We start from the raw sequence: 288358 nt of genomic DNA, 5'->3' as shown, positions 1-288358 counted from the left end.
CCGGCGGTCAAGCATGCTTTGCATGAATCTGGAGACTAGAGGATGATTGGAAATGGGAAGGCCATTATGAGGGTGATGAAAAGCCGCAATAGCACTGATATGCACTCGAACTGATGTGGTAGCCAGACAAGCTTGGTAAAGAGTGTGGAGGTACTCAAGGAGATGTTTAGCAGTAGAGGAGAACGGATCTAGCTTCCGTGGTTTGCACCATTCAGCGAAGCAATGCCATTTCCCTACATAGTTGCGTCTGGCTGAAGGTTTTCTTGATGATATAAGTATATCTTCTACCTGGGAAGGTAGACAGAGGCGTTTCAGTATTTGCCTTTCAATCTCCATACCGTCAAATGGAGGGATTGAAGCATCGGATGGAAGAGTGAGCCTCCTTCCTGAGTAAGTAGTTGCTGGTGGGTTCCCAGTGGAATTGGTGGGCGTATGGAAAGCCGAAAAAAATACGCATACCATGGTTGTCTCAGCCAAGCTGGAGCTTTGAGAATGTCTGCTATGTCTTGAATACATTTCTGAATTGTCCTTGATATTAGAGGAATGGGAGGGTAGGCATATAGTAAGTCCTCCGTCCATGGAATGAGGAAGGCATCCGAGTATACCGAATGGTACTGGGGTAAATTGAGCAAGAGACCTTCGCTTGCTGGTTTTCTTCTGTGACAAATAGGTCGATTGTTGGGGAAACCCCACTGTTGGAATATGGTTAGGGCTACCTCTCGATTCAAAGTCCATACGTGTGGGTGAAAAACCCTGCTCAGGCGATCCGCCATGACACTATCCAGACCGGGTAAGTAGGTGGCTTGAAGGAACACATCGGATGCGATCGCCCAATGAAGTATCTTAAGAGCTTCTCGACAGAGCATCCATGAACCGGACCCTCCTTCTTTGCTTATGTAAAACATGGCGACTTGGTTGTCCGTGTACACCATGAGGCATTTTCCCTGGCCCTGAGAGAAGGTCTGAAGCGCTCTCCAGATTGCACGTAACTCTAGGAGGTCGATCTGGTATTTGGATTCCTGGGGAGACCACAATCCCTGAGTTTTGAGATCAGCGAGATGGGCTCCCCAACCTTTCCTGGAGGCATCTGTCGTATTGGTGATGAGGAGGCACTTGGAAGGGAGCTCCTGTGGATAGGTTGGTGGGAGAGAGCCACCATTGAAAGTCTGATCATTGGTCTGGTTAGGTGTATTCTGGTTGTTAGTGGTTGCAGGAACTAAGACCATTGGTGTTTTAGGCCCCATTGTAGGCAGCACATGGGTAGTCTCGCCATATGACCCAACAGACAAAGTATTTGACATGCAGAGGTTTGAGATTGGCTGCACAAAATCTGTGCCAGGCAAAAAGAGATTTAGGAGTCTGACTTGTGGAAGATAGGCTTTCTCGTCTATCATATTGATGAGGGCCCCAATGAATTGCAGTGACTGGGTACGTTGCAGATGCGATTTTTCGTAGTTTATTAGGAAACCCAGGGTTTGAAGGCAATTGATCGTGCGTACTGTGTGCACTCAGAGTAGTCGGGTCTGATGCTACTAAAAGCCAGTCGTCCAGATAGGGGAAGATCTGGATTGATAGTTGTCTGAGATGAGCCACCAACACCGCTAAACATTTTGTAAATACCCTCAGGGCTGAGGATAGGCCAAAAGGTAGGACCTTGTACTGATAGTGTCTGTTCTGAATTCAAAAACAGAGGTAGCGCCAGGAGGAGGGGTGCATGGGTATATGCGAGTACACCTCCTTCAGGTCGATGGAACACATCCAGTCGTTGGGTTGCAGGAGAGGCAGGATGTTTTTGAGAGAGGTAATTTTGAACGTCTCTTTCTGAATATGTTTGTTGAGGTTCCGTAAGTGTAGAATGGGACGAAGACAGCCTGACTTTTTTGGAATGAGAAAGTATTGGGAATAGAACCTTTGATCCCGTTGTTGATGGGGAATCTTATTGTGGGAGATTATTATAATGGGGATTATTAACAGCACATGTGTAGTCTCGCCATATGACCCAACAGACAAAGTATTTGACATGCAGAGGTTTGAGATTGGCTGCACAAAATCTGTGCCAGGCAAAAAGAGAGATTATTAACATACCATGTTAATAATCACCTAGGATAAATCTCTGTTTATGTATCACTAATCATATTGTTTATTGTTGATTATATTTATCACTCTCCAGTTGTTATAGTTTAAAATCTGTCCTGTCTTCCATCTCCCATGTTTTTACGCTCCCTGTTTAATGTAACTTTACCTTCTACCTAGATGTTAATTGGTTTCCCCCTGTTCTATTGTAAACCGGTACGATAAGACCTGGTCTTGAGTATCGGTATAGTAAAAGAAGTTAAATAAATAAATAAATAAATCTTTTGAACAGACCTCTAGTAAAAGGCTTGAGATTTCTGCCCGGAGTGATGTTAACTGGGTTTATGTTCTTCGAAGAGGGGCTACATGAGGAAGGGACGGAAGAGCTATAAAATTTAGGCAATAACCTTCTCGGATGATCGAGAACCCAGCGATCTGAGGAGTTAGACTCCCAATTGCTATAAAAATATTGGAGGTGACCTCCTATAAAAGGTGGTGGGGGTGGCTCGATGGAGACTCAAAAAGCTGGCGGCTGTTTTTGTGGAGCTGCTGGGCTTTGCCTAGGCTGTCTCTGTTGACGTGAATATCCCCATGACTGATGGGGTTGACTTGCAGGTCTTGGATGACTAATGTGGCGACAGATATGCAGGAAAGGGTCAGAACTGTCCTCTCATGTAGGACCTTCGTTTGAAGGAAGGGTAAAACCTCTAAGACACTGTGTGATGTTCCAAGGGGGAAGTAAGAGAGAGCACTGCAGTACTTTGCTCTTTAAGGTGGGAAACAGTTTCCCCAAACTTGTCTCCGAACAAGTCTCTCATGCAAGCTATGTCTGCTAGCTTGTCATGGACATCTTCGTGGATCGAGCTTGCCCTTAACCAGGCAAGGCGTCTGGCAGCGATGGCAGCTGAAGAAGACCTCACAGAGGATTCAAACGCCTCGTAAACTGACCGAAGCAGATGGCGTAGGGCTTCTTCCATATCCAGGAAGGGTTGCGACAAGGTGTCCTGGCCAAGAGACAAATGGGACGCAACTTCTGGAGACACTCGTATAAGTACCGCATCATGTAGAATTGATGGTGGTAGATTTTTGTAGACAACATGGAAGCATGGCACACTGTACGTCCAAAGTCATCCAAGGATTTATGATCCTTACCGGGAGATGCATTTGCGTGATGCTTCAACTGTTTCGCCTCTGTCAACACAAATTCTACCACAATAGAATTGTGTGGTAGTTGGGTGGAGTCATAGATGGGAGAGTTCCTCATTCGAAATTTTAGATTGTCTTCAGTGATGAGGCCATGGTTGAAAAAGGGGTTTCCCACATCTTGTGGAGGACTCCATCCAAAACTGGATGAGGTGGTAAAGCCGTTGGCCATGGTAGCATCTCAAAGATTTTTAATATGCCTAGTACCTTGGCCCGTGGGTCCAGAATCTTCCCGGTCTCCACGTTAAGTAGATTTCCCACTTTTTCAATGAACTTCGCATAGGAGAGATCCTCCGATGGTGAATATGGTTCTGATAATCCCTCTGGTGGATTCTGAGGGCATGCCTGTAGAGGAACTCTGAGATGATGCGGATGAGATTTGCAAATCAGGGCTGCGTGGAGGAACTGGAGCCGGAGACGGAAAGTCGGCCAGGTCAGTTGGTCTAGAAGGGGTTGTCGGTGGTGAAGCCACTGGAGTGGACACTGGTGGTTTTGACCCCACTTGCATAAGATTCTAAATTCTCAAGGAAGGAACTTAGGGCCTGTGAAATCTGCAAGATTTCACAGGCCCTAAGTTCTGGCCCTAGATGCCAGATTGCCTGGTTGTGGAAGCATCTGACCACCAGTTGAAGGTGATCTTGTAGGTAGTACTGCTAGAAGTATAGCCTGCGCATCAGTGTGCTTCAATTGAGGACCCGGTGGAATGATAGACAGTCTCCTATGGGGGTCATTTATCAAAGTGCTATATGGTGTTTTCGCATGCAAAAAATGCCATTAACACATGCAAAAGCACCATAATACATGATATGATGCAAATAACAAAGAGGGGAGGATTTGTGGGCTCACAGTTTTGCAAATTCCTATCGCACAGCTTTACGCAAATGAAAAAGGTGTAGTTAATTAAAATTTGCGTTAAAGCTGTGCGATAGGGCTTTGCAAAACTGTGAGCCCAGCCCACTTGGCCAAAAATCCCGCCCCAATATCCTCCCCTTTTTCTTATTTGTATCACACCATGCGTTATGGTGCTTTTGCATGCATTAATGGCATTTTTTGCATGCAAAAACGCCATTATAGCACTTTGATAAATGACCCCCTATGTCTCTGTCAGAGCGGTACCTACAACAGAGGAGACAACCTCTTTCTTCGGGATACCGATGGCAAGTCTGAGAAGGAGTCTCCACTTCCCGAGGGACATCTCGATGATGTGGAATCCGGGTCCGACAGCAGTTCTATGTCCATGTCAGGTCTTTCTCGTGATTGCTTAGGTTGCATGGAGTGCCCTGAATGTTCAGAATGCGTGGATCGGAGTCCCCGAGTGGCATGCTTGGCAAGTTCCGACTGCTTAGGATGCAATGAGTGGTCTTTATGGCTGGACTGCACTATCCGCGTTGTGGCATGCGTCATATGCATCGGATGTTTCTTGTGCACCCCGAATCAGTCGAGTGCGCCGCAGGCTTCGGACGCTCCAGTTGCATCCATCACTTTAACAGCTTCGGCACCAAAGGATGCAGACGGTCAGGAACAGGTCCCCAAGTCCTGCATCTGGGGCCCTTTATTCCCTGAGGAGGCAACTCAGCCGGTGCCTGGGATTTTTTTAACGGGCACTGGAGGTTGATCTAACCTGGGCCCGGCACCTGGAGCGGCGCAGAAGGAGTCCCATGGGCCAAGTGAGGAGGTGGCCCTCTTTGCCATCTTCTGCTTCCTTCTGCCATCTTTGCCATCTGGCCCTCTTTGCCATCTTCTGCTTCCTTCTGCCATCCTCGCCGGTCCCGGCGAGGAGTGCATCGACTGTGTCGGGGCATAGGAGCCTGATCGAAGCCATGCCCAGGGGGGACATCAGACCACAGTCTCGGCAAGAGGCTTGGTTGTGGTCCAGCCTGAGGCAAATGTAGCACTGCCACATTGGCAGTATTTGAAACCCGATGGCCTCGGAGCCATCACAGTGGCAAAAGTTGAAAAAAAAAGTTGAGGGAAAAACCCCACGTGCGAATGGCTCACGGGAAAAAAAAAAAAAGACTGAGGAGAAATTGGACGTACTCACGGGAAGACAACCGCGCAGCCTCAGAGTCAAAGCTCTGACTCACTGAGGAAAACTTCGCCTACTCCGGTCGCATGTACGCTCCCAAACATGGCAAATTCAGCCCTGCTATTGACGGGGAAAAAAGGATTTGGGACCTTGACCTCACACCAGATAGCAAACCACCTTCATTACAATCTTTGACCTACTAATAGCAGAAACTGCAATTGCTACTCCTGGTGGAATTATGCACAAAAAAATTAAAATTATGCAAAATTCTGCAGACTTTATATTGGTCAAAAACAATAATATACATAGCAATCTAATTTAAAATGTAATACAGAAAAAAATTACTTAAAGAATTTTAAATATTTTGAGCAGAATTTCCCTAGACGTTCACAGTAAATCTCTTCCACTCTCTCTCCCTACTCCCCTAGCCAGTCTCCTTTCACTCTGCCCTCTCAGGTCCCAACTCCACCCGCATCCCAATCAGCACGGGATTCGTAAAGGCCACAATACCAAAACCCTACTCTTGTCCTCATTTGATAGAGGTTTCGATGCTAATACTGTTAGACATATCAGCTGCATTTGACACACTAGATCATTCCATTCTGCTCTCAAGACTTCAATATATTGGTTTAACATACAGTCAATTTTGTTTCGATCTTTTCTAACTGACCGCTCCTATCAAATAAACATTGGCCCTATTTTTCTGACTGGTACACTATTTTCACAGGTGTACCACAGGGATTTTCTCTCTCTGATTCACTCACATCTGATACTCCTATGTCACCTATTAAATAACCTAGGCATTTAATTCACGACTTACACTGACAATATTCAGGCTTTCAATCCCTCACCAATTCTTGGCCTAATACTCTGTTGACTGAATGCCTATACATTAAAACAATAGCTGGCTCTCGCATAACCAACTCAAAGCTAATACCTCCAAGACTGAAATTCTATATCTATCCACCATACCTCAATCAGCTTGTAGCCCTCCAACTTAGCTTGACCTAGACGGTACCTCAATTCCCACAGTCTCCAAAGCGTGAAATCTTAACGTTATAGTAGATTCTAAGCTAATCATGTCTTATCACATTTCTACAATAGTCAAAAAAACTGGGGAGCAAGACTGATACTTCACTTTCAATGCAAAGCCAGCATGGCTCTCTGCTTCAACGGCAGGGGGGAATGAAGAAACATGGATCTATATTCAGGCAACAACCAACAAGGACTGAATTACATAGTCTGGATAAACAGATAAGCATGGGTGTAGCTTGCTTATTGCGGTGGTTAATACCCGTAACTAATTAAGCTATTTCACTTAGATGCAGTTCCAACACTGCTCTCTACATTAATGGCGGGGGTGGAAGGGAAATAGAATAAAAAAAGGTTACTAAGAGCCAAGAGTAACAGATAAGTATGAGAGAAAAAAAAGTGTGAAAGCTTGCTGGGCAGACTGGTGGGCCGTTTGGTCTTCTTCTGCCGTTATTTCTATGTTTCCTCATACTGAAACGTCTGTTCCCTTACTCTCATGCATACACCTTCACCCAGACTTCCTATGTCTCTCTCACACACCACTGCACACTAGCTCCCTCACTCAATCACCCCCCCTCCCTCCCCCCTACATACAGGCTCCCTCTCATACACAAAATCCCATCTCCCAATCTTTCACACATATACACTACTTCAAATCTCCTCACATAGGCTCCCCCTCTTTGGCACTCACACCCTCACTTACACACCCCAGGCTCGCATTCATACACACACTCTCACCGGGGCATGCTCCATGTTTGTCACAAGTGGGAAAGCCTCCGCTCGCAGCACACCAGGGCCCGCCAAATTCTGTGCTCCACAGTAGCGCAGAATTACCCCAGGACTAAATAATTGCAGATGATTGAGCATGTGTGTTTAAAGTTTGCAAAAGAAAGAGGATTAAAGCTATACTGTGTGTAACATATTAAAGAAAATAGGAAGATGTGAGTTGTTTCCTGAAGAAGTAATCAGTGTTAGATTTTCCCTCTCTCTCATCCTAGTCATATAGACTTTACCCAAATTATAAAAAAAAAAAAGTCCCTCCTCACATTCTAAGAGACAATTAAGAATTTGCATCAAGTATTTAACTCAGACCTTAGCAAGTGATTTGTAGTCCTATTGCAGATCATTGGTAAACAGATTAAAATAAAGTCCCTTAGACTTATTAGAATATTTTAATTTGCATTAAGCATTCTCACTCCTTATACAATTTTAAATAATCTTAAAATACAGAGGGATCAGGGACCCCATTTAGATTAGCTCCCCAGTCCAGATTGGATGCATCTGTTGGTGGGGACAATTAAGTACGGTTAAATTTGGAAGGGCATGGGATGACACCTACATCCTTTTCCTGATCTAGGTTTCATTGATATATTGAAATCTTCTGCTCGGTGTGCAGCAGCAGCAGCCAAGAAAGCAAATAGAATATTAAGAATTATTAGAAAAGGAATGGAGAATAAAACAGAGAATATCATAATGGGGGGGGGGGGGGGGAGCACACTGTTCAGCTGGATCAATTGGATACCAGAAACCCTTCCTCTCCCCAGCAGACAGCAGGGCACAATCACTGACCTATAAGATCCTCTTGACAACAGTTGCTGGTAGCCACCTAGTTGGACACTAGGGCCAACATGGCAACCAGGTGCAGGAAAAACCAGCAAAAGTGACCTAGCTGGTCCCTGCTGCTGCACTGATTCATGAGAATCAAGGGCTGTATCACCCCCCCCCCCCCCAATTGGAGCCATGTACTGGAGACTGAATGTGTCCTGGAGGTTCCCGTTAAAGGGGATCCAGAGTGTAAGCCAATAAGGGAGAAGGCCCCTAAGGGCCCTGTCCCTTCTGAAAGGGGAATGTAGCCTGGTATCTACCCCAAAAATGGACCGAATAGGATTGTATTCTCAGCTAAGACATCCCAGCGCAACAGCGACTGTGGTGCACAGACATGGGTTGTATGCTAGCACCAGAACACACACACACAACATGCCTGTAGGCACCTAGTAATTGTGGTGCTCCTTCAAGGAATATGCATCCTGCAAGAAGTTATCACTAAAGATCCAAGATAAAAGATTTTACAAGCCATTTAATATCCACCAACTGAATTTAATGAGGAGTAAAGATGTACATATAAAATTCACACACATATATACAAGGAAAATGCTGGGAGCCTGAATCTAAAATTCACATTGCATCCACTCCAGCACAGCGGAAGAATGAATGAAGTGAAGGGGAGAGAAAAGAAAAGCAAAATCAAAATAATCAGCAGAAAGTGTGATATTCTAGATATCCTAGGTTCAATCCCCCGTGCATTTCTTACGAGAAAAACTGTCAACTTTTCTTGTTCTCGCAAAATCACACAAACTTTAAAAAGTAGAAAAATCTAATGTCCCAAGAGTGCATTGTGTCACAAATTTTGGTTCTCCCACCTCTAGCTGTTTTCAAGTTATAAGAGTATGTATGAGTGGAGGGGAGGCACCACATATATCCAAGTATGATCTTATAAACCTGGCTGAGACAGTATATAAAAAATAATTTATTTCAGTGCTCCCAGATATGAACAGACTTTCATGCCCCACCCCCCTCAAAAGTTCAGAAGTAGAGGCGCCAGATGGTGTTGAGGCAGCAGGAACACAGTTAATGTTAAATAGAGAATAGAGCAGCGCTACTTGCCAATCATTTTGCATATAAATATTAACAGCTTTAAACATGCATTTAATACATAATTCAAACCTTTCAAAAAGGGACTTATAACTCAAGATGTGCACTAAGTTTTCTATTTTTGTTGGCTAGGTTTTTTTTCCCCAGTTATGCTTTGTCTCGCCTGTGCTTTCATCTTTTCTGTCTTCTCCTGTTTCCTTTCCTTTTCTATAGAAAAGAGTCTGAAAGACTTTTAGGCATGTTTCACAACAAGCAAGAGTGCCTATTGTTGAGCATTTTTCTGACTGTCCATCTGCATGTGTGGGCCCTGGCCCTCAGTCAAGCAGCTGCATGTGCAGACTAGAGCAGGAGATGCAAGAGTCCCTGCCACCTCTGATAGTTTGATGGGGGTGGGGGAGAGAAAGAGTTAACATCTGTACCCCCCTAATCACCATCGCTCTCCTCCTGAAATTTAGGTGGTGGGAAGGGGGCCAGAAGTGCTTGGAAGGAAACAGCCCCTACTGGCAGCTCTTCAAGATGGCATTTTTCAGTTCAACAGAAAAAGGTCCTGTGCCTTTCCTCCTAGTCTCTGGAATATCCACTTTCCATGTTACGTCTCTATCATTTCCTCCCACCCTCTAGTGTCCTTCATGCACTATATTCTTCTATTTTTCTTTACTACATTTTCCCCCAACTCTCTTCCAACCTATCCCATCCTCTCTTTTACCCATCTCTTTGATTCATTTATTTCTGAAGCATGATTACATGTTTTCCTGAATAGACTGCTCTATCTAGTGACAGCTACTACGTTATACAAAGAGATGTTGCAGTAAATTTCAGACAGCACTCACCCTGAGAAGAAAGCTCGTCTAACATTTTCATAAGATGTTTGAAATTTCGCAAATATACAGCTATTATACTACTGTAGGGAGATACCAGAAGTTTTACTGCTGTATGCAGCCAAATATGAATTCTGACTCCACATGAGGGACATGGACATGCATTTCAGCAAAAATACAAACAATATGTGACTAAGTTATCTCATCTGCCTGTTTAACGAGATATAGCTTCTCCTATGCAGCCCAGGTGTATGTGACTGGGATAGGTCCCAAATCTGCCTGGAGATCCAAAAAGGCAAATTTGTCAGACAGGTCAGCACCCAGCAAGCTCTGGTCCAAATGTCACAGGACCAAGATCATGCATCCAGGTCAGGAGTTGCCATGGGACAAGTGCAGTGACCCCCCCCCCCCCCCCCAATGGAAAAGGAGGGCCAGAAGTCTGAAATGAACAAGAGATCCCTTTTTTATGCTATTTGACTATGCATGAGCTCTTGCATATGTATGTCCTGCCTATTAAAAGCAGCAGGAGAGAGGGCTCAGCGAGGCAGCCGGCGAAACAAGTCCATTCAAACCAATAGAAAATATCCAAGACATCACCCCTGCCCCTCTCTGCAAAGCAAAAGAGCTCCTGTATCCTGGAAGGCTACAAGTAAGAAAGTCCTGTCTTATCTGGCTGTTTGTGTCAAACCTGTCTTTTCTTCCCCAGGGCTCAGCAAAGCCTCCTGAGACCAGCAAGCAGCAGGGGCCAAGAACACATGCTCCCTTCAGCAGAGACTGCCTCAGAGACCACTCCAGGGTGAAATAGAAGATAATCTCCTGAAGTTATGGGGGTAGTTAGCTAGCTACTTTTATTAACATATCCTAAGCTGGTCAAAGGATGATATGTTTGCTCCGAGTTCACTACTGATGCAAAGTTTTACTCAGTATAAGCCTATACTGTGTTAAGGACTGCAGAGGCATATGTTGTCTATTTTATTCTAACTGGTAAGTGTGAAATGTCCAATCAATAGAACTCAGACAAACAGTTGTCCTTTCCTGGGCTTTTCAGATCACATATAAGGTAATAAATGGTAAGTTTCTATAGCACAGCCAGAATCCCCCAGAGAGGGAAGAGGAGGAGGAGCAGGCAGCCTTCTCCTGGCTATGTATACCCTTATATTGCTTACACTACTTAATATATGCAGCACTATACAGATATATACGAGAGAATCCCTGTTCAATAGACCTTACAATCTAATCAAGACAAAAATACAGGTCAATAGACTTGGGAAGTTTCATATAGTAAGACAATGGTTAAAATTAGTTAGTGAGGCTGAAGGCAGACAATCATGTTTAAGATTTAAAAGCAATCACAAAAATGTGGGTCTTTAGATGGTATTTAAACAAGATGAGAGAAGAAACATGACGCACCAGTTCAGGAAGTCTATTCCAAGCACATGGTGCAGCCAGGTGGAAAGCACAGAGTTGGGAATTTGTGATAGAGAACAGCATAGATAGGAGTGACTTGACTGATGAGAGGTATACCAGGAAGGGTGTAGTGAGAAACTGCAATGTGGAGGCACTTGTAGGTGAATAAGAGGAGCTTGAAGTGTATGTGGGAAAGGATAGGGTTTTGAAAAAAGATAATTCCCATTTAACTAGCACAAGACTATGGAAATTATTGGTCCCTGCTACCATACAACTATGCTTCAAACCTGAATCAAATTAGAATTAAAAAAATAAACAAGCTTACTATAATATGATGGTCCTGAAAATGAATAAAAATAATCTGAGGATTAAGCTTGAAATGTGATCTGTTGTGGAGTAAAACAAAGCTATTCTGCTTACACTATTAGTTCCCTCACTGAACTGTTTCTTCATGAGTCATTTACCAGCACCAACACCTTGAACAGCCTCCCGAGCTGTGATGCCTGGCAGTGCACCAAAGCACATTTTAATCGGAAAATGTCTATAAATGTAATTGTTGCAATTTGCCTTATGTTATTTTACCATTTGAGCTATTGCTTTTTGAAGGAAAGTACTGGCTGGATATTAAGACTTATCGGTATTAAAAAAAAAAAAAAAAAAAAAAAAACGAACAAAAAAACCCCAAACATTTTTGTCAGGTTCAGCCTCCAAGAAACAAAATACTATTGGAGAAGAGGAAAGTAGTTATACTTCACTGTCCACGCAACCAATAAAAGAAAAGGAGATTTTAGCAAGACTTAACGATTAAATATTCAATTTTATTGTACTTATTAGTATTATATATTAGGTTTGATTTTATATTGATCATTGTTTTCTAGGTTGTGTGTGTTTATTATTTTTTTAATCATATTGTATAATGATTTGATGTATTTTAAGTTGTTTTAATTTGCAATATTTTATTGATGTAAACCGACTGAATCAGAACATTGGTATATAAAACCAAATAAATAAATATATAACTATGCCCACTGATATATTCAGACAGCTTCTCATTATGTAGATTTCTATAAAAAATGTTAAAGTAGCAAACAAGCAAAATGCTCAGGACTTTGACACAATTCCTAAGAGTGCAAATAAAATGAACGAAACAGAAAGCCATAGCCAATACGGAATATCAAAGCACTCCATTTATCATCTCAGTGATATCCTAGATTCCAAATTAATGACATAATATTAAATATTAACGGGATATAGCTTCTCTCTGCAGCCCTCCATTTGAAACATTTTCTCGGTAGCCTGGAATGAAGAGGAGGGCTGGGATTTATGAAACGGTGTCAGTCTTTGAAATAGACAATATGAACTAGTTTGAATCTATGGGTAATGAATGACTGTACCAGTTTTATGTGAATTGATGTTACTCTCCCCCCTGATGAAGCTGTTTGACGATGAAACATCGAGGCCTCTATGTTGGGGTTTGAAGATAAACCTCAAGTGTAACAGAAGAAGGTCTGGAATGCTCAGGGTTTGAAGATTGATATCTTTAGGATATTTTTCTGTAAGGATGAGATGGACATTCAGGTTCTTGGTTCTGCTTAAAAAAATTTGAAAAGCGGTTTTAATGAATTGCTAACTCAATACTGTTTGCACTTTTGTATTAAAATGATGGAATAAAAAATAGTATAAAAGATTTTCTGATTTAAAAAAATGTTTTGTTCCTCGTAAATAGGAATGTACTTTTGTAATAGGTGAGGACTACTAAATTAAAAATAGTTTTTTTCTGTCTGATTAAATATATATACATGCTGAGCTTCATTGGATGATTCCACTCATGAGGACTGCTATGCTGCTTGTCTTCAGAAAAATGCAAGTCTCAATATTGAGAATAAGCAAAGAACTTAATTGGTACTTTTGCAAAATCTATACATGTAGTAGTGAATACTATCATTCTTTTGGTCTTCCATAAGAAAGTGTTTCTGCACTCCGCTTTGAGACCAAAGCTGGAAAAAGCAGTATATCAAAGAAACTACGTATTTAAGTTAAAGCTGTGCTTTTTTCTAACACATCTTGGCTCCCAAAAACTGTTCTATAGTTTTTTTGCAACTTGTTTTTCCATCACAAAATTACTCTTACTACATAGGGGAGAGTGAAAGGGATTGTTTTTGGGATGGTCTTCACACATCATATATTCTGTTCCTAGTCCTACATAATCAAGGACTTAATTTCATGATGAAAATGTTGTGCAGATCAGTGAAACAAACTGCTAATTTAATGCATTTTGATTTTTTTTTAAACTAATCTGAGAAAATTCTCTCACTCAACACACAATTAAGCTCTGGAATTTGTTGCCAGAGCATGTGGTTAGCGCAGTTAGGGTAGCTGTGTTTAAAAAAAGATTTGGGTAAGTTTTTGGAGAAGTCCATTAACTGCTATTAATCAAGTTGACGTAGGAAATAGTCACTGCTATTAATTGCATCAGTAGCATGGGTTCTTCTTAGTATTTGGGTAATTGCCAGGTTCTTGTGGCCTAGTTTGGCCTCTGTTGGAAACAGGATGCTGGGCTTGATGGACCCTTGGTCTGACCCAGCATGGCATGTTCTTATGTTCTTAATGTTGCTAGATTGAGCGAAGAGACAGGAAGTGCTGAAGTTTCAATGTCCAGCTAAGAAAAAAAAATTCATACTAATTCTAGAGTGTTTCTATGTTATATTATATTGTTCTCTGGGAAGTGTTATTATAATCTCTCTTTTTCTAGATATTAACATTGCTGTATTAACTGGTTGTGGGTTTATGTAAGCCTCAAAAAAAAACCCCTCTAGATTTAAATAGATACTGCTGTCACTAAAATCTCTTTATTTGGAAATAGCTGCCACTAAAATATCTCTCTCTCTTTGTCTAGATATTGATATTGGTGCATAAATTTGCTGTGGGGTTCATTTAAGGCATAAGAAAAAAAGTTTCCAGAGAGTGACTTGCTGTAATTAGCTTAGGGTGGGAGATTCTGAGCCTAGCATGGGTCTATCAGGTCCTTAGTCTGCTGTGATAAGCCAGGAGACAGAAGAACTAAAGCTTCTTGTGACCAGCTAAGTAAAAAGTTTAACTTAGCAAACCAATCTGGGGGAGGGTCTTTTGAAACTTAATTGCAGATACAGGGCCTGAGAACAACCTTCACCATGTGTTAACTGTTAAAGCTGAATTGGCGGCCATAAAGAAAGTTTCACCCACTTCACAGTATTCAGTAATTAATTCCCCATTACCACAGAAAAAACAAAACTCAATCAGGCCGATACAGTAAAGCACGGCCGCGGTTACCCTGTTTCTAACCCGCTTTCTACCCACAATGTGGCCGCGTAAGTCTAACCCGCGATTCACTATCCGGTTTTTACCAATCCTTACCGCTTCTTTAAATCGACGCGTATCCCTTTCCGCCCGCGGCATGTATATATATATGATATGTAAACTATCGGATTAGCTATTCCCTCCCATACAGTAACGTGCGGCCCCATTATCACCTTTTTAACCAACTGTTTTTCCACATCTTTAACCTGCTAATTTACCACCTACCCTGACCCTGACATTAGAGGGATGTGACAGCAATAGGCAGGCTCCGGTCAAATAAGTGGAGCAAGCGAGTAACATGGGAGCCCACCGCGGCTCCCCTGCCTCCCGGGGGCAGCCGGCGGCGAAAGCGGCTTCCAGCAGCCCCGCCGGCGAAGGCGCATGAGCGCACGTCCAATTTGGGGCTCAAGCAGCGAAGGCGCATGCGTGAATGCCGTGACTCTCAGGTCACGGCGTGCGCTCATGAACCTTCGTCGGCGGGGCTGCTGGAAGCCGCTTTCGCCGCCGGCTGCCCCCGGGAGGCAGGGGAGCCGCGGTGGGCGCCTCTGGAGGAGGGGAGAGAGGACTGGGGCTGCTGGAAGCCGCTTTCGCCGCCGGCTGCCCCCGGGAGGCAGGGGAGCCGCGGTGGGCGCCTCGGGAGGAGGGGAGAGAGGACTGGGGCTGCTGGAAGCATGCAGTAAGTTTACTTTTGCTACAATTTCTATTTGCTTTAATAACATGTCGAGTCAATTTTCGCCCTGCGCCTTGCTTCAGGGGGGGGGGGGGGGAGAGAGGACTGGCAAACCCCGATGCCCCAGTGTAGGAGAACCATCCACTTCCTGGTACCTGTCATTTCAAATGTTATTTGAAATGACAGGTACCAGCGCACCCAGGATACTGTATAGGCGCTCTATAGCGCTCTATACAGTAAAATGGATTGCGCTTCATGGACGCGGCTTGCATTTGCATGCCATTTAAATACTGTATCGAGTGGTATGTGATCCAAACTGTGCGCGCGGCAAACGAGCGGGTGCCCGGCACTGCCACACTTTCTTACGCGCCCTTACTGTATCGGCCTGAATGGAAAAGAAGTTTACGGTGGGCTCAGGTAGGATAAGTCCTGTGACCCACAGACACCCATTCTACACAATAGTGCAGCCCACGTCTACCACCCCCCCACACACTTACACAGAGCATTAAGGAACACAAAAATCAATGGGATTACTGTGGGCTCTGGTAGAGTAAGATCGGTGATGCGGAAAACACACAGTCTCTCAAGTGACAAGTTCAAAATGCCTTCTCTACTACATAATGATGAAGCTCTTGTGGAAGAGATTGAAGTAGTATCTGAAAAGAAAGAAGAAACCCAATGCATGCAGAAATTCTAAAATACAATCAATAACCAAAAGGAAAAAGCTCATTGTGCCAGGTGACTCAGAGGCACTAATCTGGGAATTCTTTTAGAGGGAAACACTACAGTTATAAGCCTCCCAGGATCATCGGCCAGCAGAAATGCTATTCAAATAGTCAACGAGATCAAAGAAGAAAGCAAAGACTAAAGTTGATATTATCATCCATCTGGGAACCAATGACCTTGCTAGAAACAGCATCCAAGAGAGAGAGAGATTTCCAGTCCCTAGCGAAGCAGATTAGCCTCATGGCAACAACCATTGCCTTTTCAGAAGTGTTACCTGTTCATGGAAGGGGGAAGGAGAGGCTAAGCCATACAGATAACTTCAATGCATGGCTCAGAACCTGGTGTAAGGAAGAAAGTTTTGGATTTATAGGGGGCTGGGGCCCTGTATGGAACAGTAAAAAGCTCTTTGTCAAAGATGGCTTTCATCTGTCTGAGGCAAGAAAAAGGATCCTAAGAGATAAATTCAAATCCTATGTCATAAGGCATTTAAACTAGATGCCGGGGGTGGCAGAAGGAAATGAGAATGTCACCCCTCAAATACAAATGCAATGGAAAAAGGTGAAGTTGATAACAAAACAACTAAAGTCACAAAAGGAGTCCAAGAAAAGCAGTAACCTGGATGCCTGGATGGGTGAGTGGCAGCTTTGTGTGTGTGTGTGGTAGAATGGTAGCAAGAGCATTGTGTGTGCGAGGGGGAAGAGAGACTGGTCAGGGAAGTTACGGGGGTGTGCGTGTGTGTGTGTGTGTGGGGGGTGAAGGAAGAGAGACCGGTCAGGGAAGTTACGGGTGGGTGTGTGAGAGACTGGTTATGGGCCCTAAGGAAGAGGACTGTGAGGACAGATCTTCAGCAGGCAGTGCTGCTTCTGGTGAGTGCTATTGGCCTGCATGGGAAAGGAGTAGGAGAGTTGCTGGAGAGAGTTAAGTAAAGGTGGCTTTTTAAGTTTATTTTTCTTGACTGACTGCCATTTTAAATTATTGAACAAGAGTTATAATACCCGTGTAATAAGCAGAAACTTTGAAACAATCACACAATAGAATATTCTGCTACTAATTACTCATATAATGAGTTGAGTAGGTGTTATGGATGACCATCATATTTGTCTTGTCAATGGCTGTATTGATTAAGCCTATGTTGACAAAAAGACCTGGTGTATATAGTGCGATAGGCAAATTATAGTAAAGCCTTTGAGCACTGAATCCAGATTAATCATCGGTCATTCCTCACCTCTCATTTGTATGTGGGCATTGAAATTGCTTTCTGCTGTAGTGGACATGAGAGAGTGCACCAATAAACATTAACTGTGCACTTATCTGGATCCTGAACTTAGTCCTCCAACTCTGCAGGGTTTCAGAATGAATTGTACTCCTCCTTCAGGGAGCTTCAGGATAGCTGTAATCAGTTGCTTCAGCTATAAATAGCCCATACTAACGCTTTAGGAGGTGGTCAGTGAGATGCGTTGGAGTCATCGATGCTTGATCGTTATTGCTTGAAGCGATCTACGTACTGCAATGGTTACCTTATACCGCGTCACAGACGCGGTATAAGGTAACCTTCTGTATAAGACCGTCTGACGCGGTATAAGGTAACCACTGCAGTACGTAAATCGCTTCAAGCAATAACGATCAAGCATCGATGACTCCAACGCATCTCACTGACCACCTCCTAAAGCGTTAGTATGGGCTATTTATAGCTGAAGCAACTGATTACAGCTATCCTGAAGAAGGAGTACAATTCACTCCGAAACCCTGCAGAGTTGGAGGACTAACTTCAGGATCCAGATAAGTGCACAGTTAATGTTTATTGGTGCACTCTCTCATGTCCACTACAGCAGAAAGCAATTTCAATGCCCACATACAAATGAGAGGTGAGGAATGACCGATGATTAATCTGGATTCAGTGCTCAAAGGCTTTACTATAATTTGCCTATCGCACTATATATACCAGGTCTTTTTGTCAACATAAGCTTAATCAATACAGCCATTGACAAGACAAATATGATGGTCATCCATAACACCTACTCAACTCTATATTTATTTATTTATTTTGTATACCGACGTTCGATCGAGATATCACATCGGTTTCCAGATAACAGGTTGAATTGGGCGAGAACTGCCCTATTTTACATTGTAACAAGATAACAATTAAGTTAATTAAACAATTAATAAATTAATAAACAGTTAATAAATGAAACATTGTAACAGTTGAAATATAAATAAATGAGGGTATAGAGTTATGGCAAATAGCCTATATACAATATGTACATTATTTACATTATATGAGTTAATAGTAGCAGAATATTCTATTGTGTGATTTTAAAATTATTGGGCATTATATGATGTGTCTGCTGTTTTGAAATATTTTATTGATATATGGACATGTTTTAATAATTATGAGTTTTTAATTTTTGGATGTTATTCTGTTCATCAGCTGTTTTGTAACATTTATTAATATAGTTTTACAATTATTTCTTTGTGTGGGGGGGGGGGGGGGGATCTCTAGTAGAGATGTGCATTTGTTTTTCCCGAATTAGGTAATTTCAATGAAATTTCCTAATTCAGTATGGTTCAAGGGAACTGAGAAATGAATAGAATTTTTTCAAAATTTCAGAAAAATTTGTTTTTTCAGTTAGCTCGCGCTAACCTTGACCCGTTATTGCGTGCTAACTTTGACTATGCACAGCTCTAATCTAAAGTAGCTTGCCTTGTTCTGTTTCTCTAATAGGAGGTGAATTAGCGTTTAGCGCCTGGTTAAATACTTGCAGTGTTGCCTTTTCATAGATAGGATTGTTACTGTTTGAGTGTGTTCCATAATACAGGTGTAACATTGTACGGGTTAGTTTGTGTGCATTATTGCAGATCCTGGGACTATGTTAGGTGCTATATTTCTCTTTCCATTTCTCCAGGTTCGCACTGCATGCAGAGTGGCTTTTTTGGTTTTCCATTTCAGTTTGCTCCATATTTATAATTTGTGGTCTTTCTGTACTTGGTCAAGGTCAGTTCTGTGTATGTGACTGAGGTCAGGTATTTTACTAGCATGTAGGCACTTTTATCAATCTTATTTGTTGTGCTTTCTCAATAGGACATGCATTAGTGGGAAATTACTGTCTTTTCATAAGGAGGGGTATTGTGCCTGCCAGTAAAGGGAGTTTGTTTTGCTTTTACTGAGATGCCATCAGAACCAGAATATCTTTTTTGTATGGTGAGTTGTATGGATAATGCCCTAGTTCTGCTCTGCACCCATTGTTGGGGGTCGAGGGGATTCCTAAGGATGCAGAATATATATTTACATTTAACCCTGTGACTGTCACATGTTCAGTGTGTCATGCATGTGAGAACCCTCTGTCAGGTGTGTCCCAGCTGAAAAAAAGTTGAGAACCACTGCTCTAACCAATAAAACAAAACAAAAAAAAAGTTACTATGCTAAACAGATTCACAGGGTAATATTTAAATTCTAAACTGCTCTTTCATGTTGTAAAACACTTAAATTAAGGACCCATCCTCTTCCATCTCGAGAAACTATAACTTCTCAAAGGCCACCTGCAATCAATATGCCACATCATTTTTAAACAAAACCAATAAGTTGAAAACTCAGTTCGCAATCTGTTCTCCTACAAAAGTACCAGAAGATCCACACAACCAGGTAAATTGGTCCATGTTCGACAGTGTAACTAATCTAGAAATAGATTAAATCATTGCTAAAATGAAACCTGTTATTCATCCACGTGACCCAATTCCTGCCAGTTCCTTGAAACAGGTACACAGAGTTATCACTCTGACAATTACATCCTTAATCATGCCACAGAGATTAAAACAAAACAGTAATAAAGCCAATTCTAAAAAATAAGACTGGTAGAATCAACGACTGGGACAACTATCGCGCAATAATCCAACTTGTCCTTTCTCTCAAAAGTACTTGAAAAGCAGTGTTATCCCAACTAGTAAATCATCTGGAAGACCAAGATATTCTCTTCCCTAATCAATCTGGGTTTAGAAAAAAAAAATCATTCAACTGAAACATTACTCCTTACATTAATGGACTGTTTACGAGGGTTTGATGCTGATGATTCTTATTTTCTCATAGTACTCAACCTAACAGCTGCCTTTGACACTGTGGCCCATACCCTGCAGTGCCAACAGCTGGCTGTGTTCTCCTCCTTTCTATCTAAAAGAACATTCCAAGTCACATTGGTCAATCACATTTCTGATACTTCTCATATTGATACAGGTGTCCCTCAAGGCTCAGCCCTTGTGTAAACACTTTTCAATATCTATATGATCCCACCGTGTAAATTACTGGTGAAATTAGGAATTACCTTCTTATAATGCTGACATACAATTTCACATGCCTTTCTCCAAATCATTTGAAAATACAGCAGACACTCAACCTATATGAAAGCACTACAGCAGGAACTAAAGCAACTTAAATATTAAAAACCAAAAAGACTGAAATCATTTGGTTAAGCAAAAAGTCTTCGATAGTAAAACCATCGGCTGTGGACCTGGGTATTTTCCAAATTACTCCCTCAAATGAAGTGCGGGATCGAGGTATCCAACAATGAAAACACATCAATAAATTAGTTACTACAGGTTATGCCAAGTTGCACATATTACATTGATTGAAATCTTTATTAACATTTGAAGACTTTCGTACTGTCTTGCAAATCCTAATTTTCTCAAACCTAGACTACTGTAACTCATTATTACACTGTCTTCCAGCATGTCTATTAAAACCATTACAATTATTACAAAATGCCTCAGCAAGACTATCGTTAGGAACCAGAAAATCTGATCATATTACACTCTCATTGATCTTTCTGCATTGCAAAGCCTGAATACAATTTAAGGTAGTAAAACTAATATTCAAAATCATGAATTCCAGTAACACTGGCATGATAGGTTTGACAATACAACCACACACACACATAAAGGACTACTGACTGTTCCTACAATACGGAGCACATATCTGATGCAAGTAAGAGATTGTGTGTTTTCCACAGCGGGTCCAAAGCTATAGAACTCCCTACCTGAGATGGTACGGTTAATACCAGACAAAGATTTAAATGTGAGCTAAAAGCATGGCTATTCAAAAATGCATATAACCTAACTTAAAACATCTGAATGAGAAATAAACAAGAAGGTCAAAAGATACTAACCAAAGTACTAACAGGATGAAATAATCAATACAACATAATAACTAAAATGTGAAGTCCGTTATATTATTCTATTTTAACTTTCTTTAACCCTCGACCATATCAAACCTTGATTCAAATGTACGGGAAGAATTTGATTTATAGACGTCAATGCCTATTTATGAAAACTACCTTCTTCACTGTCATTGTTGACTTATAGCTATGAATGTTACTTTTGTAAACCATTGTGATCTTTTTTTCAATATATCTTTATTGAGGAATACTGCATCAATACAAAGAACGTGAAACACAAATAATAGAGCAGCATGCGCCCCCCCCCCCCCCCCAACTGTTGTGATCTTTTACATGGAACGATGGTTATATAAAATGTCTAAATAAATAAACTAGTTACATTAACCACATCCTCTGGCAACAAATTCCACAGCTTGATTGTGCACCGAGTGAGAGAATTTTCTCTGGTTTTACATAGAAACATAGAAATGACAGCAGAAGACGACCAAACGGTCCATCCAGTCTGCCCAGCAAGCTTTCACTTTTTTTTTCCCGCATACTTATCTTTCACTCTTGTCCCTTTGTAAGTGACTTTTTTGTTCTATTTCCCGTCCACCCCCGCCATCGATGTAGTTAGTAGTGCTGGAGTTGCATCTGAGTGAAGTATCTAGCTAATTGTTTAGGGGTAGTAACCACCATCATAACAAGCTACTCCCATGCATGTTTATCCAGCTTGTGCAACTCAGTTCTTGTTGGTTGTTGTCCGAATATAAATCTTTTCATCATATGTGCTACTTCCTAACGTCATGGAGTGCCCCCTAGTCCTTGTATTATCTGAAAGAGTAAATAACCATTTTTCATTTACCTGTTCAAGTCTTTTCATAATTTTGTAGACTTTACCCCCGGCCGTCTCTTCTCCAAGCTGAACAGCCCTAACCTCTTTAGTCTTTCCTCATAGGGGAACTGTTCCCATCCCCTTTATCATTTTGGTCACCCTTCTCTGTACCTTCTCCAGTGCAATTATACCTTTTTTGAGATGCGGCGACCAGAATTGTACACAGTATTCAAGGTGCAGTATAACCATACGATACAGAGGCATTATGACATCCTCCATTTTATTTGCCATTCCCTCCCTAATAATCCCTAACAATGTTTGCATTTTTAGCCGCCACAGCACACTGAGTCAATGATTTCAATGTAATATCAACTATGATGCCCAGATCTGTTTCCTGGGTGGTGACTCCTAAGACAGAACCTAACATTGTGTAACTACAGCAAGGGTTATTTTTCCCCATATGGATCATCTTGAACTTGTCCACATTAAATTTCATCTGCCATTTGGATGCCCAATTTTCCAGTCTCACAAGGTCTTCCTACAATTTATCACAATCCACTTGTGATTTAACTACTCTGAATAATTTTGTATCATCTGCAAATTTGATGACCTCGTCGTACCCCTTTCCAGATCATTTATAAATATATTGAAAAGCACCAGTCCAAGTACAGATCCCTGAGGCACTCCACTGTTTACCCTTTTCCACTGAGAAAATTGACCATTTAATCCTACTTTCTGTTTCCTGTCTTTTAACCAGTTTGTAATCCACGAAAGGACATTGCCTCCTATCCCATGACTTTAGTTTTCTTAGAAGCCTCTCATGAGGGATTTTGTCAAACGCCTTCTGAAAATCCAAATGCATCTACTAGTTCACCTTTATCCACATGCTTATTCACCCCTTCAAAAAAAAAGTGTAGATTTGTGGAGAGACTTCCCTTGGGCAAATCCATGCCGGCTGTGTCCCATTAAATCTTGTCTATCTGTAAGTTCTATGATTTTACTCTTTATAACAGTTGCCACTATTTTTCCCAGCACTAAAAAGACATAAGCAAATAAGCATATTTTCAAACAAACCTCTATGCAATGTCATTAATAAAGATATTCAAAAGAAGCAAGCCTTGAGATACACTACTGGTCAGTTTAGCATCATCAGAATGGACTACACTGATCACCAGCCAGTGTGCTGCTGCTCATAGTTCTCATACTCCTATACTCCCCAGGACAGTGTCAGAAGCTTTACAGAGGTCCATATATCAATATTCACTGATCCTCCCTGCTCTACCATTTTTATCACCTACATAAAGAACTTAGTTGAGCTTGTCAGATATTTTGGATTGCATTGCGCTGGTACTGAATTTCCGATGTTTAGAAAGTAGTATCTGTCACTTTCTATATTGGATCTTGCATGCACTAAAAATACAATAAAATGAAACTAACAGAATCATTCCTTTATGAATCCCTATCGTCTGGGGTCCTGTAACTTGGCTATTTGATTTTTATAAAATAAAGCTTAGGCTTTTCTTTTAGCATTTAAATTGATTTATATCGAAACTAATATGTTTGTTAATTTTTTGCTTTTAAATTTATTTTGATCAGTTTAGCAGTTATGTTATTTATTGTAGTTTATTTTGTCTCACTGTGAATACTTATGTTTTTGGGTTCTCCTGCATTATATTATATTAAGTGTTGTGCGTTTTGTACCCAACAAAGAGCTTTCACTAGAAAGATGGTATAAAAAAAAGTAAGGTTAGGAAAAATAGTATCCGCTTTAAATGTTTCTAATTTACCATATAGGTTTTGGGTTTTTTTGGGGGGGGGGGGGGGGGTTTATTTTGTCCTGAGCTTAAGCTACTTTTATGGTTGAAATAGTATACCAAATAGATAACTATTTTTACATAACTTTTCTTGAAAGCTTGCACTACACAGATTCACAAAGAAAATTTCTAATCATGAGAAATATTAAGTTTGGGAGCTACTCTTAGGGGCAGATTTTCAAAGGGGTGCGCACGTAAGATACGCGCGTACCCCCCAAAACCCTGCCCCAAGCTCCCCCTGTGCGCGCCGAGCCTATGTTGAATAGGCTCGGCGGCGCGCGCAAGCCCCGGACGCGCGTAAGTCCCGGGGCTTTCCTGGGGGGCGTGTCAGGGGCGTGGTTCCGGCCCGGGGCGTTGCCGAGGCCTCCGAAACTGCTCTCGGGCCAGGGAATCGCGCGCCAGCAGCCGTCCCAGCAGGCGTAACTTTGCCAACAAAGGTAGGAGGGGTTTAGATAGGGCTGGGGGGTGGGTTAGATAGGGGAAGGGAGAGGAAGGTGCGGGGGGGTGGTGGTGGAAGGAAAGTTCCCTCCGAGGCAGGCTACGCCGCTTGGCGTACACAGGCTGCCGATTTTGCACAGCCTTGCGCGCGTCAATCCTGGATTTTAAAGGATACGCGCGTATCTCTTAAAATCCGGCGTACTCTTGTTCGCACCTGGTGCACGAACAAAAGTACACGTGTGCGTACTTTATTAAAATCTACCCCTTACTTCTTTATCTTGCTAACTACCAAGGAAATACCTACAGTACCTGAATGTAATCCACTTTAAAGTACTGAAAAGCAGGATATTAAAAAAAAACCAAAAACAGATAATTAAATAAATTTGCATATAAAAATGTTATCTTTAAGATCCTGAGCAACCTGAGAACTTTATAAAACTCCATAAGAAAGATATTTGCATGGATGAAGAAAATGTGTTTCTTCCACCTCTCTGGGAGAGGCAGTTTGTAATTAAATCAATGAATCTTTCCAATGGATAGATGGGATAACAGCATCTGTTCTTCTCTGGTATATATGTGGCTGAAGGAGAAGCGATTTTTTTCTTGCTTTTTTTTTTTAAGCCATTAACTCTAATCCGAACTATCTCTAGTCCGGAATTTGTTATTTCTCCTTTTAACTTAACTATCTTTTTTCTTCCAGCTACCTAAGCTTCCAAGTTCACGGTCCTCGTTTAATGTAACTTTGTTTCTTCCTTTACCTAGTTATTTTTTACCCCTGTTCGATGTAAACCGTCCTGATATGGTATTTAACCATGAAGGTCAGTATAGAAAAATGTTAAATAAATAAATAAATTAATTAATTAATTGTTCTGATTCAGGCCTTGGTTCTGAACATGTGTATTGCTCATCTCTGAACATGTATATTGCTTATCTCTATTAACTATGTGAATTCTATAAATGGAAAAAAAAATCTGATCACTAACCTTAGTTCCAATCTTTGTCCAGTTCAATATGACACTATTTGAATAAAAACTAAAAATCCAATTGAAATGTGTTTTAGAAAAAACACTTCACCAGGGCCAGCCCCGTGGCCCAGATGGCAAGTAATCTACACTGCATACAGAAAGTTCCCAGTTTGGCTGGAGATTCTGAAGTCCTGGTCATTGCTTAAGGGCGATACCTGGAGACTGGATTCAGGGTCAGTGATTGCAAGATTCTGGAAGTATCCCTGGTGCGTAGCCCCTGGTCCAGATTTGTAACTACAATTACTATAATAGGAATATTGGGAATTGGAGGGGTTACATAAAATAGGGAGAAAACCCTCAGATAGTTGTAAATAAAGATTCCTGGTGCCAGATTCCAGCCCTGGTTCTGATGGAGCAGGAGGCAACTGCTGGATCACAAAAACCCACAACAATAAAAAAAAAATAAAAATCATTTCAAACTTTTAAATATTTTTAACTCAATATTGGTCCTACAACAGCAAACATTTATTTATTTATTTAAGGGCTTTTATATACCGATGTTCATGTACTGGTACATATCACGTCGGTTTACATAGAACCAAAGTTTGAAATTACATGGCACATTCTATCGAACAAGAGGGTACAAATAACATGTCTAACATCATGGGAGCTTATTGATAACGCTGAGAACTTATAGATAGAGCCGAGGACAAGTTAGAAATTAAACATTAAAAATTGTAAAATTATTACAAATAACAAATAAGATTATAAGATACAAGAAACGAATAAATAAATAAATAAATAACAATCAACAATAAACAGGCTTAATAAGCATGATTGGAGTAAAATGGAGCTAAACAGGAGAATTAAGGGCTACGGCGACATGATGGACATACACATGGACCAAAAAAAAAAAAAGTTTTAAATGGCAAACTTCTAAGAAGTTGAAAGAACAGGGTCTAGTCTGGCTTCTTAACTGAAAAGGAAAAAAAACTCTGGCCATGTTCCTAGTGCCTGTTTTTTCCATGCAAGGCCAGCAGAGGCACAGCAGCGTTCCTCTCTATGCTTGTTTTTGTTAAATGGGGGTATTTAAATGTCCTGGCAGCTTTACTGTCAATCAAAAGCACTTCCTACAATCACAGCACAACTTTGCTCCAAAATAAGATTACAAAGAAAGTTCAGAAACCAGAGTACAGGAAACTGCTTCCTGTAACTAGAAGGAACTTAAAAAAAAAAGGCACAAAATGCTAGAAAGTCAGACTTTACATGCTACTTCCTAACTTGTTTCTTTGTTTAAATGCCTGTAATCCTCTCCCGCCCCCTGCCCTTTATCCACACTCAGATTACAAAAACACACAGTCAAGCAGACTTCTCATCAGCAGCTATCACCCCAGCAAACCCTCACTCAGGACCTTCAAAACAGATGTACATCACCACTACACAGGAAAGAGTGCATTAGAAATTCTCCAACTGCACAGATTTAGACAGTTCTGCAAAAGTATTAAGGGCAGAAACAGGAACAAAGTTTAGTTATTTTCCTCACGAAAGCTTCATGCTGACAAAGATAAACATCTTGAATCTTGGTACATCAATCATTTCCTAACTTGCTCCCCTTTGAAACCGAATGAACTGTTTGGTGGTGTATCGGATTTGCAGTATCTCTCCTAGCATGGGCTGAGATACAACTCTAGCTCCGATTTTCTTTTTAATACACACCCCAGTGTAGTACTGAAACAATCCATTGGAATAGAAGAAAGAGAGGACTAAATGTAAGGCCTACAAGACGCATGTTGGCGTTGGACCGGGTCCTCCTTCCCCGTGGCATTGCAGCCTCTCCTGCTGGAATCCCTCGCTGTCCACCTCCAGCCCTGCGTTTCCTTTGTACTGGGACCCACAGCACAACATCGCCGTCCGTCCCAGCTGCAGGTGATCTCCCCCCCGCCCCCCCGCTTGCACCAGGCTGGAGGCAGGAGGCTCCTGCCCGGCTCTAGAGTGAGCCTCCTCCGCCCACGCACACTCCTGGGATTCCCTCAGCTTCTCGCCACCCTCCTCGAGACTTTCCCCCTCTCTCTACACCTTGGAAGTCTACTTAATGTCTCCCCTCCCTCCCTCTCTCTTTACTCTCCACCAGCCACCTCCCCAACCCTTCCCTCACCGTCCCCGTCCCCCCCTCTGAAAAGTTCTCTCTTTCCCACTCCCCCGAGCTCAGGGTCTCTCTCGCTCTTTCAAACCCCTTCCTTCCTCTCACCTCTGGACTTCTCTTGTTTGGCTCCCACCCTCTTCACCCGTGCAGGCTCTCGCAGCCCCTCCCCCCCCCGGCACCCGTGTTTTCCTCTCGAGCCTCCCCGCCAGCCCTGGGTGCCTCCCTCCCCCCTCCCGCCCCCCGGGAGCTCTCGACCGCCGGAAGGTGCTGAAAGCCCCTCCGAGCGGGCCGGGCCCGCGCCGGCGGCGCTGCGGGCGCCTCACCTGCCGTGGAACCAGTCCTTGCAGATGTCGCACTCGATCATGAAGCGGCTCACGTCGTACGGCTGCCGGCAGACACAGTAGAGGGGCGCCGCCGCTCCGGCCATCTTTAAAAAACACTCGCGCGCGCGCGCGCGCACACACACACACACTGGAGAAGGGCGGGGGCGCGCACGCACGCACCGCCCCGGAGCCTCCAACGGCCGCCGGGGCGCGCGCTCGCCCCTCCCCCCGCGCCGATAGGCTCGTGCGCCTCACGCGGCCGTTTGTTTTGGACGCGGAAAGAGAAAGAGGGGGGGGGGGCACTCCTGGGCGCGTTCACGCGACTCTCCCTCAGGAGGGTAACGGAGATTAGGAGCCGCGGGAAACAAAGACGAATGCGAAAAGCAGGAGAGGAAACGCTCGAGGAGGGAGCGCGATAATCAGTACCCAAAGGAGGGAAGAGCGGGAAAAGGAGCGGCACGCGGCCTGGCAGAGCGCCCGGTCCCTCGCGCGCGCACCTGCCTGCCCTTTGCTGGAGCTTTTTACATTCTGCATCTCGGGATCTGTGCAAGATAATTTCTCATAATTAGTGGGAAGAGACCGATTAAAAAAAAAAAACCCCGACCGCAGCAGCATTTAAGTATAAGAAGAGACTATGATAGAATGAGATTAAAAGGAGCACTTTCCGGGAGTAAGGACTTCCCTTACTAAGCTTTTTTCCTGTAGACACAAGAAGGAGAAAAAAGATGCTTGGTAAACCTGGCTCTAAAGAAGTGAACTTGTTTAGTAGCCCCAGATGGCTTCATTCCTGGTGCAGGTGCAGGTGGGGGCACATAACTTGCTGTAAGTACCTCTATGAAGCGAACCTGCCCCTCCCCCCTGTCCATGAAGCGAACCTGCCCCTCCCCCTGTCTATGAAGCGAACCTGCCCCTCCCCCCTGTCCATGAAGCGAACCTGCCCCTCCCCCCTGTCTATGAAGCGATCCTACCCCTCCTCCCCCGTCTGTACCCCGTTAAATGCCCCACACACCAAACCTTGAACACTAACCACATAAGCATATCAACCATTCCCACGCTAACCCTTTATGCGCCCATCCTTCCCCGCAAATCCACTCCATATTGTAAACACACATCACCCTATTTTCCTCTTCACATCACCCTAACGTCACCCTGTTTCCCTCCTCCAAACACCTGGATCCCAACGCCCCCCCAATCGCCCAGGCAACTTCCACAGACACTCCCGTTATAATCACTGTAAATAGTGAAACCTCTTCGCCATCATCATTTTATTTTCACCTTACCACATGCAAAATCCTAACATCTCAAAGCTATTATATAAGTCATTTAATTCACCCCATAAGTAACAATATGAAAACAGGAAGCCAATGTCTTATTTATGCTCAGTAACACAAACGTTTACCTAACTTAGGGGGTCATTTATCAAAGTGCTATATGGTGTTTTCGCATGCAAAAAATGCCATTAACACATGCAAAAAGCACCATAACACATGATGCGATGCAAATAACAAAGAGGGGAGGATTTGTGGGCTCACAGTTTTGCAAATTCCTATCGCACAGCTTTACGCAAATGAAAAAGGTGTAGTTAATTAAAATTCGCGTTAAAGCTGTGCGATAGGGCTTTGCAAAACTGTGAGCCCAGCCCACTTGGCCAAAAATCCCACCCCAATATGCTCCCCTTTTTCTTATTTGTATCACACCATGCGTTATGGTGCTTTTGCATGCATTAATGGCGTTTTTGCATGTGAAAACGCCATTATAGCACTTTGATAAATGACCCCCTTAACTTTACTCATGTTCAGGTATATTACTCCATAAGTCACTTATGTTCTATAAGTCACTGATTTCCAGGTATATGTAAGTTATTATAAATTACTCCATAAGTCACTTATGTTCTATAAGTCACTGATTTCCAGGTATATGTAAGTTATTATAAATTACTCCATAAGTCACTTATATTTTATAAGTCACTGATTTCCAGGTATATGTAAGTTATTATAAATTACTCCATAAGTCACTTATGTTTTATAAGTCACTGATTTCCAGGTATATGTAAGTTATTATAAATTACTCCATAAGTCACTTATGTTCTATAAGTCACTGATTTCCAGGTATATGTAAGTTATTATAAATTACTCCATAAGTCACTTATGTTCTATAAGTCACTGATTTCCAGGTATATGTAAGTTATTATAAATTACTCCATAAGTCACTTATGTTCTATAAGTCACTGATTTCCAGGTATATGTAAGTTATTATAAATTACTCCATAAGTCACTTATGTTCTATAAGTCACTGATTTCCAGGTATATGTAAGTTATTATAAATTACTCCATAAGTCACTTATGTTCTATAAGTCACTGATTTCCAGGTATATGTAAGTTATTATAAATTACTCCATAAGTCACTTATGTTCTATAAGTCACTGATTTCCAGGTATATGTAAGTTATTATAAATTACTCCATAAGTCACTTATGTTCTATAAGTCACTGATTTCCAGGTATATGTAAGTTATTATAAATTACTCCATAAGTCACTTATGTTCTATAAGTCACTGATTTCCAGGTTTATGTAAGTTATTATAAATTACTCCATAAGTCACTTATGTTCTATAAGTCACTGATTTCCAGGTATATGTAAGTTATTATAAATTACTCCATAAGTCACTTATGTTCTATAAGTCACTGATTTCCAGGTATATGTAAGTTATTATAAATTACTCCATAAGTCACTTATGTTCTATAAGTCACTGATTTCCAGGTATATGTAAGTTATTATAAATTACTCCATAAGTCACTTATGTTCTATAAGTCACTGATTTCCAGGTATATGTAAGTTATTATAAATTGTTCTATAAGTCACTGATTTCCAGGTATATGTAAGTTATTATAAATTACTCCATAAGTCACTTATGTTCTATAAGTCACTGATTTCCAGGTATATGTAAGTTATTATAAATTGTTCTATAAGTCACTGATTTCCAGGTATATGTAAGTTATTATAAATTACTCCATAAGTCACTTATGTTCTATAAGTCACTGATTTCCAGGTATATGTAAGTTATTATAAATTACTCCATAAGTCACTTATGTTCTATAAGTCACTGATTTCCAGGTATATGTAAGTTATTATAAATTGTTCTATAAGTCACTGATTTCCAGGTATATGTAAGTTATTATAAATTACTCCATAAGTCACTTATGTTCTATAATATAAATTACTCCATAAGTCACTTATGTTCTATAAGTCACTGATTTCCAGGTATATGTAAGTTATTATAAATTACTCCATAAGTCACTTATGTTCTATAAGTCACTGATTTCCAGGTATATGTAAGTTATTATAAATTGTTCTATAAGTCACTGATTTCCAGGTATATGTAAGTTATTATAAATTACTCCATAAGTCACTTATGTTCTATAAGTCACTGATTTCCAGGTATAAGTAAGTTATTATAAATTACTCCATAAGTCACTTATGTTCTATAAGTCACTGATTTCCAGGTATATGTAAGTTATTATAAATTACTCCATAAGTCACTTATGTTCTATAAGTCACTGATTTCCAGGTATATGTAAGTTATTATAAATTACTCCATAAGTCACTTATATTTTATAAGTCACTGATTTCCAGGTATATGTAAGTTATTATAAATTACTCCATAAGTCACTTATGTTTTATAAGTCACTGATTTCCAGGTATATGTAAGTTATTATAAATTACTCCATAAGTCACTTATGTTCTATAAGTCATTATGTTCAGGTATATGTAAGTTATTATAAATTACTCTATAAGTTATGGATGTTTTATAAGTCACTGATTTCCAGGTATATGTAAGTTATTATAAATTACTTTATAGGTTATGGATGTTCTATAAGTCACTGATTTCCAGGTATATGTAAGTTATTCTATATCACTCCATAAGTCACTTATGTTCTATAAGTCACTGATTTCCAGGTATATGTAAGTTATTATAAATTACTCCATAAGTCACTTATGTTCTATAAGTCACTGATTTCCAGGTATATGTAAGTTATTCTAAATTACTCTATAAGTTATGGATGTTCTATAATCACTGATGTCCAGGTATATGTAAGTTATTATAAATTACTCCATAAGTCACTTATGTTCTATAAGTCACTGATTTCCAGGTATATGTAAGTTATTATAAATTGTTCTATAAGTCACTGATTTCCAGGTATATGTAAGTTATTATAAATTGTTCTATAAGTCACTGATTTCCAGGTATATGTAAGTTATTATAAATTACTCCATAAGTCACTTATGTTCTATAAGTCACTGATTTCCAGGTATATGTAAGTTATTATAAATTACTCCATAAGTCACTTATGTTCTATAAGTCACTGATTTCCAGGTATATGTAAGTTATTATAAATTACTCCATAAGTCACTTATGTTCTATAAGTCACTGATTTCCAGGTATATGTAAGTTATTATAAATTACTCTCTAAGTTATGGATGTTCTATAATCACTGATTTCCAGGTATATGCAAGTTATTATAAATTACTCCATAAGTCACTTATGTTCTATAAGTCACTGATTTCCAGGTATATGTAAGTTATTATAAATTACTCTATAAGTTATGGATGTTCTATAATCACTGATGTCCAGGTATATGCAAGTTATTATAAATTACTCTATAAGTTATGGATGTTCTATAATCACTGATGTCCAGGTATATGTAAGTTATTATAAATTACTCCATAAGTCACTTATGTTCTATAAGTCACTGATTTCCAGGTATATGTAAGTTATTATAAATTACTCTATAAGTTATGGATGTTCTGTAAGTCACTGATTTCCAGGTATATGTAAGTTATTATAAATTACTCTATAAGTTATGGATGTTCTATAATCACTGATTTCCAGGTATATGTAAGTTATTATAAATTACTCTCTAAGTTATGGATGTTCTATAATCACTGATTTCCAGGTATATGCAAGTTATTATAAATTACTCCATAAGTCACTTATGTTCTATAAGTCACTGATTTCCAGGTATATGTAAGTTATTATAAATTACTCTATAAGTTATGGATGTTCTATAATCACTGATGTCCAGGTATATGCAAGTTATTATAAATTACTCTATAAGTTATGGATGTTCTATAATCACTGATGTCCAGGTATATGTAAGTTATTATAAATTACTCCATAAGTCACTTATGTTCTATAAGTCACTGATTTCCAGGTATATGTAAGTTATTATAAATTACTCTATAAGTTATGGATGTTCTATAATCACTGATGTCCAGGTATATGTAAGTTATTATAAATTACTCTATAAGTTATGGATGTTCTATAATCACTGATGTCCAGGTATATGCAAGTTATTCTATATCACTCCATAAGTCACTTATGTTCTATAAGTCATTATGCTCAGGTATATGTAAGTTATTATAAATTATAATGTGTAAATAAACAGTCGATGTCTTAATTATGTTCAGGGAGGAAAAAGCCTAGTGATTAGAGCAGGGGGCTATGAACCAGGAGGCCAGGGTTCGAGTCCCACTCTCACACCTTGTGACCTTGGGCAAGTTACTTTACCCTACATTGCCTCAGGTACAAAACTTAGATTGTAAGCCTTCTGGGGATTGGGAAATACCCACAGTACCTGAATGTAAACCGATATGATATCCCAGATCAAATGTCAGTATATAAAAATAAATAAATACATAAAATACTTTCAGAATATGAAAGTTACATCCATAAATGCTTTCCCTGTTCCAGTTCCACCCCAGAAGACCACCAGGGCTTTCAGTAAGTCTTGGGGGGGGGGGGAGATCGGGATGGGGGGGGTTGTAATTAAGTAAATTTGAAGGGTTGGGTGTGTTTGGGTTTTTTTTAAAATAAATGTGCCCTTCCTCCCCCCCGCTCTAACCCGAAAAACGAATTTTTCCCGAATTTCCTGAAAATCTGTTTCGGGATTCGGGTCTCACAAACCAGGACGAATAAGGCAATTTCATTGAAACTGCCTAATTCGTTCTAAACGAATGCACATCCCTATTAAGTTTTAACACTCAGCTAATTCCATTAGTCCCATAAACTGGAGTTTGTGCATAAACTCTTTAAAATTACTCCTTCAAAGTCGACATGAGAAATGGAGATTATTTAAAAACGACAAAAACAAATTGCATAAAAAACCAATGAACCCAACTTTCAACATAGGTAAAATACTCAGGTCAGATTACATGTATAGATTTAGAAAAGAGGGCTTTCATAATATTAACAATGGCATCACATTAGAATATGCACTATCCTTGAACTTCACTTGCTGCTGAAATATATAATCATTGGACCATATAGTCCATTTTTTTATTTTTTTTGTGCAAAACATCCAACGTACAAAAAGTGAAGAAAGGAAAAATGTATCTTTGTATCCCCTACAGTCCAATGTTAAATACTTTATTCCATCACCTGGCAGCTGCGTTTTGTCATTGTCTTTGCCTGTTTCGGGTGTTTTTTCAAACTGTTACTGCCATCAAACTATTTTCCTCTAAGACCCATATGTTGTAACAAGGACACCGATAAACATTTGCTTGTCGATTGCATGAGCAGGCAGCTCCATTCAAACTAAGGAGTCATTCATAAGAATTCAAATGGTGAAGGAACCACTAAAAATCATAGAAGACACATGGTGTTTAAAAACCCAATCAGGCACCACAGTTTCACTAATCACATGATGTGGTATAATCAATGAAAAGAAAAAGGTTTCCATTCATGAAAATCATTCAAAAATCTTTATACTAACTGGGAATTCAAAGCATAAATTAATACTTCTTATCCAGATTTAACCCACAAGGATAAACAGTTTGTAATTCATAAATCCAACAGCATTCTCTTTCAGAGAGTTGGTATATAATATCACTTCTTCTCCATGTAGGTTTAATCTGATTAATCATAAACCAAGATAAATCTTCAAAAATGTGTCTCTTCTCTGTACAGTGTGGTAGCAAAGGTGCCATCCTCTTCTAATTCAAAATGCTGCTCCAGTGTTCTATTAATTACGTTTTCACTATCTGCTTAGTTTTATCAACATATAATAAAGAGCATGGGCACATGCACTACCTACGGACAAGTGCAATCTATCAAAGATGTTCAAATTCCTTAATCTCCTGTATACAATGGCACAATGGAGAGTACATTGAAATCGTCAGCCCAGTGTGCAGTGGCAATCAAAAAAGCAAACAGAATGTTAGGAATTACTAAGGGAATGGAAAATAAAACGGAAAATGTCATAATGCCTCTGTATCGCTCCATGGTGAGACCGCACTTGAATACTGTGTGCAACTCTGGTCGCCACATCTCAAAAAGGATATAATTGTGATGGAGAAGGTACAGAGAAGGGCGACCAAAATGATAAGGGGAATGGAACAGCTCCCCTATGAGGTAAGGCTAAGGAAGTTAGGGTTGTTCAGTTTGAAGAAGAGACAGATGAGGGGGGATATGATAGACGTCAATAAAATCATGAGAGGACTTTAACAGGTAAATGTGAATCGGTTATTTACTCTCTCAGATAATAGAAAGACCAGGGGGCCCTCCATGAAGTTAGCAAGTAGCTCATTTAAAACAAATCGAATAAAATTATTTTTCACTCAGCGCATAGTTAAGCTCTGGAATTCATTGCCAGAGGATGTGGTTACAGCAGTTAGTGTTACTGGGTTTAAAAAAGGTTTGGATAAGTTCCTAGAGATCCATAAACTGCTATGATGGTAATTAATAATATCCCCTCCTCGCTACCCCCTTCCCCTTCTGCCTGCCCCTACATTTAATATTATTATTGTAAATAATTTCATATGTTAAGTTCTTAAGGGTACATGCATCCTTTACATCCTGATGCATACCTACTCTTAACATGCATAATCATCATCCAGTTCGTTTTACAAAGTTGTATCCTTGCTCGTTGACTCTCTCTATCCTTGTTCCTAGTTCATTGTAATATCGTTGACTCTCTCTATCCTCGTTCATTGTAATTTCCTTTCTCAGTTAAATGTGAACCGACATGATGTGTCCTACGAATGCCGGTATATAAAAATTGTTAAATAAATAAAAATTGTTAAATAAATAATAAGCAATAGTAGCTTGAGATTTATTTAATGTTTGGGTACTTGTCAGGCTCTTTTGGCCTGGATTGGCCACTGTTGGAAACAGGATGCTGGGCTTGATGGTCCCTTGGTCTGACCCAGCATGGCATGTTCTTATGTTCTTATGTTAGGTTTAATTTTTAGACAAAAAAAGGAAGTGGAACTATGAGATGGGCAGGGCCAGATATGACCTGTGCAAAGGGATAGGAGCAGGGCTGAGTGTAATTCTTTCTCACATATACATAATCCAAACACATTCTTTTCACTCTGAACATGCTTGATGAGGACTGGTAGGCAAAGGATGGCTGGAGACTGGGGATTGAGTACGCAGGATCAGTAGTGTAAGAAGGAGGATGGGGCTCTCTCTATCCCACTCCTCTATGGCCTTGTGATTTTGATCCTCCATCCCCAGTCCTCCTATAAATTCCTCAGTGGTCCTTGTCCCCCTTTCCCCCAAGTGGTCCTAAAGCCCTTAAATCTAACCCCCTAACTTCATCTAACCCCTCCCCATCCCCTGTTATTTGTAACTTCCTTCTTATAGTTCGATGTAAACCGATATGATATTTCGACTAATATCGGTATAGAAGACTCTTCAAATAAATAAATAAATAACTCCGGTGATTCTTGAGCCCATCCTCTCCTTGGGAAATCACCCTCTCCAGCAACTCTCCTCCTCCTCCCCCTCCTGGGCCAGTAAAGGTCAGGCCTCCCTGGCTGAGCTCTGCTTTAGGGGGCGGGAGCAGACAGGTGAGCACTGTCCACTGTCCTCAGTCTCCTGGGAAAGGGCCTGTGAGGCCTGCAATTGAAAGGATGACCTGCTTGTTGCCTCCTTTGGAGTGAAAGGAAGGGAGCAACACCACATGCTCTTCTCACTCATGCTCTCCTCACCTCACCACACCCAAGCCTTTCTCCACCCCCTCCAATCACTTCACCTGCAGACTGCCCCTCACTCTGATCATCTCACATCTCGTAGTCCCTCCAATCCCCTCACTCTTCTTCCTGTCCCTCTGATCTCTTCACTCCCTCCCGCCAGCTGCATTCCTTCATTCACTTTTGGCCCTTTTCTCTCTCACCAGCTGCAGAGGTGGAAGGGCCTGGGATGATACGCAGGGGGCCAGCACACGCAGGAATGGCAGAAGCAGTGGGGTTGACAGGCATTCACCCTGCTTCTATTTTTACCTTTGCTGTTGTCACTCACAGCCTCCAAAATTGTGTTGAGAAATTCACAAAAATCAATGTCACATGGCTGCTCTTGTCTTAGGGTAAGCAGGTCTACCTTTCTCTGTTCTTTTCTGCTTCCTCCAAGGGCTGAGGCATAAATAATCCATGCAGCCACTGATTCTGTTCCGTTTCCTCAGGGAAGCCAGAACTGATATATACTGCTGGTTCTACTCCGCTTTCTCGAGCCCCAGAAGAAGAAAAGAGGGCAGAAAACTGTTCTGGGGTGTTGTGCCAGAAATTAAGCCTTTGATAATGGACAGAAAAAGGGGTTGAATTATTAATAAGTTTGAAAGTTGTGAGCAGCAGTGCCTTTCATCAAGGCCAGGGCTGAAGCCTTGACAATTGCACTCCTGCTCAGAAGTTTCAAACTTGTACTAATTCAAATCCTTTTTGTGTATTCTTTGCTCTGCAAAGTCTGCTTCAGTACCACCCCCTTCCCCTTCTCGTCCATGCACTAGAGGAGAGGTGGGAAGAGGGGGAACAAGAGGGGAAGGACTGGCTTACAGGCCACTGGTCGCGCGTTTTCCCTTACCCCTTATTCAGTAAGGGGCCGAAAACGCGCGTCCAATCGGCCGAACCTAATAGCGCCTGCAACATGCAAATGCATGCTGATGGCCCTATTAGATATTCCCACGCGATACTGAAAGTAAAATGTGCAGCCAAGCCGCACATTTTACTTTCAGAAATTAGCGCCTACCCAAAGGTTGGCGCTAATTTCTTCGGGCACCGGGAAAGTGCACAGAAAAGTAGTAAAAACTGCTTTTCTGTGCACCGTCCAACTTAATATCATGGCGATATTAAGTCGGAGGTCCTGAAACTTTCCAAAAGAAAAAAAAATTAAGTCGGCCGGCAGCTGTCAGGTCGAAAACCGGACGCTCAATTTTGCCAGCTTCCAGTTTCCAAGCCCGTGGCTGTCAGCGGGCTCGAGAACCAACTCTGGCAAAATTGAGCGTCGGCTGTCAAACCCGCTGACAACTGCCGCTCAGGTCCAATAGGAGGCGCTAGGGACGTGCTAGTGTCCCTAGCGCCTCCTTTTGCCCGTTTTTACCGCCGGGCCTGATTTAAATACTATATCGCGCGCACTATTCTGAATCGGCCCGTTAGAGAGCAGTGGATGTTCTGTGTGTGCTCCAGGCTCAACGCCCTCTCCTCTTCCCTGCAGGCTGTCTGGAGCGGAGGGGCTGCAGAACACCCCTGCTGCTTTATCTGTTAACCCCGAAAAGAAGTATAGGAAGGCCTTTCTCCCACAAATTAAGCCCTGGGAGGCAGTATGTGTATTATTGTGAATGTTTTCATGTGTAAACCACCTAGAATTGTAGATAGTGCAGTCAAGAAATTCTTTTAAATAAATACCATGGAGAAGGTCATGTGAAGTAGCAAACCTTAGCAAGACGTGAAGCTGCTGGGCTCCGGGTGCCAAGCCTCAAAACTGCAAGTTATTGGCATCTCTCTTAATCACAACAACCCTGTTTCTGCACAGTCTGATCGCTGGAATAAACAGACAGACTTCTGTGAGAACTAGCAGCAGGAATGTCATCAAAAATAGCAAAAAAAGACAAAGTGAAATCGCCAGAGAAGAAAATGTCCAACGCGCCTAAATTAATGGCACTGCATGTAATGGAAGAAGGGGAAGTGAATGAAGTAACAACAGCAGTAGTAGAGATACTAGAAAATAAATTTGACTGTGTGTTCAAATTGCAGAGGTTCATAATTTTATCGTTGAAATCAGGACAATGCTTAGATGTGGCAGAAGCACGTATAAGCAGCTCAGAGGAAGATATAAATACTGGGGTAGATTTTTTAAAAAACCGCGATCGCGTACTTTTGTTTGCGCAGCAGGATTTGATAAGATACGAGCATAGCCGCGCGTATCCTCTAAAATCCTGGATCGGCGCGCGCAAGGCTGCCAATTTTGGGCAGCCTGCGCGCGCTGAGCCGCGCAGCCTGCCTCCGTTCCCTCCGAGGCCGCTCCGAAATCGGAGCGGCCTCGGAGGGAACTTCCTTTCGCCCTCCCCTCACCTTCCCCTCCCTTCCCCTACCTAACCCACCCCCCCCGGCCCTATCTAAACCCCCCCTTACCTTTGTCCCTAGATTTATGCCTGCGAGAAGCAGACGTAAATCTATGCGCGCCAGCGGACTGCTGGCGCGCCGTCTTCCGACCCGGGGGCTGGTCCGGAGGCCTGGACCACGCCCCCGGGCCAGCGCCACGCCCCCGGTCCCGCCCCCGAAACGCCGCGTCATTTGGTCCCGCCCTCGACACGCCCCCTTCGAAAAACCCCGGGACCTACGCGCCTCCCGGGGCTCTGCGCGCACCGGCGGCCTATGGAAAATAGGCGCTGGCGCACAAGGCCCTGCTCGCGTAAATCCGGGCGGATTTACGCGAGCAGGGCTTTTAAAATCCGCCTGACTCTCAGGTCGATACTGTAACGTGCGGTTGAAGATTTCCCATCTGTAACGTGCTGGGAGCGCACAATTCAGACGCGTAAGGCGATCCAGCGATACAGTCTCCAGTTTCACGCATCCTTAGCGCTTCTTAAAACAGACGCATAACCCTTTCCGCACGCAGCATGTATATGATATGTAAATGAAGGAATTAGCTGTATAATGAAGGAATTAGCTATTCCCCTCCGATACTGTGACGCGCGCTCATATTATCTCCTTTGTAACCCGCTATTTTGCCGCGTCCTTAACCTGTTAGTTTACCGCCTACCCTCTACTTGGTGTTAGTGTGGTGTTCGAAAATTAAAACGGGAATAAAGTGTAAAAAATGGGGGCGATTTCGGCGCTCAAGGCCCCGTCCGGTCTCCGGTGCAGCCCCAGTCCTGTCCCCTCCTCCCGAAGCAAAAAAAAAAAAAAACCGAAAAAGTAGCAAGGCTCGGGCCTGCTACAGTAGTCCCTTCTCCCTTCTCCTCTCCTCCCAATTTCGGCGCTCAAGGCGGCCGGGTGGGCGTGCATTCATCCAGGCAGAGGGAGCCGGCTCCTCCGGCTCCCTCTGCCTGGATGAATGCACGGCCCCTGCCGGCAGTGAATGAATGCCCGTGCGATTTCGGCGCTCAAGGCAGTCACATGACGTGACGTCACGCCTTGAGCGCCGAAATCGGGAGGAGAGGAGAAGGGAGAAGGGACTACCGTAGCAGGCCCGAGCCTTGCTACTTTTTCGGTTTTTTTTTGCTTCGGGAGGAGGAGACAGGACTGGGGCTGCACCGGAGACCGGACGGGGCCAGGGCAGGTGAGCGGGGGCTGGGGGAAAGTTTGCCGAGCATCGGGGAACATAACTGTCCACTTCCTGGTACCTGTCATTTCAAATGTCATTTGAAATGACAGATACCAGCGCGGCCGTGAAGCGTTAGGCCCGCGAACCCAGGATACTGTATAGGTGCTCTATACAGTAAAATGGGTTGCGCGGGCCTAACGCTTGCCTAAGGCTTCGCAGCCGCGGCATGCATTTGCATGCAATTAGAAGAGAGTATCGAGCGGTAGGTGAAGAGAACTGTGCGTGCGGGGAACGAGGGTGCGCCTGACACTGCCGCACTGTTTCTACCGCGGCCTTAGAGTATCGATCTGTCTGTAGGATAAAATTAAGGCACTAGAAAAAGTGGCATAGGAAAGGGAGAATAAAATAGATGATCTAGAAAATAGATCAAGGAGAAGCAACCTGAAATTTGTAGGTATACCTGAATTGATTCCAGAACATGATCTGGCTCAGATGATTGAAAACTGGATAATTCAGGAATTGGGCCTATCTGAGCTACAGGGAAAACTTGCAATTGAACAAGCGCACCGTTAAGGCGCAAAAATCTTAAAACTATGTTCATAAGATGATGAAACTACGAGCTACAATCATAGAATATGAAAGGTGAATTTTAAAAGCCCTGCGTGTGCCAAAATTGGGAGATTTGCGCACAAGTTGGGCCAGCATGCACCAAGCTGCCCGAGGATGTGCGTATGTCCCACTGCACGTACAAGTAAAAAGTTTCTAAAAGGGGAGCGGCATGGGCCAAGAGATGTGTGCGTAAATACGTGTCCTTGCACGCACCAGAGTCCCCTGCTGCATAAATTTACTTCTGCTATGGATGGCGTGTAAATAAGAAAAAATCAAGGGAAACGGGAGAAGGATGCCTATTACACGGGGGTTTGCAAGTCCTATCCCTAAACTGGCAAACTGGGAACAAACTTGGAAAATGGCGTCGGTGTGTGACCTTTGTAAAATTCCCCCACTTAAGCGATAGAAGTAACATTTGCACTAACATATGCACGTCCATTTAAAATTGCATGCACATGTACATGTGTCCAGGCTATTTTATAACATACATGCACATATGCTATAAAATGGACATGTTTCTGGACGCAGGTCAATGGAACGCACACACATGCACCTGTTTAAAAGTTATAGTCTTAATTTTCCAAAATTACTCGCAGCAGCACAGCAACTCAGCATTCACGCCTATGTGTGCAAAGCTGGTGAAATTATTCGATTTGCCCTTCAATGTCCAGCAAGACTGAAAGTATGGCATGAGAATTCAGCTCGCTTATTTATCATTCATCAGGCAACCATATGATTTCTAACAGGCCGATACAGTAAAGCGCAGCCGCGGTTACCCTGCTTCTAACCCGCTTTCTACTCACAATTTGGCCGCGTTAGTCCAACCCGCGATTCACTATACCTTTTAACCCATCCTTACCACTTCTTTAAATCAACGGGTAACCCTTTCCTCCCATGGCATGTATATCAGATGTAAACAATCGGATTAGCTATTCCCTCTCATACAGTAACGTGCGCCCCGATTATCACCTTTTTAACCTGCTAATGTACCGCCTACCCTTACCCCTGCATTAGTGTGGAGCGTCAGGTCAGAGAGACGAAATTTCACGGGCAAACGACCCCCTCACCCCCCAGGACAAGGCCTTTAGAGGAGCCAGTATCGGGCAAACTTTCCCCCAGCCCTCGCTCACCTGCCCTGGCCGCGTCCGAGGTCACGGCGTGCGCTCATGCGCTCATTCACTGTCGCAGGCGAGGGCTGCTGGGAGCTGCGCCTCGCATGGGGAGCACCTGATCCGCCCCGGGCTGCTGAAGCCACTCTCGCCGCTGGCTGCCCCGGGAGGAGGAGAGAGAGGACTGGGGCTGCTCCGGAGACCGGCACCCATTGACGCGGCCAGGGCAGGTGAGCGGGGGCTGGGGGAAAGTTTGCCCGATCCTGAAGTGTGGCTTTCCCGGTGCATTGGATTTTAGGTTGGGCAGGCAAGAGTTTAGGCCGGCTGATACTTCTCTGATCCTTTTCTTTTGCTTTAAGTTGGGATCCACTTCCTGGTACCTGTCATTTAAAATGACAGGTACCAGTGCACCCAGGCTACTGTATAGGCGCTATATAGCGCTCTATACAGTAAAATGGATTGTGCTTCTTGGACGCGCTTTGGACGCGGCTTGCATTTGCATGCCATTTAAATACTGTATCGAGCGGTATGTGATCTGAACTGTGTGCGCGGCAAACGAGCGGGCGCCTGGCACTGCCGCACTTTTTCTACCGCGTCCTTACTGTATCGGCCTGTAAGTCAGCTACACAAAAATGGTGACCGACTGTCTGAGATGTTTTTTGTATGGCAAATATGCTATGGATAGATGAAAAATCAATTCCTGCTGATATACAGACCATGCTGTTGGATTGTGTTTAATAGAAGATTGTTGTTCAAGATATAAAGTTGACATTGAGCATTAAGAGGTTAAGTTAGAATCAAATTTTATCTGCAGTACGTTTATGATGAGAGAGAATTGAAAGTAGAATTTTTCAAGTTTTGAGCAAGAGATAAATCGAATAAGTCATTAGACTGGGGTTGAGGTGGAATAGTTTGTAGAAACAAGCAGATATTTTGCTAAAACGTTATTGCAGACTAATCTGGCAGTAAAAAAGAAAGGCCACAATATGACGTATCTAAGGCTTAGTTGACTGCCTTGTCTTAACTTGGAACAAAGACACTAGTATCATGTAATTAGGAAATAGCACCTAAATGTGTCACAGTTTTACCTCTGCTTCTTTGGTTTGGAGTGTTATTGCTTCTAATGGGGCGTTTCATAAACTTAGTTTGGGTTAAGGGATTATGGAGAAACGGTTTACAAGGATAGTGTTAGGGGGTGGAGGATAAGGTATGAAGAAGTCTCTGATTAGTTTTAAATGTGCTACCTGCTCCCTAGTCCTTTATTATCTGAAAGAGTAAATAATCGATTCACATTTACCCGTTCTAGACCTCTCATGATTTTAAACACCTCTATCATATCCCCCTCAGTCGTCTCTTCTCCAAGCTGAAAAGTCCTAACCTCTTTAGTCTTTCCTTTCGTGGATTACAAACTGATTAAAAGACAGGAAATAGAGAGTAGGATTAAATGGACAATTTTCTCAGTGGAAAAGGGCAAACAGTGGAGTGCCTCAGGGATCTGTACTTGGACCGGTGCTTTTTAATATATTTATAAATGATCTGGAAAGAAATACGACGAGTGAGATAATCAAATTTGCAGATGACACAAAATTGTTCAGAGTAGTTAAATCACAAGCAGATTGTGATAAATTGCAGGAAGACCTTGTGAGTCTGGAAAATTGGGCATACAAATGGCAGATGAAATTTAATGTGGATAAGTGCAAGGTGATGCATATAGGGAAAAATAACCCATGCTATAATTACACAATGTTGGGTTCCATATTAGGTGCTACAACCCAAGAAAGAGATCTAGGTGTCATAGTGGATAACACATTGAAATCGTTGGTGCAGTGTGCTGCGGCAGTCAAAAAAGCAAACAGAATGTTGGGAATTATTAGAAAAGGAATGATGAATAAAACGGAAAATGTCATAATGCCTCTGTATCGCTCCATGGTGAGACCGCACCTTGAATACTGTGTACAATTCTGGTCGCCGCATCTCAAAAAAGATATAATTGCGATGGAGAAGGTACAGAGAAGGGCTACCAAAATGATAAAGGGACTGGAACAGCTCCCCTATGAGGAAAGACTAAAGAGGTTAGGACTTTTCAGCTTGGAGAAGAGACGGCTGAGGGGGGATATGATAGAGGTGTTTAAAATCATGGGAGGTCTAGAACGGGTAGATGTGAATCGGTTATTTACTCTTTCGGATAGTAGAAAGACTAGGGGGCACTCCATGAAGTTAGCATGGGGCACATTTAAAACTAATCGGAGAAAGTTCTTTTTTACTCAACGCACAATTAAACTCTGGAATTTGTTGCCAGAAAATGTGGTTCATGCAGTTAGTATAGCTGTGTTTAAAAAAGGATTGGATAAGTTCTTGGAGGAGAAGTCCATTACCTGCTATTAAGTTCACTTAGAGAATAGCCACTGCCATTAGCAATGGTTACATGGAATAGACTTAGTTTTTGGGTACTTGCCAGGTTCTTATGGCCTGGATTGGCCACTGTTGGAAACAGGATGCTGGGCTTGATGGACCCTTGGTCTGACCCAGTATGGCATTTTCTTATGTTCTTATGTCATCGGAACCGGCACCGACGAGGTCTCATCATCATCAACAACCCTTCGGTGACCGTCCGCCTTCGGTGACTTCCCGGCCATCGACTCCGATTCCTTCCCCTGATGCTCGAGGGGATCGAAAGGAGAAACATCGCCATCGACGTCATAAGTCTCGGCCTGTCGAGGAATCGACGTCATTGACCTCCGTACAGACCGAGCCACCGCCAAAAAAGCCTCGATCAGAGGTGGCACGTCCACTCCTGTTTCGCAGGCACCAAGGCAACCCTCACCCCCTCGGGGTTTGGGAGCCGCGACTCCACCGGTGACGGTGGTCCCTCCGGCTCAGCCTCAGCCTCCCTCTCCCGTCGAGCCGGGTCTTGTTACCCCTGGTCTCCGGGCAGAACTGGACCGGCTGGTCCAGGAGGCCATCGACAAGGCGATGCAACGATTCCAACCTCCTCCGGCACCGACACCGGCACCGAGGGTGGAACCGACCACCGAGCCCATTGCAGCAGCACTAGCTCCGTTGCTAACCTGGATGGAAGCGCTCATGACAGCCCTTCCACCGGTGATACCTGCGTCATCGACACCGGCAAGACCGCTGTCACCGACAGGTTTTTCATCAAGTGGAGAAACACCGTATTGGATTCCCCCTTCGGGGATAGTTCCATCGGTGCCATGTCGTCCCTCGCCACCGACATTGTCTTCGGGGGCGATACACACCTCTGCTCCACCGAGGTTTCCAATGCCGGCACCGATTCCATCGAGACCGGCACCGATTCCTTCGGTGCCCATACTGGCACCGATATCGTCACCGATTCCATCGAGGATTTTCTCGATGCCCCCGGTGACTCCAACTAATATTTCGGAGCCTCAACCTGGACCCTCAGGGGTTCAACCCCCTCGAGGTCCTGCAAGTCATCACCAAGATCCCTATGACACTTGGGGTGATGATACATCTACTGACACCGATGATTTGCCTTCACCACCCTCTCCTGCAGAGAGTAGAAAGCGTTCTCCCCCTGAGGACCTCTCTTTCATAAATTTTGTGAAGGAAATGTCAGAGTTGGTTCCTTTCCAACTCCAATCTGAACAAGATGACAGGCACCAGATGATGGAATTGCTCCAATTCCTGGATGCCCCTAAAATCATCACTTCTATTCCCATTCATCAGGTTTTTCTAGACCTCCTTAAAAGAATTGGGAATCTCCTGGCACTGTTTCCCCGGTCAACAAAAAAGCTGACTCTACATATCTTGTACAATCAGCTCCTGGTTTTCAAAAACCTCAATTAGACCATCATTCCGTAGTCGTAGAATCAGCTCAAAAGAAAGCTAAACGACTGAAGCCACACTCTTCCATGCCTCCTACTAAGGAAAACAAATTCCTAGATAATATAGGTAGGAAGGTGTATCAAGGAGCTATGCTGATTTCCAGAATAGCTTCTTATCAGCTTTACATGACCCAATATAATAGGGTCCTCCTGAAACAGATGCAGGAATACACGGATGCCTTACCTGAACAATTCCAGCCACAGCTTCAATCCCTCCTAAATAAAGGATTTGAAGCTGGGAAGCACGAAGTAAGAACAGCCTATGACATCTTCGATGCTTCCACAAGAATTTCAGCCACAGCCATCTCAGCCAGACGCTGGGCTTGGCTTAAGTCATCTGACCTGCGACTAGAAGTTCAGGACAGGCTATATGATTTACCCTGCCTAGGGGATAATTTGTTTGGTGAGCAAATTCAACAAATTGTTGCTGAATTAAAGGACCATCATGAGACACTTAAACAGCTCTCATCTATTCCTCCTGACTTGCCTTCTAAACAAATGTTTAGGAAGGACTCCAAAAAGTCTTTCTTCCGTCCACGGAAGTATTATCCCCCTTCAACCAAGTCTAGGCCTGCAAGGTCTTATCATAAGACTCAACCTCGCCAGACACACAAACAAAAGCCAACAGCAGCTCCACCACCTGGCCCTGTGGCAGGTTTTTGACTTTCACCTGGAGAGCATTTACCAAACCCCTCTTCCAAATATACCAGTAGGAGGACGGCTGTGCCACTTCCTAGAAAGGTGGCAACACATTACCACAGATCAATGGGTAATAGCAATTATTGCACAGGGTTACCACCTCAACTTCCAGTCTCTCCCTCCCGACTCCCCACCTCTGCAGGCGTGGAGACATACCGATCACTCTGCTCTTTTAGAGCAAGAAGTTTCTCTTCTCCTACTATCAAACGCTATAGAACCCGTTCCTCACTTACAACAAGGGCTAGGGTTCTACTCCAGGTACTTCCTGATCCCAAAAAAGTCAGGAGGACTTCGTCCAATCCTAGACCTACGGGCCCTCAACAAGTACCTTTACAAGGAGAAGTTCAAGATGGTAACCCTGGGCTCGCTGCTCCCTCTCCTACAAAGAGGGGATTGGTTATGCTCTCTAGACCTAAAAGACGCATATACTCACATTGCGATCACACAATCTCATCGCAAATACCTGCGCTTTCTGGTAGGCCGAAACCCCTACCAATACAAAGTACTTCCTTTCGGCCTGGCATCTGCACCACGAGTCTTTACCAAATGTCTCGTAGTGGTAGCAGCATTCCTCAGACAGGAAGGTGTCCACGTCTACCCCTATCTGGACGATTGGTTAGTCAGGGCCCCAACCCAGCAGCTGGCTCGGTCCTCCCTGACTCTAACAATTCAAACCTTACTTTCTCTAGGATTTCTAGTCAATTACGAGAAATCCTACTTAGTCCCATCTCAAACCTTATCCTTCATTGGGGCAGACTTGGACACCTTACAAGCAAAGGCCTACCTTCCTCATCAAAGAGCAATAGCTCTTGTGTCCCTAGCTCGCCAGCTGCAGTATCAACACACAGCCACTGCTCGCCAATTCCTCGTTCTCCTGGGACACATGGCCTCCTCAGTCCATGTGACTCCCATGGCTCGTCTCACCATGAAAGTTACACAATGGACTCTAAGACAACAATGGACTCAGGCTCTTCAGCCTCTGACCTCCCTTGTTACAATCACACATGCACTCCGGCTATCTCTTGTCTGGTGGACAAATCAATTCAACCTCCTACAGGGCTTGCCTTTTCTTCCACCAGATCCCCAGATAGTCCTCACCACCGACGCTTCCAACATCGGTTGGGGAGCTCATGTAAACACTCTACAAACTCAAGGATTCTGGTCACCAGAGGAAGCCAAACACCAGATAAATTTCCTGGAGCTGCGAGCAATTCGCTATGCTCTCAGGACTTTTCAAGATTGCCTGTCAAACCACGCAATCTTAATTCAGACAGACAACCAGGTGGCCATGTGGTACATAAACAAGCAGGGAGGCACAGGCTCCTTCCTTCTGTGTCAGGAAGCTGCGCAGATTTGGGCGGAAGCCCTCTCCCGCTCCATGTACCTCAAGGCCATCTACTTGCCGGGAGTAGACAATGTCTTGGCAGACCAGCTCAGCAGAGTCTTCCAACCACACGAGTGGTCACTCAATCCTCTGGTAGCGACCTCTCTGTTTCACAAGTGGGGTTATCCCCACATAGACCTCTTTGCGTCCCCTCAGAACCACAAAGTGGACAATTACTGCTCTCTCATTCAGAACCAACACTCTCGGCCCAGGGATGCATTCTCCCTCACCTGGACAACAGGTCTGCTCTATGCATTCCCTCCACTTCCTCTTCTGTCTAGGACTCTCGTGAAGCTACGCCAGGACGGAGGAACCATGATCCTGATAGCACCGCATTGGCCACGCCAAGTGTGGTTTCCCATACTCCAGGATCTCTCCATCCGCAGGCACATTCCTCTGGGAAAGGACCCGCATCTGCTCACTCAAAACGACGGATGCCTCCTCCATCCCAACCTCCAAGCCTTGTCCCTGACGGCATGGATGTTGAAAGGTTAGTCCTTCAGCCATTTAACCTTTCGGAATCGGTTTCTCGTGTCCTGATAGCTTCACGAAAGCCTTCAACAAGAAGATCTTACTCATACAAATGGAAAAGGTACACATCATGGTGCACTTCTCAGTCCCTTGATCCCCTTTCCTGTCCAATCTCTAAGTTCTTGGACTATTTGTGGCATCTATCAGAATCCGGTCTCAAGACCTCTTCCATTAGAATGCATGTCAGTGCGGTAGCCGCCTTCCATAAAGGTATCGGGGGTGTCCCTATTTCAGTACAACCCCTGGTAACACGCTTTCTTAAAGGCTTGCTCCATTTGAAGCCACCTTTACGTCCTCCGGCCCCATCTTGGGACCTTAATCTGGTTCTTGGTCGTCTAATGAAACCACCTTTCGAACCTCTGCACTCCTGTGATCTTAAATATCTCACATGGAAAGTGCTATTCCTTTTAGCTATTACTTCAGCGCGCAGGGTTAGTGAATTACAGGCCTTAGTTACCTATCCGCCTTACACTAAACTCCTGCAGGACCAGGCGGTACTCTGCACTCACCCTAAATTTTTACCTAAGGTAGTTTCGAGTTTCACATCAATCAATCCATCATACTACCTATCTTTTTTCTCAGGCCCCACTCCAACTCCGGGGAACAGACTCTGCATACCCTAGACTGTAAACGGGCTCTAGCCTTTTACCTAGACCGTACAGTTTCTCACAGAAAGAGCACTCAATTATTCGTCTCTTTCCATCCTAACAAGTTAGGACAACCTGTGGGTAAGCAGGCTCTTTCCTCCTGGCTGGCGGACTGCATTTCCTTTTGCTATCAGCAAGCTGGCATTCCTTTCCAAGACCGTGTCAAAGCACACTCTGTGAGGGCCATGGCGACTTCAGTAGCACACCTTCGATCGGTGCCGCTTCCTGACATCTGCAAAGCTGCAACCTGGAGTTCCCTCCATACCTTTGCAACCCACTATTGTTTGGATAAAGCTGGAAGACAAGATTCCATCTTCGGCCAATCTGTCTTGCGAAACCTTTTTCCAACTTGATGTACCAACACCCTTCCACCTTCCCGGTAGGGTGCGGATGTCCTTTACCAAATTCCACCCCAGTTGTTGTGCCTGTTGCACGCCGTTGGGTACATTTGGTGCATGTCAGGACATCCTCAGCTCGGTACTCACCCATTTGTGAGGACAACCATCCTGCTTGTCCTGTGAGAAAGCAAATGTTGCTTACCTGATGTAACAGGTGTTCTCACAGGACAGCAGGATGTTAGTCCTCACGAAACCCGCCCGCCACCCCGCGGTGTTGGGTTCGTTTATTTTATTTTTCGGCACTGCCTGTAGCTATCAAAACAAGACTGAAGGGAGACCCCTGCTGGCTGCAGGGTTAGTGCCGTGCTGGGCATGCCCAGTAGGGGCCAGTCAAAGTTCCTGAAACTTTGACAGAAGTTTTCCGTGGTTGGGCTCCATCCTCGATGTCACCCATTTGTGAGGACTAACATCCTGCTGTCCTGTGAGAACACCTGTTACATCAGGTAAGCAACATTTGCTATCTTCCCTAAGTGCCCCTTTAACCCCTCGATCATCTAATGATCCAACTGACTCCCTCGCAGGTTTTCTGCTTCGGATATATTTTAAAAATTTATTATGAGTTTTTGCCTCTACAGCCAACTTCTTTTGAAATTCTCTCTTAACCTGTCTTATCAATGTCTTACATTTAACTTGACAACGCTTATGCTTTATCCTATTTCCCTCGATGGATCCTTCTTCCAATTTTTGAATGAAGATCTTTTGGCTAAAATAGCCTCTTTCACCTCCCCTTTTAACCATGCCAGTAATTGTTTTGCCTTCTTTCCACCTTTTTTAATGTGTGGAATACATGTGACTGCGCTTCTAAAATGGTATTTTTAAATAATGTCTATGCCTGTTACACACTCTTTACCTTTGCAGCTGCATCTTTCAATTTTTTATTTATTTATTTATTTTTTACTATTTGCCTCATTTTGACAACATTTCCCTTTTGAAAGTTTAGTGCTCGAGCCATGGATTTACTAATTGTCCCTCTTCCAGTTATTAGTTTAAATTTGATTATGTTATGATCACTATTGCCAAGCGGCCCCACCACCGTTACCTCTCTCACCAGATCCTGATCTCCTCTGAGAATTAGATCTAAAATTGCTCCCTCTCTTGTCATTTCCTGAACCAATTGCTCCATAAAACTGACATTTATTCCATCCAGGAACTTTAGCTATCTAGCATGACCTGATGTTTCACTTACCTAGTCAATATTGGAGTAATTGAAATCTCAATAACTGTGGAGTCAAAAAGTTACCCAAGTAGGGAGAGAACCAATCAAAAGGGATGGGAACTGTAATCAAATTACAATTATAGCCTAAATGAAGGTGTCAGCAAGCCTGATGTTTGTTTCAACTGAAACCAACTGGTCTTCTCGATCATTCACCTTCACACAATTTTAATGCACTTATTAAATTTTTTTAGAATTTTTCAAAAATCATTTTTTACTTAAAAGATTGATGCTTAAACCATAGTCCAGAATGTATATTCCAAAAGTATTAGAAAGCGCCCAACACAGCCAGTGTCTCGCCAATGGCTTCTTTAGGGGCATATAAAACATTTTTTGACATTATCTCAAACGAATAGGAATATGTGCCATTTCAGTCTGGACCAGGCGTCTTGACCGTCTCCGTTTTGTGATAAGAGACGGTGGATCGATTATGGATCGAGAAGACTGGTTGGTTTCGGTTGAAACAAAGGTCAGGTTTGCTGACACCTTCATTTAGGCTATAATTGTAATTTGATTATAGTTCCCATCCCTTTTGATTGGTAATTGAAATCTCCCATTATTACTGCACTACCAATTTGGTTAGCTTCTCTAATTTCTCTTAGCATTTCACTGTCTGTCTCATCATTTTGACCAGGTGGATGGTAGTATACCCCTATCACTATAGTCTTCCCCAATACACAAGGGGTTTCTACCCATAAAGATTTGATTGTGTATTTTGTTATGAACACTGCCCGCGGGTGTTCCCCGCGAGCAGGCTCACTGACTCACCCATGCTGTTCTTCACCGACGCGGCAGGATGCCGCCGTCGGCCTGCCCACGCAGCCAGGAGGCCGTCTGCGTCTCTCCTGCTGTCCGCGGTCAGGGCCACGGCCTTCTTCGGGGCTGGGAGTGCGCCCGACGTCATCTGCCTCTTCACGGCGCTAGGCCGCAAGCCCCAGTGCCATCCGGTGGCTGGAGCCGTCTCCGGGGCCTCCTGCAGCGGCTGGAGCTGCTGCCGACATTGGAGCCTGCGTCCAGGCTCAGTCCTGCCTCTGTTTACGCTCTGCTGAGACTACGTCGGTGCAGGCCGCTGTCCGCGGTCCTGCACAGCTTCATGCTCTTCTTAGGCGCGCGGCTGCGTCTTCCTTCAAGATTTAAAGGGCCAGACACAGGAAGTGTCTGGGCCCCACCCTTGGGACTATTTCCTGTATCAGCCCTATAAAGGGCTGCTCCGTCAGTTCTCCAGTGCCTTGCATAGTCATGAGTCTTTGCTCTGGAGGCTCCTGCCTGCCAGAGCCCGTGTAAGGTCTTCCAGTTTTTAAGGAGCTCCTTGTTTCGTCCAGCTGTTCCATGTCAAGTCTTCGTGCCTGAGGTCCTCGTCCAGGTGTCTTCATCCTCTACGTCCTGGTGTTCCTGCCTTCCGTGATGTTCCTTCCTATGCCATGCCTCGTCTTCGCTCTCGAGCCTTCTGGTACCCATAGGCCGGGGGTCCCTCAGATGCAGTACTCCTGAGTGGACTGCCTGCCAGTGGACGGTTGTCCTGTGCTCCTGAGCCGTCATGTCCTGGATGTTTGTTCCTGTGCTGTCCTGCTCATGTCGTGGTCCGTGACCAGTCTGCAAAGGCTGTGTAGGGCACGCAATGGACAGGGTGGTCCACGACTCAGTCCCGCAGGTGGCCTGAGTAGGGCGCCCTGAGAGACAGTGCCAATGTCCATGCCTCGTGTTGCTTTTGTGGACGTCAAGAGTCTCGTCCTTGGATGCCGTTGCATCAGCCATGTGTCTTCGTCCCTGGATGCCGTTGCATCAGCCATGTGTCTTCGTCTGGATGCCGTCGCATCAGTCATAGTCATGTCTTCATGTCAAGGCCCATCTGCCCTCAACCTCAGGCCAGGCCTGCTGCTCCATGCTGCTTGCAGCAGGTCCGAAAGGGCCCGGAATAGTCGGAGGACCATTCACCTTCCATCATCCTTGGATGTTGGCCATGGGAGCTTGCCGGCCTGGCCGAGGGCACGATTGTTCAGCCACGCGGAGCCACCGTCAACCCTTGGCTCGGCTCTGAAGGTCTGGGTCGGGCCTGAGGCCCATGGGCACACGAACACCCCCGTTCTCAACATATTTAGTCTCTTGCAGGATGTTTATCCTGTTGGACTCTGTGACATTCCGGGCATAAAGTACTACACCGCCTCCCGGGTGTCCCTCTCTGTCATTGTGATATAATTTGTACCCTGGTATAGCACTGTCCCATTGGTTATCCTCTTTCCACTAAGTCCTTGAGATGCCAATTAGGTTTATGCCATCACTCACTGCTTTATACTCTGATTCTCCCATCTTACTTCATAGACTTCTGGCATTAACATACTAACATTTCAAAGTGAGTTTTTTGTTTGTATTAACATTATCCCTGACTACTGAAAAGCAGAATTTGGAATCTTTTAGCTCAGATGAGTATTTAATTATAGGCACTTGGGCTACTTTTCTTATTTTTGGAACCTCTCTGTTGGGATGCCCTAACTCTAATGCTTCATTAGTATCCTTCGAAGATTCCTCCCTCCAAACCTTGTGCTGCTGAGCGACTGTCGGCTTTCCATTTTGTTCTATTTTAAAAGCTGCTCTGGGTTAAGGTTAAGGTGGAGCCCATCCCTTTGGAAAAGACTGCCCCTTCCCCAAAGATCCTTCATCCAATGATTTGAAACCACAAATGTCCTGACATACCGCTGTCCCCAGCAACTAATTCGAAAAGAGGCAGTTCCTTTTGAACCTCCAACTGATACGCCATGGATGGTGGCATTTTTGCTAATCGGTTTGTAAGTGAGTACTGGAAGATTAAAGACGGCATTTAACAGGAGGTTGTCCATTACACTGGTGAACAAGGTGCACAAGAAACATTGCAGTAACGCATACGTAGGAAGTGCAGTGTGAGATAGTATTAGTTGGAGGATCAAAAGGAACAGCCTCTTTTCCTAGCCGGTGAAAAAAGGGACCTGATTCATAAGGAAGTTACAGTAATGAACCATTTATAAATTGTGAAGCTGTTTGTATATTTGGGTGATATAATCCCCTGAAGAAGCCCAAGCAGGTGAAATAAAGCACCTTGTCCGGAAAGCTGGGAAAGCTTTGGGAAAACGCTTGGGGAAAAATCTGAAAAATTGTTTTGGTGAAGAAAGGTTTTGGGTGATTGGTATATTGTGGTGATTTTTTATGAGGCCTATTTTATGATGTATGTAAATGTGTGGGTATGATTGATGGGATGAATGATATTTCTGGGAGCAAGTGTAACTGATATATATTTAGAAAAAGATACAGCTGATAGTGTGCACCTTATGAATACATATATGTGTGAATTATTTTATTTTTATTTTATTTATTTAGGCAATTTTATATACCGACATTCATATTGAGTTCGTCGGTTTACAATATAATAAAATTCAACATACATTTAACATATAAGTCATCACGCTACAATTTAAAACATAATAAAATATACACAATCAACTAAGTATAAAACAAAATGAATACCTTAGAATCTAATAAAACTAATAACCAATAAAAGCTAAAAATTAAATAAGCACTAATTAACTTAACTAAAACTGCCTCCTACTAATTTTTGAAGTAAAATATTAATAAAAGTTAGTAGGGGCTCGTTTAGGGAGGAATCTGGACCTTGGGATTAATTGCTTGGATAAAAGCCTGTTCAGATAACCACGTCTTTATCAGTCTCTTAAATCTATTTATGTTTGACTGTTCGAATATCGAGGGGCAGCGAATTCCGGCACGGAGGTCAGGTAGGGGGCCGCGCCCGCGGACGGCCACAGGCATGGAACACAACAGCTAGAGCTCTTTATGTACAGCCCTCAATTTGGAACACATCTAATGCTGTTCCAATAAGGAGCCTGCAGGGGTGTGTCTGACTTTCCAGGAAAACAGAATAAAATTCCTGGAGAGCCAGTCTCTGCAGCATGTCCATGATTTCAAATCTCCAGGGCTGTGGATTCAAACTATGTTGACCCTGCCAGAATGCCCCTCTCCAATGGGTGGCCTCTGAACACTCCCCAAAAGACCTCTAAATGTCACAGTTTTGCCTGTTATACAGTCTCTCCATGCCAAGGTTCAGCTTGCTGTGTAGGATTCTCTCCACCAGGGGTCGTCAGCAAGCCCCACCAAGAGCCTTGCCAAGTACCTACTCACTGGTCACACTTCACCCAAGCTCCAGCTATTTAAACCTGCCTTGTTAGTACCTCAGTGCCTCTTCATGCAGTTACCCTTGGCTCTCTGGCCACTTTTACCTTGCTCCATGCCTGCTTATCTCTAGGCTTGCTCTTACCTTGTACCTTGTCTTGCAGCCTACCCAGGCCATCCCTTGCCTTGTGGCCTCTGAGTCTGCTCTTAACTTGTGCATTGCTTGCGGCCTACTCAGACTTTTCCTTATCTTGTGGCCTCTGGGTTTCCTGCCTCACCTAGTGGCCTCCGGACCTTAAGCGTAGTTGCTTCACTACCTTCAGGCCTCAGTGTTCTTTGTTCTGTGTTGTCCATGCCAAGTCCTTGTCCGGTCCTTTCTTTGTCTGCCTTGACCTGTCCTGCCCTTGTCTGGTCTTTAGAGCAAAGGTACACAATAAGCAACCAGATGTCCGATATTATGAAAATTTATTGTGTCGAAACGAATAAATGCAAATGAGCCCACAATAAATTTTCATAATATCGGACATCTGGTTGCTTATTGTGTACCTTTGCTCTCACAGCTTTATTAAGCAACCTTCCTTGCTGCTTTATCAGTCCTTGTCTGGTCTTTGTCGTGCCCTGCCCATTCCAGATCCTTGTATTCATTCCCTGCCTTTCCATTACCTTGCCATGTCCCAGCCTCTGCCTGTGTTCAGCCCCAGCCCTTGGGCAATAAGAACATAAGAAGTTGCCATATTGGGTCAGACCAAGGGTCCATCAAGCCCAGCATCCTGTTTCTAACAGAGGTCAATCCAGGCCATAAGAACCTGGCAATTACCCAAACATTAAAGTTACTGAGCAAGGGCTGCCCACCTCAGTCCTTACTCAGTATCCTGCTGCCAGCCTAATCCAGTATCTAGTCCTCAATTCCAGCTGTGCCTGCCCTGCTTTATCTAGCCATGATTTTCAGTCATAGAAGCCTAGCCCTACCGCTCTCAGAACCCAAAGGTTCAACCTGTGTTGGAGGGGCTGGCCAAACAGAAGACAAACCCTGGCCCAGTCCTGCGGTCCTGCACTGCTCCTGGAGTCCAGCCTGTACCCACATAACAGTAGAGTCCCGGACCCAACCTGAGGAGGCACAGCCTCGATTAGACCTGGGTCCAAGAGCAGGAACTTGAATTGAGGGAACTGATGTAGAGTTCACCCCTGCCAGAGCATGTACTAGATCTGTGGAGACAGCTGGTGCTGACTTCACTGGTGCACAGACAGGAACTTGGTTTGGCAAGGAAACTGACACAGAGTTCATCAATGTACAAGCAGGCACTAAAGCTGTGGCTTTGACTTCATCAGTTCACAGTCCAGGACTGGAACTGAAGAAACAGCTACATGGAGGTTCACCGATGTCATAGCAGGCATTAGAGCCGTGGCAACAGCTGGCGCTGATTTCATTGGGGTATGGACAGGAACTCCTCCATTTTCAGGACTTTAGAACAGTCCTCCAAACAATTCAATTTTCAAAAATTGATTACTGCAACTCTCTGCTAATTGGCCTTCCAGCTATCACCACCAAACCACTACAAATGTTGCAGAACTCGGCTGCCAGGATTCTAACCAATTCTAGTAGAGGAGAACACATCACACCTATACTAAAAAACCTACACTGGCTCCCTATCAAATCTAGAATCATATTCAAAGTTCTAACCATAACCCACAAGACCATTCATTCCCAAACTTCACTAGATCTAAGCTGCCCAATTTGTCCTCACGCATCATCCAGACCAATCAGAACCAGCTACTTAGGCACCCTATATGCACCTCCAGCCAAGTCATTGCTCAAGAAACGTGCATTCTCGACTGCCAGCCCTTTTCACTGGAATGCCCTCCCCACGGACCTTCGTCTAGAAACTTGTAGTCGAACATTCAAAAAGAAGCTCAAAACTCTGTGCAGGTTACCCCCATGTTTCTGTTAAGGGTAGTAACTGTCGCTCTGTGCAGGATACCCCCATATTTCTGTTAAGGGTAGTAACTGCTGCTCCGAGCAGGTTACCCCCATGTTTCTGTTAAGGGTAGTAACTGCCGCTCCGTTCAGGTTATCTCCATGTTATCTCTGTATCAACGACAACCCTGTGTCACCAATCACCAAAACCACAATTCACTATAGGAACTCCTGCTCCATGGAAGACCTTACCTCCCACCTTTCATCGGAACTCTCTAACCTGACCTTTCCGACGCAGAAGCAGCCATCTCTACATGGCATAGCATCACAAACAAGGCAGCAGAAAAACTATGCCCCCAAAAAACTAAAGAGCTAGACCCATCCTGTAAAAACAAAAAACCATGGTTCACACAAGAACTAAAAAACATCAAACTAGAACTGAGAAAAAAAGAACACGCATGGCGAAAGAGACCATCTAACATTACACTAACTGAGTACAAAACCCTCATGCACAGTTACAGAAACAACATCCTTCGCACAAAGAGAGATTTTTATGCCCACAAAATTCACAATTTTTCATTCGATGCCAAAGCGCTGTTCTCATATGTCTCAGAGCTCACAAAACCCACCTCACCAGTTATCCCTGATGATCAAGCACACTCCAGATGCACAGAACTTGTACAATTTTTCGAAAACAAAACCCTCAATCTAATAGCTCCTCTGGCAACGTATAATATAGAACCTCCTTCTCTCTACTCTCCCCCCTTCAGCCAGAAAGCAAACCTAGAATCCTTCGAACCCACTTCCTCACTTGAAATTGAATCAATTCTCAAAAAGATGAAACCCTCCACTCATCCGATGGATTCCATTCCATCTAAATTACTACTCACCATCCCAAATATCATTGCGAAGCCATTAGCAGAGATCATCAATCACTCGCTAACTCAAGGATTAGTACCAGACACGCTGAAACTAGCCACCCTTAAACCTCTCCTCAAGAAACCCAACCTGAACCCTGCAGACCCGGCTAATTTTCGCCCCATCGCTAACCTACAGTTTGTCGCCAAACTTATGGAGAGAATAGTTAACAAACAGCTGTCAGAATACCTAGAAGACCACAAGATTCTCACAACAGCCCAATTTGGATTCCGCAAATCCCTCAGTACGGAATCCCTCTTAATCTCACTGACAGATAGCGTCCTCACTGGTCTGGAGAAAAAGACCCCTCCCTCCTGGCACTTCTCGAGGCTTGAGGTTACGTGCAAGGAGCAGCAGTTACTACTCTTAACAGAAGGCTTGGGGTAACCTGTATGGAGAGGCAGTTACTACTCTTAACAGAAGGCTTGGGGTAACCCGTATGGAGAGGCAGTTACTACTCTTAACAGAAGGCTTGGGGTAACCCGTATGGAGAGGCAGTTACTACTCTTAACAGAAGGCTTGGGGTAACCCGTATGGAGTGGCAGTTACTATCCTTAATGGAAGGCTTGGGGTAACCTGCATGGAGCAGCAGTTACTACCCTTAACAGAAGTCTTGAGGGTAATGTGCACGGAGCGGCAGTCACTACCCTTAACAGAAGTCTTGAGGGTAATGTGCACGGAGCAGCAGTTACTACCCTTAACAGAAGGCTTGGGGGTGACCGGCATACAGCGGCAGGTGCTACCACAAGAAACGTGCTGAGCAGACTGTATAAAGCATTTGGTCTTTTTCTGCCATCAATACTATGTTACTATGTAATCTGGCAGGTTGCAGAACCTGAGATAGCATGGGTTTTACCAGCAGGCGATGATGTCAGACAAATCTGATCAATCTCTTCAGCTGGATGAGCAGAGAATTAGCTAAGAGCGAGCACTTGATGTGGTGTACTTATTTTTCAGCAAAGCCTTTGATACTATCCCACATAATACCGGGCTATAAATTATTAAGGAAGGACAGAGAGGATAGGAAAGGGGGAGGAGTGGCTCTTTATATCAGAAACAATATCCAAGCATCTGAGCTGCAAGGAAGATGGGGCAAAGAAGAAGCATTGTGGGCTGACCTAAAAAAAGATGATGGGGCATCCATTTTTATTGGAGTGGTTTACAGGCCTCCAAATCAAATGGAAGAACTTGACAGAGATCTGGTTGAAGACATCCAAAAAATGGGAAAGAAGGGAGAAGTGGTGTTTGTTGGAGATTTTAATCTGCCGGATGTAGACTGGAGAATTCCTTCTGCAGAATCTAACAATAGTAGAGAGATAGTGGATGCCCTGCAAGGGGCTCTGTTCAAACAAATGGTAATGGAACCCACGAGGGAGGGAGCTATACTCGATTTAGTACTCACTAATGGAGATAATGTCTCTGATGTCCAGGTGGGAGCCCACCTCAGCACCAGTGATCATCAAATGGTATGGTTTGATATCACAAATAGGATATGGAGAAGTAACATGAAGACCCTAGTTTTGCACAATTCCCTAGTCAAAAACACGGATTTTATTGAAATGGGAAAGTACCTGGAGGAAGAACTAGAAGGCTGGGAAAACGAGAGAGATGTGGAACAACAGTGGACCAGACTTAAAGGAGCAATTACCAAGACAACTAATCTATTTGTTAGAAAAGTAAAGAAAAGCAAGAGAAAAATGAAACCTATCTGGTTTTCAAAGGAGGTGGCTGATAAAATAAAAGCTAAAAGAACAGTGTTTAAGAAACATAAAGGATCCAAAGGGAGGAGCACAAGGAAGAATATCTGATGGAACTGAAGGAGACAAAGAAAGTAATTAAGACGGCAAAAAGTCAAGCGGAAGAAAGGATTGCCAAAGAGGTAAAGCGAGGTGGCAAACATTTTTCAGATACATCAGAGAAAGGTGAAAAGTCCAAAGTGGTACAGTGAAACTGAAAGGTGAAAAGGATCAATGTGTGGAGAGAGACGAAGAAATGGCAGAAATATTAAACAAATATTTCAGTTCTGTGTTCACTAAAGAGGACCCTGGAGAAGGACCATCGCTAGTTAACAAGAAATTGGAGGGAAGTAGAGTAGATGTAACTCCGTTTACAGAAGAGAATGTTTGGGAAGAGTTAGGAAACCTGAAAGTGGACAAAGCCATGGGGCCTGATGAGGTTCATCCCAGGATAATGAGGGAGCTCAGAGATGTGCTGGCGGCTCCGCTGAGTGACCTGTTCAATAGATACCTAGAAACAGGAGTGGTGCCAAGTGATTGGAGAAGAGCGGTGGTGGTCCCGCTTCACAAGAGTGGGAGCAGAGAGGAGGCTGGAAACTACAGCCCGGTTAGCCTCACCTCTGTGGTAGGAAAAGTAATGGAGTTGCTGCTGAAAGAAAGAATAGTGAACTATCTACAGTCAGAAGAATTGATGGACCAGAGGCAGCATGGATTCACCAGGGGAAGGTCCTGTCAGACAAATCTGATTGACTTTTTTGATTGGGTGACTAGGGAATTGGATCAAGGAAGAGCACTCGATGTCATCTACTTTGATTTCAACAAAGCTTTTGATACGGTCCCGCACAGGAGGCTGGTGAATAAAATTAGAAGCTTAGGAGTGAGTGCCGAGGTGGTGGCCTGGATTACAAACTGGTTGATGGACAGAAGACAATGTGTGATAGTAAATGGAACTTACTCTGAAGAGAGAGCGGTGTTAAGCGGAGTGCCGCAAGGTTCAGTGTTGGGACTGGTCCTGTTCAATATCTTTATGAGTGACAATGAGGATGGGATAGAAGGTAACATTTGCCTTTTTGCGGATTATACTAAGATCTGCAACAGAGTGGACATTCCAGAAGGAGTGGAAAGAATGAGATGGGATTTAAGGAAGCTGGAAGAGTGGTCGAAGATATGGCAGCTGGAAATCCGAAAGAACTGTATTTGATGGGGGACGAAGAGCTGATGTGCACGGAGCAAGAAAGAGACCTTGGGGTGATAGTGTCTAACGATCTGAAGTCGGCAAAACAATGTGGCAAGGCAATAGCTAAAACCAGAAGAATGCTGGGCTGCATAGAGAGAGGAATATCTAGTAAGAGAAAGGAAGTGATGATCCCCTTGTAGAGGGCCTTGGTGAGGACTCACCTGGAGTACTGTGTTCAGTTCTGGAGACCGTATCTCCAAAGGGACAGGGACAGGATGGAGGCGGTCCAGAGAAGGGCAACCAAAAAGGTGGATGGTCTTCATAAAATGACTTATTAGGAGAGATTGAAGAACCTAAGTATGTATACCCTGGAGGAGAGGAGGAACAGGGGTGATATGATACAGACTTTCAGATACCTGAAAGGTTTTAATATCTATGGTCAAAAACAAACTTTTTCCATTGAAAAAAAATCAGTAGAACTAGGGGTCACGATTTGAAACTCCAGGGAGGAAGACTCAGAACCAATGTCAGGAAGTATTTCTTCATGGAGAGGGTGGTGGATGGCTGGAATGCCCTTCCGGAGGAAATGGTGAAGACTAAAACTGTAAAGAATTTCAAAGGGACATGGGATAAACACTGTGGATCCATAAAGAATAGAGGATGGGAATGAAGAGAAGAGCCATGGGGGTGACTTGCTGGAATGGAGGCTACTATCTGGTAATTACTACCCTTACTCAATAAGCCTTCACACGGTTAATGCAACTCCAACATTGCTCTCTGCTTCAACGGCAAGGGGAAATGTGGAAAAAAGGATTTGCATTCAGAGAACAACAAGGACTGAACTACACAGTCTGGGTAAATAAATAAGCTTGGGGGTAGCTTGCTTATTACGGCAGTTACTACCCTAAACCAATTAAGCCTGATACATCACTTTGAATGCATATACAGCATTGCTCTCTGCTTCGACGGCAGGGGGAAATGTGGAAAAGAGGATTTGCATTCAGACAACATCCAACAAGGCATTGATCTGTGCAGTCTGGGTAAACAAATAAGCATGGGGGTTACTTGCTTATTGTGGCGGTTACTATGCTAAACCAATTAAGCCTGATACATCACTTTGAATGCATATACAGCGTTGCTCTCTGCTTCAATGGCAGGGGGAAATGTGGAAAAGAGGATTTACATTCAGACAACATCCAACAAGGCAATGATCTGTGCAGTCTGGGTAAACAAGCATCGGGGTAACTTGCTTGATGCGGCGGTTACTACCCTTAACCATTAAGCCTTAGGCTCACCTTTGATGCACCTCCAACATTAATCTCTGCATCAATGGCAGGGGGTGGCAGGAAATTTGATGCAACTCCAAAATTACTCTCTGCATCAGTGCATCAGGGGATGGCAGGAAATTTGAATCAAACAGTTACCAACAAGGGCCCTGAACTTGGTGGTCGGTGAAACAGATAAGTTTGGGAAAATAAGTGTGGGAGCTTGCTGGGCAGAGTGGATGGGCCGATTGGTCTTTTTCTGCCGTCATTTCTATGTTTCTATGTTTCTATAAATAAACTAATTAGTCAAGTGGGAGGACTAAACGAGGTAGACTGGATTAGAAACTGGCTGAGTAATAGGGGGCCGATGCAATAAATATGCGCAGAAAGCGGGCGCTGAAAGTCAGCGTCCGCTTTCTTAACGAGCCCCCAGTCGCCCCCCTGAGGGTGCAATGCAATATTTAAATTAGGGGGTCATGTTAGCAAGTGACCCTAGCACAAGCGACCCTAGCGCCTCCTTGCTAATGAAAACCCGATCGGCATCGACCATCCGCCGGTTAGGAAAACCGACACGGAGTTTATCAGTATCGGTTTTCCTAAATGCCGCACAGCCAGGGGGTTCAGGAAACGGATGCTTGTCAGTTGAGCATCTTCTTCCTGCACCCGACTGCCGGTGTTTGGGGTTTTTTTTAACCTTTATTTAATTTTGTTTTTCACCCTACTTAATATCGCAACAATATTAAGCAGGAGGCAGTACAGAGAAGCACATTTTTCTGCTTTTCAGTACTGGTTTAAGGAGCGTTCAGCTACTAATGCCTGCTCCAGGCAGGTGTTAATTTCTGATTGATAAATGTGCATCCTAGACGCACTTTTTTTTTTTTTTTTTGCATCGGGAATGAATGTCTAATAGCCTCATTCCACGTTGGATGCGCATTGTAGGGACACTAATACCCTTATTACATAAAAGGATTAATTAGAGCCTCTACAACCCACGTCCAACTGCGGGTTATACATTGCGCTCGGCTGAGCGCACTGTATTGCATCGGCCCCTAGATGACAGAGCATGATGGTAAGCAGAGTTCACTCTGAAAAAAGAAAGGTGATATGGAGAGCCTCGGGGATCAGCCACATTGTGAGGAGGAGGTGTTCCTGCTGGTGTGTTTAGGTATGAGCAGGAAAGGTGTTGCATATAGATGCATTTTCTAATCTTTGGGCCAGATCTTAAATGCCGCGCGCATGCTATAAAATTCAGGGTCGGCGCGTGCGCCGAGGCCTAAGGGAGCCCCGATGGCTTTCCCAGTTCCCTCCGAAGCCACTCCCAACCTTCCCCTCCCTTCCTCTACCTAACCCGCCCCCCCAGCCCTACCTAAACCCCCATCCTGACCTTTGTTGCAGAAGTTACGCCTGCCTCTGGGCCTCTGAGCCTCGGTCCCGCCCCCGGACCCCTGCCACACCCTGAGACCCACTCTTCCTGCCCCTTTTTCTAAGCCCCGGGACATACGCGTGTCCCGTGGCTTGCGTGCGTCGCCGAGCCTATGCAAGATAGGCTCGGCACGCGCAGGGGCAGCTTTTCGGGAGTTACGCTCGTATGTTACGTGCGTAACCCTTTGAAAATCTGCCCCTTTGTGTTTATTTTTACAGGAAAAAACTAACCACAGAAAAAGCAGATGCATGTAAGCATGTGCAAGGTTCATGAGTAAAAAGCACGCATGGTCTTTGTACCAATGGGGAGAGCTTGAAACGTGCTCTCAAAGTGTAAACTTTCCAAAAGAGACCACACCAGGATGCAGGAGGCCAGGGCAGCATATTTTAGCACATATGTGCACATTTGTCCGACACAGGAGCTGTCCAGACCTTGGTGCTGAACAGAGGTGAAATCTATTTTAACAATCCCCGAGGTTCAGTAATCCTTTTTTTTTTTCCCAACTCACTAATGAATCCTTATGTTATAAAATTGGGCCTAGTGATGGAAATTAACTGTGCTTCTTCCTCAAACAGTGCCTCACAGGAAGAGGCAGCTTTCTGGATACCTGAGCTCGTAAAGCTCAGGCAAGGAGCCCAAGTGTCACAAGTGTGGTGCAGTCAATGAGGGATTCTGACTCGCCCTCAGTAGGAAGGGAGAAAGTGGAGGAAGAGGTAAAGATAGATGTAGCAAGAGAATTTAAATTCAACTTCTCTCTTTGAAAAGCAACTTTGCAGCTAGAAAGCATCCCCCAATTGCCTCTAGAACTGGCTCAGTGTGTGCCTGATCACAATCAGAACCAGTGACCCCTGTGCACAAGCATTCTCACCATGCTGAAGGCTACAGCAATTCACTCTTCTCTTCTTTAGAGAGCATTGCCACAGTCTACAAGCTCTGATGAAGAAAGGTTTAGTTGGGTAAGGGCCAGGTTTTAATCTGTCCATTTGGAAATGTGTAAGGTAATATTTCTTGTAATATTCTGTGTTTCCAGATCACGTTTGCAATTGTAGCTCAGGGCAGTTTATAACATTTTTTCAGGTAGGATAAGTCCCTGTCCCCAAAAACTTATAATCTAAGTAGCTGAGGCAATGGGAGATAGAGGAGGCAATAGTCAAAGACAAAAACATCCCTTTGAATATTATCCCCTCCCCCACCGTTTTGTGGGGGAAAGTTTGTACATGTCCCTAGCACACAGACTTTTCCCCTGGGGCTGAGAAGAATTGACAGATGTGCACATGGGCATTTAATTTTGAAATCCTTGCTCCTGCTTCCTCCTATTTTCTGTATACTTTTCCTCTTGTAAAATATGCAGGGAAAAGCCTCCCTGCAGATTAGGGGATTAAAATAATTGTTTTACAAACTCAGTTACAAAGGAGGGCTAATGAAAGCAGGAGGGCACAGTGCCTGGCAAGGCTGGGGGAAGCAGGGACGCAGTGCCTGGCAAGGCTGGGGGAAGCAGGGGCACAGTGCCTGGCAAGGCTGGGGGAAGCAGGGACGCAGTGCCTGGCAAGGCTGGGGGAAGCAGGGACGCAGTGCCTGGCAAGGCTGGGGGAAGCAAGGGTGCAGTGCCTGGCAAGGCTGGGGGAAGCAGGGACGCAGTGCCTGGCAAGGCTGGGGGAAGCAAGGGCGCAATGACTGGCAAGGCTGGGGGAAGCAGGGACGCAGTGCCTGGCAAGGCTGGGGGAAGCAGGGGCGCAGTGCCTGGCAAGGCTGGGGGAAGCAGGGACGCAGTGCCTGGCAAGGCTGGGGGAAGCAGGGACGCGGTGCCTGGCTTGGCTGGGGGAAGCAGGGGCGCGGTGCCTGGCAAGGCTGGGGGAAGCAGGGGCACGGTGCCTGGCAAGGCTGGGGGAAGCAGGGACACGGTGCCTGGCAAGGCTGGGGGAAGCAGGGGCACGGTGCCTGGCAAGGCTGGGGGAAGCAGGGACGTGGTGCCTGGCAAGGCTGGGGGAAGCAGGGGCACGGTGCCTGGCAAGGCTGGGGGAAGCAGGGGCACAGTGCCTGGCAAGGCTGGGGGAAGCAGGGGCACAGTGCCTGGCAAGGCTGGGGGAAGCAGGGACACACTGGATTTTCAGAAGGTGTTTGACAAAGTCCCTCATGAGAGACTTCTAAGAAAACTAAAAAGTGATGGGATAGGAGGCGATGTCCTTTCGTGGATTACAAACTGGCTAAAAGACAGGAAACAGAGTAGGATTAAATGGTCAATTTTCTCAGTGGAAAAGGGTAAACAGTGGAGTACCTCAGGGATCTGTACTTGGACCGGTGCTTTTCAATATATTTATAAATGGTCTGAAAAGGAATACGACGAGTGAGGTTATCAAATTTGCGGATGATACAAAATTATTCAGAGTAGTTAAATCACAAGCTGTTATGGTCGTGGATCCTTGGGTCGGCTGAGACTGCAGTTGTTGCACTGTGGGGACCCACAGTGAGTGGCGCAGCTGGGAGGCGGCGCTGATGAGAGACTCCGGAGAAGACATCACCACTGGAAATCCAAGGTCCCCCCAAGAGGAGCCCGTAGGGACCCTGACCTCTTGGACTTAGGTGGGACCCTCTGCAGCCAAGGATCCAGGAAGCGGTTGAAGAAATGGTCGATGAGGACGGTAGGGCCCAGGAGACTGGAAGAATGTTCACCCTCGGAAGCCGCGGCTCCCCCGGGAGGAGCCTGTGAGAGCCCGAGCTGCTGGGACTTAGGAGAATCCCCTGGGCCAGTAAGAACCGGATACCTGAAGAGGCAGAGGGAACAGAAGTCTGAGTCCAGGAACAAAGCAGGGTCAGAAGCCAGAAGTTAGAGGTCCGAAGTCAAAGCCAGGGACGGAAGCTGGAAACAGAGTTGTGGACGGAGCCGGGTCAGAAGCCAGAAGTCAGAATTCCAAACCAAAACCAGGAGCAGGAGCGAAGACGAAGTCAATGGACAAAGCCGGGTCGGAAGCCAGAAGTAGAAGAGATGATCCAAGATCCAATGCAGCAACTAGCAACTCAGGGGACTGAGGGAACCTCATTGCAAGGCGAGGCATGTCAGTGACTGCCGGGTTTAAATAACCCGGCAGCGTCTGACATCAGTGGGAGGCTGTCCCTGAGTTTCCCGCGCTGGCCCCTTTAAGACTGAAGCCCCGGCTTGAACGTGCCTAGGGGGCGGGGCCAGCCGTGAATCGTCGTCGGCGTCTCCCTCGCAGGGAGAGTGCCGCGGTAGGCCACATTTCAGGCCTTTGGGGCCGAAGTGGAGGGACTCCCATGGCAGGCCGTGGCCGGGAGGTGAGTGGAGGTCCTGGGGCACGGCCCGGGACCGTAACACAAGTGGATTGTGATACATTGCAGGAGGACCTTGCGAGACTGGAAGATTGGGCATCCAAATGGCAGATGAAATTTAATGTGGATAAGTGCAAGGTGTGGCATATAGGGAAAAATAACCCTTGCTGTAGTTACACAATGTTAGGTTCCATATTAGGAGTTACCACCCAGGAAAAAGATCTAGGCATCATAGTGGATAATACTTTGAAATCGTAGGCTCAGTGTGCTGCAACAGTCAAAAAATCAAACAGAAGGTTAGGAATTATTAGGAAGGGAATGGTTAACAAAATGGAAAATGTCATAATGCCTCTGTATCGCTCCACGGTGAGACTGCACCTTGAATTTTGTGTACAATTCTGGTCGCCGCATCTCAAAAAAGATATAGTTGCAATAGTGAAGGTATAGAGAAGAGCGATGAAAATGATAAAGGGGATGGAACAGCTTCCTTATGAGGAAAGGCTGAAGAGGTTAGGGCTGTTCAGCTTGTGGAAGAGAAAACTGAGGGGGGGATATGATAGAGGTCTTTAAAATCATGAGAGGTCTTGAACGAGTAGATGTGAATCGGTTATTTACACTTTCAGATAATAGAAGGACTAGGGTACACTCCATGAAGTTAGCAAGTAGCACATTTAAGACTAATCGGAGAAAATTCTTTTTCACTCAACACACAATTAAGCTCTGGAATTTGTTGCCAGAGGATGTGGTTAATGCAGTTTGGGTTTAAAAAATGTTTGGTTAAGTTCTTAGAGGAGAAGTCCATTAACTGCTATTAATCAATTTGACTTAGGGAATGGCCTCTGCTATTACTGGCATCAGTAGCATGGGATCTTCTTAGTGTTTGGTTACTTACAAGGTTCTTGTGGCCAGGTTTGGCCACTGTTGGAAACAGGATGCTGGGTTTGATGGACCCTTGGTCTGACCCAGCATGGCAATTTCTTACGTTCTTATGTTTGTTTTACCTTAGCAACAGGACACAGCTAGTCCAAATCGACTCTTCTACATCCCCATTGATGCCTCTGAGCTCTGGAGTGCCCCAAAGATCTGCTCTCTCTGCTGCCCTCTTTAACCTTTACCTAACTCCACTATGCCGCACCCTTGATGACCTTGGAGTGCACTATAAAATCTATGTGGACGATATTCAATTCTTTTTCCCACTCAAGAAAACATGTGCCATGACTGAATCTTTTCTCAACAACTGCTTCACAATGATCCAAAAATGGCTACAATGTAATAAATTAGTGCTCAACACATCCAAAACAGAAATCATGCTTCTATCACGCTATCCAGTCCTCAATACTCCCAAGCATATCACTTTTGATACCCATCCCATCCCCATCGCCCAAAGTGTACGGCTAATAGGAGTCACTATTGACCCCTTCCTTCCATGCGCAACCATATAAGAAATATTACCAACTCCTCCTTCTACAAACTGCGCTTACTACACCATCTTAAACCTCTCCTCAAATACTCGGATTTCAGGTCCGTCTTCCAATCCCTACTATTCTCAGGGATTGATTACTGCAACTCTCTCCTGACAGACCTGCCCCTATAACCCCCCCCCGCCCATCCACTACAGATCATTCAAAACGTGGTAGCAAGATTCCTTACTGGCACTCACATATGAGAGCATATCTCTCCTATTTTATAATCTCTATACTGGCTCCCTATCTCCTTCCGAATACAATATAGACAGACGAAACCAAGAAAAACTATTACGTTTCGAAGATCCACCAATACCAATTTAACCCACGCGCTCTCTTCCAATATGTCTCTAGCATCATCACCCCCCCAGGAAACTTCAATTCAGATAATGATGACGAAAATAGATGTGAAACACTAGCAACCTACTTTCATGACAAAATTAATGCAATCATGAATCGCATCTCTACTTCCCCCCCTTCTAACCTCTCTCCAAACACTAACACACCCTCTATTTCCCCTACCCATAGACCACCCACACACAATCCAAATCTACACATTCTCTGCTCAGCTTCCCTTACAAAATTCGAAACCACAGCAACTCTAGAAATTGAAGGTATCCTCAAAAAAACTAAACCAGCAATGCACCCTTTTGACATCATGCCCACAAAGACACTCCTCGCCTATCCTTCAAGAACTGCTATACCCATAACCAAGATTCTTAACAAATCGATCACCTCTGGAATTGTACCTGCACAACTCAAGCACGCCATAATAAAACCAACACTGAACAAACAAGATTTGGACCCAGCGGAATCAGCAAACTTTCGCCCAGTCTCGAACCTACCTTTCCTATCCAAAATTATAGAGAAAGTCATCAACAAGCAACTCACTGAATACCTAGATGAAAATCAATTACTCTTCCCATCCCAATATGGATTCCGTAAGTACCATAGTACCGAAACTCTTCTCTTAACACTCTCCGATTCAATTCTAAAAGCATTAGATACTGGTCACTCTTATATACTTGCCCTGCTGGACATTTCCTCGGCATTTGACACGGTCAACCACAATACCCTTTTAACTCGCCTCACACAAATCGGCATTACTGGCACTGCACTATGTTGGCTCAAATCTTTTCTGAATGACAGGAAATACAGTGTAAGAATTGGCCAACATGAATCCAAACCCAAAAATCTGCTACAAGGAGTACCCCAAGGATCCTCTCTCTCTTCAACACTTTTCAATATATACCTCACTCCACTCTGTCGACTGTTGATGAAACTGGGTCTTCCGCACTTCATATATGCAGATGATGTGCAGATCCTAATCCCTATCAATGACACCCTACACAACGCTCTCAAAACCTGGAATACCGCACTAGCGGAAATTAAGAATCTACTCACTGAAAACTCATTGGCAATAAATACCAACAAAACAGAGCGTCTCATCATTTCACCGCAAAACAACATCCATTCTAGCCCTAATCTACAATCTCTATCTGACCCTCACAATATACAAGTCCGCAGCCTTGGCGTTATAATTGACAAACATTTCACATTAAAAAAATTTATTACTTCCACCATTAAAAATGGTTTCTATAAACTTCATACATTGAAAAGGATCAAACCCCTCCTACACCCACATGACTTCCAGACTGTACTCCAAGCTACTATATTGTCTAAATTGGACTACTGCAATTCCATCTTACTAGGTCTCCCAAATAACTCACTACAACCACTACAGATGCTACAAAATGCAGCTGCACGCTTGCTTACTAACATGCACCGCCACGAACACATTACTCCAGCTCTACAATTCCTCCACTGGCTTCCGATTGCATCTAGGATATTATTGAAAGTTCTTACCCTTATACACAAGTCATTATATAACCAAGATATGCATTGGTTCTCTGATCATTTTGCATTCCATACATCAGACAGACCAATAAGAAAAATGCACCAGGCTAAACTCTATTCCTATGCTCAAACATATAAAATATGTTTCAACGAGAGAACGATCATTCATGATATCTGGAATCAACATATGGAACAAAATGCCCACAGATCTGCGCCAGGAGCCCTGCCACAAGAAATTTAAACAGAACCTGAAAACCTGGCTGTTTAAACAAGCCTACAATTTATGAACATTTCCCCTCAGATAATACTATTTATATGCCACATATACAATATTATTTATCCATACCAAGCCGTTACTTTTCAGTAACGCTAAACACTTTTTTGACCTATATTTGCAATACTCTTACTATTGTAAAGACTATTTTGATCCTCTAATCTGTCAATTAATTCCTGACTCACAAGTAATCTACATTTCCTGTTATATATTCCCAAATTATATATATTTGTATCGTTATATATTCTCCACCTGCTAAGTGCGCCCCCTATGGATTATTTGACGTTAATTATTTTATGGTTTTAATGTTATCCGTTATGTACCATTCTAAATTTGTTGGATTGTAAAGCTTGTTGCTGATTTAATGTTCATTGTAAACCGAGGTGATGTTTTCTAACGTGCTGCGGTATATAAAAACCCTTAAATAAATAAATATAAACTGGCAATGATCATCCACTCCTCAATCCACAACTTAAACTCCCTATGGCTCTCCTCAACAATAAAAATCCACACCCCCCACCAGAAAGCTAAGATCATCTAACCAGATGCTACTAGATGCCCCACCCGCAAAACACACACCTAGTGTAAACCAGAAAATGCGCTTTCTTCTCTGCTGGACCCCTCCTATGGAAGAGCCTATTAAAGACAATAAGATGTCTCCGAGAAAGAACACTCTTCAACAGAGCCCTAAAAACTTTCCTTTACAAGAAAGCATTCCCGAACCAAGATGACAACGGACTACCCTCAACCAGTTCCCGGGCAGGGGATGCCACCTTGCTTTCTACTCCCCTCTCTGATGACCCCTTGTAACATGTGAACTCAATCCCTTATGCCTGTCCTTCCCCCCCCCCCCCTAAGATTTTTCATTACCTTCCTTCCTCTCTATTGTCTGTAATTGTTCCACATTGCACTCCGCTCTGAACATAGGAAGGGTGGGTAACAAGAGACTTTAAATAAATAAATAGATAGATAGAAGTCATGTTTGAGATTTTTATTTTATGAATTTCCTGCTACTACCTCTACTCTTTTCTCTAAGTTTTGTGGTCTGTTGTACCTTGTTTCTTTTATATTTTTACTTTGTGGATGATTTGCTTCCATTGTACTTTACTTCACAAGATTTATTCTTGGAATTTATGTAAAACTTAATAAAAATAAAATAAAAAAACGAATACATTAAATGACATTATGCTATCTGCTCACTGTTCTCCCCGCATTGTGTGCTGCTGTGCAGTAAGATAAAAACCTCTAGCACAGTAAAGAATCAACCTTTGTACTGTTACTGTTCCACGTGCAGAGATGCACTGACCATGGCCCCACATCCATTAAATGCAGGAAGCACTGGCTCAAAGCTGCTCCACGCTCTAGGGTCGCATTTGCAGAACAGGAATGGAGAAATCCAAATTCCCCTAGAGGAAAGGCTGCAGCGAAACAGTTTTCAGTGTCTGAACTGAACACCTGCTCTTCCTTTCACCATTTCCCAGAGATGGACTGGGAAGGACGTGCCAGGGAGGGGGAGGGGAGGATGTCTGGTTTGCTTTCTTTCTTTTTCTCTGCCTACATCTCAGGGTCTCTTTTTCTTTCTGTCATTGCCTCTGCTCCTCTCTCTTTTCCTTTCTGATGCTGGTGAGAACATAAGACATGCATGCTATATAGCTCCATCGAGCCCAGCATCCTTGGATGATCTCAAACAGCAGATCTAATTTCTTGTTGCTGACTCTAGGGATAAGCGGAGTATTTCCCTAAGTCTACTTGTTTAATAATTATTTCTAGACCCTTCCTCTAAGAACTTGTCCAAATTCTTTTAAAACCCAGCTATGCTAGATGCCCTCACCATGTCCTTCAGCAACAAATTTCACAGCTTCTGCACCAAGTGAAAAAAAACCCCACTTTCTCTGATTTGTTTTAACTCTGCTACTTGCTAATTTCATGGTGTGTTCCCTAGTCCTAGTACTATTTGAAAAGGAAAATGATCGTTCCCTATTTACCTGTTCCACACTGCTCATGATTTTATAAGTCCAGTGCTGGCTCTGCATGGTGTCCTAGAGTGCCACACCCACGTGAGATCCTGGCTGCAACTGAAAAGGAGAAGGAAAATCCCTGTGGGGAAGTGTGTGTGTTTGTGTGACAGAATGAACATGTGTTATTGGGTATGCATATAGGAGAGACAGAAGAGAAAGTTTTTATGCTACATACAGAGAAACAGAGAAATGACGGCAGAAGAAGACCAAATGGCCCATCCAGTCTGCCCAGCAAGCTTTCACACCTTTTTATTTCTCATACTTATGTTACTCTTGGCCCTTAGTAACCTTTTGGTTCTATTTCTCTTCCACCCCCGCCATTACCCCACTCTGCTCCCCAATTATCCGCAACAATTTCAGGGTGACTAGAAATCAAAAGTTCCCAGGTATGGAGAGATGTTTCTGCTGTTTTGAAATATTTATTGGTGTTTCAGAAATGTCTAAACATTTCTATATGCCTTTTTAATTATTGGAGGTTCTATTTCTCAGATGTTTTGAAATGGCTCTTCTTTTTATTAGTATGCTTTTACTATTATTAATGATTTATATTTCAATGGTGATGCTTCTGGTTTTCTGTTGTTGCACTGTGTACAGAGTCTGGCTTGTGGTTTCCAGTTCAGTTTTTATCAACACATTTCTATTTATACTTTACAGTCTCTTTAGTTTGTATTCGATGAAGGTCTGTCTATTCTGCACAAGAAACCGAGGTGAGGTATTCTGCTAGTGGATAGTGTCTGTGCAAGGATCTCTAGCAGCCTGGCTTATCCTGTTTTCCTAATAGGAGCTGTGTATTGGTATTTTAGGGCCCAGTGTGATATTTGTAGCATTGCTTTTCATAGGTAGGATTGTTACTGTTTGAGTGTTGGCTATTAGTACTGTGTTGGTATGGGAGATTTACTATACTGTAAGTGTAATTTAGGTTACTCTTGGCTTTCTGAGGGCCTAGCCCACATCCAATACACATTACAAAAGGCCTAATACCATATGGGTTCCAAGGGTCCTTTTTGCAGGGTTCTCTGGTTGGCTCTACTGCAGTACATTAAATATAATTTTCATGTTGTGATATTTTTACCTCTGAAGACTGTACTTTTTCATGTAAAATCTATTATAAATGCATAATTCTTAATTGTGTGGAGAAGGCTAAGGAAGGGGAAAGAGCCCTAACCTGCATAGCCTTTCTTCATAAGTGAGTGATATTGTGGAAGACTTGGAGGGAAAGGTTGGTCTCTTTCTGGATGACACTATAATCTGACATCCTGAAGGAGTAGAAAGAATGAAAAGTGATCTAAGAAAACCTAAGGAGTGCTCGAAGGTTGGCAGCTGGGATTCAATGCCAAGAAGTGCAGAAATTGAAAGGCGCTTTACAGGATGGGGGGCAACAGGAAGAGAGACCTTGGGGTGATGGTGTCTCATGGTTTGACTGTAGTGATGCAATGTGAGAAGGAGTTGGCTAAGGCCAGAAGGATGTTGGGCTGCATAAAGAGAGATAAAGGACGTGATAATGCTCCTGTTTAGTTCATTAGAGAGGCCTCATCTGGAGTTTCTCAAAAAGGACTGAGACAGGATGGAAAAAGGCAACCAGAAGAGTTATGAAACTGAAGGACTGGAGGACAGGGTGATATGAGACAGACTTTTAAAGGTATTAATAATGCACAGGAATCAAACCTTTTTCAATGGACAATGTCAGGAAGTATTTCTTCTTGGAAATGGTGCTGGGTGCATGCAATGCCCTCACAGAAGGGGTGGTGAGGACAAAGACAGTAATGGAAAAGTCAAAGGGGCATGGGATAAGCACAGAGTATTTCCAGTGACTGAATGATGGAGGAGACAGAAAGGAAAACCTGCACACAATGACAATTACTATAAGAATAAGTCAAAAAGAAAAGAAATGATTGCAGGCACCCTGACTGGACTACTTAGGTCTTTTTCTGACATTCCATTCCTTTCATCATCTTGGTTGCCCTTCTCTGTACATTTTTCTTTTCTGAGATGGGGAGACCAGAATTGCTCACAGTACTCAAAGTGGGAAGTTTCACATTTATGTAGCATGCAGGTGCTTAACTAGTATTTTGTAAATGCTTCGAATGATGCCTAAATGTAAATGAAATAAAGGGATGATTAGGGGCGTGATTCAGGAGCTCAAATACCAGTTAGGATTGTGTACGCGGTATACGCACATACCTTACCAAACTGAGCTGCATGCTTTTAAACCTGCTGAGTCTTGGAAATGAAATCCCACTTGTCTATTGGGTGGGAAAAGTGGTGCTGTTCTGGCTCTGGCTAAATTGATGGAGGTGTCAATGGACTGGTTATTAAAAGCACATGCACTGTCTGTTGCGTTGGAGTTGGACTCTTGGGCTGAGGTGGGGTTGATGCAACCCGTAGGCGAGGACCTTCGGGTCCCCACCGTCAGCAGGTGGAGTGGGCTGAAGCTAGAGGCCGCTGGAGCTTCACCTATACCAGCCCTCATTCCCCTCGGGTTGAGCCTTTGGGTGCCGGGGCCGGCAGGACTTAGGTGAGCCTCGAGGTTAGTGAGAGGTGAGAAGCTGTACAGCCCAGAGACAGCAGTCGGTAGATGGCATAGTTCTATCGTGGACTGGATTCAGTACAAGAGCTCAGGTGTGAAAGGGAGGAGGAATAGCCTAGTGGTTAGAGCAGTGGACTATGAACCAGGAGACCAAGGTTCAAGTCCCGCTGTCACTCCTTGTGACCTTGGGCAAGTCACTTTACCCTCCATTGCCTCAGGTACAAAAACTTAGATTGTAAGCCCTCTGGGGATAGGGAAATACCTACAGTACCTGAATGTAAACCAATGTGATATCTCAATTGAGATGAATATTATTTTTATATAATAAATATTTATTTATTATATAAAAATAATAAATAAATAAATAAAGGCAGTGGTCAGGGTGAGGAGAAGGCAGGTGTGGTCAGGCAATGGAGAGGTCCGGGGCTGGAGAGAAGCTGAAGAATGGTCAGGCATAGCAAAGGTCAAGTCCAAGGAGTCAATCCAACACATAGATGAACAGGAACTAGGAACCACAGGAAGACAGGAACACATGATGAGACAATCCAAGGAATAGCAACGAGTACGAGGAGACCTGTTGCAAAGGCAACACTATGGAGCGAGGCCTGAGCTTTTATAAGCTGAAGGGTCTGACGTCCATCCGAGTCTGTGGCCAGGTTCCAACTGCGGGCCCTTTAAAAGAATCACTGATGCGTGTGCGCCTAGGAAGGACATCTGGAAGCTAGAGTGGCAGACCTGGAGCAGGTGAGGCAGAGAGATTCACTGAGGAGACCTACAGGGCCATAGTAGAAAAGTCCCAACTCCAGTCTGGCAGCCTCTGTGCTGCCTTGGAGGAGCAAGGTCACCTAGAAGAGAAACACCTTGGTGTAGCAGGAAGTAATCCTATTGCTAGGTCCTGCTCTCTAGGTAATGCAGTATCCTTGCACAGAGAATAGGTCTCCAAGTGTTTGTGCCAAATAGGAAAGGGTTAGGATGGTAAAATTAGGTTTCTTGCCTGCTAATTTTCTTTCCATAAGTCCTACCAGACCAGACCATACACCTAGGTTTTTCTCTCCTATTACCAGTTGATGAAACATTATAAAATCTTTGCTGGAAGCAGTGTTGCGGTCTCCACCGCTTCCCCCTTGCTAGCCGTGTTCAGGGCTCACCTCCGAGGCCAGGAACGCCGCCTCCGCGGCTCTGCCGAGCATTCAGGCCGTCCGACATTGCTGGGCCGTCTCGCTGCCACCCCTCGGGGACGCGCGTTATGGACGTACGCTCACCGGAAGCCTGACCCCGCCTGAGCTGACCATGCCACGCCCCAAGCCCGATATAACCGGCGTCCTTCAGTCCTCTCATTGCCTTGCAACGAGGGTCGCTACAGTGTGTAGTTCTTAGTTGCACTTCCGTTGTTCTGCTTCAGCTACCGACCTCTGCTCGTTCCTGACTCTGCTTCTGCCCACCGCCAGCCACCGACCTCTGCTCATTCCTGACTCTGCTTCTGCCTGCCGCCAGCCACCGACCTCTGCTAGTTCCTGACTCTGCTTCTGCCTGCCGCCAGCCACCGACCTCTGCTAGTTCCTGACTCTGCTTCTGCCTGCCGCCAGCCACCGACCTCTGCTTGTTCCTGACTCTGCTTCTGCCTGCCGCCAGCCACCGACCTCTGCTCGTTCCTGACTCTGCTTCTGCCCACCGCCAGCCACCGACCTCTGCTCGTTCCTGACTCTGCTTCTGCCCACCGCCAGCCACCGACCTCTGCTCGTTCCTGACTCTGCTTCTGCCTGCCGCCAGCCACCGACCTCTGCTCGTTCCTGACTCGACCGCTGCCGGCCGCCTGCCTCAGCCCACGGCTTCACTGCCGCAGCTGCTACACTCCTGTCCTCCGGACAGTGCCTCCTGCAGGCCTGGGCTGGAGCTGCTACCAGACTGCCTTGGGTCCCGAGACCTTCTACTTCCTGCCTGGCTCTGGCCTACTTGCTGCTGGATCCCATCTTGCTTCCTGCAAGTTCCAGTCAAGACATTACTGACTCTGATCCTGCTTCCGCTTGCTCTGTGCTCCCTGACCTATTGGCTCTTGCTACTGGACTCTGTGCTCACCCTTGCCCGGGCCTTCCTAGAGAGACTATCACTGTGCAGAAGTCCCAAGGGACTGGGACCCTACGGGCTCCTCCTGGGGGGTCCTGGTTCCCGGGTGAAGAGCTTAGCTGCACTCCCAAGTCCCAAGGTTCTGGGACCCTACGGGCTCCTCCTGGGGGACTCCCAGTTCCTGGGTGAAGACCCCTGTGTGTCTCCTAAGTCCCAAGGCTCCAGGACCCTACGGGCTCCTCCTGGGGGGTTCCTGGTTCCCGGGCGAAGACCTGTGCTTGTGGCTCCGCCTCCCGAGCTACTCTACCCAGGGTGGTTCGGCTCAAGGGTCCACTCTCGAACCGCGGCTCCCAGGCCACAACAAGCAGCCACCTGCAGCACCTCAGTATTCACTTCCTGAAGCAACTTCGCTCCATGAGGAAGGTTAAACTCAATTCAATTATAAAAATCTTTAAATCATCAATGAACCTTTCAACTTCTGAGAACAAAGGCATTCTAAAAAAAAACCCCCCAGAAGGCACTTCCCTTAGCATACTAACAGACCACAACAGAGACAGACAAAGGAGCAGGACACCAGGTGGGACCGCAGACTGGTTTGCAGAACTCTAGGAAAGAAAATTAGCAAGTAAAAAACCTAATTTTACTTTCCTTATCCTCCTTACCAGATCAGTCCACATGCTGAGATATACTCAAGCCACCATTTATTTGTGAGGGACCCTGTAATTCTCACAGGACAAGCAGGATGGTAGTCCTCACATATGGGTAACATCATCAGGATGGAGCCCTATCAAGAAACACTTTTGTCAAAGTTTCTAGAACTTTGATTTGGTACACTGGGCATGCCCAGCATGCCCCTAACATTGCATCCAGCAGGGGTCCCCCTTCAGTCTCTTTTTTTCTGCGCAGCTGTAGCCACACAGTTTGAGGAGCTCTTCTTATATTCCTGACAGGAATTTCCTCACGAAATGTTTTAAAAAATTTTGACAAATTTCACCCCATCTGGGGTCCCCCTATCGAACGTCGATACCCGCTGATGTTAGGTAAGGCTTTACCTTGTTTCGTGGTCGGTTACTGTTGGTTCTTCTTTACGAGGCCTACTGGCCATTGACCGCACTGTGGCTAAAATTTTTTCTTAGAGCCATGGCGTCGGGTTTTCGTCGGTGCCACGATTGTCTGAGGACGATGTCCATCACGGACCCGCATAAGGTATGTGTCTTATGCTTGGGAGCTGACTATGATGTTTTGACATGTACCAATTGTGCCCAAATTACTCCGAAGGGCCGTAGGGCACGGTTAGAAAAAATGGAGTTTCTTTTCCAGGCTAAGCAGCCTACTCCATTGAAGGCCTCGACGTCATTGGCACCATCGCCGTCCACCTCTCAACACCAGCCGGACACCGGGAGTTCTCGTCTGCTGGGATCCGCTTCGAAGTCATCTACCTCTTCGTCCTCAGCGCGGGAGAAAGACCGGGCCGAGCACCAGGAGAAGCACCGGCATCACCATCGAAAGGCTCAGTCCGCTGACACAGGGAAGCCCTCTACATCAGTGTCAACAGAACCACCGAGGAAGAAAGCCTGCGCAGAGGAGCCTCCAACCTCCTCCATTCCCGGGACATCGGTGCTGGGAGCCAAGACTCCACTTTCACCTTGGTCCGATGATTCATCCCAGGATTCTGATGATCTTCCTTCACAGCCCTCTCCTTCTGATGAAAGGAAGCGTTTTCCTCTAGAGGACTTGTCCTTTTTCAACTTTGTAAAGGAAATGTCTGAAACGGTTCCATTCCAGCTTCCGACTGAAGAGGACTCTAGGCATCAGATGCTGGAGCTTCTCCAGTTTCTCGATGCTCCAAAAGAAATCCTGTCTATCCCTATTCATAAAATCCTTTTGGACCTTTTAAAGAGAAATTGGGAGAACCCTGGCTATGTGGCACCTGTCAACCGTAAGGCAGATGCCACCTACTTAGTTCAGTCAGCCCCGGGCTTCCAGAGAACTCAATTAGATCATCGCTCGGTGGTTGTGGAGTCAGCCCAGAACAGGGCACGATGCTTCAAACCTCACTCTTCCATTCCTCCAGGAAAGGAACAAAAATTCCTATATGCAATTGGAAGACGTGTATTCCATGGCTCAATGCTGATCTCTCGCATTGCTTCCTATCAATTGTACATGTCCCAATACAATAGGGCCCTGTTCACGAAGATTCAGGAATTTGTTGAAGCCTTACCTCTGCAATTCCAGGACCAGCTTCATGCCTTAACACAAAAATGCCTAGATGCTGGCAGACATGAAGTACAGTCTGCATATGACATCTTCGACACCGCCTCCAGAGTTTCGGCGGCAGGAATTAGTGAGAGGAGATGGGCCTGGCTAAAGTCTTCAGACCTCAGACCAGAAGTAAAGACAGGTTAGCTGGCATGCCCTGTGCTGGGGATAATCTTTTTGGAGAAAAGATTCAAGAAGCAGTGGCTCAGCTCAAGGACCTCCAAGAGACTCTGTGCCAGCTCTCCGTACTGCCTTCTGATCTCTCTTGTTCTTCCAAAAGATCCTTTAGGAGAGACTCCAAGAGACAAGTCGACCAGCAAAGGAGATACTATCCCCCGGCGTCCAGGGGTCGGCCTTCTAAGCCTTACCAAAAAAGCCAACCCAGGCAACCTCGAGTACAGAAGTCACAGCCAGCCCCCCAGCCAGGTCCAGCATCTGGCTTTTGACTCCTTCCTAGAGAGCAGTACCCAGCTTCCACTTCCGTCTATTCCCGTCGGAGGCCGGTTGTGCCACTTCTCCAAACCTTGGCACACAGTCACCACAGATCAGTGGGTACTCGCTGTAGTAACTCAAGGTTACCACCTCAAATTTCTCTCTGTTCCACCGAATTCCCCACCTCGGCTGATATGGGGAACATCCGACCACTCACCAATCCTGGAGCAGGAGGGTCTCCCTCCTCCTCCAGTCCTGAGCAATAGAACCAGTGCCCCTCTCCCAACAAGGGCAGGGGTTCTATTCCTGGTATTTCCTGATACCAAAAAGTCAGGTGGTGTTCGCCCAATACTGGATCTTCGCACCTTAAACAAATACCTGCAAAGAGAAAAGTTCAAGATGGTGACCTTGGGTTCTCTTCTTCCCCTTCTCCAAAGGGAAGACTGACTTTGCTCTCTAGACCTCCAGGATGCCTACCAGCACATTTCAATTACTCCATCATATCGCAGATTCCTGCAGTTCCTAGTAGGCCCAAAATACTTCCAATATCAAGTGTTACCATTCGGTCTAGCATCTGCTCCACGAGTCTTCACCAAGTGCCTCGTAGTGGTAGCTGCCTTTCTCAGGAGTCAAAGTGTCCACATCTACCCCTATCTCGATGATTGGTTGGATCAGGGCTCCCACTCAGCAAACTGCACTGACGTCCCTACGTCTCACTTTGCATACCCTGTTCTCACAGGACAAGCAGGATGGTAGTCCTCACATATGGGCGACACCATCAGGATGGAGCCCAATCACGGACAACTTCTATCAAAGTTTCCAGAACCTTGACTGGCCCCTACTGGGCATGCCCAGCATAGCACTAACCCTGCAGCCAGCATGGGTCCCCCTTCAGTCTTCTTTTTTCCGCGCTGCAGTAGCCTCGCGGTTTAGGAGCTCTGTGGAGATTCCTGACAGGAATTTTCTTCATGGAATTAACTGATATTAAATTGCCCCCCAGGGGTCCCTCCTCTAACTTCTCTCTAGCCGCGGTACTCTGGTAAGTTTTTTGACAGTTTTCCGTTGATAACCGTCGAGTTTGGCCCTTGCGGCCTGCTGGCCGACGTCCATCCCGCAGCTCGATTTTTTCTATGGCCATGGGGTCGGGGTTCCGCCGGTGCCCAGACTGTACTCGCACCATGTCTATCACAGACCCTCATGGCGTTTGTGTAATGTGTTTAGGCCGGGAGCTTGATGTCCTGACTTGCACCAAATGTGCCCTCATGACACCCAAAGGTCGCAAGGCAAGGATGGAGAAGATGGGACTCCTTTTCCGTGCTCACACCCTGATGCCGTCCATCGCATCGACATCATCGGAACCGGCACTGTCAACGTCGCACCAGCATCGACCACCGTCCTGTGACCGTCCGCCATCGATGTCTTCACGGCCATCGGCGCCCGTTACTCCCCCTCAAGCCACCGGCATAGAAAGTCTCGGACCATCGAGGGAGCGAAATCATCGACCTCGCCATCGTCCGAGCCGCCGTCAAAGAAACCCCATCCAGAAAAGGCACCAACCTTTTCGGCGACCGGGTCACCGAGGTAACCCTCCCCCGATGGGGCATCAGGAGCCGTGACTCCGCCTTTAATGGTGGTCCCTCCGGCTATGCCTCTGCCTCCTTCTTCTGTTCCGGAGCTGGGGCTGCTTGCTCTAGGTCTCCGAGAAGAACTGGACCAGATGGTTCAGGAGGCCATCGACAAGGCGATGCAATGACTTCAGGTTCCTCTGGCACCAACACCGGTACCAATTGCGGAACTGATCACCGACCCGATTCCGGCAGCGTTGGCACCGCTGCTCTCCAGGATGGAAGCGCTAATTGCCGCTTTTCCACCGATGTACCCTGGGTCACCGATGGCGCCGGTGCCCTCCCCGCTCACACTGTCATAGGGAGGAGAAACACTTTTGCATCCCTCCTTCAGGAGTTCTGCCTCAGCCATCGATGCCGATACGTCCATCGCCACCGATCCAATCATCGGTGCCGATATGCCCGTCGGCGCCACTGAGCCATCCATCGATGCCTGCACTGGTGCCTTCAATGCCTTCATCGGTGCCTCCGATTATTCCTTCAGAGCCTAGACCAGGACCTTCAGGTATCCCACCATCCCCCTCTACATCCTAGAGGGGCAGGTGCTGATCCTTATAATACCTGGTCTGATGATTCCTCACCAGACACCGATGATTTGCCTTCACCACCTTCACCCACTGAAAGCAGAAAGCGTTCTCCTCCAGAGGACCTTTCCTTTATAAATTTTGTGAAGGAAATGTATGAATTGGTTCCCTTCCAATTACAGACTGAACAGGATGATAGACAACAGATGATGGAGTTGCTTCAATTCTTGGATGCTCCCAAGGTAATAACCTCCATCCCTATCCACCAGGTTCTTCTGGATCTCCTGAAGAAGAACTGGGAACATCCGGGCTCCATTGCTCCAGTCCACAGGAAAGCTGACACTACCTATTTGGTGCAGTCAGCTCCGGGCTTTCAGAAACCACAATTGGATCACCAATCTGTAGTGGTGGAATCTGCACAGAAGAGAGCAAAGAGATCAAAGCCTCATACTTCTTTTCCCCCTGGCAAGGAACAGAAGTTTCTAGATGCCATTGGTCGCCGAGTCTTCCAAGGATCAATGCTCAACTCCCGAATTTCCACTTATCAGCTCTATATGACCCAATATAACAGGATCATTTTTAAGCAGATACAAGACTTTACGGACTCCCTGCCTCAGCAAGTTCAAGAACAACTCCAAACCTTAGTAAACAAAGGTTTTAAGACAGGCAAGCATGAGATCAGATCATCTTATGATATCTTTGATACTGCTACTAAGGTATCTACAGCTGCTATTTCGGAGAGAAGGTGGGCCTGGCTCAAGTCTTCTGACCTTTGCCCTGAGGAACAAGACAGGTTATCTGACCTGCCTTGTGTAGGTGATAATCTGTTTGGAGAACAGATTCAACGGACGGTGGTGGAACTTAAGAACCATCATGAGACCCTAAGACAGCTCTCTCTGATGCCTTCTGACTATTCTTCTAAACAGCCCTTCAGAAAGGACTCTAAAAAGTCGTTCTTCCGCCCGAAGAAGTCCTACCCACCGCCAACCAGATCCTGTGCCACAAGACCTTTTCAAAAAGCACAGTCTCATCAAACATGTAAACAAAAGCCACAAGCAGTTCCTCAACCAGGGCCTGCTTCAGGTTTTTGACTTCCACTTAGAGAGCAGCAGTCAGATTCCACTGCCTCACATACCAGTGGGAGGTCGATTGTGTCACTTCCACAATATATGGCACTCAATCACCTCAGACCAATGGGTACTGGCGATAATTGCTCAGGGTTACCATCTGAACTTTCTCTCCGTGCCACCGGACTTCCCCACCTCTACCGATGTGGAGAACATCTGATCACTCCATCCTTCTGGATCAAGAGGTCTCCCTCCTTCTCCAGTCCAAGGCAATAGAACCCGTACCATACTCTCAGCATGGCCTAGGGTTCTATTCCCGGCACTTTCTAATCCCCAAAAAATCATGAGGCGTTCGTCCTATTCTGGACCTACGGGCCCTCAACAAGTACCTCCAGCGAGAGAAGTTCAAGATGGTAACCTTAGGCTCGCTTCTTCCTCTTCTACAAAGAGGAGACTGGCTCTGTTCTCTGGACCTCCAGGACGCATACACTCATATTGCGGTAACTCCATCTCATTGCAAATACCTGAGGTTTCTAGTAGGCTCCAAGCACTATCAATACCGAGTGCATCCATTCGGCCTAGCGTCTGCGCCACGAGTCTTCACAAAATGCCTCATAGTAGTTGCAGCCTTCCTCAGGACCCAAGGTGTTCACGTCTACCCCTATCTAGACGACTGGTTAATCAGGGCTCCCACTCAGCAAGCTGCTCTGTCGTCCCTCAATCTAACTTTACACACTCTAATTTCATTAGGATTTCTCATCAACTACAAAAAATCCTACTTAGTCCCATCTCAAACCTTGTCGTTCATTGGGGCAGACTTGGACACCTTGCAGGCAAAGGCTTTCCTGCCTCGACAGCAAGCTCTCACTCTCGTGTCTCTTGCACACCAGCTGCAGTCTCGGCAATCCGTGACTGCTCGTCACTTTCTCATCCCCCTGGGACACATGGCGTCCTCAGTTTAGGTCACACCAATGGCCCGTTTGGCCATGAGAGTCATGCAGTGGACTCTACAGTCTCAATGGACTCAAATCATTCAGCCCCTGTCGACCATTGTCCACGTAACTGACTCACTCCGTCAGTCTCTAGCCTGGTGGAAAAATCAGATCAATCTCCTCCACGGCTTGCCCTTTCAGGCTCCAAACCCTTAGTTAATTCTCACCACCAATGCTTCCAACCTCAGATAGGGAGCCCCTGTGGCCGATCTGCAGACACAAGGACCTTGGTCTCCAGAGGAAGCCAAACACCAAATAAATTTCCTGGAGCTTCGAGCAATCAGATATGCTCTCAGGGCATTTCAGGATTACCTCTCAAATCAAGTTATCCTGATCCAGACGGACAACCAGGTGGCCATGTGGTACATCAGCAAACAGGGAGGCACGGGCTCCTTCCTTCTGTGTCAGGAAGCTGCACAGATTTGGGCGGAAGCTCTCTCCCATTCGATGTACCTCAGGGCCACCTACTTGCCGGGAATGGACAATGTGTTGGCAGACAAGCTGAGTTGCAACTTTCAACCGCACGATGGTCTCTCAACCCCTCGGTAGCGAACTCCATCTTCCAACAATGGGGATATCCTCAGATAGACCTCTTTGCGTCTCCTCAAAACCGCAAAGTAGAGAACTTCTGCTCTCTCATTCGCAGCAAACACTTTCAGCCCAGAGACGCATTCTCCCTCTCATGGGCATCCGGTCTACTCTACGCATTCCCTCCACTTCCTCTACTCTCTAAGACTCTAGTGAAGTTACGTCAGGACAAGGGAACCATGATCCTGATAGCACCTCACTGGCCATGCCAAGTGTGGTTTCCAATACTGCAGGATCTCTCCATTCGCAGGCACATTCCCTTGGGAAAGGACCCGCTTCTGATCACTCAAAACGACAGGTGCCTCCGCCATCCCAATCTCCACGCCTTGTCCCTGACGGCATGGATGTTGAAGAGTTAATCCTTCAACCACTTAACTTTTCTGAACCAGTTTCCCGTGTCTTGATTGCTTCACAGAAGCCTTCCACGAGAAAAGCTTACTCTTACAAATGGAACAGGTTCACGTCATGGTGCTCTTCTCAGTCCCTTGACCCCTTTTCCTGTCCAATCACGAAGTTTTTAGACTATCTCTGGCATTAATCAGAGTCAGGTCTAAAGACTTCTTCCATCAGAATGCATGTCAGTGCGGTAGCCGCCTTCCATAAAGGTATCGGGGACATTCCTATTTCAGTACAGCCCCTTGTAACGCGTTTTCTGAAAGGCTTGCTTCACCTCAAGCATCCACTGCGTCCTCCGGCCCCTTCTTGGGACCTCAACCTGGTTTTGGGTCGGCTCATGAAATCACCATTCGAGCCTCTTCACTCCTGTGATCTTCGCTATCTCACATGGAAAGTGATTTTCCTTCTGGCAATCACTTCAGCTCGCAGAGTTAGTGAACTACAGGCCCTAGTTACCTATCTGCCTTACACTAAACTTCTGCAGGACCGGGCGGTACTCTGCACTCACCCTAAGTTCTTGCCTAAGGTAGTATCGGAGTTTCACATTAATCAATCCATTATACTGCCTACCTTTTTTCCCAGGCCCCACTCCAATCCAGGGGAACAGGCTCTGCATACCCTTGACTGTAAACAGGCTCTAGCGTTCTACCTAGACCGTACAGCTGCCCACAGGGAAAGCACTCAACTGTCTCTTTCCACCCTAACAAGTTAGGGAAGCCTGTGGGTAAGCAGACTCTCTCCTCCTGGTTGGCGGACTGCATATCCTTTTGCTAATAGCAAGCGGGCATTCCTTTCCAAGACTGTGTTAAAGCACACTCTGTGAGGGCCATGGCGACTTCAGTAGCACACCTACGATCGGTGCCGCTCCCTGACATTTGCAGGGCTGCCACCTGGAGTTCTCTCCACACCTTTGCAGCCCACTATTGCTTGGACAAAGCCGGAAGACAAGATTCCATCTTTGGCCAGTCTGCCTTCGTAACCTATTTAAAACGTGATGTACCAACATCCTTCCGCCTGCCCGGTGGGGTTCAGGATGCCCTCTACCAAATTCCACCCCAGTTGTTGTGCCTGTTGCACGCCTTTGGGTACATTTGGTGCATGTTCGGACATCCTCAGCTCAGTACTCACCCATATGGAGGATTACCATCCTGCTTATTTATTTATTTTTATTTAACATTTTTATATACCGAGGTTCTGGTAACAATGTTACTAATCACTTCGGTTTACATATAACATTGAAATGACTTAACACGTATGTCTTACAGAGAACAAGGAAATGAGGAACTTGGTAATAATTAAATTAAATAACACATTATGAAATACATCATTTTAAGTAACAGAGATCTTATAAACTCGAGTTAGGATCAAACATGTAACAAGTGGTCTATCATTGGCAGGGAGAACTTGTAAAATTAATTCTAGGAATATTGTGCAGTGGGAGACATAATGAAATTGTCCCGGTAGGGAGAAAGTTAATAAAATCCAACTCATGTGTAGGCTTGGGTGAAAAGCCAGGTTTTGAGTCTTTTTTTGAATGTGATAGGGCATTGTTCAAGCCTAAGGTCTGAAGGGAGAGAGTTCCAATGTTTAGGGCCCGCTGTGGAGAAGGCTCTTTTGTTAGAAGATATTTTGATTGGAGGGGTTTTTAGAGAGCCTTTTTGCAAGCCTTTTTGCAAGGTGTTGCATTAGGGAAAAATAACGTGCCGAAGGCACGCTGCCACTACCACCATTACCTTGGTGAAGACTCGTGGAGCCGTCGCCAGCCCGAATGGTAGAGCGTGAAACTGATAATGTTCCCCCAAGATCATGAACCACAGAAACCTCTGATGGTGTTCTGTGAAGGAAAGCTTCCGTTAGATCCAAAGAAGCCAAAAATTCACCTTTGTGGAAGGCCGCAATGACGGACCTCAATGTCTCCATCCGAAACAGAGGTACTCGCAACGCTTTGTTGACCTTCTTTAAATCCAAAATTGGTCGGAATGAGCGCTCCCTTCTTGGGGACTACGAAGTAAATGGAATACCGACTGGTCCGACGCTCGGCCGGTGGCACTGAGAGAATCGCCTCCAGGGTCTTTAATTGAGACAGAGTTTGAAGAACCACCTGCCGTTTCGTCTGAGAAACGCAGGGTGACACTAGAAAGAGATCCCAAAGAGGGCGAGCAAATTCCAAAGCGTAATCGCGATTTATATCGAGAACCCACTGGTCCAACATGACCTTGACCCACTCTTCGCGAAACAGGGAGAGTCGTCCCCTGATCTCCGGAACAGAGGAATGGGCCGGCGCACCTTCATTGGGGAGCTTTGCTGGAGGCGAAACCGTGAGAGGTTCTGTCACGCTGGGGCTGCTTACCTCGAAAGGAATGTGCCCAGGCCTGAGACCTCGCCGACGTCTGTCGAGGAGCAAAGGAGGAGCCCCTACCTGTACATAAACATCGCTGACCCCGAAAACGACCTCGGAACGTGTTAAAAGTATGAGAAGGTCTGGGCTTGTCTTCAGGCAGCTTGTAAACCTTGTTGTCTCCCAAGTTTTTAACCAGTTGTTCCAGCTAGTCCCCAAACAACAGCTTCCCTTTGAAAAGGAAGGACCCCAGCTGAGACTTAGAAGAAACTTCAGCCAGTTACGGAGCCACAAAAGTCTTCTTGCTGAAACTGCCGAAGACATAGTACGAGCCGAGATATGAAGAAGATTGTACAAAGCATCAGCCACACCGATTCCATGTGGTTCACTTGTTCAGCCTCCCCTGGAGGAAGCTCCTGAGTTGGGAGCAATTGCTGAACCCAGCAGAGGGTAGCTCTCTGCATAAGGCTGCTACAGAAGGCTGCCCTCACTCCAAGCGCTGAAATCTCAAATATTCGCTTGAGTAAAACTTCTAGTTTCCTATCCTGAAGATCCTTGAGAGCTGCCCCTCCCGTTACCGGAATCGTGTGCTTAGCTATGGCTGTGACGGCCGAGTCTACCTTAGGAATCTTGAGAATTTCCAAGGACTCACCTGGCAGCGGGTAAAGTTTTTCCATAGCTCTGCTAACTCGCAAAGAGGCTTCTGGAGCATCCCATTCCCGGGACATAATCTGAAAAAGTTTCGGATGAAAAGGAAAGGTTTGAGGAGGAGATCGCAAGCCTGATAAAACGGGATCCACAGAGGAAGAATCCGTCACTGGCTCAGGAGCCGGAATATCTAGTTCTTGCAGCACATGCGGAATTAATGGATCCAGTTCCTCCTTGCGGGACAAGCAGAGCACCTGCGGATCATCGCCCTCCACCGGAGCGGCTCTATCCACATCATCGCTCATATCCACTGAAGAGGGGTCCAGGATCCGGAGACGTGGTGGGAGCTGGGAAGCCCCCGTTAGGAACTGGATGAGGAAGTCGCATTCCAACACTTCCCTGAGCCGGAGGAGGAGACTGCATTTCCCAGTCAGCCTCAGCTTCCAAATATGCCGTGGAGCAGCAATACAAACTGGGAAGAAAATGGGTGCTGCCGCTTTAAGGGACCCCATCCCACGGTAGGAGCTGAGTCCTGAGGCAATGCTGAGGGAGGAGCTAAGTCAGGCTGTGCAAAACGAGATCTTTGAGGGCTCAGAGAAGGTGGGGAAAGCGGAGGGAGATGTCCTCCCTCTGAGCCCTGAAGATCGGGACCTGAGCCAGGCAAGATGGCCACCGTTCCTGCCCCAAGAGGGGGCGGAGCAGGCCTCTGCCTCCGAGATGACTGACTGCTCCTCGAGCCGTTGGAGCGCGGCAGAGCCTATTTTTTGGCATAGAAATCGGCTGCTGCAAGGGCCCCTCACCCCTGGGAATACATCGGGAGCAGAGAGAGCGGGAGAGAGCAGAGAGAGCGGGAGAGAGCAGAGAGAGCGGGAGAGCCGCGGCGCCGACTCCCCACAAGCTTCACAACGGGACCCGCGCGAAAAAATGCACGTTCAGGAGGGTGAAGAAATCCACCCCTTCCGGAGCCCGGGAGAAAAATTGGCAGGCTAGGGCTGAGTAAAAAGGTAAAATCTGCCCGTTTCAGTTTGAAACTTTTTTTTTTGTGTCACCAAACATGGGGGATTAGCTTCCCTGCATTCACTGCACAGGCATACGCACCCACCAGAGGAATTATGTCTTCTCTGGGCCTGTATAGGAGGGGGGAGAGGGACCGTCCCACCGGTAAATCTCCCCCCAGCTCACCGAGTAAGGAACAAGTCTCCAGGTATAGAGGCCGTAGGACACTGCCTAGCCTTGCCTGCCCTTAGAGAGTGCTCAGTATGCTGTGTCTTTTTTTTTTAAATTTACAGTACATTGATCTAGCCAGTGATATAAGGAAAAGACAATTAGGAAAACCTTCCTAAAACTAATTAATTAAGCAAGGATCAGGACCGCAGGTTATGCCATCCTCTCATCTTCTGGAGTCAGAGAATACTGAAGGATGACAGGTGGCACACCAGGTTATCTAGGGGGTGCTTTTCAGCTTTTCTCTGACTCCATCTGCTGGAAGGGAGACATAACCCAGCAGTCTGGACTGATCCTGGTACGTACAGGGAAGAGTATTTTTTATTGCTAAATAATGATTAGCATTCCTTTTTGCCTTGAGCAGTATGTGTATATGAACATGCCAATTTTTTCACTTTTTTTTTTAAATATAATTTAAATTCTTTAAAATTTGATGAGATTACAGTAATTGTCAAGACATAATATACCACTTTTGTATATCTTCTTGCTTACCCAAATGGAACATCCTATGTTCTTCTGTATTCTCTACCTTTCTATCTCTTTGTACAGCCATGTGCACACACGAAACTTTAACCTCCAGCCTCTCCATCACGAACACACACCTCTTCATCACCATGGATCACTACCTGCACAGACCAAGCTCGAACACACACCTCTTCATCACCATGGATCACTACCTGCACAGACCAAGCTCGAACACACACCTCTTCATCACCATGGATCACTACCTGCACAGACCAAGCTTTCAAACCTACTCAGAATTACTGCATAGCTCAGGAACATGCAAATCAGCTCATTCACAATTCAGTCTATGTAAATTTGATTTATTATCCAAAGATCAAGTAAACCGTATTTCCTGATTACCACCCACAAAATTCACAAAGATAAAAGAATAATGCAACATTTGCTCCAGCTTCTCTGTGTAGATGTAAAGTGCAGTCCCAAGGGGTTGTGTACATACCCCAGATGTATACTTTTAAGCAGTAAGAAGCTGTAACATTTCAAGCAGATTCTGTAGTGTCCATTCTCTCCTTGCTTGTATATGAATTATATTTACAATCAGGTGAGGACGAATTGAGACAAATGGCCAATGTACACTTCATATATGGATACATGAAATTTGATAAGACAATGAATGTAGTTGTAAAAGATTTGTCTTTTATATATTGTTTTGGAGAAATTCATTTTTAAGTGTTATTGATAGTGTTTCAAATGCAAACCCTTTGGAGAAGCAGCACTAATGTTTTGTCTCCGTAATTGCACATACATGGTTATTTTGATTTTTCACATCTTTTTTTGTTTTACTATTATAATTTAAAGCGTTAATATTTTATAGGGGGTCCTTCCCAGTGCCTAGACATGCAATCCCAAATCAGATGAAACAAGAATTCTTCACCCTGGATGCTGGACATCTCATACCAGGAATAAAAACATTTTAGCATCAGAATTTCTCAATCCCAGAACATCAGCAACTAATAATGAAATGTGATCTGTGGTCCAACCTCATACTCTCATTACAGTACATCTTACACTTTCTTAACGTTCACCAGATCAGTCCAGGCAGATGGGTTTTCTCCCCTACAAGCGATAGACAGAGAATAAAAGATTTACTATAACTGCCTGCACCAGTGATGGCGAACTCCAGTCCTCGACTGCCACAAACAGGCCAGGTTTTCAGGATATCTACAATGAATATGCATGAGAAAGAGTTGCATGCACTGCCTCCATTGTATGCAAAGCTATCTCATGCATATTCATTGTGGATATCCTGAAAACCTGGCCTGTGCATGGCACTCGAGGGCTGGAGTTCATCATCACAGGCCTACACTGTGCCACTACAGTCAGTATCTCTCTGTCTCCAGCAGATGGCACAGGTGCAAGGTGGTGCTGGTGGACCAAATTGCTCCCAGACGTTGTTAGGTCCTTTGGGCCATTCCACTGCTATAGTAGGGAAGACCAAGGTGAAGAGGGGAGGGGGGCTGTCTGGGATCCTCGGCTTGGCTTGCTCCCTCCTGGATATTAGGGGGAATTCTGAAAGTCAGTGCTGACTCCTTACTCCCCAGTCCTCCTCTCCTCGCTGTTGAGTCAGAAGCTTAAGACGACTTTAGCAGGCAAGTCTTTACCCTGTGTTTTTTTTCTGTGAGCTAAAAGTTTAGAATTAAAAACAAAAAAGCAATTCTGAGGAACCAGCGATTAAGTGTTCAGTGGGGGAAGTGAGAGAGAGTGCTTATTCATCAGTGGTGGTGTCTCTTGCATTGAGAGAGGATTAGTTTCAGGAAATGGCGCTTCTACTTTGCAGGTCAGACCATGTGGAACATAAACAATGGCATCTCCCACAGTGCACGGGAAAAAATGTCCAGTCTGCAGGGGGAGGCACGGGAAGATCACTGCGTTGGGGGAGGAGGTAGGATCCCCTGCCCAGTGAGACTTCCAGGCACGCAGGAGGAAAGAAGGCTGCCTCATTCTCTCAGGGCTGTGGTGTACAGCAGCTCCATGGCTAGGGCATGTTTGCGCTGGGCACAACCAATCTCTATGCGTGTGCAGGAAAAGGATGGAGAGGGTGGGGGCAGGGCTCACTTTTATAGCCAATGCCTTATATGATATTAATCGGACATCAGCTAGACGTCTGTGACTGCTAGGCCTGTGCTGTGGCTGTGTGGTCTAAGTTGCAGCTTGAAAATCTGCCTTTTTGAGGTAGGCTGTTCTTCAGGAAGGACTGAGAAGTTGGTGAAGCATTGGGGAGATTCAAAGTTGCAAAAGCTGTCTGAAGATAAGCCTAAAGGGCATGCGAAGGATTGCCCTACAGACAAAAGTTTAGGGAGCCGAGGGGCAGTGTCAGCCTGGGACGAGCTCTTCTTCGACATCACACAGACAGTCCTTTTGGGAAGGCCAAGAGGCTACACAGATGGCACTGGAGGTGACTCAGGAGGTACTAAAAGCTCCCAATGAATTTCTAGGGGTTTCACTCTCCTCTTTTCCGATTAGTGGATGACTGCCCCAGTTTTATAGAGAGTGGACCCAGCTCACAACAAACCAGCGGGGGTCTTGGACAGAAGGGACGGTTCCGCCTTAGACTTTGCTCACCCAGTGGTTTTTTTAACCCCTGCTCTTTAAGGAATTTTATGGCTACTGTGTTTTGTTCATATAGTTTTACTATGTCAGTACTGACTGACTGCAAGTGGCATAGCACCTTAAATAGGCAGTGACAGTAAATGTTTTATTCTCTGTCGCCATTTGCTAGTAGGGGAGAAAAACCCAACCCAGCTGGAATGGTCTGGTAGGACTCACGGACAGAAAATTAGCAGTTAAGAAGCCAATTTTCCCTTTTATAGCAGCCCAAAGCTGTCAAAAGATATGTCTCCAGATCTGGGGCTGGGAATGACTTGGAGATCTGCTCACTCGCTCACCTTATGAAGGATGAGGAAGAGCTTGGAACAGCCTCCTACCAGCACCCTGAATGCTGGTCACAGTGCTATGGAAAGTACTTCATTTGTTTAGCATAAAAGGTTTGTTTCAGGTAATCGTACCACACATTATGTTACATGGATGGGCATTAATTATTTCATACTGACAGATCGAACAGGATAAGCAGTGTTGCAATATTTTGGGAAATATAACCCTCTAACACATTCTGCTCATCTTCCTTTGTGAGGCAGTATCTTCCACTAATGTTCTTCCTTGCTATTCACACACACTCGTACCATAAAACCCTGTTATAATGAATTTCCTGAATTCCCGATGCCATACAATGCACTGCAATAGGACAGAGTGCAGTTCTTGTTCCTGTGAGCATTTTCTGGTTTCATGCTTTCACTTTGCGCGTTGACAGTGCTTGGAATGCCCCAGGTGCATCCTGCCTGCTGGGTTCATCTCTTGGGGAATTCGCAGTACTGTCCAAGGGCACTTTCGCCACTAGCCAGGCACAGAGTTCAGCCTTGCCCAGACCTGCTATTACTGCCAGTCAAAGATCTGTTTTCCTACAGGTGATGGGCTTTCCTTGAAACAGGTCAGCACTGCAGTGTTTGCAGTTATATAGAAGATTGAGCACTACAGCCAGGCCCAGCTGCAGACATTCACTGGGTGCTGCCGTGTGGGGCTGGAGTTAAGAAGCAGAGTTGGTTACTTAAGCATACACAGTTAAAAGATGTCTCCCCAGATCTGGGGGATCTGTACCAGATGGATTTAAAGTATGCTCCAACAAGAAAAGCAAAGAAATCAGAAACCTATAAAAAGTACAGGAAAGTGGTGGCAGGGATTTGGGGAGATGCGCTCATTGTTTCTCAGTGTGGGAGCATGAAACCCATTGATTGTAAAGGCAGACATACACTTTTACTCCTGATGACTTTGCTTTGCACCTCTTTCTTCCTATTGAACCCTGTTACACAAGCCTAAAACCATAAGCAGGAAAAGTCCCAATCTGCCCATGCTGTGAGACGTTCACCGTGGCACTGCTGCTGGAAGAAAGTCATCCTGCCAGGATGCGGGAGCGTCTCTCTCGTAGTAACATACTGATCTCTCGCACCAGCAATGGAGCAATGAACACCACGGTCAGACTTGTCTGTCAGGAAAGGAAATGAAGGAACAGGGAATTAATGCACCATACATAAGGTATTCACAAATTCTAATTTCAGCTCAATTACTGACTCTTATCTCCCCTGTGGCTCGGGACTAATCCCAGCCCTGTCTGCAATCGCCTGCCTTTTCTCTGCTCTCCTGCAAGAAGGAGAATGTTCCTGTTCCCCCATGTCTGGGATTCCATGAGAATCTTCCACCTCACAGATATTTACCTGCACTTGTAAGACCCATATGCTGCACTGGTTGAAGCCTGCTACAGATGCAGTTCTGCTGAATCCATGGCTCCTGCAAGACTGTCATTCTGCTACCTGTAGTTCCCTTCTCAAATGGTAATGCTACACTGATTACTCAAAATAGAGAAATTTCATACCTGATCATTTCCTTTCCTTGAATCCTGCTACACCAGTACAAATGCATAGGTTATCTTTCCCAACTAGCAGATAGAGGCAGATAGAGGCAGAGAGCTTTCCCTGTGACATCATCATGGATACATACAGTGGTGAAGCATAGCAAAAATCAGTATTGCCATCACAAAGCAAAAGACAAAAGCAACAAACTTTTTTTTTTTTTTTTAAATTGTTGAACAAATATGAAGTAGGATTCTCTCACACCAAAAGTCTTCCCAAACCTCCCCAGCAAGGGGGAAACAACAAAAGAGACAAGCATACAGAAAACAAAAAGTGAACCCAGCTTTCCCAAAGAATAAAGATTTTTGAAAAAATTTCTGGAAACACCTTATATATCACACCATGCAGGCCCAAAACATCTCAAGCGGTTCCTGGACTAGTGTAGCAGGATTCAAGAAAAGACAATTATTGGATAAGAATATATTTCTCCTTCCTTATTATTCAGTTACACCAGTCCAGACATTTGGGAAATACTCAAGCTAATTAACCTGGAAGGAAAGAAGTTAGGGCTGCTTTAAGGACTCCAGCTCTAAAGCTGCATCCTCCTTAGCATGAACATACAATCTAATGTTTTGTAAAGGAATGGAGAAATTACTTACCTGATAATTTCATTTTCCTTACTGTAGACAGATGGACTCAGGACCAAAGCTCAGGATTTCAAAGCTGTCGTCACCCTAGAAACACCCTTGCAGTGACCTCAGCCCTTCAGTATTCTCTTCAAAAGCCACTGTAGACATACTATTGAAAAAACTTGATTTAAAATATGATTAAAAACGGATAACCATAACTGTACTCAACCAATCGTAAACACTGAACCTAAGTAAGAATATAGATGCCCTGATCTAGGGACTGGATGTCGGCTTACCCGTAATCTCTTGGAATTGATATCCGCTCCACGGGTGAATCCTTGGCACCGATCTTGGGCAGCCATGGACAGGATGTTGAGTCCATCTGTCTACACTAAGGAAAACAAAATTATCAGGAGGTCATTTCTCTATTTCCTAGCGGGTTGCTAGATTGACTCGGGATCAATGGGGTGTACAAAAGCTACTCCTGATCGGGGCGGAGGCTGCCCGCGGTTCAGTTAACACCACCCTTGCAAAGGCTGAATCCTCTCGGCCTGTACGTCCAGGTGATAGAACCTGGAGAAGGTGTGCCAGGAGGACCACGTCACCACACGGCAGATGTTGACGGGAGACAGCAGTCTAGCTTCCGCCCATGAGACCACCTGAGCCTATGCGGAGGCAGGAAAGCCTATGCGGAGGCGCATAGGCTCTTGTGACCACTTCTTTAATCCAGCGAGCTATAGTAGCCCGCGAAGCTGGTTCGCCCTGCTTTCTTCCATCATGAAGGACAAACAGGCAGTCCGTCTTTTGGACCAGTTCTGAAAGTTCCAGATACCGCACCAAATGTTTACTGACATTCAAATGATGGAGGAGGCGATATTCTTCCACGCCCTTGTGCTTATCCAAGGATGGAAACGAAATGGACTGATTCAAATGAAACTCCGAGACTACCTTGGGCAAGAAGGATGGATCGGTACGAAGCTGTAACGCTCCTGGAGTCATCTAGTGAAACGGTTCCCGACACAATGCCTGTAGTTCAGACATGAATGTGCCGAGCACATGGCTACCAGGAATACCATTTTCAAGGTTAATAAATGCAAGGAAAGACTGCGCAGCAGCCGAAAGGAGGGCCCTGCCAAAAACTCCAATACTAGATTAAGATTCCATAAGGGAACCGGCCACTGTAGGAGTGGCCGCAGGTGCTTTACCCCTTTCAGAAAGCAGGCCATGTCTGGATGAGCTGACAGGCGGATCCTGTTTACCTCGCCCCTGAAACAGGAGAGCACCACTACCTGGACCTTCAAGGAGTTAAGGGTCAAACTTTTATTCAAGCCATCCTGCAAAAATTCTAGAATTAGTGGGATTTTGACCGCCCAAGGGGGGAGGGGGGGGGGGACACTGTTCCTTGCACCAGGCCTCAAATACTCTCCAGACCTTCACATAGTTTAGGGATGTAGAGAACAATCGCGTGTGGAAAAAGGTGGCAATTACTGTCACAGAATATCCTCACTTCATAAGGCAAGCCCTCCCAAGGACCAGAAAAGTAAGACAGAATCGAGTCGGATCCTCATGAATGACCAGTCCCTGCTGTAGCAGGATCCTGTGTGGTGGGAGGCACAGGGGGCTTCCACCAGGAGTCTCTGCATGTCTGCATACCATGGATGCCTGGGCCAATCTGGTGCTACTAGTAGGACATTCTCTGTGGTGCTCGATTCTGCAAATGATCCTGCACAGGAGGGGCCATGGAGGGAAGGCATATAACAACTCTTCTTCAGGCCAAGTCTGAACGAGAGCGTCGATCCCCAGGGACCACAGATCTCTTCTGCGGCGGAAGAATCGGGGAACCTTCACATTGTGAGATGTGGCCAGCAGGTCGAAGGACGGGAGACCTCAGCAATCTACTATCAGCTGAAAGGCTTTGGCTGACAATGTCCACTTTCCTGGATCCAGACTCTCCCTGCTTAGAAAGTCTACTCTGACGTTGTCTTTTTCCTGCGATGTGGGAGGCAGAGATCATCTGTAGATGTATTTCTGCCCATTCCATAAGATCAATCAATCTTCTGTGACACTTGTTGGTTTCTTGGTTCCACCCTGGCGCTTGATGTAAGCTACCGTCGTTGCATTGTCTGACATTACACGGACCGCTTGACCCTAGAGTCTGTGGCTGAATTGTAGACACACCAATCTGACTGCCCCAGGCTTTCAGTCAGTTGATGTTCCAGAGGGTCTCTTCCTCAGTCCAAAGTCCCTGGGCCGTCAGTTCCTTACAGTGAGCTCCCCTGCTCTGGAGGCTCGTGTCTGTTGTGAGGACCAGCCAGTTCGGAGCAGACAGGGGTACACCCCTGCTAAGATGAGCTTTCTGCAGCCACCACTGGAGCTGAGAACATACTCCCATAGGTAAGTGGAGGCAAATCGAATAGTCTTGAGACTGCGGGTTCCAACATAACAGCAGTGAGCGTTGAAGTGGTTGCTTGTGTGCCCTCACCCATGGCACTACTTCCAGGGTTGCCACCAAGAAACCAAGAACTTGGAGATAGCTTCACACCGTTGGGCGTCTTATGCACATCAACTGACACATTTGGGACATCAACTTCCGTATCCACTTGGTCGAAAAGAAGACCTTGTCCTGCTTGGTGTCAAATCTAACTCCGAGATATTCCAAGGGCTGGGAAGACTTGAAACTGCTCTTGTCCAGATTTACTACCCAACTGAGTTCCTGAAGCAAAGAGGTCATCCTGTTGGTCACCCAGAGACTCTCTTCCACAGACTTGGCCTGGATCAACCAGTCATCCAAGTACGGGTGCACCAGGATTCCTTCTTTTCTCAATGCTGCCGCTACAACCACCATAATCTTGGAAAATGTTCTGGGGGCAGTGGCTAGGCCTGGAACGGATAATGGTGACCCAGTCCCACAAAGTATAGTATCGTTGGTGTTCTTGAATGATTGGAATATGTAGGAAGGCCTTGGATGGATCCAGAGAGGTTAAGAACTCTCTCGATTGTATGGCCATTATCACAGAGCATAAGGTTTCCATGTGGAAATGATTCACTCGTAGATGTTGGTTGATGCTCTTGAGGGCCAGGATGGGGTGAAAGTAAACTTCCTTCTTGGGTACGATGAAATAGATGGAATAACGCCCCATATTTTCCTGGGGTGCAGGTACTGGGATTATAGCCTTCATCCTGAGGAGTCTTAAAAGAGTAATCTCCACTACCTGCATCTTATGCTGGGAGTGGCAAGGAGATGTCATGAATATGTCCCGAGGAGTGCCGTGTAATTCTAGCACATATCCTTCTCATATGACCTCCAATAAGCATTTGTCCAAAGTAATCTCAACCCACCACTGGTAGAAGAGGAACAGTCGATCCCCTATCTCCTCGTTCTGAGGGCAAGTCAGCAAAATTTCATTGATGGGTTCAGGACAAACCTGGATGCAAACCTTCCCCTCTCTTGGGTTGTTGACTACGAAAGGACTGAGACCTCCCAAAGGGTTGAGACCTCTGAAATGTCGAGTTTCAGTAGGGGCAAAAATATTGGGAGCCCCTGGATCGGCCCCTCATAGGCGAGGGGCGCCGTAACTGCTTCCTCTTATTTTCCGGTAGCCAGGGGCCTGGGGATTCACCCCATTTACTGGCCAGCTTTTCCAATTCGCTTCCGAAAAGAAGTGATCCTTTAAAGAGCATCTTTGTAAGATTGGCTTGGGAGGTTGCATTGGCTGACCAATTCCGCAGCCATAGCTGTCTACTAGCCGCCACCACGGAGGCCACTCCTCTGGCCAAAGTACGGACTAGATCCTATCCTGCATCTGCTAAAAAGGCGGCGGCGGGTTCTATAACTGCTCTGGAATTCACACCTGAGTTATCCACCTCCTAAGAGAGGAGTAGGCACGAACAAGCTACCAGAGCACAACAAGAAGCAATCTGCAAGGTAATTGCTTCTGCGTCAAAGGCTTGTTAAGGATGGACTCCATCCATCTATCATGTGCATCCTTTAAGGCTGCTCCTACCTCCACTGGGATAGCTGTTCACTTACAGACAGCACAGACCAGCACAAATGTTCTCTTACTGCCGGATCCAATGGGTATAGAGCTTCTAATGCTTGTCCCCCTTTAAAACTTGCTGCCGGGGAATACCATTCCAGATCAATCAACTCCTGGATGGCTTCCAGTACTAGAAAGTAGCAAGAGGCTATCCGTAGGGGGATCAAAATGGGATTCTTCTTTGGTTCCGTCATAGAATTGGTCCCAGGGACTCCCAGCGTCTGGAAAAATAAGGCCGGCATTTCGTGTCTATGAAGGAACTGCAACATGGTTTGATATGGTTCCAACCGCAGGGGAATTTCCCCTACTTCCAAGGTTTCCAGATCATCCTCTGTGTCTGGGCTAATTGGATCCCTACCAGGGATGCCCTTTATAAGATCTGCTGATAGGACTGGGAGAGGGAGGGCTTACTGGCTGAGGTTCTGTCCGGACAGGGGCAAGCGAGGTAGTAGACTGCGCCTGTACGAAGGCTTGTAGACCCTGGAAAAATTCCACCCAAGAGATGGCAGCCGGGTCCATGCCTAGCCCAGGAGGTACTGGGGTAGATGCCGCTGAATTTCCCTTTCCCATGGATGACCCAGTTAAGAGAGTATTCAGATCTAGGGTACTTCAAGTTAAGGCTGTGGCTAACCCATCCTCTGAATGGGAGGAGCTGGGCTTAGCAAAGTCTGGGAAGACCAACTCTCCTTGGGCTTCCTCACAGTGCTGACATAAGTTGGAATGCAAGTCAGACTGTGAAGTCCTAAAATGACAAACAGTGCAGAGAGAAAGGCGATATGATTCTTGGTTCCGGCACCAATGGCGGCAGCAACTGTGTGTTCTATCAGCTTGCACTTAAAATTTTATGCGCATAGATTTTGAGTGCCTAGGCAGAGCACGGTGAGGCGCATGCACAGCCTGTGCGCCCATTTTTTTCTTATCTCCTGCGCTTAACAGGTTGTGTGCACAGGTACACGCCTGACATTATGTGCACCGACGTCCTATGGAGGGCAATACGGCACACACAAACAAAGCACGCACAAGATGGTGCTGCCATGGCCTACCAATCCCAAAGCTGGGCCTAGTCCCCCCGGGGGGGGGGGGCACTCAACCTGCTCAGAAGCCCACTTCCCATTGCCCCAACAAGATCAGGAACGACACTGGTAAGGCGTGCCGAGCACAGAGACCAGAGGAAATCTTACCAAAACCCTTCTTATCGTCTCTGACCAAGAGGCAGATCATTTTTTTTTTAAACTTACCTGGGCTCAGCGCTTACCAGCTAAGTATAGAGATGGTCTCCCGCTGTGGGGGGAGAGGACTTTGGACATCACCGCCTCGCTCTGCTTCTTGCACCCACTGCCTTTCAACTGCACAAGCAGCAAGTCCATGCCGGGAATTGTCTACTGGACCAAGGCACGCCTCTGAGGGATCTCAGAAATCGCCTCAGGAATTCTCAACTGGGGGAGGGACCTTTAGGTATCACCTCAGGAGAGTGGGGCTCAATTTTTTTCTCCAATTTAAATGTAGAATTTCTCCTTCCAAAAAGTACAGCAATCCCCATAGGGAGAGGCACGTCCACCATCTGCTGGAGATGGAGAATACTGGAGGGCCGAGGTCACTGCAGGGGTGTATGCAGGGTGACGTCAGCTTTAAAATCTGATTCCATCTCCATATGCTGGCAGGGGAGCATAACCCATTGGTCCTGAGTCCATCTGGCTACACGCTAGGAAAAGTCAACCTTATCTTCTGGAAGTTTTGAGGCTTCGTCACTTTGAGATCTTTCACCAATGTTTCAAATCTTCCCCAAATAACTTTCCCTTGAAGAGAAGTTTGCACAGATAAATCTTTAAATATGCATCTGCTGTCCAATGATGCAGCTGTAAAAGCCTGTGGGCCACCACTGACAAGGCACACTAATAGGTGGTGAAATCCAAACCACAATGTAGATGCAGTATATGAGGTCAGGAAACAAAATTCAAGTCCACCAGTTTATGCTATTCTCAGCGAGTTCTGTGATAGTTGCATAATAAGACAAAGTTCAATAGCAAAGAAATGAAATGTTGCATAATAAGACAAAGTTCATTAGCAAAGAAATGAAATTAATTTGTGCTAGTTCATTTCTTTGCTATTGAACTTTGTCTTATTATGCAACTATAATAAAGCTCCCTGAGAACAGCATGAATTTTGTTTCCTGACCTCGTATACTGCAACCACCACTGGAGAGGCCACCAACCTAAACATACATAGCATCAACAAGGAACACAGCTCCAGACTCAAACCGAGACACCTCCTGTCCCTCTGAAAGCTGCTGTATCCAGCGCAAAAAAGTCCAAGCTACATAACCCCCACGTAACTTGTGCTGTCAAAGCTATGGAAGTGAACGCATGCTCTAAAAGGACCTTGATCTTTCTAGCCTAGGGATCCTTCAGGGCTACGACCTCCTCCACTAGGACAGTAGCTGTGCAGGTAACCGCCAAAACCAGAACATCTACCTATGGCATCTGAGAAAGGCACTGAATGGCATCTGGAGGTATAGGATACAATTTACTTAAAGCTTTGACACATTTAAGTCCAGGAGATTCTTATTCTGAAACAGAGTATCCCCTTCCACTTCAGGATGTAGCAGGAACCCATGAATAACAGGATCCCATATCGGGGTCTCCCGCACCTTAATATTATTTGTGGGACGTCTTGAGGCATGTAACCACAGACTGATGACAGTGTCATTCTCCTCATCACAGGAAAGTACTACCTCTTCCAGGGACCCAACTCTGAACCCTCCTCTAGGTCACAGACTGGAGAGATCCTCAAGGTATCCTTCAGGCTGACCAGTCCAGCTGTTAAATTGGTCTACTTAGAAGGACCCCAGGCATGGATTTAGTGCTTGGCACTGGCCTATGGAAACAGTGGCTTCTCTTCCTCCTTCACTAGGCCGCTGGAAGGCCAGTAAATCTGATGCAAAAAATCTGGAGAGAAATACCCTCTAAAAGAGGGACTAGGGCCTGACTGCAAATCATAAACAAAATCCCCCCTAGGAAATAATATCAGAGATCCTCAAAAGCCCCCCAGCCCAATAGGAGCAGAAGGTGCAGATTGGGAGGAGACAAAAATGGCAGGGGTGCCAATTAAAATTAGTGCTTAAGAGTTTGTGCCTGGCTCACCTTCCCTGCACCGCTGGTATCTGAGATTCCCTATCTGAAGTCTTTTTCCTACTGCGTCCAGGACAGTAGGAGGCAATGGAGCTGTGCAGCAGAGATTCTCACCCCCCATCCAGGAGCAGCAGAAGCCTAAGGAGCCCAAACCCTCAGGCTGACATCCGAGAGAAGACTCGTAGGCCCGAGGCATCCCCTTCCTGCCAGCTTTCCAGCCTCTCTGCACCAGCAGACACGGACTGTAAATTTTCTCTTTTTTAAAAAACTTTATGGAGAAGAAAATCTAAAGGCACAAGGTTGGAGTAGGGAGAGAGAACCTTCTCAGCTTCAGCAGCTCTCCCTCAACTCTACCAAGTCCCCTCTGAAAGGTAAAAACTAGTAGCCTGGCCCACAGTCCAGAAACACACCACCAGACAGGCAAACCTGTTGCAGCTGCTGGAGGCAGAGAATACTGCACCAGTCTATGTATCTGTGCTGATGTCCTCTGCTTCCATCTGCTGTTGATGAAGATAACCCATATGTCTGGACTGGTGCAGGATAAAGATAGGAATATTTTTTAATGCTACAGCACACTATGTGCATAGCACATTACAAGTAACAATGTCCCTACCCAAAGAGCTTACACAGAACAAGTTTACATAATCTGATGAAAGGGTCCAGGAGGGCCCTCAGGACCATATCTTTGACCGACTTCCTGCTCAGTGGCCTTTTCACTGTCTAACTCACTCGCTCTTTTTGCTCAAAAATATCTGGTCCTTTTTTTTTTTGGCATAAAAGGTGGCTTTTAAAATCTTTGACCCTTATTTCTTCTCTTACATCAAACAAACATCACATTGATAAAGGAAATCTTACTTTCATTCCTTTGAAAATAAACAATTTAACAATGTGGCTGGCATTCTTGTTCTATTAAGAATTGCAGTAGAATGGCAAATTATAGAGAAATTCAAAAGCCAAAAAACAGGGAATTTCAAAACCTCAAAAATGAGGGAGGAAGCTCAGGCTCCTGAAAAAGCCAGAAGAGAGGAGGGGGAAGCCAGGACCTTCATAGCGCTAAATAGCACCCTGGGGGGCTGGTGACGAGTCCCCCTCATCTGCTGGCCTGTTGCCCGCCACAGATGTGGGTGGCTGCAGCAAGCAGAAAATCCTTCTGTTTTGGTGCTACGCTAGCACTAGTTTTGCACCCCATTACCAATGGCCCTGAAGGAAGCTCCAGGATAGGAAAATTGGTTCTTACCTGCTAATTTTCGTTCCTGTAGTACTACAGAGATCAGGCCAGACCAGTGGGTTATTCATCCTCCCTCAGCAGATGGAGGCAGAGAACAAAACTTTGAGGCACTGCTACTTAACCGAGAGTACCATCTGCAGTCCCTCAGTATTGAGCTGTACCCAAGCCAAGAGTAATCTAAATACCCCTTGAACGGACAGAGAGATTAAAGAGTTGGAAACCCCTCAAACTGTAAACCTTGTTCATCCACAACCAAACAACATGAAAACTGGAAATACCGCGGGATCTGCCCAACTATGATAAACCTTATAATAAAGATTCTTTGCTTACAGAATAATAGCCTTGGCAGAAAGGTCAGTCTTTCGGAATTAACTGGGAGGGCCCTTGGACTGGATCTGTGGTATTACAGGAATGAAAATTAGCAGGTAAGAACCAATTTTCCTTTCCTGAACATATCCAGATCAGTCCAGAAAAGTGGGATGTACCCAAGCACCCCTAAACTGGGCGGGAACCCAAAAGACCCACGCGCAGGACACTCTCAAAGGAAGGCTCAACCTGCACCCTGACATCTAGATGATAATGTGTGGTAAAGGTATGAATCGAGGACCACACCGCAGCCCTACAAATCTCCTGAGGTGACAGCAGCTGATACTCAGCTCAGGACACCTGCGTCCTATTGGAGTGAGCTCTCAAACCCACAGGAATCTGCCACCCTTTACAAATGTAAGCAGAAAAAATGGCCTCCCTAAGCCAACATGAAATGGTAGCCTTAGAGGCCATGTCTCCTTTCTTCGCTCCATCATACAGAACAAAAGATGATCAGAGCGATTAAAACGCATTAGTGACTTCTAAATAGCGCAGACAGTCTGTCTCACATCAAGCAACTGTAACTCTATCCTGAGGAGATTCTCTCGACCACTCCGGAAACACCACAGTCTGATCGACATGAACAAAGGAAGGCACTGTTCTCAACAAAACCCTGTCACTGTAAATCCGCAAAAACAGGTCCCTACAAGACAGGGCCTGCAGCTCCGAAATCCTTCTAGCCGAACAAACTGCCACCAGAAACACTACTTTCAGTGTCAAATCCTTCAGGGTTGCTCTTCTAAGAGCCTCAAAGGGAGCTCCGAGGAGAACGCGAAGAACCAGGTTGAGACTCCAATCCGGACAAATCTTTCACACCAGAGGACGCAAATGCTTTACCCCCTTGAGGAACCTAACGACATCAGGATGAGCAGACAAAGTCCTACACTGAAATCTGCCTCTGAGCGCTCACAAAGCAGCCACCTGCACACGAAGTGAGTTGTATGCCAAACCCTTGGACAACTCCTGATGCAGGAAGTCTAACACATGCGACACATCCACCGTCAGGGGATCCAGCTGATGTTGAAGACACCACACTTCAAAAAGTTTCCAGACCCTAACATATGCCATCATGGATGTTGCCGGCCTCCTGGCCTGAAGAAGCGTGGAGATGACTTGCTCAGAGTAACCCTTCAAGCACAGTCTCCACCTCTCAAAAGCCAACCCACTAGACAGAAGTGATCCTCTCAATCTGGGAATATGGGTCCCTGACACAGCAACTCTGGGAGATGAGCCAGCCTGAGGGGACCATCTACCGCGACCCTCACCAGATCTGCGAACCATGGTCTCCGTTGCCACTCTGGTGCCACCAGAACCACGCTCTCGGGATACGACTCTATGCGCCTGAGGACCTGACTTATGAGAGGCCATGGAGGAAAAACGTACAGGAGGATTCCTGTCGGCCAAGGACACACCAAAGCATTGAGACCCACCAAAATGACCTATTTTTCTTCGACTGAAAATCTGTCTTTGAATTGAGTCAAGTAAACCCATGAATAATAGTTGAGTCACGTCACCATCAGATCCAACTTGGGAACACCCATCTCCCCTGGATCTAGCTGTTGCCTGCTGAGGAAGTCCGCCTGCACATTGTCAACTCCCACTACATGGGATGCCCAAGCAAATAACCTCTGAGCTTCCCAGCGCCGGAAGCTCCATGGCATGACTCTTCATGCCTCCTATCGATTGATGCACACCACCGCTGTCGTGTTGTCTGAGAACACTTGAACCATTTGCCTCCTGACCAGGGGCAAAAAGCTTCCAGGGCTCAACGGACCGCCCTCGTCTTGAGATGATTGATGGACTAGGACTTTTCTTCCGATAGCCACAGACCTTGCACTGACCGGCCAAGCACACTGCCCCCCAACCCGAGAGGCTTTCATCTGTGGGAACCACCACCCAGCCCAGAGGTTCCAGGTCCATCCCCTTCTCTAAATTGGGACGAGACAGCCACCACGCGAGACTGGACCTGGATTCTCGAAGCAGAGGCAAGGGAAGATGGAACTCCTCCGACCAAAGATGCCTCCTGGACAACAGTGCGCATTGCAGTGGCCTCTTGTGCACAAACCCTAAAAAAACTAAGTCCAACATTGAAGCCATGGACCCCAGAACTTGCAAATAGTCCCACACAGTTGGGATCACCAACCGAAGGAGACACTTCGTCTGGAATTGCAACTTCACCACCCGGTCCACTGCCAGGAAGACTGCCCTGCTGAGTGTCAAACAGACTCCCAGGTAAACCAGGATTGGGTCGGCTCCAAATGACTCTTCGGCACATTTATGACCCACCGAGCAACTGCAAGGTGAACATTACCCTCTGGAGACCTCTCCACACTTCCTCCTTTTGACTTCGCTCGAATCAGCCAATCGTCCAGGTACGGATGTACCAAATTCCTTCCTTGCGAAGGGCTGCTGCCCCACTACCATCACTTTGGTGAATGTATGTGGCGCCGTTGCCAGACCAAAAGGAAGGGCCTCCTGAACTGAAAAGTGTTGAGCCAACACCATGAAACGAAGAAACTTCTGATGTTCCATTTGAATAGGAATGTGCAGGTACAACCTCTGTGAAGTCCAGGGAACCTAAAACTCTCTCTTGAGAACTGCCGCTATTAGGGTGTGCAGTGTCTCCATGCGAAAGCGCAGGACTCGAAGGGACCGGTTTACCTTCCTGCAAATCGAGAATGGGACGAAAGGAGCCCTCCTTTTGGGAACCACAAAAGTAAACTGAATACTTCCCGGTCCTTGCTCCACCAAAGGAACAGGAACAATGGCCCTGAGTTAAGCAATCGCTGCAGAGTCTCCCACACCACCTCCCGCTTGCTGTGAGAGACCAGGCCTCCCCTTATTGGGCATGAAAATTCTAGGCAAGTAGCCTCTCGTATCACCTCCAGGACCCACTGGTCCGAGATAATCCTTTCCCATTCCTTGAAAAAGCTGGACAATCTGCCTCCCTCAGCTTCTATGGAGGAGTGGGGAACCCTGGCTTCATTGGGCTGACCCGTCTCGCGAGCTCCACAAAGGACTGCTGGCGCCCATACCGCCCTGCTTCAAGGTGGAGCCAGATGAGGGCTTGCCAGAACGAAACCTGCGAGGGTCCTGAAAACAGGCCCAAGCTCGGAACACCTTCTTACTGGACTTCCTGACCAAGTGTTAACTGTTTAACACCCTCCCACCCTGCCCCTCTACCCACCCACCCCTGGGTTTTGTTTTTCTGATATAGGCTGCCTGAATACATAATTGGGCAACAAGATAAATTGGAAATTTGATAATTCCTTAGGTGTTATCCATCAAATAAATTTACCAAAATGAGGGCAATCCAACGTAACTATTGTGGAGCCTTTATTCTGAGGGAATTCATCTGGAAACTTAGGGCTTGCCCCATTTGTTCAGAACTCTCTTCCTTGAAAAAGGAGCTGGCTGAAGTTAAAAGCTGAATTAGCAATAAAGAAGATTTCACCCACTTTACAGCATTCAGGAATTAATTCCCCATTACCACAGAAATACCAAAAGTCAAGGAAAAAGGGGTTTACAGTGGGCTCAGGTAGGATAAGACCTGTGACCCACAGACACCCATTCTTCACAACTGTGCAGCCCACATGTCTACTCCCCCACTCACAGGAACCCAAAAAACAACAGGATTTCAGTGGGTTCTGGTAGAATTAGACCTGTGATGCGGAGACACACGCTGTTTCAAGTGACACAAATACAAAACACCTTCTCTGTATTAGGTAATGAAGAAGCTCTTGTGAAAGAGATTGAAGTGTTATCTGAAAAGAAAGAAGAAACCCAATGCATAGAGAAATTCCATAATACAATCAGTAACCAAAGGAAAAAGCTCATTGTGCTGGGTGACTCTGTCATCAGAGGCACTAATCTGGGAACTCTGAGGGAAACACTACAGTTAAATGCCTCCCAAGATCATCGGCCAGCAGAAATGCTACTCAGATAGTCAAAGCGATCAAAGAAGAAAGCAAAGACTCTAAAGGTGATATTATCATCCATCTGGGAACTAACGACCTTGCTAGTAACAGCATCCAAGCAGAACAGAGAGATTTCCAGTCTCTAGCGAAGCAGATTAGTCACATGGCAAAGACTATTGCCTTTTTAGAAGTGTTACCTGTTCATGGAAAGGGGAAAGAGAGGCTAAGCCATATTAATAAATTCAATGTATGATTCAAATCCTGGTGTAAGGAACAAAGCTTTGGATATATTGGGGGCTGGGGCCATGTATGGAACAGTAAAAAGCTCTTTGTCAAAGATGGCTTTCATCTGTCTGTGGCAGGAAAAAGGATCATAAGAGATAAATTAAAATCCTATGTCATAAGGCATTTAAACTAGATGCCGGGGGTGGCAGAAGGAAATTAGAATGTCACCCCCCAAATACAAATGCAATGGAAAAGGGTGAAGTGGATAACAAAACTCAGTTAAATAAGTCACAAAAGGAGTCCAAGAAAAGCAGTAACCTGAAAGAGAAAAGCTGGAAAGCTTTGAGCACAAATGCTCACAGTTAAGAACATAAGAACATTTATTTTATTTATTTATTTATTTTTAATTTTTATATACCGAGGTTTTTATAGAGACTACAAATCACTCCGGTTTACATATAACGATAAACTGCCCAACAGAGATAAGGGGCTTTACATAGAACAGTGGTACATATGGAACAATATAACTGGATGACAATTTAACATAATGATAATAAATAATATGGTATAGTTTAACATTGTAATTAATAAAATTATGTAATATAATCTGTATAATTTAACTATTTAACTTGGATATAGTGACATATTAACCATGCCAAATATAAATAATAATATAAAATTATTATTTTATATTAAATATTATTATTTATATTTATATTAAAAGAACATAAGAAATTGCCATGCTGGGTCAGACCAGTATCCATCAGCCCAGCATCCTGTTTCCAACAGAGGCCAAACCAGGCACAAGAACCTGGCAATTACCCAAACACTAAGAAGATCCCATGCCACTGATGCAGTTAATAGCAGTGGCTATTCCCTAAGTAAATTTGATTAATTACTGCAAACCCTAATGTGGAGGCGGACTTGGACATTGTTGCTGTCACGGAGACATGGTTCACGGAATCTCATGATTGGGATACGGCCATACCGGGCTATAACTTGTTAAGGAAGGACAGAGAGGACAGAAAAGGGGGAGTGGTGGCTCTTTATGTCAAAAACAATATCCAAGCATCTGAGCTGCAAGGAAGATGGGGCAAAGAAGAAGCACTATGGGCCGACCTAAAAAATGATGATGGGGCATCCATTTTTATTGGAGTGGGTTACAGGCCTCCAAACCAAAAGGAAGAGCTGGACAGAGATCTGGTTGAAGACATCCAAAAGATGGGAAAGAAGGGAGAAGTGGTGATCGTTGGAGACTTTAGTCTGCCGGATGTAGACTGGAGAATCCCGACTGGAGAATCCCTTCTGCAGAATCTAACTGTAGCAGAGAGATAGTGGATGCCTGGCAAGGGGCTCTGTTCAAACAAATGGTAATGGAACCCATGAGGGAGGGAGCTATTCTTGATTTAGTGCTCACCAACAAAGATAATGTCTCTAATGTCCAGGTGGATGCCCACCTCAGCACCAGTGATCATCAAATGCTATGGTTTCATATCACAAATAGGATAAGGAGAAGTCGCACGAAGACCCGGAGTTTTGCAGTTCAAAAACAAGGACTTTGTTGAAATGGGGAAGTACCTGGAGGAAGAACTAGAAGGCTGGGAGAACAAGAGAGATGTGGAATAACGGTGGGCCAAACTAAAAGGAGCAATTACCAAGGCAACTAATCTATATGTTAGAAAAGTAAAGAAAAGCAAGAGAAAAAAGAAACCTATCTGGTTCTCAAAGGAGGAGGCTGATAAAATAAAAGCTAAAAGAACAGCATTTAAGAAATATAAAGGATCCCAAAGGGAGGATCACAAGGAAGTATATCTGATGGAACTGAAGGAGACGAAGAAAGTAATCAAGACAGCAAAAAGTCAAGCAGAAGAGATAAAGCGAGGTGACAAAACATTTTTCAGGTACATCAGAGAAAGGAGAAAAGTCCAAAGTGGTATAGTGAAATTGAAATATGAAAAGATCAATGTGTTGAGAGAGACGAAGAAATGGCAGAAATATTAAATGAATACTACAGTTCGGTGTTCACTAAAGAGGACCCTGGAGAAGGACCGTCGCTAGTTAACAAGAAACTGGAGGAGAGTGGAGTAGATGAAACTCCGTTTACAGAAGAGAATGTATGAGGAAGAGCTAGGAAAACTGAAAGTGGACAAAGCCATGGGGCCTGATGCGGTTCATCCGAGGATACTGAGGGAGCTCAGAGAAGTGCTGGCGGGTCCACTGCATGACCTATTCAATAGATCCCTAGAAACGGGAGTGGTGCCGAGTGACTGGAGAAGAGCGGTGGTGGTCCCGCTTCACAAGAGTGGGAGCAGAGAGAAGGCTGGAAACTACAGACCGGTTACCCTCACCTCGGTGGTGGGAAAAGTAATGGAGTTGCTGCTGAAAGAAAGAATAGTTCACTATCTACAGTCAGAAGAATTGCTGGACCAGATGCAGCATGGATTCACCAGGGGAAGGTCCTCTCAGACAAATCTGATTGACTTTTTTGATTGGGTGACTAGGGAATTGGATCAAGGAAGAGCGCGCGATGTCATCTACTTGGATTTCATCAAAGCTTTTGATACGGTCCCGCACAGAAGGCTTGTGAGTAAAATGAGAAGCTAGGAGTGAGTGGCTGAGGTGGTAGCCTGGATTGCAAACTGGTTGACGGACAGAAGACAATGTGTGATAGTAAATGGAACTTACTCTGAAGAGAGAGCAGAGTTAAGCGGAGTGCGCAAGGTTCAGTGTTGGGACTGGTCCTGTTCAATATCTTTGTGAGAGACATTGCGGATGGGATAGAAGGTAAGGTTTGTCTTTTTGCGGATGATATTAAGATCTGCAACAGCATGGAATATCTAGTAAGAGAAAGGAAGTGATGATCCCCTTGTACAGAGTGGCCTCACCCTGGAGTGCTGTGTTCAGTTCTGGAGACCATATCTCCAAAGGGACAGAGACAGGATGGAGGCGGTCCAGAGAAGGGCGACCAAAAAGGTGGATGGTCTTCATAAAATGACTTACAAGGAGAGACTGAAGAACCTAAATATGTATACCCTGGATGAGAGGAGGAGCAGGGGCGATATGATACAGACTTTCAGATACTTGAAAAGTTTTAATGATCCATGGTCAAAACAAACATTTTCCGTTGGGAAAAAATCAGTAGAACTAGGGGTCACGATTTGAAACTCCAGAGAGGAAGACTCAGAACCAATGTCAGGAAGTATTTCTTCACGGAGAGGGTGATGGATGCCTGGCATGCCCTTCCGGAGGAAATGGTGAAGACTAAAACTGTGAAGCATTTCAAAGGGGCATGGGATAAACACTGGTGGATCCATAAAGAATAGAGAATGGGAATGAAGAGAAGAGCCATGGGGGTGACTTGCTGGAATGGAGGCTATCATCTGGTAATTACTACCCCTTACTCAATAAGCCTCACACAGTTAATGCTACTCCAACATTGCTCTCTGCTTCAACGGCAAGGGAAATGTGGAAAGAGGATTTGATTTCAGACAACATCCAACAAGGACTGAACTACACAGTCTGGGTAAACAAATAAGCCTGGGGGTAGCTTGCTTATTGGGCGGTTACTACCCTAAACCAATTAGCCTGATACTTCACTTTGAATGCATATAGTGTTGCTCTCTTGCTTCAACAGCAGGGAGAAATATGGGAAAAGAGGATTTACATTCAGCCAACATCCAACAAGGCATGGATCTGTGCAGTCTGGGTAAACAAGCATTGGGGTAACTTGCCTGATGCAGCGGTTACTACCCTTAACCATTAAGCCTTATGCTCACCTATGATGCAACTCCAACATTAATCTCTGCATCAATGGCAGGGGGTGGCAGGAAATTTGAATCAAAGTTACCAACAAGTGCCCTGAACTTGGTGGTCGGTGAAACAGATTAGTATGGGAAAATAAGTGTGGGAGCTTGCTGGGCAGACTGGATGGGCCGATTGGTCTTTTTTTGCTGTCATTTCTATGTTTCCTGTCTTCCAGCAATCTGCTCCCCTTGGACTTCTCTAACACCTTCATCAATTAATCCAAGTCCTCTCCGAACAACAGCTTCCCCTTAAAGGGGAGGTTACAGAGCTGGACCTTAGACAAATAGGCCGACTAGTTATGAAACCACAGAAACCTATGAGCCACCACCGAGGAAACCATGCTGCGAGCGGATGTATGCACCAAGTTCATAAAGCGCATCTGCCACATTATTTATTTTTATTTATTTATTTGTAAGTTTTTTATATACCGAAGTATTGGTGTTGGCCTTCACTCCGGTTTAACATTTATAACAATGATCTACATTAAATCAGAGGAGCAACAATAACATTGATTAACATTAGTAACTTCGAGATAACAATAGAAAAAAATTAGTTAATAGTGACAATGGAAGTGGTTAGATATAAACATTGTAAGTATGCGGTCATTAAGTGGAGATGAAGGATAATCGATGGGTATCGTTGAAGTGGGTTTAAGTAGGTTTTAGGGTTGGGTCGATGGAAAGGTGGAGGGGGCTTAGGGGAGGGAGGAGGGAGGGTTAGGGTGATGGGAGCAGGGAGGAGATGGGGTAGTGTTGGACTTGTGGGTATTGTCCTTTGGTTGGTTAGCCTATCCCCTCTTTGTATGCTTGTAGTCTATTCCGGCCTCAGGCGGGCTGCCTGCAAGGAACCACTGTCTCCTGCCATAGCCGGCGTTCGAGCCTTCTGAACCCAACACAGACAGGCCCTCTGCTTCAAACTAATGGCCGCTCACAGACTCAATACTAAGACCTCAAACATCTGCTTGAGCTTCACTTCCAGCTTGTGGTCCCCTGTACATCCTTCAGGGCTGCAGCCCCCATCACGGGAATTGACATCTTTTTTGTAACCGCTAATACTGCTGCATCCACCTTCGGAATCTTCAGCAGTTCAAGGGCTTCTTCCATTAAGGGATAGAGCTTGGCCACTGCTCTGCCCACCTTCAAAACTAGCATCCGGGGAGTCCCACTCCCGGTTCACCAACCTTGGATCTTCTTGGGCAACGGAAAGACGCCAGAGGGCCCTCTCAGTCCATCCAGGATGGGAATAACACCCTCATTATCCGACTCCTCTTGAGTGACCTTCATGCCTAATTCCTCTAGCACCTGAGGAATCAGAGGCCGCAGCTCTTCCCGCCTGAATAAATGAACCACTCACGGGTCATCCCCTTCCGAAAAGGAAACTCGTCCGAATCAGCGTCATCCTTAGATCCGCCCGACACGACCCAAGATGCTGCAGGATATCATCATCCATCTGTAAAGCCATCTTAAGCTTCTTACCTCCTTCTCCGTGCACCCCTCTTGACTAGGTAGGCCTTATGCAGGAGGAGAACAAATTCTGGGGAAAAATCCCCCAAATCCAAGGGACTGTTGATTGTATCCTCCTCCCCATCAGAGGCACCCTACCTCACCAGGGAAAGGGGGGGGAGGGGAATCCCCAAAGCGCAGCGCGACCTCTGGAGCAGCTTCGCCAGTGGAATCAGGAATGGGCCTGGCCGACCGGAGGCCTCGATTCCTCTCTCGGCTCCGATCTGCACTCTGGGTAGAGGGACGGTGCATCCAGCCACACCGCAGCAGCACCACAAGCGTTGCACGTGGCCAGTTTGTTTCGGCGCCATAGACTCTGCAAGCGCTACGCAGCGTCCCCTCGCTAGGCCTCCCACGTGGCGCAGAGGCAGCATGGCGCAGCACACGCCGACCTCCGGACAGCTGCCAAAAAACCGAACACCCCCCCACCTGTGCGGCTCCCCAGATCGCAGTTCGTCTCACCAGCTGGGCACTTGCCCCAGTACTGAAGCCACGAAAGGAAGGGTGATCGCACTGTGGCCCCCCTGAGCTAGAGTCAGCACCGTTCTCCGCACCCACCCGGAGCCCCGGGCTATCGGTGCACAAATACACACACTCCACCTTACACTCCTCGTCACTGGCCAACCCCCGCAGCCCAGGCCCACTACAGATGACTCCTGATAGACATTCCTGCTGACAATTGGCTGCTTCACTTTCTGTTTTGTTTTTTTTAAACAAAAAACGTAATACTTCCCGGCCAGGATTAGTGGTGGTGGAGTGGGAAGCCTCAGAGGGTAGAGGGAGCCGGATCCCCTGGCTATCGAACCATTCAGTACACTGTGAACGAACACAGTTAGGGGTATCCAACCCCCAGGTCGCCCGGCTCCACCTGAGGGATGGTCCATGAAGGTGCCTAACACCTCAGGGAGCATCCTCTGTCCCCTACCTTCCTAACCTAATAAATAAAATTTTTTAGTTAATGTTTAAAGTAACTAATTTATTTTTTATTAACAACTAGACTGCAGGTTTGCACCTCTACCATCTGCTGGAGTCAGAGAAATACTGAGGGGACTGCAGGTGGCTCGGTTAAGTAGCAGTGTCTCAAAGTTTTGTTCTCTGACTCATCTGCTGGTAAAGGATGAATAACCCACTGCTCTGGCCTGATCTGGGTAAGTTCAGGAATCCTGAATCCCCTCATGTAGGGAGGACAGAGTCGAGGCCCCCTGAGTGAGAGGAAGTCTCTTCCTTCTCTCCTGACTTTGGCTTCTGGGGCATCTGAAGGTCCCACTCTCTGCCTCCTTTTTCTCCTAGAACTGTTTTAACAATCTAAAACGGAGCAGAACAGAAGGTGCTTACCATAAGAATGAAGAAGTAAGAAAACCCACATCCAGCCGAGTTGGTTCTGGATCAGGGACAAACCAAATACTGTACAAGAAAGAAGAGGCAGTGCAGTTACTTAACAGCCGACACTGTCCTGGGATTGCAGAACAGTCCCATTCACATCCCTACTCCAGGAAGATTACATGACGTGCTGCACGTCTTAGTTCTGGCCGAGGCCGGCACGTTCTCCTATAGATCAGCTGCATAGTGTTGGGCCTGGGGGAACAATCTTACCCTTATAACTAAACAATAGCTTGGAAAGAGTCAAGTTGTAGCTTTCTTCCAGCTCTGGGCCACTCACCAAAAACTTCCAGACAGCTGAAGAAAGATGACCAGAAGGAGAAAAGCAACAGAGGGGAAGGAGGAATGGCACCAAAGGACAGAGAAGAGAGGACAGAAGAGGAAAGCTGGGTGGGAAGAAGGAGAGGCAGACACTAAATATACTTTTTTGAATTGAATAATGCTACTACAGACCCTCCAAGCAATGCTGCCTACTCTGCCTCTCTCACTGAAGCTAGCAAGGATAAAAGCAGCCCTGCATCCACAGCAAGATTCGTACCTGGCCTACAGCAGCTCCAATGCTCCCCTGTGCATCCACAATACCAGTGACTGTAGCCAGGGCCTCACTGCTGTCTCTAATCATCTCCTGCCGTCCCAGGTCTGCAGAAATTGCAGAGCTGATCATGTTGGAGGGCCCACCAATGAAAAATCCTATAAAACAACGAGACAGCCACAGCTAAATCACAGCACAAAACGAGCAGGCATGTGCCTATCCCAACTGCCCCAGCACGGGCAGCAGCAGTACAAGCTTCCCTCTTTCTCACACACAAACACAGTGCCCCACACTACAGGGCAGGCACAGCACAGGCAGCAACTGTGCAAGCTTCCCTCTTTCTCACACACAAACAGTGCCCCACACCACAGGGCAGGCACAGCACAGGTAGCAACTGTGCAAGCTTCCCTCTTACACACAAACACAGTGCCCCAACACAAAACAGATACTGCACAGGCAGCAGCAGTATAAGCTCCCTTTTAACACACACATTTCCCCACAGCACAGGGCAGGCACAGCACAGGCAGCAGCAGTACAAGCTTCCTTCACACACACACACAGTCCCACACCACAAGACAGGTACAGCACAGGCAGCAGCAGTACAAGCTTCCTTCACACATACACACAGTCCCACACCACAGAACAGGTACAGCACAGGCAGCAGCAGTACAAGCTTCCTACACACACACAGTCCCACACCACAGAACAGGTACAGCACAGGCAGCAGCAGTACAAGCTTCCTTTTCACACACACACAGTCCCACACCACAGGACAGGTACAGCACAGGCAGCAGCAGTACAAGCTTCCTTTTCACACACACACAGTCCCACACCACAGGACAGGTACAGCACAGGCAGCAGCAGTACAAGCTTCCTTCACACACACACACACACACACACACACACACACACACACACACACACAGTCCCACACCACAGGACAGGTACAGCACAGGCAGCAGCAGTACAAGCTTCCTTCACACACACACCCTCCCCCCTACCACAGAATAGGTACAGCACAGGCAGCAGCAGTACAAGCTTCCTTCACACACACAGCCCCACCACAGGACAGGTACAGCACAGGCAGCAGCAGTACAAGCTTCCTACACACACACACACACACACATACAGTCCCACACCACAGGACAGGTACAGCACAGGCAGCAGCAGTACAAGCTTCCTTCTTGCACACACACACAACCCCACCACAGGACAGGTACAATTGCTGTGCAAGCTTCCCTCCACACAGACAAAACTAATTGTCCAGATCATGTAAGAAAGTCTGACCATGATAGAAAACAGTTTGTGGTGCGAAACTCAGCATCTATCTGGCACCCATATGTACCTGTTACAGTCATGATAACTGCATTGATGGCTTTGTTGTTGGGAGAACCTGTGAAATGGAAAGAAAAGACCAGATTTGTTTAGTATGGAGATCGCATTTGTTTCTATATCATGGAATTGGCACTCTGCTAAAGCCCTGCTACCTTTTGCAAAGTGAGAAAACCTGTCCCCTCCCTTCCCTTGTGGGTGAGAAATCTTGCCCCTCTCCCCCTCACATCCCTTGAGGGTCAGATATCCTGCCCCTCTTCCTTCAGGGTGAGAAACCTGCACCTTCCACTCCACTCCCCTGCCCTGGTCATCGTTCTACCAGAAAGATCTGAATGAGACGGAGGTAACTACATTTATTAGCGGAGCATTTAACTGGGTATTGATTAGAAAGGCTAGGGATGCTCACTATGAAAAAAGCTCTTGCATGACTCGGCATAAGGTATTGCAACCCATGCTCTAAATTACCGAATACAGGGCAGGTAAGGGCTAATCGTAAACATTTCTGCAGCTAATAAGTGGATATGCCAGAAGCTCCATCAGTAAAACTATTCTGCGAAGACTGAATTATCCTCTTTACTTAACTGAAGGAGGCGTTCAGAGAAGCACAGACTCTAAGCACAGCTAAAGTGAGGGGACAGGAATTATTGCAGGTATGTCAGGCAATGAAAGGAGGCTCTAAGAGGAAAAGGAAAATTGGTTCTTACCTAACTTTCGTTCCTGTAATACCACAGATCAGACCAGACCAGTGGGTTAGGCATCCCTACCAACAGATGGAGGCAGAGAATACAAGTTTGAGGCACTGCTACATATCCGAATGTGCCACCTGCAGTCCCTCAGTATTGACTTGTACCCAAGCCAAGATTATATTCTATTCCCCTCTCCCCGGGCGAACTGTAAAAAAACTGGGGTTGGAATCCTCTGAACTGGCGATATACAAAAAAAACCACCAAGACCCACAAAGTCTTGGCAACTGCTTAACTAAATCAACTTAACTGTTGCAACCGTAAGGACAATGCAATACTGCACATATAAGGACCAGGAAAATCAGTCTTTCGGCAACAACACTGGGGCGGCGTCTCTGGACTGATCTGTGGTATTACAGGAATGAAAATTAGCAGGTAAGAACCAATTTTCCTTTCCCTATACGTACCCAGATCAGTCCAGACCAGTGGGATGTACCAAAGCAACCCTACACTGGGCGGGAACCTGAAAGACCCTCTCTCAATACACTTTCACCAAAGTTATATCCTCCAGCACCCGAACATCCAAACGGCAATGCCTGGTGAAAGTATGCAGGGAGAACCACACTGCGGCCCTATATATCTCCTGCGGAGACACCAACTGGCACTCAGCCCAAGAGGCTGCCTGCGCTCTAGTAGAATGCACTTTAAGGCCACTCTGGACCACAGAAATAGCCTCCTTCAACCACCGGGCCAATGTAGACAGCTGGGTGGCTGGTGGCGTGAGGATCGCTTGGTAACATTGCCTACCTGGTTCGAAGGTGGCGGACAGTGCTGGGGAGGAGCCGGCTGTCGTGGTAACATGTGGGCACCAACGACATAGGAAAATGTGGGAGGGAGGTTCTGGAAGCCAAATTTAGACTCTTAGGTAGAAAGCTTAAATCCAGAACCTCCAGGGTAGCATTCTCTGAAATGCTCCCTGTTCCACGCGCAGGTCACCAGAGGCAGGCAGAGCTCCGGAGTCTCAATGCGTGGATGAGACGATGGTGCAAGGAAGAGGGATTCAGTTTTGTTAGGAACTGGGGAACCTTTTGGGGAAGGGGGAGTCTCTTCCGAAGGGATGGGCTCCACCTTAACCAGGATGGAACCAGACTTGCTGGCGCTAACCCATTTGAACCTTAATTCACCACTAACTGACTCTTAGAATTCTAAGAGGGTAATTAATAACGGTACACTCAAACATGGTAATTCAATAACTCTGCAAACTCCATAACCTGGTTCACACCATTAATTGGTAAATTTATTCTCACTGTTATATTCCTTTCACCTTTTCACTGCCCAAGTTTTGTAATTCCCTTGATTTATTGTAACTGCAATCTTTTTGAGCACCTGTTAAAGTTTCCTATTATTTGTTATCTTCCTTCACCTCTTGTTAATTGTAAGCCGGCATGATGTGATTCTCATCGCGAATGCCGGTATAGAAAAACTCAAAATAAATAAATAAATAAACCTTTAAAAAGGAGATAGAGCAGCTTTTAAACTAGAGCAAAGGGGAAAGCTGACAGTCGCTCAGCAGCGCATGGTTCGGAGAGAGGTATCTTCAAAGGATACTAATGATGCATTAGAATTAGGGCATCCCGACAGTGAGGTTCCAATAATAAGAAAAGTAGTCCAAGTGCCTGTAACTAAAAACTCACCTGAGCTAAAAAATTCTAACTTATCCCTATCAATTAAAAAGCAGAATGAAAATACAACAAAAAAACAAACTTTGAAATGTTTGTATGCTAATGCCAGATGTTTAAGAAGTAAGATGGGAGAATTAGAATGTATAGCAGTGAATGATGACATAGACTTAATTGGCATCTCAGAGACATGGTGGAAAGAGGATAACCAATGGGGCAGTGCTATACCGGGCTACAAATTATATCGCAATGACAGAGAGGAGCACCCGGCAGGCGGTGTGGCGCTTTATGTCCAGGATGGCATAGAGTCCAACAGGTTAAACATACTGCACGAGACTAAATGTACAATTGAATCTTTATGGGTAGAAAACCCTTGTGTGTTGGGGAAGACTATAGTGATAGGAGTATACTACCGTCCACCTGGTCAAGATGGTGAGATGGACAGTGAAATGCTAAGAGAAATTAGGGAAGCTAACCAAATTGGTAGTGCGGTAATAATGGGAGACGTCAATTACCCCAATATTGACTGGTAAATGTATCTTCGGACACGCTAGAGAGATAAAGTTCCTGAATGGATAATGATAGCTTTATGGAGCAATTGGTTCAGGAACCGACGAGAGAGGGAGCAATTTTAGATCTAATTCTCAGTGGAGAACAGGATTTGGTGAGAGAGGTAACGGTGGTGGGGCTGCTTGGCAATAGTGATCATAATATGATCAAATTTGATTTAATGACTGGAAGGGGGACAAGTAAGCAAATCCACGGCTCTCGTGCTAAACTTTCAAAAGGGAAACTTTGATAAAATGAGAAAAATAGTTAAAAAAAAACCTGAAAGGAAGCAGCTACAAAAGTAAAAGTGTGCAAGAGGCATGGGTCATTGTTAAATAATACCATCCTAGAAGCACAGTCCAGATGTATTCCACACATTACGAAAGGTGGAAAGAAGGCCAAACGATTACCGGCATGGTTAAAAGGGGAGGTGAAAGAAGCTATTTTAGCCAAAAGATCTTCATTCAAAAATTGGAAGAAGGATCCAACAGAAGAAAATAGGATAAAGCATAAACATTGGCAAGTTAAATATAAGACATTGATAAGACAGGCTAAGAGAGATTTGAAAAGAAGTTAGCCATAGAGGCAAAAACTCACAGTAAAAACTTTTTAAAATATATCCGAAGCAGAAAGCCTGTGAGGGAGTCAGTTGGACTGTTAGATGATCGAGGGGTTAAAGGGGCACTTAGAGAAGATAAGGCCATGAGGTTCCCGTACTGGAGAAGGTTTTCATGGGTAATGATTCAGATGGACTGAACCAAATCACGGTGAACTTGGAAGATGTGGTAGACCTGATTGACAAATTTAAGAGTAGTAAATCACCTGGACCGGATGGTATACACCCCAGAGTTCTGAAGGAACTAAAAAATGAAATTTCAGACCTATTAGTAAAAATTTGTAACCTGTCATTAAAATCATCCATTGTACCTGAAGACTGGAGGATAGCTAATGTAACCCCAATATTTAAAAAGGGCTCCGGGGCGATCCGGGAAACTACAGACCGGTTAGCCTGACTTCAGTGCCAGGAAAAATAGTGGAAAGTATTCTAAACAAACATATAGAAAGACATGGTTTAATGGAACAAAGTCAGCATGGCTTTACCCAAGGCAAGTCTTGCCTCACAAATCTGCTTCACTTTTTTGAAGGAGTTAATAAACATGTGGATAAAGGTGAACCTGTAGATGTGGTGTATTTGGATTTTCAGAAGGCGTTTGACAAAGTTCCTCATGAGAGGCTTCTAGGAAAAATAAAAAGTCATGGGATAGGTGGCGATGTCCTTTCGTGGATTACAAACTGGCTAAAAGACAGGAAACAGAGAGTAGGATTAAATGGACAATTTTCTCAGTGGAAGGGTGTGGGCAGTGGAATGCCTCAGGGATCTGTATTGGGACCCTTACTTTTCAATATATTTATAAATGATCTGGAAAGAAATACGACAAGTGAGGTAATCATATTTGCAGATGATACAAAATTGTTCAGAGTAGTTAAATCACAAGCAAATTGTGATAAATTGCAGGAAGACCTTGTGAGGCTGGAAAATTGGGCATCAAAATGGCAGATGAAATTTAATGTGGACAAGTGCAAGGTGATGCATATAGGGAAAAATAACCCATGCTATAGTTACACAATGTTAGGTTCCATATTAGGTGCTACTACCCAAGAACGAGATCTAGGCGTCATAGTGGATAACACATTGAAATCATCGCTTCAGTGTGCTGCGGTAGTCAAAAAAGCAAACAGAATATGTTGGGAATTATTAGAAAGGGAATGGTGAATAAAATGGAAAATATCATAATGCCTCTGTATCGCTCCATGGTGAGACCGCACCTTGAATACTGTGTACAATTTTGGTTGCCGCATCTCAAAAAAGATATAATTGCGATGGAGAAGGTACAGAGAAGGGCGACCAAAATGATAAAGGGAATGGAACAGCTCCCCTATGAGGAAAGACTAAAGAGGTTAGGACTTTTCAGCTTGGAGAAGAGACGGCTGAGGGGGGATATGATAGAGGTGTTTAAAATCATTAGAGGTCTAGAATGGGTAGATGTGAATCGGTTTTTTACTCTTTCGGATAATAGAAAGACTAGGGGGCACTCCATGAAGTTAGCTTGTGGCACATTTAAAACTAATCGGAGAAAGTTCTTTTTCACTCAACGCACAATTAAACTCTAGAATTTGTTGCCAGAAGATGTTGTTAGTGCAGTTAGTATAGCTGTGTTTAAAAAAGGATTGGATAAGTTCTTGGAGGAGAAGTCCATTACCTGCTATTAAGTTGACTTAGATAATAACCACCACTGTTACTAGCAACGGTAACATGGAATAGACTTAGTTTTTGGGTACTTGCCAGGTTCTTATGGCCTGGATTGGTCACTGTTGGAAACAGGATGCTGGGCTTGATGGACCCTTGGTCTGACCCAGTATGGCATGTTCTTAAGTAGCTTTCGATGCCTTCTCCCCTTTCTTCGCTCCACCAAACAAGAGATTGGTTACCTTCTGAAGAGACCTGATTGAAGAGATTGGTAACCTTCAAGTACCTCAAAATCACACGTCGAACATCCAAAAGATGAAAATCTCTACCTACTGCTGAATCCCTAGACTATTCTGGAAACCCCAGCAACTCTACTGTTTGATTAACATGGAAAACAGAAACCACCTTTGGCAAAAAGGAAAGCTCTGTACTCAAAAGCACCTTGTCGGTGGAAATACTTAAGATAGAGTCGCAGCAAGAAAGAGTCTGAAGCTCCGAAATACATCTGGCCGAGTAGATTGCGACCAGAAACACTGTCTTTAGCCTCATATCCTTCAAAGAGGCTTGACCTAAAAGCTCAAAGGGAGGCTCACAGAGAATCCTCAAGACCAAGTTAAGATTCCAATCCAGACAGACCTCACGAACCGGAGGCTTCAAATGCTTATCTCCCTTAATGAAACGAATGACATTGGGATGAGACGCTCTGCACCTTGCCCGAGACAACCCAGAGCCAAAACCTGGACTCTGAGCGAACTATAAGCCAGGCCTTTGGATAGACAGTGTTGCAGAAAGGACAAAATTTGTGGAACAGAAACCAGCAGAGGATCCACCCGCTGCTAACCGCACCAGGACTCAAAGGCCTTCTAAACTGTAACATAAGCCATGGAAGTAGAAGACCGTCTAGCCCGAAGAAAGGTCAGAAGTTGCGGGAACCACACGAGTGCAAAACAGCTCCGAAAGCTCGAAAATCGCGGCAGGCCACAAGGGAGATCCCCGCCAGGGGAACTCTCTGTACCACCGCGATTGGAGCGGAGGAAGCAAGAAACGGGCAGGGTGAAAAAGGAAACAACCACCCGGTATGAAATCAAGCCGCAGCGCACCGGTGTGAATGGGCCCCTGTTGGGAAACGTCCTGTAGTATGCCGCGAGTCACTGCTCCCACTCCCTCACCCACACGATACTCACCAATGTGGACCGGCTCTGTACCGCAGGCCGACTCTCCTGGCTTTTCCTCAGCAAGCAACATAAAAACAAACTCTTTTCTATTTTTTTTAAACAAAAAAACTTTACTAATAGAATAAAGCAACAAAAAGGAATACTTCCCCGCGGAACCAGCAGGTAGCTACAGCCAGGGGTATCCAACCCGGCTCAACTCGAGGGATGGCCCACTAAAGAACCTGGCACCTCCAGGAGCAGCTCCAAATTTCCAGCTCCAGATCAGTCACAACTGCAAGTATGCACCTCTACCACCTGCTGGAGACCGAGAAATACTGATGGAATGCAGGTGGCATGCTCGGTTATGTAGCAGTGCTTCAAAGTTTTGTTCTCTGCTTCCATAAGAATTTAAGAAATTGCCATGCTGGGTCAGACCAAGGGTCCGTCAAGCCCAGCATCCCGTCTCCAACAGAGGCCAAACCAGGCCACAAGAACCTGGCAATTAACCAAACATTAAGAAGATCCCATGCTACCGATGCAATTAATAGCAGTGGCCATTCCCCAAGAAAACTTGATTATTAGCAGTCAATGGACTTCTCCTCCAAGAACTTATCCAAACCTTTTTTGAACCCAGCTACACTAACCGCACTAACCACATCCTCTGGCAACAAATTCCAGAGCTTTATTGTGCGTTGAGTGAAAAAGAATTTTCTCCGATTAGTCTTAAATGTGTACTTGCTAACTTCACGGAATGCCCCCTAGTCCTTCTATTATTCGAAAGTGTAAATAACCGAGTCACAACTACTCGTTCAAGACCTCTCATGATCTTAAAGACCTCTATCATATCCCCCCCTCAGCCGTCTCTTCTCCAAGCTGAACAGCCCTAACCTCTTCAGCCTTTCCTCATAGGGGAGCTGTTCCATCCCCTTTATCATTTTGGTCGCCCTTCTCTGTACCTTCTCCATTGCAACTATATCTTTTTTGAGATTCAGTGACCAGAATTGTACTCAAGGTGTATTCAAGGTGCGGTCTCACCATGGAGCGATATAGAGGCATTATGACATTTTCCGTTTTATTAACCATTCCCTTCCTAATAATTCCTAACATTCTGTTTGCTTTTTTGACTGCTCAGCACACTGAACTGACGATTTTAAAGTATGATCTGGAAAGGAATACGATGAGTGAGGTTATCAAATTTGCGGATGATACAAAATTATTTAGAGTAGTTAAATCACAAGCGGATTGTGATACATTACAGGAGGACCTTGCAAGACTGGAAGATTGGGCATCCAAATGGCAGATGAAATTTAATGTGGACAAGTGCAAGGTGTTGCATATAGGGAAAAATAACCCTTGCTGTAGTTACACGATGTTAGTTTCCATATTAGGAGCTACCACCCAGGAAAAAGATCTAGGCATCATAGTGGATATATTGAAAAGCACCGGTCCAAGTACAGATCCCTGAGGCACTCCACTGTTTACCCTTTTCCACTGAGAAAATTGACCATTTAATCCTACTCTCTGTTTCCTGTCTTTTAACCAGTTTGTAATCCACGAAAGGACATCGCCTCCTATCCCATGACTTTTTAGTTTTCGTAGAAGCCTCTCATGAGGGACTTTGTCAAACGCCTTCTGAAAATCCAAATACACTACATCTACCAGTTCACCTTTATCCACATGTTTATTAACCCCTTCAAAAAAATGAAGCAGATTTGTTAGGCAAGACTTCCCTTGGGTAAATCCATGTTGACTGGGTTCCATTAAACCACGTCTTTCTATATACTCTACGATTTTGATCTTGAGAATAGTTTCCACTATTTTTCCTGGCACTGAAGACAGGCTCACTGGTCTATAGTTACCCGGATCGCTCCTGGAGCCTTTTTTAAATATTGGGGTTACATTGGCCACCCTCCATTCTTCATATACAATGGATGATTTTAATGATAGGTTATAAATTTTAACTAATAGATCACAAATTCCATTTTTGAGTTCCTTCAGTACCCTAGGATGCATACCATTCGGTCCAGGTGATTTGCTACTGTTTAGTTTGTCAATCTGGCCTACTATATCTTCCAGGTTCACAGTGATTTCGTTCAGTTCGTCTGACTCATCACCCCTGAAAACCTTCTCCGGAACTGGTATCTCCCCAACATAGTGCAGCAAAGGTTGTCACGGCAGCAGTTCGAAACAAGCTCTCCTCGATTCGCTGCATTTTGCAGGGAATGTGTATCTGGGTGGGCTGGGACCTCTGTGGGGCGGTAGGAACACGAAGTCGGCTGGGCTGGATCTGGAGGCCCCGGGGGGAGGGGGGGGGGGTCAGAGGAGCCAGTGGCCATTTTATCAGCCCGTGCTGGGAGTCAGGCTGCTCTGGCAGAGCCCTGGGGCTCCCCTCCCATGCTGTTTCCCCTGGATCAGGACACTGCTGGTAGCAAGGGAAGGGAAGAAGTGCAGGGGGACGCAGACCCAGACCCTTCTTCTTTGGATCTGGAAGCTTTTTCTGTTGATTTTGTCCTTCTGTTCCATAAGGTCTATTTGGCCAGAAAGGGAGCAGGGACCAAGAGGCTTTTGCCCAGGAAGTCCCTGACGTCTAAGAAGCCTAGGGATCGGGGGACATGCAGAGTCTGGAGGGATCCTGTGAACCTTGGGTCTCAGTCGGGCCATGGTAGAAGAAGACTCTTCAGAGGAGATGGATAGTCTGGATCAGATGCAGAGAAGGCCGGTGGATCAGGATGCGGATCCTGTTAGTACCTTAGTGGATCTGATGCAGGATCCTGATGAGGTTCCGATACAATACAGGATTCGAACAAGGTTCCGATCGCAGATGGTGACGACCCTGGGATGGTTTGGCTGTTCCATAGGGATGAGCTGGGCCCACTAATTCCCCAGGTGCTGGAGAAGCTGGAGATTAAGGTTACTCAGGGGGATTTGGATAATGAAGGGGTAAACCCAGTCCTATAGGGATTATGGGGACCCCCTTAGGCTTTTCCATTGCCGAAGAAGGTGAAGAAGCTGGTGGATTGGGAGTGGGAATCTCCCGAAGCGGGTTTGAAGGTGGCAGGAACAGACGGAGTTGTGGAAGATTCTCAAGGTGGATGCGGCGGTGTCCGTGATTACCAAGACGATAGCCATCCCGGTGGCAGGTTCAGCCGCACTGAAAGATGTCCAGGATCAGAAACTTGACATTTTACTTAAAAGGCTGTTTGAGTGTCAGCCTTGAGTCTGCATGCGGTGGTGTGCGGAAGCTTGGTGCAGAGAGCCTGCTTATGCTGGGTACAAAAGGCACACAATAAGTGGTCAGGATTGGCGGCTGAAGCTACCCTTGGAAGTGGGAGTGGCCTATGTAACGGATGCCCTGTATGACATGATCTGGACCTCCGCCAGGAGCATGGTCTCTGCGATGGCGGTGTGAAGACTCCTATGCCTGCGAAATTGGTTGCAGATGTGTGGTCTAAAGCGCAGCTGCCTAACCTCCCCTTCAAGGGAAAGCTGCTGTTTGGGAAAGGTTTGGAGCAGCTCATGAAGCAACTGGCGAAGGGTAATAAGTTGCTGAGGACAGGAAGACCCCCAAGAAGTCTTTTCCTCTGCGAGTTCTCTTCCGAAAGATGAGGAGGTTTTGTGCTGGCAGGAGCCCTGGGCCAATGGCACAAAAACAGAATTCAGGCAGGCAGTTTTTTCAAGCCCAACACAGACCTCAGAGGGACGGTGGGTACTAGGGAGGGGGCAGAAATAAGATTGGCCAATGAAGGCAGGCTGGTCCTCTCCTCTCCGGTGGCTATTGGAGGAAAGCTGTCCCTCTTTTACGAGGAGTGGACCAGGATCACCTCAGAGCAGTGGATCCTGGAAGTGGTAAGAGACAGCAATGCCTCAGAATTTTCTCGTATGCTCAGGGACGCCTTTGTAATCTCCCGCTGCATCTCCTGGTCCAACCTAGAGGTGCTGCGGGATACTTTGCAACGACTACAGATCCCACACGCCATGTTCCAGTGCTTCCTCAGGAGAGGGGACAGGGTTGGTACTCTGTGTACTTTGTGGTGCCCAAAAAGGAAGGGACTTTTTGGCCCATTCTCAATGGGCAGAAGGTCAATGTTGCTCTCTGGGTGCTGCGGATTCAAATGGAGACGTTGCACATAGTGATAGCGGCGGTGCACAAAGGGGAGTTTCTGGCATCATTGGACTTGTCAGAAGCTTATCTCCATATCCCTATTCAGGCCAAACAGTAGAAGTTCCTGAGGTTCATGGACCTTGGCCCTTCAGCAATGTCTTCAAAAGCCACTGTGGACATACTATTGAAAAAACGATTTAAAATATGATTAAAAACGGATAACCATAACTGTATTCAACCAATCATAAACACAAAACCCTAATAAGAACATAGATGCCCTCATCTAGGGACTGGATGATGGCTTACCTGTAATCTCCTGGAATCGATATCCGATCAATGGACGAATCCTTGGCACCATTCTTGGGCAGCCGTGGACAGGATGCTGAGTCCATCTGTCTACACTAAGGAAAACGAAATTATCAGATAAGTAATTTCTCCATTACATAGTGTGTAGCCAGATGGACTCAGGCCCAATAGGATGTACAAAAGCTACTCCTGATCGAGGCAGGAGGCTGCCTGAGGACCGATTAGCACGCCCTTGCAAAGACTGCGTCCTCCTGGGCCTGAATGTCCAGGCGATAGAACCTGGAGAAGGTGTCCAAGGAAGAACACGTTGCCGCTCGGCAGATATTGACGGGAGAAAGAGGTCTAGCTACCGCCCCATAAGACCACCTGAGCCCTAGGGGAATGAGCTTTAACCTGAGAAGGTAATGGCTTTCCTACCTCCACGTAGGCTCCCATAACCACCTCCTTAATCCAGCGAGCTATGGTAGCCTACGAAGCTGATTCACCCTCTTCCTTCCACTGTGAAAGACAAACAGGTGGTCCATCTTTCGGACCTGTTCTGAAACTTCCAGATACCGCACCAAAAGTCAACTGACATTCAAATGATGGAGGAGGCGGTATTCTTCCACATCCTTGTGCTTATTTAGGGATGGCAACAAAATGGACTGATTCAAATGAAATTCTCAGACTACCTTGGACAAGAAGGATGGAATGGTACGAAGCTGTAACGCTCCTGGAGTCATCCGGAGGAACGGCTCCCAACACAACAATGCCTGCAGTTCAGAGATGTGATGTGCCGATCATATAGCAACCAAGAACACCGTTTTCAAGGTTAATAAACACAAGGAAAGACTGCACAGTGGCCAAAAGGAGGGCCTTGCCAAAAATTCCAATACTAGATTAAGGTTCCACAAGGGAACCAGCCACCATAGGGGTGGCCGGAGGTGCTTCACCCCTTTCAGAAAATGGGCCACGTCCGGATGAGCTGACAAGTGGGTTCCATTCACCTTGTCCCTGAAATAGGAAAGAGCCGCTACCCGGACCTTCAAAGAGTTAAAGGTCAAACCTTTATTCAAGCTGTCCTGCAAAAATTCCAGAATTAGTGGGATTTTGATCGCCTGAGGGGGGACACCACGTTCCTTGCACCAGGCCTCAAATACTTTCCAGACATGCACATACGCTAGGGACATAAAGAACTTCCGTGCATGGAGAAAAGTGGTGATTACTGCCACAGAATATTCTCGCTTACTCAGGCAAGCCCTCTCAAGGGCCAGACCGTAAGACAGAATTGAGTCGGATCCTCGTGAAGGACAGGTCCCTGCTGAAGCAAGCCCCTGTGCAGTGGGAGGCACGGGGGGGCGGTGTGTCTCCACCAGGAGTCTCCATGTGTCCGCATAGCACGGACGCCTGGGCTAATCTGAAACTACTAGTAGGACAAATCCCCTGTGGTGCTCAAGTCTGCAAATGACCCTGCCCAGCAGGGGGGGCCAAGGAGGGAAGGTGTATAGCAACTCTTCTTCTGGACAGGTCTGAATGAAAGTGTAGCTCTCCAGGGACCACTGATCTCTTCTGCAACTGAAGAATCGGGGAACCTTCACATTGTGGGATGCAGCCAGTAGGTCAATGGACGGGAGACCCCAATGATCTACTATCAGCTGAAAGGTTTTGGCCGACAATGCCCACTCTCCTGGATCCAGACTCACCCTGCTTAGAAAGTCTGCTCTGACATCTTTTCCTGTGATGTGGGAGGCTGAGATCATCAGCCCAAGAACTTGGAGACAGCTCCACACCATCGGGCGTATTGTGCTTGTCAACTAATCACTTGGGACATAAACTTCCTTATCAGTGTGGTTTGGAAGGAAATCCTTGCCCTGCCTGGTGTCGAACCGGACTTCCACATATTCCAAGGACTGGGAGGGCTTGAGACTGCTTTTGTCCAGGGTTATGACCCAGCTGAGTTCCTGAAGCAAGGAGGTCACCTTCTCTTCCACGGACTTGACCTGGATCAACCAGTCATCCAAGTACAGGTGCACCAGGATTCTCTCTTTTCTCAGTGTTGCCACTACAACTACCATAATCTTGGAAAATGTTCTGGGGGCAGTGCCCAGAACTGATAATGGCAACCAGTACCACAAAGCGTAAGAAACATTGGTGTTCATGACGGACTGGAATATGTAGGCAGGCCTCGGATAGGTCCAGGGAGGTTAAGAACTCTCCCGATTGTACAGCCATTATCATGGAGCGTAGGGTTTCCATGCGAAAATGATTCACTCATAGATGTCGGTTGACGCTCTTGAGATCCAGGATAGGACAAAAGGAACCTTCCTTCTTGGGTACGATGAAATAGATGGAATAATGCCCTGTATACAGGGGTGCAGGTACTGGGATTATAGCCCTCATCCTGAGGAGCTTTAAAAAAATAGTCTTCACTGCTTGCTTCTTTTGCTGGGAGTGGCAAGGAGACATCATAAATATGTCCCGAGGAGTGCTGTGAAATTCCAGCGCATATCCTTCTCGTATAACCTCCAGTACCCATTTGTTTGAAGTGATCTCGACCCACTACTGGTAGAAGAGGGACAGTCAACCCCCTATTCTCCTCGTTCCGAGAGTGTGTCAAAATTTCATTGGGGAGTTTGGGATGAACCTGAATCCGAGCATATCCCTCTCTTGGGCTGTCAACTGCAAAAGGACTGAGACCTCCCAAAGGGCCAAGATCTCTGAAATATCGAGTTTCTGTAGGGGCAAAAGCACTGGGAGCCCCTGGATCGACCCCTCATAGGTGAGGGGCAAAGTAATTGCTTTCTCTTATCTTCTGGTAGTCGGGGAACTGGGGAGATTTGCCCCATTTACTGGCCAGCTTTTCTAATTCGCGTCCAAAAAGGAGTGATCCTTTAAAGGGCATCTTTGTAAAATTTGCCTTGGAGGTTGCGTCTGCTGACCAACTCCGCAGCCATAGCTGTCTTCTGGCCACCACCACTGAGGCCAGTCCTTTGACAGAGGTATGGACTAGATCCGAGCCTGCGTCGCAGCGGGTTCCATAACCGCTCTGGAATTCACCCCCGAGTTATCCACCTCCTGAGAAAGGAATAGGCATGAATGAGCTATTAAGGCACAACACGAAGCAATCTATAAGGTCATTGCTACTGTGACAAGGCCTGTTTAAGGATGGACTCCATCTATCTATTGTGCACATCCTTTAAGGCCGCGCCTCCCTCCACTGGGATAGTTGTTCGCTTAGAGACTGCACAGACCAACACATCCACTTTAGGTTAACGCAAACGTTTTCTCACTAACGGATCCAGTGGTAATAGAGCTTCTAACGCTCGTCTCCCTTTAAAACCTGCTTCTGGGACATCCCATTCCAGGTCAATCAACTCCTGGATGGCTTCCAGTATTGGAAAGTAACAAGAGGCTTTCCATAGGGAAATCAGAATGGGATTCTTCTTTGGTTCCGTCACAGAGTCCGCCCCAGGAACTCCCAGCATCTTCAGGGTCTGGGAAACCAGGGCCGGCAATTTGTTTCTATAGAAACATTGTAACATGGTCCAATATGGTTCTAAGCCGGGGGAATTTCCCCTTCTTTCAAGGAATCCGTATCCTCCTCTTTATCCGTGCCGTTCAGGTTCCTGCCAGGGATACCCTTAGTGAGGCGGGGCGCATGCCTTGAGGTCTGCCGATAGGACTGGGAGTGGGGGTACTCAGATCCAGGGTACTTCCAGTTAAGGCTGTAGCTAACCTATCCTCTGAATGGGAGGAGCCGGGTTTAGCAAAGTCCGGTGAGGCCAACTCTCCCTGGGCTCTCTCACATTGCTGACATAAGTTGGTGGAATCCAGGTCAAACTGTGAAGGCCTAATATGACAAGCAGCGCAGAGAGAAAGGCACTTATGTTTCTTGGCTGCCGGAACAATTGAAGGTGGTAACTGTATTCTGTTGGCTTGTGCTTAAAATTTTATGTGCACAGATTTTGGGCGCCTAAGCGGGATGCGGCAAGGCACACGCACAGCCCGTGTGCCCCGCTTTACCTGTATTCTGTGCTTAGTAGGTTGTGGATGTATGTACATTCGCGACATTATGCGTGCAGCGCATGTGCAAAGCCGACGCACTGTGCATACCAATATTCTATGGAGGGCAATACAGCACGCATAAAGACGTGCGCAAGATGATGCCGCCGCTGCCTACCACATGATGTGCCGACCAAGCCTAAAGCGAGGCCTAGTCCACTGGGGGGCCGCTCAACCCGCTTGGAAGCCCACTTCCCCTTACCCCAACGGGATCAGGAATGATGTTGATACGGCGTGCTGAGCAAGACTGGAGGAAGACTTACTGAAAACACCTCCAAACGTCTCTGAATCGGGAAGAAAATCTTTTTTTTTTTTTTTTTTACTTACCTGGGTTCAGCGACGGTCTCCGGCTGCAGGGGAAGAGGGCAGAGGCCGTCACCACCGCGCTCAGCTTCCTGCACCCACTGCCTTTCAGCTGCTTAAGCAGCAAAGTCCAAGCCATGAACCAACTACCAGACCAAGGCTCACCTCTGAGGGATCTTGGAAATCGCTTCAGGAATTCTCAACTGGGGGAGGGACCTTTAGGAATCACCGCAGGAGAGCGGGGCTCAATCTTTTCTCCAATTTAAAAGTAGAATTTCTCCTTCCAAAAAGTACAGCAATCCCCATAGGGAGAGGTACATCCACCATCTGCTGGAGATGGAGAAATACTGAGGGGCTGAGGTCACTGTAGGAGTGTATCTAGGGTGACGTCAGCTTTGAAATCTGATTCAGTCTCCATCTGCTGGCATGGGAGCAGAACCCATTGGTTCTGAGTCCATCTGGCTACACACTAGGAAAACCTTGGTGCGTTTATATTTTTTCAATATATTTTTTATGTCTGCTTTTGAGATTTATTTCCATATATATTTTTTCTTACATCTTTTAAATATATTTCTGCTGGATTTTTATAATTAAGAGGAAATCTCACTATGATTACATTTACTTGTTACCGACAGCCATTGCTGTCTTGTACAGGGCTTGCTCACTATTCTGAAAATACGTGGAAGTGTTTTGAAATTAAAGTGAGGCCAGTGTGAGCACAATTTTATTTTTTTTAGCAAGTGCCAAAGTGTACCCAATATACTCACGGCTGTATCCGTATAGAGATCCCACAGCCAGGACGAGGCTGACAGTCAGCACTGGTGCTCTCTTCCTCAGCAAGTCTGAGATTAATCCTTGCACAGTCCCACCTTGAAAGGAAAAGAGAATTTGCCTGTAGAAAGCTTTATAATGCTGGAAACTGCAGCATTGAACAGCCTAACCATTGTCTTTATAATTAACATAGCTGGCTTGGCCTAGTACTGGGTAGAAGGGATGCCCGAGGCTGGCTTGCCCTAGGGCAGGATGGAAGGGGTGCCTGAGGCTGGCTTGCCCTAGGGCAGGGTAGAAGGGCTAACTCTAGAGCAAGGAAGAGAAGGTGGCTGCAACAGGGTTTGGGGCATTGGCTATAAACCTCATTCACTAAAGCTGCCCCTGGAATCTCAATGTTAGGGTGTTAGATTTCTAGACATACCTATAATTCCGCCAACATCATACCAAATTGACAATTGGTCTGCTTCAGCCTCCTTCCAGTCAAAGTTGTTACTCAAGTAGAAAGGGAGCCAGAAGAAAAATGAATAATTCACCAGTTTCAGACAAGCATATGCCAGAGAGTACTGAAAGACAAGACGACGACCAATCTCAGTCCAACAAGACCTGTGTGTGTTGTAAGTCTCTGCGTGTGGTGTTCTAGCATAGTCTGGGCACGTACTCACCAGTAAAACACCTGGCAAACAGCAGGCCTGCAGAAAGCCAATGGGCCGGGGCACTCTGACTGGATCACATGCCTGAATAGAGTGACTTCTCTCGCCATCTTCATCACTGTCAGCACTGCTCATCAGAGGCCTGTGTGCATCCTCTTCAGAACCACCATCCTCATCTTCATCCTTCTCTGCAGCATCCGGAAAGCCTGCAACACAGATTACCCAATGAAACCTTGCAGGAAGGTGTATTTATTTTTATTTACTGCTCTTGTATTCAGCATTTTCCAAAATACATTCGTTTTACTGCGGCTTACAAATTAAAAATTCATAAGTACAACAAACACAACAAAAATTCACACACCAAACATAACATCCTTAAAATCTCAAACTAAGCCTATCTAAAAAACTTGGCTTTCAATGTCTTACTAAGATCATACTGTAGCATCCAATGAAAGCAGAGGGACTCCGGAGGCAGAAATCCTGTCCGCAATGTAATCCGGAATAGTTTCAACAAAGTAGAGGAGATTTTATCCATCAGTAACTTATAAAATTCCACATCATACCTCTCCCAGGAGCTTCAGTTTCTGTGAATAAATGCAAAATGTTAATAAAGAATGGAGAAATTACTTACCTGATAATTTCGTTTTCCTTAGTATAGACAGATGCACTCAGACCCAGTGGGTTATGTATTCCTCTGCTAGCAGATGGGAGACTGAGTCAGATTTCAAAGCTGACGACACTCTAGATCAGGGGTCAGGAACCTATGGCTCGGGAGCCAGATATGACTCTTTTGATGGCTGCATCTGGCTCGCAGACAAATCTTTAATAAAAAAGTAAAAATCTAACAAAATCCCCCACTCTCCTGACGCCCCCCAAGACCTCCAAAATTAATTTACTACAACCCCCACCCTCCTGACCCCCCCCAAGACCTGCCAAAAGTCCCTGGTGGTCCAGCGGGGGTCCGGGAGCGATCTCCTGGATTTGGGCTGTCGGCTGCCATTAGTCAAAATGGCGCCGACGGCCCTTTGCCCTCACTATGTCACTGGGGTCGACCAATGGCGGCGGTAGCCCCTGTGACATAGTAAGGGAAAAGGGCCGTCGGCTGCCAGTAATCAAAATGGCGTCGACGGCCCTTTGCCCTTACTATCAGGTCGATACAGTAAAATGTGCTCCGTCGGAGCGCACTGTCAGCCTGCTCTGGACGCGTGTTTTCCCTTACCCCTTATTCAGTAAGGGGAGGAAAACACGCGGCCCACCCGCGGCACCTAATAGCGCCCTCAACATGCAAATGCATGTTGATGGCCCTATTAGGTATGCGCGCGGGATCCAGTAAGTAAAATGTGCAGCCAAGCCACACATTTTACTCTAAGAAATTAGCGCCGACCCTAAGGTCGGCGCTAATTTCTTCCGGCGCCAGGAAAGTGCACAGAAAATTAGTAAAAACTGCTTTTCTGTGCACCCTCCGACTTAATATCATAGCGATATTAAGTCGGAGGTCCCCAAAAGTAAAAAAAAGTAAAAAAAAAAAAAAAAAATGTGAATTCGGCCCGCGGCTGTCGGGCCGAAAACCGGACGCTCAATTTTGCCGGCGTCCGGTTTCCGAGCCCGTGGCTGTCAGCGGGCTCGAGAACCGACGCCGGCAAAATTGAGCGTCGGCTGTCAAACCCGCTGACAGCCGCCGCTCCAGGCCAAAAGGAGGCGCTAGGGACGCGCTAGTGTCCCTAGCGCCTCCTTTCCCTCGTTTGCACCGCGTCGCCTAATTTGCATACTGGATAGCTCGCACCGGCGAAGGGCCGGTGCATGCGCCGGGAGAGCGGGCGTTCGTCCGCTCTCCCGCGGTTTTACAGTATCGGGCTGTATGTCACAGGGGCTACCGCCGCCATTGGTCGACCCCAGTGACATAGTGAGGGCAAAAGGCCGTCGGCGCCATTTTGACTACCGACAGCCCAAGTCCAGGAGATCGCTCCCGGACCCCCGCTGGACCACCAGGGACTTTTGGCAGGTCTTGGGGGGATCAGGAGGGTGGGGGTTGTAGTAAATTAATTTTGGAGGTCTTGAGGGGTGTCAGGAGGGTGGGGGTTTTGTTAGATTTTTACTTTTTTATTAAAGATTTGTCTGCGAGCCCTGGACCCCCGCTGGATCACCAGGGACTTTTGGCAGGTCTGGGGGGGGGGGGGGTTAGGAGGATGGGGGGTTGTAGTAAATTAATTTGGTAGGTCTTGGGGGAGTCAGGAGGGTGGGGGGTTGTAGTTAGTATGGCTCTCACGGAATTACATTTTAAAATATGTGGCATTCCTGGCTCTCTCAGACAAAAAGTTTCCCGACCCCTGCTCTAGATATACCTCGGCATTGACCTCAGCTCTTCAGGATTCTCTTCGAAAACCATTGCAGAGATATATATATATCGAAAAACTTGATTAAAATTTGGATACAACTTGATTAAACCCTTGGTTAACAAAACTTGATTAAAAACTGGAGACCGCCAGTGTATTCAACCAACATAAGCATCGAAACCAGCCATACTGTGAATGCCCTGAACTAGGGGTAGGACACTGGCTTACCCATATTCATATGGAATCGAGGTTCGTCTCATGGGCGATTCCTTGGGCACCTCTCCTGGGCAGCCTTGGGCGGGATGCTGAGTCCATCTGTCTAAACTAAGGAAAACGAAATTATCAGGTAAGTAATTTCTCCATTTCCTAGCGTGTAGCCAGATGGACTCAGGACCAGTGGGATGTACAAAAGCTACTCCCAAACGGGGTGGAAGGCTGCCCGTAGTCTCGTTAGCACTGCCCTTGTAAAGGCTGTGTCCTTTCGGGCCTGGACGTCCAGACGGTAGAACCTGGAGAAGGTGTGTAGAGAAGACCACGTTGCTGTTCGACAGATGTTGGTGGGCGACAGCAGCTTAGCCTCCACCCAGGATACTGCCTGGACCCTAATAGAATGAGCTTTGACCTGAAGGGGCAAAAGCTTCCCTGGCAACTACGTAAGTTGCCTTGATTACTTCCTTGATCCAACGAGCTATAGTAGCTCGCGAAGCTGCTTCACCCTATTAAGAACATGCCATACTGGTCAGACCAAGGGTCCATCAAGCCTAGCATCCTGTTTCCAACAGTGGCCAATCCAGGCCATAAGAACCTGGCAAGTACCCAAAAACTAAGTCTATTCCATGTAACCATTGCTAGTAATAGCAGTGGCTATTTTCTAAGTCAACTTAATTAATAGCAGGTAATGGACTTCTCCTCCAAGAACTTATCCAATCCTTTTTTAAACACAGCTATACTAACTGCACTAACCACATCCTCTGGCAACAAATTCCAGAGTTTAATTGTGCATTGAGTGAAAAAGAACTTTCTCCGATTAGTTTTAAATGTGCCTCATGCTAACTTCATGGAGTGCCCCCTAGTCTTTCTACTATCCGAAAGAGTAAATAACCAATTCACATCTACCCGTTCTAGACCTATCATGATTTTAAACACCTCTATCATATCCCCCCTCACCTTGCACTTATCCACATTATTTATTTAGTGCTTTTTTATACCGGCATTCATGATACAATCATATCATGTCTGTTTACAGGGAACCAGGGTGAAAACAACATAATCTTAAATATTAAACCAGAGAAGAGAGGCACAAGTTACAATAAAACAGGGGAATGAAGAAGACAAAGCAGACAGTAACTCAATGACAGAAACATATTTACAGTGTGCTGAATGATCTGTGATGATAGCTATGGCGGATCGATGATTTAGAGAAAGGCCTGTTTCATTAAATTTCATCTGCCATTTGGATGCCCAATTTTCCAATCTCACAAGGTCTTCCTGCAATTTATCACAATCTGCTTGAGATTTAACTACTCTAAACAATTTTGTATCATCTGCAAATTTGATTATCTCACTCGTCGTATTTCTTTCCAGATCATTTATAAATATATTGAAAAGTAAGGGTCCCAATACAGATCCCTGAGGCACTCCACTGTCCACTCCCTTCCACTGAGAAAATTGTCCATTTAATCCTACTCTCTGTTTCCTGTCTTTTAGCCAGTTTGCAATCCATGAAAGGACATCGCCACCTATCCCATGACGTTTTACTTTTCCTAGAAGCCTCTCATGAGGAACTTTGTCAAACGCCTTCAGAAAATCCAAGTATACTATATCTACCGGTTCACCTTTATCCACATGTTTATTAACTCCTTCAAAAAAGTGAAGCAGATTTGTGAGGCAAGACTTGCCTTGGGTAAAGCCACACTGACTTTGTTCCATTAAACCATGTCTTTCTATATGTTCAGTGATTTTGATATTTAGAACTTTTTCCACTATTTTTCCTGGCACTGAAGTTAGGCTAACTGGTCTGTTGTTTCCCGGATTGCCCCTAGAGCCCTTTTAAATTATTGGGGTTATATTAGCCACCCTCAAGTCTTCAGGTACAATGGATGATTTTAATGATAGGTTACAAATTTTTACTAATAGTTCTGAAATTTCATTTTTGAGTTTCTTCAGAACCCTGGGGTGTATACCATCTGGTCCAGGTGATTTACTACTCTTCAGTTTGTCAATCTGGCCTACCACATCTTCCAAGTTCACCATGATTTGGTTCAGTTCACCTGAATTGTCACCCTTCCAAACCGTCGCTGGAACGGGTATCTCCCCAACATCTTCAGTAAACACCGAAGCAAAGAAATCATTTAATCTTTCCGCAATGGCCTTATCTTCTCTAGGTGCCCCTTTAACCCCTCGATCATCTAACAGTCCAACTGACACCCTCACAGGCTTTCTGCTTCAAATATATTTTAAAAAGTTTTTACTGTGAGTTTTTGCCTCTACAGCCAACTTCTTTTCAAATTCTCTCTTAGCCTGTCTTATCAATGTCTTACATTTAACTTGCCAACTTTATGCATTATCCTATTTTCTTCTGTTGGATCCTTCTTCCAATTTTTGAATGAAGATCTTTTGGCTAAAATAGCTTCTTTCACCTCCCCTTTTAACCATGCCGGTAATCGATTTGTCTTCCTTCCACCTTTCTTAATGTGTGGAATACATCTGGACTGTGCTTCTAGAATGGTTTTGTTTTTTGGTTTGTTTTTTTTTTTTTAACAATGACCACACCTCTTGCACACTTTTTACCTTTGCAGCTGCTTTCAGGTTTTTTCTAACTATTTTTCTTATTTTATCAAAGTTTCCCTTTTGAAAGTTTAGCACAAGATCCCTGGCTTTGCTTACTGTCCCCCCTTCCAGTCATTCAAATTTGATCATATTATGATCTCTATTGCCAAGCGGCTCCACCGTTACCTCTCTCACCAAATCCTGTGCTCCACTGAGAATTAGATCTAAAATTGCTCCCTTTCTTGTCAGTTCCTGAACCAATTGTTCCATCCAGGAACTTTATCTCTCTAGCGTGTCCTGTTGATACATTTACCCAGTCAATATTGGGGTATTTGAAATCTAACTGAAACACAGGGGGTCAGCGGTTCACCACAGCAACCAAAACCAAAAACACACAATGTGGAACCCAACAAATTTTTTAAATATAGCCTAAGAAGGAGTCAGCAAGCCTGTCGTCGTGTGACTTCCAAATCAGAGACACCAACCGGTCTTCTAATCATTCACCTTCATCATTTTTTAATACTTCAAAAAATATTTTTATGATATATTTTTTTAATTTTTTCTAAAAATAGTCCTCCATCCTTAGAGATGGTCACAAAGCAGACTCTTGAATATAATTGTTTACAATTGTTCGGTTCCACATTGTGTGTTTTTGGTAATTGAAATCTCCCATTATTACCGCACTACCAATTTGGTTAGCTTCCCTAATTTCTCTTAGCATTTCACTGTCCGTCTCATCATCTTGGCCAGGTGGATGGTAGTATACCCCTATCACTATTCTCTTCCCCAACACACAAGGGATTTCTACCCATAAAGATTCGATTGTACATTTAGTCACATGCAGGATGTTTATCCTGTTGGACTCTATGCCATCTCGGACATAAAGCGCTACACCGCTTCCCGGGTGCTCCTCTCTGTCATTGCGATATAATTTGTACCCCGGTATAGCACTGTCCCATTGGTTATCCTCCTTCCTGTTTCTTCCCGCCCTTGAAGAACAAACAAGTGATCTGTCTTGCGCACCGGTTCCGGTGCTCGAAGTACCGCACTAGGATTCTGCCAATGTTTAGATGGTGAAAAAGGCGGGAGTCTTCCGTGTACTTGTGTCCCTCCGGTGACAGTAAGGAGATGGATTGATTCAAGTGAAATTCCGAGACCATCTTTGGTAAGAAGGAGAAGACAGTGTGAAGCTGTACTGTTTCTAGAGTAAATCGAAGGAATGGTTCCCTACAGGATAGTGCCTGTAGTTCCGAGATGCGACGGGCCAAGCATATTGCCACCAAGAATACCGTTTTTAGTGTTAATAGGCGTAGCGACAGACTGCGCATCAGTCTGAAGGAAGGTCCTGCTAGGAAGTCCAATACTAGATTGAGATTACATAGAGGGATCAGCCACTTTAAGGGTGGTTGGAGTTGTTTATCCCTTTTAGGATACAGGCCAAGTACGGATGTGCCGACAGACTGTTTCCATTCACCTCGGCCCTGAAGCAGGAGAGGGCTGCTACCTGGACCTTGAAAGAGTTAAGGGACAACCCTTTCTTCAGGCCATCCTGTAAAAATTCCAGAATCATGGGGATCTTGGCCGTTCGCAGGGGCACCCCGCGGTCCTCGCACCAGGCCTCAAATATTCTCCAGATCCGTATGTATGCAAAGGACATTGAAAACGTCTGCATGCGAAGCAAGGTGGCGATCATGGCCGCTGAGTAACTGCGCTTCTTCATGCGAGCCCTCTCAATGGCCAGATCATAAGAGAATTGAGACGGATCTTCGTGAAGAATCGGGCCCTGCTGGAGAAGGTCCCTGTGTGGGGGGAGGCACAGAGGCCTCCCCATAAGGAGCCTTCGCATGTCTGCGTACCATGGGCGTCTGGGCCAATCCGGGGCCACTAGGAGGACTAAACCTCTGTGGTGTTCTATTTTGCGGATGATCTTGCCCAGTAGAGGCCGTGGGGGAAAGGTGTACAGTAAGTCCTCCTCTGGCCAGGTCTGGACAAGGGCATCGATCCCTTGGGAGTGCTGATCTTGTCTGCGACTGAAGAACCAGGGGGCTTTTGCATTGTGAGTTGTGGCCAGTGGGTCCAAGGCCAGGAGGCCCCAGCGATTCGCTAGAAGCCTTTGGTCAACAGCATCCATTCCCCCAGGTCCAGGCTTTCCCTGCTGAGGAAGTCCACTGTTATGTTGACTGTTCCTACGATATGGGAGGCTGAGATCCCTTGTAGGTTGTTTAACTCTGCCCATTCCATAAGGGGTCCAGTTCCTCCCTGGCGGTTGATGTACACAACCATTGTTGCGTCGTCCAACATCACCTGGATCGCTTACACCTGGAGCCTGTGGATCGCTTACACCTGGAGCCTGGAACTGCAGACATGCTAGTATGACCTCTCGAGCTTCCAGGCGGTTAATGTTCCAGCTCACTTCTTCCTAGGTCCGTTGTCCCTGGGCTGTCAGTTTCTGACAGTGAGCTCCCCATCCTCGGAGGCTCGCGTCTGTTGTGAGAACGATCCAGCTCGGTGGGGATAGGCTTATGCGGATTTCCTGTAGCCACCACTGGAGCCGAGAGCATACCTCCGCTGGTAGATGGAGGTGTATCAAGTAGTCTTGGGACAGTGGGTTCCATCGTGACAGTAAGGAGCGTTGCATAGGCCGCATGTGAGCCCTCGCCCATGGTACTACTTCCAGTGTTGATGCCATGAGGCCGAGGACCTGAAAATAGTCCCATACCTTGGGGCGCATTATAGTCGTCAACTGGCATATTTAGTCCAACGGTTTCCTTCTCCTCGGGGGAGGGAGGAAGACCTTGTTCTGCTTTTCTGGATGTGGTAAACCCCGCATGCCTTCTTATTAACAGCAGGCACTGTGAGGTGGTATTCCCAAATCCTCAGCAGAAACTCCTTAAGAATCTTGTGTATCAGGACCGCCACGATATCCTTAGGAAGCTCCATGAACTGAAGGATCTCAAGCATTTTGTGCCTGGCATCGTCCTCTGTCAAAAGCTCGATGGGATGGCCTCCACCATCACCCTCACAAACCCCTTGAAGATTAAATCCTCAGGTGCAGACTTCCTTCACTGATTTGGAGAAGGGTCTGATGGGAGACCACCCGAGTCGTTGAAAGTGGGCTCTGCTTGATAACCCCCTAGGGGTCATAGGGACCATCATCTTCACCGTATGCCACAGGGATGAGGCTCTAGTTGCTCAGCCTACTTTCAGAAGTGCAAGCACAGATGGAACTGGATGGGGGACTACAGGTCTCGGTGCCTTCGGAGGAGGAACTGGCGATGACAACCATATCTGTACGGGGAGGCCTCAGTCCCCCGCTAGGCACCGGTGCCATCCCAGGAACCAATGCCAGCTGGGCTGGTAAAGCACCAATAAGCACATTGAGCTTCTCCAGAAGCAGTACAAGGACGGGTGGCACCAGCTCCAGTGCCACAGGAACAAAGTCCTGCTGCACCAGCTCCACAGATAGCTGGACTAGGCGCTCCAGCTCCTCCTCAAATGTTGCTGATGCCAACACCAACTGGGAGGAAGGAGGGGTGGCCAGATATTCCTCGGACCCGCGAGGGGGAATCGGTGACTGGCCCCAGGACCGGTGGAGACTGTCGCAGACCCTGGGCACCGATGGAGGAGGGGTGCTCCTCACCATGGGGCCACTTCAGGGGCATCACAGCAAAAGCCGGTGCACCCCATGAGCAGCATCATGCATCAATGAGGACCGATGTCTATGCTTCTTCTGCTTCCCTCGATGCATGGCCTGGTCCTTCCCTGGTGCTGAGGTCGAAGATGATGAACCCGGCATCCTTAGCCCAGAGGAGATAGACAACAGTCAGTCTCCGGCACCCCTATCCACTGGCGACCTCGATGGAACAGACGGTCCCATCGATGTCCATGGCATGGTGTCCATTGGTGCGGCTCAGAGGTCCTTCGATTCCGATGACGCTGATGGCTCAGACTTCCTTGAACCAAAGAACTGATCCATCTTGTCAAGTCAAAGCAGACGTCTCTTCGGGGTCATCTGGGCACAAGAGCAGTAACCCTGGGCGTCATGCGATACCCCTAGGCAGAGGATACATATATCATGAGGATCAGTGATAGACATGGTCCTTGGGCACTGGAGGCATCAGTGAAAACTTAACCTGGCCATCACAGGGTAAAACAAAAGGGCTGAAAGTCGGAGTGATGGCAGTGAGTATCTATGGCCGGCGTGCACAGAGGCACCGCCACCATGGGAGGAATCGACAGCAAAATGAAACTTACCTGAAACGCTGAAAACCCTGACTGGGGACACTACGAGAAGGCACTGAAAGGGACCCAGCAATGGAGCAAAGAGAAAAAAATTGTGAAAAATTAAGTTTTTCATGAGGCAAAAAGTCAAGTTTTGAACTCACTCAAACCGCGAGGCTCACAGCTCCGCAGAAAAGAAGAGTCTGAAGAGGGACCCTGCGTGGATGCGTGGTATAGGGCATGCTCAGTGTGTCTAGTCAAAGTTCTAGAAACTTTGACATGTTTTCCGCATCAGGCTCATCTGATGTCGTCACCCATGTGTGAGGACTATCATCCTGCTTGTCCTCGGAGAAAGCTGTTAGTACTTTGTGCACTGATTGGCCCTGCAATCAGAGAACCAGCCCTGAATGTTCTGGAACTCTCCAGTCTGGGCTGGGAGTAGAGGGATCAGATCTCTGTGCTGAGGACCTGGTTCAGCTCCTGTGACCAGCCTTTTTCCTGACCTCCCCAGGCACTAGCTAAGTACTTTACCTGTTTCTCATTGTAAATGTAATGTTTTTTTCTGTTCACTGTTACCACTTTTTGTTAATAAACTTATTAGATGTTAATTCTGCCTGTATTGGACTGATTAACGATCCTGGTATTGTATATACTTGGTCTGTGGGTGTTTTTCTAGGAACTGGGTGGAGACTTAGCATCCCTAGAAACCAACAGGGCTTGCAGGTGGGAACTTGCCTAAAGGCAAGCAAGAACCCATTTTGCGGGTGGGAGATGCCAGTGTAGAAGCACGCGCATCGGTGCAGGCGAGCCAGGACTGTGCTTGGCAGGATCCTACGAGTGGGTGGTAGGGGTTGTGTGACAGAGGTTTCAACAGGAGATATCGCCAACCAGATCTTTTCTCATTTGGAGTCACCAAAACCAGTCTTAACTCTGTTTAAACCACCTGTGGAGGGACTCTAGACTAAAGTTGGAACCTCTGCCACTCAAAGACCCTGCCAACACCGGCATCAAAGGAGTTGCCTGCTGGGTATCCTTTTGATTCCCACCAATGCCACCATCTCAGGAGCTCTACGGCACTCCCCAGTCCTGCCAGAAATTACTTCCATCTGTGGAGACAGCACTCAACACCTTATTTTATATTGTCCCCAACTTACCTCATCGACAGTCCTTGGCTGGGAGCCATTCAGCATGGCTTCTTCCCTAAACCTTGCAATCACTGGCCTAAATCCGCCACTTGATGTCGCGCTGTATGACTCCACCTGCCAGGGGCTCCCATTACAATGACAGTCCAATGGCCATGGATTGCACATCTTTCCAAAATCTGGTACTTGTGCACCCCAAAACCCAGACCAAGAACATAAGAACATAAGAAAATGCCATACTGGGTCAGACCAAGGGTCCATCAAGCCCAGCATCCTGTTTCCAACAGTGGCCAATCCAGGCCATAAGAACCTGGCAAGTACCCAAAAACTAAGTCTATTCCATGTAACCATTGCTAATGGCAGTGGCTATTCTCTAAGTGAACTTAATAGCAGGTAATGGACTTCTCCTCCAAGAACTTATCCAATCCTTTTTTAAACACAGCTATACTAACTGCACGAACCACATTCTCTGGCAACAAATTCCAGAGTTTAATTGTGCGTTGAGTAAAAAAGAACTTTCTCCGATTAGTTTTAAATGTGCCCCATGCTAACTTCATGGAGTGTCCCCTAGTCCTTCTACTATCCGAAAGAGTAAATAACCGATTCACATCTACCCGTTCTAGACCTCTCATGATTTTAAACACCTCTATCATATCCCCCCTCAGTCGTCTCTTCTCCAAGCTGAAAAGTCCTAACCTCTTTAGTCTTTCCTCATAGGGGAGTTGTTCCATTCCCCTTATCATTTTGGTAGCCCTTCTCTGTACCTTCTCCATCGCAATTATTAATTAATTAACCCCATCTTTCCATTAGAAAAATGCAGAAATTCCTAACTGTGGAAAAACTTTTACTGACCAGGCTTGGCTCTTCATATACAGACAAATGTGAATGATAATATTTTACTTATTTATTTTTTATACACCGACATTCAATCTGACATATCACATCGGTTTACATTCAGGTACTGTAGGTATTTCATCATCATGACAATGTAGTTCTTGCCTCAATTGCCCAGATTTTTTTTTTTTTTTACCATGTTACTTTTTTTCTTCTTTGCAGCTAAATAGAGGGGAAAGCCCTCCATTAGTTTTCGCCGAGTGCTTATCTTATGCTGATGAATGTACATTATTGATCCTCAGTCATTAAGAATCTCTGAGCCCCATCTTCCCTGCCCTGAATCCCGACAGGATCACATTGTGAATGCGATTACCACAGTATCCCCAGCCTCGGCTGGACCCAGGAACTGAAGCCACGCTCGGGAAATGCACCGCCCTGCCAGACTGGCCTGGGTCAGTCTCTGGGGAATAAATTACAAACCGTACAATTGGCAATAAGAATATTACATTTCTACCGCACTCTTCTGGTTCGTCTGTTGATCGTGTCTACATGCAGCTGATTACTTGCTGGTTCTGAGCAGCCTGACAGACAGACAGACCCAGCCGACCCTGCTAGAGCAATTAGGCTACCGGATTTACTGTTTTCATCCTTACTTGTGAACTGTTGCCGAATGTCTCAAGCACGGAGAATCCTCACCTTGCACTTTTTAAGCCCACACAGCACAGCTCTCTTTCTTGGATCACATCTGCTGCTCTTTAGAGTAAGTGGCTTTGAGCCAGGGAGACCAGGCTCAAATCCCCCTGCTGCTCCTTTGGGCAGGTTTCTTTACCCTCAGGTACAAACTAAAGATTGTAAGCCCCCTGGGGACAGAAATAACTACAGTACGTGAATGTAATCCGCTCTGAAGCGCTGAAAAGCGGAATATAAAAATCACAAATAATGAGCCCCTGGGTTCTCTGTCACTCAAGGCAGCTTCTAACAGGGCAAGACAGGAACAAAATTAGTTTGGCAAACGGAGAACAAGAAGAAAAAGTTACTTGCCCCGTCCAGAGTCAGAGGTAAACCTGGGGAGAGAGATAAAGTGATCCATACGAGGTCACAGCTTACCCCAGGAACCACCCTAAGTCCAGGAAGCTCCATTCAGACCCTGATTACTTCTCTAAGCGAGGCTGATACCGCGAGAACACGTTTTACCTTGAACAAACTGAAAACAGAAGCTTCAGCTCTATTTTGTGGTGGAGGAAGCAGATTTTGCCTCTTTAGTGTTCAGGAGGAGAAAGACAAATCCCACAGAAACAGGGTCACTTACCCACTTCCTTTGGAGATGTCAGGAGACCGAAGAAGATGATCAGGCCTCCAGCAAACTGCACCGATGCTGTCACTAGGAAGGAGTACTGAGAATTTGGAAAAGAAGGTTGTAACATCACATGTGCCCCTAAGTCTCCAATCCTTGAAAGCAATCAGAAGCCCTGCCCCTACCCTCAGTTGCAGGAAGGTACTGCAGGTCTTTGAGGGAGAGAGGGTCATGAAAAATTCTAAGGAAGAGCCAGAAGAGCATGGGAGCGGGCTGCAGGAGGAGTGCAAATACAGGGTCACAGGAGAGGGCTGGAAAACCAGAGAGACATAGGAGGGAGTGACAGGGAGGAAGCAGAGCCATAGGAGCATGGGAGCGGGCTGCAGGGGAGTGCTGCCCGAGGAGCAAGGGAGGGGGCTGACCAGAAGAGCAGGCCAGAGGGCGGCAGGGGAGCAGGCCAGAGGGCGGCAGGGGAGCAGTGCAAGGGGAGCGGTGCCAGAGGAGCAGGCGAGAGGGCGGCAGGGGAGCGGTGCAAGGGGAGCGGTGCCAGGGGAGCAGGCCAGAGGGTGGCGGGGGAGCAGTGCAAGGGGAGCGGTGCCAGAGGGCGGCAGGGGAGCAGTGCAAGGGGAGCGGTGCCAGAGGAGCAGGCGAGAGGGCGGCAGGGGAGCAGTGCAAGGGGAGCGGTGCCAGAGGAGCAGGCGAGAGGGCGGCAGGGGAGCAGTGCAAGGGGAGCGGTGCCAGAGGAGCAGGCCAGAGGGTGGCGGGGGAGCAGTGCAAGGGGAGCGGTGCCAGAGGAGCAGGCCAGAGGGTGGCGGGGGGAGCAGTGCAAGGGGAGCGGTGCCAGAGGAGCAGGCCAGAGGGCGGCGGGGGAGCAGTGCAAGGGGAGCGGTGCCAGAGGAGCAGGCGAGAGGGCGGCAGGGGAGCAGTGCAAGGGGAGCGGTGCCAGAGGAGCAGGCCAGAGGGTGGCGGGGGAGCAGTGCAAGGGGAGCGGTGCCAGAGGAGCAGGCGAGAGGGCGGCAGGGGAGCAGTGCAAGGGGAGCGGTGCCAGAGGAGCAGGCGAGAGGGCGGCAGGGGAGCAGTGCAAGGGGAGCGGTGCCAGAGGAGCAGGCCAGAGGGCGGCGGGGGAGCGGTGCAAGGGGAGCGGTGCAAGGGGAGCGGTGCCAGGGGAGCAGGCGAGAGGGCGGCAGGGGAGCAGTGCAAGGGGAGGTGTGCCAGAGGAGCAGGCGAGAGGGCGGCAGGGGAGCAGTGCAAGGGGAGCGGTGCCAGAGGAGCAGGCCAGAGGGCGGCGGGGGAGCAGTGCAAGGGGAGCGGTGCCAGAGGAGCAGGCGAGAGGGCGGCAGGGGAGCAGTGCAAGGGGAGGTGTGCCAGAGGAGCAGGCGAGAGGGCGGCAGGGGAGCAGTGCCAGAGGAGCAGGCGAGAGGGCGGCAGGGGAGCAGGCCAGAGGGCGGCAGGGGAGCAGTGCAAGGGGAGCGGTGCCAGAGGAGCAGGCCAGAGGGCGGCGGGGGAGCAGTGCAAGGGGAGCGGTGCCAGAGGAGCAGGCGAGAGGGCGGCAGGGGAGCAGTGCAAGGGGAGGTGTGCCAGAGGAGCAGGCGAGAGGGCGGCAGGGGAGCAGTGCAAGGGGAGGTGTGCCAGAGGAGCAGGCGAGAGGGCGGCAGGGGAGCGGTGCCAGAGGAGCAGGCGAGAGGGCGGCAGGGGAGCGATGCCAGAGGAGCAGGCGAGAGGGCGGCAGGGGAGCGGTGCCAGAGGAGCGGTGCCAGAGGAGCAGGCGAGAGGGCAGCAGGGGAGTAGGCCAGAGGGCGGCAGGGGAGCAGTGCAAGGGGAGCGGTGCCAGGGGAGCAGGCCAGAGGGCGGCGGGGGAGCAGGCCAGAGGGCGGCGGGGGAGCGGTGCAAGGGGAGCGGTGCCAGGGGAGCAGGCCAGAGGGCGGCAGGGGAGCAGGCCAGAGGGCGGCAGGGGAGCAGTGCAAGGGGAGCGGTGCCAGAGGAGCAGGCGAGAGGGCGGCAGAGGAGCAGGCGAGAGGGCGGCAGGGGAGCAGGCGAGAGGGCGGCAGGGGAGCAGTGCAAGGGGAGCGGTGCCAGAGGAGCAGGCCAGAGGGCGGCAGGGGAGCGGTGCCAGAGGAGCAAGGGAGGGGGCTGACCAGAAGAGCAGGCGAGAGGGCGGCAGAGGAGCAGACGAGAGGGCGGCAGAGGAGCAGGCGAGAGGGCGGCAGGGGAGCGGTGCCAGGGGAGCGGTGCCAGAGGAGCAGGCCAGAGGGCGGCAGGGGAGCGGTGCCAGAGGAGCAGGCCAGAGGGCGGCAGGGGAGCGGTGCCAGAGGAGCAAGGGAGGGGGCTGACCAGAAGAGCAGGCGAGAGGGCGGCAGAGGAGCAGGCGAGAGGACGGCAGGGGAGCAGGCGAGAGGGCGGCAGGGGAGCGGTGGCAGAGGAGCAGGCCCGAGGGCGGCAGGGGAGCGGTGGCAGAGGAGCAGGCCCGAGGGCGGCAGGGGAGCGGTGCCGAGGGCGGCAGGGGAGCGGTGCCGAGGGCGGCAGGGGAGCGGTGCCGAGGGCGGCAGGGGAGCGGTGCCGAGGGCGGCAGGGGAACGGTGCCGAGGGCGGCAGGGGAACGGTGCCGAGGGCGGCAGGGGAGCGGTGCCAGAGGAGCAGGCCTGAGGGCGGCAGGGGAGCGGTGCCAGAGGAGCAGGCCCGAGGGCGGCAGGGGAGCGGTGCCAGAGGAGCAGGCCAGAGGGCGGCAGGGGAGCAGACGAGAGGAGCAGGCAAGAGGGCGGCAGGGGATCGGTGCTAGAGGAGCACAAGATGGTAGTAGAAGGCTCTTCCTTGGGTTTCGGATATGCCCCAGCTGCACACAGTGGAAACAAAATCTCAGGAAAGGTGACTGGGCTTGTGTAGAGAAGTGTAGCAGATGGAGGCTAGGGGAGGGCAAAAGGGTCTCATCACTCTGACACTTAGGAGGGACACCAGCATAGAAAGCTCCTGGTGTGCACCAGCTGAGCCTTTACAAACCCATGAGAAACTTCTTACTGCCAGAGGAATTCTCTGGAGTGCAGCGTCAGCTCACACCAGGGAGTAAAGTGCACTGGCAGGGCTGCGGCAACTTTCAGATCAGCAGCAGGCCCTGATGCTTTCCAAGAGATAAAGTGATGGTGAGTGGAAGATTTACCAGGAAGAAGACAGTGGAGGGATTCCATCTCCCAAGGCTTGAGGGGCAGATCTGCACGGACCAGCACCAATCACACCTACCTCATAGCCGTACTGCACAACGGAGGAGGCTAGGAATGCACCCAGAATATTCCCCACTGAGGCACAAGCACTCCAGAGCCCAAAGATGAAACCCCGCCTGGAAGAGAAGGCAGAAACAGAGACACAGAGGGCAGGTTCGACCAGGAATCAACAGAGGCCTTTCCCAGCCTGAGAACACAACAGGACCCACCTTTCATTTTAACACACAGGGAGGCCCATTTCAAAGTGGCCACAGTGCGTGCAGCCCTTAAACCCGTTTTCCAAAGGAGATTCCTCATGGAGTCTCTCTTGTCTACACCCTGCCCCGGAGTGACACTGGCACCCTTCCCTTTTACCACAGAGAATTCCTTTCAAAATTGCATCACATGAACAAATGAAGCATTACTAAAACTGACGTTCCTCCCCCTTAACCTTCCCAGCCACTCATCCATCCCCCCTCTTCCTACACAACATACGCAGCGCGGTCCCTGCTCTAGAGAGCTTACAATCTAATAAGACAAACATACAGAAGAGACTTCAGGTATTTCATAAAGGGTTAAAAAGAAAAGTTAGTTAATGAGGCTAAAAGCAGACAATAAGGCCTAAGATTTAAAAGCTGCCTTCCTTCATCAGGATCTTCTCTCTTCCACTACCAAAACAAGCATTTTTATCAATGATTTTTTGGAAAAAGGAGAGGCTCGCTTATTTATTTATTTATTTATTTTTAATTTTTATATACCGGAATTCCTGTATACAATACAAATCAGTCCGGTTTACAATAAACGAAAAGATTGCCCCAGTCTGGGAGGTCAGACCGGGGTTGTTTACATCGAACAATGAACATCGAACAATGAACATTGAAAAATAACATTGAAAAATAACAATTAACAATTAAACATTGAATGTTTTCGTGACCTAAATTAAATTAAAATAATTAAAAAGTTAAATATTGCATATATATATGTTGAATATTGTTAACTGTATAAAACAATAAATTTAAGGTTCAATCAGGATAAGGTGCTTAGTTGGATTCTGTAAATTGGAACGCTTGTCTGAAGAGCCAGGTTTTTAACTTTTTTTTGAACTCTGGCAGACTGGGTTCAAGGCGTAGGTCTGGGGGGAGACTATGACTTCAGTCTCTTTTTAGATTTAATTTTGGAAGATTGCTTGCCTGCTTGTCCTCCCATGCAACCCCCTTTCCTCCTGCAGCATAACGAGGAGCAGCCTCAGCTGTCAATCACCTAAGGAGGGAGACCTGGCAGGTCTACCAGTGAGCACCACTTACGTCTGGATTAGAACGGAGTAGAGCTCTCTCCGTCTCCAGCCCCTCCACTGTTCTCCCTTTTGATTGCAGTCACTTTCACCTTCCCAGTCTATTGGCTGCACCCCTGCAAGGAGCCAGGAGGCCTCAGGAGAGACAGGAACAACTGTGCAGGACACGCTGCTGCTGGGGACAGTGCTACAGAGTGAGCAGCTGGATCAGAACCAGCGTGTGGGTCATGACCTAAAGGCTGAAGAGTATTGCGTGGAGAGAAATCTGCTGTTGTAACAAATACAATCCAAGAACTCCTCACGGGGATGATGCTTTTGGTTTAATGTATGGGTATTAGAATGAGGGAGCCCTATATTTTTCAAACTATTACAAAGAACAGCAGCAATCTCTTATGACTGCCTAACAGTTCTCACAGGTTTGCATAGCAGAGAATCTGAAACACCTCTGTTCATTCTGTGAAATCATCCTGGGTCTCATTTCAATCTTTTACGGGTGTGACTGTGTTCCCTGCCATGAATCAGCAACAGCAGAAAGCATCTGCTAGACACTTGGGACACCAGACGATACTTAACATCGACTCCACATCGACTCACTTCCCCTCTCTCACAGCTGCAAGGCGCTCCTTTCATCTCTTAACGTGATGGACCTCCATCAAATCATAACCAACCCCACTCACAAAGCAGGCCACTCCCTTGACATTATTTTCATGAACTCCCTTCTCCTCCCAAACCCTACCACCTACACTCCTGTACCCTGGTCAGACCACTTTCTTATTAAAACATCCTGTACAATAAAGAACATCCCTAATCAATCTAACACAAAAACAACGATACAATTCAGGAAATCTTGTCCCAGGGATGACCTCAATGACATCCTTACTGACAAGCTCAAAAATCTAGACCTCTCGGACGCACAAACCGCCATCACGTCATGGAACCACATCACCAAAGACACAGCCAATAAACTTTGCCCTCTGATAACAAAAGAGATCCAGCCTCCCGCTAAAACAAAACAACCATGGCACACCCCCCGAACTAAAACTTCAAAAACACAAACTCAGAACTCAAGAAAAACTATGGCGCAAAGTTATAGTTATATTCCATAGCATCTACCCAATGATGCCTGTTATATGTAAGGGCTCCTCCCAAAAATTTATTTATATGTTGCCTAGTTCATCATATTATATTATGTTATCTGTTATATGTTAAATGTACGGGCACTGCCCAATGGTTTTTTGTTCACTGTGAACCGATACGATGTGCGAACGGATATCAGTATAAAAGAAATGTTAAATAAATAAATAAAATAAATAAGATCCATCAGCCAAGCAACTCGCCAAATACAAAACCCTACTGCATGACTACAGATCCAGCACTCTCAAAACAAAACAAGACCAGTATGCCACCAGAATTCACAATTTTCAATTCAATCCAAGAGCCCTTTTCTCACTCATCTCTAACCTCACCAGGACTTCTCCCAAGGCGACACACTGCGAAGACGCCAAAACCAAATGTGATGAGCTCGCCCAATTTTTCCACAATAAAATAACCTCACTTTCCTCCCGCTTTCCCACTGTACCCACACCAACCAAATTCATCCCAAAAAACTCTGACACTAAAATGGACACCTTCGAACTCACATCTGCCTCTGAAATCTCTTCAATACTTAAGAAAATGCGACACGCCTCCCACCCCTCCAACATGATCCCCAAAGTTCTCCTGACTATCCCAGACAGCATCTCCCAACCATTAGCTGACATTATCAACACTTCCATGTCCACTGGAGATGTTCCTAACCAGCTCAAATTGGCCATAGTAAAACCTATCCTTAAGATACTGAAACTTGACCCAACTGACTTATCCAACTACCGCCCCATCTCCAACCTTCCCTTCCTTGCTAAAGTTCTTGAAAAAACCGTCAACACAACTATCGAACTACCTAGATCAGCACCAGATCCTTTATCCATCACAACACGGCTTTCGAAAACTCTTCAGTACCGAAACACTCTTGATCTCCCTCACTGACTACATCATCAGAGGTTTAGACAAAGGTCACACCTACATTCTAGCTCTATTAGACATCTCTGCAGCCTTCGACACCATCAATCACTCTATACTGCTTGATAGGCTAGCTGACATTGGCATTTCCGGGACCCCTCTCCGCTGGTTCAAATCATACATCAGTGTCAGACACTTCAAAGTAAAAATTGAAAACCACGAATCCGAACCTATCAACATTACAAGGGGCGTACCCCAAGGCTCCTCCCTATCATCTACACTCTTTAACATATACCTTCTTCCCCTCTGCCATCTACTCTCAAATCTTGGTCTCCCTCACTTTATCTACGCCGACAATGTGCAAATCGTCATACCTATCACTGACACCATTTCCAGCGCCCTAAAAAGATGGGAAAGTGCCCTCTCCTCTATCAACAGCCTACTCACCCAACTCAACTTAGCCCTAAATTCTAACAAAACCGAACTTATGATCATCGCACCCCAACACATCAACCCATTTCCCATCCCCACCATCTCTCCCCATACCCCCCCCAGACTTCTCACAAAACGTAAGAGACCTGGGTGTAATCCTTGACTCCCAATTCACCCTCCAGAAATTTATCTCCTCCACCATCAAGGATTGTTACCATAAACTACATACCCTCAAAAAACTTAAACCTATCCTGCACTTTAGCGACTTTAGAACAGTCCTACAAGCCCTCATCTTATCTAAGATAGACTACTCAAACGCACTGCTCCTAGGTCTACCGAAGAACACCACAGCCCCACTGCAGCTACTACAAAACGCAGCTGCGCGAATATTAACAGGCACTCGCAGAAAAGAACACATCACACCCATTCTCAAACAACTCCATTGGCTCCCCATCACCACCAGAATTCAATTTAAGACTCTCACCCTCATACACAAAGCCATCCACAATCCAGACATGCTCTGGTTCACAGACACTTTACACATCTGTTCCACCTCCAGACCCACCAGAACGCCATATATAGCAACTATGCACATGCCTTCTCCCAAACTTTTTCAACTAACAGCCACCATCAACGCGCCCTTTCACTTGCTGGCCCTTCTCTATGGAACACAATGCCTACCCAGCTACGCCTCGAGACCTGCCCTAAGAAATTCAGACAGAAACTCAAGACTTGGCTGTTCAGACACGCCTACACATGATCCCTCCTCCGCCCCCTGCCCTGCCTTACACCTACGCCCTTCTCCACCCCCTGTCCTGCCTTACACCTTCGCCCTCCTTTCCCACCCCCTCCCCCCCATCCTCCAGGTCCACGACCCCTAGTTTTTTGTATTTAATGCCCCCCTCCTTCCTTGCATTCTTATTGTATATAACTTGTACATATGTACCTAATATTGTATCACGCTTACTGAATGTACAGCAAAGCCCCTGGTTACCTTCCCCTCTCCCCCCTCCTTCCCTCCCCCTCCCCCCTGTTCTATTATCAGTTATTATCTGACCCCATTCTATCAGACCAAGGCGTACCACAAGGTTCATCCCTCTCTCCCACCCTGTTCAACATTTACCTCCTCCCCCTCTGCCATCTGCTTTCACAACTAAAGCTTACTCATTACCTCTATGCAGATGACATCCAGATCCTCATCCCCATCACAGAATCAATCCAAAAAACCTTCACCTTCTGGGAGAACTGTCTTCAACCAATTAAACAATTACTTTCCAACCTGAACCTGATTCTAAACTCCAGCAAAACAGAGATGCTTCTTATTTCACATAACCCAAACACCCACACTACTAGCATGGCACAAGCTACACCTAGCCTTGCACAATCCACATCTTCAAACAAGAATCTCTCTGCAGACGTCAGGAATAAGAAAATTATTACTTACCTGCTAATTTTCGTTCCTGTAGTACCATGGATCAGTCCAGACAGTGGGTTATGTCCCCAATCCAGCAGATGGAGTCAGCCCAAAGCTTCGAGGGGGCGTCACCATAAATACTACTACCCCCTCTGCAGGAGTTCAGTATCGAGTATATCAAAGCCCGAGTAAACAGAAACCCCCTGCTTGGATCAAGTTGAAACAGGACGGCACCAATAAGCCGCTGAGTGATAACTTAGTAAACTGAAAACCGACCCACCAACGGGTGGGCGGACACGAACATAGCGTGTCAACCTCCAAGGGAGTAAAACAGTGACAGAGAGAAAACTGGAAACACGTAACAACAAACAGCAGCAGTAAGGGCACTACTGTAAAAGGAGACACAGCTGAACAGACTCAGCATCCACATACAGCCGAGCAGGAGTAGGCCCTAGGACCCAAATGCGGTGGGCGTCTGGACTGATCCATGGTACTACAGGAACGAAAATTAGCAGGTAAGTAATAATTTTCTTTTCCCTGTACGTACCTGGATCAGTCCAGACAGTGGGATGTACCCAAGCTTCCCTAACCCGGGTGGGATCCTGCGAGGCCTGCTCGTAGGACCTGTTCGCCAAAGTGTCCCTGGACGGACGAGGCGAGATGTAGTCTATAGTGTCTCGAGAACGTGTGCAACGATTTCCAGGTGGCCGCTCTACAGATTTCTTGCGAAGACACCGAGCGGCTCTCTGCCCAGGAGGCCGCCTGAGCGCGTGTAGAGTGTGCGACGATGCCGGGTGGGGGAGTCCGCCCCACCCCAATATAGGAGGCGGCAATGCCGGCCTTCAGCCATCTGGCAATGGTCGTCTTCGAAGCCTGAGATCCCTTACGGGGACCGGACCAAAGGACGAAGAGATGGTCAGAAGTCCGGAAATCATTCATAGCCTCCAGGTAGAGCCTCAGGGTGCGCTTGACATCAAGGAGACGAAGAGACCGCGGCTCCGACGAAGAGAACGATGGAAGTTCCACCGTCTGATTCACGTGGAACGCGGACACCACCTTCGGAAGGAAGGAGGGGACAGTGCGAAGTGAAACTCCCGAATCGGAGAACCTGAGATAAGGTTCCCTACACGACAGGGCCTGCAGCTCCGAAATACGCCGAGCGGAGCAGATGGCCACTAGGAACACCGCCTTGAGGGTGAGATCCTTGATCGTCGCATTCCGCAGCGGTTCAAACGGAGGTCCTGACATAGAGCGTAGTACCAGATTGAGACTCCACGAGGGGCAAGGATCGCGCAGTGGAGGCCGCAAATGCTTGACCCCCTTGAGGAAACGGGCGATGTCCGGGTGTCGCCACAGAGATCCTCCGTCCCGCAGGAGGGAGCCAAGAGCGGCCACTTGAACCCGAAGCGAGTTGTAAGCGAGCCCCTTGTCCACCCCCGCTTGCTGGAACTGGAGGATCTGAGGGACAGACGCTTCCGAGGGTCTTGTGTTCAGGTCGGTACACCACAGCTCGAACACCTTCCAGACCCGCACATAGGCCACCGACGTCGAGGTCTTCCGAGAACGCAGCAGCGTGGACACTACCGCCTCCGGGTATCCCCGTCGTCGAAGGCGACGCCTCTCAAAAGCCAGGCCGCAAGACAGAAGAGTTCTGCCTGGTCGAAAAATACTGGTCCCTGGTGGAGGAGGCGGGGAAGATGTCCCAGCCGTATGGGCCCGTCGATTACTAGGTGGAGAAGGTCCGCGAACCAAGGTCGTCTCGGCCACTCTGGCGCGACGAAGATGACAGTCCCCCGATGAGCCTCTTTCCGCCGTAGTAGCCTTCCCACCAGTGGCCACGGGGGGAACGCGTATAGAAGTAGCTCGGCCGGCCACGGGAGCGCTAGGGCATCGACGCCCTCCGCCCCCCGTTCTCTCCGGCGACTGAAGAAACGAGGCGCCTTGGTGTTTTGAGCGGATGCCATAAGATCCAGGTGGGGGGGACCCCACCGCCGAACGATCAGCTGCATGGCCTCGTCGGAGAGGGCCCACTCTCCGGGATCCAGGAGCTGGCGACTGAGGAAATCCGCCTGGACGTTGTCCACTCCCGCTATGTGCGAGGCCGCCAGGCGGGCCAGGTGCCGTTCCGCCCACTGCATCAACATCTCCGCCTCGAGCGCGACCTGCGGACTGCGGGTGCCGCCCTGTCGGTTGATATAGGCCACCGTGGTCGCGTTGTCCGACAAGACTCTGACTTCCCGATTCCGAAGGAGTGGCAGGAAGTGAAGAAGAGCCAGCCTGACCGCTCGGGTCTCCAGACGATTGATGGACCACGTCGACTCCTCCGCGGACCACGTCCCCTGCGTGGCGCTGCGGTCGCAGACTGCCCCCCAGCCTACGAGACTGGCGTCGGTGGTTACCACTACCCAATTTGGTAGATCGAGGGACATGCCTCGAGCCAGATTCTCCGGGACCATCCACCAGTCCAGGCTGCTCCGTGCAAACTGGGGCAGCGGGAGTATCACCTGGTAGTCCTGCGAAAGTGGTTTCCAGCGGGATAGAAGTGCCCTTTGTAGCGGCCGGAGGCGCGCAAAGGCCCAGGGAACCATGTCAATGGTGGAACCCATCACCCCCAGGAGCTGTAGATAGTCCCAGGAAGTGGGAGCTGGTAATGCAGAGAACCGCTGTATGTGCTCCCGCAGGGCGTGCGCCTTGTCCTGCCGCAGAAAAACCGCCCCCAGACGGGTGTCGAAGGTCGCCCCCAAGAAATCAAAGCGCTGCGAAGGCACGAGGGAGCTCTTGGAGAAGTTCACCACCCATCCCAGGGACTGCAGAAACTCTATCACCCTGGCCACTGCCGCCTGGCCATGCCGGAAGGACTTCGCCCGTATGAGCCAGTCGTCAAAGTAAGGATGAACTAGAATACCCTCCTTCCGAAGGGCAGCCGCCACAACTACCATGATCTTGGTGAAGGTGCGTGGGGCCGTTGCTAGGCCGAACGGAAGCGCCACGAATTGGAAATGCTGGTCCAGAATCTTGAACCGTAGAAGGCGATGGTGTTCTTGGCGAATGGGGATATGAAGGTAGGCCTCCGTCAGATCCAAGGAGGCCAAAAACTCCCCTCGGTGTACCGCCGCGATCACCGAACGCAGCGTTTCCATGCGGAACCGGATCACCCTGAGGGATTTGTTGACTTCCTTCAAGTCCAGTATAGGGCGGAAGGAGCCGTCTTTCTTTGGTACCACGAAGTAGATGGAATAGTGGCCCGAGCCCACCTCTCCGGAGGGTACGGGCACAATGGCACCTATCTCCCACAGTCTGTCCAGCGTCGACTGCACCGCCTCTCGCTTGATGGCCGAGCCGCAGGGCGAGAAGATGAACCGACCCTTCGGAGCGCGGACAAGTTCCAAAGCGTAGCCGCGTCCTATGGTGTCCAAGACCCACTGATCCGAGGTGATCCGCGCCCACTCCTCGTGGAAGAACGCCAGCCGCCCTCCAATCTTGGGGACGGCGGAGTGGGCGAGCTGAACATCATTGAGCGGACTTGGGCGAGGGTTGTCCCGCCGTGGAAGCAGATTGCGTGGGGCGGCGCCCGCGAAAGGAGCGAGACCAGGGCTGAGACCTGGGGGCAGAGGTCCGAGCCGCCGCCGGCCTATAACTCCTATAGCGCCTTTGCGCTCTGGCTCTGGTCCGGGAGGACGAAAACGCCCTGCTGGAGCAGTATCTGTCTTCCGGCAGGCGATGGACCGCATTTTCCCCCAGAGACTTGATGATCTGGTCCAGATCCTCGCCGAACAGGAACTTACCCCTGAACGGCAGGGAACCCAGACTCGACTTGGAGGACGTGTCCGCCGCCCAGTTGCGAAGCCATAGGAGTCGACGTGCCACCACCACCGAGGCCATGGAGCGGGCAAGGACCCGAAACAGATCATAGGAAGCGTCCGCCCCGTATGCCACCGCAGCTTCCAGTCTATCCGCCTGGGCGGCCTCCTCGGGTGGCAGCGCCTGAGACGTAAGCAGTAGTTGCACCCAGAGAAGACTGGCTCGCTGGGCGAGCGAGCTGCACATCGCAGCCCGCAGCCCCACTGCGGAGACCTCGAAGACCCGCTTGAGGAAGACTTCCAACTTGCGATCCTGCGTATCCCTTAACGCTGCTCCACCTGTCACCGAAATGGTCGTCCTCTTCGTGACCACCGACACCGCGGAGTCCACCCTGGGTACCTTGATGAGCTCCAGAAAATCTTCCGGCAGCGGATATAGCCGCTCCATGGCACGGCTGCCCTTCAGAGCGGCTTCCGGGGCATCCCATTCCCTGGTGAGCAACTGCAGGAACGACTCATGAATGGGAAAAGCCCGAGCCCTCGGCGAAGGGCTGCCAGCACCGGGTCTCCCTTCTTCGAGGAGGTGACTACAGCGGGCGCGACGGGAGCTGGCGGGTCCGGCGGGGGATCAAGGTCCAATTCCTGAATGATCTGTGGGATCAGGTCATCCGGCTCGTCCCGCTGGAAGAGGCGCAGGGTGCGTGGGTCCTCACCCTTTGAAGTGGAGTCCCCTTGGCCCGCCGCCGCGGGGTCCGACCCAGGGGAGGCTGGTGCCGACCCAGGCTCCCCCGAGCCCACGGGGAGCCGTGGTTGGCTGGGGAGCTGTGGGGCCCCCACACCCGCCGGGGCGGGGGGGGGCCGGATAGGAGGACGAAGGTCGCGGGAGCTTGGGTGGTGGCGGATCCGCGGGCGCGGCCAGGTCCTGCAGGTAGGCTGTATGCATCAGCCGTATGAACTCCGGGGAAAACCCCGGCCTAGTCGGGGGGACCTCCGCGGGTGGGGGCCCCGGGGGACCCTGCCCCTGCGGGCCTACCTCCGGGTCTGTCTCCGGTACTAACCTCGGGGGAGAGCCCTCTGAAGCCACCTCGTCCCCCCGCGCTGCCTGGGCTCCTTCAGGACGCAGCGTATGTAAGATGGCCGCCGTTCCCGCCAGGAATGGGGGAGGGGCCGGCCCGCGCTGCCCGGGCAAGGCTGTCATGGAGGACCGATGCGTGAGGGGCCGAGAGGTGCCTTCCCCCCCGGGAAGGCACCGAGCACAAATTCCCTCCCTTGACACGCGCGATCCAGGTTCCCCACAGGCCGCGGCATCTGGAGCGCAAGGGAAACAGCCCCCGACAGCCCAGAACGCCTTGAAAAAAAACCCGGGGGGGGGGGGGGCCGCGAAACGGATCGCCGCTGCGGGGGGGCCCGGGTGGCCTGCGCTACCCGCCGAAGACAGAAACGGCGCTGCGGGGGGGCCTTCCTGGCCGCACGACCCGCCGGTGATGAGCAGCCCTCTCCCCGGTGCAGCCCACGTGGAGTCGCAAAATGGCCGCGGGAGAGGGTGAAGACGCGAGGAGGCCGGAGCACCGGCAGCCGCGTGTAACCTATCTGCAAGGGAAGAAAAAGAAAATCACACTTACCCCGCAGCAGCCACGGACAGCGCCAGTAAATAGAGAAAGGGAGAGACAGAGAACAACACAGAAGCCACGCCTCCCCAATTAAACAATTAACTTCTTTTTTTTTTTTTTTTTTTAACACAACTTGATCCAACCAAACAAACCTACAAACAATAAAGCCTCCAAACAAGGGAAGCAAAAGAACACAGGAAAAAGACAATCGGGAGCAAGCCCAGATTCCACTACTCGCATCTGCTGGAGTCAGAAGATACTGAACTCCTGCAGAGGGGGTAGTAGTATTTATGGTGACGCCCCCTCGAAGCTTTGGGCTGACTCCATCTGCTGGATTGGGGACATAACCCACTGTCTGGACTGATCCAGGTACGTACAGGGAACTAGGAGCATGGTTTGACAACCAACTTAACTTAAAAAAATTCATAAACACAACCACCAAGGACTGCTTCTTTAAACTTCAAGTCCTAAAAAAGCTAAAACCACTCCTTCACTTCAATGACTTTCGCCTCGTCCTACAATCCATTATTTTTTCTAAACTTGATTACTGCAACTCAATCCTACTTGGCCTCCCCTCCAACAGCATCAGACCCCTACAGATGGTACAAAATGCCGCAGCCAGAATCCTAACTAACACGAATAGAAGAGACCATATCACCCCCATCTTGAGCAGTCTCCACTGGCTTCCCATCAAACAGAGAATCCTATATAAAACCTTAACCATTATTCATAAAGCAATCCATAATGTCGCACCTATATCACTACTTACTCCACTTCGTCCACATTTATCCTCCAGACCCATCAGAAATGCCTACAAAGGCACATTAGTCGCAGCTCCAGTTAAATCAACACTAAGAAAAAGAGCACTCTCATCGGCGGGACCTCATCAATGGAATGCTCTCCCACCAGACCTACGCCTCGAACCCAGTCTACCAGAGTTCAAAAAAAGGTTAAAAACCTGGCTCTTCAGGCAGGCTTTCCAATCACCAGAGTGTAACTAAGCACCTCCTCCTGACTTTCAGATCTTTTCATTGCAGCGTACCACTAACACCACAGTCACTTAATTTTACACCTTCTTATTTGCAATTTGATCTTAACAAACACAAATAATATAATATATAATTGTATTCTTGTATAATGTTTGGTAGCCCGGTTGTCGCTACTATACTTCTTTGTAAAAAGTTGAACACACGTTCTGTTTAATGTTAAATGTTAATTATTATGGTTACTTTTCAATGTTCCTTGTAACAAGCCCAGGTTGGACCGTCCCAACAAGGGTAACTTATTGTTTAATGTAAACCGGATTGATTTGTATTGTATACAGGAATTCCGGTATATAAAAATTAAAAATAAATAAATAAATAAATAAATCAGTTACACTGTAAAGCCCTGTTGGCTGCTTTCACGTTGTATGGAAACCGATGTGATGTTTTCTTAACGACTGTCAGTATATAAAAACCTTAAATAAATAAATAAATAAATAAATAAACAACAGATATTAGGAAAAGGAAATTAGTTTCTTACCTGATAATTTTCGTTCCTGTAGTACCAAGGATCAGTCCAGGACACCTGGGTTGTGACTCCGCACCAGTAGATGGAGACAGAGCAAAACTTGTGGGCGGAGCCATATATGCCCCTGTGCCAGTCACAGCCCCTCAGTCATACGTAATGTCAAAGTAGAAAGCAATAAGGCAACCATAGCCAACTAGCAAAACACGCCACTTAAATGGAAACAATATCAACCCCTACGGGAACCAGACTCCCCAACCGGGAGAGCGAAAGAAACAAGCAGAGAGCTGTAATCTTAAAGAACTATGAGCGGACTCTCCGTTATTTGATTGTAGCACTGCGGGCGGGATCCTGGACTGATCCTTGGTACTACAGGAACGAAAATTATCAGGTAAGAAACTAATTTTCCTTTCCCTGTACGTACCAGGATCAGTCCAGGACACCTGGGATGTACCAGAGCTAAGTTACCGAGGGTGGGAAGCAGAGAGTCCCGCTCGGAATACCCTCTCTCCAAACCCTCCGGCCTCAGTAGCCTGAACATCCAACCGATAATGTGTGAAGAAGGTATGCAATGACTGCCAGGTAGCCGCCCTGCAAATCACTTGAGGCGACACCTGAGAAGATTCCGCCCAAGACGCAGCGTGGGACCGCGTCGAATGAGCCTTGAGACCCACTGGCGCAAGTTATCCGCACTAGGTACGCTGAGCCACTGGCCTCTTTGATCCAACGGGCGATCGTTGTGCGAGGCGCCGCAGAACCTGTCTGTGGGCCCGAAAACAGGACAAACAGATGATCCGTCACCCGAAAAGGATCAGTGACTTCTAGATAGTGAAGAAGTGACCTCCGCACATCCAGTTTTCGCAATTCTTTCGATTTCGGGTCCGAAGACTCCCTGACTGCGAAAGCGGGAAGCTCCACTGATTGATTCACGTGAAAAACCTACACTACCGTAGGCTGAAACGAAGGAACAGCCCGTAAGGAAACCCCTACGTCAGAGATCCGCATAAACGGCTCCCTACATGACAACGCCCGTAAATCCGAAACACATGACAACGCCCGTAAATCCGAAACACGGCGTGCCGAATCAACCGCCACTAGGAATACGGTCTTCAACGTGAGAGCTTGGACCGTAGCGCGCTTCAAGGGCTCCAACGGTGCCGAGCCTACGGCGGAGACGGACAAGGTGAACGCAAGGGAGGACGGAGGTGTTTAGCCCCCCCGCAGGAAAACGGGCGATATCCAGGTGAAGAGCCAGGGAGGCTCCCCGGACCTTCCCTCGCAAACAACCAAGCGCCACCACCTGGACCCGTAGCGAACTGCACGCGAAGCCTTTGGCCAGCCCGGCCTGGAGAAAAACCAGAATATCGGAAACGGCAGCGACAGTGGGGTTCAAACCCCGCTCAACATACCATTCCTCAAAGAGTACCAATACCCGGACATACGCCAGGGACATAGACTGCTTCCGGGAACTCCACAGCGTAGCTATGACCGCGGCCGAGTAACCTGTTCTCTGCAACCGATTCCTCTCAAAAACCATGCCGCGAGACAAAATGATCCGCATCCTCCAAACAGACGGAGCCCTGATGAAGCAGCCCCGTGAACCCCTGTAGACGAAGGGGAGCCGCCACCGACAACTTGAAGAGGTCTGCGAACCACGGGCGGCGCGGCCACTCCAGCGCCACCAGGATCACGTTGAACGGGTGCAATTCTATGCGCCGCAGCATCTTGTCGATCATGGGCCATGAGGAAACACGGAGAACCGTCGGTCAGGGAAGCACCTACGCGTCGACGCCTTCTGCTCCCCTCTCTTGACGCCGACTGTACAATCGCGGAGCCTTCGCGGTGTGCCACGTGGCCATCAGATTCATGTGGGGAACCCCCCACTTCCTGCAGATGAGGAGAAACGCTTCTCCCGCCAGCTCCCACTCGCCGGAATCCAGGCGGGGACATCTGCCTGGACGTTGTGGACCCCGGCAATATGAGACACTGTGACATTGTTGAGGATGTATTCCGACCAGCCATCAAGGACTGCGCCTCCCGTGCCACCCGCGGACGTCTCGTCCCGCCTTGGTGATTGATGTAGGCCACTGTAGTCGCATTGTCCGAAAGAACTCGGACTGCCTTTCCCCAGAGCACCGTAGGAAGGCTTGAAGAGCCAGATGGACCGCTCTGGTCTCCAGACGGTTGATAGGCCACCGGGCTTGCGACTGACTAAAATCCTTGCACCGATTTCCCTAGGCAAACTGCTCCCCAGCCGGAGGAGACTGGCATCCGTGGTCAACCATCGTCCACCTGGGCCCAAGAAGTGACACTCCACCGGACAGATGACTGGGATCCAGCCACCAGAGCAGGCTGGACCGCGCCTGGCCCGCGAATGGGAGCGGTAGGTAGAAAACCAGGGTACCAACGCGAGCGTTGAAGCCAGCAATCCCAGAACCGTCAGGTAATCGCACACTCGCGGGCGGCTGAGGGCGAACCAACGCCGCACTTGAGACTGCAGCCTGCATATCCGATCTTGAGATAAGACCACCTAGCCCCGCTTCGTGTCGAATACGGCTCCCAGAGATTCCAAGGATTGAGTGGGAGTCAGTTGACTCATGTTGAAGTTGACCACCCAGTCTAGTGACTGCAAGCGCTGTAACACTCTGGCCACCGCCCGCCGACACTGATCCTCTGACTTTGCCCGGACCAACCAGTCGTCCAGGTAAGGATGAACCAGGAGTCCTTCCCGACGGAGCCGCGCTGCCACTACCACCATCGCTTTCGTGAATGTCCGAGGAGCGGTCGCGAGCCCAAAAGGGAGTGCTCGAAATTGGTAGTGCCTTCCTAGACTGCAGAACCTGCTGGATGCCCATGTGAATGGTACGCTTCTGTGAGATCTAGGGACGCCAGAAATTCGCCCGGACGCACCGACGCTATCACCGAGTGAATTGTCTTCATTTTGAAGTGGGAAACACGAAGGCATCTGTTTACCCCTTTTAGAGCCAGGATTGGCCGTGACGTGCCGTCGTTCTTGGGAACCACGAAGTGAATGGCGTGCCTGCCCCTGCCTCGCTGATCGACAGGGACGGGGGAAATGGCCCCCAAGCCTTCCAATCGTCGGATGGAGTCCAGCACCGCCGCCCTTTTCTTGGGGTCCTTGCAGGGTAAGACCAGAAACTTGTACGCTGGGATGCGAGCGAAAAACCAACTCGTAGCCGTGTCTTATCACGTCGAGGATCCACTGGTCCGACGTCACTATGGTCCATTCCTCGAAACATAACGTTAACCGCGCTCCAACCTGTGGAATGACGTGCTGCAGGCGCGGCGAGGGATGGACCATTCGAACTTCATGGCGAAGACTCGTTTCCCCGAAAGGACTGCTACCACTGAAGGTTCCGAGAGGAAGACGGCCTACACAAAGGGCCGGTGGATCTTTGAAGGGGCGATGTCCTGGGTCCCCGAAGCCGGGATCTGGCAGGAAAAGATGACCACGATCTGGTCTATCCTCGGGCAGTTTAAATGCCCTGTTCTCTTCCAGAGAAAACATCAAATCACACAATTCCATGCCAAAAACAGCAATTTCCCCTTGAAAAGCAGAGCCCCCCAGGAGAGCCTTGGACGAACCATCCGCAGCCCAGTTGCGCAGCCATAGGAGACGACGCGCAGACACCGCCGCCACCATGGACCTAGCGGATGTACGCAGCAGATCATGCAGGGCATCCGCTCCATATGCTATCGCCGCCTCCAACCTATCTGCCTGAGAAGCCTCCTTCGCAGACAGGCCCGCCTTCGCCCGAAGGTCCTGGGCCCAGCGCAGACTAGCTCTCATAGCGAAGTTAGTGCAGATGGCGGCCCGCACCCCAGGGCGGATACCTCAAATCTTCGTAAGCTGCACTTCCAACTTCCTGTCCTGGATATCCCGGAGTGCCGTAGCTCCTGTGACCGGGATAGTAGATCTTTGTCACCGCGGAGACCGCTGAATCCCCCTTTGGAAGACGGAGAAGGTCCAGCGCCTCCTCTGGGAGCGGATAGAGCTTAATCATGGCCTTGCTGACCTCCAATCTTAATTCCGGAGTATCCCCTGCGCAGAAGAAGATATCCGAAGAAAATGAAACAGGAAGGCAACTGCCGGACCCGTAAGGCCCAGCAGAACAGGATCCATGTTGGCCTCTTGGCGGACCACCACAGGTGGGGCCTCTATCCCCAGCTCCTGGAGGATGGCCGGAATAAGGGGCAATAGTTCCTCCCTGTGGAACAGTCGGACTACCTTGGGGTCATCCCCTTCCATGGTCTGTACTCCCTTTCCCATGCTGGGCTGGGCGGAGCCATCCGCCGCCGCCTCCTCGGCCCCCGTCAGGGGCTCTTTGGAAAATCAGTAACCTCCACGGGGGAATCTTCCGAATCCGATTCCTGCGGCATGCCCCGAGGGGCCCGATTCCCCCTTGAGGGCTCCTGGACGCCCTCCGCAGCCCTCGTCCGTGGAGTAAGCTTGTGGGGACCCTCTGTAGGGATCCCCGCCTCGGCTGCGCTTGCTACGCTAGTACCAAGTACCTTTCGTAGCAATAGCGCAAAGTCCTGCGAGAAAGAACCTGACCCAGAAGAATCGGCCCCGGAAACCTCCCCGGACCGAAGCCCCTCTGAGGAGCCCCCTCCCGCCGCGCCCCGCAGCGGGGAAAAAACGCGGGAGGCAAGGCCGAATCCCCCGGCGCATCCCGCGCGATTTCTCTTTCTGTGCCAAAATGGCCGCCACTCCCGCGGGAACCGGTCCTGAGGCCTACCTATGGCGCCTCCAACCCGCGGCGGCGAACGCGCGATCCGGGAGCGAGACCCCCGAGGGGTCCCGGACGGCCCTTCCCCGCCCGGGACGCCGGAAGAACAAAAAACCGTCACGAGGTAGGCGCGCGCGCGCCGAGCCGCAGGCCCGGCATGGGGAGCCGCGCGGCCGCCGGCGAACGCGGGAAGACCAAGACGCGCTTCAGAAATAGAAATTAATTAATTAATTCGGCGCCCTCCCCCCCTGCAAGCGGCACCCCCCTCGAACGGAGCGGCGAGCGGCAACGCAAGGAAAACGGAGAGCCGGCCGAACACAAAACAAAAGCAAAAACCTTTTTTTTTTTTTTTTTTTTTTTTTTTTTACTGACGCTTGTCGCTGTCCCGGGTCCTGGAGCCCTGTACCTGCAGGGGTGAGTGAACTGGGCTCCCCGGTGTCACCCCTGACGCTGCTACTTGTGGAGCCGGGTCCTCGACCCTAGCAGCGGCCTCGACCAGGGGGGGGTAGTCCCCTCAGGACCTCTCAACCCCCCTGGGAGGCAGGGCAGCCGGGATCTGACTCTTCAATCAAAAAGAACAAACCCCAATTTGGCAAAAAAAAACCACTAACTAGGCTCAAGAACTGATCACAAAAGAAAAACCCTAACCCTGACTAACTACCAGAATCAGGGCAGGCAGGGCTGTGACCGGACCTGCACCATCTACTGGAGACAGAGTAAGACTAAGGGGCTGTGACTGGCACAGGGGCATATATGGCTCCGCCCACAAGTTTTGCTCTGTCTCCATCTACTGGTGCGGAGTCACAACCCAGGTGTCCTGGACTGATCCTGGTACGTACAGGGAACCTGTTTTTCTCTTCCCCTGTGGAACATTAGTGTTAGCTGATTTCTGAGCGGGTAGTACAGGAAGCCTCGGCAGCTGCAAAGCTCTGTACACAGGGCTGAACTGGCTTTCTGAGGGGCCTCCCACATCTCCATCACACACAAAAAGCTCACACGCTGCTTCAAAGGAACAGTTTTACAGTCGGTCCTGCAAGCAGCTGGTGTTGTTAGAATAAGCCATGAGTTTCCCCAGAGCGCCCTGATGTGAGCAGCTCCCCTCAAAGACAGAAGAATGGAGGATAAAAGGGAGGCTCACCCAGCTTTCCCAAACCAGTTGCCCATGATAGCAACGACACAGGGCCAGCAAGTGGACTGCAGCAGGCCGTTCACAATCCAGAGGGAGCAATAGAAGATCTTGTTATAGAAGTGTAACCATTCTGTAACAGTGCCAAAAACAAACATCTGCAAGAGAAGAGAAAAGAACCTAAGAGAGGTCTGGGGGGCAGAGCACATGTGTCCTTACCACTCACCATACAAAAAATAGAATATCCAAATCCTAGCAACAAGAACTCCCTCCATTACCAACCCCAAGCCCTGTAAAATGCACTCAGCACCTATGGAACAAACCTGTCATGGTGTAACAGCAGAAACTCCCAGGACTCAAACAGCATAAGAACATAAGAACATGCCATGCTGGGTCAGACCAAGGGTCCATCAAGCCCAGCATCCTGTTTCCAACAGAGGCCAAAAACCAGGCCACAAGAACCTGGCAATTACCCAAACACTAAGAAGAACCCATGCTACTGATGCAATTAATAGCAGTGGCTATTCCCTAAGTATAATTGATTAATAGCCATTAATGGACTTCTCCTCCAAGAACTTATCCAAACCTTTTTTGAACCCAGCTACACTAACTGCACTAACCACATCCTCTGGCAACAAATTCCAGAGCTTTATTGTGCGTTGAGTGAAAAAGAATTTTCTCCGATTAGTCTTAAATGTGTTACTTGCTAACTTCATGGAGTGCCCCCTAGTCCTTCTATTATTCGAAAGTGTAAATAACCGAGTCACATCTACTCGTTCAAGACCTCTCATGATCTTAAAGACCTCTATCATATCCCCCCTCAGCCGTCTCTTCTCCAAGCTGAACAGCCCTAACCTCTTCAGCCTTTCCTCATAGGGGAGCTGTTCCATCCCCTTTATCATTTTGGTTGCCCTTCTCTGTACCTTCTCCATCGCAACTATATCTTTTTTGAGATGCGGCGACCAGAATTGTACACAGTATTCAAGGTGCGGTCTCACCTTGGAGCGATACAGAGGCGTTATGACATTTTCCGTTCTATTAACCCAGAGCTTTCCAAACTGTGTGTCGGGACACGTTAGTGTGTCGCCTGCAGTGTGCAGGTGTGTCGCGCAAGCCCGGTCAACTCTGATGCGAGTTTGGGCTTTTTTTTTTCTAGAGATTCACTTTTTTTTTTTCGGTTTATGGGTTGCTTATTATTGGGTGATTTTTGCTGTCAATCGCGTTTTTTGGGGGGGCTTGGTGGGTGGAACGAGCCCAGCCATCCTTGCATTGGCTGCTGCTGCCGATGAGGCCTGGCCATGAGGAGTACTGACTGCAAGCAGCAGTGTCTGGTGATCATGGAAGGGAGTGAAGCACTTAACTGGCAACAATCAAAAAGACGAGGTACATGAGTGTGGGGGCCAGACATGTGCTGGGGAGAGAGATGAGTGAGTGGGGGGCAAACGTGCTGGGGGGCCAGACATGTGCTTGAGGGGGAGAGATATGAGTGTGTGGGGGCCAGACATGTGCTGGGGGGAGGAGAGAGAGATGAGTGTGTGGGGGACAGACAATTTGTTTTATTATTGTTTCTCAAATTATAACAATAACATGAATCTTGGAATATATATTTTTAATATAAATTTAAGGTTTTCATGAGATAGGTTGTGTCGTGAAACATTTTATTTATGTATATATTTAAGGAAACATACATAAATTGTCGAAATATGTTTCGTTCGTTTAACCTTTAACCTCTGGTTTACTAATAGACTGAATTACTGTGTCGTGAAATTATGTTTGTCTAAAAAGTGTGTCACCAACATGAAAAGTTTGGAAAGCTCTGTATTAACCATTCCCTTCCTAATAATTCCTAACTTTCTATTTGCTTTTTTGACTGCTGCAGCACACTGAGCCGACGATTTTAAAGTGTTATCCACTATGATGCCTAGATCTTTTTCCTGGGTGGTAGCTCCTAACATGGAACCTAACATCGTGTAACTACAGCAAGGGTTATTTTTCCCTATGTGCATCACCTTGTACTTGTCCACATTAAATTTCATCTGCCATTTGGATGCCCAATCTTCCAGTCTTGCAAGGTCCTCCTGTAATGTATCACAGTCTGCCTGTGATTTAACTACTCTGAATAATTTTGTATCATCCGCAAATTTGATAACCTCACTCGTCGTATTCCTTTCCAGATCATTTATATATATATTGAAAAGCACCGGTCCCAATACAGATCCCTGAGGTACTCCACTGTTTACCCTTTTCCACTGAGAATATTGACCATTTAATCCTACTCTCTGTTTCCTGTCTTTTAACCAGTTTGTAATCCACAAAAGGACATCGCCTCCTATCCCAACACCCCAACCAATGAAAAGACAGCACTGCAACTAATACACTTGGTCCTAGAACACTAATACGCCTCCTATTGGGAAAACACAGCAAGCTGGACTGCTACAGATAGGAAAATTGGTTCTTACCTGCTAGTTTTCGTTCCTGGAATACCACAGACCAGTCCGGACAAATGGGTTTTCTCTCCCTACCAGCAGATGGAGGCAGAGAACAAAAACTTTGAGGCACTGCTACATAACCAAGAGTGCCACTTGCAGTCCCTCAGTACTGACCTGTATCCAAGCCATCATAAAGCCAAAAACTGTCAAAACTTTCCTCCTCCCAGGGCTAACAGACAAACCCCAGGTAGGAGTCCCCTGAAATGGAGCTCTCGCATCCAACAAGGAACTGAAAACCCTTCAAAACATTACGGTCAACATATATACACATATCAAAATCTGCAGAAAATACTGCCAGAAACAATCTTTCGGAATTAAGAGGCTGGGCCTCTGGACTGATTCGTGGTATTCCAGAAACAAAAATTAGCAGGGAAGAACCAATTTTCCTTTCCTGTTCATAACTCAGATCAGTCCAGATAAGTAGGATGTACCCAAGCCCCCCTACACTGGATGGGATCCTGAAAGACTCACTCGCAACACACTTTCGCCAAAGGTGGCATCTTTCGGTTGGATGTTCGCACATCGGTAATGCCTGGTGAAAGTGTGAAGACCATGTCGCAGTCATACAGATCTCCTAAGGCGACACCAACTGATACTCCGCTCTCATATAATGTGCTTGCAACCCCTCCGGAACCTTTCGACCTCTACAAAGATAAGCTAAAAAATAGTCTCCTTCAACCAACAAGCAATCATGGCCTTAGATGCCTTGCTTCCCTTTTCTGTCCCACTGAATAAGACAAAAAGACGAGCCGACTGACGAAAACAGTTAGTGACCTTAAGATATCGCAACAGAATCGGACAAACATCCAATAAGTGAAGTTCCCTCGCATGCAATATCCCTGAAAAATTCAGAAATGCAGGCAGCTCCATTGTCTGTTCAGATGGAACGAGGAAACCACCTTCGGTAAGAAAGGTGGCACCATATGCAAAGATATTCACTCATCCAAAATCCTCAAGAAAGGATCTCTACAGGACAAAGCCTGGAGCTCCGAAATCCACCTGGCTGAACAGAAGGCCACCAGAAAAACCATCTTCAAGGTAAGATCCTTCAACGATGCCCCCCGCAAAAGTTCAGAGGGCCACACAAAACCCACAAAACCAAGTTAAGGTTCCACTGTCATCAAAACCTCTGCACTGGTGGGCGCAAGTGTTCAGTCCCCTTTAGAAGACAAATGACATCCAGATGAGAGGCCAAAGACATTCCCCTGAAGCTTGCCCCTAAAACATCCCAAGGCAGTGACATGAACCCGAAGCGAACTGTAGGCCAAGCCCTTCTTCAAACCCTGCTGCAAAAAGGCTAAGATGTGAGGAATGTCCCACCCGTAAAGGCTCCAGACTCTCCCTCAAGCACCAGGACTCAAACACTCTTCATACCCTAATATAAGCTAGGGAAGTAGAAGGCCTTCTAGCCTGAAGTAAGGGAGTAATCACTAGCTCAGAGTACGCTTTAAATGTAATCGCCGCCTCTCAAAAGCCAAGCCATGAGTCAAAAGTGATCTGCGCGATCTGAGAAGATAGATCCTTGCTGAAGCAACCCCTGAAGATGAACCAACCTGATGGGACTGTCTACTGCTAGGTGCATGAGATCCACAATCCACGGATGAAGTGGCCACTCCGGCGCCAGAACAATCCTCCCTGGGTGACATTCTATGCAATGCAACATGTGACCTACAAGAGGCCATGGAGGAAACACTTACAGCAGGATCCCCACTGGCCAAGGAAGAACCAGAGTGTCGACCCCTCGGACCCAACCTCCCGTCTGCAAGTGAAGAACCGTGGTGCTTTGGCATTGTATCTCGACACCATGAGATCCAGCTAAGGGCTGCCCCACCTGGCGCAAATGAGGTCTAATGCCTCCAGGAACAACACCCATTCTCCAGGGTCCAACTGTTGCCTGCTGAGAAAATCTGCTTGCACATTGTCCACTCCAGCGACATGCGATGCTTCTATATCTTCCAGATACTGCTCTGCACATACATAGAGCTCCTGGGCTTCCAGGGCAAATTTTTGTCCCGCCCTGACAATTGATATAAGCTACCATTGTTACATTGTCTGAGAAAACTCTCACCATTCTTCCTCAATTGATAGACCAGGACACCTCCGTTGGTGAGCAGAGATCTTGAGCAGTCTGCCTCTGATAAACTGCTCCCCAGCCCTTGAGGCTGGCAAAAACACTGCCCCTTCACTCACACCTGCCTTAATCTTCTATTTTTTTTTTTAAGGCACAGCCAAGAACTCCCCACTTCACACAACCGCTATGACAGACCTGAGAGTCTCCATCCAAAAACAGAGGACCCTGAGAGCTACATTCATTTTCTTCAAATCCAGTATTGAGCGAAAGGTTCCTTCCTTCTTCGGCACTACAAAATAAATGGAGTAATAATCCCTGCTCGACCTTGGAGATGGGGACCATGGCCCCCCAGCATCCTCAGCCTCTGAATGGTCTGCTGCACGATGAGCTTCTTTGCTGGGGAAACGCAAGATCTCATAAAGAGGTTTCTTAGCGGACGAGCAAAATCTAACGCTTAGCCTTGTCCTATCATGCTTAGAACTCACTGGTCCGACGTGATCTTGACCTACTCCTCGTAAAACCTGGTCAACCGACCCCACCCCCCCGATGACAGGAACTGAGGAGTGGGTCGGCCACCACTCATTGCATGGATTTAACTCCACTAGGTCCTTTTCCGGAGTCATCACGGTTTGCTCTGCATCCACGAAAGGATTGGGAACACACCTCCCCGAAGCCTGCCTTTGATTTGCAAAAGGAGTTCTGCTCTGATAGAAGCGCCTTTGGCTGCGAAACCGCGAGCGGACCGGTAGAAAACCTTTTGGCCCTTTCGGCTTATCCTCCCGGAGCTTGTGCACCTTATCTCCAAGCTACTTTATTAGTTGCTCCAAATCTTCCCCAAAAAGTAGTTGGCCCTTGAAAGGGAGCGCTCCAAACTCAGCTTTCAATGAAACATCCACTGACCAGTTTAGAAAACCGCAAAAGAGTCTCCTAGCTGAGACCGCAGACACCATTGTCCTGGAAGAGGTGCGAATAAGATCATATAAGGCGTCAGCCCCGTATGCCACTGCCGCCTTTAAATGTTCCGCCTGCTCAGATTCCTGGGGCGAGAGATCTCTGACACTCTGCACCCATCTGAGGCTTGCTCGAAGCATAAAACTGCTGCACTCTACCACCTGGATGCCTAGAATGGAGACCTCAAAAATCTTAAGGTGCACCTTGAGCTTCCTATTCTGAAGATCTTTCAGAGCTGCTGCTCCTGCTACTGGTATGGTGGTTCTTTTAATGACTGCCGACACAGACGCATCCACTTTAGGTACCCTGAAAAGTTCCAGAGTTTCTTCGGGCATGGGATAAAGTTTATCCATAGCTCTACTGACTTGAGCCCTGTCTCAGGATTATCCCACTCCCTGACTATCAGCTGCTTAACCATGCTGTGGAAGGGGAAAGTTCTGGCCGGACCACGCAAGCTCGGGTCCACCACGTCCTGGTTCGGCTCATCCTGCGGATTCGCAATACATAACTCCGCTAAGACATGCTGTCACCCCCGGCGCCCAGGAGAGTACGAGGAGTTGCAGGTGATATTCAAGTTATAATAGACTTAGTTTTTGGGTACTTGCCAGGTTCTTATGGCCTGGATTGGCCTCTGTTGGAAACAGGATGCTGGGCTTGATGGACCCTTGGTCTGACCCAGTATGGCATTTTCTTATGTTCTTATAAGGCGGTGCCTGAGAAAATTTGTGTCTCCATCTGCTGGAAGGGAGGCAAAACCCAGGAGTCTGGACTGATCTGGGTACGCACAGGGAATAAGGATTGCAAAGAGAGGGAAGGAGAAGGAGTGGAGGAGAGAAGGAAAGAGAAGAAGGAAGGAGGTGGTGCATCCTGGACCAAGAGAGGGAGAGAGAGAGAAAATGCTTTGTTTCTCACATGGAGCCTCTCTCTCAATTACTCCGTTCCTCTGATCCCCTCGCACCACACAAATCCTCCAAATCACATCAATCACTGCCTACACCCAATTTGCACCTACTGATCTCTCCTAATTTCACCTCTAACCTCTTCCCTCCCACCCGTTCTCAATGGCAATTTAACCCATCTCCCCATCCCACAAGCTCTCTGGAACTTTCTTCCCTCCCCTAATTCCCTGCAAACTCCTCAGGCTCCCCCAGTCACTTTTCCACCCATCCCCAAGATATCCTCACTCTCCCTCATTTCTTTTCTCCTGGCACTCACTCCCACCCCCCTGCATATTCACTTCCCTTCCCCCCATCCCTCACTCTCCCTCATTCACCTCCCTTCCCCCGATCCCTCATTCACCTCCCTTCCCCGATCCCTCATTCACCTCCCTTCCCCCGATCCCTCACTCACCTCCCTTCCCCCGATCTCTCTCCTTCATTCACTTCCTTCCCCCGATCTCTCTCCCTCCTTCACTTCCTTTCCCCGATCTCTCTCTCCTTCATTCACTTCTTCCCCGATCTCTCTCTCCTTCATTCACTTCTTCCCCGATCCCTCTCTCCTTCATTCACTTCTTCCCCGATCCCTCTCTCCTTCATTCACTTCCTTTCCACCGAGCCCTCTCTCCTTCAGTCACTTCCTTTCCCCGAGCCCTCTCTCCTTTATTCACTTCCTTCCCCGATCCCTCTCTCCTTCATTCACTTCCTTTCCCCTGATCCCCCTCTCCTTTCATTCACTTCTTCCCCGATCCCTCTCTCCTTCATTCACTCCTTTCCCCCGATCTCTCTCTCCTTCATTCACTTCCTTTCCCCTGATCCCTCTCCTTCATTCACTTCCTTCCCCCCGATCCCTCTCTCCTTCATTCACTTCCTTTCCCCCGATCCCTCTCTCCTTCATTCACTTCCTTCCCCCGATCCCTCTCTCCTTCATTCACTTCCTTCCCCCGATCTCTCTCTCCTTCATTCACTTCCTTCCCCCCGATCTCTCTCTCCATTCACTTCCTTCCCCCCGATCTCTCTCCTACATTCACTTCCTTTCCCCTCAACAATCCCCTCTCATTCACTTCCCTTTGCCCCTTCCTCCATGCTCCCTCTCCCTCATTTATTTCTTCATCCCCCCATTCACTTTCCTTATCCCATGCCTCCTATGCTCCCCTATCCCTTTCCCCCATGCTGCCCTCTCCCTCATTCACTTCCCTGATCCCTTCCCCCCACAATCCCCCCTCCCTCATTTACGTCCCTTATTCTCTTCCCCCTTCTCTCTTGCTCCCCTCTCCCCCTTAGTCATGTCCCTTATCCCTTTCCCCCAAGTATCCCTCATTCACATCCCTTCCCCTCACAATCCCCACTCTTTCACTTCCCTTACTCCTTCCCCCATGATCTCACTGTCATTCACTACCCATTCTCATTCATTGATTCTTCCTATCCCCCTTTCTCCCCCAACGATCCTCTCATTCTCCATTCACTTCCCTTCCTCTTCCCGATCCCCTCGCTTGCCCTCCCATAACAGCTCAGGGTGAGGAAGAAGACAGCAGTATTGCAGTGCCTTGAGCTACATCCTCCTCCACCACTGGCAGAGCCGGAGTTTCGGGTTTTCAATTGCACAGTCTAAAGCGTGACGCTCTGGTCCTGGTGAAAGCGTAGGACAATGCAGCCAAGGGTGCTGCAATGCCACTGTGCTCCTATTTGCAAGGAGGGTGAAATCGGAGAGAGTGGGAAAGGGGTCACCAACACTCTGACCCCTGGTTTCCTAGGGCAATCCCACTTGGCCTGGCTATGGACTGAGGTCATATCATAGAAGCCTCCAGCACTTCTCGGCCATCTATGTTAAATTATTCTCGAGTGTCCAGCATTTTCAGCTCTTGAGAATCTAATGTACCCAGGTCTATGGCTAAACTGGCAGATATGTAGAAATAAAAATTGTCAGTGCTTGGCAGCATGCTAAATAAATCCCTGCACTAGACTGCTGGGCCAAGACACCGCAGACAAACTTGGACAGGAGAAAGATGGAGCAGATAGCAGAAGAGGAAAGGAAACCACTGAGCAAAGGAAAGAAAGGACACAGTAAAAGCAGCTACAAATGACAAACTGTGGAATACAGCCCTTCCCTTATACATCAGAACGGTGCATTCATGGCTGTACAGAGCTCAGGCTTTGGATGTGAGCATTCCCAACACTTACCACCAGGGCCGAGGAACACATGCCAAAGGTGAGCACCCAACGCATGTTCAAACGGTCCCCAATCACTCCACTAATAAAGAGACCCTGGGACAGAAGAAAAAGCGCAAGTTACATTCAGGTCAATCCAGTAAAGTGCGGCCGCGGTTACCCCGCTCCTAACCCGCTTTCTACTCACTTTCCGGCCGCGTTAGCCCTTCCTGCGATACACTATCCCCTTTAACCAATTCTTACTGCCTCTTTAAATCACCAGGTAACCCCTTCCGCACGCGGCAGGTATATTAAATGTAAACGAGCAAATTAGCTATTCCCTCCCATACAGTAACGCACGCCCCGACTATCGCTTTTTTACCCTGCCGTTTTGCCGCACGTTTATCCTGCTAACTTACCGCCTACCCTTACCCCTGCGTTAAGAGGCAGGGGTAAGGGTAGGCGGCAAACTTTCCCCCAGCCCCCGCTCACCTGCCCTGGCCATGTCAATGGGTGCTGGTCTCCGGGGCAGACCCAGTCCTCTCCCCCCTCCTCCCGAAACAACGAAAGCGGAAAAAAATCGAAAAAATCGAAAATGCCAAAAAAAAAAAAAAGTAGCAACGAAGTGGACAGTTCTCCTATGCTCGGGATTGCCAGTCCTCTCTCTCCCCTCCTCCCAAAGCAAGGCTGCTTTTCGCGCCTTGCTTCGGGAGGAGAGGAGAGAGGACGGGCAATCTCGAGCGTAGGAGAACCGTCCACTTCCTGGTACCTGTCATTTCAAATGTCATTTGAAATGACAGGTACCAGCGCGTCCGTGAAGCGTTAGGCCAGCGCACCCAGGATACTGTATAGCGCTTTATACAGTAAAATGGGTTGCGCGGGCCTAACGCTTCACGGACGCTTCTTGGACGCGGCTTGCATTTGCAAGCAATTTAAATACAGTATCGAGCGGTAGGTGAGCTGGACTGTGCGTGCGGCAACCGCGGGTGCGCCCGGCACTAACGCAGCTCTTCCTACCGCTCCTTACTGTATCGGCCTGATTGCTGGCTGAGACCGGGGGCAGGTGTGAAGGGATCTGGAGACAGCTCTACTCACCACAGCATAGGAGAAGAGGAAGATGCTGTCCAGCAGCCCCAGGAAGAGTGTGGCCGCATCCGTGTTTGGAAACAAGTGAATGCGCTTCCATATCTAATGTAAAAACACAACGGCATCAAGAGTCTGTACCAGCCCACAGCTTACGCTCCTTAATTCTCCTTCCCCCTCTTGATCTCAAACAATTCTCACCTCACTGTTGTACACGGACAATCACACAAACACACACGGTCTAAGGCTAAAAAAACAAAAACAAACAAGCAAACAAAACCGGGGTGGGTAAGGGGCAGGGGTGTGGCCTGCTGGTTGCAGCGGTTGCTACCCCTGATTGAGCTGGATGTTCACTAGGATGGCGCTGCTCTCTGCATTGGTGGAGGGGTGGAAGGGAATTGGGGCCGGAGGGTGCTGGAAGCCAATAGAGACGGGTGGGAGGGAGAAAAAAGGGGGGGGGGAAATGGATAAAGTGCGTAGCTTGCTGGGCAGACTGGATGGGCTGTTGGTCTTCTTCTGCCGTCACTTCTATGTTTCTATGTAAAGATCTTCCCAAATGGGGCCGCTCTTAGGACTACGCTCACCTCTTCTGGTTCTACTATGAAGGCAGAGGCATTCAAAGAGGATGGGGTCCATTGGCTGGAGATACTGACTTTCACATTGCTGAAGGTCTTTCTGGAAGCATGGAGCAGCGCGTAGCTGAAAAAAAGACGGAAAAGGAAAGGGATGTAAGGGGGGTGAGGGGAAAGAAAGAGCAGATTATTCCCCCTGGTTGAAAGTCGGTTCTCTGTGCAAGCCTGCACTGCAAGCTGCCACCCCTCCCACAGCTCCACCAGCCCCAATGTCTTCTCACACCGTCTATAAACAGAAATCAAAATGCACTAAAGTAGGAGTTTGTTTCACTGATCCACACAACATACTCTACACCTTCATCATGAAAGAAAGTAATTGCTGTAAGAATAAAAAAACCAAAAAGTCTGCACATCCTTTGCTTTAGCAAACTCAGATTAGCTCCTGTTCATAAAATTGCCTTAACAAGGCCCATAAATAAGTTAAATAGAGACCACTTGTGTCCAAATACAGTAGTTGAGCTGATCTGTTTACTTCTGAGGCCTCAAGCTGTTTTGGTTGTAAGAAGTAAATTTGAAACAAAGGTCAAAACAAAAGCAGACAAGGAGCTGCTGAAAGAACTCTGGGATAAGGTTATTCAGGGACACTGAATTTCATTGTTTGAATATCTCTTGAGGCACTGTCAGGTCTAGCCTTGTAAAGTGGAAACCGGTTAGCAACACAAAGACATTGCTGTGATCAGGCCGTCCCTCCAAAATCAGTAGTCACAGGTTAAGAAAACTGCTGCAGAAAGTCACTGTGAAGGCTAAGGAGAAATGTCCCTTCCTTGAGCCCAGCCAGACCAGTCTAGACATATGGGTTTATGCTCTTCAACCAGCAGATGGAGGCAGAATAGCAGGTTTGCCAACATCATCCCTTATAAGATCATGTGCTGAACTCAGTTTTATCAAGATTTCGGAAACAAGCTAATAAAAGTATGGAACATTTTCCTTCAGCCCCACGAACAGGGAGCTTCCAAGGTATGCAAATGAAAGCACCTCCAGAACAGGGAGGACAGCCAATTGAGCCAGACCATAACCTCCTCATTTCTGCAAAACTCTTACAAAACAGGGCAACCTAGCACTGAATCAGAATGATGTGTTAACTGGCAGTCCAGGAGGGTCCTGGACTGGTCTGTCTGGATTCAAGGAAAGGAAATTGGCTAGTAAGACTACATTTCTCCTTTGTTTTCATTCAGCCAGACCACTCCAGATGCATGGGATTTTATTTATTTATTTATTTATTTAAATGCTTTTAAAATATACCGACATTCATAGGACATATCATGCCGGTTCACAATCAACATTGTAAAGGAGGAAGAGGAAATTACAAATAACAGGGAGGGGGGAGGTGGAGCAGTGAAGGAAAAAGGAGAGGATGGGGGTCAGGTGACAGTAAGCGCAGAAGTTGCGGGAAGGAGAAAGGTAGTGAAACTATTCCTCAGACGGGGTGGGAACTGCCAGTCCCACTCTCAAAATATTTGAGCTGAACTTATCACCCTTGGCTTGAACAGCCAGATGGTAAATGTTTCTAAAAGAAATGCAAACAGTTCTAAGTGGTTGCTCTGGAAATCTCCATTGGCAACATCAACCGGAGCTCTGCCCATGACAAGGCCTGTGCTCTGGTCGAACATATCCAAAGGCCCTGGGCAGTGATATCCCCTTAGAAATATTTGCTGAACCAATCACTTCTTTAATCCACCTAGCTAAGGAAGTGTTTAAAGCCCCTGAAGTGTTTAAAGCTGCTGAAAAGAACAAAAAGATCATCTGGTTTTCTGAACGGATTAGTCGGCTTCCCTGTGAGCATGCAACCGGTGAAGTTCCTCAGAGTTCTTGGAACACATCCCCATCTTGAAGGAGGGGAGGAAAGCCACCTGATTAAGATAAAACTGTGACTCTACCTTAGGTAAGAAAGAAGGAACCGTGCAAATAGACAGGGACTCTTCTGAAAACCAGAGAAAGGGCCTGCAATTCCAAAACTCGGTCTGGCCGAGCATATTGCTACCAAAAAGACCATATGAAGCATTGCATACTTCACTGATGCTCTTTTGAAAGGAATTACAGACAAAGTTTTTAAGATGAGATTGAGATCTCATGATAAATCAACTCCCTCCTGGGAGGACAGAACTGCTCGACTCCCCTACACAATGTCTGGATGCTCCACCAGGGAGCCTCCCCTTAATGAGACCTCTAGAACAAGTGATAACCGCCACCTGCACCTTGGAGTTTAGGGACAGGCCTTTCTCCAGGCCATCCTAAAGAAAGGCCAACATTGAAATCACTGAAGCTGAAGTAGCAGAAACCCATTTCTCAGCACCATGTTTTTAATACTCTCCACACCCTAACATACAATAGCGACATGGAGGAGTTTTGGTCTCTTAAAACAGCAGCCACCATTCTACTAGAATAACTCTTCTTGCTCAATCTAGCCCTTTCAAAGGGCAAGCCGTAAGCCAATAAGTAGCTGGCTCAAGAATCACTGGACCTGCACAGCAGCTAACTGGACTTACCAGCTCATCAATTCTGCATACCATGGACGAGTGGCCCAAAATCACTAGCCCATCAAATGTTCTTCTACTTTCTGTATTTCTTGGCTCACCAGCGACAACAGGAAAAACATACAGAAGACCCTGGCATGGTCACAACTGCATCAAGACATCTAGGCCTCCTGCATTCTCCTTTCAACAGCTGTAAAATCTCTTTACCTTGGCATTCCTGTCTGTAGCCTTCAAGTCCATGACTGGCACGCCCCATCTGTTCATTATCTGGGAAAAAGCTGCCTCAGATAGCTCCCACCCTTCTGGATCTAGGGTGTGCCTGCTCAAGATAACTGTCAGAACATTCTCCATTCCTGCTATGTGAGCCATCGAGAGCACTTTCACGTGCTTTTCTGCCCACTTTAACAACAGACCCACCTTTCCAGTAACTTGTAGACTCTTGGTACTTCCATGATGATTTACATATGTCACTGCCATCCCATTATCCGAGAGAACTTAAGCTGCCTTACTTTGAAGAAGAAGCATGAATTTCCATTCAGCCTTTCATATGGCAATCATCTCTAACTGATTGATAGACTAATTCCAAGGTCCTTGAGCCACCCACTAGTGACAGTGAACCTCCCAGCCGAATACACTGGCATTGAGTGCCACAGTTATCCATGCAGTCTCCAGGTCCATCCCCACTTCCAAGTTGTCCACAAACAGTCACCAAGCCAGATCGGATCTGACCTCAAGTGACAGCAGAAGCCTAGCGGAATATTCCTGCAAGTGGGAGGACCATCTTGATAGTAAAGCCATTTGCAAGGGTCTCATGTGTTCTCTTGCCCATGGTACGAAATCTAGTCCTGCTGCAATTGAGCTCAGCATTTCAACATAATCCTGTGCTATCGGCTTTTGACTTGCCAACAGCCTTCACACTTGACTCTGGAGCTTCAGTAATCTCTGATCTTCCGTGGTATTGAATCAGCATCCCAGGTACTCCAAGACTTGAGTGGGAAGAACCCTGCTCTTTGCAAAGTTCACCACACAGCCCAATATCTACAACTAAATCACCCTGGCTGTGATGTATCCACTTTCCGCTGCTGACGTCACTCAATCAGCCAATTTTTCAGATATGAATGAACCAAAATTCCTTCTCAGCAAAGAGCTACCGCCATCACTATCATCACCTTGGAGAAGGTTCTCAGAGCCCAGGTCAGCCTGCATGGTAGCACTCAAAACTAAAAGTGACTCCCCAGGACCACAAATCTCAGAAACCTATGTCAAATTCAAGTAAAAAATTCTCTCTGTCTCACCACTATCATAACCAAACTCATCTCCATCCTGAAGCGAGAGATCCTCAGCACCTTATTGATCTGCTTTAGATCCAGAATAGGCCGAAACCATTAAGTGAATGGAATATATCCCTTGTCCCCATTCAGAACATAAGAACATGCCATACTGGGTCAGACCAAGGGTCCATCAAGCCCAGCATCCTGTTTCCAACAGTGGCCAATCCAGGCCATTGGAACCTGGCAAGTACCCCAAAACTAAGTCTATTTCATGTTACTGTTGCTAGTAATAGCAGTGGCTATTCTCTAAGTGAACTTAATTAATAGCAGGTAATGGACTTCTCCTCCAAGAACTTATCCAATCCTTTTTTAAACACAGCTATACTAACTGCTCTAACCACATCCTCTGGCAACAAATTCCAGAGTTTAATTGTGTGTTGAGTGAAGAACTTTCTCCGATTAGTTTTAAATGTGCCCCATGCTAACTTCATGGAGTGCCCCCTAGTCTTTCTACTATCCGAAAGAGTAAATAACCAATTCACATCTACCCGTTCTAGACCTCTCATGATTTTAAAACACCTCTAACATATCCCCCCTCAGCCGTCTCTTCTCCAAGCTGAAAAGTCCTAACCTCTTTAGTCTTTCCTCGTAGGGGAGCTGTTCCATTCCCCTTACCATTTTGGTCACCCATTACAATTCTGTGTAATGTTTTGGCCCGTGACCAGCTGCACTTACCCCTAAACGCCACCAACGCAACCGAGACATCACCACCTCAGGTTTCTCTAGGCTCACGCAGTGCACCAATTCTTGAAGGCCCTGTGTCGAGAAACTGAAACATTGGTGCTCAGTGATGAAATCATGTGGCTGGGATTTTAAACCTTAGCCATATTCTAAGCCTTGCTTCAGCAACAGATTCACCTGCCTTGCAGTGTATGTTGCTTGCTGTCTCTGTGCTTCACCTTGCCTTATCTTGCCTCCTTGCTCCTCTGCTGTTATTGTTTGTAAGTTTTTGGGTGGACCCTTGGACACTGTGGCAGATGACCATGCCCACGGGGGGAAGTCCCGTGAGGCTCAGCTTTAGGACACACAACACAGAATTATCTTTTATTAAACAGAGTTGAGAAGCCACCAGAGGTGGCCGTAGTGAGTAGAGATGAAGCCCGGCTGGGCTTATAGTCTCTCAGGACACTGGAACAGCGATCCCTCACTAGCTGTGCTGTAGTGGAGAGAAACTGAGAGAGTCAGTACAGTGGAGCATACACAGGGTTCTGGTATAGAGCCTCACTGGTAAAGTTACTCACACAGCGGTTTCTCCCGGAAGGTAACACAGAAGCTGGAATAGAGGCAGGCCCTCGAGGAGCGAGAACCTGGTTCCAGGGAACAGCTCTGAGAGAATATACATGGTAACTCACTGATGGTGTAGGCAGCGGTGTCTTCCAAGCATAAGTAAGCTCAGGCAGCGAGTCCAGGAACATGGGCCCTCGAGGAGCGAGTACCGGTTCCAGACAATGACCTGAAAGAAAAGAGAGAGGCCCCCGAGGAGCGGGTACCCCGATAGAGTAAGCCCAATCAAGGAGAGGCAGAGTAGCTAGGTACGGAGAGCGAATCCCATCCGTAAGGAGTCCTTTGCTAACTCGATTAGCTAGCAAACAGAGTAGGCTTTTGTATCCGGGATGCGTGACGTCATCACAGGGGGACGCCCCTGAGGTTCGCGCCAAAGAAGGAATAAGAAGCAGGGCTGCGCGGCGCGCACGCCTTATGGCAGCTGAACAACATGGCGGGATGCAGTGCCCAAGCCGGACCAGGGACGCCGGAGAAGATGGCAGGTAGACGCCGCGGCAGCCAGACGTCCATCAACCGCGGAAGGAGTCGCCAAAGAGGTAAGGAGGGCGGAGTGGAGACGTCGGGCAGCAACAGTCGTAACATCTGCTTCGCTCTGCCTTGTCTTGCCCACCTTGTGTTTTGGTTCCTAGTGCCTTGTCTTCATCTTGTCTGTCTGTCTGTCTCTGCCTGACTCCTGGTTTTGACCCTTGCTATAGACTTGACTACTTTTGAGTCTGTCTGACCTTGGCCTGGACCTGGACACCTTTTGATTGTTGCCTGCCCCAATGTTGACCCAGACACCATTTGCTCACTGCCAGCCCTGAACTCTGCCTGGTACTCAACTTCGCCCGATCGCTCCTTACAGGACTCTCGCCTAAGCTCTACTGGCCCCTGGAATCCAAAGGCTCAACATGCGGGGAATCGGGCTGGTATAGGTGAAGCCCTAGAACCAGTCCCTGTAAGAGCGAGTCCACCTACTGTCGGCGTAGGCCTAGTGGGTTTGCCTGCTAGGCTGTATCATCCATGCCACAGCCCAAGGGCTCACATCCGTGACACTATGGAATCGGGATGACAGCTCCTATTTGCTGAAGCTATTCCTGAGTGCAGCACACTGAGACTGTTTTCTCCACAGAAGTACAACGGGCCTCTAAAAGGCATCTGAAATATAGTGGGAAAATTCCAAAGCATATCTGTCTCTCACAATATCCAGGACCCACCTCTGGATAAACCTTGTGAAATGGCCACCATCGAACAAACTGAAGGCTGGGCCCCTAAACCTTCACAGGGAACTCTGAGCACCTCCGTCATCTCCTGAGCTTCCATCTCTACCTCCCCCCCCTCTTGAAAGTGCTGAGTCTTAAAAAAACAAAAAAAAAAAAAAAGCACAGCTATGCTGGGAGACTGACATCTTTCCTGGCCGATAACACCTCACATCCTGGAAGCAACTCCTAGCCAGAACCCCATACCTCTGGGTTTATCTTCAAGGAGTGAGGGAGACACTGCCAACTCCTTAACCAGCTCGCTCACATCTTCCCCAAAGAGAAGAAGCTTTTCCAGTTACAACTTGGACGCTGAATCCAGCTTCCAGTTTCTCAACCATAACAGCCGGCAAGCTCCCATTATAGAATCCATACGCCAAGCTGTGGCTAAAATCAACTGTAAGAGGCATCTGCCAAAGAAGACTGGCCCCGGCTCCGGTTGGACTGCCTTCTGGAATTGCGCTCCAGCCAACTCCATGGAACTTTCCTGGAACTGCTGAGTCCAACACAGGCATGCCCTGGTCACAAAGCTACTGCACACCACTGCTTTCAGTGGAACCTGAAAGCCTCGACTCAATCTTTTGATCTTATGAATCCCTTGAGGGCTATATCCTCCTCCAAGGGAACAGTGATCTACCTTGTGACTGCAAACTAATGTGTTCGCTAGAGGGGTCTAAATTCTCCTCCTCCTACAGGGGTGTAGAGACTTTTCCAAAAAGTTTTATTCCTCTGCACTGCTCACCACCTCTCCAACACATCCCTGCTGCAATGCTCGTCAGCCCTCCCACATCACTCCCTTGCACTGTTTTCATTTCTCCCATACAGCCCCCATACCATTAGCCATTTTAACCACGCCCACCGCACTACTCACCAGCCCTTCCAAACTCCCTCTGCATGCCCACTGCTCCCCTCCCAGCACTGCTCACAAGGCCACTCGCCAATCATATCACACCCTTCTGCACTACTTGTCAGTACTACTTCCCCCTATCTATCCCTAGGAGTCACCATTACATCATCTTGTTCACTCCTACCACCCTAACTATCCACTCCTTGTCAGCCCATGTTCTCATCAGCCCTACCACACAGCATCTCTTCACCCATTGCCAGCTGCATCACTCCACACCCACACATCTCTCACCAGCCCTACCATATCTGCTCTTTGCAGGCCCTCAAGATCACCCATATTCGTAGTGGAAATATATTTAGAAAAATCCTTTATTTTATTTATTTTTGTTTAGACATTTTATATACTGTCGTTCCATTTATAGATCACAACGGTTCACACAATGACATCCATAGCTATAACTTAGACAAACAATGATTAATACTGATTGGCCTGAACTAAATCAATAAATTCACATGAGGAAGATTGGGAAACATGGAAATGAAATAAATTAAGAGGATCAGTGTTCAAATTGTGGCATACCAATATCTGGGTTAAAAGAAAATTAGTTTCTTACCTGATAATTTTCGTTCCTGTAGTACCAAGGATCAGTCCAGGCTCCTGGGTTTTGCCTCCCCTCCAGCAGATGGAGACAGAGAAAGATTTGACCGACTCTGCCATATATACCAGGGTGCCACCCACAGTCTGCCAGTATTACGCAATTTCAAAGCAGAATAATTCTAAACCAAACTAACTATATACAGGAACCACAAACTTAATATGGATCACTGACCCCAACTATAAACCAGACCCATTAAAAAGGGTAAAACAGAAGGGTCTGCAGATCATAAGAAACAAATGCAGAAGTAGCGGACTCTCCATTATCTTTATGCACTAAGCGGGCGGGACTCTGGACTGATCCTTGGTACTACAGGAACGAAAATTATCAGGTAAGAACAAATTTTCTTTTCCCTGTACGTACCGGATCAGTCCAGACTCCTGGGATGTACCAGAGCTTTTACTTACCGGGGATGGGATCCGGAGAGGTCCGTTCTCAACACATCTGCTCCGAAATTTCCTCCCCTCGGATCCTAGACATCCAATCTGTAATGCCGCACAAAAGTATGCAAGGACTTCCATGTAGCTACCCTGCAAATTTCTTGCAGAGAAATGTTAACACTCTGCCCAGGAAGCCGCCTGGGAACGTGTGGAATGCGCCTTAAGCCCCACTGGTAAGGGCCGACCACGAAGCAAATATGCGGAATTTATTGCCTCTTTCAACCATCGGGCTATGGTGGTCTTAGACGCCATATTACCTCACTTTGGCCCACTCCAGAGGACAAAGAGATGATCCGAGACTCTAAAATTGTTGTTCCAGATACCGCAACAGAGTCCTGTGAACATCCAACTTTCTCAGATCCTTCGAGAGTGGATCCGACCTATCCAGATCTGATAAGGATGGGAGTTCCACCGACTGATTCACATAAAGAGAGGACACTACCTTCGGAAGAAAGGATGGAACCGTTCATAAAGTAACCCCTGAATCCAAAATTCTCAAGAAGGGTTCCCGGCAAGACAATGCCTGTAGTTCTGAGACCCAACACTCAGAAGAAATCACCACCAGGAACACTACTTTCAAAGCGAGGTCCTTCAGTGTTGCCCTCTTCAAAGGCTCAAAAGGTGGCGCACATAAGGCCGTAAGAACTAAATTCAAATTCCAGGATGGACATGGAGAAGTCACCGGCGGGCGTAAATGCTTTGCTCCTCTAAGGAAGCGAGAAACATCAGGATGCGCAACCATTGCCACACTCCCTATGGCCTCTTGTAAACAACCTAAAGATGCCACCTGGACCCTCAAGGAACTACAGGATAAGCCCTTAGCTAATCCTGCCTGAAGGAAACCTAGGATGTCTGACACAGATGCCCGGATGGGAACAGTACTACGGTCAACGCACCATGACTCAAAATCCTTCCAGACACGCACATAAGAACCTGGCAAGTACCCAAAAACTAAGTCTATTCCATGTTACCATTGCTAATGGCAGTGGCTATTCTCTAAGTGAACTTAATAGCAGGTAATGGACTTCTCCTCCAAGAACTTATCCAATCCTTTTTTAAACACAGCTATACTAACTGCACTAACCACATCCTCTGGCAACAAATTCCAGAGTTTAATTGTGCGTTGAGTAAAAAAGAACTTTCTCCGATTAGTTTTAAATGTGCCCCATGCTAACTTCATGGAGTGCCCCCTAGTCTTTCTACTATCCGAAAGAGTAAATAACCGATTCACATCTACCCGTTCTAGACCTCTCATGATTTTAAACACCTCTAACATATCCCCCCTCAGTCGTCTCTTCTCCAAGCTGAAAAGTCCTAACCTCTTTAAGTCTTTCCTCATAGGGGAGTTGTTCCATTCCCCTTATCATTTTGGTCGCCCTTCTCTGTACCTTCTCCATCGCAATTATATCTTTTTTGAGATGCGGCGACCAGAATTGTACACAGTATTCAAGGTATGGTCTCACCATGGAGCGATACAGAGGCATTATGACATTTTCTGTTTTATTCACCATTCCCTTTCTAATAATTCCCAACATTCTGTTTGCTTTTTTGACTGCCGCAGCACACTGAACCGACGATTTCAATGTGTTATCCACTATGACGCCTAGATCTCTTTCTTGGATTGTAGCACCTAATATGGAACCCAACATTGTGTAATTATAGCATGGGTTATTTTTCTCTATATGCATCACCTTGCACTTATCCACATTAAATTTCATCTGCCATTTGGATGCCCAATTTTCCAGTCGCACAAGGTCTTCCTGCAATTTATCACAATCTGCTTGTGATTTAACTACTCTGAACAATTTTGTATCATCTGCAAATTTGATTATCTCACTCGTCGTATTTCTTTCCAGATCATTTATAAATATATTGAAAAGTAAGGGTTCCAATACAGATCCCTGAGGCACTCCACTGTCCACTACCTTCTACTGAGGAAATTGCCCATTTAATCCTACTCTCTGTTTCCTGTCTTTAACCAGTTTGCAATCCACGAAAGGACATCGCCACCTATCCCATGACTTTTTACTTTTCCTAGAAGCCTCTCATGAGGAACTTTGTCAAACGCCTTCTGAAAATCCAAGTATACTATATCTACCAGTTCACCTTTATCCACATGTTTATTAACCCCTTCAAAAACGTGAAGCAGATTTGTGAGGCAAGACTTGCCCTGGGTAAAGCCATGCTGACTTTGTTCCATTAAATCATGTCTTTCTATATGTTCTGTGATTTTGATGTTTAGAACACTTTCCACTATTTTTCCTGGCACTGAAGTCAGGCTAACTGGTCTGTAGTTTCCCGGATCGCCCCTGGAGCCCTTTTTAAATATTGGGGTTACATTTGCTATCCTCCAGTCTTCAGGTACAATGGATGATTTTAATGATAAGTTACAAATTTTTACTAATAGGTCTGAAATTTCATTTTTTAGTTCCTTCAGAACTCTGGGGTGTATACCATCAGGTCCGGGTGATTTACTACTCTTCAGTTTGTCAATCAGGCCTACCACATCTTCTAGGTTCACCGTGATTTGATTCAGTCCATCTGAATCATTACCCATGAAAACCTTCTCCATAACAGGTACCTAACCAACATCCTCTTCAGTAAACACCGAAGCAAAGAAATCATTTAATCTTTCCGCGATGGCCTTATCTTCTCTAAGTGCCCCTTTAACCCCTCGATCATCTAACGGTCCAACTGACTCCCTCACAGGCTTTCTGCTTCGGATATATTTAAAAAAGTTTTTAATGTGAGTTTTTGCCCCTACAGCCAACTTCTTTTCAAATTCTCTCTTAGCCTGTCTTATCAATGTCTTACATTTAACTTGCCAATGTTTATGCTTTATCCTATTTTCTTCTGTTGGATCCTTCTTCCAATTTTTGAATGAAGATCTTTTGGCTAAAATAGCTTCTTTCACCTCCCCTTTTAACCATGCCAGTAATCGTTTTGCCTTCTTTCCACCTTTCTTAATGTGTGGAATACATCTGGACTGTGCTTCTAGAATGGTATTTTTTAACAATGACCACGCCTCTTGGACATTTTTTACTTTTGTAGCTGCTCCTTTCAGTTTTTTTCTAACAATTTTTCTCATTTTATCAAAGTTTCCCTTTTGAAAGTTTAGCACGAGAGCCTTGGATTTGCACACTGTTCCTTTTCCAGTCATTAAATCAAATTTGATCATATTATGATCACTATTGCCAAGCGGCCCCACCACCATTACCTCTCTCACCAAGTCCTGTGCTCCACTGAGAATTAGATCTAAAATTGCTCCCTCTCTCGTCGGTTCCTGAACCAATTGCTCCATAAAGCTATCATTTATTCCATCCAGGAACATTATCTCTCTAGCGTGACCCGAAGATACATTTACCCAGTCAATATTGGGGTAATTGAAGTCTCCCATTATTACCGCACTACCAATTTGGTTAGCTTCCCTAATTTCTCTTAGCATTTCACTGTCCGTCTCACCATCTTGACCAGGTGGACGGTAGTATACCCCTATCACTATAGTCTTCCCCGACACACAAGGGATTTCTACCCATAAAGATTCAATTTTGTCTTTAGTCTCATGCAGGATGTTTATCCTGTTGGACTGTATGCCATCCCGGACATAAGAACTGAAATCAGCCCTGCCTGCAAGCTCCGTGAGAGGAACTTTCCACGCTCCTCCCTCTCTCTTTTTTTTTTTTTTTTTGAACAACTCAAGAATGAACTTTTAGAACCTTGATCCAGCCTGAGAAAAAAATAGACTAAAGAAAGAAAAGATCCTTCATGGAGGGGAAGCACCAGGTTCCCCTACTCTCATCTGCTGGAGTCAGAGATATACAGAGCTCCTGCAGAGGGTGCACACGTACTTATGCCAGCACCCTTCGAAGCCTTGTCCGGCTCCATCTGCTGGACAAGGGACATAACCCACCGTCTGGATTGATCCTGGTACGTACCGGGAAATGTAGTTTTGTTTGCCGCCTAGGGTCTTGGTGGTTTGTAATATAAATATTCTTCCCAAAACTTTACTAGCTTACCTGAAAAAAGTGAGCAAAAACACAGCAACATGATGATGTGAGTACTTGGACAGAATGGTTCTGTTTGCAGACTGCCTCCAGGAATCAGAAGGCATGGCCATAATCCTGTGCCCACCTCAAGGCTTATTCTCATTCTCGGGTCCCCCTTCCAGACTTCCTCTCAGGTCTCAGCTGACTCTCCCTGCTTCCATCTCCTTGCTCAGTTGATGAACGCATTAGCGCATTCTTTTCCTTGCTAAATAGAGAAAAAAAGTTTAGAAAATGTGGAAAAAAGCGGACGTTGATACAACAAAGTCCAATACTATATCCATGAGAGCTCATTTAATCCCTCTGTCGCTTGCAGTGATAATGAATGGAACACTGAATATAGCATGGTCAGTACCAAATGCTGGAAACAGTCCAGCGTGGAGAGATTTCAGCCTGACAGCTCCGCTGTGACACCTAATTTCTGCAGTGACAAATGTCCTGTCTCAATATGCATTCCACCAGGGGTCAGTTCCTTACTGGAATACTGCCTGTTAGGGTTGCAGCTCAGATGAGGGATAGAATAAGAACAAGGTATGGGTTAAGAGTTCAAGTAAGGGATAGTGTGCTAGTTTCGGTTGGGGTTCTGGACATAGGATTAAGAATGAGGTATAGGTAAAGATTTGGGGAATGAGTTAGGGCTAAGGACAAAGTGTGGGAGAGGGTTTCAACTCTTGTGAAGGATAGGAATAGGGTGGGTAAAGGATTTGGGCTCTGGCAACTAGGACAGGAGTGGGTTAGGGTTCCCATGATGGTTGGTATCAGTTAATGTTTGGTAAGAGAAGGGGTTCATATGATGAAAGAGGTGCAACCTAGGCTTAAGGATGAAGGTTGGGCTGGGATTCTGCTGAGAGATGGGGTGTGGGTTGAGGTTCTGGTGAGGGAAGGGGAATGGGTCAGGCTACTGGTGAGATGGGTGCAGGTCAGGGTTCCGGTGAGAGGCAGGGGTGTGGGTCGGAGTTCTGGTGAGGGTCGGAGTTCCAGTGAGGGATGAGGTGCAGGTCGGGGTTCCGGTAAGAGTAGGGATGCGGGGGTCAGGGTTCCGTTGAGGGATGGGGTGCAGGGTCGGGATTCCGGTGATGGATGAGGTGCGGGTCCGGGATTCCAGTGATGGATGAGGTGCGGGTCCGGGATTCCGGTGAGAGTTGGGGTGCGGGTCAGGATTCCGGTGATGGATGAGGTGCGGGTCCGGGATTCCGGTGAGAGTTGGGGTGCGGGTCGGGATTCCGGTGATGGATGAGGTGCGGGTCCGGGATTCCAGTGAGAGTTGGGGTGCGGGTCGGGATTCCGGTGATGGATGAGGTGCGGGTCGGGATTCCGGTGATGGATGAGGTGAGGGTCGGGTTCCTGTGAGGGTAAGGGTGCGGGTCGGTGTTCCGGTGAGGGATGAGGTGCAAGTCAGGGTTGGGGTGCGGGTCGGGGTTCCAGTGATGGATGAGGTGCGGGTCGGGGTTCCAGTGATGGATGAGGTGCGGGTTCCAGTGATGGATGAGGTGCGGGTTGGGGTTCCGGTGAGGGTTGGGGTGCGGGTCAGGGTTCCGGTGATGGATGGGGTGTGGGTTCCGGTGATGGATGGGGTGCGGGTCAGGGTTCCGGTGATGGATGAGGTGCGGGTCAGGGTTCCGGTGATGGATGAGGTGAGGGTCGGGTTCCTGTGAGGGTAAGGGTGCGGGTCGGTGTTCCGGTGAGGGATGAGGTGCAAGTCAGGGTTGGGGTGCGGGTCGGGGTTCCAGTGATGGATGGGGTGCGGGTCGGGGTTCCAGTGATGGATGAGGTGCGGGTCGGGGTTCCAGTGATGGATGAGGTGCGGGTTCCAGTGATGGATGAGGTGCGGGTCAGGGTTCCGGTGAGGGTTGGGGTGCGGGTCAGGGTTCCGGTGAGGGTTGGGGTGTGGGTTCCGGTGATGGATGGGGTGCGGGTCAGGGTTCCGGTGAGGGTTGGGGTGTGGGTTCCGGTGATGGATGGGGTGCGGGTCAGGGTTCCGGTGATGGATGAGGTGCGGGTCGGGGTTCCGGTGAGGGTTGGGGTGCGGGTCAGGGTTCCGGTGATGGATGGGGTGTGGGTTCCGGTGATGGATGAGGTGCGGGTCGGGGTTCCGGTGATGGATGAGGTGCAGGTCGGGGTTCCGGTGATGGATGAGGTGCGGGTCGGGGTTCCGGTGATGGATGGGGTGCGGGTCGGGGTTCCGGTGATGGATGAGGTGCGGGTCGGGGTTCCGGTGATGGATGGGGTGCGGGTCGGGGTTCCGGTGAGGGTTGGGGTACAGGTCGGGGTTCCGGTGAGGGTTGGGGTGCGGGTTCCAGTGATGGATGAGGTGCGGGTCAGGGTTCCGGTGATGGATGGGGTGCGGGTTCCGGTGAGGGATGGGGTGCGGGTCAGGGTTCCGGTGAGGGTTGGGTTGTTGATTCTGTGAAAGATGAAGTTGGGGGTAAGGGTAATTGGGTCCTGAGGACGGTCATTCAGGATGGTGTGTGGGAGAGGTTTGAGCTCGGGGTTCGGGACAGGTTAAGGATGAGAAGCGGTAGAGCTCGGACTACAGACCGGGTTCAGACCGGCTCACCCGAAGAAGCCGCCATGTCCACTGCTCACCCCAGACGCTGCAGCCGCCGCCGAACCGGAACCGACACGTCCTCAGCCGCGCGGCTCCCAGCCGGGCTATGTCACCGCCGCTTCCGGTTGCGCCCAGAGCGCGCTGGGAGTTGTAGTCCGGAAGTGGCGCCGCGCTGTGAGGTGAAAGTGGCGGGAAGCGGCTGAAGTCAGTCAGTGAGCTGTCGTGCGTGAACCCATTTCCGACTCCGGGCCTCACTAACTTTATCTTCATATTCCCAACTTTTGCAATACAGAATCAGAACCGAGTGCAAGGCCTCTGCAGTTCTGAGTCCGACTCCACGTCCCGAAGCCCTGCTTGACCCATGTCGTGTCCCCAGGCCCAGTCTGTGCAGTAGCGCGCCTGACCATGGTCCTCCGCCCTTCAGTAGCGAGCGTGCCCCGGTTCGGAGCTGAGGACTGCCTGAGCCGCCCGCTCTGTAGCCGAAGCTCTCGCCCAGCTCTCAGCCGCACACGCTTGACCGCACCTAGGTGAGCCCCCCTCCCCCTGCCATGTTAAAGGGGGCTTAGTGGGCCTGTTCTTATTAAGCAGGAGGGATGGAAATGACTCCCAAAGTGCCCCCGAGTGGGATGAGAGAGTGCATGGCTGTCTCGGCTTTAGTTTCGTTTTAGTCAGGAAGTGGCAGGGTTGGGGAAGGAACTGCAGTTCCCAGCAGGCAGCGGACGCCTCACCTGGCCCGACAGGTAAAAGCTCGCCACAGACGGCAAGCGAGCGGCGAGCAGAAAGGACGCGGGAAATGGGCGACCGGTAAGCAAAGGCTAGGGAGGAGGAGGTGGAGGTGGCCCGGGACTGAGCCGAGCCAGCATCCGATGACTGGACGAGGACCCATCCCCATGTGCAAAGGCAGCCGCTTCCTTATCTAAACGCCAGGAATCAGGCCGAGCTTTACTCGCAATCTTTAAACTGAGATGCAAAGCCTCTTGCACTGCCTGCTAACTGTAAGCCTTGGGCAGGGTTTCATTGCGTTTCACTGCAGGTTACTCTGAGGAATAACTTATGAGTGAATTTTAAGAGCTGTTTGCACAGTTGGTTGCTCTGGGGAAATGATATTTAGATGTATGCTGGTGTTTGTACAGTGACAGATAGATAAGAACATCCCTGTGGATCCACATGACCCCCTTTGACACATGTCAAACCAAACTATCAGGCCGATACAGTCCGGAGCGCACTCTTAACCTGCCCTTGGACACGCGTTTTCCCTTACCCCTTATTCAGTAAGGGGAGGAAAATGCGCGTCCTACCCGCGGCACCTAATAGCGCCCTCAGCATGCAAATGCATGTTGATGGCCCTATTAGGTATTCCCGTGCGATACAGAAAATAAAATGTGCAGCCAAGCCGCACATTTTACTTTCAGAAATTAGCGCTGACCCATAGGTAGGCGCTAGTTTCTGCCGGCATCGGGAAAGTGCACAGAAAAGCAGTAAAAACTGCTTTTCTGTGCACCCTCTCACTTAATATCATGGGGATATTAAGTCGGAGGTCCCGAAGTGTAAAAAAAAGTTTAAAAAAAAAAAGAAAAACATTTAAAATGGGCCGGCGGCTGTCGGGCCAAAAACCGGACGCTCAATTTTGCCGGCATCCGGTTTCCGAGCCCGTGGCTGTCAGCGGGCTCAAGAACCGACGTCGGCAAAATTGAGCATCGGCTGTCAAACCCGCTGACAGCCGTCGCTCCGGGCTAAAAGGCGCTATGGACGCGCTAGTGTCCCTAGCGCCTCCTTTTGCCCGTTTCTACCACACCACCTAATTTGCATACTGAATCGCGCGCACCGGCGAGTGGCCGGGGTGTTCGTCCACTCTCCCGCAGACTTTACTGAATCGGCCTGTATGTGTGCCCAGTATGTACCCAGATCAGTCCAGACTCCTGCATTTTGCCTCACTGCCAGCAGATGGAGACAGAAAGTCTCACAGACACTGTACATAACCCAGTGTGCCACCTGCAGTCCCTCGGTATTTTTCTGTCTCCAGCAGATGCTAGATGGTGTAAAACCTGCAGTCTGGAAAGGAAAAAAAAAGATTAAAAGACAAAACTTCTGGATTCTCCCAGAAGGTTGTGAGATCCTGGTCGGGCCATCCTCCCCTAGTTTGAGGTGACCCTTCTAATAGCTCAGTCTGGAGGTCCGTGGGGTGGACATCTGGTAATCCAGATCCCTCATTCCCCACCAGACAGTGGTGGAACCTGCTGGCAGTTCTGCACTGCAAGCCCAGTGCAACAGGGAAGTGTCCCTTTAATACAGTTTGTCCTGGGCTGGGTCATTAAAGTTTGGCAAAAATAGCCTGATATAGCCAGTAATCTGGCTCTTTTCTGATCTGCCATGTGGCCTGTGCTCCTGGAACTGGAACCTCTGCACCAAAGGAAAGTATTGGTTCCATGTATCTTTATTTGTTCTCAGAGTTAAAAAAAAATAAAATAAAATAAACCTAGATAGAGGAAACTGTGCAGTAGTGAAGTTCCGGGGAGGGGGGAAGCTACCTCAGTAGCTTCCCCTGAGCTCAGCGATGGGGTTTTTCAGCAGCTTCTCTGCCTGCAGAGGAAACCAGGTATTGGCTCCGTGGCACTGAGGTGCTGTTCCCCTGCTTGCCTTTCAGGTGCTGGTGGTGCTGCAGGTGCAGGGAGGAACAGCATGTGTGTGTGCACCAAAAATGTTTGGGGGGTCTGCATCAAGCATGACTGCACTGGTAGAACAAGTCTCACAGGTGAAGGGGGGGGGGTCTAGTGCTGAGGCTTTCTCCATCAGCGCAGAAATGGTGGCCATTTTCGATTCCCTAGCAGCTTTGGCGAGAAAGCCAGGGAAATCCCTTCCTCAACTATCACCAGCGGTTTTCTGTTCTGCAGAGGTGCAGAGAGGCACTTGCACTGAGGAGGAGTCTCTGGTACTGGTAGATGTCTTCTGCCAGTTTTAATTTGCTTATGCGCAAAGCGTGTTTAGTGAGATGCTGGCTCTTGGCCCCGGTTTCCATGGATTCTCGGCCAGTCAAGAGGCCTGAGCTGTTGAGAAGCTCTTCGGGCCAATGATTTTCGGTGCTGGATGTTAAAAAGGTCCAGGCCTAAACGCGTTGAAGGTGCAGGCAGGATTTACTTAGCCGTGTGGTAGGCCACTGCAGCAGATGTTTTCTCGCGTGCGTAGGCATCTACACACATTTTCACTGCATGCAGTTGCATGTGCTGAAACCTGGGCACGTAAGGCTGCGGCTTAGATTTGAGTGTGTATGTCTGTGACCTAAACTTGAGCACATATATGCACGGGTACTTAAGCATGGATTTGCATAGGTACTTGTGCTCGTAATCATAACCTAGACTGGAGCACATATTTGCGTGGGTACTTCGCATAAGACTACAACCTAAACTTGAGCGCGTATTTGTGCATGTACTTGTGCACGTACGACCGCGATCTATTTTTGAGCGCGCATATGTGCGCATCCTGGAGGGTTGTACCTGTACAACCAGGTGGCATTGGTGTGCAAACAGGAGGCCGCCTAGAGCCAAAGTTCAGGAGAGTTAGGGGCCTGGGACAAACAGGTCCAAGCGCCTTGCTATCTGTCCACCTGGCTAATGGGCCGATACAGAAAAACCCGCGGGAGAGCGGGCGAGCGCCCGCTCAGGCCACGCTCCTGGGCGAGCAATTCAGAAAACCAAAAAATGCAAATGAGGGCCTGCGGTAAAAGGAGGCTCTAGGGACACTAGCGCGTCCCTAGCGCCTCCTTTTTGACAGAAGCGGCGGCTGTCAGCAGGTTTGACAGCCAACGTTCAATTTTACCGGCGTCTCGAACCCGCTGACAGCCACGGGTTCGGAAAAAGGACGCCGGCATAATTGAGCGTCGTCTTCCAGGCTGCGGGCAGATTTTTAATTTTAAAAACTTTTTTTTTTTGAGGGGCCTCTGACTTAATATCACTATGATATTAAGTCAGAGGGTGTACAGAAAAGCATTTTTTTCTGCTTTTCTGTACACTTCCCTGGTGCCAGCCGAAATTAACGCCAGCCTTTCGCAGGAGTTAATTTCTGAGAGTAAAATGTGCGGCTTGGCTGCACATTTTACTTTCTAAATCGCGCAGGAATAACTAATAGGCCAATCAACATGCATTTGCATGTTGTGGGCGCTATTAGTTTCGGGGGGTTGGCCGCACGTTTTCCATGTGCTATTACCCCTTGCTGTATAAGGGGTAAAAATAGTGCGTCGAAAATGCGCGGCCAAATGGGGGCTAACAGTGCGTTCAGCCTGAGCGCACTTTACTGCATCGGCCAGTAAGATGGTGAGACAGATAGTGAAATGCTAAAAGAAATTAAAGAAGCTAACCAAATTGGTATTGCAGTAATAATGGGAGATTTCAATTACCCCAATATTGACTGGGTAAATGTATCATCCCTAGAGAGATAAAGTTCCTAGATTTTATTTATTTATTTATTTAACAGTTTTTTATACCGACCTTCATAGTAAATAACCATATCGGATCGGTTTACATTTAACAAGGGTATAACTGGAGAAACAATTTAAGTAAACGATGGATAACAATAGGTAGAAATAAGTCAAAGTTACAATCAACAGGGAAATAGAACTTGGAAGCTTGCAACAAGCTGGAAAGAAGGTAAAGGCCGGAATAAATATAAAGTGTTACCATAGAGTGTACAGGTTAAAAGCCTAAAAGGTGCTTTAACCTGGAGGTGTCAGAGTCCATTTAGATGGAATAAATTTAGATGGAATAAATGACAGTTTTATGTACCAACTGGTTCAGAAACCGATGAGAGAGGGAGCAATTTTAGATCTAATTCTCAGTGGAGCACAGGATTTGGTGAGAGAGGTAACGGTGGTTGGGCCGCTTGGCAATAGTGATCATAATATGATCAAATTTGAATTAATGACTGGAAGGGGGACAGTATGCAAATCTACGGCTCTCGTGCTAAACTTTCAAAAGGGAAACTTTGATAAAATGAGAAAAATAGAAAAAAAACCTGAAAAGCAGCTACAAAGTTAAAAAGTGTGCAAGAGGCATAGACATTGTTAAAAAAAAAAATACCATCCTAGAAGCACAGTCCAGATGTATCACACACATTAAAAAAGGTGGAAGAAAGGCAAAACAATTACCAGCATGGTTAAAGGTGAGGTGAAAGAGTCTATTTTAGCCAAAAGCTCTTCATTCAAAAATTGGAAGAAGGATCCAACAGAAGAAAATAGGATAATGCATAAACGTTGGCAAGTTAATGTAAGACATTGATAAGACAGGCTAAGAGAGAATTTGAAAAGAAGTTGCCCGTAGAAGCAAAAACTCACAGTAAAAACTTTTAAAAATATATCTGAAGCAGAAAGCCTGTGAGGGAGTCAGTTGGACTGTTAGATGATTGAGGGGTTAAAGGAGCACTTAGAGAAGATAAGGCCATCACGGAAAGTTTAAACAATTTCTTTGCTTCGGTGTTTACTGAAGAGGATGTTGGGGAGATAACCTTCTCTGGAACGGGTTTCATGGGTAATGATTCAGATGGATTGAACCAAAACACGGTGAACTTAGAAGATGTGGTAGGCCTGATTGACAAACGGAAGAGTAGGAAATCACCTGGACCAGATGGTATACACCCCAGGGTTCTGAAGGAACTCAAAAATTTGTAACCTATCATTAAAATCATCCATTGTACCTGAAGACTGGAGAGTGGCTAATGTAACCCCAATATTTAAAAAGTGCTCCAGGAGCGAAACTAAAGACCAGTGAGCCTGACCTCAGTGCCAGGAAAAACAGTGGAAAGTGTTCTAAATATCAAAATCACAGAGCATATAGAAAGACATGGTTCAATGGAACAAAGTCAGCATGGCTTTACCCAGGGCAAGTCTTGCCTCACAAATCTGCTTCACTTTTTTGAAGGAGTTAATAAACATGTGGATAAAGGTGAACTGGTAGATATAGTATACTTGGATTTTCAGAAGGCGTTTGACAAAGTTCCTCATGAGAGGCTTCTAGGAAAAGTAAAAAGTCATGGGATAGGTGGCGATGTCCTTTTGTGGATTGCAAACTGGCTAAAAGTCAGGAAACAGAGAGTAGGATTAAATGGACAATTTCCTCAGTAGAAGGTAGTGGACAGTGGAGTGCCTCAGGGATCTGTATTGGGACCCTTACTTTTCAATATATTTATAAATGATCTGGAAAGAAATACGACGAGTGAGATAATCAAATTTGCAGATGACACAAAATTGTTCAGAGTAGTTAAATCACAAGCAGATTGTAATAAATTGCAGGAAGACCTTGTGCGACTGGAAAATTGGGCATCCAAATGGCAGATGAAATTTAATGTGGATAAGTGCAAGGTGATGCATATAGGGAAAAATAACCCATGCTATAATTACACAATGTTGGGTTCCATATTAGGTGCTACAATCCAAGAAAGAGATCTAGGTGTCATAGTGGATAACACATTGAAATCGTCGGCTCAGTGTGCCTCGGCAGTCAAAAAAGCAAACAGAATGTTGGGAACTATTAGAAAGGGAATGGTGAATAAAACAGAAAATGTCATAATGCCTCTGTATCGCTCCATGGTGAGACCGCACCTTGAATACTGTGTACAATTCTGGTCAGCACCAAGGCAGGTCTTGCCTCACAAATCTGCTTCACTTTTTTGAAGGAGTTAATAAACATGTGGATAAAGGTGAACCGGTAGATGTAGTGTATTTGGATTTTCAGAAGGCATTTGACAAAGTTCCTCTTGAGAGGCTTCTAGGAAAAGTAAAAAGTCATGGGATAGGTGGCGATGTCCTTTCGTGGATTACAAACTGGCTAAAAGACAGGAAACAGAGTAGGCTTCTGTTAGAGCTTTTAGTGCCCAGGGTCTGGGACTATTTGCAGGTCTGGATTCTATGGTATTGAAGTTGGAATGTGTTCACACATATATGCAGCCTCTGCAGGGGGTTCTTCTCCTGCTGGAATTCGTTATTGGAAGTGTTTCATCTACCTCTTCCATTAGAGGGGGAAGCCAGGAACAGTCTTTCTCGAGCGTGGTGCAGAACTGGAGATTCCAAATTGAATAATAGTCACCACCAATTCAAGTCTCTCTGGATGGAGGGTGGTGTGGCAAGATCAGTCGGCTCAGGGCCAGTGGTTGAAACAGGAGGCATCATGGCCTATCAGTCGGTTAGAGACGAGAGCGGTGCATTTCATGTTGCTTGCCTGTCTGCCAGGTTATGCAGCCATCCAGTACAGATCCCAATGCGACGAAGGTGAACTATATTAACCGTCAAGGCAGAACCAAGAATCAGGCAGCGGCTCGAGAGGTCCGGAAGTTGATTCTCTAGGCAGAACAGCACTTGTGACTAGCTGCCAGCCTCTCCATCACCAGAGTGAACAACGTTCAGGTGGATTTTATCAGTCTGAGAAAGCTAGACCCCAGGGAATGGAAGCTGTCGGAGGTAGCGATGTGTCTCATTCATGGAAGATGGGGATATCCCGACCAAAGAGAATACCAAGGTGGTGCGGTTTTACAGCCCCTGTACAGAGGAATTGGAGCTCTGGTGCTGCCATGGACTCCAGGGATTCTTCTTTGTCTTCCCTCCCTTGGCCTCTGCAAGTCACATTCTGAATCCCCACGTATCCCCCTCATGCAAGGTGTTCCCCAAGGATCCTCCCTATCCTCCACCCTCTTTAATATCTATCTCCTCCCTCTCTGCTACCTACTTTCCGACCTAGGACTCAAAAAAACCCTCAAAGACACACTGCAATTCTGGGACTCCTGCTTAGCCTCCATCGATGCCCTTTTAGCCAACCTCCAGCGTGCTCTTAATACTACAAAAACAGAAATCCTTCTCATATCTAACAATCCTGAACTCGCATCTCAGGCATCACCCAATGTCCCCACCCCCTCTTGCCACCTTGCCACCCCCTCTTGCCCTCTGTAAGAGACCTAGGTGTTGTATTAGACCAACACCTCAATTTTAAACCCCATATCAAATCACTACTAAAAGGGGGTTTCTATAAACTACGCATTCTCAAAAAACTGAAACACCTTCTCCACGCCCAAGACTTCCGTCTGGTTTTGCAGTCCACCATTCTATCCAAACTAGACTACTGCAACTCCCTCCTTCTAGGCCTCCCTTACTCTACTATCAAACCCTTACAAATCCTGCAAAATGCCATGGCAAGAATCATCACTGACACCCGCAAAAGAGAACACATCACCCCAGTTTTAAAAGATCTGCACTGGCTTCCCATTCCTTTCCGTATAAAATACAAAACCCTCACCGTTCTTCATAATGTGCTCTACAAAAACAACCCTGCATGGCTCAAAGAAATACCACGTTTCCGTACCTCCAATCGTCCCTCTAGAGCCACCTTTGCTGGCACCCTCCACACCCCTCCTCTCAAAACTGCACATCTCTCCCTCACCAGAGAAAGAGCATTTACCATCGCTGGCCCCACCCTATGGAACTCACTCCCCCCCCCCCTCTCTTCGCCTTGAACCCTCTTTACTCAACTTCAAAAAAGGCATCAAAACATGGCTCTTCCTGCAGGCCTACCCGGATGCCAATCATACCTAAACTCACTGCGCCTGGCTCTCTTACCCTCCAACAATGATGTATCTTAAGGAAATGTTGATTATGTAATTTACTGAAATGTTATGATTATGTTTATACTATTATTACAGTTCCTATTTATCTTCTCTCACTCTCTCCTATTCCTGTTTTTCATGCCCCTTTGGCCCTTGCTTTCACCCATCCCCCTCTCTCCCTTTTCCTTCTCTGCTCCCCCTCTCCCTTCCCTGTTATTTGTAATTTCATTTTCGTTTTTCCATGAGTTGATTGTAAACCGGTATGATGTGACCTACGAATATCGGTATATTAAAAGTTCATAAATAAATAAAAAAAGAGATTGGCCTTTAACTCTCTGAGTGCCTAGGTAGCAACAATGGGTTGTTTCCTGATTAAGGTACAAGGGTATCTCTGTCCGCACATCCAAATGTTCTATAGTTCCTTCAAGGAGCTAAGAACTTGCGTCCTCGGGTGTGGAACATTTGTCCATCTTGGAATCTGAATTTAGTCCTTAGAGGATTGTGTGAGGTCAGTTTGAACCACTAAAGAGAGCTACGGTTAAGGACTTGACTCTTAAAGTGTTTTTCTTGGCGGCTATTTGTTCAGTCAGGAAAAGTTTGGAGTTCCAGGTGCTGTCGTTTCGAGATCCCTTCCTACAGATGTCTGATTTGGAGGTATCTTTATGCATGGTGCCTTCTTTTCTGCCTGAGGTAGTCAGCATTCCATTTTAGACAGTAGAGCTTCCAGCTTTTATGGATTTGGATTCCTCTAAGCCTTATGCAGGGGATCTTAGGCTCTTAGATTGGAGGTATGCATTATTGAGCTATCTAAAGGTCACTTATGATTTCCATAGATTGCATCACCTCTTTGTACTTTAGAGTGGGCCAAAGAAAGGAAATAAGTCGTCTAAGGCTATAATTGTAAAGTGGCTGAAGGAAGCAATCGAGTTGACTTATTTCTATAGGGCATCCGCTGCCTGGGGGGGTTTAGGGGCGCACTTGACACATTCTCAGGCGACTTCCTGGGCTGAGTCGCAGCAGGTATATCCGCATAAAATTTGCTGGGCAGCTACTGGGAAGTCATTGCCCATTTTTGCTAGACATTATCGCTTGGATGTTGGGGGTCTGGCTTCCATGTGCTTTAGTGAGAGTGTTCTGCGAGCGGAACTCTTCACGTCCCACCCTATGTTAAGAGGAGCTTAGGTACATCCCAGGAGTCTGTACTGATCTGGGTATGTATAGGGAAAGGAAAATTGGTTCTTACCTGCTAATTTTCGTTCCTATACTACCATAGATCAGTCTAGAGACCATTTACTGGGGGGAGAGTCCGCCACTTATACTGTTGCTTTGTGTATAGTGCGGAGTTGTTGGAGGTTTTCAATGCTGATCTGCTGGTAGGGAGGCAAAACCCAGGAATCTGAATTGATCCGTGGTACTACAGGAATGAAAATTAGCAGTTAAGAACCAATTTTCCTTTATTCCAAAGTATGTATTGACCTAAAGTATGAATGTTACTTTTGTAAATTGTTGTGATCTTCACTAGGAAGGGCGGTATATAAAATAGCTAAATGAATAAAATATGGGATGGATGTTGGGCTGCATTTTGAAGAGAGATTGTTTGGTCTGTTGCTGACATGTTTCTGTATTTTTTTTCAGGGAGCCAAGAAGATGCAGTTTTTGAGCTCTGGGTCAGATGATCCCTTTGACTTCCTCTTTAAGATTATCGTGATAGGAGACTCAAACGTTGGGAAAACGTGTGTGGTTCATCGCTTCAGATCTAGACTCTTCACCGAAAAGCAGCATAACACCATTGGTGTGGATTTCACTGTGCGTTCTTTGGACATTGAGGGCAAGAAGGTGAAGGTAGGGAGTAAGGAGTTATGTAGGATGGCAACGCCCAATCGGAGAACAAGTGGCATGTTCCTTCCAAGCACTGAGCATCTTTAAGGCAGGAATAGGTAGCATGCTCCTCACAAACAATGAGCATCACAATGGCGGGTGGAGATGGCTCCTCCCCCCAAATTCTGAGCATCCTTATGGGGAGAACATTGTGCATGTGCCCTCAAAATATGAACAGCTCTTTGGGGGAAGAGAAAGCAGGTAGGCTGCTTCTCCTAAGCCTGAGAAACCTTGGGGAGCAGCTAGCATGCTTCTCCAAATCTTGAGCAGCCTTGGAAGGGGGAGAGGGTAGCTTGATACCTCATACCTCTCAAACACTGATTAGCCCTAGGGGGGAGCAGGTAGCAAGCCTCTCTTACACCTGAGAAACACAGGGTTGTGGGGAGCAGGATTGGAGGGGGAGAAGAAATTCACTCTAACTAGCCCCATCTTGGGAGGAGATTATTTTATTTATTTTTAAGCATTTGATATTCCATCTTTTCCTAAAGGTAGGCCCAAGGCAGATTACATAAAATAACAAGGCATTGAGGTAATAAAGAATGGATGCATAAAAACATAAGACTTGCATTGCTGGTCCATCATGTCCAGCATCCTGTTTCCCACAGCGGCCAAGCCAGGTCACAAGTACCTGGCAGCATTCCTAAGTTCAATAGATTCCATGCTGTGAATCCCAGGGATAAGAGGTGGATTTCCCCAAATTCACCTTTAATGGCTTTCGGACTTTTCTTCCAGGAACTTGTTCAAACCTTTTTTAAACCCAGCTACGCTGACAGCTTTTACCACATCCTCCAGCAATGAATTTCAGAGTTTAATTATGTGTTGAGGAAAGAAAAGTATTTTCTCCTATTTGTTTTAAATTTTTCACCTAGTAACTTCGTTGCATATCCCCTAGTCTTTGTAGTTTTTGAAAGAGTAAACAACTGATCATACCTCTATCATATCTCCCCTCAGTCATCTCTTCTCCAAGCTAAAGAGTCCTAACCTCTTTAACCTTTCATTACTGGGGAATTGTTCCATCCCCTTTATCATCTTGGTCACCCTTCTCTGTAACTTTTCTAATTCTGCTCTATCTTTCTTGAGATGTGGTGACCAAAACTGCTCACAGTACTCAAGATGCTTTCTTGGCTGCTGCTGCACACCGAGCAGAGGATTTCAACTTATTATCCACAATGACGGCTAGATCCTTTTCATGAGTGGTGACTCCTAATGTGGAACCCTGCATTGTGTAGCCATAATTTGGATTCCTCTTCCCTATGAGAGTCACTTTGCACTTGTACACATTTAATGCCATCTTCCATTTGGATACCCAGTCTCGCAAGGTCCTCTTGCAATTTTTCACAGACCTTTTGTGATTTAATCATTTTGAATAATTTTGTATGATTAATTCCTGTTCATACCCTGGATCAGGCCAGACAAGTGGGTTTATGCACCCCTACCAGCAGATGGCGGCAGAGAACAAAACCTTTGAGGCACTGCTACATAACCAAGAGTGCCACCTGCAGTCCCTCAGTATTTCTCTGTCTCCAGCAGATGGTAGAGGTGCAAACCTGCAGGCTGACTAGTTTTAGGAAAAAGAAAACAGAGGAAAAGATTTTGGATTCGACTTGTTGCTCCCTGAGATGCTAGGCACCTTCGTGGGCCACCCCTCAGGTGGAGCTGGGCGACCAGGTGATTGGTAACGCCTGTCTGTCTGTAGCCCTTTGGTGCTGGAGGCCTTGATTAGCCAGGGTACTGGCTCCCTCGTGGCCTCTAAAGCCGCCTCCTGCCTGCCGTCGTCCCCATAAAGGGAAGTATTCTTGTCTTTGTGACCTTAATTAAGTTGTTGGGGGGGGGGGGGGGAAGATTAAAGCTCTGAACAATTTGAAGCAGGCAACCAGGAGCTTCTGTTGGGGGCGGTCCGATGGCAGGGTGCTTTTGGCAGCGGGGAATTATTAGGAAGGAAATGGTGAATAAAACACACAATGTCATAATGCCTCTGTATCGCTCCATGGTGAGACCGCACCTTGAATACTGTGTACAATTCTGGTCGCCGCATCTCAAAAAAGATATAATTGCAATGGAGAAGGTACAGAGAAGGGCAACCAAAATGATAAAGGGGATGGAACAGCTCCCCTATGAGGAAAGGCTGGAGAGGTTAGGGCTGTTCAGCTTGGAGAAGAGACGACTGAGGGGGGATATGATAGAGGTGTTTAAGATCATGAGAGGTCTTGAACGAGTAGATGTGAATCAGTTATGTACTCTTTTGGATAATAGAAGGACTAGGGGGCATTCCATGAAGTTAGCAAGTAGCACATTTAAAACTAATTGGAGAAAATTATTTTTCGCTCAACGCACAGTTAAGCTTTGGAATTCATTGCCAGAGGATGTGGTTAGTGCAGTTAGTGTAAATGGGTTTAAAAAAGATTTTAATAAGTTCTTGGAGAAATCTATTAACTGCTATTCATTAAGTTGACTTAGGGAATTGCCACTGTTATTACTGGCATCAGTAGCATGGGGTCTACTTAGTGTTTGGGTACTTGTCAGGTATTTGTAGCCTGGTTTGGCCACTGTTGGAAACAGGATGCTGGGCTTGATAGATCCTTGGTCTGACCCTGTATGGCAATTTCTTATGTTCTAATGTCTTAAGTTCCTTACTCTTTTGAAAGTTTAATGTTATTATTGGGGAGCTATGATACATTTTGTTACAGTGCTTAATCAAGGGAATACTGACTCTATTTGTGCTGCACTACCTATAAGCAGAGGCAATGATGTCATGGAAGAATTCATGTTGATTGTTATTATCTAGTGGTTTGGTTTTTTTTTATTTGTTTTTGTAATACTGGTTATTTATATTTTATACTAATGCTTTATTTTTTATGTTATATCTTGAAAATTATGATTGTGTTAAATTTTCTACTACCGCTTGGACAACAGGTTTTATAAGCAGGTTAAAAAGTTTTAATAAATGAAATGAAAAATTGTGTGCTCTGCCTCCATCTGCTAGTAGGAGGACATAACCCATTAGGATGAACTGACCTGGACTGGTGTAGCAGGACCCATGCAAAAAAAATTAAAAGGTAAAAATGTCAACTTCCGTGCATTAAACAAAGATCAAAGTAAGACCAAAGGACTGCCAGCATGGTTAAATGGTACTATTAAAGCCATAAAGACATCTTTTAAAAATTAGAAAGCAAGTCTAAATAAGGAAAATAGGAAAGAGCAAACACTGGTAAGACAGATATAAAATATTAATAAGGAAAGCCACAGAGAAGCTTGCCACAGAGGCAGAAGCCACTCAAATGCAAGAAGCCTGCAGGGGAGTCGGTTGGGCCACTAGATGATCAGAGAGTAAAAGGGGGCACTCAGAGAAGACAACACTATAGTAGACGATTGATTTCTTTGGTTCAGTCTTTACTGAAGAGGATGTTGGGGAGATCCCACACCGGAACTGTTCTTTGAAGATGATGAGTTAGAGGGATCTCTTTGGCTTGGAGTGAGAAGATGGTTGAGAAGGGACTCATGAGTGGGATGGAATGAGGACTGTTATTTACTCTTGCAAGTAATACTAAAACAAGATCAGATGTTCCAAACGATGAGCGGTATATAAAAACCACTAATAAATAAATAAATAAAATAAATAATGCCAGAAATCTAAGAAGTAAGATGGGAGAATTAGAATGTATAGCAGTGAATGATGACATAGACTTAATTGGCATCTCAGAGACTTGGTGGAAGGAGGATAACCAATGGGACAGTGCTATACCGGGGTGCAAATTATATCGCAATGACAGAGAGGAGCACCTGGGAGACGGTGTGGTGCTTTATGTCCGGGATTGCATAGAGTCCAACAGGATAAACATCCTGCATGAGACTAAATGCACAATCAAATCTTTATGGGTAGAAATCCCTTGTGTGTCGGGGAAAGACTATAGTGATAGGGGTATACTACCGTCCACCTGGTCAAGATGGTGAGACTGACAGTGAAATGCTAAGAGAAATTAGGGAAGCTAACCAAATTGGTAGTGCGGTAATGGGAGATTTCAATTAACCCAGTATTGACTGGGTAAATGTATCATCGGGACATGCTAGAGAGATATCGTTCCTGGATGGAATAAATTACATTTTTATGGGGCAATTGGTTCAGGAACCGACGAGAGAGGGAGCAATTTTAGATCTAATTCTCAGTGGAGCACAGGATTTGGTGAGAGAGGTAAAGGTGGTGGGGCCGCTTGGCAACAGTGATCATAACATAATCAAATTTAACTAATAACTGGAAGGGGGACAGTAAATCTACGGCTCTAGCACTAAACTTTCAAAAGAGAAACTAATAAAATGAGAAAAATAGTTAGAAAAAAAACTGAAAGGAGCAGCTACAAAGGTATAAAGTGTGCAAGAGGCAGGGACGTTGTTAAAGACCATCCTAGAAGTCCAGATGTATTCCACATATTAAGAAAGGTGGAAGGAAGGCAAAACAATTACCAACATGGTTAAAAGGGTGAGGTGAAGGAGGCTATTTTAGCGAAAAGATCTTAATTCAAAAATTGGAAGAAGAATCCAACAGAAGAAAATAGGATAAAGCATAAGCACTGGCAAGTTAAGGGGCAGATTTTAAAAGCCTACACGCGACAATCCAGGTGGATTTACGTGCGAAGGGGGGGTTACACACGCCGGGCCTATTTTCAAAAGACCGGCGACGCGTGTAAAGCCCAGGGACGTGTGTAAGTCCCGGGGCTTGAAAAAAATGGGTGGTCCCAGGGCGTGGTGGGAGCATGGCCATAGGGCTCTCTTCGGCCGCTGGGCCAGAGGATCGCGCGCTGGCCAAGTGCCTCTGGCACTTGGCCAGTGCCTCTGGCACTTCTGGGATAAAGGTATGGGGATATTTTTTTTTTCGGGCTGGGGGGCGGGACAGGGAGGGGAAGGTGGGGGGGGGGGGGGGCCAAAGGAAAGTTCCCTTGGAGCAGCCTTGGAGGGAATGGGGAAAGCCATCGGGGCTTCCCTAGGGCTTGGCGCACGCAAGGTGCACTAGTGTGCACCCCCTTGTGCGCGCTGACCCCGGATTTTATAACATGCGCGCGAGTAGCGCGCACAAATGTAGGCCATGCGCGTAGGTTTTGAAATCTGCTCCTAACTGTAAGACATTGATAAGACAGTCTAAGAGAGAATTTGAAAAGAAGTTGGCCGTAGAGGCAAAAACTCACATTAAAATTTTTTTAAATATATCCTAAGCAGAAAGCCTGCGAGGGAGTCAGTTGGACCATTAGATGATCGAGGGATTAAAGGGGCACTTAGAGAAGATAAGGCCATTGCGGAAAGATTAAATGATTTCTTTGCATTGGTGTTTACTGAAGAGGATGTTGGGGAGGTACCCGTAATGGAGAAGGTTTTCATGGGTAATGATTCAGATGGACTGAACCAAATCACGGTGAACCTAGAAGATGTAGTAGGCCTGACTGACAAACTGAAGAGTAGTAAATCACCTGGACCGGATGGTATACACCCCAGAGTTCTGAAGGAGCTCCAGAATGAAATTTCAGATCTATTAGTTAAAATTTGTAACCTATTATTAAAATCATCCATTGTACCTGAAGACTGGAGGATAGCAAATATAACCCCAATATTTAAAAGGGTTCCAGGGGCGATCCAGGAAACTACAGACCAGTTAGCCTGACTTCAGTGCCAGGAAAAATAGTGGAAAGTGTTCTAAACATCAAAATCACAGAACATATAGAAAGACATGGTTTAATGGAACAAAGTCAGCATGGCTTTACCCAAGGCAAGTCTTGCCTCACAAATCTGCTTCACTTTTTTGAAGGAGTTAATAAACATGTGGATAAAGGTGAATCGGTAGATGTAGTGTACTTGGATTTTCAGAAGGCATTTGACAAAGTTCCTCATGAGAGGCTTCTAGGAAAAGTAAAAAGTCATGGGATAGGTGGCGATGTCCTTTCGTGGATTACAAACTGGTTAAAGACAGGAAACAGAGAATAGGTTTAAATGGACAATTTTCTCAGTGGAAAAGGGTAAATAGTGGAGTGCCTCAGGGATCTGTACTTGCACTGATGCTTTTCAATATATATATAAATGATCTGGTAAGGAATACGACGAGTGAGGTTATTAAATTTGCGGATGATACAAAATTATTCAGAGTAGTTAAATCTCAAGCAGATTGTGAGAAATTGCAGGAGGACCTTGAGACTGGAAAATTGGGCATCCAAATGGCAGATGAAATTTAATGTGGATAGGTGCAAGGTGATGCATATAGGGAAAAATAACCCATGCTATAGTTACACAATGTTAGGTTCCATATTAGGTGCTACAACCCAAGAAAGAGATCTAGGTGTCATAGTGGATAATACATTGAAATCGTCGGTTCAGTGTGCTGCGGCAGTCAAAAAAGCAAACAGAATGTTGGGAATTATTAGAAAGGGAATGGTGAATAAAACGGAAAATATCATAATGCCTCTGTATCGCTCCATGGTGAGACCGCACCTTGAATACTGTGTACAATTCTGGTTGCTGCATCTCAAAAAAGATATAATTGCGATGGAGAAGGTACAGAGAAGGGCTACCAAAATGATAAAGGGGATGGAACAGCTCCACTATGAGGAAAGGCTGAAGAGGTTAGGACTTTTCAGCTTGGAGAAGAGACGGCTGAGGGGGGATATGATAGAGATGTTTAAAATCATGAGAGGTCTAGAACGGGTAGATGTGAATCGGTTATTTACTCTTTCAGATAATAGAAAGACTAGGGGGGCACTCCATGAAGTTAGCATGGGGCACATTTAAAACTAATCGGAGAAAGTTCTTTTTCACTCAACGCACAATTAAACTCTGGAATTTGTTGCCAGAGGATGTGGTTAGTGCAGTTAGTATAGCTGTGTTTAAAAAAGGATTGGATAAGTTCTTGGAGGAGAAGTCCATTACCCTGCTATTAAGTTCACTTAGAGAATAGCCACTGCCATTAGCAATGGTAACATGGAATAGACTTAGTTTTTGGGTACTTGCCAGGTTCTTATGGCCTGGATTGGCCACTGTTGGAAACAGGATGCTGGGCTTGATGGACCCTTGGTCTGACCCAGTATGGCATGTGCTTATGTTCTAAATGACAGAGGAAATTTAATGTGGACTAGTGCAGAGTGATGTACATAAGGAAAAATAATCCAAACTATGCATACATAATGCTGGGTTCCATACTAGCTAGAGATGTGTAGGGGACATTTTTAATTTCTGTTCATATGTTTCAAGTTTATTCTGTTGGGTGTCAGTTTGTTTAATGTTTATTTCGATTCAATTCATTTGCCAAACTATAATAAACATTGAGGTCAATATTCAGTTGGCTGTTTAGTGCCAAGTTATCCGGCTAATGTTAACTGGATAACTTGTCCTGTGTGTTCAGTGGGAGAAACGTCCCACTGAATATCCCCGATTAAAGTTATCTGACTAACCATAGCCAAATAATTTTAAACATAAGCAGGTGTTCTTTTGAATGTTGCTGGTTAGATATAAAGCTATTCGGCTGTGGTTAGCCATATATCTGTATACATCGCAGCCTGTCCCCCGCCTCCCTCCCACCCGAGTGGCAAAGGCCCTTGGGGCCTAACTTGCCTCCTCACCACCACCACCAAAACGGGACTTTTAATATAAAAAAATTAAAATTTTGGTGTCGGGAGTCCCTCCAAGCCCTGCTCCAACTTCCCTTTATACTTCAAAAATGTCAGTTTTGCAGTGTCCAGGTTCACATCCCCGCCCCGTACCTTGAATTCAAGTTGGTCTCCAGGATTGCGATCCTGGACCGGTGCTTCTGGGGATGCCTCTGCCATTGCTAGGAAAATTTGATGGATACACCGGTCCTGGACTCTTTTTGAATTTATCCGGTTAAGTCTAAAGTTATACGGACACAAGATCTTCATCACTTCTGCCTCGCCAGCTTCCCTTTAAAAATGGCACCAGCTGACTCTAACACCATTACTAGTACCATTGTTTGAAGTATTTTCTTAGTAATGACAGCAGATAAAGACCAAATGCTCCATCCAGTCTGCCCAGCAAGTTGCTTATGATTGTAACTGCCGTTCCATGCACTCTTTTCTTCATTTCCAGTTTCTGGAGATCTGCAATGTTTATCCCATACCCTTTTGAATTAAATTACTGTTTTCATTCTCACCACCTCTGGGAGACTATTCCAGGCATCTACCATCCTCTCCATGAAGAAATATTTCATTCTCCCCACCTCCGGGAGACTATTCCAGGCATCTACCATCCTCTTCATGAAGAAATATTTCCTGATGTTTGTTCTGAGTCATTCCCCCCCCCCTTCCCCCTGGAGTTTTATTTTGTGATCCCTAGGTCTACAGTTTTTCTTTCCAATGGAAAAGGTCTGAGGTGTTCATCTTTGATGCCTGTCAGGTATGAGAAGGTCTGTATCGTATCTCCCCTGCACCTCCAGGGTGTACATATTCAGATCCTTCAGCCTCTCTTCATAAGTCTTCCAATACAGTCTCCACTCCATTTTGGTCGCCTTTCTTTGAACAACCTCCATGCTATCTCTGTCCTTTTTGAGATACAAGCTCCAGAATTGCACACAATACTCCGGGTAAGGCCTCACCGAGGACCTTTGTAAGGACATTATCACCTCTCGTTTCTTACTGGTTATTCCTTTTCTATGCAGCCCAGCATCTTCTGGCTTTAGCTATCACCTTGTTATATTGCTTCACTGCCTTCAGATTGCCAGACACTATCACCCCCAAGGTCTCTTTCCTAGTCTGTGTACATTAGTCTTTCATCCCCTATCACATACAGCTTTTTTGGATTACTGAACCCCAGATACATGATTCTGCACTTCTTTGCATTGAATCCCAGTTGCCAAATCTTCAACAACTCTTCAAGCTTTCTTAAATCACTTTTCATCCTCTCTACTCCTTCAGGCATGTTCATTCTGCTGCAGATCTTAGTATCATCCACAAATAAACAAACTTTACCTTCTATCCCTTCCGCAATGAAGATATTGAACAGAACCGGTCCCAATATCGATCCCTGTGGCACTCCACTTAACACCGATCTCTCTTCAGAGTAGGATTCATTTACCATTATATGCTGCCTCCTATCAGTCAACCAGTTTGTAATCAACTTCACCACCTTGGTGCCCACTTTCAACCTTCTCATTTTATTCATGAGTCTCCTATGTGGGACCGTATTGAAAACTTTGCTGAAATCCAAGTAGATCACATCAAGTGCTCTTCCTTGAGCCACTTCTCTAGTCACCCAATCAAAAAAACCCAATAAGATTTGTCGACAGGACCTTCCCCTGGTGGGTCCATGTTGACTTGGGTCCAGGACCTCAATGGATTACAGATAGTTCACTCTCCTTTCCTTCAGCAGCATCTCCATTAAGTTTCCTACCACCGAGGTGAGGCTAACCGGCCTGTAGTTTCCAGCCTCCTCTTGTGAAGCAGGACCACCACTGGGCTTTTCTAGTCACACAGCACCACTACCGTTTCCAGGGATCTGATGAACAAGTCTTTTAGGGGAACCACCAGCACATCTCTGAGCTCCCTTAGTATCTTAGGATGTACCTTATCTGGCCTCATGGCCACTTTGTTTTCCTAGCTCTTCCCATACATTCTCTTCTGTAAATGGGGTTGTGTATCTATCCCATTTCCATTCATGGTCTTGTCACCCAGCCACTGTCCTTCTCCAGGGTCGTCTTTTGGAATGAACTGAAAGTGTGTGGTAGTATCCAAAAAATTAAGTAGAATGTGAGGAATTATTCAGAAAAGAAAAGAAAACAAAAGTGAGACAATAACAGTGCTTCTGTATCAATCCATGATAATGCCAAACCTTGATCGCAGTGTACAATTTTGGTCACCACACTTCAAAAAAATATATTAAAGCTGGAAAACGTACAGTCAAGGGTAACAAAAATGATTATGATAGGAGTCGGGTGGCCCCTTTATAGACTAACCAATTCATTGAAGTATGAGCTTTCGAGGACAGAGTCCACTTTGTTAGATGCTTGAAGTGATGGACAAGCTAAGCTACAGCAGACTAACATGACTACCCCTCTGAAAAAATGATCGCACGGATTCATTGACTTTGTTATGAAGAAAGACTAAACAGGTTAGAGAAGAGCTGAATTAGAGGGTATATAATAGAGGTTTATAAAATTATGTGTAGTATGGAGCAAACGAATATGGAATAATACTATCAAATAGTACTAGGACTAGGAGATGCTGACAGGCAGAAGATGAAAAGAAATTTAAGAGAGAATTTTCTCAGTCGATGCACAATTAAGCTATGAAACTTGTTGCCAGAAAATGTGGTTGAGTAGTATAAAGGAGTTTAAAAAAGGTTTGTATGAGTTTTTGTAGGACAGGTCCATAATTAATTAAGATAGACTGGTTTCTTCACCTCTTAATTCTTGGAAAGAGAAACATAAAACATTTTCATATTGGTATTTGATGGGCTACTCCCAGCTGCTTCCAGGCTACTTGGATAGGCCACTGTCAGAGGTAGGACGCTGGGCTTGATGACGCATTGGCCTGACCCAGGAGGGCATTTCTTATGTTCTTATCTGTAGACTGGGTGCTATAAGTAGTAGTAAGATAGCAAACATGATGAAGGGGGAGGAGGTATGCCCTGAGAATGGGCAGCATGGTAGATCAGGCAGCATTCATGAAGGGAAGCAGTAATGATATGAGGAAAGGAAGCATTGGACTGTGCATTAGAGGAATGGGAGCAGAAGGTATGTGCCAGGCCAGGCAGGGTATGTAAGGGAGTAACAGATATTAAGGCTGGAGGAGGGGCTGGGGACATCCTGGGACTAGTTTATTGTTTGAGATCACACAACAGCATCTCCTGCTGGCCCAGTATGAAGACCTACGGTTGCACAACTCCGTGCCTATCCATATCACCCTTTGCTGTTCCACTACTAAGCATCCCTCACTTCCACGCTCCAACCATGTTCTTCCCCTGGACAGACGATGCTAATCATGTATTAGATTATTTAGTCATTAGAGACTGCAGTCTTTTGCAGGCAAGAGGTTAAATTGTTAACATGGTAAACATGGCTAAAGGAATCTAATGTCAGGAGATGGGATATTTGAAAATCAGGCCTGAGCAAGAGTCTCTTGACGATGTAGATGTAGGTTGGAAAAAAATTAGACAAGAATAGATGTAGGAATTGTAATACATGGAGATGTCACTGCATTGACTTTCCTCCTCAACACCATACCTGCAGATACAAGTGTGGGACACTGCTGGTCAAGAACGCTTCCGGACCATAACACAAAGCTACTATCGCAGTGCCCATGGAGCTATCATTGCTTATGATCTCACCAGGCGTCAGACTTTTGAATCTGTTCCTCACTGGATTCATGAAGTTGAAAAGTATGGGGCAGCTAATGTGGTGCTGATGTTAATTGGTAGGTGAATTCAATTTATAAAATATTTTTAAGGGGAAGCTGAATCCTGTAATTTTAGATTTTTTTTTAACCAACTTTGGGAGTCATTCATCAAATGATAACGCCATAACTCATGCGATAAATAACACATCGCGAGATGTATGCCAGTTCTAAAAAATTAAGTCAAAAGGGGGAGGAGTTTGGGCAGAGTTTATGAAATGAAGGGTGTTTAACGTTGCGTGCGATAGTGTAACGCATGTTAGCACACATTTTAACGCTGGAAATAACTACCCCTTTTTTCTGGCATTATGCTGTGTGATATGCCTGAACCGGGATTTGCGCTAAATATCGCAAATCCCATTTCGGGCGGAGGGAGAAGGAGTGGAGTGAGCCTCTGGGGAGGCACACATATTGGTCAACCTTTTACCCCACTGCAGCAGGGTCAACTAGTAATCAAGGTGAGGTGGTGGTCTAGGGTTTGGGGCAGTTTTACGTGCACAGAGGTACAAACAGCACAAAGATTTGATGTGATTTGGAATGAGGAAAGGTACACAAAGATGAGATTTGTACAGTGTACTCTCACCCTAGCTTGATGATAGCTAGGTAGAGAGTGCATCGAACTAGATCGAGAGTACTATTTATTTATTTAAAAGCTTTTGTATACCACTTATACAAAAAATAGAGATCTAGGCAGTTTACAAGATAAACATACATAATATAACAAAAATAACAGCATAATAATAAAACAGCAAAATAATGAAAAAAGATTTAAGCGGTTTACAGGTTTAAAAAGTACGTAATGAACAAAATAAAATGATAGCATAATAAAAAAAAACAAGCGACAAGATGTACATTGAATGAAGGAGATTAGGGTAGGTATTATTCTGAACTGTGTGTGTCAAAGTCGACAGAGCACAGATAGGTTTTAAGTTTCTTCCTGAATTCTTTAGGATTGGTTATAGTCTGAGTGTGGATGGGATAGAGTTCCAGAGTAAAGCGCGCTTTCTGGTGATTTCTAGCCTAGCGACTTTAACCGTTGGGACCTGAGGAAAATTTATATCAATTGATCTTAAGTGACATCGAAGTTGATGTAGGCGTAAGGCGGTGCATAGCCAGACAGCAGATGGATTGTGAATTAGGTTGAAAATTAGCATCAGGATTTTATAATGAATGCATTGTTTAATTGTTAGCCAGTGGAGGCTGAGGAGTACGGGGGGTAATGTGTTCCTACAAATCTCATCTTTGTGTACCTTTCCTCACTTCAGATCACATCAAATCTTTGTGCTGTGCATGTAAAACTGTCCCCCAAACCCTAGCCCACCACCAAAACCTCACCTTGACTTAGTAGGTGCCCCTCCTACAGTGGTATAAATAGTTTACTTATATGAGAGCTATTCAGGTGAAATTTATAGCAAAATGATGAATCTAGGTCTTTGTTTTATAGTTTACTGTCCAGTGCTCCTTTGCCGACTTTATGCTCCTACAGCATTCCCTCCAGTGCCTGTGTCTACAGGCGACATGAGCTCCCCACCATTCCCTGCACTACAGGGCCAGCCTGAGCCCCATGCAAGAGGCATTCAAAAATCCCCGCTGACAGTGAGCCGTAATCTTGTTGCATGGAATCCTTTCCTTTACCTTTTTCTCTTTCAACCAGAACTCCTGCAGCCTTGAAATTATCCATATTCACCCTCTAAGTGAAAAATACATTTAAAAAAAAAAGTAACTTTTTCTCTGTCCCCCACTTTAAAGGGAACAAGTCAGACTTGTTGGAGAATCGTCAGGTCCTGTTTGAAGATGCCTGCACACTGGCGGAGAAACATGGGCTGCTGGCAGTCTTGGAGACTTCTGCCAAGGAAGCACAGAATGTGGAAGAAGTCTTCCTGCTCATGGCCAAGGAACTGCTGGTACGGAACAGCCTCAACCTGCACAAGGACAGTCCCTCTGGGAGCCTGCATCTGGACTCCCGCCCGGTGATTGCAAAGGAGAGCTTCCAGAAGCAGCGCTGCCCCTGCTGACAGAGGCCTTGCATCTGAAGCCTAAGATAAAGTCCGGGTAATGGCTCCCTCAGCACAGGAAGGTCACTCTGAACCTATGTCAAAAGGGATGTTTGGAACTGTTTTATTATGGAGAACTGTGAGACATTGGTGTGTTTTATCTGTCTCATATCTTCCTAACACCTGCTCTAGGGTTAATACATGTTGATTGAGCCCTTTCATAGAATTGGCTTCTAGGGAAAGGATTGGGGTTCATGTTATGGGCCTAGAAATCCTTAGGGAGGCATTACCAAACTCTGCAAAGTAACTCTAGGTTCTCAGGGTCTTTAGGCCAGTCCTAGTTTAGTTCCCATTTTGAAGCATCTTGGCAATTTTAGTTTGATTTCAAAAGCAAAGTCATAATGTTGTCTGTGATTAAAATTAACATCTGATATATGCATATAGTCAGATCCATTTTAGTTTTCAGTCAACAGGTTTGCCACATACCACCAGAACACCAGAAATGAATAAAAAATGTTTTGCAGTAAGTGACTGAAAAGTTTCCATCTGCAGCTCTATTAGTACTTCTTTCTATAGTGCTCCACAACATATGCAGCACTATACAAACACACACAAAAGACCATCCCTGTTCAGTTCATGTTTACATTTTTCTACAGGTTTATAAAAATTTAGGGCCTGATTTGCAAAAGCATTTGTCACAGGACAAGCAGGATCGTAGTCCTCACGTATGAGTGACATCAGGATGGAGCACAATAATGGAACACTTTTGTCAACGTTTCTAGAACTTTGGCACCTACTGGGCATGCCCAGCAATGCACCAACCCTGCATCCAGCAGGGGTCCCCCTTTAGTCTTCTTTTTTTCCACGTAGCAGTAGCCACACGGGTTAAGGAGCTCTCTTGAGATTCCTGACAGGAATTTTCCTCACGGAACTTCTTTCAAAATTTCAAAAAAATTCTACCCATAGGGGTCCCCCTATCGATTATCCATACGCCATGGTCGAAAGGTTAGGTTTTACCCTTGCGGTCGATTCCTGTCGCGTTATCCCTTCGGGGCCTACCGGCCATCGACCGCACCACGGCTAAATTTTTGTCGGAGTCATGGTGTCGGGTTTTCGTCAGTGCCCCGACTGTACTCGAACAATGTCAGTCACTGACCTACACGGGTCTGTGTTATGTGTTTGGGGTCCGACCACAATGTTCTAATTTGCACCAAATGTGCCCAAATGACACCGAAGGGCCGTAAGGCTCGTTTAGAGAAAATGGAGTTTCTCTTTCGGTCAAAAACCCCGACTCCATCGATAGCTTCGACTTCGTCCGAGCCGGTGCCGTCAACCTCTCGCCAGCACCGGGACATCGCTGCTGCCCAACCGGCATCAGCGATTCCAAAGGTGTCTATTCCCTCCTTGCCTCCTCAAGAAAAGGATCAAGGAGATCACTGTGAAAAACATCGATGCCGTCATCGCAAGGCTCAGTCCGCCGATCCAGGCAAGTCCTCGTCATCGTCGACAGAGCCCCCGACAAAGAAGCCCCATCCAGAAAAGGCCCCATCCTCTTCTGTGACCGGGTCACCGAGGCGTTCCCCACCTTCAGTGGCTTCTAGAGGATGCCTTTCTGGACCTTACCAAAAAGGTCAATCCAGGCAGACTCGGCCTCAAAAGTCTCAGCCAGCTTCTCAGCCTGGACCAGCGTCAGGGTTTTGACTCCTCCTTAGAGAGTGTAAGCCAACCTCCTCTTCCATCCATACTGGTCGGTGGTCGGCTCTGCCACTTCAACAGCATTTGGCATACAGTCACCACAGACCAGTGGGTATGTGCAGTGGTCACTCAGGGTTACCACCTAAATTTCCTGACTGTTCCAACGGACTCTCCACCTCGGCTGACGTGGGGGAGGTCCGACCACTCTCCCTTGCTCAAACAGGAGGTCTCATCCCTCCTCAAATCCCGAGCAATAGAACCAGTACCCCTCTCAGCAGGGGCAAGGGTTTTATTTCTGGTATTTTCTAATACCAAAAAAGTCAGGTACTGTACGCCCAATACTGGACCTCCGTGTCCTAAACAAATTTTTGCAGAGGGAAAAATTCAAAATGGTAACCTTGGGTTCTCTACTTCAAAGAGGAGATTGGCTATGCTTTCTAGATATCAAAGACACTTACATACACATCGCAATTATTCCATCTCATCGCAAGTACCTGCGATTCCTGGTTGGCCCTCGTCACATCCAGTACTGTATACTACCATTCGGTCTAGCGTCCGCTCCACTAGTATTCACCAAGTGCCTGGTAGTGGTCGCAACCTTTCTCAGGAATCAGGGTGTCCACGTCTACCCTTATCTTGACGATTGGTTGATAAGGGCTCCATCTCAGCAGGGTGCTCTAGCCTCCCTGTGTCTCACTATCCACACCCTGATCTCCTTAGGGTTTCTAATCAACTATCCCAAATCCAAGATAGTTCCATCCCAAACCCTATCCTTTATAGGGGCTGACCTATACAGGCGAAAGCCTTCCTCCCCCAGGATCTTGCTTTCACCATAGCATCTCTGGTACACCACCTACAGACTCTAGTATCTTCAACTGCTCGTCACTTCCTCATACTACTGGGTCACATGGCATCCTCAGTGCATGTCACTCTGGCTCGCCAAGCCATGAGAGTGATGCAGTGGACCTTAAAATACCAGTGGATTCAAGCTTGTCAGCCAATGTCCAACATTATCCAAGTTACCAAACAGCTCTGTCTGGCACTAGCCTGGTGGATACACCACTCCAATCTCATTCAAGGCCTTCCATTTCAGGCTCCAGAACTTCAAATTACCTTAACAATAGATGCATCCAACCTTGGGTGGGGTGCACATGGAGGCGACCTGCAGACTCGGGGGAACCTGGTCTCCAGAGGAAGCCAAACACCAAATAAATTTCCTGGAGCTATGGGCAGTCAGATATGCCCTCAAGACCTTTCAGGATTGCTTATCAAACAAAGCCATCCTGATTCAAACCGACAATCCGGTTGCGATGTGGTACATCAACAAACAAGGAAGAACAGGCTCCTTCCTCCTGTGTCAGGAAGCTGCACAGATATGGGCATGAGCCCTTTCCCGCTCGATGTACCTCAAAGCAATCTACTTGCCGGGAGTGGACAATCTTTTGGCAGACAGGCTGAGTTGCACTTTCCATCTGCACGAGTGGTCTCTCAACCCCACGATAGCGGACACGATATTCCAACGCTGGTGTTACCCTCGCATAAACCTCTTTGTGTCGGTCCACAACCACAAAGTAGACTACTTGTGCTCTCATTTGCAGTCACCACTCGCAACCAAGCGATGCCTTCGCCCTCTCCTGGGCCAGCGGTCTCCTTTATGCGTACCCTCCACTTCCTCTCATTTCAAAGACTCTCGTGAAGCTCCGGCAGGACAAGGGATTAATGATCCTGATAGCTCCCCACTGGCCACGCCAGGTGTGGTTTCCAATCCTCCAGGACCTATCAGTACGCCGGCACATTCCTCTAGGGAAGGATCCCCTTCTAATAACTCAGAACGAAGGGTACCTGCGTCACCCCAACCTCCAGGCTCTATCTCTGAAGGCCTGGATGTTGAAAGGTTAAGACTCCAACCTCTTAATCGTTCAGAGTCGGTATCCCGAGTCCTGGTGGCTTCATGAAAGCCTTCAACGAGAAGGTCTTATCGCTCTAAATGGAAGAGGTTTATTGTCTGGGGCAATTCCATGTCCATAGACCCCTTCACTTGTTCCACTGCAAGGTTCCTAGACTATCTCTGGCACCTATCAGAGTTAGGCCTAAAAACTTCCTCTATCATAGTGCATGTTAGTGCAGTGTCTGCGTACCATAAGGGTATAGGAGATGTTTCCATTTCAACACAACCCTTAGTATCACGTTTCATGAGAGGCTTGCTCCATTAAAACCTCCACTGTGCCCTCCTGCCCCTCCTTGGGACCTTAATGTGGTTTTGGGACGGCTCATGAAACCTCCGTTTGAGCCTCTCCACTCCTAAGATCTCTGCTATCTCACCTGGAAGGTAGTTATTCTACTTGCGATCACGTCCGCTCGCAGAGTTAGTGAGTTGCAGGCATTAGTTACCTACCCGCCTTACACTAAAATTCTGCATGACAGGGTAGTGCTCCGCACGCACCCTAAATTTTTGCTGAAGGTAGTATCGGAATTTCATATTAACCAATCTATTATCCTACCTACCTTTTTTCCCAGGCCCCATTCGAACCCAGGAGAACAGGCGCTGCATTCTTTGGACTGCAAATGTGCTCTAGCTTTCTGTCTGGACCGCACGTCGATCCACAGGAAATCCACTCAATTCTTTGTTTCTTTTGATACCATCAAATTGGGAAATCCTGTGGGAAAGCAGACCCTCTCCTCCTGGTTGGCAGAATGCATTTCTTTTTGCTACCAGCAAGCAGGTATTCCGCTACAAGACCGTGTAAATGCACACTCGGTCAGGGCCATAGCGACATCAGTAGTGCACCTCCATTCGGTGCCGCTTGCTGATATTTGTAAGGCTGCTACCTGGGGTTCTCTCCATACATTCACAGCACATTATTGCTTAGATAAGGCTGGCAGGCAAGATTCCATCTTTGGCCAGTCTATTCTACACAACTTATCAGTTTAATTACCCAACATCTTTCCACCGACCTGTTCAGGATGCCCTCCTAACCAAATTTCCACCCCTGTTGTTGTGCCTGTTGCATGTCTTTGGGTGCATTTGGTGCTTTGCTCGGGCATCCTCAGCTCGGTACTCGCCCATATGTGAGGACTACCATCCTGCTTGTCCTGTGGGAAAGCAGAGTTGCTTATCTGTAACAGGTGTTCTCACAGGACAGCAGGATGGTAGTCCTCACGAAACCTGCCCGCCACCCCACGGAGTTGGGTTCGTTTACGTTTCTTATTTTATTTTTCGCACATACTTTTATTATAAGACGAGACTGAAGGGGGACCCCTGCTGGATGCAGGGTTGGTGCATTGCTGGGCATGCCCAGTAGGTGCCAGTCAAAGTTCTAGAAACTTTGACAAAAGTGTTCTGTGATTGGGCTCCATCCTGATGATGTCACCCATATGTGAGGACTAACATCCTGCTGTCCTGTGAGTACACCTGTTACAGGTAAGCAACTCTGCTTTACATGTTTAAAACTGGGTTTTACACATGTAAATGCACTTTATCCATTGCAGTGGGCTTTTGAAAATTGCTACATTCAATGCCATTGAATTGTCCATAGGTTTTACCCATGGAAAGTGCACCCACATGCATAAATGGCTTTTGAAAATAGCTACTATAGTAGATTAACATTTACATGCATAACTCCTTTGAAAATTCACCTGATAGACTGGGACAGCATATAAAGTCCACAAGCTGGGGAGAGAAGTATAGCAGTGGGGGTTTACTATCATTCAAGCGTCCAGGCTAATGAAGCAGATGGTGAAAAGCTAACAGATTAGAAAGGCCCCTAAAAATGGAGATTTCAATTATCCCAATATTGATTCAGTGCATGGCAGGGAGGTGACTGCTGCATAGAGCAGCTGGTCCTGGAACCAATGAGAGCACCTCAGCTAAAGCTGCCGGTCTTCTCCACCCTCACCTGCTGGGGCCGAGTGAATCCCATTCCTGAATAACTACACCACACACAATACCAATGACTTGTATTTCTCTCATACAGTTCTTTTCACATTAAAACATCCACATTCTTCATTTTGTGAGAAACAGTTCTAATAATTTTGAATACATATTTACTGTATTATACATATCACCCATAGGCACTTCCAGTAATTCTGGCAAAAAGGAGCTTCAGCAGTGTCTAACTTACAAAACAGTAAAATAAATAATGTTTATCGAAAAGACTTTTTTTCTGTACAGAGTCTATTTTGTACAAAAACATTTGCCATTACCTAAGTTACTTAACAAATACTTGTGAAGGGAATATATTAAGTATTGCTACATGTCTTAGTGCAAGAAAGTAGTGAAAAAGGAAAGCATTATTCACTCTGTGGCTTATCACCATCTAAACATTAGTACAAGGCCTTGTTCTCAAAGTCTGTGTGATAAAAGTGAAGATGTTTGGTTACAACATTATTGACATTATATAAATATAAGTTAATGTGACTAGCACATGGTGAAAACAACACTTACATATTATGCATGTAAAATCCTGAAAATGGCATTTTATATCACCACAGTAGATGGCAGTTTTATTGTTAATATTGCTTTTGAACAGATCCTAAGCATTTCGTATGGACTGTACAGCCCCTCTGTCAGAAAACACACACCTAGCACTTTAAAACAAGTCCCATAATCTGCTGGAACCTGTGAGCACCAGCATTGCCCTGAACTAACTGGCTAAGGGATCTGATGCCTAAGGAATGGCGTGCTTTGGTGTCATTATTTGCAAGGAGGTCTTTCACTAATAATGCACATTGCAGCTTAGTAAATATACCCATACGTTTGTTGGACTAACTTCAGTACAACAAGAAAGAAAAAACAGACAATAGAGCATAAACCTTATTCAGCTAATCCATAAATGTGTGTTGGGATGCAGTCCATTCGAATGTCAAACAAATATGAAGAAATGTGGTTTGCTGAGTTCCAGTAGTTATATTGTAACTGCACAAAAGCAGACTCTACGCAGGGTGTGATAGCAATAAAAGCATTATCCAAAAAGAGTTCTACATGAGCTTGTGAGACCACAGCAGGTACATCATATTGTAGGGATAATTTTTCTTATTGGTGCAACAATCCCAATGGAATTCATCTCAAACTTGTTTCTGGGAACGTTAAACAAGGTCCTTAAGTTACATCGAATCTAGAACGGGGGACAAATTTTCCTCACGTACGGTCACTGGAGGAAGGATCCTGCCATCGAAAAGTCTGTTTCAGCATTAAAAACCCCTATAAAAGCTCAGCTGTGTAAACTGCTGTTTGTCAGTGATGCAAGTCAGATTGTCAAAGAACTCATCACATTCTGCAGATTGTTCAGTGCCATAAGGACTTCAAAACAGAGAATACTGTCACATGGGATATACAATCCATAAGAACTGATTATTCTCACACTTTCTCCCTTTGAATACTTGTGCAAGATCCAGGAAGCGACATAACGGCAGACAGGAGTAATGTGCACAGTTTGGCATAAGATACGAAAAGAACACCAGCAGAAGGAAATAAACAGCTGGAAAGTTATTTCCAGGTGGATCATCCCCCACAGGATCTGGGTACTGATTCTCAGAACATCAACTGCCTTTTAGCAACCTCACCCAAACCTTTTGGCTCAGGCTTATGAGCAGAACCTAATTAGTAGGAAACAGGGACGAAGTTAAGATTTTGGTGCCCGTAGGCAGAGTTCCACGACAATGCCCCACTGCCCTAAAACAAGGGCAAGCAGGCTCCTCTTTGACCTAGGCCTGGTAGCAAAGACAGAAAGCAAGAGAACTCTTCTGCTTTGCTGATCCCAAGCTGCCCATGAATTGGTGGATGATCAAGATAAAAATTAATGAATTAACCACTAAAGCTTCACTGTGGATCTTGACCTGAATGGACTCCCCCAGTGATTTCTAGAACCTGTCCAATCAACCAGGGGCAGGCAAGTGTGCTTAAAACGTTTTTTTTTTACTAAGTACAATCGAGCTTCTCTCAGTTTGCACGAGAGCTTGTTGTACGTAGGAGTAATCCCCTTGAAATTTGGGCAGATTGGCTGAGAGGCAGTGCAGGGCCATGCCCCAGTTTCTCGGAGCCCACCAACAGCTATTGACTACTGAAGCCAGTGCTTCTGCACCACCATGAAGATTACTCAGAATATACAGAGTTCCAAACATTTGGGCTAATAGGCAGGTTACTTTGCATAGTTTAGTGCCCCTGGAACAAGAGCAATATGTAGCCCTCTCTGTGGTGTGACACTGACAGCAGAACGTTCAGGTCCCGTTCGTGCACATTCGCCACCAATCTAACTGGGTGGAATTTTACGTTTCACAATTTTGGGGTACAACGGAAAAATAAATACTTATTATTCCAAGACCCTTTTTTCAAACAGTTTTCATGATTTTTAAATATCTTCAAACTGTATCAGAGCAAAGATCTCTTCTCTGGCTTCAGTGCAGTCCCAGACTATCTCTGCTTCTGAATACTACCCTTTTTTTACATTTCAAAAATAAAATTCAATGAGGTCGATTCAGTGGCACTATCTGAATATTTGGCCATTCTCAGTGGCCACCACTTAGGCAACTAATCGTTTATCCAGCTAAATAGCCAGATAAGTAAGGGGTGGGATGGGGCTTTCTGGGGTAGAGCTAATTAGCCAGATAAGTACTGATATTCAGCCTTTTCCAGTTTACTCAGCTATTTGTTTGGCCTAGAGTACTTTCATTCAACTATCTATAAGTCAGTCAAGCATATTCAGTGGCATGGCCACACTGCTAAATATCTCGGCCAAGTTAGCCAGATAAGTTTATGCGGCTAACTTGTTTAGCCAGACAGTGGCTAAATATTGGCTTTAATTAAATTATTGGGGTGTGTTTGCCCCAGTTTCTGAAGCTGCTGACTGCACTCTGTTCCCTAGTTAACTATAAAGTTCAGACAGTCATTGTGTAACTATGGCATGCTTAGAGCAAGGATGAAGCTTAATTGATTGGTCTGCTCTTCACCTACAAATCTTTTATGGTTTGAGCTTTGGAAATCAGTTAATCAGAATGTTCCTTTCCTTGTTAGACTGCTCTGTTTATTTTGCAGCAACAGCGAGATTTCAAGGTGTGAGAATCAGTGGTACAAGCAGTGTATACCCACTGGTGGATCGATATCCCATTGGCTGGCATAGGTAGATGAGTACACACAGATCTTCACATCTGGATGAGCAGTGCACACCTGCAAAAAGTCACAACTGGATGAGCAGTATACATCCGCAAACCACAGCTGCATGAGCAGCATACACCCACAGAAAGGCACAACTGGATGAGCAGAGTACACCTGCAGAAAGGCACTGCTGGATGAGCAGTGTATACCTGCAGACCCCTAGAGCTGGATGAGCAGTGTAAACCTGCAGCATAGCTGGATGAGCAGTGTACAACCACAGCAAGACACAGCTGGATGAGCAGTGTATATCTGCAGACCAGCATAGCTGGAGGAGCAGTATGTACCTGCAGACCAGCATAGCTGGATGAGCAGTGTACACCAGTAGAAAGGCATAGCTGGATGAGCAGTTTACACCAGTAGAAAGGCACAACTGGATGAGCAGTGTATACCTGCAGACTGGTATAGCTGGATGAGCAGTGTAGACCTGCAGCACGGCACTGCTGGATGAGCAGTGTATACTTGCAGACAGGTGCAGCTGGATGAGCTGTGAACACCTGTGGACTGGCACAACTGGATGAGCAGTGTATACCCGCAGATAGGCACGTCTGGATGAGAGTGTAAACCTGCAGACAGGCACAGCTGGATGAGCAGTGTACACCAGTAGAAAGGCATAGCTGGATGAGCAGTGTACACCAGTAGAAAGGCACAACTGGATGAGCAGTGTAGACCTGCAGCACGGCACTGCTGGATGAGCAGTGTATACTTGTAGACAGGTACAGCTGGATGAGCTGTGAACACCTGTGGACTGGCACAACTGGATCAGTGTATACCCGCAGATAGGCACATCTGGATGAGTGTAAACCTGCAGACAGGCACAGCTGGATGACAGTGTACATCTGCAGAAAGGCACAGCTGGATGAGCAGTGTACAGTCATGGTCTATAACTGAGACCATAGATATAACAATCACACTAAAAGACTGAAAACTTAGACCATGCAAATACTTTGCACAAATTATTTGGAAAAAAATCACCTATAAACAGGAGTTTTATTTATTTCAACTGTATTTGTGAATGTTTCATTTGTCGTGGTTTAGTTTTGTTGCCTCTTTGGCATGGAGGTAGTCCTACCTAGCTTAGATGGAGGGCAGTTTATGGGCCCAAAAATTCCTCCTCCTCTTTTTGGCATTCCAGCTCAGGCTGAACTGGCCTTTATTGGGCTACAGTGCCATAGGCCCTCATTGGCCACTACAAGATGATTTTTCCTGTTTTTATCTCCCTGGACACACAACTAGTCACTTTCTTCCCAATGGAGCGAAGTGAATAATGGAGGGCCCGGGGCTTTGTATGGGACCAATGATGCATAATAATCTAGGAAAAGGAGCAATAAGCAAGGTGATCAAATGTGACAATGATACAAGAATATGCAAAGTAGTTAAAACATAAGCTGATTGTGAGGAATTTCAAGATATTATTGGGAACTGAGCATCGAAATGACAGATGAAATTTAATGTGGACAAGTGCAAAGTGACGCTTGGAAGAGGCGACTAAGAAGGGACATGATAGAAGTTTATAAAATCATGAGTGGGGTAAAACAGCTGAATAAATTATTTATCTCTGAAACTAAGAACCAGCAAATTTAAAGCAAATCACAGAAAATACTTTTTCATCATCAGTGCATAAACTGTGCAATCTGTTGCCAGAAGACGTGGTCAAGGTGACGAGCATAGCAGGGTTGAATAGAAGTCCAACAAGTTCCTGAAGGAAAAGTCCATATAACACATTATTAGCCAGATAGACTAAAGAAAGCCATTGCTATCCCTGGCTGTGAGTAACAGGAAATAGATCTATTTTATGGGATCTGCTGGGTGCTTGTGACCCAGACAGACCTTGGTCTGACCTAGCACAGCATTTCTTATATTCTATGGAAAAAAAATGCAAAGTTATGTATACACAATGCTGGAGTCCATGTTAGGAGTCCCCACCCAGCTCCGGTCAAAAATGCAAATAGAATGTTAGGAATTATTTGGAAAGGAATAGAAAAACTGGAAACATCATAATGCCTCTGTATTGATGAATTGTGTGGCCACACCTTGAATAACTGTACCTGAAGAAAAGATGTAGCAGAACTAGAAAAAGTACAGAGAAGGGAAATAAAAATGATCATAGAGCTGCATCAGCCCACTCATGAAGAAAGGCTGCACAGCCTGGAGAAGAGATGAGTTAGAGGGGATATGAAACTGTAATTATAAAATTGTGTGTGTAGGGAACATTTCAAATAGTCGAGATTAGGGAAGACTGCCTACGATGAACAGGGAGCAGATGTAAAACGAATGTAAGGAAGCATTTTTTCAGTTAATGCATAATTAAGCTATGGAACTTGTTGCCAGAAACTGTGGTGTAAGAGTTTTAAAAGGTTTGGACAAGTTTCTGGAGGACAGGGCCATGAATAATTATTAGCCAGACTGACTTTGGTTTCTCCACCTCTTGGCACGAATGACACGGAGCAGCATTTCGTATTAAGTATTGGGGTTTGCCAGGTACTTGCACCCTGGATTGGTCACTGTCAGAGCCAGGCTGCTGGGCTTGATGGACTTGTGTTCTGACCCATTTCTTAGGTTCTTCATTCAGCCACTATAGTGACAGTGCTTAGCTAAGGGCCTCAGACCCTTCAGCTCTCTGAACCCAACCTGTGTGGATCCTAATTACAGCCACGAGCTGGTGCTGCTCAGCCAATGCTATGACTCCCCAGGCCTCAACAGCAGTTTTAAGGGATAAATATTTTCTGATTTTTATCTAACAGCATATTCTTGCAAGGCATCCCATAAACCCATCCCTTTCCTCCCTGTTGAAACTGTTCGTGTTTGTGCATGGTAGGCTATACAGATGGTCAAAAAGCTGCAGATTGGTGTGAGTTTTGTGTTAGCAGTCAGCAGTGAAAGCCTTAGGAGGTGGCAAAGCCGGCAACTGCCTGGAGCCCCGCAGCTTTGTCACAATTTGTTTGCTGTGAAGATTTTGCAAGAAGCAACTCTATATCTTAGCACTTATCTATTTATCTTATTCTGCAAAAGAATATTAAAAAGATTCACAATACAGCTTCATTTCATGGATAGAGCAAAATGAAACTGCAATCCAAAATGTCCAACTTGCTTACAGAACATTAAGACTAGAAGGAGCCCCAAAGCCTTTCTGGTCACTACTGCCCCCGTTATCTTACACAGAATTTGCCCCTAGGCTGCCCACAGCTGTCCATCTTTACAGCTGCCTGTATATTGCCCACAGCTGTCCACAGAAAGCTTTTGCTTTTTCTGCATTCTCCATTACATTATGCTGTAATCCACTGAATCAAATGTCTATGCAATTTTTATTTGTTGTGGGGAAAAGAAAGACCACAGATAATGTCTCATAAAAAAGTAATATGGCACATGACTAAAATATCGGCAACACATTGCTGGAATCTGTATTGACTGAAGTGGCAGCCTAGTCATGAACGAACAGCCTGCCCTTTTCCAGGACGAGAGACTTGGCGTGCTCACAATAATTCTCTCTCGCCTGCTGCAGATTTATCCAGAACATATTCAAACATTAGCAAGCAAACCATGCTGTAATTACTTCAAACAGTTTCTGGTGGCAGAAACAATGCTTCTCCAGAAGTGCAGGGGAAGATATGAAGTGGCTGCTGGATGATTTGGAAGTTACTCTGGCAGTGGGTTGGCGTGCACAGGTCTTAGCTGATTTAATTCATTACTGCAAGCAGCTAAGGATTTACTGGCAAAAACTGAATCCTGCATCTCAGCTTGATGGTAACCTAATCAAATGTACCAGCTGCTGCTTGCTTTGCTAGGACTGCACCACTGACTGTTTCTGTGTCTTGTAGTGACTTCAGTAAAGCTTTCTAAGCTTTTACACTCGTCCATCCATCCTTCATATTACAAGGTAAAAGACCCGAGCTTGACTGACTGCAGCTACAAAGAGGCTTGTACACAAAGGCAGCTTTTGTGTACAGACATAAAGATTGTTCAGTAGTAAAAACTGAAACTATCAAAATAGTTTCCAATTCTCCTTCATGCACATTTTGAAGAGCATCATTCAGGTTCAAAAATGTACCCTTTTAACATTTTTATACAGCTGCTCAGACTAACAGGTTTCGGTAACAGAGAGGTGATGAAGCTTTATATTTAGTTTTTCTTCTAAAAGGCTGGTCCTGCTTTTGCATTTCTTAATCTCATCCCAAGTAGCTGCACTCCTTGTCTTCAGTTTCCAGAGAATCAATCCACAGGGATGGGAATTAGCCTGGAGTGGACTCAAATTGCCTGCTGTCAGATTGTAAAATAGACTGCACATAAAGGAGGCAATTTTCACAGGCCTTTATGTGCATAAAATCTGGTTTTATGCTTGTAAATAGCTGTTTGGGCTCAGTGCATGAAAAAGTCCAAGTGTAACATGCGTTTATGTGTGTAAATGACTATTCTAGAACGACACAGGTTCAGTGCATGTAAATCTCTGCTCTAAAATGAGCTGGGCTCAGTGCGTGTAACTCTATTTTGCTTGCATTTTTACGTCCACTGAGGAGAGGCAATCCAAGGGATGGAAGTGGGCAGAGTTGGCACTTCCGGGCACATTTTGATGATAAGACCTATGCATGGAAGTGGACACGTATAAGCTATGCCCTCCAAAGAGAAGCTGTAACTTCACAAGAGCATGTGCGAGGATTTCCAAAGCAAATTTACACACGTTTGAAATTACTTGGCAGACTTTACCGCTACTCAGACCCTCGGAGTTACTTAATGTGAATTTGGATCATTGTCTGTGAGAAGATGCAAAACAGGAAGGTCTGCTTTCTCTTTTTTTTCATTAAAAAATGTTGTACAATGTTCTCACGGCCCAGGTGCTCGTGATTTTAAAGTAATAGAAGTCCATTAAAATGTTTCAGACACTGCAATATGTTTTATGAAGCTTACAATATGTGCAAATATTCATGGGCCACTGAAGTGCCAGGTTGGAAATGTAAATAGTGCAAGCCAAAGCCAGGCTGGAAAGCCACGGTGGGGGCCAGAGACAGGAATTCCATCCACTCTTTGCTGTCGTTGAAAATTTCCTGCAATTTTGTGGTTTCTCAGCCTTGTAGAGAAACTTGCATTAAATACGGAAAACTTTGCCATGGAGGTTTTGGGTAGCATCTTCACTTTTCTACCCAGCGTAAGGCTATCTAGAAGTGATTTCCAAGCATGTTCTTCAATACTGAAAGTTTAACATTAATTTCTGAAATATTGTCTCTTTTAAACTATATACAATATACGATAACTGTTGGAATACTTCTTCCTTTGTAAAACAAAAATGCAGATGCGATCACTAGGACAACAGTAGGCATTCTGATTCCTTTTTTGAATGAAAGAGGAGAACAGATTAGCAATCCTAAAGTACTGGAAAGCTAAGCGGCAAATTCAGACCTCATCATCAAGTGCCAGAGACACAATTTTTGCATTGCAATTCCCCTAGAAACCCTGAGACAGGAAGGGTGCACCAAGTGCCCATACACCCCAAATCAGACCTGGAAGTCGGGAAGGGGTTTGAAGCAGGCAGCTCCAGAGATAGCCTCTGGTTTATGTTTGCATTATTATAAAACTCATTCTTTCATTAAGCAGCCCCCTTGCTTAGAAGCTGGAGGTTTTGGACAAACAGAGATGGAACTATTTGTGCACTGGGCCTTCATGTCAGATGGAAAAGCCAGGCACTATCAGACTGACACAGGAGCAGTGTCAGCTCAATGCTCTGACCCCGACTTATAAACATACAAACTACCAAAATCCCACAGGGCTAGATTCAATCTGTATATTCCCATAGGGCTAGATTCTGACTATTTAAGACCTTATTTGCTGGGCTTGGTAATGGCTACATTGTATAAAAAACAGTGATTAAAATAATTATCTTTACAAAATTGTTCCCCAATGTTTTCTTTAAAAACAAACAAAAAAAGGGGGAGTTTGCTATCTAAACAAATAGATAAAAATCTCTGCATATTTACAACAAGATAACTATCATTGAACAAATATAATATTGTGAAATAAAATATTGAAAAAGTGAATATTAACCTTTAAATAGACATTTGGCTCACAGCATGAACAATGAAGAAACAAAACAGCTGTCCCAGTACATTTGTTCACATGTCATGTGCTACAGCTAGTCTACAACAAACTCTTCCTACAATACGAACTCTCACATGCGCGCATACACACACACACACACACACACACACAACATTGGCAGGATATACCAGAAGTCTTTTAAAGCCTTGGAATTTGTATCCTACTTAACTGGAACCTTAGAGTTAATTTAAAAATGTGCTTCCAATGCTTCAGTTCCTGTTTTCCTCATAATCCTTTCCTCTAGAATTCTCTCATATTACAGTGACCAGTATTCCTCAACCTATATATCTACTCCTACGCTTACATTGGTGTTGCTGAAGTGTGCAGCCAGTAACCCTGGCCCTCTTGTGTCTGAATGTCTGTAGAGGCCAGTGTCAGGAGCGTGAAAGCATTCTTGAGTGTAAACTTTTCAAACAGCGTACCTCACTGAAAACTGGAGGAAAAGATAGAATAAAACAGCTGGAGGCACATTATCCCATTTTTCTACAGTGTTGTGTCTAAAGGTTTTGTGCTGGTCTGGGAGGAGGAGTCTGTGCACCGGTCAGTCTGTCTTTGAATACTGCTCAGTGTTTTGTCCTTCATTGGGTTTTGGAAGCATGCTTGCCCCATTAGGGCTCCCTTTTTCCTCCTCTTCTTCCCTGATGGCCTGTATTTGTTCTGAGGTTTGGTGCATGGTGGGTGAGTCCAGCTTGGGCTCCTCTTCAATGACCTTCTTCCACATGCTATGGTTCTCCAGCAAGTGCTGCGTAATCTGGCAGTAGACCTTTCTCCTCTTGAAAATTTTCTTTCCTGTACCAAAACACCAAATAAATGAAATTCAGAGGCAGAAGGAGAAAAAATGACTCTTAAGGCCATGTGGAAGCAACTGAGAGAAGAGCAGGAGTTAGGAATGGAAAGATAATTGGTCAGTCTGGTTTTGTCGGCCAAATGTCCACATTCTAAGATAATTGTATTGGTTTTGCCTGCAGTGCAGCCTCACCGTGCCTTGGCTTTGCCTGCTATGATGCCTCCCCACCATTAGAGGTTTCCAATGAGCTTCACTCACACTTCTGCCAGTCACCTCCGCACTGGTCACACCACGCTTCAGTCTCAGTCCTATTTAACCCAGTCTGCTCAATACCTCGGTGCCTCTTCATCGAATCACCTTGCTCCCTGTCCTGGCCACCCTGTCCTTGCTATCCTGTCTTGCCTTGCAGCCTACGCAGGCCTCCCGCCTTGCTTTGTGGCCTACTCTGGCTTTCTACCTTGCCTTGTGGCTTCTTGGCCTCTTGCCTTGCCTTGTAGCAACCTAGGCCTCCTTACCTTTCCCTGTGGCCTCCCAGGCCTCCTTGTCTTGCTCTGTGGCCCCCTAGGCCTTTCTGCCTTACCTTACATCCTCTGGGCCTGCTAGATTCTCCTAGCCAACATTATGCCTTGTTAGGCTTCCCTGTTTACTGTTGCCTGTTCTTCTAGTCCAGTCCTGTCCTCGTCCCACACCTATCTTGGTTCCTGCCTTTGCCATGTACCTGTATATAGCCCCAGCCAATCCCAGTATTCAGTCTGTGTCCATACCCAGCCCCAGCAAGTCCTTGCATTCAGTCTGTGTTTGTATCCAGCCACAGCCAGTCCCTGCATTCAATCTTTGTATCCAGCCCCAGCCAGTCCTTGCATTCAGTCTGTGTCTATATTAAGCCTCAGCCTGAACTCTGTGTACAGCTTCCTGCCAGTACTCTATGTCCAGCTCACAGCCTGCACCATGATGTACAAAGGAATATTGGTTCTTACCTGCTAATTTTCGTTCCTGTAGTACCACAGATCAGTCCAGACTCCCAGGTTTTCCTCCCTTCCAGCAGATGGAGACAGAAATTTTCAGAAGCGCCAGCATATAACCTGGTGTACCACCTGCAACCACTCAGTATTACTATGTACCCAAGCTGATACCAAACCAAGAACAGTTCCAAATCAAACTAAGAATACAATATCCCCCGAATGAGCAGAGAAAAGAAAAAAATACAAAATGTCAACTATGATACAGAATCTAAAGGCAGAGTAAAAAACCTGTGCCTATTCTTCAGATAATCAAACAGACTAGACATATAGCACGAGCGGACTTTCCAGAACGAGGCGGGACTCTGGATTGATCTGTGGTACTACAGGAACGAAAATTAGCAGGTAAGAACCAATTTTCCTTTCCCTGTACGGCCCCAGCTCAGTCCAGTAACCTGGGATGTACCAAAGGTTCCCTAACATGGGTGGGACTGTGAGACTCCAGCTCGAATGACACTCTCTCCGAAGACAACCACCTCTGAAGCAAGGACATTCAGTCTATAGTGTCTGGCAAAGGTATGCAAGAACTTCCAAGTCGCTGCAAGGCAAATCTCCTGTGGAGAAACTAGCTGACCCTCCGCCCATGATGCAGCCTGGGACCATGTTGAATGGGCTCTCATGCCTTTCAGGACCAGACGACCATGACAAATGTAAGCTGCCCCAATAGCCTCCTTCAACCAATGAGCTATAGTAGCCTTCGATACTCTCTGACCCTTCTTAGGACCACACCACAGGACAAAAAGGTGTTCTGACACTCTGAAACTGTTGGTCACCTCCAGATATCGCAACAAAGCCTGTCTAACATCCAAATGCCTTAACTCTGAGGCATGAGCTGAACTCGACTCTAGATTCTGAAAAACCAAAAGCTCCACCGACTGACTCAAGTGGAACGCCAACCCCACCTTAGGGAGAAAAGACGGAACCATCCTCAAAGAAACCCCTGTGTCTGAGATCTGCAAGAAGGAGCCCCTGCAGGACAATGCCAGAATTTCTGAAACCCTTCTGGCCAAACAAATAGCCACCAAGAAGACAACCTTCAGTCTGAGATCCTTAATGGTAGCTCTCCTAAGGGACTTAAACAGCACCTCACACAAACCCCTAAGAACCCACTTAAGTTTTTTATTGTTGAAGCTCCTTTTTTGCAGACATAATTCATGGAGCAGTTTTAAGCAGTTGTTCGGTCTGGTTTTTGCCAGCGGAGAAGTGGTAGTCCGGAAATTTGGTTGGGTGCTACCCTTTGTTATTTAGTTCTGTTAGCATGGAATTGGGTACAGGTCAATACTGAGTGACTGCAGGTGGCACTCTCGTTATGTAGCAGTGCCCAAAGTTCTAATTGTTCTCTGACTCCACCTGCTGGACTGATCTGTGGTATTACAGGAACGAAAATTAGCAGGTAAGAACCAATTTTCATTTGCCTCTCTTGTGCAGAAGGACAGGAACTATAGCCCCTAAAAGATGTAGGCACTCGAGAGTTTGCTGAACCACCAACTCCTTGCCTGCTGGGCCACAAGGGAACCACAGAAGAAGACTTCTGAGCGGCTGAGCAAACTCTAAAACATAACCTTATCCTATGACGTCTAAGACCCACTGGTCTGAAGTTATTTTGACTCACTCCTCGTAAAAGTGCGTGAGACGACCACCTATCCTTGGGACCGAAGAGTAGGCCAGCCTCGCTTCATTGGGTAGACCTAGTGCCACCAGAACAGTCCTTGCCCGCTTTACAGGCCCGAAAGGACTGGCTCCAAGACTGCGACCTCCCCGAGGTCTGTCTCTGTCCCGTAGCTCTGTTCTGCCAAAAATGCTGCTGGCCTCGAAAACTCAAGCGTGGTGGGATAGACCCTCTGGCCCCCTTGGGCTTATCTTCTAGCAACTTGTGAATTTTGTTTTTACCCAAGAGTTTTATGAGCTGCTCTAGATCTTCTCCAAAAAGGAGCTTGCCCTTAAATGGAAGAGCCTCCAGCTGAGCCTTAGAGGAAACATCAGCCGACCAGTTTTGCAAACAGAGGAGTCTCCTAGCTGAGACTGTGGACACCATCGTCCTTGATGAAGTACAAATAAGGTCATAGAGGACATCGGCACCATAAGCAACCACTGCATCGAGATGCTCAGTGCGCTGGGCCTCAGAGGGTGACAAAGTTCTGCTCTTCTGAAGTTGCTGCACCCATCTCAAGGAAGCCCAGACAGCAGCCCAGATGCCTAAAACTGAGACCTCAAAACTCCTCTTGAGGTGCACTTCCAATTTTTTTATCCTGCAAATCCTTTAGGGCCACGGCCCCTGCCATGGGTTTGGTCATTTTCTTGGTAACTGTGGAAATGGATGCATCCACCTTCGGCACCTACAGGAGCTCCAGAGTTTCCTCTAGCAAAGGGTACAACTTATCCGTAGCTCTGCTCACCTTAAGGCCAATCTCCGGAGAATCTCCCTGACCATCAATTGCTTCACTGACTTGTGAAACAGGAAGGTTTTAGCCGGAGCCCATAAGCCCGCCATGACTGAGTCCACATCCTTGTGGGCAGAGTCCTTTCGAGGTACCAGTATAGCCAACTCCGCCAGGACAGCTGGAATCAGGGAACCTAATTCATCCCTCTGAAAAAGGCGGAACACCTTAGGATGCCAGTGGTTGGTGTTCCACTGGTGGTCGGTGGAACACTTAGGATGCCAGTGGTTGGTGTTCGTCTGGTGGTCGGTGGAACACGGAGCGGGATGCCAGTGGTCGGTGTTCCACCTTCATGGAGCGGAAGGCTGGAGTGGCATTCACGGAGCGGGATGCCAATGGTATACCACCTTCATGGAGCGGAAGGATGGAGGGCTGCCATCTCCAAAAAAAAAAAAAAAAGCAGAGGGGTGGGTAAGAGTATATAAAATTACCAGTGAGGACATAGGCTATAGGTATTGCCAATTATTAGGCTTGTTCAATATTTGTTGATTGTTAATGTGGCTCGCGAGAATGAGTGCTACTACCTGGAGATAATACCCTTGTTCAATGTACATACACACGGTTAATGAGACTCCATCATTGCTCTAGGCTTCAACAGCAAGAGGAAATGTGGAAGAAAAAAAAAAGGATTTGCATTCAGAAAGAGGCGAGGCGTAGCTTGCTTGTTACGGAGGTTACTTCCCCAAAACCAAATGGGCCGATACTTTACTTTCAGTGCATGTCCAGCGTGGCTCTCTGCTTCAACGATAGGGGAGAAAGTCTAATACTTCACTTTCAACGCATAGCTCTCTGCTTCAACGGCAGGGGGAATGTGGAAGGGGGGATCTGTATATGGACGGCGACCAACAGGGTCTGAGTTGCATAGTCTGGGTGGACAAGGGCGTGGGTGTGGCCTGCTTGTTGCTGCGGTTGCTGCCCCTAATTGGGCTGGATATTCACTTGGATGTGGTTCCGGCACTGCTCTCTACATTGTGGTGGGGTGGAGGGGAAATGGAACTAAGGGGTACTGAAAGCCAGGCATAACAAGTATGAGGAAAAAAAAAAAAAAGAGTGCATGGCTTGCTGGGCAGACTGGATTGGCCATTTGGTCTTCTTCTGCCGTCATTTCTATGTTTCTATGGCTCATCCCCATCCACAGCAAGAACCTTTGCCGCATCCTTGAATAAAACCTGAGGACCAAGATCCTGCTCCGCTTCTGGTATGACATCCCCTGGCAAGCCATCCTGGAGAGACTCTTCTGAGGACCCCTGCTCCGGAGCCCCTGACAACGAGGGACCACGAATCTTCTGGACCCTGGTAGCTACCAAGGACCTTGAGGACTTGGGCTCCTTACCAGAGGAGGGCTCAGCCGTCCTACGCTTTCGAGAGGGCTGCCCTGTGGCCTGGCAGGCCAGAAAAGCTTTGTGCATTGAAAGCACAAATTCTGGCAAAAAAGGAAAAAGACAGAATACTCCCCCAGAGAATCTGAATCCTCCCCGATTGCTCTCCGCAGGCCCCCTGGGCATCCTCAGTGTTTAGATTGGGAGAAGAAAGCAACAATGGAAGCTCCCCTCCCGCCGCTGCAGGCTGAGACTTCATGGCCAAAGTATCCAAAATGGCCGCTGTTCCCGCGCTCAGTGGGAACAGATCACTTGCCTCCTGCCGTGCTTTCGGCACCCCCGGGCTGGCACTGCAGAAACTGCTGCTGCCCCATCCGATGTGCCTTCTGCTGCTGAGAGGCACCAAGAGCAGCGAGAGTCCCGCAATAAACACGAGGACACGCGATCACACACGGAGCATCGGAGCTCCTTTGGCATGTTGGCAGAGTGTGCAAACCAGGCAGGGGACAGCTGCACAGAGAGGAAGAAAAAAAGACCGGGAGCTGCAAAACAAAAAACAAACGGAAAGAAATCCCTGGAGCTGCCTCCCTGTACCTCCGGTGCCGGGGAAAAAGCAGCAGCAAGGCCTGAAAAGAAAACAAAAACCCTCTCTTATTTGTTTAAGACAAACTTTACAAGCACAAAAAAAATACACAAATAGAGAAAAAAGACAGCCTTATCTGGAGCCTTGGCAAAGGTTCTTTCTCCCCACGAAGTCCGGAAGGCGAGGGAACTGGACCACCAGCTTTCAACCTCCAGTGTGGAAAACTGGAGCAAATTTGGGTCACCAATCCCTGCTCGCCCGGCCCTGCTACTAGGAAGGATGGTCCCACCAGGACCTGCCAACCTCCTAGGAGGGAACTCCTCTCCCCTAAAACCTGGTTTTTTGGATTTTTTTGCTAAGAGGTTCAGAACTGCAAGTTTTGCACCACCTCCATCTGCTGGAGACAGAGAAATACTGAGGAGTTGCAAGTGGCGGTGCCTGAGAAAATTACTCTGTCTCCATCTGCTGGAAGGGAGGCAAAACCCAGGAGTCTGGACTGATCTGGGTACGTACAGGGAATTGGATACAAGCCCTACTGGCCCCCAAAATCCAAGGGCTCAACCTGCGAGAGAGGGGGTTAGTTAAGAACATAAGAACATAATAAATTTCCATGCTGGGTCAAACCAAGGGTCCATCAAGCCCAGCATCCTGTTTCCAACAGAGGACAAACCAGGCCACAAGAACCTGGCAATTACCCAAACACTAAGAAGATCCCTTGCTACAAATGCAATTAATAGCAGTGGCTATTCCCTAAGTAAACTCGATTAATAGCCTTTAATGGACTTCTCCTCCAAGAACTTATGCAAACCTTTTTTGAACCCAGCTACTCTAACTGCACTAACCACATCTTCTGGCAACAAATTCCAGAGCTTTATTGTGCGTTGAGTGAAAAAGAATTTTCTCCGATTAGTTTTAAATGTGCTACTTGCTAACTTCATGGAATGCCCCCTAGTCCTTCTATTATTTGAAAGTGTAAATAACCGATTCTCATCTACTCGTTCAAGACCTCTCATGACCTTAAAGACCTCTATCATATCCCCCCTCAGCCGTCCCTTCTCCAAGCTGAACAGCCCAAACCTCTTCAGCCTTTCCTAATTGGGGAGCTGTTCCATCCCCTTTATCATTTTGGTTGCCCTTCTCTGTACCTTCTCCATCGCAACTATATCTTTTTTGTGATGCGGCGACCAGAATTGTACACAGTATTCAAACTGCGGTCTCACCATGGAGCGATTATAGAGGCATTATGACGTTTTTCGTTTTATTAACCATTCCCTTCCTAATAATTCCTAACATTCTGTTTACTTTTTTGACTGCTGCAGCACACTGAGCCGACGCTTTTAAGGTAATATCCACTATGATGCCTAGATCTTTTTCCTGGGTGGTAGCTCCTAATATGGAACCTAACATTGTGTAACTATAGCAAGGATTATTTTCCCTATATGCAACACCTTGCACTTGTCCACATTAAATTTCATCTGCCATTTGGATGCCCAATCTTCCAGTCTTGCAAGATCCTCCTGTAATGTATCACAGTCCGCTTGTGATTTAACTACTCTGAATAATTTTGTATCATCTGCAAATTTGATAACCTCACTCGTCGTATTCCTTTCCAGATCATTTATATATATATATTGTAAAGCACTGGTCCAAGTACAGATCCGTGAGGCACTCCACTGTTTACCCTTTTCCACTGAGAAAACTGACCATTTAATCCTACTCTCTGTTTCCTGTCTTTTAACCAGTTTGTAATCCTCGAAAGGACATCACCTCCTATCCCATGACTTTTTAGTTTTCTTAGAAGCCTCTCATGAGGGACTTTGTCAAACACCTTCTGAAAATCCAAATACACTACATCTACCTGTTCACCTTTATCCACATGTTTATTAACCCCTTCAAAAAAATGAAGCAGATTTGTTAGGCAAAACTTCCCTGGGGTAAATCCATGTTGACTGTGTTCCATTAAACCATGTCTTTCTATATGCTCTACGATTTTGATCTTGAGAATAGTTTCCACTATTTTCCCCGGCACTGAAGTCAGGCTCACTGGTCTATAGTTACCCGGATCGCCCCTGGATACTTTTTTAAATATTGGGGTTACATTGGCCACCCTCCAATCTTCAGGTACAATGGATGATTTTAATGATAGGTTACATATTTTAACTAATAGATCAGAAATTCCATTTTTTAGTTCCTTCCGTACCCTAGGATGCATACCATCCGGTCCAGGTGATTTGCTGCTCTTTAGTTTGTCAATCTGGCCTGCTACATCTTCCAGGTTCACAGTGATTCGTTCAGTTCGTCTGACTCATCACCCCTGAAAACCATCTCCGGAACTGGTATCTCCCCAACATCCTCATTAATAAACACGGAAGCAAAGAATTCATTTAGTCTTTCTGCAATGGCCTTATCTTCCCTAAGAGCCTCTTTAACCCCTCGGTCATCTAATGGTCCAAACGACTCCCTCACAGGTTTCTTGCTTTGGATATATTTAAAAAGGTTTTTATTATGAGTTTTGCCTCTATGGCCAACTTCATTTCAAATCTCTCTTCGCCTGTCTTATCAATGTTTTACACTTAACTTGACAATGCTTATGTTTTATCCCATTTTCTTCAGATGGATCCTTCTTCCAATTTTGAAGGATATTTTTTTGGCTAAAATAGCCTCTTTCACCTCACCTTTTAACCATGTTGGTAATCGTTTTGCCTTCCTTCCACCTTTCTTAATGTATGGAATACATATGGACTGCGCCTCTAGGATTGTATTTTTAAACAATATCCATGCCTGTTGAACACTTTTAACCTTTGCAGCTGCACCTTTCAGTTTTTAGCTATTTTCCTCATTTTATCAAAGTTTCCCTTTTGAAAGTTTAGTGTTAGAGTTGCAGATTTATTTATTGTCCCCCTTTCAGTTATTATCTTGTTATGATCACTGTTGCCAAGTGGCCCCACTACCGTTACCTCTCTCACCAAATCCTGTGTTCCACTAAGAATTAAATCTAAAATAGCTCCCTCTCTTTTTGGTTCCTGAACCAATTGCTCCATGAAGCAGTCATTTATTACATCCAGGAACTTTATGTCTCTAGCAAGTCCTGATGTTATATTTACCCAGTCAATATTGGGGTAATTGAAATCTCCCATTATTATTGCACTGCCAAATTGGTTTGCTTCCCTGATTTCTCTTAGCATTTCATCATCTTTCTGACCATTTTGTCCAGGTGGATGGTAGTATACTCCTATCACTATACTCTTACCCAACACATGGGATTTCTATCCATATAGATTCTACTGAGCATTTAGTCTCTTATATGATCTTTATCCTATTGGATTCTATACCCTCCCAGACATAAAGTGCCACACCCCCACCAAGTTGATCCTATCATTGCGATATAATTTGTACCCTGCTATAGCACTGTCCCATTGGTTATCCTCCTTCCACCAAGTCTCTGTGATGCCAATTATGTCAATCTCATCATTTGCTGCTATACACTCTAACTCTCCCTTCTTACTTCTTAGACATCTAGCATTGGCATACAGACATTTCAAAGTGTGTTTTTTGTTTGTATTAACCTGCTTTTCAGTTGTTAGGGATAATTCGGAAATCATTAGCTTTGGTGATTTTTTACATATAGGCATATGGACTATGTTTGCTTTTAATGGAACCTCTCTGTTGGGATGCCCTAACTCTCCTGTTTCATTAGTATCCTTCAAGGATACATTTCTCCGAACCATGCACTGCTGAGTGACTGTCGGCTTTCCCCCTTGTTCTAGTTTAAAAGCTGCTCTATCTCCTTTTTGAAAGTTAGTGCCAGCAGCTTGGTTCCACTCTGGTTAAGGTAGATCCCATTTTTTCGGAAAAGTCTCTCCTTTCCCCAAAAGTTTCCCCAGTTCCTTACAAAGCTGAATCCCTCTTCCCTGCAGAAGTTAGGCAGAAGACAAGCTCCAGTCCTGCCCTGCAGCTCTATACTGCCTCTAAGGGAATGCTTCCAGACTCCAGCCTGTCAGTCCATGACAAAAATATAAATAATTAAATAACAGTAATTACTTGAAAGGTGCACTGAATCTTTTGTAGCACAGGGAAGTAGGAAATATAAGGAAAGCTCCCTCCCAAGGGCTCTGAGTGTTGCAGGAGAACACAGATAGAACATGTTACATACGTGTTGATGATGTTTCTTCCTCTGTTATGTCTTCTTCTTGCTCATCTGTATCTCCAGACTCATCACTGTCTTCCACCCACCTGCCTGGCATCAGGCCTGCTGAATCATAGGAGTGACAGAGTGGTCCCACAATGTGAGTGATAAAGGACTCCTGGAGCTTAGCTAACTGAGGAGCAGAGCGGTCCATGAAAGGGCTTATTGGTAGGCCAAGACTCGATTCCTCATCTCCCTAGAGATTAGACAATAGAACAGTTATAAAGACATCAGAATTTTAAAAAGTGTTATACTCACTGATGGAAACATTTTAACTAAGTAACAGAGGATTAAAAAGTTAATCAGTTTCATTTATGTTTTCTAAAATTTGTAACCAGTTGTATGCAGCTATTCACTGTTTTGTGAAACTCTTGAGCAGAAATGGAGCAGAAACACAGGAAAGAATATCTAATTAAGCTGAAAGAAGAAGGAAAAGAAGTCAGGATGGCCAAAAGGCAAATGGAAAAAAATACAGCAAAAGAAGTAAAATGAGATGACACAACTTTCTTCAGGTATGTCAGTGAAAGAAGGAAGGCCAGAGGTGGTATTGTAAGACTAAGAGAAATTGAGGAAAAAGCAGACATGCTAAATAGTTTTCACTGAAGAAGAGGTTGGAGAAGAACTGAGGGAAGTTGCTGAGGGTACATATGAGAGCCAGGTAGATACAACACCATTTGTGGAGGACAGTGTCTGGGTGCAGCTGGGAAACTGAAAGTGGACAAAGTCATGAGGCTAGAGGGGAGCTCAGAGATGTCCTGGCGAGTCTGCTGAAGGATCTCCTCAATAGATCTTTGGAGATGGGCATGGTCTTGCAGGACTGGAGAAAGACAGACGTGGTCCCTCTTCATTAAAGTGATAACACAGAGGAGGTTAGAAACTATAGGCTGGTTAGCCATATCTTGATGGTGGGAAAATTGATGGAGACTCTTCTGAAGGAAAGGATAGTGGACTGTTTACAAGCCAATGGTTTGCAGGATCCAAGGCAGTATGGTTTTACTGCATCAGATTGTGTCAGATGAATCTCATTGATTTCTTTGATTGGGTGACTAGAGAATTAGATTAAGGACATGCACTGGATGTGGTTTACTTGGATTTCAGCAAAGCTTTTGATACCATTCTGCATAGGAGGCCCATTAATAATTTGGATGATCTGGGGATGGATCCCAGAGTAATAGCCTGGATTAGGAAACTGGTTAAGTGATAGAAGACAGAATATAATGGAAAATAGAATTCACTTTGAGGAGAGAAATGAGTGATAAGTGCAGGACCTCAGGAATCAATCCTAGGCCCAGTTCTGTTCAATATCTTTATTAGTGATATTGCAGAGGAGTTAGAAGAAAAAGTTTGTCTTTTTGCAGATGACACTAAGACTTACAACAGAGTGGATGCTCCTGAAGGAGAAGACAGAATGAAAAGTGATCTAAGAAAGCTTGAGGAGTGGTCTTATACTTGGCAGTTAAGATTCAATGCCCAAAATTGCAGAGTCATGCACTTGGGAAAATCAACGAGAGTTGTATACGTAGGTGGTAAAGGGCTGATGTGCACCAACCAGGAGAGGGACCTTGGTGTCATAATGTTGGATGATCTCAAGGTAGCGAAACAATGTGATAAGGTGGTGGCCTGAACTGGCAGGATGCCTGGATGTATAGGGAGAGGCATAACCAGTAGAAAAAGAGAAGTAATTCTGCCTCTTTTCAAGTCATTGGTGAGGCCTCACCTGGAGTACTGTGTTCAGTTCTGAAGGCCATATCTCAGAAAGGATCTAGAAAGGCTGGAGACGATCCAAAGAAGGGCAACCAAAATGGTACAGGGTTTGTACGGGAAGTCTTATGAGATGAGACTGAAGAAACTTAATATGTATACCCTAGAAGAAAGGCGAGACAGGAGGGATATGATACAGACATTGAAATTCCTGAAAGATATTAGTACACAGGAAGCCAAGCTTTTTTTTAATGGAAAGGAAGCTTTAGGACCAGAGGTCAAATATGAAGCTTCAGGCACAATATCAGGAGGTAACTTTTTTATGGAGAAGGTAGTGGATGTCTGGAATGACTTCCCAGAGGAGGTGGTGATGACAAAGACAGTGATAGACTTCAAAAAAGCATGGGATAAACACAGAGGATCCCTAATGGCAAGAAAATGCACAACCATCACTAAGTGACAATTGCATCCCAGGACAGTCACAGCAGAGATCTGGCTGCATTGTGCTTCCTGCAAAGCATGGGGAAACCTGCACAGAATGGCAGCTGCAACCTTAAAGTAGACACACAATGGGATTGGGGTTAGGTTGCCTGTGGGAAATTGATCTACTTTGGGTAAATACACATAAAAGTGTTGCTGGCAGATTAGATGTCCTCTTATCATTTTTATTTGCTACCATTTACTATGTTACTTTCATGCCTAGCTGACCCTTTTTCACAATTGAATAATCTGCTGGAGTGTACAGGGGAAAGTGGCCCATTCTCCAGACAAACTGGAGTGCAATGTACAGACTTGCTTTAGGTTTGCTTCTCATTTTGATATGTAAGGTGCAGTAAAACAAGACTGTAGTAGTACCTGACTGATCTTGCATCATCCAAAGGAGCAGACTCTGAGCAAGTAAGATGGATTGCAGTATTTCACCCTGCCCCGCCCTTGCAGCACCATTAAAGCCTTTATAATACAGTGGTATGTCAGTGCCAATTTTATAGACTAAAACATGTAAAGACCAATTCACTACCTTCTTACAGGAAATTAAAAGAGAAGGCATAAGGTCAGGAGGTAGCTTTGTAAAACAAAAACATTTTAGAACAATACATCTGGTTTTTTTTTCATTCACAAGTTAATTTTGCCCAACACTGCTTCCTCTGTATATGGACACAGACAAGCACAGACAGACAAACACCAGGCAATAGGAGACTAAAAGCAGCCTTCCATCTCTTTCTCCTGTCTAATCAGGAGGTTAACATTTCAATAAGAAAAGAAGATTGTTTGTCTTCATGAAAGCAATTTCCTTCCCTCCTACTGTACTATGTATAACACCCTCAGATGCCTTTGAGCAAATGTAAAGCCCAATTTACTCCTGGTGGAATTATGCGCTTCTGCGGAGCACAGAATTTGCACAGAATTCCCCTCCATAGAACTTCCATTTTTTGCGCAGAATTTGGAGCAGGCTCAGCATGCCACAAGCAGAACCCATCCCACTCGCACCAAAAATGGAGCAGGTCCCAGCTTGCTGCAAACAGTTCCCATCAAAAATGTGAAAGGCCCATTGAGTGAGTGAGAGAGAGCCTGTTTGTAGACGTGTGTGTGTGTGTGTGTGTGTGTGTGTGAGAGACAGCAAGTCTATGTGCAAGGGGGTGTGTGTGTGTCTGAGAGAGAGAGCCTTTGTGAGTGTGCATGAGTGTATATGGCAGAGAGAGGGAGCCTATGTGAGGAGATTGTGAGGGAGTGTGTGTATATGTGTGAGAGACTGGGAGCTGGTGTGTGTGAAAAAGAGATTGTGTATGTGAGAGTGGGAGCCTATGTGCAGGGGTAAGTGAGAGAGATAGTTTGCAGACGGACATAATTATTGCTATCTGTGCTTGGGGCCTGATTATGATCAATTGACGTGCTGAGACTGCAGCAGGATGCTTTCAAGGGCCCAGAGGCAGCGGGCCATGAAGACAGCCAGGCTGAGAGAGACTGAAGATGCCTCTTCGGGTTCCTATGCACCAATATCGACGCATCACTCAACCCATTCATTGCCTCTGGTCAAGAGAAAAGATTATTGTCGGTAGGCTCAATACCATCTTCTGGTTTTCAGGACAAGCAGGACCAAGTGGGGAAAGCTTCCAGAATGCCCAAAGTGACTCAAGCCGCTCCAAGTAATTTGCATCATGTAAATATGTTACCTCTCGAGTTATTGTTACTTCTCTAGTTCAATTTTCAGGCTCCCCCTAGAGCCTCCTGCCCTCGAATTTCTATTGTTGTCCCTCTCCCACCCCTGTTCATTGTATTTTCCACCTACTGTTGAGATGTAAACAGATATGATGTGCATTCTAATGTCGGTATAGAAAAGCTGTTAAATAAATAAATAAATAAAATAAAATAAGCCATTTCTAAAGTACACAAGAAGGTAATGGCATCGACTAAAGCATCGTCAAAAGGTATTGGGAGTTGGGAAACATCTCAACCTACAACACACCTGAAGTGTGACGCTCCTAATCAAGAGTCTGCATTGTACCAACCTGTGCGTTTGACATATCACGACATACCGACCCAATGCATGAACCTCGATGCAAGGGTCAAAGGACAGGCAGGGCACGACGCATAAGCCAGTATCAACACACATGACGCACAAACAGCAGTCGTTGACACACGACGTGTCCAAAGCAGGCGACAACCCATAGTACACTGGGGTGTGACTGGAGTGATCGACCTTCCAAACACTGTGGAGGGCAGATTATCTCATTTCTACAGTGTCTAGGATTCTATCACATCAGACCATTGGGTACTGAATCTGATTCGCAAGGGGTACATAATAATATTCAGAAGGAACTCTTCGCTCCCCCACCTTGTTTCTTCATTACGGGATCATGTGCAGAATTTGCTTCTTCAACAGGAGTTGCATTCGCTACTTCACCAACAAGCGATTCAGGTGCTACCTCAACACCAGTGCAACGAGGGATTTTATTCCCAATACTACTTCATCCTGAAGAAGATTGGGGGTCTCTATCCCATACTGGACCTCCGGGCTTTCAACAGATGCATTTGGAAGGAGAAATTCAAAATGACATCTCTCAAAACCATTTTTTCTCTTCCTCCAACCCAACGATTGGATATGCTGTTTGGATCTCAAAAGGTACTTATTCTCACATCCCAATGCACCAGTCTTCTTGGCGCTACCTGTGTTTTCAGGTCAATGCTCAACACTATCAATACAAGGTCCTCCCTTTTGGTCTCTCATCAGCCCCCAGAGTGTTCACAAAATGCCTAGCTGTAGCCCTCCTAAGAAGGACAGGTATAAAGGTCTTTCCGCATCTGGATGATTGGCTTCTCGTATCCTCCAAATCCAAAATTCTTCAGTCATATCTGTTCCATACAATAAGCTGTGATGGGTGTTGAGCCTGACCTTGTCCCCAGCTGGTGCAGGCCTACGGTGTGCATCCATAGTTTTTTTTGTCCTCTCAGTTGCATTCAGAAGCATTGCCTTAGTGCAGATCCAGAGTTCTTGGAGCTCCTGAGCATTCAATTGAGCCGCAGGCGAGGGAACAGTCAAAGTGATAGGTGATGGGGATGACGGCTGTCTCCCATAAACAATTTGGAAGGGAGATGACCTCATAGCGGTGCTGATGTGAGAGTTGTGGAAAAACTTTGCTCATAGAAGGAGAGATCCAGTTAACCTGTTGGTCATTTGCATAAGCTCTGAGGAAGGTTTTCAGTGTGTGGTTAGTTCGTTTGGTCTGACCATTAGATTGGGGGTGGTATGCCGTTGTATAGTCCAAGGAAATGTTAAACTTTCTACAGAGGGAGCACCAGTACGTGGCAGTAAACTGTGCCCCATGGTCAGAGACAATGTGTTTGAGTAGGCTGTGCAGGTAGAAGATGTGGTGCATGAATAGTTGGGCCAATTCCAGGGCTGTGGGAAGTCCAGGAGGCAGGATGAAATGAGTCCTCTTAGAGAATCAGTTGACTACAAACCAAATGACTGTGCAGCTGTTCGAGAGAGGGAGATCCACCACAAAGTTGGTAGACAAATGGGTCCAGAGTTCTCTGGGAGCTGGCAGCAGCTGTAACAACCCCCAGGGTCATTCTGTCAAAGGTTTCTGCTATGCACAGATGGAAAAGGAGTCCACATAGGCCCTGACATCTCTCCACATCTGGGGCCACCAGTAGTATTGCTGGAGCAACGTGAGGGTTCGGGCCCACCCAAGGGTGACCTGCAACACAGGAATCATGGGGTACACTTTAAGACTTTTTCTCGGAGTATGCATGGGATGACGATGGCAATGGTGGTGGCCAGAATAACCCAGGCAGGGTCGATATTATGCACGGGAAAGTCCGGTGTATCCTCTGCCTTTGATGTTCTTGGTGGCTGGCCGGTACCTCAGCTCAAAGTCAAAATGTGCAAAGAATAGCAACCAACAGGCTTGGCGAGCGTTCAGCATGATGAAGATGTTCTAAGTTTTTTTGTGATCGGTGTAAATGGTAGTGCAGTGTTGAGCACCTTTGAGCCAATAGTGCCATTCCTCAAGTGCAAGCTTGATGGCCAAAAGTTCCTTGTCCCCAACCCTATAGTTGCATTATGCGGGGGAGAATTTTTGTGAGAAGAAAGTACAGAGATGAAGGATTCCCATATCGGAGTACTGATTCAGCACTGCTTCTACCTCCAACAAGGAAGTGTCAACTTTGAAGATAAAGGGACATGTGGAGTCAGGGTGATGGAAGCATGGCTTTTGAAGGAATGCATCCTTCAGTTCATGGAAGGCAATGACTATCTCTGAAGGCCAGGCTTTGGTGTTGGTTCCCTTTTGACTGAGTGCCGTGAAGGGAGCCGAAATCTGGGAGTAGTTGGGGATTAAATGCCGGTAATAGTTGGCAAAGCCTAGGAATTTTTGCAGGGCGCAAAGACCGGAAGGCTGTGGCCAGTTTGGGATGTATTTGACCTTATCTGGATCCATGTGGAAGCCCTTGTTAGGTACAATATATCCTAGGAAAGGAAGGCTCAATTTCTCAAAAAGGCATTTCTCCAGCTTTGCGTATGGTTTGTTATCTCGTAGCCTCTGGAGGACTAGGCAAACATCCTGGCAGTGGGAATTGAGATCTTTGTAGAAGATGAGAATATCATCGAGGTACAGGATGACACAGAAGTAGAGGAGGTCTCTGAAGATTTCATTCATCATTTTCTGGAATACAGCGGGGGCATTACATAAACCAAAGGGCATCACTAGATACTTGTAGTGCTCATCTCGCATACTGAATGCCGTCTTCTATTAATCTCTATGTTTGATCCAAAGTAGATTGTAGGCCCTGCGGAGGTCCAACTTTGTAAAAACTCTAGATCCCTGGGAATGGTCAAATAACTTGGAAATGAGTGGTAAGGGGTAGCAGTCCTTTTTCATTATTGCATTCAACCCTCTGATAATCAATGCATGGATGTAATGATCCATCCTTTTTGGAGACAAAGAAGATCCATGCCCCAGTGGAAGATGTGGCGGGTCTGATGAAACCCTGGTCAAGGATTTCTTTAATGTACTTTGACATCGCTTTCATTTCTGGGTGGATAGAGGATATACTCCTCCACAAGGCAGTTCGGTGTTGAGTAACAGATCGATAGCACAGTCATTCACCATATGGGAAGGCAGAGTCTCAGCCTCCTTCTTGGAGAATACATCTGTATACTCTGTTTTGGGGTGGGAGCCCCTCCAGGGTTGTCATCAAGGGTAAACGAGTTGGTGGTTCAACACGTTGCAGACAAGTCGTGGCACTGGGAGCTCCATCTGGTCAGTTGCAACGAATCCCAGTCAAATTGTGGGGAGTGACATTGCAACCGGGGCAAGCCCAGCACAATGGAATATACTGCCTTGTCAATGATATGAAAGACTATGCTCTCAACGTGTAACAAGCTGGTGCATAAGCACAAGGGTGCTGTAGTTTGGATAATCCGGCCAGGGAGAGGATCCCCGTGAATGGAGGAGATGACTAGGGGAATCTCTCTGGTAACTGTGGGAAGCTGAACATGGTCGGCAAGGGCTTTCATTATGAAATTCCCCCTGGCACCTGAGTCCACCAGGGCCTAGGTAGGAAATTCTGTGAAATTTCCAGCAATAGTCACCAGGAGCAGTAGTTGAGAGGCAGGATTTGTGAAACCTAGGATCACATCCTCACCAGTTCCTAGGCTAGTTAGTTTCCCAGCCTCAGTGGACAGCTCCAACTGGTGTCCAGTCCCAGCACAGTAGGAGCATAGTCCCAGCTGATGTCAATGGAGCCTTTATTCAGTGGTGAGGCGCCCCTAGCCAAGCTGCATTTGTTCCTCCAGGCATGTTTGGCCAGTGCTGCCATTGGAACAGGAGAGAGGGGGCGCTGAAATTGAGGAGCCAGCACGATGGGCCTGCGTGGCAGGTGGAGCTCCCGAGCCTATTGCTGAAGACAGTGGTCATTTCTTCCAGCCAAATCTATAAGGCCATCCAGGTACTCTGGGAGCTCGTGGGCGGTTAGTTCGTTTTTGATCCATGTTACATTGGCCTGCAGACCCTTGTAACATTGTCCTTCCCCCCCACCCCAAACCCACCTTGATTTGAAAGTGCCCTTCTTACAGTGGGAGATATACAGAGTGTCAGATTCTCTCTCTCTCTCTTTCTCAAGTCACTTGTGAGTATGTGTGTAAAGGTTCCACAGATACATGTGGTAGGGATATTTTATATGATATGCATGTACTTGCACACATGATATAAAACTGAGTGTATTTTTGCTTGCATGCATCATACGTTCATTTATGGGTGCATGCGTGCTCCTTTTAAAATTTACTTAATAGTATATAAAATCTCCTGCTAATGGGAACTTTTTTTTTATTTTTTTTTAATTTATATTTTATTGGCAACGAGAACAATAACATATCCATATTCGCTTTGAATACAAAACACTTAAATGTACAATAAAGCTTTCACAACCAATGGCTTGCCATTCTTTTCTTGTTTCCCCCCCCGCCCCCCCCCCCCCCCCTCCCCCCCTATAACAGTCTCTCTGGCTGACACATGCTCCAAGGATGGGAGCCTTGGGATTGGCTGCCTCCATCGTGTCCCGAGGGAGCCCCACAATATCACCATAACCGCAGATACTAGCTGCTCCGAGCCTCCGTCCCCATGAGGCCCTGCGCTGCCCCAATTCTCTCCTGGTTCTCAAAGCACATTATACCAATATAAAAAAGGTTCCCAAATTAAGACATGCTTTGCCACGGCATCCTGTTGTGTGGCCCTTTGATATAGCCATGAGTGCATAAGCCATAGCCGCTGTATAACTGACTCCGCAGCCGGCGGCCTGTCCTGCTTCCAATGGGCCGCCAATTCCTGACGAGCCGCGCTTAGCACGTGGTGCACCAGCTGTCTCACCCTCTTCGGCCATGTCTCTGGAAAATCGGACAGCAAGAAAAGTGCCGGATCAGCGGACACCGGAATGTGTAGCATCTGTATGAGCGCCTGCCGGATCCATTGCCAAAACGATAAGATAGTGGGGCATTCCCACCAAATGTGTAAGTATGTCCCCTTTTGTGTACAGTTCCTCCAACATTTTTCATCTTGTGCTGGGTACATTTTGTGCAATTTGGCCGGTGTCAGGTACCACCTCGTCAAAACTTTGTAGTTAGTCTCCATTATGTTGGCCGAGATAGTCCCTCTTGATGCTTGAAGAAAGCAAGTAGTCCAATGTGCCGCCGTCCAGTTCAAGTTTAAGTCCTTTTCCCAGGCCTGCTGAAAACGATGACGGGTCAAGTCTTTTTCAGATAACCAAACGTAGATATCTGAAATTGTCCCCTTTAATTCGTCCCTTGTACTACATAGGCTTTCAAACGCCGAGCATTGCCTGCATGTATTCACTCTGATATAAGGGTCCTGAAGGCAATGTCGTATCTGGAGGTAGCGATAATACTCCCTTCTGGGGAGATCATGTGTACATTGTAATTCCTCAAAGGAAATTATGCGAGAGTCCTGAAACAATTGTCCATATCGCAAAATCCCCCACCTGCTCCACCTATCCAGACCAACCCCCCTTCAAAGACCGCACATCTTTGCTGATACAGCCCAATAGGTAATAAGGGAGTCACCACCTCTGTCCCCGTTAGCCTCCCCCGGCATTGACTCCAAATTTTTAACGTTGCCTGCGTAAAGGGATTTTCTACCTCTTTAGGGTGTCCTTTCATTGGGAGCCCCCACACCCTCGTATGTAATGGCATACCCCCCCCCAGGCTTTGTTCAAATTGAGCCCATAGTTTTAGACATCGCCCTGCAGCACATTCCGGTATGACCCGGAGCTGTGCCGCTTGATAATACTTAATAAAATTAGGAACCGCGAGTCCTCCTTCCTCTCTAGGACGGTACAACACCCTCCTCGCTATTCGCGGGGGTCTTCTCCTCCATATAAAATGGAACACCTTGGTTTGCAGAGATCGTAAGAATTTCGAGGGGACCTCTATCGGCAACGATTGAAAAAGATACAACCATCTGGGTAGTATGTTCATTTTAATCACTGCCACTCTCCCCATCCATGATAGCCTATAGGGAAACCATACATCCAGATCCCTAGTCATTTGCAGCATCAAGGGAACATAATTAAGATGAAACAACTGCCTCCAATTTGCAGACAGTGTGATCCCTAGATATTTTATTCCCTTCGTAGCCCATTTGAAGGGAAATTTGCCTGTAACGCCGGGATCTGCTCCGCCGGCAGTGTTACATTCAAAATCTCGGTTTTGGTCATATTAACTTTGAATCCAGACATTCCACTAAATCTGTCCAGTTCTTGAACTAAAAGCGATAGGGTACTCTGAGGGTGGGCCACTGTAAACAGGAGATCATCTGCGAACAGCGTGACTTTAGAACAATCTCCCCCTATGTCCAATCCTTTTATATCCCCATTTTGGTGTATAATAGCAGCCAATGGTTCCATAAATAGTGCAAATAACAGAGGGGATAGGGGGCACCCCTGTCTGGTACCCCTCCCCAACGCAAACGCCTCTGAATAATAGCCATTCACTTTGACACATGCCTTGGGGTGAGTATACATTGCTCTAAGCCATTGCTGAAAATTAGGACCTAAGCCCAGCTTACGCAGAACCCCAAACAAAAACCCCCAGTGCACCCGGTCGAAGGCCTTTTCCGCATCCACCGCCATTAAGACCATGGGTACCCCTTGTGACTTTGCGGCCCACATCAAATTTACTACTTTCCGAACATTATCCCCCGCCTGCCGGCCCTGTATGAACCCAGATTGATTGGGCTGTATAAGGGAAGGTAAAACCATATTTAAACGTCTAGCCAGCACTTTAGCTAATATTTTTAGGTCGATATTAAGTAGGGATATCGGCCTATAAGAACCACACAGCGTTTTATCCTTACCCGGCTTGGGCAACACCGTGATCCCTGCCAGGCTCATGGTTTCCGGGAGAGCCGAAGTCTCAAGTAAATCATTATACACTTTTTGCAATTGTGGGACAAGCAAATCCTTATATTTTTTATAAAACAGCCCGGTAAAGCCGTCCAACCCAGGGGCCTTGTGTACTTTTAAACTAGTAATAGCATCTGAGATCTCCCCCCTAGTAATTGGCATTTCCAAAATTTGGATTTGATGCTCCTCTAAGCTGGGAAGTGTAATCTTCCCCAAATAGTCATCTATTTGTTCTGCAGTCACGGCTAGCTCTTCCGTATATAACTGCTGATAAAACTGGGCAAACCGATTCCTGATTCCCGTATTTTCCATGAGAATGCTACCGTTATGGGCCTTTATTTTGAGGATGGTACTTTGCGCTATTTGTTGTTTCAGTTGCCCTGCTAGCCATTTACCCGGCTTATTACCCTCCAGAAAGTGGATCCCTCGTCTATGGTCCAGCTTATCCATAATCTCCCCATCTAATAAGGCCCGTAATTCATTACGTTTCTGATCTAACTCTCGGAGGACCCGACCTCCCCCTACTCTCTTATGTTCCAATTCCAATTTCCCAATGACCTTTGTCAGCTCCTGCTTATATTTCCTCGCTTCCCGCAGCTTCGCTGCTCCCCTGACTATCAGGCGCCCCCGAATTACAGCTTTAAAGCAGTCCCAAACCGTCCGGGAAGGGACTTCCCCATTATTATTTCTCTCAAAATAGTCTTCAATGTCTAGCCGCAGAGAATCGTAAGTTTTCACATCCATAAGGAGCTTATCATTGAGCCTCCAATATTTCATCCCCCTTTCTTCCTGCGTCAGTCGAAATGTCCCGTATATTGGGGCATGATCTGACCATACAATCTGGCCAATCTGCGACTCTTCACAGTCCACCACCCATTTCTTACTATCCAGCCACAGATCTATATGGGAATAAACCCCATGCACTCTAGAGAAAAAGGTATAATCCCTATCCTTAGGATGTCGTTGTCTCCAAATATCCATGAGCCCCCAGAGCTCCATCAACATTTTTAGTCTTTCTCTGTGCCCTTTACCGCCACCCCGCCCAGCGCTATGATCCATAGTAGGGCTCAGGGTGGTATTGAAATCCCCACCAACAAGCACTGGACCCTGAATAAAGTCACTAAGTGATTGCTCCAGGTGAATAAAAAACATCCCTTGGTTTTGATTAGGGGCATAAACGTTAATGAGGGTCATCAAAATATTATCAATCTTTAACACTAGAGCAATATACCTGCCCTGATGGTCCTTTCTAGTATCCAAAATCTCGACCCTCAATTCTTTACCCAGCAGAATTCTCACCCCACAGGTCTTCCTCGCCTCACAATTAGAAGCCAGAAAAACATGCGGATATGCAGCATCCCTCAATAACCACTCGTCTCGCTTCAGCAGATGAGTTTCTTGTATAAAATATATCTGCGCCTTATGTGCTTTGGCATCCTTGAATAACAATTGCCTCTTCCGTGGGTGATTCAGCCCTTTCACATTCAGAGACACTATATTCAATTTAGCCATTCTGACCTCCCTCTAATAGACCTGTACTTATAAATTGAAAAATACTCCCATCCCCCTTGTTGCCACTGCACCAGAAGATTGTACCCCCCATCCCCACCCCCCTCCCCCCTCTCTCCCCCCAACCCCTTCCACCATCCGTGAGGAACCCATCCTCACCCAAGCCATAGGAGGAATGATCCCATCCCGTGTAGCCCCATAACATAAGCGGAACATGTGCATGTATTAGGCAATAAAACATCATAAAAACCCCCCCAATGTAACCACGAACACAGTCAACTTTATCCCTTAACAGGGTAAACCGGAAATGCCGGACCGGCCTACTATATACCATGGGTACTTCAGCCCACAACCAACTCGCGATCCCCATAACAGCATATTCATAACTCCAGAACATGGAATCCCCCCCAACAATGAAGAGATATATTCTAATACAGCATAGTATCCTCCTCAACCCACGCTGGAGCCCCCCCCCCCCCCCCCCCGGCAAGCTCTTGACGTCTGAGCCTTTTGCCTCCCTTTCCCATTCATTGCCAGCGAAGGGTGGGAACTCCTCTCAATGGCGGCTGCTCCACCAGCTGTGTTTTGACTGCGATGCCCTGTTGTCTCAAGAATTTTTCAGCGCCCTCCGGGCTCCTTGCAACACAGGAGTTTCCACTGATGGTAAACATAATCCCAAACGGATACAGCCACCGATATCTCACATTCTCCGCTTTCAGGGTTTCGGTAATATTTTTCATCGCCCTTCTTTTTTGTAACGTTACTGCAGACACATCATTGAAGATTTGTATCTCCGCTCCTTTCCACACTATGCGCCCCAGGCCTCTTGCTTTATTCATGATCAGTTCTTTGATGGTAAAATTATGCAGGCAAGCCACAATGTCCCTCGGTTTGTTATTAATGGGCTTACCCATCGCACGGTGAGCTCTATCAATAAGAATTGGTTGCCCATATGGCTTTTCCGCTTCCAAACTCAATATGGACCTGCAGATATTTTGCACAACCAGTCCATAATCAATTGTTTCTTCCCCCTCCGGCATACCGCGGATTCTAACATTGCAGCGGCGCTGCCGGTTTTTCAAATCTTCTAATTTAGTGAGTAAGTCCTCCGTGACCTGCTGCAAGTTTTGTATGTCTTTATTGTGTTGTCCAAGGGTAGCGGCCTGCTCATCCACACTTTGCTCCACCACATGTACGCGCTCTCCCAGCTCTTCTACCTCCACCCGAAGCGCCCCCATATTTTCCTTGATTTCCAATTTCAGTGTCTGTATAATTTCCTGTTTCATATCTTGCAACCATGTCTGCAGTTCCTGCTTAGTGGGACTGTTTCCAGTCTGCAACCCCAAATGGGACTCACCGATATCTGCTTGCACGGCTGCCACATTGTCCACTTCGTCCCCCCTCGGGGCTCCTTTCTCCCCTTCCATAGAGTCACTGTAGGCAAACGCTGATAAATCTATTGTTTTCCTGTGGGCTGCCATTCGCTGTGCCGTTGCTGTTCCGATCTGCCCCAGCCTCAAGGCCCTTTGACACCACTTCAGCCTTCTCAGGATCTGGCATTCAGGGTCGGTGAGCCTGCTGCAGCCCCCGGGGGACTTACATTCAAACCAGCTCTCTCCCACTCTTGTTCGACTCAGTCCCAACTGGGTAAGCTGTCCCAATGTCCAAATTGTGCTGTCCCACGGTTGTTACTGCACTTCTGGGCCTCTGGAATCTTTTAGGTTAGTTTTTCGCCGCTTCCCCGGGCCCTGCCATGTGGTCCGACGCCATTTTGATTACTTCCACGTCCCGCTGAGCTCGCTCCTCCACCGCCTCACTGTCCCTGCCTGCAGCCGATTTCGTCCAGAGGATAACCTCCCTGCACGGCTGGGACTTCAGGGCACTGTTCTGCTGCAGTCACAATGCCGGTGTGGGGGCACTAGGGAGGCAAGTCGCCGCGATCCCAGACTCCACCACGTGGTCCGTCGCCATATTGAAAGTTCTTTCCTCCCGCGGGGCTCCCTCCACCTCTGCCCCGTACTCACTGCCGGCAATTTCTTTTTGCTTGCAATTTCGGCGTTTCAAGGCCCGACCCTTCCCCCTGCCTCTCCTGCTCGTGTGGTCCGGCGGAGTGCCGTTTTACTCAATTTGCATGCGGTTTTTCTTTGTGGCTACTGCGAGCTCGGCATTCAAGCTGCCATCGCCCCGGGATGACGTCACTTCCTCTCTAATGGGAACTGTTTTAATGCATAAAAGATAATTAACGGCTCAGGTAAATATGAAACGGTGAGATGCTGGAGACAGAAAAGAAAAATTAAACTTCTAGCATCTGCTCACTGAAAAGCCTGCCTCTGCCTAAAATGTTGAAATATTTATCAAAGCCGAGCAGCTTGCAGAATCATTTTTCTCTGCAGGAACAACAAAATACAACAACTGGATTGTGCACCAGCAAAATATTGGACCCACCAATGACATAGCCATAATTTGAAACATTTTCTTTGTTGAGAAATTGCACAGTAAGACCAAATTTGCTATTCATCTTTTCACGTAAATTATCCAGAAAGTGTTCTGCCTGTTCCCTTATCTGAATCAAACTTTCTTTTCCATTTTGAAAAATACGGGGCGGCATATTCATAGCGTGTTCAGCACCCGATAGCTGGATAAGTTACTTATCTGGCTACCTTTAGGCCACTTAGAAAGTGGGCAGGCAGTGGATGGATCAGGGCAGCACTTCTTATCTGGTTATGTTAATCAGATAAGTTAGACCAGCCATATCTGGCTAAATAGCGATTTGTGTGCGGATATTCAGCAGCATAGCCGTGCCGCTGAATATCCCTTGTAACTTAGTTGGATATGGCTGAACATCGGACCCAAGCAGTTTAGCGGGAAATTGTAATGCAAATTTTATACTTCTTTTGTAAAGCTCTGTACAGATCTGAGCCAAAGCCCTTCTGCTCTCAGAAACCTGACAGAGAAATCACTGAATAGCAGAATTGTGTGGTCATTGTAAGTCAAAGTTCCTTTCTTTTTATATGCTGTGATAAGTTTTACTTTCTCCGCAAAAGTAAGAATTTGTGCCACCAATGGTCTACGTTTACTGTCCACATCTCTCATAGGGCCTACCTGACCAGCGTGCTGAACCACCATGGGCTCTGTTTCTAAAGCTCCCTACTGAATATTTCCTTACTAGCCGTTAAGCCCGTAACAACGGGCTCGGTCCGTTTTCTTCCCACTCCCTCCCCGTCATTCTCCCTCCTCCTTCACTCTCTCCCCCCTCCCTCTCACCTTCCCCCTCCCTCTCCTCTCCTCCCCCCCCTCCCTCCCTCTCTCTCACACCTCCCTCCCTCCCTCCCTCTCTCTCTTCCCTCCCTCTCTCTCTCACACCTCCCTCCCCCTCTCTCTCTCACCTCCCCTCCCTCTCACCTCCCTCTCACCTTCCCCTCCCTCTCCTCAGTCACTCCCCCTCTCCTTTAAGATCATCCACAACCGGCAGATCTCGGGGGGGGGGGGGGTGTCACTCCCGCGCGCGGCGCCGCTGCTTCTCCTCCCGCTCCTGCCGGCAGATCTCGGGGGGGGGTGTCACTCCCACGCGCGCGGCGGCGCCGCTGCTTCTCCTCCCGCTCCTGCCGGCAGATCTCGGGGGGGGGGGGGTGTCGCGGCGCCGCTACTTCTCCTCCCGCTCCTGCCGGCAGATCTCGGGGGGGGGGGGGGTCACTCCCGCGCACGCGCGGCGCCGCTGCTCCTCCTCCGGCCCCACCGCCATTTTTTTTTTCGGGCACGCACGGCTCTGACTGACATGCTCGCCCGCACATGCGCGGTAGAGCTGCTCTCTACTGCGCATTTGGGGGCCGTCGGTCAGAGCCCATTTATAAGGTAGATGTAGATTAATTTATTGGTTATCCTTGTTACTATTACGTTTATGGTATTTATTTTTCAAGTTAACTGGTAAACATGCTATGTGTTTTGCTCTATTTAATATGTTTTTTGTAAAGCCTTTGGCTGAATTACTGTTTGCTGTAAACTGAGGTGATATGCTTCACGTGCCGCGGTATATAAAAAAATCCTTAAATAAAATAAATAAATAAAGACAGGCCCAAATTCTGTGGGAGCTATTCCTGGCCCTTAACGCTCTCTGGTAAACCAATTATTCTTATATTGTTTCTGCAGCCATGATTCTCTTGATCTTGGTTTTCTCCATCAGGGCTGCATTTTTCTTTTCCAAAGCTTGTAACTGAATGGTAAATTGATCAAATGCCATTTCCTGGGCAAGCATCCTCTGTTCAGCTTCTGCGATTCTTGTGTGCTTGTCAACTCCTTTTATTTCATCCAATGAAGATTGGAGTTTACTGAGCCTATCTTCTACCACAGTAGATGATCTTTTAGAGATATCCTGTGGCAGATTATACTTGAATTCCAGAATCAATTTCTTTTCATTGTTGCCATCTTGGAATCAGAACCATGAGCGTTCTCCGTAATATTCTGCTAGTTTTGAAGGATCATCACTAAAAAACCATTATTTCCTGTTGTTGCTCATCCACCATGTATTAGGTAGTTGGGGGTAAGGTTAATGCCGATATTATTAGTTCTGAAGTATCTATATTGCTGGTAAATGAGCTGGCCCTAGTGGAGCTTCTCCTGCATATGACTTCTCAGCTGAGGAGCATCACTGAAAGTCCCTTGAAAACTAGACTTGTTTGTAGTTTTTCAGCACTAGAGTTGACCATTCCTGAGTACAGCATAATTGTCTTTGTGTGCCGCTCACCTTACAGTCAGTGCTTTGCTGATAAATACAGAATAGTGAGCAGAATGCAATTCCAACTGCAGGCACAGCCCAATCTGGAGGCATAATATAGTACCTACCTGCTCATAAAATTCATTCACGATACCCTCTGTCCACTGTAAATGTAATTCTTTGCATTTTGCAGGTCCGTTGATGTCAGCCAACTTAATACACATTTGGCAAATTAGTAAACGATCATTTTCATTAGACCAGTCTATTCCAGGACCCACATCATCGTTCACCTGTAAGGCGTAAGAGTACACAGTCAATAACAAGGCTTCAGAAAATAAAGATACACAATTCACTGAACTATCATCCACTGTATACCTTGGCAATGCCCTAATACGGCATATATCTAACAAGTGAGCATCAGAGATAAATGAGCACATCCAAGGCTACATATTGCATGCCAAAGGTGAGGGCAGCTAATGATAAGATAACATCAAGAATTCTACAGAGTATCCCTAAGGGATCTCCAATCCTGTGTGCTCTGCAACTTATTGCCAGAGACCTCCTGCCCGCCTGGCTGAGGGCCATCTCTAGGTGGCTCTTCCCTTCTGCCTTCTCTGCAGGATTCTTCTCAATCTGTAGTCTTTCCAAAAGAGAGTGGAAAACCTGAGCATTCCTGCCTTACTTCTAGCCCTGACAGCCAGTATTTCAGGCCGAAGTACCTCTCTGCGCTCATGAACATGCACGTGAGTTTTGTAGCTGGTCCTGTCTTCCATGGAACCCTGAAACTTCACTCCTATCCGCTAGACCAAATGCCCCAATTAAATTTCCTACCACTCTTCTCCAAGATGGCTACTACTGAGCTAATAGGATTGGATATACATTTATTACTTCAGAGAAAGTTCCAGAAATGTTTGTCTTTTCAACAGTCATTTCTGATTTGTGTTCCATTATACTAGAACTACCTAGCTAGACAATGGAAATGTATACAACTCTATGTACCTTTGCATTGAATTCAGCCAAAAAATCAAAGTGTTTTTTTAAATCAGTGGCCAGAATTGCTTCGATGACAAGGAAGCGGAAACGTTTGAACTCCACATGGTCTAAGTTGACTAAGAAGTTGTATTCAGGTCGGGACATGAAGAGATTCCAAGCTGCAGCAGCATGATGGTTCTCCAGCACAGAGCGATCATTATACAGCACAGCCTGAAAAGCAGAGTAAACAAGAGCAATCACCACAGAGCAGGATTTTGGGAAGTCATGCATAATAGCTCTGTATAGATTTCTGATGCAACCACTTCTTGGGTACTGTCTACAGTTCTGGTTGTCTCATCCTTCATATGGGGAAGCTAGAAAAGGTGCAAAGAAGGACAAACAAAATGAAGAGGGGATGGAGCAGCTCCCTTACGAAGAGCGGAAAAGCAGATTAGAGCTCTTAAGCTTGGCGAAGAGTGGCGTAGACGATGTTTGATGGAATAATGAGTTGAGTGGAACAAGTTTCTATTTCTATTTTGTATTCCAACCTTCTAAAAAAGGTTCATAACAAAACCAAAATATAGCAAAAATACATTCATTAAAAAAATCCCTCGCAGAGCTGCCCGATTCCAACTCCCATTCTCAGTGGGGAATAAAGCAGCCATATCCCTTACAGTCTAAAAACGTATCGAAAATTCACTCTCCCACCCTAAAAACATCAATCTAAACAAATAAAGGTGCAAAATATCTGTAATGACCAATTATAATTTCAAGTTAATGGGGGGACTGTTATTTACCACATTGTACCAGGATTAGCTGACCCTCCATGATACTAGCAGGCAGCAGATTTATGGCTGAATTTTCAAAAGGATTTACCTGCATAAAACCCGTTTTATGCATGGAAATGGGTTTTGAAAATTATCCGGGGAGTGGTGGTCTTGTGTGCATAAAAGCAGCATGCAAATTTTATTGCCTTTCAAAATTGTAATGGTCCTTAAATCAGCTGTTTGAATTATTCGCTGTAAGGTGAAGTTTAAAAGCTAGATGCATGCCAAAATCAGGAGTGGGTGTGCATCTAGCACCTGCACATGTCTACCTGGTTTTATAAACCACAAACAAACGTGCACAGGTATCAATGCGCGAATATCTCACATGGGAAAACAGGGAGCAATATGGGCAGGGCATGGGAGTTCCAGGGCGGGGCCATGTACCTACGCGCCTGGGTGCGCACCCAGCTGACTTCTGTATGGAGGAGGTGTAAGACTGAATAAATCTATTAAGTGCTTGAGGGGTCTGGATTAACTGGGGGGTCTGGAGGACCTGGGTATAGACTGGGCAAACTGGTGGATGAAATGGTGAAACTGGTCATGGGTTGGACGTGCACCAGATATAAAACTCCCTTTCTTGCACAGCTCAAAGCTGATTTTATGCTACTGTGCACATATAAGTTTAAAATTAGGAGCACAAATGCACGTGCAATCCCAAATCTGGGTGCAGATTGCTACCTGATGAGGCCATAAAAATATTTGTTGTTCTCATGAGGACAGGAACGTTCCAGGCTAGCTTGATCTCTGACTCTTTCTTCCAGGGCTTGGGTTCTTGGTCGAAGGGGGGGGGGGGGGGGTATCTCCCAGGGCCCAGAGTGCTAAGTGGGGCTCCTGTGCCTTTTATTATTCTTTCCCTGGGACAGCATGCTGGGTGTGCCAAAGAAAGAATGGAGTCACTGGGTTAGTGTCCTAACGAATCTTTACCGATGAGAATGATGAAAACTGGCACAATCTCAATTTACAGCAGCACAATGATTTCTCTTGTCACAATTCCCTCCTCAGCCTGTACAGGATGTTCAAATGCCAGCCAGGGGAATTCCTACCCTCCAGAGCTTGGAAAAACAGGGCCCCCAGGTGGGCAGGGTGTCCTTTCGATGGGCAGAGCCTTCCCTTCCAACTGGCGAGGATATTTGATTGCAGTCTCTGCACAGAGACGTAAACTCTCTCTCTCTCCCCAAGGTTTGGAAGCACCGGATGGATGACCTCTTCAATAGAGGGCTTTGCCTTTCCTCACAGTTGGTTGGATTAGCCTTGATTGCTGTTACAGTCCTTGATCTTGTTCTGTGAATCCGGGATGGGAGGGATCCCTTGGAGCAGGATTACTAATGCTCCCGACAGGTGGGAAGGGCAGTCAGAACTTCCTCCTGGATCCTGAAATTAGATTTCCAAAAAATGACCCAGAGGGGAAGAAACCAAACCAGCCAGTGAGTGGACTGGAAAAGAAAATGCCTCCAGACCCTGGCCGGGACCACCAAGCAGTTCTTGCTTGGCTAAAACCAGCTGGGCCTGTAAAATAACAAAATTCTAACTCCTCACTGCCTTCTGTACTCACTTCTTAATCCAAAGGACTGCCGTGCCTGCCTCAGCTGCAGCTGCGGAGCTATTATATAACCCCGGAGAAAGAAGGGCTGCATCTGGATGGACCTCCCAAATCCATCCTCCTCTGCCCAGCTGACACTGTCACTAAATACCCAGGGCTTAATGGTAACCCGAGAAGTGCCAGGGCTATCTTATGATGTGTGTGCATATGTACGCATGTGTTATAAAATTGCAACGCATCTGAATGGACCTCCCAAATCCATCCTCCTCTGCCCAGCTGACACTGTCACTAAATACCCAGGGCTTAATGGGAACCCGAGAAGTGCCAGGGCTATCTTATGATGTGTGTGCATATGTATGCATGTGTTATAAAATTGCAACGCATCTGAATGGACCTCCCAAATCCATCCTCCTCTGCCCAGCTGACACTGTCACTAAATACCCAGGGCTTAATGGGAACCCGAGAAGTGCCAGGGCTATCTTATGATGTGTGTGCATATGTATGCATGTGTTATAAAATTGCAACGCATCTGAATGGACCTCCCAAATCCATCCTCCTCTGCCCAGCTGACACTGTCACTAAATACCCAGGGCTTAATGGGAACCCGAGAAGTGCCAGGGCTATCTTATGATGTGTGTGCATATGTATGCATGTGTTATAAAATTGCAACGCATCTGAATGGACCTCCCAAATCCATCCTCCTCTGCCCAGCTGACACTGTCACTAAATACCCAGGGCTTAATGGGAACCCGAGAAGAGCCAGGGCTATCTTATGATGTGTGTGCATATGTACGCATGTGTTATAAAATTGCAACGCATCTGAATGGACCTCCCAAATCCATCCTCCTCTGCCCAGCTGACAGTCACTAAATACCCAGGGCTTAATGGTAACCCGAGAAGAGCCAGGGCTATCTTATGATGTGTGTGCATATGTACGCATGTGTTATAAAATTGCAACGCATCTGAATGGACCTCCCAAATCCATCCTCCTCTGCCCAGCTGACACTGTCACTAAATACCCAGGGCTTAATGGGAACCCGAGAAGAGCCAGGGCTATCTTATGATGTGTGTGCATATGTACGCATATGTTATAAAATTGCAACGCATCTGAATGGACCTCCCAAATCCATCCTCCTCTGCCCAGCTGACACTGTCACTAAATACCCAGGGCTTAATGGGAACCCGAGAAGAGCCAGGGCTATCTTATGATGTGTGTGCATATGTACGCATATGTTATAAAATTGCAACGCATCTGAATGGACCTCCCAAATCCATCCTCCTCTGCCCAGCTGACACTGTCACTAAATACCCAGGGCTTAATGGTAACCCGAGAAGTGCCAGGGCTATCTTATGATGTGTGTGCATATGTACGCATGTGTTATAAAATTGCAACGCATCTGAATGGACCTCCCAAATCCATCCTCCTCTGCCCAGCTGACACTGTCACTAAATACCCAGGGCTTAATGGGAACCCGAGAAGTGCCAGGGCTATCTTATGATGTGTGTGCATATGTATGCATGTGTTATAAAATTGCAACGCATCTGAATGGACCTCCCAAATCCATCCTCCTCTGCCCAGCTGACACTGTCACTAAATACCCAGGGCTTAATGGGAACCCGAGAAGAGCCAGGGCTATCTTATGATGTGTGTGCATATGTATGCATGTGTTATAAAATTGCAACGCATCTGAATGGACCTCCCAAATCCATCCTCCTCTGCCCAGCTGACACTGTCACTAAATACCCAGGGCTTAATGGGAACCCGAGAAGAGCCAGGGCTATCTTATGATGTGTGTGCATATGTACGCATATGTTATAAAATTGCAACGCATCTGAATGGACCTCCCAAATCCATCCTCCTCTGCCCAGCTGACACTGTCACTAAATACCCAGGGCTTAATGGTAACCCGAGAAGTGCCAGGGCTATCTTATGATGTGTGTGCATATGTACGCATGTGTTATAAAATTGCAACGCATCTGAATGGACCTCCCAAATCCATCCTCCTCTGCCCAGCTGACACTGTCACTAAATACCCAGGGCTTAATGGTAACCCGAGAAGAGCCAGGGCTATCTTATGATGTGTGTGCATATGTACGCATGTGTTATAAAATTGCAACGCATCTGAATGGACCTCCCAAATCCATCCTCCTCTTCCCAGCTGACACTGTCACTAAATACCCAGGGCTTAATGGGAACCCGAGAAGTGCCAGGGCTATCTTATGATGTGTGTGCATATGTATGCATGTGTTATAAAATTGCAACGCATCTGAATGGACCTCCCAAATCCATCCTCCTCTGCCCAGCTGACAGTCACTAAATACCCAGGGCTTAATGGTAACCCGAGAAGAGCCAGGGCTATCTTATGATGTGTGTGCATATGTACGCATGTGTTATAAAATTGCAACGCATCTGAATGGACCTCCCAAATCCATCCTCCTCTGCCCAGCTGACACTGTCACTAAATACCCAGGGCTTAATGGGAACCCGAGAAGTGCCAGGGCTATCTTATGATGTGTGTGCATATGTACGCATATGTTATAAAATTGCAACGCATCTGAATGGACCTCCCAAATCCATCCTCCTCTGCCCAGCTGACACTGTCACTAAATACCCAGGGCTTAATGGTAACCCGAGAAGAGCCAGGGCTATCTTATGATGTGTGTGCATATGTATGCATGTGTTATAAAATTGCAACGCATCTGAATGGACCTCCCAAATCCATCCTCCTCTGCCCAGCTGACACTGTCACTAAATACCCAGGGCTTAATGGGAACCCGAGAAGAGCCAGGGCTATCTTATGATGTGTGTGCATATGTATGCATGTGTTATAAAATTGCAACGCATCTGAATGGACCTCCCAAATCCATCCTCCTCTGCCCAGCTGACACTGTCACTAAATACCCAGGGCTTAATGGTAACCCGAGAAGAGCCAGGGCTATCTTATGATGTGTGTGCATATGTACGCATATGTTATAAAATTGCAACGCATCTGAATGGACCTCCCAAATCCATCCTCCTCTGCCCAGCTGACACTGTCACTAAATACCCAGGGCTTAATGGTAACCCGAGAAGAGCCAGGGCTATCTTATGATGTGTGTGCATATGTATGCATGTGTTATAAAATTGCAATGCATCTGAATGGACCTCCCAAATCCATCCTCCTCTGCCCAGCTGACACTGTCACTAAATACCCAGGGCTTAATGGGAACCCGAGAAGTGCCAGGGCTATCTTATGATGTGTGTGCATATGTATGCATGTGTTATAAAATTGCAACGCATCTGAATGGACCTCCCAAATCCATCCTCCTCTGCCCAGCTGACACTGTCACTAAATACCCAGGGCTTAATGGGAACCCGAGAAGTGCCAGGGCTATCTTATGATGTGTGTGCATATGTACGCATATGTTATAAAATTGCAACGCATCTGGTCACACGCCTAGAAACACGTGTATATGGGCGCCCGCACACCCATTTTAAAGTTACCGTCCCTAGGAACAAAGTTAATTACCCTGTTCGAGAAGCTTTAGATGCAGAAGTCCTTTACTGCAACAAATTTGCCAAAGTCAAGGACTTGCGGTATGCCTTAGGACTTAATTTATGCAATCATGCCGCTGGACACTTTGCTGCTTCAGATTCACCGGTTATGGGATAAGTTTTCTTACGCAGCCTCCTCTGAGGTTGAGTAGACTTTATCCGGCTCTTAAAAATGTGTACTGCATGCTTGACTGCTGTCCATCTTGGGTTCTCTGGCAGCTTGGACCCTGTTTCTTGGACTTCTTCACTACAATGGTTAACTTATCACTCAATGAGGGAGAGTCCCTGATCAGTTGAAATGTGCAGTGCTTCAGCCTATCCCAAAAAGGGAAATTTGAAGCTGGAAATTCTGCCTTTCATCATCCAACTTCTTGTTTGATTGAGAAAGTTGTACTAGTTCTGCTCACATTTCTAGGATGCTCATCATATTTTAAATTCTCATCAGGCAGGCTTCCAAAAATCCCATAGCATTGAGAAGGCTTTAATCTTTGTTCCTGATTTCCTTCTTTGATCTTTTGACAGGGATCGCTCATGTATTATGGTATTTTGGGATATTTCTGTCGCTTTCGATATGGTCAATCATACTATTGGGTAGACTTTCTAACAGTGGGCCAGTTTTGAGTTGGTTTGGTGATTTTTTTTTTATCTTGTCATATGCAGCAAATTGTCCTCTATCTGATGGTGACTACACACGGGCATTCCACCAGCATCTGCCTTGTCTTCTATTCTTTTCAACATTTACATGCAGCCATAAATCTTGTTAAAGTGCAATATGGAATTTATGCTGTATGCTGATGACATTCATATCATCTGTCCTTTACCTAAAGATGACCCTAATTCTCGTTGCTTACAAGATGTGCATGCATGGCTTAGCTGGAATTGTTTCTCATTAAATATTAATACATCAGAAGCATTATTGGTTTGTTGATCTACATCCAATATTAACATGCCTGGCTTAAAATTCAATTTATATCATTTATACAATGAAACAAAACAAGAAAAAGAAGGCATTAATATTCATTCATTTATTTATTTGAAAGCACTTATTACCCACCCTTCCTACATTCAGAGCAGGGTACAATATAAAACATATACAGACAATAGAGAAGGAGGGAATGGGCAAAGCAAAATCTTAGGGGAGGGCTGGAGAAAAAAAACAAGCATCGAGGGAGTGAGTCCAGTTGTGTCAGGGGGTCAGAGGAGAGGGGAGTAGAAGACTAGATAGCATCCTCTGAAGGGGGACAAGTTGTCATCAAGGTTGGGGAGTGCTCTCTTGAAGAGGAAAGTTTTTAGGGCTTTTTTAAAGAAAGTTCTCTCTCAGAGACATCTTATTGCCTTTGGTAGACCGTTTCATAGGAGTGGTCTGGCAGAGAAGAATGCACGTTCTCTGGTTTCCTCGGGGTGGGTGAGTTTTGTAGGCGGAGAATCTAGTAGCATTTGGTTAGACGATCTGAGTTTTTGGGAGGGGGCATGGATTTTTATTGTGAGGAAACAACAAAAGAATAGATGCCCAAGAAAGTCTTTGCCAATTCTTTAATAGGTGGAGACGTATAAGGTAAGTTAAAATTGCCCAACTCAGGTCAAGTTTCGCCACATTCCAGTGGCTGCCTCCGGGGCTTAAATTTGAACACACTGAAAAATTTGCAATGGAATTCAAATTGCCATCTGCAGTATGGGCATATCTTATGTGTAAAGGGTAATGCTTAACTATCTGTCGGTTCCTATTCACTGATGGTTCCGCATACGTCTTCTGCAGAACAACTCGAATCATCTCCCCTCTTGTCACTGGGCTTGGATTCTTTCCAGATGGGGTGAAAATAGCAGCTATGTCCCCTGAGGCAACAATGGCAATAGGCAGATGGCATTCCCAAAGGTATCGGTTATATGTGCGTCCAACAGAATATTTTGATGTGTAACACAAATCACTGCTTGGTATTTCAAGTCTGTGTTCCTGAATGCTCCATATATAGATCACAGGGCATTCCGTTGTGCGTTGGGCCCACTTAAGAGCTAAGATCAGGCTGCTGGGTGAACACTTGGGCATGGCCCCACACCACTTGTCAACAACATGCAAAGGCATGCCAGGAATGAGTTGGGACCAATTGATGCCAGTGGTCCTGCATATGAACAGAACACAGATGTCGCCATGGGCGATAATACTACACTTAGGCGGTAATGACCTGGTGACTACGCACAGTGTCCAGTTCATCCAAAAGATATAGAAAGATTGCATTTCAGTGTCTGAATTGCTGCCAGGCATGTGTATGGTTTGGTCCTGCATCACTCCCAGGTGCGTCCGGAAAGGTGAAAGGTTTCACCAGGTGCTGGACAGAACCAAAAAGAAGATAAATAAGTGGATGCGAAGGTTCATGCCCATCATCCAGAGATATTCTAAAATGCATGAGATGATTGATGAGAGCTGCCTGGGGCTATTTCACCCAGACGAGGTGCACTTGTCGGACAGAGGCCTTGACATATTTCTCAATGATTTGCAAGACGCTTTGGAGTTCATGGCCGCATCAATTAAAGTATGGGGAGACCCAGCAAACGAGGGTCTGTTACTGGGGCTTGAGGCAGGGTGACCAGCAAATCTGGGCCAGTAGGGATCATGTGGAGCAACAGCAGCCCCCACAGGGGCAGGGCAATTGCCTGCAGCAAGCATTGCAAGACCATCTTTTCTAGCAAATGGACAGGAAATCTAGTGCAGCAGGTCATTTTTGCTTTCATGGTGAAAAGGGTAAGTGGCACGTGAGCAGCGCTCAGCCCAGGACCTCAGTCTTCAACGGATTTGGGCCCAGAAATGACAGCAAAACACCCCTCAGCTTAAACAGTTTCGTTGGCTGATGAATACATATTGGTGGGTAGATTGTCAAAGGCTTAGCTGATGGTTATCTGGCACTGATCACCCAGGAAGGTAATGTTTAATCTCTGTTTAACTAAGTTAGGCTTGTTAGGCCAGCAGTATTAAATTGTATTACTATGCATTACCAAAAGCCTTGCATTGTTTTCTTTGTTTGGTTGTATGCTGCAGCCATACTTGTCCACAGTAAATGTCTCATTGCGTGATTACTGGCGGTATCTCTATTGTTATACTAAGGGCACTGAGCACTAGGCTGGGTGTTTGGGGCCATGGGCTTGGTGAATGGCATGGGAGGTGTGCTGAATCTGGGGTGAGGGGTTCCCTATGTCTACCCCTGTTGTGTTCTTGCCCACTTTCTTATTCAGCCTGGTTGAAAATTACTCCCATAAATGCTGTGGCAATACATAATCATAAAATACATCCAATACTGAATCTATAAAAATTCCAAAATATTAGCCCACATTAATGAGGACGAGAAGTGTCAAAGGAAACACAAAAATGAAAAAAGCAATAATGATCATAGAGCCATGAGGCGATCTGCTTTTTAGATATACCTACTTATCATTGCTAGGTACTACAAATTCCCCAGTGTCTTATCCCTTAAAAAGCGATCTAAGTGTAGTGGGTCAAGAAAAATGAATTTATTATTTTGATAGGTTACTAAACATTTACATGGGAATTTAAGAAAAAAACTTGCTCCAATATCTAGAACCCTTTGCTTAAAAGAAAAAAACTGTTTTCTATGAACTTGAGTGAAACATCAGGAAAGATCTGGATATTTTGGCCACAGAAAAGAAAATCTTTACACTGAAAATCTTTATAGAAAACCATATCCTTATCTTGCTTTAAAGAAAAAAAAACAAGCAAAGTAGTTCTAGCTGAAATATTATCGAAGGAGTATTCTAGGAAGGTAGAGAACCCTGAGAACACTGGGAACACTGAGAGGAGAGGATCACCTTGCTGGTGGCTGAAAGGAATCAGTAAGTTTTTGCTTGGGACATTGTCTTTTTTAAAAGTATTAGGGCAAAGTTAACTATTTGGGAATATTATTTAGTGTGTTTGTGTGTTTGTGCCTTTAATAGTCAGAAAGGCAGTGAATAAACAAGTTAGACTGTTTGTATTTTTAAATAGTCAGTCAATAAGGTAGCTAGTAAGCAGTAGGTAGTGTATTTATTTTTAAAAGTCTGCAGAACAGAGTGTTCTGCAGACTTTTAAAGAACTGAGTGTTTGTATTTAATACAAACTGAGTGTTTGTGTTGAAAAAAAAAAACCACACAAAAAAAACAACCCACAAAAAGTAGCCAGAAGCTAGAAATAAGCTAGGAGCAGTGTATACCTAAGTAAAAAAGTTGATAGTTCAGCTCAGTTACTCACCTTGGAAAGGTGTTGAGGTAGTGTGATTGGGTTTGAATAGGGACCAACATTTGTTAATCAAGAGAGCAGTGAGTCACTCTGGCTGACTAACTGAAGTTAGACTGCTGGCGCTAACCTTTAAAAAGGAGATAGAGCAGCTTTTAAACTAGAACAAAGGGGAAAGCCGACAGTCGCTCAGTAGCGCATGGTTCGGAGCGAGGTATCTTCAAAGGATACTAATGATGCATTAGAATTAGGGCATCCCGACAGTGAGGTTCCAATAATTAGAAAAATAGTCCAAGTGCCTGTAACTAAAAACTCACCTGAGCTAAAAAATTCTAACTTATCCCTATCAATTAAAAAGCAGAATGAAAATACAAACAAAAAACAAACTTTGAAATGTTTGTATGCTAATGCCAGAAGTCTAAGAAGTAAGATGGGAGAATTAGAATGTATAGCAGTGAATGATGACATAGACTTAATTGATATCTCAGAGACATGGTGGAAAGAGGATAATCAATGGGACAGTGCTATACCGGGGTACAAATTATATCGCAATGACAGAGAGGAGCACCCGGGAGGAGGTGTGGCGTTTTATGTCCGGGATGGCATAGAGTCCAACAGGATAAACATCCTGCATGAGACTAAATAAAAAATTGAATCTTTATGGGTAGAAATCCCTTGTGTGTCGGGGAAGACTATAGTGATAGGGGTATACTACCGTCCACCTGGTCAAGATGGTGAGACGGTCAGTGAAATGGTAAGAGAAATTAGGGAAGCTAACCAAATTGATAGTGCAGTAATAATGGGAGACTTCAATTACCCCAATATTGACTGAGTAAATGTATCATCGGGACACGCTAGAGAGATAACATTCCTGGATGGAATAAATGATAGCTTTATGGAGCAATTGGTTCAGGAACCGACAAGAGAGGGAGCAATTTTAGATCTAATTCTCAGTGGAGCACAGGACTTGGTGAGAGAGGTAATGGTGATGGGCCGCTTGTCAATAGTGATCATAATATGATCAAATTTGATTTAATGACTGGAAGAGGAACAGTGTGCAAATCCAAGGCTCTCGTGCTAAACTTTCAAAAGGGAAACTTTGATAAAATGAGAAAAATTGTTAGAAAAAAACTGAAAGGAGCAGCTACAAAAGTAAAAAATGTCCAAGAGGCGTGGTCATTGTTAAAAAATACCATTCTAGAAGCACAGTGTAGATGTATTCCACACATTAAGAAAGGTGGAAAGAAGGCAAAACGATTACCGGCATGGTTAAAAGGGGAGGTGAAAGAAGCTATTTTAGCCAAAAGATCTTCATTCAAAAACTGGAAGAAGGAACCAACAGAAGAAAATGGGATAAAGCATAAACGTTGGCAAGTTAAATATAAGACATTGATAAGACAGGCTAAGGGAGAATTTGAAAAGAAGTTGGCTGTAGAGGCAAAAACTCACAGTAAAAACTTTTAAAAATATATCCGAAGCAGAAAGCCTGTGAGGGAGTCAGTTGGACCGTTAGATGATCGAGGGGTTAAAGGGGCACTTAGAGAAGATAAGGCCATCGCGGAAAGATTAAATGATTTCTTTGCTTCGGTGTTTACTGAAGAGGATGTTGGGGAAGTACCCATAATGGAGAAGGTTTTCATGGGTAATGATTCAGATGGACTGAATCAAATCACGGTGAACCTAGAAGATGTGGTAGGCCTGATTGACAAACTGAAGAGTAGTAAATCACCTGGACCGGATGGTATACACCCCAGAGTTCTGAAGAACTAAAAAATGAAATTTCAGACCTATTAGTAAAAATTTCTAACCTATCACTAAAATCATCCATTGTACCTGAAGACTGGAGGATAGCAAATGTAACCCCAATATTTAAAAAGGGCTCCAGGGGCGATCTGGGAAACTACAGACCGGTTAGCCTGACGTCAGTGCCAGGAAAAATAGTGGAAAGTGTTCTAAACATCAAATTCACAGAACATATAGAAAGACATGGTTTAATGGAACAAAGTCAGCATGGCTTTACCCAGGGCAAGTCTTGCCTCACAAATCTGCTTCACTTTTTTGAAGGAGTTAATAAACATGTGGATAAAGGTGAACTAGTTTAAAAATGTGGATAAAGGTGGATAAATGTGGATAAAGATGAACTAGTTTAAAAATGGATACAGTAAGGGCCCACTACATAACCCAGATTATTTATACCAGCAAACTAGACATTTTAAATAAGGATAAGATTTGGTCTCTGCTCTGTGTTCAACTACTTCATCTGCCATTTCACAGTGGGAGGATGTGCACTTACCAGGACTAAGTGTCTGATCTCAAGGTAGTGAAAAAATGTCATAAGGCAGTGGCCAGAGGTGCAGGAGGATGATTAGGTTTTTAGGGAGGTGCCGAAGAAAGAAGAGGATTATACAACATTTATTTCTCAATTCTTTTATAGCGCTAAAGCAGAAACAAGTCTGGTCAGAGCGGTGTACAACGCAAAATGATAAGGGGAATGGAACAGCGGTGGCTACTAAAATGATAAGGGGAATGGACAGCTCCCCTATGAGGAAAGACTAAAGAGGTTAGGACTTTTCAGCTTGGAGAAGAGACGGCTGAGGGGGGATATGATAGAGGTGTTTAAAATCATGAGAGGTCTAGAACGGGTAGATGTGAATTGGTTATTTACTCTTTCGGATAGTAGAAAGTTAGCATGAAGTTAGCATGAAGTTAGCATGTGGCACATTTAAAACTAATCGGAGAAAATTCTTTTTTACTCAACGCACAATTAAACTCTGGAATTTGTTGCCAGAGGATGTGGTTAGTGCAGTTAGTATAGCTGTGTTTAAAAAAGGATTGGATAAGTTCTTGGAGAAGCCCATTGCCTGCTATTAATTAAGTTGACTTAGATAATAACCACAGCTATTACTAGCAATGGTAACATGGAATAGACTTAGTTTTTGGGTACTTGCCAGGTTCTTATGGCCTGGATTGGCCACTGTTGGAAACAGGATGCTGGGCTTGATGGACCCTTGGTCTGACCCAGTATGGCATTTTCTTATATTCTTATGTTCTTATGTATACTTGGATTTTCAGAAGGCGTTTGACAAAGTTCCTCATGAGAGGCTTCTAGGAAAAGTAAAAAGTCATGGGATAGGTGGCGATGTCCTTTCGTGGATTGCAAACTGGCTAAAAGACAGGAAACAGAGAGTAGGATTAAATGGACAATTTTCTCAGTGGAAGGGAGTGGACAGTGGAGTGCCTCAGGGATCTGTATTGGAACCCTTACTTTTCAATATATTTATAAATGATCTGGAAAGAAATACGACGAGTGAGATAATCAAATTTGCAGATGACACAAAATTGTTCAGAGTAGTGAAATCACAAGCGGATTGTGATAATTTGCAGGAAGACCTTGTGAGAGAGAGAAAGCACCTGAGTCAATGAATGTGTGGTTTTGACTGAGAGCGAGTGTGTTTGTGTGTGTGTCAGTGAGTGCTGTGAGAGTGTACGAGTCAATCAGCATGCATGTGAGCATGACAGTACGTGTCAGTGAACAAGTAAGTGTGTGTGTGTGAGGATGAGTGAGAGCATGAGTCAGTATGTGAGTATGAGAGAGAGAGCATATGTGAAAGTCTGGGAGAATGTATATGTATGGGCGTGAGAGCAGTGTGAGTGTATGTGTGTGAACAAGTCAGTGATTCAGCATGTGTGAGTGTCAGGGACCATCTGTGAGTTATATATGAGAGAGTGTGTATAAGAAAGAACATGTGTCTTACAGAGTGTCTGTATACGAAAGTTTGTGCAGGTCACCACCTCTGACTAATTCACAACAATCTCAGGGTGAGTGGAATCAACAATTCCTAGCTATGGAGAGCAGAATAATATTTTAAAATCCTTTATTCTTTTTAATTATGGGTCTGCTGTTTTAAAATATTTTATAGATATTAGAGAAATTTGTAAAACTTTTTCAATTTTTGATTGTTGGTTGCTCTATTCATCAGCTGTTTTGAAATATTCTTTTTATTAGTATGGTTTTAGTATTATAATTTATATTTTGTGTTTTTATTGTTCTGTGTTTTATAAGGAACAAGCCGTTAAACCCGTTAAAACGGGCTACATCCCTCTGTCTCTCACCTCCCCCTCTTTCTCTCTCCCCTCACTCTTCACCACCTCCTACCTCCCTCCCTCCCTCACCCACTCCTCCCCACCCTCCCTCTCCTCTCTCCCTCTCCTCTCACTCAGTCCCTCCCTCCCACTCAGTCTCACTCACTCCCTCCCCCCTCTCTCTCACTCAGTCCCACTCACTCTGTCCCCACTCCCTCCGTCCCCTCCCTCAGTCCCACTCCCTCCCTCCCTCTCTCTCTCAGTCCCACTCCCTCCCTCTCACTCAGTCCCCCCTCCCTCCCACTCAGTCCCTCCCCCTCACTCCCTCCCCCTCACTCAATCCCTCCCTCCCACTCAGTCCCTCCCTCTCACTCAGTCACTCCCTCCCCCCTCTCTCCCTCCCTCTCACTCACTCAGTCCCACTCACTCTCCCTCAGTCCCACTCCCTCCCTCCCACTCAGTCCCTCCCTCTCACTCAGTCACTCCCTCCCACTCTCTCTCTCCGTCCCTCCCTCCCACTCAGTCCGTCCCTCCCTCTCTCTCTCTTCTCCCTCCCTCGCTACTGGCCGCTACCGCCGTCGCCGCTACCGCTGTCGCCGCCGCTCGCTACCGCCGCCCGCTACCGCCGTCGCTACCGCCGCCGCTACCGCCGTCGCCGCCCGCTGCCGGTACCGCCGCCGCTCGCTACCGCCGTCGCCGCCCGCTGCTGGTACCGCCGCCGCCGCCGCCCGCTGCTGCCACTGGACGCCGCCATTGTTTTCTTTCAGACGCTTGCTCAGAGCGACGTGCTCGCCCGCACATGCGCGGTAGAGCTGGTCTCTACTGCGCATTTGCGGCACGTCGGTCAAGCTTCGTTTATCTAGTAAGATGGTGATGTTTTTCTTTTTCCATTGTTGTACTGCTTGTCTGGCTTTGTTGCAGTTTCCAGTTCAGTTTTGTCTGCATGTTTCTATTTATAATTTATGACCTCCCTATTCTGTATTTGGTGAGGATCTGTCAGTGTTCTGCATGTGTGACTGAGGAGAAGTATTCTGCTAGCGTGTACTTTCTTTGAGGGATCTATATATATATATAAATGATCTGGAAAGGAATACGACGAGTGAGGAAATCAAATTTGCAGATGATACAAAATTGTTCAGAGTAGTTAAATCTAAGCAGATTGTGATAAATTGCAGGAAGACCTTGTGAGACTGGAAAATTGGGCATCCAAATGGCAGATGAAATTTAATGTGGATAAGTGCAAGGTGATGCATATAGGGAAAAATAACCCATGCTATAGTTACACAATGTTGGGTTCCATATTAGGTGCTACAACCCAAGAAAGAGATCTAGGTGTCATAGTGGATAACACATTGAAATCGTCGGCTCAGTGTGCTGCGGCAGTCAAAAAAGCACCCCCTCCCTTGCTCTCTTTGAGATTTCACCTGCACTACGCCTTTGCGGGGGGGGGGGGGGGTGCTGTTTTTTTCCCTCGCCTCAGGCAGCAGATTGCCTTGAGCTGTCCCTGTCTCAATGGACCTTGGGTCTGGCCCAGCTTGGTAAGTCTTAGGCCATACAGCACAGCCTGGGGCAGGGAGGGAAGGTAAGAGACGGCAAATTCTACATTTCCTCAAATGATAAGTAATGCTTGGGTTAAACACATTCGGAAAAAAGGAGCAACACATCCTCATCTAACAAAAATCAGTCAAAAACAAAATATTGCATATTATATAGTCCCAAAGAAGTGATATCATAAATAGTGCTGGACAGTTACAAACGTTTCTGAAAGTTTATTATCTTATACCACAAATACCACACTGTCCTTAACTACATTTTAATGCATATAAAACACAATGCCAAAGATGAGAAAACAATGTTTATTCAATTTATCAACCTCCTTTATCATCTGTGCCCTGCAGCTTCTATTCTATGAGCTGAATTTCTGCTTTGAATGCCTTCACATGGGCCATGCTGGATACGTTCATTATGGGCAGTTTTCACAGGGTTTTGCATGCATTATTAAATACAGAAATAATATTCTTAAGGACAGCATTGTGTTTGTGGCATATGATTGTACGTTTTGTGCTGCTTGTAGTCAAAACTGTATAAGATTATACACTTTTTTCAGACTAAAATAAGTCGACTGTCTAGTACTATTTATGATATCACTTTCTTCGGGACTGTTGAGTGCACTATAATGCATATCCTCCTCCTGATTAATTGCATCGCAGACGCATCCCAGTCATCTCCATCGCGCCCCTAGCACCTGGAACATGTCCGCATCACACCCCAGCACCACCTCCTGCAGATCGCAAGCAGCACTGGCTGTGACAGCTCACCTGGGGCGCACTGGTTGCCACGAGGAAGGCATTGGTCCTGCCTGGGTGGTCGTAATCGTGCATGGCTGCAGCCACGTAGAGGGCCATCAGCTCAAGGGCTGGAATGTTCCCAGCCAGGCTCCCATACTTCTCGTCTGAGGCCGTGCACATCTTGGAGAAGACATAAGCTATGTGGCCATGGGTGATCCCACTGTCAGAATCTGAAGGAAGGAAAGAAATGGCAGAGACATCACAGAAGCAGAGGAGCTTGCACACTCTAAGGAAGGCTGGGTGGCAGGCAGTTCACAAAAGAGGAACGCTTATCTGCACAGGAGTTGCAGGTACAAATTTAAGAACGTTTGGAAATAATGACTTAATTTTTTCAAAACACATGAAAAGGTTTGAATCATAATGGGGCAACTGAGGATTCTCAGGTCGGGAAATTTACCCTTACCAGACCCTTCATTGTGTTCTGTTTTTCTTGCTTTGGTATAAAATGGTTAAAATCAGTAATGAAACATCTTTAAAAAGTAGCTTGCATATATCTCGCTCCAATTATTATACAGTCAGCCTTAGAAGGGAAGCAAATGCAGCTCAAATAACACCAGCCAAATCTGACCTCTCCCCCCTCCGATTCTAATGCAGCTGAATTATCAGCACCCACATCTGACCACTCCCCACTCCCCTTCCCTCCTGACTCCAATGCACCTGAATTATCAGCACCCACATCTGACCACTCCCCACTCCCCTTCCCTCCTGACTCCAATGTAGCTGAATTATCAGCACCCACATCCGACCACTCCCCACTCCCCTCCCCTCCTGACTCCAATGCACCTGAATTATCAGCACCCACATCTGACCACTCCCCACTCCCCTCCCCTTCCTGACTCCAATGCACCTGAATTATCAGAACCCACATCTGACCACTCCCCTCCCCTCCTGACTCCAATGCACCTGAATTATCAGCACCCACATCTGACCACTCCCCACTCCCCTCCCTTCCTGACTCTAATGCACCTGAATTATCAGAACCCACATCTGACCACTCCCCACTCCCCTCCTGACTCTAATGCAGCTGAATTATCAGCACCCACATCTGACCACCCCCACTCCCCTCCCTTCCTGACTCCAATGCAGCTGAATTATCAGCACCCACATCTGACCACTCCCCACTCCCCTCCCCTCCTGACTCCAATGCACCTGAATTATCAGAACCCACATCTGATCACTCCCCACTCCCCTCCCTTCCTGCTCCAATGCAGCTGAATTATCAGCACCCACATCTGACCACTCCCCACTCCCCTCCCCTCCTGACTCCAATGCACCTGAATTATCAGCACCCACATCTGACCACTCCCCACTCCTCTCCCCTCCTGACTCCAATGCACCTGAATTATCAGCACCCACATCTGACCACTCCCCACTCCCCTCCTGACTCCAATGCACATGAATTATCAGCACCCACATCTGACCCCTCCTCACTCTCCTCCCCTCCTGATTCTAATGCAGCTGAATTATCAGCACCCACATCTGACCACTCCCCACTCCCCTCCCTTCCTGACTCCAATGCAGCTGAATTATCAGCACCTACATCTGACCACTCCCCACTCCCCTCCCCTCCTGACTCCAATGCAGCTGAAATATTAGCACCCACATCTGACCACTCCCCACTCCCCTCCCTTCCTGACTCCAATGCAGCTGAATTATCAGCACCCACATCTGACCCCTCCTCACTCCCCTCCCCCTCCTGACTCTAATGCAGCTGAATTATCAGCACCCACATCTGACCCCTCCCCACTCCCCTCCTGACTCTAATGCAGCTGAATTATCAGCACCCACACCTGACCACTCCCCACTCCACTCTCCTCCTCACTCCAATGCAGTTGAATTATCAGCACCCACATCTGACCACTCCCCACTCCCCTCCCTTCCTGACTCCAATGCAGCTGAATTATCAGCACCCACATCTGACCCCTCCTCACTCCCCTCCCCCTCCTGACTCTAATGCAGCTGAATTATCAGCACCCACATCTGACCACTCCCCACTCCCCTCCTGACTCTAATGCAGCTGAATTATCAGCACCCACATCTGACCCCTCCCCACTCCCCTCCCCCTCCTGACTCTAATGCAGCTGAATTATCAGCACCCACACCTGACCACTCCCCACTCCACTCCCCCTCCTGACTCTAATGCAGCTGAATTATCAGCACCCACACCTGACCACTCCCCACTCCACTCTCCTCCTCACTCCAATGCAGCTGAATTATCAGCACCCACATCTGACCACTCCCCACTCCCCTCCCTTCCTAACTCCAATGCAGCTGAATTATCAGCACCCACATCTGACCACTCCCCACTCCCCTCCTGACTCCCATGCAGCTGAATTATCAGCACCCACATCTGACCAATCCCCACTCCCCTCCCCTCCTGACTACAATGCAGCTGAATTATCAGCACCCACATCTGATCACTCCCCACTCCACTCTCCTCCTCACTCCAATGCAGCTGAATTATCAGCACCCACATCTGACCACTCCCCTCCCCTCCTGACTCCAATGCACCTGAATTATCAGCACCCACATCTGATCACTCCCCACTCCACTCTCCTCCTCACTCCAATGCAGCTGAATTATCAGCACCCACATCTGACCACTCCCCACTCCCCTCCTGACTCCCATGCAGCTGAATTATCAGCACCCACATCTGACCCCTCCCCACTCCCCTCCCCTTCTGACTCCAATGCAGCTGAATTATCAGCACCCACATCTGACCACTCCCCACTCCCCTCCCCTCCTGACTCCAATGCAGCTGAATTATCAGCACCCACATCTGATCACTCCCCACTCCACTCTCCTCCTCACTCCAATGCAGCTGAATTATCAGCACCCACATCTGACCACTCCCCACTCCCCTCCTGACTCCCATGCAGCTGAATTATCAGCACCCACATCTGACCCCTCCCCACTCCCCTCCCCTTCTGACTCCAATGCAGCTGAATTATCAGCACCCACATCTGACCACTCCCCTCCTCCTCCTGACTCCAGTGCAGCTGAATTATCAGCACCCAAATCTGACCACTCCCCACTCCCCTCCCCTCCTGACTAAAATGCAGGTGAATTATCAGCACCCACATCTGACCACTCCCCACTCCCCTCCACCTCCTGACTACAATGCAGCTGAATTATCAGCACCCACATCTGACCACTCCCCACTCCTCTCCTGACTACAATGCAGCTGAATTATCAGCACCCACATCTGACCACTCCCCACTCCCCTCCCCTTCTGACTCCATTGCAGCTGAAATATCAGCACCCACATCTGACCCCTCTCCACTCCCCTCCCCTTCTGACTCCAATGCAGCTGAATTATCAGCACCCACATCTGACCACTCCCCACTCCCCTCCCCTCCTGACTACAATGCAGCTGAATTGTCAGCACCCACATCTGATCACTCCCCACTCCCCTCCCCTCCTGACTACAATGCAGCTGAATTATCAGCACCCACATCTGACCTCTCCCCACTCCTCCTGACTATAATGCAGCTGAATTATCAGCACCCACAGAGCCTGGATGCAACTAAGAGTGAGCATGGCCTGGCTGACCTGTTAGTGGAAGAGAACAGCATACCCGAGTCGCTTGCTGATCCATGGTCGCTGACAGTTGTCGGGAGGCCTGGTATAGCCTGCGTGGTAAGGTACCAGACAGCATGCAGCACATCCGTGGCATGGATCCTGTTGTGATCTGTGACCAATACAAAATGTGACAATAAAGGAGTTTGGAAAGTCCATCCGTGGGCAGATTCACCTACTTTATGCTACTTGCTAACGTAAAAAAAAAGATTAGCGACAGGAAGTACCAGGTACAATATATTCATTCACATTGCAAACTTTTTCTTCTCTTAAGGACTGCAGCACACTTCATAAATACAGCATTTTAGAAAAAAATACACAGCCATCCCTTGGGTGGAAGCTCTGACTGCACATTGCATGAAGTCACAGGGTCTGGGAACTAAAACAAGGTTATTACCACAACCCCCAGTTCCTGCAGCAGCTAAAGTGGAAATTCTGTGGTAAGACTTACAAACTTCTGCTGCAATTCTGCGGCATATATGCAGACATTTGCATATTAAATAAGGGAACCAAAAAACTATAGACCGGTGAGCCTGACTTCAGTGCCTGGAAAAATCATGGAAACTGTTATAATAGGATGCAGCCAGCATGGATTTACCCAAGGGAAGTCTTGCCTCACAAGTCTGCTTCATTTTTTTGAAGGGGTTAATAAACATGTGGATAAAGGTGATCTGGTACATGTGGTGTATTTGGATTTTCAGAAGGTGTACCTTTGTTGGTTATGAAAAACCCAGGTTTTAGTACAGCAGGAGCAAGATGAACAAGTACCAAATTTATGGACTGAAGGAGAATTGTGATCCAAAGGAGAATCTGCATCAATACTGACTTTGCTTGGTAAAGTAACTCTGCTTTAGTGCCACATTAGAACATAAGAACATGCCATACTGGGTCAGACCAAAGATCCATCAAGCACAGTATCCTGTTTCCAACAGTGGCCAATCCAGGTCACAAGTACCTGGCAGGATCCCAAGGCGTAAAGAGATTCCAAGCTGCTTATCCCAAGAATAAGCAGTGGATTTCTGCAACTCCACCTTAATAATGGTTTATGAACTTTGCCTACAGGAACTTGTTCAAACCTTTTTTTAAATGCAGCTACACTATCAGCTTTCACCACAACCTCTGGCAACAAATTCCAGAGCTTAATTATGCATTGAGTAAAAAAATATTTTCTCTTTTTAGTTTTAAATGTAACCCAGTAACTTCATTGTGTTCCCCTGGTCTTTGCACTTTTCAAGAGGAAACAACTGATTAACGTTTATGGACTGGAAACACTTTAGCCAGCCCAGTGGTTTATTTTCCTTACAAAATGTGAATGTTGTAGTACAGTGACTGAGAACATTGCTTTGCAAAAATTTGAAATTTTCTGCAAAAGTTGCTGAGAAAAAACTTACAAAGTCAAGATTTAATTGTGTTTGGCCTATGTAAACATTTCTTAATTAAAGTACAAATAGGAAGACACTTGTCTTGTCTTTTATGCAGATTTTGCAGAAATATAACTGAAGTGTGGGGAGAGGCACTAGAAATAATTTTCACCCAGGGAGCCTTTTGCACTAAATCCAGTCCTGAGTGCACAGTCAAGCTGTGCGTGTTGTGATCCGTAAAGTGGACCCTTGTTCCGAAGTAGAGTCAGCACTGCCGTGAAGGTATTTAAAGGCAAGGTCTGAGGAGCAGAACTTGCCTTTAAATACCAAATCCAAGGAAGTGCTGCATAAGGGAACCACGACACTTCCTGTCGTGGCCCCTTTAAATGCTTTCTTCAGCTGCGAGCGCGGCCCTAGTGGAGAGAAGAAGGGGGCAGAGCCATGGCCGGAGTCAGAGGCCTGCAGCCAGCCGCACCGCAGCCCGGGTCCCGCGGAGAACGTCTTCTGAGGCTCTCTGCCCCCGCAGGAGCCTCTTTGGAGCTCCGACGCCGCGGGTGAGTGCCAGGTCCCGGCCGTGGACTGCCTCGGCCGGCGGCCATGACAGTCGGCCCCGGTCGCGTGCTGCCACGGCCGGCGGCTGCACCAGTACCCCCTCCTCTAGGCCTCCCTCTAGAAGGCTTGGGTTTACTCGGATGTTCATTGTGAAAGTTCTGAAGGAGAGATTTATCCAAAATGTTCTTAGCAGGCTCCCAAGAATTCTCCTCTGGACCGAATCCTTCCCAAGACAGCAAGAACTCCCATGTGCGACCTCGTTTGCGGACATCAAGTACCTCATGCACCTGGTAAATTGTCTCATCCTCTGCTCTAGGCGGTAAGGCTTCAGGAATCTTGCGAGTGGGCCAAGAGAGGACCAACGGCTTCAACAACGACGTGTGAAAGGAATTGTGAATCCGTAATGTTGCTGGCAGACGAAGTTGATAGGTCACCGGTCCTAGCTGTCGAAGCACTGGAAAGGGCCCGATATAACGGGGAGCTAATCGCATAGACGGGACCCGCAATCGGATGTGTCGGGTGCTCAGCCATACTTTTTCACCTGGACGGAACGTAGGACCAGGTTGACGATGTCGATCGGCAAAGTTCTTGGCAGAGAGTGCCGCTTTCTGCAACATCTGCTGAGTATGGATCCAAAGTCTTTTTAATTGTGTAGCAGTGAGCTGGGCTGCTGGGGATGGAACTGGTAATGGTAACGGCAAAGGTGGTCTGGGTTGACGTCCAAAAATGATCTGAAAAGGCGAAGCTCCCGTAGCAGTACAGGCATGAGAGTTATGGGAAAACTCAGCCCAAGAAAGAAGAGTCGCCCAGTCATCCTGGCGAGAGTTAACATAGATTCGCAGAAATTGTTTTAACGTACGATTCGTATGTTCAGCCTGTCCATTGGCTTGAGGATGAAACGTAGTAGTGAAGTCTAATGAGATGTGAAATTTTTTACAGAGATTGCGCCAATAACGTGCTGTGAACTGGGGACCACGGTCAGAAACAATGTGCTGTGGCAGACCATGAAGTCGGAAGATATGGCGCATAAATAATTGGGCCAACTGAGGAGCAGACGGGAGGGAGGGTAAGGGAATAAAGTGAGCCATTTTTGAAAATCGGTCCACAACCACCCATATAACAGTATTGCCCTCTGAGGACGGAAGTTCCACAATGAAGTCTGTAGAGATGTGTGTCCAAGGTTTCGACGGTACTGGTAACGGTTGTAACAATCCCTGTGTCTTCCCTGGGGGAATTTTATGTTGAGCACAAGTTGGACAGGAGGCCACATAAGCTTTTATGTCCTTGCACATTCCCGGCCACCAATAGTACTGCTGAAGAAGTGTCTGAGTCCGGGCTTGTCCAGGATGCCCTGCTAGCTGAGAGTCATGTCCCCAGACCAACACTTTATTACGGAGTCTCTTGGGTACCACCGTTTTACCAGGTGGAACTGTGAATGTAGCAGCCAAGTTGATGCAGGCGGGGTCTATAATGTGTTGGATAGGTTCTTCAACATCCTCTGAGAGAAGGACCGAGACAGGGCATCTGCCTTAATATTCTTGTTAGCAGGTCGGTAACGTAATTCAAAATTAAAGCGTGTAAAGAACAGTGCCCATTGAGCTTGGCGTGGGTTCAGACGTTGGGCTTGTTGGAGGTAAACCAAATTTTTATGATCAGTGTAAACTGTGATCCGGTGCTGGGCTCCCTCCAGCCACTGTCGCCATTCTTCAAATGCCAATTTGATGGCAAGGAGTTCTTTGTCACCAATAGCGTAATTCCATTCAGCTGACGAAAATTTCCTAGAATAATAGGAACAAGGATGAGAAGTTCCAGTGGTGTCATTCTGACTTAGAACAGCCCCCACTCCTTCAGTGGATGCATCCACCTCGACTACAAACGGCCGTCTGGGATCAGGATGCCGGAGGCACGGCTTCTTGAGAAATGAGCTCTTAAGCGCCCGGAACGCTACTTCCGCTTCTGGAGACCAAGCCCTAACATTAGCTCCTTTGCGGGTAAGAGCCGTAAGAGGTGCCGCTAACTTGGAGAAATTCCGGATGAAGCTACGATAGTAGTTAGCAAACCCCAAGAAACGCTGCAATGCACGTAGTCCATTAGGTTGGGGCCATTCTTCAATACATTTCAATTTAGATGGATCCATCTGAAATCCTTGCTTAGAAATAATATACCCCAAGAATGGTAGAGATTCTTGCTCAAAGATGCATTTTTCGAGTTTTGCATAAAGTTGGTTTTCCCGTAAACGTTGTAACACCAGAATAACATGTTGTCTATGTGTCTGTAAATTGGGTGAAAAAATCAAAATGTCATCCAGAAAGACTACAACACAGACATAGAGCAGGTCTCGAAATATCTCATTAACGAAATGCTGAAATACAGCCGGAGAATTAGTTAATCCAAAAGGCATGACCAGATATTCATAATGTCCATCCCTGGTGTTGAATGCCTTCTTCCACTCGTCACCCTCACGAATCCTGACAAGATTATACGCTCCTCGGAGATCTAACTTCGAGAATAACTTGGCTCCCTGTAGACGATCGAAAAGTTCCGCTATGAGAGGTAGCGGATACCGGTCTTTGATGGTAATGGCATTAAGGCCACGGTAGTCAATACATGGACGCAGGGTCCCATCTTTTTTCCCAACAAAGAAAAAGCCGGCCCCAGCCGGAGATTTAGAGCGCCTGATGAATCCTTTCTGTAAGTTGTCCTGGATATATTCTGTCATAGCACGGGTCTCCAAAGCAGACAATGGATAGACCCTACCCCGAGGAGGCGTGGAACCTGGAATCAAATTGATACTACAATCGAATTCTCGATGTGGGGGTAAAATGTCCGCAGCTTTTTTGGAAAACACGTCCGAAAACTGCTTGTACTGCGACGGTAGACACTCCTGCTGAGAGGTACAGATGAAACTGCTGGAGGAACTTGATCCGGGAATGCAAGACTCCAGGCATTTTGATCCCCAGTGAATGAGTTTTAAAGAAGTCCAGTCGAACTGAGGGTTGTGTAACTGTAGTCATGGAATGCCAAGAACTATAGGATGGATTGCTCTTTGGATGATATAAAAAGAAATCTTCTCAGTATGATTTGGTGATATGTGACATGTCATCGGAACAGTATGATGGGTTATCCTCCCGGGTAGGGGATCTCCATGGATGGAGGATACAATTAACGGCTTTGGACATAGGCAAGTGGGGATGTGTAGTTGATCTACCACATCTTGTAGGATGAAATTCCCACCAGCCCCAGAGTCCACTAAAGCCAGGGTAGAGAATCCGTGCTTTTCGAAGTCTAGGGTGACCTGTAGAGTCAGTGGAAGAGCCGGAGAGGTAATGCCTAGAGTTACTCCCCCAGTAGAGCCTAGACATTGAAGTTTCTCCGGACGTATAGGACAACGGGCAAGGAGATGACCCGCTCCACCGCAGTATAGACAGAGGCCTGCCTTGTGATGTCTCTGCCGTTCCTCTGGGGAGAGGGGACCTCGCCCCAGTTGCAGAGGTTCCTCCGTAGTTCCTTCTGATTGAGGTGCCATGTAGGAGATAGGAACCGAACGGGAAGGCGTGGCTCCTGCTGCTTGACTTCTTGTGTTGGAGGCTTCCCGTGCTCTTTCCTGTAGTCGTCGGTCAATTCGGGTGACCAGGTCCACGATGGCATCCAGGGACTGTGGTAATTCTCGGGCTGCCATTTCATCTTTTATTCTAGGCGCCAGGCCTTCCAAGAAAATTGCCCGGAGACAATTCTCCTCCCAATGGAGCTCGGATGCCAAAGTTCTGAACTCAATGGTATAGTCGGCCAGTAGTCGATCATCTTGCCGAAGTTGTAAAATCCTGGAACCTGCGACCACTTGTTTCCCAGGGTCGTCAAACACTGCTTGAAATAACTCCACGAATTTAGGCAGGTTTTGTAGTATCGGATCTGACCGACGCCAGTACGGAGAGGCCCAGGCCAGGGCCTTACCTTCCAACAAGGATAGAATATAGGTTGTCTTGGTGAGATCATCCGGAAAGATAGCAGCTTGAAGAAGAAAGTGCATACTGCACTGGTTGAGAAACCCCTGGCACAGGCGAGGTTCTCCGGCGTAGCGTGGCGGAGTCGGTAGTGGAATTATAGACTGGGGATTATTCTGTACCACCGAGGGTAGTGGTGGTGGCATAACTTGAGTTGGCGTTATGAAATCCAGCCGAGCGTTTAGTCGTCCTAAGGAAGCCGCCATGGATTCTAGTATTTGTTGCTGCTCCATGACCTTCTGGGCCAATCCCGGAATGACTAGGGAAGTTGTGGCCTCTGCCGGGTCCATGGCCTTAGTATTCTGTTGTGATCCGTAAAGTGGACCCTTGTTCCGAAGTAGAGTCAGCACTGCCATGAAGGGAGTAAACCTTTCTCGGTCTCTACTGTCGGATAGCAAGGCCTGTTGGAGAGGTGGATTTGAAGACTTCACCCTGGAAGCTCGTGACCCCCCCAGGAGGAGCCCGTAGGGGCACGGCCGCTGGGACTTAGGAGACTCCCTGAAGAATGGAGATGATCTGGATGCAGGCGCCTCCTGCAGGTCGTGGTTTCCAGACGGCTGGCGCCTCCAGCAGGTCGTACGAAGTCGAAGAGAACACTTGAAGAATAGTCCCAGTCCAAATCCAAGGGTCGAAGTCCGGAGAGAAGTCGGCAGCCGGTCCAGGGGCAGACGGGAGAATGGTCCGCAGCCAATCCAGGGACAAGAAGGAGAAGGATCCAGAGCCAGTCCGCGTCAAAGCCAGAGACGTCACCACCAACAGTCCAAAGTCAGGAGCCACAGAATCAGTCCAACGGGGAGAAGAGCAGAAGCAGGACGAACAGCAAGATCCAGAACGCCAAACAGGTACCAGGAACTGAGCCTCAATACTAAGGCAAGGTCTGAGGAGCAGACCTTGCCTTTAAATACCAAATCCAAGGAAGTGCTGCATAAGGGAACCACGACACTTCCTGTCGTGGCCCCTTTAAATGCTTTCTTCAGCCGCGCGCGCGCGGCCCTAGTGGAGAGAAAAAGGGGGCGGGGCCATGGCCGGAGTCAGAGGCCTGCAGCCAGCCGCACCGCGGCCCGGGTCCCGCGGAGAACGTCTTCTGAGGCTCTCTGCCCCCGCAGGAGCCTCTTTGGAGCCCCAACGCCGCGGGTGAGTGCCAGGTCCCGGCCGCGGACCGCCGCGGCCGGCGGCCATGACAGTCGGCCCCGGTCGCGTGCTGCCGCGGCCGGCGGCCATAACAGTGCGATCCATTGCCAGAGGATGCGATCGAGGCGACGAGCATAGTGGGGTTTGCACAGATCCCTGGAGGAAATGTCCACAGCACATTCTTAGTCATCGCTATCCCTGGCAGTGAGTTACAAGCAATGGATCTGCTCTTTAGGGATCAGCTGCCCACCTTAACCCGATTTGGCCACTGTCAGACAGGCCGCTGACCCAGCACAGCACTTCTTATGTTCTTATGTAAGGGGGCAGCAACGCCTGTACTTACAAGGGATATCTCGGTAGCCGTTCTCCAGAGCATGAAAATAGTTCATGAACTCCCTCACGGGAAGTTTGAATGTTTCAAAAAGCCCCATGTCCTCGAAAAGTCTGTAGGAAACCTAGAGCAAAAGAAGAAAAGAAGATGTGAGCAGGAGGAGCAGGGCGGCAGCACTGAGCCCTCACTTGGATTGTGCTGGCTCCCCCTCTTTAATGTCAGAAGGTAACACAGTCAGTGCTGCTCAGACTGAGACTTCCTATCACATAAACTCAAAGCAGATCCCTCTCATGTCTCACCACTGTCCCAAACGTGGGCCAGGCCCTAAATCCTGCTCCTTCACCCTTATGCAGTATTGTCATCTCTTCTTTTGATTTGTGCGTTGCGCTGCCTCAGAGCAGTCTGACGCTGCTTTCTGCGTCCACCTCTTTAGGAATATCTGGTAAAGAGGACCTCTAGGGAGCGTGTGCCCTGTGTCAGTGTAAGTCTGAGCTGCGAGTTAGTCTGGACAGGATTTGTGCAGGGCTGTTTGGCACCCTGTGCAAATCCTGGGTCATTCCCCTCCCTGCCCCCCAGCGCACAGCGCTCCCTTCTTACCACTTCTGGGCCCCATACTGGAGGGATTTTGCCATCCCCAAACTTTTGGCACTCTAGGTGGTCGCCCAGTTTGCCTGATGGAAGCCCCGGCCCTGGATTTGTGAATGCATTCGGCAGAGGGATCCATCCAGGCCAGCAGGATGGTGCCACCTTGGATGTTGGGTAGCCACTGATAGACTCCTAGCTATGGCCATGTAGCACCTAGGGGGGGCCTGGAGACCCCGGGCACATCATGGAAGATTCTGTGCGCCTCATCCGGAGATTTCAGAGATGGGATGTGAGCATTGACGAGATTATGAGGGAATGTAAACTAATGTAACAGGGTTCTTTGAAGAAGAAGATTACGATCTAAATGCTAGAGATCAGAAGAAGAAATGTAAAGTCTATTTATTTTGTCATCTTTTTGGTGATTTTAGTGTGAATTGGACTGCTGGTACCTCCCAGAAGATTAAAAGTTTATGATTTTGAAATATAACTCACTGCGCCAGACTCTGTTTGCTACAACCTCGGGCTCTGGATCTGAGGTGCGAGTCTGCCAGTGTGAGAAAGAGAAAACTGAAGGTTTTTGGTGCAGGGGTGCAGTCTGATTGTCACGCAGGAGAAAAGATTGATGCTTGGTATGTCCCCTGGTTTCCCACTGTGGCTGACCTGGGCTGGGGCATCAGCGGGAGCAGCGGTGGTGCTTGTGGACCTGCATCATCCTCCCGCAGCACTATGTTACCCCACTCGCTTCAAAGCACATCAAGTCCAGGAGAAGAGGATGATGCAGCCTGAGGCACCGAGGGGTGGAGAGTGGGGGGGGGCAAGAGAGTGAGGGAATTTGAGGGGATGCGGATGGAGCGAGGTAGAGTGGGGGGAGGAAGGCAGAGGATCTGAGAAGCTGCTGAGGGAATGAGTGAGGATGTGGAGGGAGGGAACGTGATTAAGGGGGTGGGGAGGGTTGCGGGGAGAGATTCAGTGGGTGTGAAGGAGATGAAAGGGTGTATGGAGGGAGGGAGTGAGGATGAGAGGTGCTGTGGAGAATGAGTGAGGGGATCAGAAGGGGGAGAGAGAGAATAAGAGGACTGAGCAGCTGTGGGGGGTGATGAGGAGATCGGAGGGGTGTATGTGGAGAGACGGTGAATGAGAGGACTGGAGGGGTTTGGAAGGGAGTGCAGGATAAGTAAACCTTTGTTTTCTTTGGGAATGTCAATGTTTTAATTTAAAAAAAAAAACCCCAGTCATTTTTTCTCAGTACTTTGTTTGTTATAACATTGAAGTTCCCAGAAAAAAATAAATAAAACCGAAGTTCCCTAAGTATGAGTGCGAGAAAGGCTCGATATTGGCATGGAGTGGTATGAATGGATCATTCCTTCTGATCCCAGACGCCCTCCTCTCCTCTCCTCCCTCTGAATCTCTATCCACCTCCATCCCCTCTCGCTCTAGCCCCTTCCCATCCTACTTCCCCAGCACAGAGACACAGAAATAGCAGAAGAAAATTGTTTAATATGCAGCTATGTGAAATCATGCAAAAGTTGTCACATAAAGGTAGCAGAATTTGCTCACGTTTGCTGCAGGAAACCGGCGGCACTGCGGGTAGGCCCGGCTAAGCATTCATGCACACTTCCTGGATAGAAGGGTAGACTCTTAACGTCTGCCTGAAAAATTGTCTTAAATGCCGTTGGTTTTCAGTCGGCTGTTCCAGGCATCAGCCACCCTCTCACTAAGGGAAAACCTTCGC

The 288358-nt window shown here is 46.5% G+C and overlaps 4 protein-coding genes and 1 long non-coding RNA gene across 8 annotated transcripts in view; 1 reads left to right on the top strand and 4 right to left on the bottom strand.

Moving 5' to 3' along the window:
• The window catches only part of KDM7A (lysine demethylase 7A), a 320476-nt gene extending 292754 nt beyond the window's left edge, over nt 1–27722 (bottom strand). The window contains 1 exon segment of the mRNA XM_029597359.1: nt 27603–27722. Coding sequence (XP_029453219.1) covers nt 27603–27706 — 104 coding nt within the window. The 5' untranslated portion in view covers nt 27707–27722.
• Nucleotides 27723–89575: 61853 nt separating this feature from the next.
• On the bottom strand, nt 89576–113932 carry LOC115089245. The gene is made up of 2 exons (XR_003856034.1): nt 113861–113932; nt 89576–93325 (listed from the first exon to the last, which is right to left on the bottom strand). It is a non-coding gene; the product is annotated as an uncharacterized LOC115089245 (long non-coding RNA).
• A 466-nt stretch (nt 113933–114398) lies between these two features.
• SLC37A3 (solute carrier family 37 member 3) lies at nt 114399–191281 on the bottom strand. The gene is made up of 13 exons (XM_029597547.1): nt 191149–191281; nt 188565–188799; nt 176232–176346; nt 175660–175752; nt 174598–174681; nt 165983–166128; nt 148080–148176; nt 144864–144948; nt 132268–132461; nt 132027–132168; nt 131602–131703; nt 115783–115830; nt 114399–114595 (listed from the first exon to the last, which is right to left on the bottom strand). Exons 2-13 carry the CDS (start codon nt 188663–188665, stop codon nt 114399–114401), a joined length of 1404 nt encoding a protein of 467 aa, XP_029453407.1. The 5' UTR covers nt 188666–188799; nt 191149–191281.
• A 17-nt stretch (nt 191282–191298) lies between these two features.
• On the top strand, nt 191299–215402 carry RAB19 (RAB19, member RAS oncogene family). 4 transcript variants are annotated; one of them, XM_029597356.1, is made up of 4 exons: nt 191299–191666; nt 201352–201558; nt 212807–212990; nt 214719–215402. In XM_029597356.1, exons 2-4 carry the CDS (start codon nt 201364–201366, stop codon nt 214982–214984), a joined length of 645 nt encoding a protein of 214 aa, XP_029453216.1. In that variant the 5' UTR covers nt 191299–191666; nt 201352–201363; the 3' UTR covers nt 214985–215402. The 4 variants fall into 4 exon arrangements, with proteins under 4 accessions (XP_029453216.1, XP_029453217.1, XP_029453218.1 ...); XM_029597357.1 differs by lacking the exon at nt 191299–191666 and adding an exon at nt 191742–191879; XM_029597358.1 differs by lacking the exon at nt 191299–191666 and adding an exon at nt 191792–191943 and having other exon boundaries at nt 201352–201522.
• Nucleotides 215403–220600: 5198 nt separating this feature from the next.
• The window catches only part of PDE3A (phosphodiesterase 3A), a 100070-nt gene continuing 32312 nt past the window's right edge, over nt 220601–288358 (bottom strand). Inside the window, exons 6-12 of the mRNA XM_029597546.1 lie at nt 286054–286165; nt 278664–278777; nt 275057–275256; nt 258562–258765; nt 257691–257852; nt 240192–240420; nt 220601–230681 (exon numbers count right to left, since the gene is read on the bottom strand). Of these exons, the coding sequence (XP_029453406.1) occupies nt 230434–230681; nt 240192–240420; nt 257691–257852; nt 258562–258765; nt 275057–275256; nt 278664–278777; nt 286054–286165 (1269 nt within the window). The 3' untranslated portion in view covers nt 220601–230433. The remainder of the gene's footprint in view (nt 230682–240191; nt 240421–257690; nt 257853–258561; nt 258766–275056; nt 275257–278663; nt 278778–286053; nt 286166–288358) is intronic.

Source organism: Rhinatrema bivittatum, chromosome 4, assembly GCF_901001135.1.
Source record: "Rhinatrema bivittatum chromosome 4, aRhiBiv1.1, whole genome shotgun sequence".
NCBI classification, from domain to species: domain Eukaryota; kingdom Metazoa; phylum Chordata; class Amphibia; order Gymnophiona; family Rhinatrematidae; genus Rhinatrema; species Rhinatrema bivittatum.
The sequence above is the reverse complement of the archived record's forward strand: the minus strand, read 5'-3'. Positions and strand labels throughout refer to the sequence as shown.

What these genes read in the sequence shown, in the direction of transcription:
- SLC37A3 (XM_029597547.1), bottom strand. Translation starts at nt 188,665, where the DNA reads ATGGCCATGCCTTCTGATTCCTGGAGGCAGTCTGCAAACAGAACCATT. An exon ending in TTTTTGCTCACTTTTTTCAG is followed by an intron (nt 176,347 to 188,564) that starts GTAAGCTAGTAA and finishes TCTTTTTTTCAG; the next exon opens with CTACGCGCTGCTCCATGCTT. An exon ending in TGATGTTGGCGGAATTATAG is followed by an intron (nt 131,704 to 132,026) that starts GTATGTCTAGAA and finishes TTTCCTTTCAAG; the next exon opens with GTGGGACTGTGCAAGGATTA.
- RAB19 (XM_029597356.1), top strand. Translation starts at nt 201,364, where the DNA reads ATGCAGTTTTTGAGCTCTGGGTCAGATGATCCCTTTGACTTCCTCTTT. An exon ending in TTGAGGGCAAGAAGGTGAAG is followed by an intron (nt 201,559 to 212,806) that starts GTAGGGAGTAAG and finishes CCATACCTGCAG; the next exon opens with ATACAAGTGTGGGACACTGC. An exon ending in TGTGGTGCTGATGTTAATTG is followed by an intron (nt 212,991 to 214,718) that starts GTAGGTGAATTC and finishes CCCACTTTAAAG; the next exon opens with GGAACAAGTCAGACTTGTTG.